The sequence below is a fragment of the Schistocerca gregaria genome, chromosome 1 (genome assembly GCF_023897955.1).
Source record: "Schistocerca gregaria isolate iqSchGreg1 chromosome 1, iqSchGreg1.2, whole genome shotgun sequence".
Taxonomy (NCBI): domain Eukaryota; kingdom Metazoa; phylum Arthropoda; class Insecta; order Orthoptera; family Acrididae; genus Schistocerca; species Schistocerca gregaria.
In genome coordinates, this window is record NC_064920.1 from 196,673,628 (window position 1) to 196,961,985 (window position 288,358).

Below are 288,358 nucleotides of genomic sequence, written 5' to 3' on the forward strand. Positions count from 1 at the left end.
GTGTAGATTTCAACAAACCGCTTTTATGATAGGCTCTTGTCTTCTTCAACCCTTTATTTATTCCCCCCCCCCCCCCCCTCCCACCTCATCCCTCTTTTCCAGTGCTGTGCAGCCTCACCAGCACTTCTAACTGCTTTCTCCTTGGCAGTGTTCCATTAACTCCAGAATTTCAATTTTCTTACATTGTTTTGCTGTTTCAAACCCAACATACTAATCCCCCATTCTGAATTTGTATGGAAATATTACTTAGCATCCAAATAAGAAAAATAAACTCCAATAACAAATGTGACAACAAGTCAAATCATTGATGAATGAAATTTTCACTCTGCAGTGGAGTGTGAGCTGATATGAAACTTCCTGGCAGATTAAAACTGTGTGCCAGACCGAGACTAACTCGGGACCTTTGCCTTTCGCGGGTAAGTGCTCTACCGACTGAGCTACTGAAGCATGACACATGACTAGTTCACACAGCTTCAATTCTGCCAGTACCTCAGCTATCTTCCAAACTTCACAGTACACAGTAGCTCTTCTGTGGACCTTGCCGAACTAACACTCCTGGAAAAAAGGATATGCCACGAAGTTTCATACCAGCGAACATTCCGCTGCAGAGTGAAAATGTCATTCTGGAAACATCCCCCAGGCTGTGGCTAGGCCATGTCTCTGTATATCCTTTCTTCCAGGAGTGCTAGTTCTGCAAGGTTCACAGAAGAGCTTCTGTGAAGTTTGGAAGGTAGGAGTGCTAGTTCTGCAAGGTTCACAGAAGAGCTTCTGTGAAGTTTGGAAGGTAGGAGTGCTAGTTCTGCAAGGTTCACAGAAGAGCTTCTGTGAAGTTTGGAAGGTAGGAGTGCTAGTTCTGCAAGGTTCACAGAAGAGCTTCTGTGAAGTTTGGAAGGTAGGAGACGAGGTACTGCCAGAGTGAAGCTCTGAGGATGAGTCGTGATTGGGTAGTTCAGATGGTAGAGCACTGGCCCGTGAAAGGCAAGGGTCCCAAGTTCAAGTCTCAGTCTGGCAAACAGCTGAAATCTGCCAGGAGGTTTCAAATCAGTGATGCTTATCAACAGAAAATTGCTTCCTCATATTCCTGGAATCCAATAGCGTCCACAATGAACATAAATATGTATGCATGAAAGTTCTGTAATAAGGTGGAGACACTGACCACATTTATTAATCATCTATGAAGAATGGTAAGTTTGTCAGTAGTATTGACAAAAAACTGGAAATCACATTATTTCTGAACAGCAGAATTTTAATGAGACAAATAACAGTGTTCCATAAATATATTTTTCTCTGTCTGCTAACAAACGTCAGGGCACAATCTTACAAAAACACAACCCACCTTTGCTTCATCAGGAAAGAGGGAAAGACGGAAGGATGTGGGTTTTAAGGGAGAGGGTATGGAGTCATTCCAATCCCGGGAGCGGAAAGACTTTCCTTAGGGGGAAAAGGGACAGGTATACACTCGCGGGGACACACACACACACACACACACACACACACACACACACACACACACACACACACACACACACATACGGACACAGGCAGACGTATGTAAAGGGAAAGAGTTTGGGCAGAGATGTCAGTCTAGAGGTGGAAGTACAGAGACAAAGATGATGTTGAGTGACAAGTTATTTAAGAGGGGAGGTAACTTCAAATTAGCGGAGGTTGAGGCCTGGTGGGTGACGGGAAGAGAGGATATATTGAAGGGCAAGTTCCCATCTCGGGAGTTCTGATAGGTTGGTGTCAGTGCGAAGCATCCAGATAACCCGGACAGTGTAACACTGTGCCAAGATGTGCTGGCCATGCACCAAGGCATGTTTAACCACAGGGTGATCCTCATTACCAACTAACACTGTCTGCCTGTGTCCGTTCATGCGAATGGACAGTTTGTTGCTGGTCATTCCCACATAGAAGGCTTCACAGTGTAGCCAGGTCAGTTGGTAAATCACGTGGGTGCTTTCACACGTGGCACTGCCTTTGATTGTGAGCATGTTCCGGGTTACAGGACTGGAGTAGGTGGTGGTGGGAGGGTGCATGCGACAGGCTTTACACCAGGGGCAGTTACAAGGGTAGGAGCCAGAGGGTAGGGAAGGTGGATTGGGAATTTCATAGGGATGAACCAAGAGGTTACTAAGGTTAGGTGGACGGCAGAAAGACACTCTTTGTGGAGTGGGGAGGATTTCATGAAGAATGGATCTCATTTCAGGGCAGGATTTGAGGAAGTCGTATCCCTGCTGGAGAGCCACATTCAAGGTCTGATCCAGTCCCGGGAAGTATTCTGTCACAAATGGGGCACTTTTGGCGTTCTTCTGTGAGAGGTTCTGGGTTTGAGGGGATGAGGAAGTGGCTCTGGTTATTTGCTTCTGTACCAGGTCGGGAGGGTAGTTGCGGGATGCGAAAGCTGTTTTCAGGTTGTTGGTGTAATGGTTCAGGGATTCAGGACTGGAGCAGATTTGTTTGCCACGAAGACCTAAGCTGGAAGGGACCGTTTGATATGGAATGGGTGGAAACTGTCATAATGGAGGTATTGTTGCTTGTTGGTGGGTTTGATCTGGACGGATGTGTGAAGCTGGTCATTGGACAGATGGAGATCAACGTCGAGGAAAGTGGCATGGGATTTGGAGTAGGACCAGGTGAATCTGATGGAACCAAAGGAGTTGAAATTGGAGAGGATATTCTTCACTGTGAGTCCAGATGATGATGATGTCATCAATAAATCTGTACCAAACTTTGGGTTGGCAGGCCTGGGTAACCAAGAAGGCTTCCTCTAAGTGACCCATAAATAGGTTGGCGTACGAGGGGGCCATCCTGGTACCCATGGCTGTTCCCTTTAATTGTTGGTATGTCTGGTCTTCAAAAGTGAAGAAGTTGTCAGTTAGGATGAAGGTAATGAGGAAAGAGGTTTTATGTAGGGTGGCAGGTGATCGGTGTGAAAGGAAGTGCTCCATCGCAGCAAGGCCCTGGACGTGCGGGATATTTGTGTACAGGGAAGTGGCATCAATGGCTACAAGGATGGTTTCCGGGGGTAACAGATTGAGTAAGGATTCCAGGCGTTCGAGAAAGTGGTTGGTGTCTTTGATGAAGGACGGGAGACAGCATGTAATGGGTTGAAGGTGTTGATCTACGTAGGCAGAGATATGTTCTGTGGGGGCTTGGTAACCAGCTGCAATGGGGCAGCCGGGATGTTTGGGTTTGTGAATTTTAGGAAGTAGGTAGAAGGTAGGGGTGCGGGGTGTCGGTGGGGTCAGGAGTTTGATGGAGTCAGGTGAAAGGTTTTGTAGGGGGCCTAAGGCTCTGAGGATTCCTTGAAGCTCCGCCTGGACATCTGGAATAGGACTACCTTAGAAAACTTCATATTTAGTGTTGTCTGAAAGCTGACGCAGTCCCTCAGCCACATACTTCTGACAATCAAGTACCACGGTCGTGGAACCCTAGTCAGCCGGAAGAATGACGATGGATCGGTCAGCTTTCAGATCACGGATAGCCTGGGCTTCAGCTGTGGTGATGCTGGGAGTAGGATCAAGGTTTTTCAAAAAAGATTGAGAGGCAAGGCTGGAAGTGAGAAATTCCTGGAAGGTTTGGCGAGGGTGATCTTGAGGAAGAGGAGGTGGGTCTCAGTGTGTTGGAGGACAGAACTGTTACAGGCAGGGTTCAATTTGGATGGTGTCTTGAGGAGTTGGACCATTAGGAGTAGGATTAGGATTATTTTTCTTCGTAGCAAAGTGATATTTCCAGCAGAGACTACGAGCGAAGGACAGTAAATCTTTGACGAGGGCTGTTTGGTTGAATCTGGGAGTGGGGCTGAAGGTGAGGGATTTGGATAGGACAGAGGTTTCGGATTGGGAGAGAGGTTTGGAGGAAAGGTTAACTACTGAATTGGGGTGCTGTGGTTCCAGATTGTGTTGACTAGAATTTTGAGGTTTTGGGGGGAGTGGAGCTGGAAGTGGGAGATTGAGTAGATGGGAGAGACTGGGTCTGTGTGCAGTGAGAGGAAGTTGAGGTTTGTTGGAAAGGTTGTGGAGGGTGAGTGAGTTGCCTTTCCGAAGGTTGGAAACCAGTAGATTGGATAGTTTTTTGAGGTGGAGGGTGGCATGCTGTTATAATTTGCAGTTGGCCTGTAGGAGGATGCTCTGAACATCCGATGTTGATGTGGGAGAGGAAAGATTGAGGACTCTGAGTAGGGATAGGAGTTGACGGGTGTGTTCATTGGCTGAGTTGATGTGTAGGTGAAGGATTAGGCGGGTGAGGGCTATGGATTGTTCAGTTTGCAACTGGTATAGGGACTGTTGGAAAGAAGGGTTACAGCCAGATATGGGAACTCCCAAACCACCTTCCCTACGCTCTGGCTCCTACCCTTATAACCGGCCCCGGTGTAAAACCTATCCCATGCACCTTCCCACCACCACCACCTACTCCAGTCCTGTAACCCGAAACGTGTACACGATCAAAGGCAGAGCCACGTGTGAAAGCACCCACATGATTTACCAACTGACCTGCCTACACTGTGAAGCCTTCTATGTGGGAATGACCAGCAACAAACTGTCCATTCGCATGAACGGACACAGGCAGACAGTGTTTGTTGCTAATGAGGATCACCCTGTAGCTAAACATGCTTTGGTGCACAGCCAGCACACCTTGGCACAGTGTTACACCGTCAGGGTTATCTGGATACTTCCCACTGACACCAACCTATCAGAATTCCGGAGATGGGAACTTGCCCTTCAATATATCCTCTCTTCTCGTCACCCACCAGACCTCAACCTCCGCTAATTTCAAGTTGCCCCCCCCTCGTACATCACTTGTCACTCAACATCTTTGCCTCTCTACTTCCACCTTGACTGACATCTCTGCCCAAACTCTTTGCCTTTACATATGTCTGCCTGTGTCTGTATATGTACGGATGTGTGTGTGTGTGTGTGTGTGTGTGTGTGTGTGTGTGTGTGTGTGTGTGTGTGTGTGTGTGTGTGTGTGTGTGTTTTTATTGTGTCTATCTACCAGCGCTTTCTCATTTGGAAAGTCACAGCATCTTTGTTTTTTAATATATTTTTCGCATATGGAATGTTTGTATCTATTATTCTCTGCGTGTGTGTGGGAGGGGTTGGAGGGGGGGGGGGGGAGGGGGAGGTCACACATGTAATATCTGTCCCCTGAAAGTTCAAAAGATGTAATGATTCCATTAAATTTGTGCACATACAGAGTGTAATCTACATTTTGAATGTGTATGTGTCATGTGGCAACTTATCACTTTGGCACATAATTTAAAAAATACACTATTATTAAAAACAGCAATCATCAAAGGGATGAGAAACAACTAATCCCATTTAACTATTGTATTAATTATGTTATAGTCGTAACATGTTAGTGATCAAATTGTTGGTTTTAAGGGCACATTACACCAACAATTGTGCAATCACGTTAAACAGCAGGTTTTGTTTTCATTGCTTAATGTTCCTAGATCCTAGTAACAAAATATTGTTATAAAGATTAGGAATTACTTCGAGTACCCTAGGGTCAAAGATGACATCAACTCTCTCTTTGTTGCATGTGCAGCCATAAAGTGGTACCTCAACTTTTACTGCTTAATACATTATGCAATACTGCTACGTAGTAATCACACTAAAGCAACATGCAGGATTTGAATCAAGTCACAAAAGCAGAACAGCTTTTACTGAATTCAGATGGAAAGATAAATCATTTGAATGAAGCAAAACAATGTAAGTTTGACAGAAATAATAAGTGATTTGTCACACGTGAATCATTTTCTAAAAGTCTTATGTTACAGCTAAATTTTATTTATAATATTAACATATTCATAGCCAACAAACATTGAAAAGGGAAAGAGAAGAAAAATAGAAGAAAGGGACAAAAGAAAGAAAGAACACACAGTTGTAGAACCCACAGAGTTGAAGCTGTTGTGGTAGTTCTCGAAACATAAGTATAGTTCGACTTCTCTTTAACTGTGATAATATAACAACCTCTTCAATTTTTAAGATCACACTAAGGCCAAAGTACAATTATACTTGGAGTCCCATAAAAAAATATTTCCTTATGGGTATGTTGTATGTCTATTCCTAAGAACATTTTTTTGTCTCATTTAATTTTGGTTTGTATTCTCTCTCTCTCTCTCTCTCTCTCTCTCTCTCTCTCTCTCTCTCTCATGACATCCGCTGTTTTCTATAGATGTTATGGACATTCAGTTTTGGTTTACAAACATTGCTTTTACTGAATAAATTTCTTGGTTACATCTGCAGTATGTATTGCTCAGTTGAGTGCAGTTACAAACTCTGCATTTACAAGAGTAAGAGAACAAAACATCCACAATGTGCAGAACAAAGCAATAAGTTAAATTAAAGAGTAGATTCCTTGTGCACAAACCATCAAAATAATGGTTTCTGTCGAAAGAGTGCAGATAAATAACTGTACATTTAATTTCATTGGAATATAATGTTTCCCATAAATTTTACTGTACTGTGCATGTTTTTCAATTCTCATGCTGATGCTAACTAGTAAGCTAGGCAGTGGAAAAATAGCACTCCTACACATAACACATGTTTCTACAATACACAAATGAAACAATAATAAGGTGAATTTAGCATACAGTTAACAAATATCTTCAAGTGAGGTATTGCTAACAAAGTCTACCTAGAGCTACAATTATCCCTGAAGATCAAATAAATCAGATGCAATGACTTAAAAAAGTAACAGCACAGCAGTAAAATATAAGAGAAAAATTTAAAATCTTTCAACAGTGGATTGTGATTCCACAGTACTGATAAAATATTCAGCAACACGGATATAAATTAAAACCAAATCATTCCAGCAGATTAACAAATGAATAACGCTGATCGTAATTCTGCTGTAACTTACCAGTTCTAAAATTTAACCACGGCTCTCAATATTTTCTGTAACTGAATACTCGTAAATACCTACATGCAGATGTCTCCATTTTTGTTTTGGTTACGTTTAATTGTAACCAACAAAGAATGCTGAAATGTTCGAAAGTGTCACACATGATGCTGCATTTAAAGAACTTACACAAACTGGAATCAGTTACACGAAAGAACACACGAAACTCTTCTGAAGCTGTGTAATACTGGTAAGGCCAAGCATATCTCTCCAGATATGCAAAACTATGTATTAAGTAACACTGGGCACTGTTACAAGAATCTATCAACAAAAGCAAAGCAGGAGAAATCAAATTAAAACTCTACAAGTCTACTAAACTCCTTCAGAACAGAAGGAAGGAAAAATTTGGTTCAATGTTCGCTAACAATTTTCACAAAGGAGTTGATGCATTTATCTTACAATGTTGGTGTCCCTCTGCATCACCCCACACAACATGAAGTCAGTGGGTAGCAGCATCATAACTCAGCACTTGAGTACTTGAGCCCCCCCCCCCCCCCCCTCGTTTACCAGTACACAATATATGAAAGAACATAGTAACAACCATATAGCAACACTATTACTTAGTTTCCACAATCAACTCTTTTGCAAAATTAAGCAAACTCAACAGAACAACATACTTCTTGAAGAACACAATGTTTTGAAAGAATGCATTGACTTTTTTTTTTAATTTTTGAAGATTTTGGAAGTAACAGTGAACTTTCAGCTGACCCTGTCCTCTCAAATGGCAGCACAAAATACAATATGTGTTATGGAGATGGTAAGTTTCTAATGAAGTATTTCTTTTTATTTCATAATCAGGCAAACTGTATAAATATGATCGGATGAATATTTTAAAACAATAGTTCTTGCACTGAAATGTCATTCATAATAACAACACTTCACACTGCATTACAAGTTAAAGATTTTGTGAGATAGGCAAGTATAAGTAAGCAAAATTTTGATGCAGGGTGAAGATTCTGCACAACAAAAAACACATCACAAATATCTACTGGCCAGACCACATAATTTCATTACACACTGATACTGCATTAATGTACATAACTTCAAAGAAATATGAGGTTCTGTGTAACACTTTGATCTCACACACTTAATTTTAAGACTGTGCTAATTTGTCGTCTGGTCTGTAAGTAAATGCTACTAGAACACACAACGCACACACGCCTGTCTACACACAAACTGACGTGCGCGCGCGCGCTCACACACACACACACACACACACACACACACACACACACAAAAACTAACTTGTCACAGGAGAAGTTATTTACTACAATCCCATCAAATGTAGACTCCTTATTCTAAGAAAAAAAAAGAAAATTCAGAATTTTTTTATCATATGTTACAACAAACTTTGTTTAGAGACATTTCATAATTATTACAGAAATAGCTCTAAACAAGCCTGCATTCACGTATTTCTTTTCTGAATATCGTCACACCTTGCATAAAAGTCACTACCAATTAACACTAAGTAAAACTTGCCAATTAAGTGAACAAAGTGTCTCTGTAAAACCAGAGATACCAATTCCAATATTGTATAATGCACACATGTGTACAAAATGTTTATATAGTAATATTACATATAGTAGATCAAAAGCATTCTAAAAAATCTTATCAATTCTGTAATGAGTACCAATACAGTTAACACATTGCTTTCTTCTCTTTATTTTCTAGCACAATGACTACTGCAATCTTGCAGAAACAACACACTAAAAAATAAAACAAAACTGAGTACAGTTTTGGCTTACCCTAAGTTTGAAATGAAGAGGGGAAAATAATTCATGGCTCAGCCAAACAAGACACAATGCTCCATTTTCAACCAAAGCCAGCAGACCTTTCTCAGATTAGTGACTTCCGTATCTGATGGAGCACCTTGTCTCATTCTTCTCAATAACAATCTTCCCTTGTTAGAGTGCAGTACAATCACCACATGGCCTACAGTACTTCTAACTACACAAATATCTTAAGTGTACGTTTTTTGCAAATATTTAGAAGGTTTTGAAAAGTCTGCATCAAAGCAGTTCTGATAACACAAACTCACACAAAAATGTGTACAGCCATTAGCACACAGTGAATCTACCATCCTACCATTCACTTGCTGCAACTGCACTCAGTCAAGAATGGGAGTTGTGCAGCCCTCGTGCACATTTACTTTTAGACTCAACATTCTTTCAATTACAAATATTCTACAATAATCATAACAAAAGCAAACGAAAAGAGTAATTAGTAGGCACAGTTAGAAAAAAAAAAAAAACATTTCAATCAGTTTCAAACTCAGATTCCCCACCAGATGTTTCTGTACAGACAATGCCATTCTCTGTAACAGTCTGCAACTGTTCAACAGCATCAATGCCATTAACTTGTCCATGATCCTCAACTAAATGTTTCTGCAATAGTTCAGGCTGAAAAAAATTTTGAGGACATGATGGACATTTGTATGGACCTTTGTGTGACTTCTTGTGTTTCCACAGGACTGACTGACGAGAGAAGCAGCGGCCACATTCAGAACACGAAAATGGCTTTTCACCTGTGTGGATTCGCACATGCTGTATGAGGTATTTTTCCTTCTTGAACTGTCGCTGGCAGATCTGGCAAGTGATGCCAGGACCATCCCCTGATGTAGTAACATTGGGGCCTTCTTCATCACCATCATCATCATCGTCGTCATCATCATCATCAACTGTAGTGACATCTACATCATCATCTTTCATGGTAATCGTTCCAGGATCACTTCCTTTCATTTGGAAGTTTTGAGCATTTGTTGTTGAAGTGCTTACCATGCCATTTGCTGCTGTACTGCCCCCAGGAGTATTTGGAGTGGTATGGATTTTCATATGCTGTAGGAGATATTTTTCCTTTGAACATTTTCGGTCACAAATTGGGCAACTGACACCAGCACCTTGAGGAGTACTTTGAGTGCTTGGTGTGCTTCTATGAATCATTAGATCATCTTGAGCAAGACATTTGTGTCTCCTGAATGCTGATGTATTACTAAATGTTCTCCAGCATGCATTGCACCTGAAAGCCAAAGTTACAAATGATTAAAGAGACTGCAAATACCAAATCACAAAAATTTAGACAACATTCTGTGAAATACTTACAGAAATAAATGTTACAAAATGAAATAATATTTCAGCAACCTACTGATTGGTGGTTTGATTGGTTAGATTGACAACTATATACATTTGTTCATATCAAGAAATGAAAAAACTATACCAGTTAAATTGAGCAGAGAGATACATACAGTACGTCATTCAGAATAATAAAGAAATTTTAATTGCTGTCATTAATAGCTCAAAGAAGGTGAATCCAGATTTCACTCTAATTAAAACTGCTCCAGAGAGACTTTCCATTTGAAAAAGAAATATATCAAATGAGTGAAAAAATAAATTCTGAACTTCCACTTTCCTCCCATCATTTTGGGGTCTTTGTCATTTAGAAATTCATTCAAAGTTCATTTTCGATGCATAAACATTAAAAACGAAAAGTAAAAGCATGAAAAATTACACACAAAAAAAATTACACGTAGTTCCTTTATATTACACAAAAGCAGAAAGCAGATGAAAAGGTCAAGTAAAATAAAATTTGTGACAGAAACAAAGAAAAGCTGCTCAAAATATCTGATCAGGGACGAGAAAGCTTTAGCTAATAGTTTTACGAACTGGTAAGAGATTACAGAGGTAGAAAGACAACTGAAAGCCATAGCAAAGCTAAAATGAACAGTGAGAGAAAAGAGTGAAAATAAATAAAATGTAAAAGATTGACCTTTCTGAAACAAAACGGAGCTTGCATAAAGAGACTGAAATAAATATGGAACAGGAGGCATACACTGAGCAAAGAGGCAGAGTAGTTAAAGCACAGGACTTCTTTTTGCAACAAGTTAGTTCTGTAATCTCTAGATTTCCTACAGTTTTGCTAGCACATTTCAGGCAAATGTTGAGGTGTTCCTGAGGCTGTAGCAAACCTGAAGCCTTTCTCCACAATACATTTTTTGTCTTAAGAGTTCACTTCCAATGACACATTAGGCTCTAACATTCTTACTTTTGGAGACATGTGGAGGCGTTGTGGTAGAGCACCATGACAGGGAGAAGATTTTAGCAAAATTTTGAACCAATCAGATGATAAGAATTCCTCCCCTACAATTAAGTATGTTATGTCAGTGACATGATGAAGCTCAAAGCAAACGATTGGAGCAGTGAACAAAATTTAAATGACATACAGCATAAATTAGTAAAGCACATACAGTGTTGCATGACAAGTATTGTGTGAGTTACATGGACAGCAATAAGAGTTCTCTGAAATGTGGTAGAATATTCTCAGGAGTGTCAGACACATTTCGTACCATGGCTTAAGTCACAGCCTTGGAGAAGAAGCTAAACCTATTTAACAAGAGGGGGACTCATAATACACCAAGTGCAGTATCACAGTGCTCGTAACAACACACTCTTAATCAAGTCCAGTCACCAAGATTTGTATTATGTTTTTACTTAAACCAAATGATGAAATAGTTCTTTTGATTCAGCTGTGACCAATTCATCTTACGGCTTTAACCAAATGAGATATGACTTCATCTGAATTAACCTTATAATAATGAAAAATCCAGGATGGAATGTGACAGTATTAAGAAAAGGTTAGTTGCTACTCACAACAGAAAGACTATTAGAAAGTAAGCTTTTGGCCAACAAGGCTTCATCGGAAATAAACTACACACACACACACACACACACACACACACACACACACACACACAGTCTGTGGCTGCTGAGGCCAGCCTGCAAGCAGCAGTGCATGATGGGAGAAGCAACTGGAAGGTGGGGGTAAGGAGGAGGGTGGGAGTGTGAGGGACAGCAGAGTAGGGGACGATAAAGTGCTGCTTTTGAGAGCATATAAGGACGAGATAGAGAGAGGATGGGTGGGGAGTAGCAGAAAATGAGTCAAGTAAAAAGACTGTGGGTGCATTGGTGGTACAGATGGCTGTGTAGTGCTGGAATGAAAACAGGGAAGTGGTTAGATGGGTAAGAACAATGACTAGTGAAGCTTGAAGCCAAGAAGATTAAGGCAACATAGGATATATTGCAGGGAGAGTTCCCACCTGCACAACTAAGAAAAACTGGTGTTGTTGGGAAGGATGCAGATGGCACAGGCTGTGAAGCAGTCACTGAAATTAATGTCATGTTAGGCGGCATGATTAGCAACTGAGCGAGCCAGCTGTTTCTTGGCCACAGTTTGTTAGTAGCCATTCATGTGGACAAACAGCTTGTTGGTTGTCGTACTCAAGTAGAATGCAGCACACTGGTTGCAGCTTAGTTTGCTGATCATGTGACTTGATTCCACAGGTGGCGGCTCTACCTTTGATGGGAGAGGTGATGCTTCTGGTACCGGATTGGAGTCCGTGCTGGTGAGAGGATGTTTGGGACAGGTCTTGTGTCTGGGTGTATAGAAGGGACTTCTTGGTATGGTACAGGTGGCAGCTGTTGAAGTGGAGGTATTGCTGGTGGTTGGTAGGTTTGATATGGACGGAGGTACTGATGTAGCCATATTTGAGATGGAGGTCAACAATGAGGAAGGTGGCTTGTTGGGTTGAGGAGGACCAGGTGAAGTGACTTGGGGAGAAGGTGTTGAGGTTCTGGAGGAATGTAGATAGAGTGTCCTCACCCTCAAACCAGATCACACAGATATCATGAATGAATCTGAATCAGGTGAGGGGTTTGGGATTCTGGGGTTTAAAAAGGATTCCTCTAGATGACCCACAAATAGGTTGGCATAGGATGGTGCCATGTGGGTGCCCATAGCTGTACCCCAAATTTGTTTGTAGGTAATGCCTTCAAAGGAGAAGTAATTTTGGGTCAGGATATAGTTGGTCATGGTGACTAGGAAGGAGATTGTAGGTCTGGAATCAGTTGGGTGTTGGGAAAGGTAGTGTTCAACAGTGATAAGGTCATGTGTATTAGGTATGTTAGTGTAAAGGGAAGGGCATCAACAGTGACATGCAGGGCACCATGAGGTCAGGAACCAGAACTGTGGAGAGTTTGTGGAGGAGATGGTTGGTACCTTTTATGTGGGAGGGTAGATCATGGGTAATAGACTGAAGGTGATGGTTTATGAGAGCAGACATTCTCTAATTGGAGGCACAGTAACCAGTCATAATGGGACATCTTGGGTGGTTGGGTTTATGGACTTTAAGAAGCATGTAGCAGGTAGGAGTGTGGAGAATGGTAGGGGTGAAGAGAGAACTGGACTCCAGGTAGAGGTTCTGGGATGGATCCAAGGATTTGAGGAGAAACTGGAGATCCTGCCGGATTTCTGAAATGAGGTCACTGTGGCACAGTTTGTAGATGGATGACTGACAATTGGCGAGAGTTCTTATGCTGGGTAATCCTTGCATTGCAAAACAATTGGTGAAGCCTTTGTCAGCAGGTAGGATTATAAGGCCAGGATCAGTTTTTAGACTGTGGATTGCAGTTTGACCATTAATAGCTCCACTTAGACAGCTGCCACCCATTCTGTACAAGAAGTCCCTTCCATACAGCAGACCCACCTGCGACCATCACATCTGTAGTGATGAGCGGTTCCCTATTGAAATATACCAACGGTCTCACTGAGGCCTTCACAGACCGTAATTACCATTCCAACCTTGCACCCTGTAATGAGGAATATTCCATCCACTACCCTTCCCAACCATCCCACAGTGGTATTCTGCAGCCCACTGAACTTACATAATATCCTTGTCCATCCCTACAAAACCCCTGCTCTCAACCGCTTGCCTCATGGCTCATATACCTGTGATAGACCCAGATGGTTACATACATCCTCCCACCAGCACCTACTACAGTCTGTTGTCACTGACATCACCTTTCCCATCAAAGGCAGGGCCACTACCCGTGAAATCAGTCATGTGATCCAAAAGCTAAGCTGCAACCAGTGTCCTGCATTCTATGTGGGCATGACAAGCAACAAGCTGTCTGTCCGCATGAACGTCCATTAACAAATGTGGCCAAGAAACAACTGGATCACCCAGTTGCTGATCATGTCCCCAACACAATGTTCTTCATTTCAATGGTTGCTTCACAGCTTGTGCAAGTGGGAACTCTCCCTGTAATATATCCTATGTTCCCGTAACCTTCCTGGCCTGAAACTTTGTTAGTCATTTTCCTTACCCATTTGGCCCCTTCGCAGTTCCCATTCTAGCAGTACACAGCTCCCTATTCCACCAACACACCCACTGTCGTTTAACTCTCCCCCCTCCCCACCCCCCACTCATCTAGCTGCTCTGATCTCTCTTTACCTCACCCCGGTACGCTCCCACCAGCAGCATTTTACTGCCCCTCCACCTCTACCCTGCTATCCCTACCCCTCACCGCCCAAGCCTCTTCCTTATCCCTACCACCCAGTTGCTTCACCCATCAAGTGCAGCTGCTTGCAGTCTGGTCACAGTGTAACCACAGACTCTCCACTCTATGGTGAGTAGCAACTATCCTTTTCATAATATTGTCATTAACCTTACAATAGGATGTTAAATACTAATAACAATTCCTTCCCATAATATCAATTTACAGGTCTCCATCACAATTAAATTTTTGCCTCCCTCGACTTCCTTTTATCTCACCACACATTATGTCAATCTCGTCTTTTTTTGTGTATAAACTTTTATCACTATAATGTGTGTTGGCTTCATGTGCAACTTGACTACTGTAATGCATTCATTATGTGGTTCACAGTAGCTTTCTAATGTTCCTATTTTCTTATTCATTCTTAGACCTACTGCTGCAGTAACCTTATCCAATTTTGTATTTACGACCCTATACTCACATTATCACAGGTCCTGTACTTCCCGGCATTGCTATTCCTACTATATCTAACTTCAGTTTATCTATTTCCCTTTTTAAATTTCCAAAATTATCTATCTCATTAAGAGATCTTAAGTTCCATACCCCAACTTGTAGGATCATAGTTTTGCTTCTCCTGATTACTACATTCTCCTCAGTAGTTCTCACCCAGATATATGAACAGAGAACCGTTTTACCTCTTTTTTTACAAAAGAGGATGCCATTATTAATTCATACAACCGAGCTGCATGTTACTGGAAAACATAATGGCTGTTTTAGATTCCCTTTCCTTTCAGCCATTTGCATTACCAACATAGTAAGGCTATGTTGCATGATGTTACACAGTCAAATTAATCAATCAACCAGACTGTACCCCCTGCAATTACTGAAAAGGCTGCTGCCCTTCTTCAGGGACCATTTCAATTGCACATGTGGTACAGTTATCCGTATTGTTGAGGCATGCAATCCACTTCCCTTGGAATATCCATGGTTCATGAGGTGTGATGCATCGTAGTTCCCATAACTGTACATCTTATGTTAGTTCTTCCAAGATGAAATAAGGCTTCTTTAGCTTTCTCTGCCAACTAAATTTTTCCATTTTCTTTAAATTTACATAATATATTGGGCATTCATAATTCTGCTTTCTGTATGTTTTTATTGGTTATTGGATGTAAATAACAAATTTTTTCCACTCATTCTGTTGAATAAAATTTACAAAACTAAGAGTCATTAAGTATTTCTAATAAGAGATTGATGCACAACACAAATGAAAGATAAGTAAGAGACACTGCAAATTCCTAAATAACAGTTCCACAGTTACATTTCACTTTTTATGGTTCTGTACATCAATCGGTAAAAATGGAACCTTTATAGGATCACTTTGCTGCCTGTCAGTATGTCTGTCCTACTGTTAAGATGTGTTTTTCTCAGGAACTGATAGAGGTAGCACAATGAACTTTATGTTGCACACTTAGGTCTACTGTTCTCAGCGGTGTAAAAAATTTTGAGCTACCAAGTCAATGCAATCAAAAGATATGGCCACATATGTCACATATTTTGATACTCACAAACTCATTCATCAAAACCTATAGGTAAACTGTCTATATCCAGGTTGGGCCTGGTGGTCTAGCAGCGTAGAGTGTACCTAGAAACCGAGAGGCTGCAGGAGGGAATCTCATTTAGACCATAGACTTTTCAGTCTTCGTTTCAGCCTAGCCTTTTTTTTTTTTTGATCAAGATAATTATCTGACAAGTTGGAGCCTGTAAACCTGTTCAACGATTTCAAAATGAAACACAGCAAAATTATGTTTATCTGCACACTTTCTGGTTCACAATTTCCACTGCACATGAAAAGGCACTACAATTTCACTGGCTCTCCAGAATACTGTTTTTTACTTTGGTATCCATTTTACATGTATCATGACTAACATTGTCCATATAATTATTCATTTCTGTACAATTGTTGGCTTCCATTACAAACATGTCAGTAACATGTGGGTGTGTGTGAGTGTATATGTGTGTGTGTGTGTGTGTGTGTGTGTGTGTATAGAAGTAACAAACAGCCAAAGATCACATTGAAACACTTAACAACAGAGAGCAAGAGAAGAGATCATAACTAATGGGGACTGTACACAATGTCACTGAAGTGAATGTATGTTCTCTTGATTCCCGCTGCATTAGTTTACCTGCAGTCTTGACTGTTGACTATGCAGTTTCTAACATCAATATATACAAAATGAGAATTTCATTGATTTTATCAGCTACGCTCCTCTGCCTATTTTGCTCTTCCGCTTTTTTCTTTATCTGGCCCATCCTTTTTTCAAGTTTTGAATGATTTATTGCCTGCCCTGTCTCTCATTGAGAAGAATTACGCTGTGTCCCTTCGTGAATTACTCCCCTCTAGCTCCAAAAGTATAAAATTCCATTTAGGCCTCAAATACTTCTTTCTTATCAGTTCTACTGGCACATATGAAGCACTAAAGTTTTGTTTCAAGATTTGATGTGAATCTAATGAAGTTTTTATTACACCATATCAAAACTTGAAATGAATCCCTTGTTAAAAATAGTAAACTGCCAATCATTTTCAACAACAGGGAGCTGTATGTACCTTGTAAATTTTACAGATCATGTGGTTTTAAGAATTTGTAACACACGACTAGTTTCATGAAAACATTTCATTTTGTGTGTGTGTGTGTGTGTGTGTGTGTGTGTGTGTGTGTAAGTGAGTGAGTGAGTGAGTGAGACAGAGATCGTAACTGCAATACTGCTCTCAAAATCAAAGCCAGATTAGTTAAACAGAACTATAAAGCAGTGTTAGGTGCAGCTTTTGAGCTTTGTGGGATGTAAAAATAAATCTGAAAAAAAGTGTACAGGAAATTGGCACATAATACAGCAAAGAGAATATTCAGACTGCTAGGTCAATACAGAAACGCTAAACGTAGGCAACAGCTTTGACCTTGTGTCATGTGTTCAACAGATAATACATTGTCCACATGATCAATTCCATGCCTGAAACAAATACCATCCTAATAACCACAGCTCTCCTGAATAAATTGTCTGTTCTGAGTGACTTAACCAGATTACAATTCCACTCTCCTTTCTGTCACTTTAGTGCTTTTTCCCACTACCAAAAAGAATTAAAAACTAGACTTCCCACATAAAATCATTTCTTATGCAACACTGTGGTGTAAAATGCAATATGAACTCTATCCAGCAAATCATAAAGACAGGCTACACCACAGGAATCCCATACAAAACTGCTACTTTGTTAATACAACCGACCTCCAAACAAACTGTGTATAAGGCTGTCCACATAATGAGATTTAAACCTGTTGTGGTAGAATAATCTTTATGCATTCTGAAGATATCATCAGAAAATTACAACTTAAGGATGAACACCATTACACAACTGCAGTTGTTGCTGGTTGCTGTGCAGAGATTAATGAACTATGTGTATTAGAGCCTTTTACAAAATTAACAACTCTAACTACCACAATAAATTCAGAAAACTAAATACATATTCATACAATAGAAATACTTCTTAGGTCCAACTATTCCCGATTAACTGCTTGCCCATAGCATGACAGGCTCTCCTGAGCACAGTTGGGGAGGGCTGGAGAAACTGCTCACACATGGGCAGCCAACACTTTGCACACAGGAAGGCCAGGGTGTTTAACCATGACTAAGCAAATAACTGTAACAAGATATGTTTAACAAATGCGCAACCTAACTAAAACAAAATACTACCATTTTATTATATTTCTGGCAGATTATATTTCTTTTTGTTCACAAATGACACAATATTTTGTGTTGGAGCCAAAACTGCTACAAAAAGAACAGGAAGAATGCTCATCAGTGTTGGATTGTGACGCTGGGACCATTCTGCAATGTTAATCCTTTTCATGAGATGATAAAATAAAATCATTAACAAAAATAAAAATAGCAACAAGAAGAATAAGAAGAAGCTGTTCCAAAAAAAAAAAAAAAAAAAAAAAAAAAAAAAAAAAAAAAAAAAAAGTTGAACCATAAACTTCAGGGCTCCTGCATTCCCGTGCAACTTGAAAAACACTTCTACTTATAAATCACTATACCACTGTAGTACATGTGTGCTACTTTAACACCTATTACTTGGGCAGAGTGCAATATAGTAAATCAATAACTTCTCACTGTAGTATATGGTGCAACTGAATATGAACTGAGAGCAGTAAATACTTTCACTTTCTTTTTGGAATTGAACAGGACTTGAACCTTTGACTCAAAATTTTGCTGGTAGCGATGAAAGACATTTCATTAAAAGGCTAAGCTATTTGTATCACACTGCCTTTTGAGTGAGCACATGTCGTCCACAATTATATTAATTCTACAGGAAACGTTAATAATCAACAGATTTTTCACTTGAGATGTCATATTTACATTATTTAAAATACTCATGTCGTTTGGAGTGTTTGTATGCACGTGATGGAACATGGTGCGAATGCAATGCAATGGGTCCCCTTTGTGGGTGGCCGACCATCTGTGCCTGCCTGGTGGGTGAGCTACGGGGATTGTCAGGTGTCCATTCTCCATGAAGCAGAGTTTGAACAACCTGGCCTAAACGGAAAAACAATGACAGCCTCTGGTCACACAGACGGTTCCATAACCAGTCTTGAGTTCTTAGAATGTCATCAGACGATTTTGATACAAGAATATCTTTTTCACTATGCACGAGACACCACTGAATTAACTGTCCCTTATTACTGCCAGTTTCTGTGTCACACCACCAGTGGAAGAATGCTCCTATCAGGGCACAAAAAATGTGAAATGTTCCCGTTTACTTAAAAGACACTGACTGAAAAATGGAATACCAGTTGCCTCATTCTACCTTCCTCGGCACCTTTAAAAATTTTAGCATGCAAATATTTTCAATCTCTCTCTCTCTCTCTCTCTCTCTGTTTTTTTGACATGCAACTCATCTCAACCTCCCACAAATTCCCCTAACTATATATCAGGTACACCCAATAGTCCATCACTGTAAGTCATTCATATCCATCCACTCCCAGTTGCCCTTTTCAATCACTATCTGCCCAACTCATTGTCATTCTCGCTTAGTGTCTTTCTGTCATTGCCTCCTGTGCCACAGCCACAGTCCCCTTTGCTCTGTCCTACTACTATAGTCCCATTGTCTCACTCTTGATCCCCCCCCCCCCCCAAGCACTGTCTTTTTCACTCTTTTCCTGGCAGTGTTTTGTCACAATCAACTATGTTCCATTGCCATGTACCCCCCCCCCTCTCCCCGTCATCTCTCTCTCTCTCTCTCTCTCTCTCTCTCTCTCTCTCTCTCTCACACACACACACACACACACACACACACACACACACACACACACACACACACACACACTTGACTTTTCTGTTTTGCTCTTTCTATGATACAGCCACTGTCTAGAATCTTTCAATATTTATTATTTTTATGTCTCTTTGCCACTGCCACTGTGTTCTTATTTCTCAGCATAAAGGAAGTGAGAATATGTTCACATGGCAAAATTCTTGAGAAAATTTTTCCTGCTGCAGCATGGCATTTAACGTGTATGAAAAATGAACTGTTCAGTCAAATTTAGATAGTTTACTTATGTGAAACTGAAGTAATGCAAAACTAATTTTACATCTCAGACCAGATTTTATTTGAGGAGGAAGAAATTGCATGTGCTTAAGTACTACAGCATGAGGTTCCCAGGTGATAATGAAGACACTACTGCATATTTCTCCATGCTACATCACTTTACAACTACAATTTCACCTCACACCATACTTTACGTGTAACTTTGAACTTCTGTATCTCAGATATGGATAAATATATGACAAAAATTTGCAAGGTTGTTCGAGACCAGGATCTTAGGAAACATTATAAAAATTACAGCCATTTGCTGCACATAGCCGTATCAGAAATCTCGGCTGGATTTTGGTCTGCTGGTAATGGTGAGAATATAGTAAAAAAAAACCTTCTTGTAGGGTTTCCCATGGAATCACCCATGAACTACTAATGCCTCCGCAAGTCCCATCAAGCCCATCATAAACCATATCAAAGAACCAACTGATTTGCTTCGTTTGTCTAAGCAGGAGGAAGTGTGTAACATTCATAGTTGGGCCATGTACTCTAGTATATTGACACTAAGATGATCCTTCTGTTGGGTATACAAACAGTTCCCAGCCCCAGGGCTATCCAAAACACTTGACAGAACCAAAGGTACGATCACCAGAAAATACTGCTTTTATGCACAGCATTTCAGAACATATTAAGTACCCACATTGTTGCATGCATACCGATAATCTCATTATGTTTCTGTTAAAACTGAGATTATAGCATTATACTGAAACTGGTAGCCATAACAGACAACAAATACAATCTTATCTCATGCATTAAAAATATTACTTCAGAAAAAATCCTTATTTTGTTTTAGCACATGTAAGTTTTCAGCTGTAGTGAACAACCAGAACCATCACAGGTCAATGTGAATAACATGATACAGTCAACAAGAAGAACCATGCAAACTGTTACTTCAGAATAGTTTCTCTGTACTGGCTATCCCCACTGTTTACTTCCACATCAAGGTTTCTGTGCACATGCCTTGAATTATTAGGAAAGCACTCAGAAGTGAACAAGAAATGTCTGACACATTTGGAGATTTTGACCTCAATTCTACCTTGGTTCCAGTGCTCACTACAGTAATGGGGTGTGAAATTCTAATACAAAATGTCTGACAGCAGGAAATATCTCAGCTCACTAAGAGAACGACAGTAAGGACAGATGAGTTGCTTCATAAGACTGATTGGGCCCTCGGTTCAGTAAATGGCACAGGAAACCAACAAGATAGTGTCTGTTACACCAATGTCAGGCTGAAGCGACAAACCAACTCCCTTGCCACAAGACTGAAATGGAAGAAATACAAAACCACAAAATGGGGCAAGAACTATATTGTGACTGCAACTTCCTCAAGACAGAAATCACAGTGACAAGTCCAGCCAGAGTAAGAATAACTCATGCAATTTGTATTTTGATCGAATACACAAAAACTACATTTATAAACCTTAAACATTCTGTCAGAACATTAAATCTAATGAAGTCTAACATATATAAGTCCTCAAAGTTTTAAATATTGCCTCAAAAAATAGTTACATAAGTTGTTTGCAGGTACATGTCTGCAGACCTGGTACACACTGAAATCCCCATGCTGTAGTACCATAGCATGCTGCTAGAAGAATCAAATCAAAATGGTGCAGCCAATTAATAAAGGGGAGTATTAGATAGCAGTCAATTCTCTGTATTTGAAAGGGAATAATGTTGGAACAATATATCCTGAGCTGGAGGAACCATACGACCACAATGAACCACAATATGACACAATAGTAAATGGCACAAATACTTCCAACGCAAAAACTGAAGTGGCAGACCATCTCTAGGAAGACCCGAGAATCTCTAGAAAAGCGGAGACACTGGCGTTCAAAGACCAATGTGTCACCACTCATACAATAGTGGAAAATATGAAAATCAGCTATGGATCAGTTTTGAAAATCTTGCCTTATATTTTGAACATGGAAAAGGTAACACCTGCTCAATTATCAATTTACCATGCCTGATCAAAAAGCCCACTGGGCCAAGGCAGCTGCAGAAATCTTGCATCTGTTGTCTTTAGTTGCCTAGTCACCATGGACAAATTCTGGGTGTTCCACTGCAGCCCCAAAAAAAAGGAGCCAAGCAAGCAGTGCAAACATGTGCTTTCAACACTGTCAAAAGAAAGCAAAGCAAAGACTCCACTGTCATTGGGCAAGTTACTGGTGAGTGCTTTTTGGCAGCTGTCATGGTGTGGTGCTAACAAATTATGCTCATAACGGGCAAATTATTGCACCACTGTACCAAACAGCCAAAATGCAGATTTCAACAACAAGCATCTACACTATGTGATCCATTGTTGGGAAAAAGTGTCACACTGAAGGGTGAATATGTAGAGCAAGACTAGTGCCACCACTAAGTTTAATGATCACAGCTTTATTTTTTCAAGGTGATAACTAAAATTAACTAAAATTAAATGATTATCCCTTGAAACGATAACTTGTGTCCCATCTGCAAATGATGGCAGAATTAGCAGTGATGAAAGACCTATAATGAAAATGCCAGGGATGCAACGGTAGGTCACCTGCAGGGTGCTGTTTGACAATCAAACATGCACCTAGAGTCCAATTGTAGCATTGAATGGCAATGAGAGAGAGGCTATGAAAATGGTCATTAAAAGCCATCTCCATGCTGTTAAGATGTATAGGTTATGTTAGATAACACTTGGCAATAGTATTTTTAACACTTGCCAACAAAATTTTTCTTCTTCGGTGAGTCATGGATGAACCAGTTTCTGGCTGTCAATCTCAGTTTTCTTGTGACACACTACCATTTATCTTTCAAAGGCATTGAAAAATGTTGCTTACTGGTTATTCTTCTGTGGCTTAAGTTAAATATTCCACTGATTTAATTGTTGGAAAAAATAATCAAAAACATGTACAAGAAATTTCCAAATATGGTCCTTAGTTCAGAAATCTACCTCCAGGAAAATGAAGGTGGTTCCGACAATTCATGCTTGAACATGTAGAATGTTTGTTCGAAGTCCCTTGCAACTGAGCACAGAGTTCTGACAACTGTTGCAAGTGGAAGGGTGGTTGTTCAAAGAACATGAAAGTTTGCAGTTTGTGTTAATTCAGAAGAAATGATTCTTATCTGCTACTCACACTTACCCAGTATAAGAAATGTAAATGATGTGTATGTGAAGATCAAGGTAATTGCAATTCTTCTTGGCACATAGCTCAGGTACATAAAGCACTGCTACTTTCCAAGTGAGTGTGACAGCAGCGAAAGAAAAACTCCACTATAATATAAAAAGGGCCATCTCTGTATGATAGCCATATATATAACTTCACATGGATTCATGCACTTATGAAAGAAGTTTCCAAGGATCAGTGAAGCAAATATTTGTAGGACTGCAAATATGGGAATTCAAATCTAATAAATGTTTCCTTGATTTGGTGAGTTATGTTGAAAGAATGGCATTGCTATCTTTCAGAAGTGTTTGCATTTTTTTTTTTTTTTTTTTTTTTGGGTAACCACAGGTCATGGAACTATCGCCATACTGTACACTAAGTACGAAGACCATCCGCTTATGGTATGTAACACGTCACTGACACTATAGTCTTGAATGATCAGGTGGAATTCTTCCAGGGTAACCTCGACACTTGTGGTATCATTTGGTATCAATGCCATACCAAGCCAGTCCACATTTAGAAGCTGGCAGCAACCATGCGAATGCGCCACCACTGTGCGCACAACTCCAAGACACACCCTCCACAGCCAGAGCAAACAGCGCTGCCACAGAGCCGAGTTAAAGGATGCCACATGTTGTACCCGTCAATTGTGTCTGTCTAGTCTAGTCTTTGTACCATGAAACACTGCCTCTGGTACTACTGTGGATATAAGGACTCTGCCTCGCTCCAGTACTTGCACTGTTTAGTGATCTGTATTTTGCTGCAGGAATTCAAGCTAAGTAAAAGTAGTTTGTCATACAATACATTTGCATCTTATTGTTTTGCTGTCTTATCTTAAAACCCACAAACTCCTTGGCATCCACCAGCAGAACAACCCAACAGCTGGCAACGAGGAGAAACTACATTTTCTTTTGCTGCTTGGTCCTATTTCTTGTCAATGCAGAACATTGGCGACAGTGTTTCTTTTTTTCTTTTTGTTTCACTTCCCACCAATTGTATTTACTGTGTGTATTTCTTGCAGAATCATGGACATTATCTATGCTTGCCTGCCCACATTGCTTCAGTGGCGTGTGTGTTTCAGAATATTTGCCCAGCAGCTGACTGTGTTTCTTGTGCTTTGGATAGCCTTTAATTCATACTCTCTTCCGGCATAACATATTTGCAGTCTGTTTTTCGTATAAGTTCCACTTTTTGGGTGTTTGATTATGACCAGTCCCTCTGAAGAACTATCATTAACTAAGATTATTCAGTTTCATGCTCTGCAGGTGCTACAGCTAACACAAATTATGAACAGGCTGCCGCAGTGCAAACAAACACAGGAGTGCTGCCCCAGCACTGTCACAGCATGCAGCACCTGTTTCTGCTTCACCATTCCAAACAATTGATTCTTAACAAGAGGAACAGTTCAAATAATGCGCGCAGCTTGACTCTCACTTCAGGTGCACCACACTGAAGGTAGGAACAAACAACTACGAGAGTGGTCTGAAAAGTTCTTGAAACAGAACAGGAAAAAAGTACTCACATCGCTGAAAAATTTTATTTTTATTTTTCAATGTAGTCTCCTTGTAGATTAATGCACTTGGTTTAATGATGTTCCAGTGCCTTGATCCCATCTCGAAAATGCGTTTCCCCAGGCCTGCAAAATAGTTGTCAACTCTGGCTATCAATTCTTCACTTGAAGTGAGTCTTCGCCCACCAAGAAAAATTTTCGGTTTTGGGAAGGGATGGAAAGCTGACAGAGCCATATCAGGTGAATAAGGAAGGTGTGGCAACAATTCAGACTTTAGTTCGTGTAATTTTACCATGGCGACACCACGTGCAGGTGCGCATTGTCTTGTCATGGCACCCATCTTGCAAATAATTTTTTTTATTTCTAATTCTTCAGTTAAAATGTTCAGATGACATCTGGAAAGTGTGAGCAATTTCACGCACTTTCAATTGGCGATCCTCCATGACCATTTTGGAACGATTTCTGGAGTGGTGACACATCTTGGCCAACAACTATGCAGATCATCATCTAAGCTCTCCTGGTCAAATTTAAATTTGTTTGCCCACTTGGCAAAAGTTGAATATGAAGGAGCAGATTCCCCCATTATATTCTGGAAATCGGCATGAATGTCCTTTGCTTTCATACCTTTCTTTACAAAGACCTGCTCGAATCTGGATTTTTTCCATCTTCTTATCACCATGAAGGAACAACAACAGAGACAAGTCACCACCACAGCTCTCTTCCAAGAACACTGCCATGGCACGTGTTGACAGGCAACAGTCTACTGAATATCACGTGAACAACTTGTTGCACTAGTGCTGACCTCTCGTGGTGATTTCGAGGACTTTTCAAATCAACCTCGTATATTTTCTTACAACTGTTGTGAGAATCAGTGTACTGGTTAGTCTGCAAACTTTTTCCCACTGCCTGCCATGAAAGTGTTGCTTATGATGAACTATACTGAGGTGACAAAAGTCATGAGATAGCAATATGCACATATAGACATGGCAGCAGTATCACGTGCACAAGGTATAAAAGAGCAGTGTGTTTGTGAAGCTGTCATTTCTACTCATGTGATTCATAAGAGAAGGTTTGCAATGTGACTATGGCCACAAGACGGCAATTAACAGACTTTAAATGTGGAATGGTACTCGGAGCTCGGTGCAAGGTTCATTCCATTTTGGAAATCATTATGGAATTCAATGTCTCAAGATCCACTGTGTCAAATGTATGCTGAGAATACCAGATTTTAGATATTACCTCTCTTTGTGAACGACACAGTGGCTGACACCCTCCACTTAACAACCGAGAGCAGTGGGTTTGCATAGTGTTGTCAGTGGTAACAGACAAGCAACACTGCATGAAATAACTGCACAAATCAATATGGGATATACGATGGAGTTGCATTAATGGGCTATGACAGCAGATGAGCAAAGTGAGTGCCTTTGCTAGCAGCACAATATCACCTGCTGTGCCTCTCTTGGGCCCGTGATCGTATCAGTTGGAATCTAAATGATTGGAAAACTGTGGCCCGATGACATGAGCCCCGATTTCAGTTGTTAAGAACTGATGGCAGGGTTCAAGTGTGGTGAAGACCCCATGAAGCCAAGGACCCAAGTTGCCAACGAGACAGTGCAAAACTGATAGTGACTGTGTAATGGTATGGGCTGTGTTTCAATGAAATGGTCTGTTCCTCTTGTTATGTTCAGATACTCTGAGTACATTTGCATTCATTCATGGACTTCATGTCCCCAAACAACAAGAATTTTTATGGATGATAATAAACCACAATTGTTCGTACTTGGTTTGAAAAACATTCTGGACAATTTGAGCGAATGATTTGACCACTCAGATCACCCAACATGAATCCCATGATCATTTATGGGCCGTAATCAAATGGTCAGTTCACCCATGAAGTCCTGCACTGTCAAAACTTTCACAATTATGGAAGCTGTAGAGGCAACCTAACTCAAAATATCTGTAGGGGACTTCCTACGACTTGATGGGTCCGTGCCATGTCGAGTTGCTGCATTACACCAGGAAAATGGAGGTCCAAAATGATATTACAAGGTATCCCATGACTTTTGTCACCTCAGTGTACCTGGTGTGCTAAACAACTACTATGATGAACAAATTAATGTGGCAACTGTGAGTTACATATTCTTTTGTTTGTGTAGGCAACCCAACCAGTAGGTGGCTGATTCACAAGGACTTGCCCAACATCCCACAACCCTACTCACAGCTGTTGAGTTCCTCTGCTGGGACTCCAATCATGCCACCAGTTCATCTTCTAAAATGTCATCCAGACTGCTTCAGGCCTTATGTGCCCAGTTTGGTGGGGAGGTATCATGTTTCCCGGACTGATAAGCTTGAAAGCCTGTCAGCATGCATGATCTGGACAACAGTCCTAAAGCAGAGCTCTTAAAATCTGTGAGTGCCAACTCAGTGCTATGTGCAGGCCAAGCTGCTCCATACTGGCCTATTGGAACTTGTGGCCGCTCGATAAAGCTAGCAGCACATGGGCTTGAACCTCTGTCATCTTCTGACTGTGCCCTCATAGTTTTCATTATACTCGTCATTTGATTCTTGATTTTGCTATGTCTAGGCACTCCATTTGGTTCAATCTCCAAAATTGGTATTCTGCTGTGTTGTCCATCAATTGATGCTGTTTCTTTACATTGTTTTCAGCGACTCACCATCGACACACTTGGCCGGTTGGCCAGTGTCTAGTGTTCATGTCCGATTCCTATTACTACAGTACCGTATTCAACAATTTAGAGGTCAGTACACCAATCCAACATCATGTCTCTCCACACTGTAACACTAGGTCCACCTAAACATCATCTTCGACAATGCTCCTTGGTATATTACGTATTCTAACCTCTCACTGTTTGAGGGTACATCCAGAATCACTATTCAGACTGAATCTGATCTCGCCCAAGAAGAGTGCAAGACCGCATTACTCGTTGGTTTAGTCCTGAACATACCAGTCACGTGCTGCAGCAGTTGCCCATGGTCGACCACCTCCACTCCTACGTGCAGCAGTGCCTGTGGTCTGGCATGCTCTCCACGGTCATGAAACAATGCTTTGAGCAATAACAAACTTTGGGACTACACTGACTGCACTTCATCCTTCTTCCACTTTTGTGAAGTTTCTTCCCTTCCTTTCTTACTCATCTCTTTATTCTGGTTAAGAACTATGTCCACATTTTTGTTGTTGTTAGCTGGCTCATTAATGGCAAATTGTGAGAAGTCAAAATTTTGGGTACATCACAGGCAATCCTCAAGCTGTAAGTACTGTTGTCATAAATACAGGTATCCATAATTTTTTCACACATGGTGCTGAGAAAATGAAAAATTGCTCATGCACCATGGACACAACATTCCACCCCTTCTTGAGGAAAAAGCTCACCACACACAGAATGGAACAGAACCTGAGCAGCAGTAAAATGGAACAGCATTCAAAATGTGCTGCCTCACACCAGATAGCAGTCAAGCAATATCTCTCACTAGTATTACTGCTATTGCTAATATCTTGTTTCATTGTCAGTTAAATGTATACAGTAGTCAGGCCAAAGGTTGATCACAGAGCATTGCTAGGGAAGGATCCTGTAACAAGTAGGTGGCACCCCTTTTCTGCACAAAGCATAAACTACTGAGTTATTACATGCTACATCCACACAAAAAATTATAAACCAGGTATATTATTTCAATGATCAATGAAAATTAAAGTTTTTCTATACACAATACAAAAGTTTTGCATCACAAGAAACTTAAAAAATTATCAATGTTCCTGATATGTTTCTTCTAATAGTAATAATTAACAGTACACAAACACTGATACTTCAAGATTTCAGATCAATCACAGACAGTGCACCGGGATTTGTATATTTGCTTCATGTGTATGTCCTTTTATTTTCAAAGAATGAACAAAACCGACAGGCAGGCAAAAACACAATACAGCACAAACAGAAAATGCCAGATAACCAACTGACAGGCTCACAAATTTCAGAAATGTGCATATAAAGAATTATTGGTAAGAAAGTATAGTAAATATCAAGGAAGAAAAACAACAGATCAGAAAGTGAAAGCTGGTAAGCTAATCATAATTCATACAAAAGAGAAATGAAACAAACATTAAGAGTGACAGGACAGCTAGCAAAAAATCTCTCTGCTCTGATTTCTTGCAGTTTCAGGGAAAACAAAACAATCAGAGAAATTATGCATGTTGTCAATGGTTTTATAAACATATTGCCTGGTCAAGAGGTAATGAAAAAATTGGAGCCAACAGAACACTACCATCACACAACTCACAAAACAGCCACCTACAGCATACTGTCTCAAACACAACAGAAATATAATTACATTCATACCACTGAGAAGTTTTCACAAGAAACACTTGAGAAATTAAAAAATATACGTAAGAAAAACATGCACTACACTACGCACCAAAGTATTTGCAACCACAATTAAAATACACAGAGTGGAGGTAGACACTACATGCAGAGCAGTCCCAGAGCATTACAAACAGGAATTATAAAACCTACAGCTACGTATAGCTACAGGTTTTATGATTTCTGTTTGTAAAATTCAATAACATATCAGTTTCAACACAAATATTTGTAATGGCACAAGCGAAACTCCAATTCATTTAGGCTACCATCTACTGTATTACAGCTTACTGCACATACCAACAATCTTCACAACTAAGGCATACCAGAATCCCAAAGGTTTATATAGAATATCTAAAACCTACTGCACACACTGTGACAAATAGAGATTGACACATGAACTGTTTCAACAGAAAATAATACTAGAATACTTGAGTACAGAATAACACATCAGAATTTTGCCAGATCAGAATTTACTATTTTTATGTGAGAACCACTGTCCTGTCTACTGGATTGCTCAAGTATCTACTGACACTCATAACAAAACAGTTCCTACATCATAGTTGTGCCTGGTCATGACAGCATAAGAAAACTGCGTGAACTGACTTCATTCATAGCTCATAGTTACATTGTACCTCAAAATATTATAAGTTTCTCTGAAAAAGTGTGAACCTGCCACAATGTAATCAATTTCCAACTGAATCTTAAAATTTGCTATGCAAACTTTGATTTTTTTCTTTTTTGATAATAATGAAAATTGTACCCTCTAAAGAAGAGAAAGCTGATCTTATCATAAAGAGGTGGCAAAAAATGAACAGTTATGTGCATACCTCAGCAGCTGTATGGACTGCATGCACAGTTTCCATTAAAGACCACAAGACATTCATTCCATGGACAGTGGCATCATGAAATGTGTCAAGTTTAAGAGTTGCAAATTCGCCGTGTCATTGACACTGTCTGTAGCCACATCTTCTGCCATGAAATCTGTTAAATTTATTTCTGATTCTTGGACAGTCATTTTCCTAGTAGAAACAACAAAAAAGTATCACCAGAAACATTTCAGAAATTCTTCTGTAACACCATTCTCTTTCTGAAATATACTTGAAAAAGAAGAGAAAGTTAAAGAAAATGAGAAATAACGAAATGCAAATGATGATCTAATACACTAAATACAAGAGTGCTACAGTATATAAGGCCATTCTGGATGCCAAAACAATCAAAATATCATGGAACTAGTAACTGTTTTCAACTCCCAAGCACCATTGCTACAAATAACAGCAGAGATGAATATGAACCTGACATCCTACAGAAGTAATAATTATACTGTTTCATACTGTTTCTAATTTCCGACGTACTGCGGTTATCATATAAAAAATTTTAAGTTATTGCAATGACTGAAGAAGTATCCTCTCAACAACAAACATTTTGACCATGTCTGTATCAGAAGAAAGCAAATCACTTACGGTTTCCTTTACAACAGCAAGTATGTGATGAGAAAATCATATTCTGCAGCAAAGTAGAGATATCAGGACCCTTCCGATGACATAAATGCCATCAGTGGCTGAATTATACACTATACACAAACCACAATGATTTAAAATGGAAGTTCACTTGTCAATTCAAGTCCAAATTGTCTTTTCAAAAATTAATAATGCCACTAAAGTCAAATCCTCATACCAGACTGGCAAGTGATGTTCAGTTAATACAAAATGAGTAATAGACCAACTGGAAAGCTGTAATAGCACTGGGTGAAACTTCCTTGTAGTCAGCAACAGTGATGGGTAACTTGAATTTTGAAGAACTGTCATATATACACCTTATTTTTATATTATGTATAAACACACACACACACACACACACACACACACACACACACACACACACAAGATATTAGAAATTGTCTCAGGGGATGTAAACTTGATATAGTATACCTGAGGTCAAAAAATTTAGAAATGCCCTATCGATGGGGGTGGAGAAATTGCTCTCATTAATTGTTTAGCAGTTTGAATTGGGACACATTTATTTCAGTAATATTGTGTGTCAGCACTGCTGAACAGCTTTTAGCAATGCCAAGAATTGCGTTATATCGAACACAAATAGCTATTTTTAGCTATCAATTTCAGACCATCCATAGGTCATGACACCTATTCAAATGTGTAGTCTACACATGCAATGTTTACACATTCTGTAAACTTCTACTAAACCATAACGTGTTGACCCAACATGACCTCTGTCTTAGGATGGAAGTTTGCATGCACTGCACTGCAACTGTTGGACATGCATTTGATTATGTTTTTATGACCACTGATAATCTTAAATCAACCAAAATTGATAACCAATAGAAAAAAACTGTAACAGTAGTGTGTTGTATAATATAATATTGATGTATCCCATGGTTGAATTCACATATTGCATCACTGAAATACTGTCCATACATTAATATTTGACAACAGAGTTCGAATTTCTAGAACAGACAAAGCTATGTTGGATTCTATAGTTTCATATAACATCAAAACAAATGAAGCCCAATGTACTCAATTCTTAAAACCATAGTGTGAAACAAAATAATTCTTCCTTCACATTGGACTTCCAAAAACAATTAACAAGAGCAATTTCCCAATGTTCCTAAGTGGTAAGAAGTGTCATAATCAATGGAACCTGTGTGAAGCCCTATATCAAATTACATGCATTAGTACCAAACGGAGAGATTTAAAACAACCGTGACACCTCACACATACATTTCCCTCCACATAAGTTTCAAAATAATGAAGACTCAAATGGATTTTTCTTGACAAATAATCAGCCTAATAAGATAATAAAGGTTTTGCATAGGCTAAGAGATCTAAGAAAGAAGTAAGAAAAGCAAAACAGCAAAAGGATACAGAAACCCTAGTTAAAACTATATAGATATGTAGTAACGAGGATGGGATACTGCATGATGTGGGTGACAAACACTTTCTAAGTAGTCTAGCAGAACATGTAAATACACAGCAAAGTTAAGCATAAAGGAAAACAACATTACCTAGCAGTAAGAGGAGGAATATGATATCAAGAAGAAGAAGAAGAAGAAGAAGAAGACAGTGACATGCATGCATGATACCTCAAAGGTACACGAAAATACATTTAAAGAATTAAAAAATAAATGACTGAATACATCGGAAAGTGTTTGAGTAGTGGATGCTTTAATGGTACAAAGAAAGCAAATGCGATGCTCTTTCTCCATTGTTGGCCAACAGATAGACCTGTCAATATTTGTGAGTTTAGGATCACCTCACAGCTGCTCACAATATGAACACACAACATTCACTGTGATGGCTTGTTTCTTACTTGTTTTTGAGCTTTTATCATACCTGTAGAAACTATATTCTTTAATATATACTAACTCTTCTGTTATCTTTTCAGGCATAGGTAGCCATATGAAAGCAGCTATTCAGACTTACCATAGTTTTGTAAATGTACTTTGTATACTAAAAATTTAACTGTTGTGGTCAGTGATGACATGATTGATCGCCCGCATTTAATACATACATTTACTGTTTGCACAGGTTGATGACATTCATAGTTAGGTATGTATAATCTGCCAATATAAGTGAACTTGATACACCATAGTGTAAATTTTATATACTATATATGCAGAATTCACAAATATTACTGGATATGTTCTTGAAATATTTCAAACTAATGAGAACTTGGAATTAAATTTCTTCAGAGGTTGCAAGTGATGATGTGTAATTTTCACGAGATTATACTATAAACATATAACTGAATGCATGCTGTGGTGCTACTAATGAATGCATAAGCATAAATGAAGCAAAATGTGTGCACCTTTCTCCCTCTACTCCAGGCCCCAGTTGATTATGAATTCAGGATGGAGGCAGTTCTGTGCAGTCTGAAGGAGCATCTCAGAGGTTTGCTCCCACATTGAGGGGGGGTTTAAACACATAAGATCCACGTAATGTAAGACTTTGTGTATTAATTAAACGATATGTAAGGTTTTGATCTGTGCTAGTAAACACACACAACAACTCATGTTCTGTAGATACATTCTTTGTAATAGAGCACTTGTTTAATATTGGCCACATTACAGAATTTGATATTAAAATTCCAGTTTTCTAAGTGCAGTCTACTTATCCAAGGAACTGCAGAAATTCAGAAGGTGACGAATATAGTTAACAAAAGCAGTTACTCAGTTACATTGGGCTTGAAACCTGCTTCGTTAAGGATACAGCACTACTATCTGCCATATGTGTATTCTCTGATATCCATTCAAGAGCACGAATACGAGTGAGATTTGCAGCTAACTGTTGCTGTTGGTGTGAATGAGACACAGAACAACATGGCATCATGACATGCTTCAAATTTTCACTACATGCACACCTTCTTTGGTCTTCATTGTCATTTTAAAAGAAAGACGGGGTATTTAAAAAAAAAGAAAAAAGAAAAAAGAAAAAAAAGAAAGAGCCGTTTGTGAACAAGGGGTGAGAACAACGCACGATCGCAGCAGTGTATAATAATGTAAGCTGTGTGAAACTTGGGATCAGAAGGATACAGGCAGTAGTAAAAGTAAGGGAGGGGTAAAGCACTCTCACGTTGGATTGCGTGATGGTTCCCCACCTGTCTCTGTCACCTTACTGCCATGCAGGGGGCTGTGCATATTTTCTATGACATGCTCCAGTTCTATTTCCCTTGTAAGATTCCCTACATGCTAACTGAGCTGGACCATCAGGAGACCTATATGGCATCTGGTGTCACAGTCTATAGGGCGGTAACATCCTTACAACACCAGTTAACCCTCAAGACCAAACGGAACTTCTTTGCACTCGTCAACCTATCTGCAATCTTTCTCAAGTGGTTTTCATTAAACTACTCAGTAAAAAAAGACAAGAAAAAAAAGAATTATTTTCACAAATTTTATAGCTTCAATTGTCAGCTTCATGATTAACTGCCTGTTGCATAGTTAATGGTCACAGTCTCTGTGTTATTTTGAGAGTAAGTAAATAACTGCAAAAAATTCTCCTTTCCTCTGGATGCATTCCTCTACTTCTTTCAGCCATCTGTCTCTCAGTCTACCTCTCGGTCTCTTTCCTACCAGTTTCATCTCATGTATCCTCCTGGGCATCCTCTTCTCCTCCATTCTCTTAATGTGTCCATACCATCTCAGCCTTGATTTCTCTATCTCCTCCTGTAATGGTTCAACCTTCATTAACTCTCTGATCCCCTCATTTCTTAACCTATCTTTGTCACTCCAATACTGTTTCTCAAGAATTTCATCTCACTAGCTTGTGCTTTGCTTTTCTCTTTTCCTTTAATAACCCAGGTTTCTGATGCACATGTCAGGATCGGGACATAGTATGACCGGTATATAGCATTTTTACTGATTTGGGGTACATCCTTGCTCCATATCAGGTTTCTGACTCTCTTCCGAAATGCTTCTGCTTTTCTCCCCCAGCTGTTTATTTTTCTGGCATTTTTTCCATCTTCCTGTATCAGGCTTCCTAGGTACTTTAAACTCTCCACTCTCCTCAAACATTCCTCACCAATTGTTATTCCAGTTCTTCCTCTCTCCTTTCTGGTTGTGATAATCATCTCACTCTTACTTACACCACATTTCATCCCATATTCTTGTACTGTTCGTTCCCATATGCCCAACTGCTCTTGTACTTCCTCCTACTTATTCCCCCAAATAATCAGATCATTTGCAAACACCATAGCTTACATCTTCCTTTTACCAACTACTTGTGCTACTGTACTCATTATATCATCCATCACTACAATGAAGAGTAGTGATGAAAGTGTGCTTCCCTGCCTCAAGCCATTCTTCTGTTCAATCCAAACGGATCTCTCTCCTCCCACTTTCACTTCTATGGTACATTTACCATACCCCCCACAACTCCTCTATTCTCCAGTGCTTTCCACACTTTGCTTCTACGTACACTATTGTACGCTTTTTCAATGTCCAGGACGCTCATTGGTAGATCTACTCCATATTCATAGTGCTGTTCCTGCAGTTGTCTTACAGCAAAAATAAGTACCACCATGGGTCTTCCTGTTCTGAAGCCAAGTTGCTCTTCTCTCATTCTTCCTTCTAATTTTGTCTGAAATCTTGCTTCCAAAATTTTCTCAAAAATATTTGGGCAATGAGTCATCAATGCTATCTCTCCCCCCCCCCCCCCCCCCCCCCAATAGTTCTTGCACTCTTTTCCATTTCCCTTCTTAAAGATCAGGACAATTATTCACTTCTTCCAGTTTTCTGGGATCATCATCTGTTTCCACACAATTTTTCATTACTTGATATAGCCATTGTATCTCCCGCTCTCCTGCTGCTCTCACCATCTCTACACTTAGCTCATTTAGACCTGTTGACTTCCCTCTTCATCTTGCCCAATGCCTCTTCCACGTCCCCCTACGTAAGGTCTTTACCTATTTGCTGTTCCTCCTCTTTCTTCTCCTTGGTTTGTTCCTTCTCATCCACGTCTCCATTTGGGTTCAGGAGTTCTTCAAAATACTCCTTCCACATATTCTTGAGTTCCTCCTTATTCTCTACATCTTGTCCACTTTTGTTCGCCATTCGAGCATAATCTGTCATACTGTTCTTCCTCTTACTTTTAATCATCCCATATCACACATTTTTTGAACCTTCATTATCCTCCTCCATCATTCTTGTCCACTGTTCCATCCACTTTCTTCTTTCCTCCGACACCACTCTTTTTGCATCTTTCTTTCTTGCCTGATACTCTTCTCTTGTCTCTACTGTTATCTTCTGGAACCACACCCTAAAGACTCTATTCTTCTTGTGTACTACATCCTTTGTTTTATCATTCCACCAGAGTGTTTCTTTCCATCTCTTTTTGTTGCTTGTCTTGTGATTCTGCGATAAGTCACACAAATCTGAAGGGTGTAAATTCAACTAAATACCTAGGGATTACAATTACAAATAACCTAAATTGGAACAATCACATAGATAATGTTGTGGGTAGAGCAAACCAAAGACATTCATTGGCAGAAAACTTAGAAGGTGCAACAGATCTACCAAAGAGACTGCTTGCACTACACTTGTCAGCCTTATTCTGGAGTACTGCTGTGCGGTGTGGGATCTGTATCAGGTGAGACTGATGGATGATACCGAAAAAGTTCAAAGAAGGGTGGCTCGTTTTGTATTATCACGAAATAGAGGATATAGTGTCACAGACACAGTATGTGAATTGGAGTGGCAATCCATAAAACAATGGCGTTTTTCATTGCAACGGGATATTCTCATGAAATTTCAGTCACCAGTTTTCTCCTCTGATTGCAAAAACATTCTGTTACCACCCACATACGTAGGGAGAAATGATTATCACAATAAAACAAGAGAAACCAGGGCTCGCACAGAACAATTTAAGTGCACGTTTTTCCTGCGCGCAGTTCGAGGATGGAATGGTAGAGAGACAGCTTGAAGGTGGTTCACTGAACCCTCTGCCAGGCACTTAATTGTGAATAGCACAGTAATCGCGTAGATGTATATGTCCTCCTGAATATTGCTTCTGCCGCATTTACTAATGTTACCTTGAATCTAATTTTTCATTAGATAACACATAATAATGCACTGAAATTTATAAATATAAATTAAATGTTGGAAATACTGAATTCTCTTTTGTAATGTTAAATAACAGTGATGATTGTGATTATAAGCTTGGTATCTCTGCACTGAGCAGTGATAGATATTGTAAATGATTGTCTGTCTACCAAACCTGAGGAGTGAACACTGAAAATCAATGCAATGAAACATGCAAAAAGTTCTTTAAATGAGATAATGTTAACACTAATAATAATATATCACCATCAGATTTAGTGATATCACAAGATTCAGTAAGTGAGAATGTACAGGAAAAACATTTTAAAAATTCTGATGTTAAGGAACTGATTTAGGAGGTGGAGTACTCATCTTTTAATAATGATAAAGTTTTAAGCCATGATCAAGGTGACCTTACATAATCATAGAGTGACAGTGCGATAGGAAATAACTTTTCAAGGCCCTGGCGGAAAAATCGATCATGTTTAATGCTTATTACTACCCAGTGCTTGATTTTAAAAAACTATGTTTTAGTACTGTGACCTTCCGGGGGTTCTTTTGAAATTTAGACTTCTTAAAATGTTATTTTAAAACTTTCCTAGACATTTTAAAAGAGTGAATAGAACATTTGTTTGACATCGCTTCAACTGCGGTATGAAAATGTTGCTTCTGTAATCTTCAGTCCAAAGACTAGTTTGATGCAGCTCTCCAAGCTACTCTATCCTGTGCAAGCCTCTTCATCTCCAAATAACTAATGCAACCTACATCCTTCTGAATTGCTTACTGTATTCATCTCTTGGTGTCCCTCTACAACTTTTACACCCAACACTTTCCAACAATACTAAACTGGAAATCCCTTGAAGTCTCATAATATGTCCTATCAACTGATCCTTTCTTTTAGTCAAGCTGTACCACAAATTTCTTACCTTCCCTCCTCATTAGTTACGTGGGCTACCAATCTAATCTTCAGTATTATTCTGCAGCTCTACATTTCAAAAGCTTCTATTCTCTTACTGCCTAAACTGTTTTAACATCTATGTATCACTTCCATAAATTGCTACATTACACACAAATAATTTCCGAAAAGACTTCCTAACAATTAAATCTATATAAAATGTTAAAAAAATTTTCTTCTTCAGAAATTCTTTTCCTGCCATTGCCAGTCTACATTCTATATCCTATCTACTTCACCCATGATCAATAATTTTGGTGCCCAAATAGCAAAAACTATCTACTAGTCCAAAGCATCTAATTTTCTAATCTAATTCCCTCCGCACCATCTGAGTTAATTCCACAGAATTCCATTATTCATGTCTTGCTTTCGTTGATGTTCATCTTATATCTCCCTTTGAAGACACTGTCTGTTCTGTTCAACTGCTCTTCCAAATCTTTTGCTGTATGGCAGAATTACAATGCCATTGGCAAACCTCAGAATTTTCATTTCTTCTCCTTGAATTTTAATTCCTACTCCAAATTTTTCTTTGGTTTTGTTTACTGCTTGCTCAATGTACTGACTGAATAACATTGAAGATAGACTATAACCCTATCTCACTCCCTTCTCAACCACTGCTTCCCTTTTATAACCCCTGACACACTATAAATGTCATCTGGTTTCTACAGAAGTTATAAATACCCTTTTCCTTCCTGTATTTTACCCTTGCTGCCTTCAGAATTTCAAAGAGGATATTCCAGTTAACACTGTCAAAATTTTTCTCCGAGTCTACAAATGCAGTTTTGCCTACCTTCTAAAATAAGCTGTTAGATCGGTACTGACTTGCGAGTTCCTACATTTCTCCAGAATCCAAACTAATATTGCCCACGGTCAGCTTTTACCAATTTTTTGCATTCTTCAGTAAGGAATTTGTGTTAATATTTTACAACCATGACTTAACTTATAGTTTGATAATTTTCACACCTGCCAGGAACGGCTTTCATTGGAATTATTATATTCTTCTTAAAGTATGTTGGTATTTCACCAGTCACATACATCGTTAACACCAGATCGAAGAGTTTTGTCACGGCTGTCTCTCCCAAGACTGTCAGTAGTTCTGACGGAATTTCATCCACTGCTAGGGCCTCATTCGGACTTGCTCTTTCTCAGTGCTCTGTCAAATTCTTCTCACAGTATCGTATCTCCCATCACATCTTCATCTATGTCTTCTTCCATTTCTAAAATACTGCCTTCAAGTTCATCTCCCTTGCACAGAACTGCTATATACTCCTTTGGCATTTCAATTTCCCTACTTTACTTAGTGTGGTTTTCCATATGAACTCTTGATATTTGTACAGCTGTTTCTCTCTCTCTCTCTCTCTCTCTCTCTCTCTCTCTCTCTCTCTCTCTTTTTCAAAGTCTCTTTAATTTTCCTGTAGACAGTATTTATTTTTCCTCTAGAGAAATATGCTTCTAAATCCTTACACTTGTCCTCTAGCCATTCCTGCTTAGCCATTTGGCACTTATTGTCAATCTCATTTCTTAGACATTTGTATTGCTTCTGCCTGCTTCACTTCTTGTATTTCTATATTTTTGGCTTCCACCAATTAAATTAAATATGTAATGTGTTATCCAAGGATATCTAAAAGGCCTTGTCTTTTTATTTATTTGATCCTCTGCTGCCTACCCATTCTTCATCTTCTGTATTCCTTTCCCCTGTTCTAGGCAACCATTGCCTAATGCTCCCTATCAAACTCTCAACAACTTCTGGTTCTTCCAACTTATCCAGGTCTCATTTCCTTAATTTTCTACCTTTTTGCAATTTCTTGAATTGTAATCTACAGTTTTTAACCAATAACTTGTGGTCATAGTCTACATCTTCCCTAGTTATGTATTTAAAATCTGGTTCCAAAATCTGTCTTACCATTATATAACCAATTTGAAACCTACCGGCGTCTTGAGGTCTCTCCCACGTATACACCCTATGTCACGATTCTTAAACCAAGTGTTAACGATGATTAAATTGGGCTCTGAGCAAAATCCTACCAGGCAGCTTTCTCTTCCATATACATCTACTATTTTCCTTCTATATGAAAGCGTGGAGTCTGTTCTCTCGGACATATCTGGAAGAACAGACACTATCCAGAATTCACAGCTGTGACATAATTTCCTATAAATTGAGGGTGGGGGGAGAGAAGGTAAGGCAAGGGGAGGCGAAGAGCTATTGATGTCAGCTCCATTGCGACTTTATGCGGACTCAGGAGCGGAAATGTATGCTGGATCAAGATTCGAGCCCGGGACCTCTACTAGGCAGCCCAGGATCTCCTGCTTACTAGGCAGTTGAGTTAAAAACTGTGCCAACCAGGCACAATGTTTATCACAATTGTGTTAGATGGAAATGTGGCTAGGCCTAGAGCAGTGCTGTTTGCAGTACCAGAACAGCAAGACCGGTTTAGTTTGTGTTACACGGAAAGATCAGCCAATCATATCGACTGCTGTCCCTGCAACTACCGAAAACGCTGCAGCCACTCTTCAGAAACTGCACATTTATATGGCCTCTCAACAGACACCCCACTGTTGTGGTTGCATCTATAGTACAGCTACCTGTATCACTGAGGTACACATGCTACCTCACCTACGGCAAGGTCCATGGTTCATTTTTGCAAAAGCCACAGCAATTCTCACATCACCAGCCATCGATAGCCATTAAAAAATTACATTGACTTATTAAAATAAAAAGAGTTGTATTTACTTGAATGTTGAAATACATATGGAAGTTTTACATATGTGGGATATTACGAATATTTCATTCCCGTTTTTATCCATTTCCTTGAGACTGGAGATGGATAGCAACATCCTTCCAAGTTTAAAGAATAACTCAAAATGTTAGTCCCTTTTCGTATGCAGCAGGAAATGACTTAACTGGCACCAAACTTGAATTCATAGCTACCCCTGTTTTTCAATGCGAACTTTTAGAATTTCTTGCAGTACTCTACTCAATCTCTGAGTATCACAATTACTGTGATAGTTACATGATCTTTGCGATACAGTCTGCAGCTGTGATGAATTTTTTGAATGATTCCACAATGCCGTCAGCTGCCATTTTCTTTATTTCATGTACGAATGTATAATTTTGGCTTTAGGCCATTTTCAAGTATTTCATGGACAATTGTTTAACGGTATATTATGCCATGTGCATCCCTCCTCCTATCACTGAAAGTAACTGTCACAAAATAAATTAGAAATAGTTTTTCCTAAATAGGAAAAAATTATTTCTAATTTATTTTGTGACCATTACAATGCCATAATATACCATTAAAAAAATCACCCATAAAATTCTTGAAAATGGCCTAATTGTACATCAAATAAACAGAATGGCAGCTGAAGACATCACAAAATCATTAAAAAAACTGTGACAATTAGTTAAATGTGACACAGTTCATCCTGAAGCTGACAAATGAAGCTATAAAATTTGCAAGAATTATAGTTTTTTACAAAATTGTTTCCTTGAAGTCGCTGAGAAAAATTACAGATTGGCCGCCTCACGTGCCTTACTTTTCACACAGCGCAGTCAACAGAGCCTGGGCTTTAGGGCCAACTAACACCATGTCAGAGTTTGTGCGCCAACTCCACCCTGCAAGCCAGCTGTCAAGCATGTTATCTAACAAACTTGCAGTGAAGCTCACTCCATAACTAAAGATGGGCTAAAGCAAAGGTTATGGTTACAGAGAAACATCAATTTCAAAAAAATATTTGTTGTGCATTACAAATTATTTAATGAAGCTAGGTTCTTTACTTAAATCTCCTTAAGTGAATTAGCATAGAACAGGTAGTGAGAGGCCAGAGCAGGCACAGTCACCCTTTTTTTTTTTTTTTTTTTTTTTTTTTTTTTTTTTTTTTTTTTTTTTTTTTTAACCAGTGCACTCAACCCCAGTTGTCTTTCGCCTCCGAGGGAAGGTAGTAGCCATAACGAAGACAATGCCTTTGTTTCCAATTCATTTATGAAATTAAAATTTACTGGCTCAGTTATTAGCGGATATTTAAATTTACTGTACATCAAAGAGCTAAAAGAGCCGTTTTGGAAACAATGATTTATTGAGAAACAATACAAATTCCAATACAGAACATGAGAAATTGAATTACCTTGTGTTCAGCCTAGAATAAGTTAAGGCACAATCCAAACTGGTCATGGAACACGTTATTCAACTCAACGTGTTCCAAATTCTCAACTTTGTTCGAGATACCTTAAGAGAATGGCAGCACAAAGAGGATCGCTGGGAATTTTTAGAATTAAATGGCGACATTTCATGATGAAGTAACAACTCTTATAATATCTCACTGTCCTCCAGGGCCATCCATCATGTACAGTGGATGGCGATAGCTATTAAATGGTTGAAAATGTATATGTTCTGTGTCGAATTTGAAATTTCATCAAAAGGAGGAACTGCAAAAAGACTAGCAGAGGGGTCACAGACCTACTTTCTGACTATTTCTCAACCATTAAACTTAGTGATCACGTCCATGACATTCTCTCTCCCTATTTCATGACAATGCAAAGCTATCTGCACTTTTTCCATAAATCCTACCTGGTAATAATCCCACATCGCATAGCAATACTCCAGAAAATGAAAGACAACTGCATTGTAGGCAGTCTTTTTAGTAAATTTGTTGCATCTTCTAAGTGTTCTGCCAATAACAGACAATCTTTGGTTTTCTTACCACTCAACATTTACTATGTGATGGTTCCAACTTAAGTTGCCCATAATTGTTACATCTACAACCTTTGAATTTTTGTGATTTATTATGTAACTAAAATACTACAGATTTTTTTTAAAGTGCTCATGTGGAGGGTTAACTATCACTCTTCACAAAATGCAGGTACCTTGCCGAAATTATTTTGCAATTTGTTTTGATCTTCTGATGATTTTAGCAGATGATAAATTACAGCCTCATCTACAGCCAATCTATAAGGGCTGCTAGGGTTTTAATTACAGCTGGGGGACCTATAACACCTCACTGGGGAACCGCAGATATCACTTCTGTTTCAGTAGATGACTTTCCACCAACTGCTATGAACTGTGATCTTTCTGACAGGAAACCGTGAATCTACTGGCACAACTGAAATGACACCCCAAAGGCACACAATTTGATAAGAAGCCGCTTGTGAAGAGCCGAGTCAAAAGCCATCTAATAATCTAGAAATATCGTATCAGCTGTCAGTGGCACTCTTAACTTCACGTGAGTAGAAGCCTGTGGTTTCACACAAACGATATTTTTTTTATCCATGTTATTTATGTGTTGATACATCCTTTTTCTTCAAGGTGTTTCATGATATTCAAATTCAATGTATGTTTCACAATACTACAGTGAATTGGTGTCAATGACATGTCTAAAATTTAAAACATTGCACGATCAACAGTGTGATATTTGTAGTCTCACATGAGGCCCTATAAAAATTGAAATGGAATTTATGGTGGCTGTCTTCTCAGTTTGTCATTTCGGAATTCTTTGACCTCACCCCCTTCTGTCAAAAAGCAAAATATCTAAGTAATCAAAACACTGAATTGTTGGGTCAGACGGAAATATTAAAAGGATTCGAGTATGAAGCAACCAATCACAGGTATCAATAATAGGATTGCACAAGTTCTTCCTAACAAGACAATGATTTAATGTTGATATCATTAACCGCTGCTTCCACAATTTGTTCAATATGAGGACCGAAGACATCGATGAGGTGCTGCATCTGTGAAACAACTATCAATAGTTGCTTGCAGCTTCCCAGTGGGATCTGAGCAACGTGTTCACATATAGTGGCCTTCAGTTCAGGCCAAGATCATATGTGTCACTGGTAAATGTGTTCTTTTATATACCCCCAGAGCCAAAAGCCACATGGATTCAGATCAGACGATCTTGCATGCCATGCATCTGGAAAACGTCTAGAGATAACAAGCTTGTGGAAGGTGGCATTAAGCAAATCTTTCAAATTGAGGTGTCGCCCAATCCTGCATGAAAATAGTGGTTACTACTCAGTTGCACTCTTCCAAAGCAGTTTGACGGTTCTGCGTATCTCCTGCATGCTGCATTGTAAAATGGGCCTCGTCACTCCACAGAATATTGCCCGGTCACACGTCATTGACTTAAATCTATGCCAGAAACTGAAGAGCAAACTCAGAATATTGCTACAGATTATGATAGTTGCTGCACCATCTGGATCTTGAATGGACACCAATGTAAAGCAGATTGCAAAACTTCTAGTATTGCTGGGCATGGGGTGGACAATTCTCGTGTCACTGCACAAACAGCAGAAGTACCTGGGGTACAGGCCACATGGTCAGTTACAGCAACAGCAACCTTATCAATAACTTCCTCTTCCTAATACCACACCACATGTTTTCAAATTTCATTATCACCTTCTTTAAGCCATTTAATGACATTGTACCTCTCCTCAGACCTTTCAGTTGATGGTAACCTCTTCATGCAGCATTGTTATTGCTGCCTTTCACTAATAGTGCATGATCTCTCTTCTTGATAGCCCTACATTTCACACACTTCATGGCTTGTCAAATGGTAGCATGGATAACACAGTCGTACAAACAGTGTACTGAAACACCCCCCCCCCCCCCCCCCCAATGTAAATTTGTTCTGCATTAATGTATTAGCATGTCTACCAAGATCTGCTGCCACGTGATAATTACAGCCCACAATGCACCTCTGTGTGCAGCTGCACTTTAATTACAATAAATTGATATTTTAAAAGAAAACAATTTTCCTCACAAACTTAATATTGTACAGGGTAGTCTTACAGATTGTAATATAAAAGTTATATTGCAATATTAATAATTAGGCAGAATGTGATACAGCTATTAGTTAATTAGCTAATTCTGCACAGTAATTCTTAGATAAAAAATGATTTTTATTAGATTTTCGCTAAGAAACATCCGTTTCATATTTCCTATTCAGACCAAATTGTATACTACTCAATTTTTTTCTTGCAACAGAACAAAACTGGGTAGCCTAGCACAAATAAAAAAGGAAATATGAAAAATAAGAGCCACCATGATGTGTAATAATGCGCAGCAGGTTAAGGTAGCATACCACTATCCCAGCAATTTAACCAGAGGAGCTACGAGGGCTATCCACAAAGTACATTACGTTTTGGAGTTAAAAATAAATAAAGTATTGGAAATTTTTTTTATTATATACAGATGAAAGCCACACTTAAATACTACTTTTCTACATAGTTGCCATTTAAATTAAGGCACTTACCGTAGCGATGGACGTCGTAAAATTCAGCCGCCTGCGCCTTCAACCATGTGGTTACCTCTTCTTCGAGCTGTGCGTCGTCATCAAAATGCTGCATAGCCAACCACTTCTTCAATGCTGGGAATAAGTGGAAGTCACTCGGTGCCAGGTCGGGACTGTACGGCGGTTGAGGAAACAACTCCCACTTAAAAGATTCGAGAACTTCACGAGTGTCATTTGCTGTGTGGGCCCGGCAAGAGCTTTGAGCCCAACTTTCCTCTGTGCTTGTTTTGTATTGCTCTTCTGAGGTTGTGTAGAGTTTGGCAATACCTTTGAGAGTTTACTGTAGTGCCTCTTTCCAGGAAATCCACAAAAATCACACCTTTTCTGTCCCAAAAGAGGTAACCACGTGGTTGAAGGCGCAGGCGGCCAAATTTTACGACGAAGGAATTTCCAAGCTCGTCCATTGCTACGGTAAGTGCCTTAATTTAAATGGCAACTATGTAGAAAAGTAGTATTTAAGTGTGGCTTTCACCTGTATATAATAAAAAAATCCAATACTTTATTTATTTTTAATTCCAAAACGTAATGTACTTTGTGGATAGCCCTCTTATTTCTCCTTCAAATAGCTCCTCACTTGTTCTCAGCAGGCTCTAACAATTAGAGCATCTACTACTTGATGGGATTTAAACTTGGTACATTTGAACTGAACAGAACAGGATGAGGATGATGATGATGATGATGATGATGATGACGACGACGACGACGTTTAGTGGTTGGTAAAGACTTCCATATGTGCTCATGTTATTTCTATAATTCTATTTTTCTGGCTCTTAATTCAATTTACAGTAAAAGGAAAAAGAGGGGTAAAGGGAGGAAGGGCTAAAAGCTCAAATATATGCAATGTTCACTCATGCATGTTAAAGGAGTTTTAAAATTTTCAGTCAAAAATACACAAAATTATGGAATACTCATCACCATTTAACACAAAGTTGCCATTATCTGATTCCGTCATTTGTGAACATGCCACTATAGTTAGATATACATATATGATGCATGGTAATGCTAAAAACGCAGGCAGACTAGTGAATTAACAGCAATGGAATTTACAAGTGCTCTAAACATGCAAGAACAGCGAACAATCTCGCTCTCGCACAAAATTAAAGCTATACATGAAGATGATAACTATTTCAAAAATTATGTAATTTTATACAGAGAGGATGAATTTCCATATAACTGACAGGCCACAACTTTAATCTCATGCAGTTTGCTAATCAAAATTTCATTGCTAATATACAATATCTATGTACTAGGATCTTTTTCCTTCTCTACAGTTTTTAGCTCTAGCAGAGATCAGATTACAAGTCTTGCTTTTTTCCCCACATAAATCTATTTAGTTGGTGGTTAACCAATTTACTTGCAAATAAACTTAAGAAAATATTACTTTTAGAAGGAGGAAGCAAGTACTTCCACCATTTAAGCCAAGCCAAATTCAGTTAGATCAAAATGTGATTTCACTTGAAAGAAATGGAAACATTACAAAGAAACAGAATGGCTTACCAATTCTTACCTTCATGTGGTGAAATTTCAGTATCACCAACAGAAATATTCGTATTTATGAAAAAAAGAAGAAAAAGTAGCAAAATGTTTTTAAAGGTTACTTTAGCAATACCAGAATGGACCACGGACCTCGCCAACTGGGAAAGGGGAGTGGGGAGTGGGACGGGACAGCTTGAGTACCTAAACAATACAGATAGCCATACACCACAACTGGCTGAGACCAGACTATCTTGTGGTTCCTGAAGGGGAGCAGTAGCCGTTTCAGTAGCTGCAGGGGCAACAGTTCAAATGCTAAATTGGTCAGAGCATGGAAAGTTAGATCCTATTATTGGGTAGTTAGTTTAGAAAATTTAGAAATGGGAAAGGATAGATTGAAGCTACATATAGTGGAAATTAATGAAGTGTGGTGACAGGAAGAATGGGGCTTCTGGTCAGGTGACCACAAGGTTACACACAAACATTATGACCCCTGGCCACCGTTACATTAGATGCTGTCTGGTGATGTTGCGAGTACGTGACATGGTAACAGAACTATGTAAGTGGAACAGACAAATAAAGGGTAGATTATCATAAAGCAGAGCCTGTGAATGAGCATCTCTAACACGACGAAGCTGGTCGAATGTTCATGTGCTACTATCACGAGCTTCTGCAGAAAGAGGTAGAAGGACAATGGAACTACCACTAGGCACTAAATTGTTTCATGTCCACGACTCTTCATGGTATATAAGTTTCAGGGGCTTGTCTGCTCTGTAAAGTATGATAGATGGTGATCTGTGGCATCTCTGTAGAAACACACAATGCTGGTGCACACATTGGTGTTTCAGAGCACGCCATTCATTGTGTGTTGTTGAACTTGGTGCTTCGCAACAGACCTCCCCAATATATTCAGATGTTGACCCAATGACATTGTCAATTACGATTACACAGGAAACAAGACCATTGGGACTTGACCATCAATTTAAATGTGTCAGCTCATCAGGCAAATTACATTTTTGCTACACTATGTCGATGGTCATCTCCACAATCATCATCATTGAGGTGAATGGCTCGAAACGTGCATCGTACCAAGGGCACAGGCTGGTGGGAGCAGTATTAAGCTATGGGAGACATTCTCCTGCACTTGCATGGGACCTGTGGCACTAATGGAAGTCACTCTGACAGCTGCAAACCACCTGCATTCCTTTACGCTTGATGTCTTCCCCAATGGCGATGTCATGTTCCTATCTGATGTAAATCGTATGGAACCCATCTGGATCACTATTGGGCGCTATCACCATGCACGCAAATCAGAGGCCCATTATTTACGTAAATTACATGACCTATGCATAGACATCTAATCTAATGCCACATACCTCCACAAACTTGCCAACAAACTGTCAGATAAGTGGAATCAGTGATGTATTTCTTTCCAAAGACAGACCAACAAGCAAGTAAGTGGTCATAATGTTTTTGCTCATGAGCGTAAATACAAAATCAAGTAAGAGTAAGGCAGAGATAGGTCTAATAATGAATAAGAAAACATGAATTTAGGTAAGCTACCATGAACAGCATAGTGAATGCATTATTGCACCCCAGATTGACACGAAACCAACATACATGACAATAGTAATAGATTATATCCCCCAACAGCTTTGCAGATGACTAAGAGATAAAGAATGTATAATGAGATAAAAGGAATTAATCACATGGTTAATGGAGATGAAAATTTTACTGCGATGGCAGACTGGAATTAGACAGGAAAAGAAAGAGAAGAAAAAATAGCACAACATGGGCTGTGGGGAAAGGAATGAAAGAGGAAGTTATCTGGTAGAATTATGCACAGAACACAATTTAATCATTACTAACAATAGGTTTAAGAATCAGTAAAGACATCGTTTACATGGAAGAAACTTTGAGGCAGGAAAGTTTCAGGTAGAATATATAGCAGTGAGACAGAGCATACAGAACCAGATTTTAAACTGTAAGACACTTCTATCAACAGATGTGGACTTTGACCATAATTTATTGGTTATGAACTGCAGATTATAACTGAAGAAAATATACAGAAATATTAAATTAAGAAGATGGGGACCTCCATAAATTGAAAGAACCAGAGATTGTTGAGAGTTTCAAGGAGAGCATTAGGCAGTGACTGAGTGAAACAAAGGAAAGGAATATAACAGAAAACAAATGGAGAGCTCTGAGAGATGAAATACTGAAGCCAACAGATGATAAATAGGTAAAATGATACGGCCTAGAAGAAGTCCTTGTAAAACATAACAGATACTGGATTTAACTGACATAAAGAGAAAACAAATAGATACAGCAAAGAAAGCAGTTGAAAGGAAATAGATAGGTAGGTAGTAGATTTCTAAGGGACTCAAAGCTCCCGTGCTGATCTCATATGATTCCTCCAGATGCTCCTGTCTTGTGCTGCCTCTTGACAGTTATTTATTCCCAATCTTTTGCATATGCAATCAATTTCATTGCTCCAGGTACTTCTTAACGCAATTTAGTCTTCTTTCATTCTCATCAGATGTCCAGCCCATTGCAGTCTTCTAGCATTTATTATGTTTACTATCATCGGTTGTTGTGATAGTTCGTGGATTTATATGTTGCGTCTTCTCTTCCAGTATTGTGATTCAATGTCATAATATGGACCAAAGATTTTTCTATAAACTTTATTCTCAAACACTTGTAAACGGTGGTGGTCTGTTTTCATTAGGCTCCATGTTTCTGTCCCATAGATTAGAACTGGTCTGATGATTGTATTATAGAACTTTATTTTAGTTTTCCTAGTCAGCAGTTTGGACCATAACAGATTTTGTATTGCATAACAGGCTCAGGTAGCATTTTACAGTCTTGCTTTTATTTCTACCTGAATCTGATTTTGTTCATCGCTGATCCCAGAAATTTGAACTGTTCAGTATGTTCAAATGTGTGTTCACCAACTATTAGATGTGATTGGTTATCCCATTGATCTCTACAGCTTTGAACTATCATGCATTTCGAAACTTCCTGGCAGATTAAAAATGTGTGCCGGACAGACTCGAACTCGGGACCTTTGCCTTTCGCAGGCAAGTGCTCTACCATCTGAGCTACCCAAGCACGACTCGCGCACCGTCCTCACAGCTTTACTCCGCCAGTACCTTGTCTTCTACCTTCCAAACTTTACAGAAGCTCTCCTGCGAATCTTGCAGGACTAGCACTCCTGAAAGAAGTGTAAGGCAAAGGTCCCGAGTTCAAGTCTCAGTCCGGCACACAGTTTTAATCTGCCAGGAAGTTTCATATCAGTGCACACTCCACTGCAGAGTGAAAATCTCATCATGTTTTTTGTTTACTTGTCATTTACTTTCAGGCCAAGTATTGATGCTTCTGTTGCAAATTCCACAAATAACTGCCTAATCTCTATTTCACTGTATCCAATGAGCACTATGTCATCTGTGTATGCTAACTCGTTAATTTTGCTTTCTTGAAGGATCCCAGCAGGTACCACTTTGAGTTTCCTCACAGCTCTTTCTAAAGCTATATTCAAAAGAAGGGGGGGGGGGGGCAAAGCATCTTCTTGTCTTAACCCAGCTTTATTTTTAAAATGGTCACCCAATTAGTAAAACCCTGCTTGTATTTTCATCCAAGCATACTTTGCAGAGATTTATCAGTTTAACTGGGAAACCAAATTCAGTCATTACATTCCACAAGCTTTGTCTATGGATGGAGTCATAAGCTTTCATGAAATGGATGAACAGGTGATGTATTTTATTTTTTTATATTCCCAAACTTTTTCATTTATTGATTTGATTGCAAGTATGTTGTCAGTGGTGTATCTGTTTTTGCGGAAGCCATTTTGATAATGCCCAATTATATTTTCTGCATATGGTTTTAAGTGGTATAGCAATAAACAAGATAAGATCTTATAACTTTTATTTACTAATGATATTCCTCTATAGTTTCTGAGATCTTCCCTGTCTCCTTTTCTATGGTTAGGGACTATTAATGATTCTCTCCACTCTGTTGGAATGTTCTGTGTTTTCCAGATTATCTGTATAAGATGAAATAAAAAAGTCTGTGCTAGGAAATATAGGTGCCTAAAAAATGAGATTAACAAAAAGTGGAAAACTGCTAAGTAGAAGTAGCTAGAAGACAAAAGCAAGGCTGTAGAAGCACACATGGCTAGGATACAGATAGATGAGGCCTACAAGAAAAGGGAAGCAGTTGTATGACCAAGAGCTCAGATGGCAAGCCAGTACAAAGCAAAGAAGGGAAAGCTGAAAATACAAACAAACAAACAGAAAGACAATACAAGGGAAATGAATTTGAAGCAATATTGTAGGAAGGGAAGAGGACGACAAGGGAGACATGATACTATGAGACTAATTTGACAGACCTCTGTGAGATAGCTGTGCTCTAACATGGCCTCGGAAGTACTCAGCATTCCCTCAAAACTGAGATTCTTGAGGGAGCCACAGCCATAACAAAACTATTCCACCTGGTGTGCAAAATTTATAAGACTGGTGAAACATCCCCACACTTCAAGAAGTACATGCTGTATTTACTTGAGAATAAGACTACACTGATGAGACGTCCCCCTTTTCTTCCAACAGGCATCTTGAGGAAAGTTCATTTTTAACATATTTTTAACTAATCAAAATTACAGAATGTTACACTGACAAATCATCTGCCAAAAAAGTTAACACTGTACCTACTATACAATAAATTTTGATAACACAAGGAAAAATTAAATAAATGAAAAGAAATGGTTTACATTAATTTGCAAACTGTTTTCTTTTCTACATTTTTTGCTTATTATCCCTGTCGTCTATGGTATCACTACTTTTAATCATCACCCTAATAGTACAGCTGTGAATTTTATATTTTTGTTGTCACAAATATTTGACTGTTTCTTCTGTTCTGAATATGTTGTAATTTCTGAGGCTGTGGTTACTGTACAACATTGGAACACAGCTGTTTTTATCTGAATACATGTCGGATTTCTCTTCTATTAATGTGAGAATGTTACAATGTCTTTTGCTTCAAAAGATATTGTCTGTCTGCTGCTCTCTCATTGACCTCTTTCATTCCTGTCATGCATCACCATGAACATTGACAACACTGCAGCATGAACCACCCAAGTTCACCACTGGCCTCTTTCTAAATTTTTCCTGTCCCTTGCAGAAATGAATACTGTTGTCGAGTAGATTGCCATGGTTAGCAACATGATGTAATTTGATGCCCACACAATACTTTCTTCCCCACATTCATTTAGTTCTCAACCGACCTGGTATCACTGTTCCCTCTCCAACCTTTCCTTACACTGTGCCTGAGCAACTGTGAAAGACAGACTGCAATATCTTCTAGGGTACAAGTCATATTTAAAAACAGCATCTAATACAATGTTGAACCTAAACGTTATTACCACCCACTTAGTAGCTTGTTTGTCCGTGTTTGGAACCAAATACATCACTGATTCTGCATATCAGGGATCCAAGAGTATGTAGGTAGTTTTGTGGAGGTAATTGGCATTGGATACCTATGCCCAAGTCATGTAATTCGCATAAATAACAGACCACTATTTTGTGTATGTGGTGATGGTGCCTGATAGCTACCCAGATAGGATCCATAGGATTTACATCAGGCAAATCTGATCACCTACACAGCAACCTGAGTTCACTACATTGCTGTTCAGACCACTGTAGCTCAGTTCTGGCTTTGAAACATGGACAATTATATTGCCGATAGACGACATCACCACTGGGAGAAGACATCAGGCATAAAGAGATGCAGGTGGTTCAAAGCTGCCAGTGTGCCTACGATTACTATCACAAGTCCCATGCAAGCACAGGAGAACGTCTCCTTAGCATAACACTGCTCCCACCAGCCTGTGGTGTGGCACCCTGCATGCTTCGAGCTGCCATTCCCTCAATGACAACATTTGTGGAGAAGACCATTGCCCTAGAGTAGCAAAAATGTAATTCACCCAAAGAGGTGACACATTTCCACTGACTGACGGTTGAATCCCAACGGTCCCCTGCCCACTGCAATCACAGCTGACAACATAGTTGGGTTAACATGTGAACATGTAGAGGTGTCCTGCTGCGAAGCTCCATGTTCAGCAATGTACAATGAACTGTGCACTCAAACACTTATGCGTGCACCAGCACTGTGCTCTTTTGATAGAGATGCCACAGATTACCATCTATCCTACTTTACAGAGCAGACAAGCCTCCGAACCCCACATTCTGTGAAGAGATGTTGATGTCCAACCATTTAGCACCTAGTGGTAGTTTCACCGTCCTACCTCTTTCCGTAGATGCTCACGAAAGCAGGTCATGAACATTCAACCAACTTCACCGTATTCGAGTTATTTACTCTGCACAATAACAAACATCATCAAAATTGCTTATCTCTACACACTTCTGTTACCATGTCACGTGCCCGCAACATCACCAGGCAGCACCCAACGTTGCAGTGTGCAGTCGTCATAATGTTTGGGCTTATCATTGTACATAAATAAAAGATTGCAAATGGTGATTCAGTCCAACTCTCGAACTTTCACTCATACCACAATTTACTGATGTTTCCTGGCACTACCTCTACGACAGATATTGCTGCTGTAATTTATTCTCACAACAACAATTACAGTCAGTTTAATAGAATTTACTTTGTTTGTTAGAATTGATTAATTTTCTTTCTAGATTCATCTGAATGTCACCATCATGTTCTAAAGCTGATTGTTCTAACACATGAACAGTGACCAACCAAATTTCTCATTTGCAACCTACTTTCGTAAATCATTACAGTCTTCCATAATCACATAAAATACTGTTCACAGTCCAGAATCAAGTAATGCTTTTTGAAGGGCAATATTTCCGCTTTTGAATGTTGTTTTACTTAAAAAGCTGCATTAATGTTTGTACACAGTATTCACATGTGTGTGAGAACTATTACTGCAAACCTTTTCAAATACAACAACAGTTTTCAAGATGATAGACTTAGTGTATTTCCTCCTGTGTTTCATGAAACTGAAATTTTAAGAAGCGCAATGGACTGTTGTAGTGGCTTGTTTACAGTTTCTCGTATACCCCAGTTCAAGTGCCGCCTACGTCAAATTTCATGATTGTTCAAGCAATGTTGATACTGTATCGAGCACTTCAGCATTTCGGGAAATCTCGAGCCTCTTTGAATGCAAATATCGTCTGCTCATCCTGCCCTTCAGAATTCACCTCAGTTGCCAAAGTGTTACGTGCAAATGTAAGATGACCCCTACATAATCTATCAAACAAAATAAAAATATTACAGTCAGCAGCAGCAGCAGCAGCTGCAGTTTAATATGAAAATACAAGATGACCCTGTATTTTTCGAATGATGAATATGGAAAAAACTCTAGTCTTATAATCGGGTGAATATGGCAATAATTCAGATTCCAAAGAAGGCATGTGCTGAACTATCAGTTTTATGAGTAATGGCTGCAAAATACTGACAAGAATTATTTACTGAAGAATGGAAAAAATTGTTGAAGTGGAACATGATAAAGATCAATTTGGATTACAGAGAAATGTAGGAACATGTGAGGCAGTGCTGAACCTGCGACTTACCTTAGAAGATAGGTTCAAGAAAGGCAAACCTATCTTTGCAGATTTATACAATGCCTTTGATAATGATGGCTGGAATACACTGTTTCAAATTCTGAAGATAGCAGGTATTTAATCCAGGGGGAAACTATTATATCAGTTCATTGGGTAAGCAGTAAAATAAACCCAAAAAGAAATTTGCGAAGGGGATTAAAGTTCGGCAAGAAGAAATAAAAACTTTGAGGATGTCGATGCTACTAATTCTGCCAGAGACAGCAGACTTGCAACAGCAGTTGAATGTACTTGTGAACTGGGTGTACAGTGATCATGAAAATGTAAAACAAAGGTAATGGAATCCAATCAAATTAAATTAGGCAAGTGTGTGTATATGGGGTGGGGGAGGGGGGGGGGGGAGTGAATCCAAGTAGTAAGCAGTTTCAAATGGATGTCATCTCTAGTAATTACACAGAGATGAAGATGCTTGCACAGGATAGGCAATAATGGAGAGCTGCATCAAATTAGTCTTTGAACTGACGGCGGCGGTGGCGGCGGTGGCGGCGGCAGCAGCAGCAGCAGCAACAACAGAATTTCATCCCTTACGTGTCCTGCCATTCTGTAGTCTTATGAAATTACATACAATAACACACTTAACAGTTACCACTGTGAATAAAGATTTGTGTTGGTCATTGTGTTTACTGGCAACTACATATTTATTCCGGATGCAAATTTATCTGATGTCTTATCTGTTCTGTGGCTGTCTCAAAAACAATTATTTCTACATGATTTGCCGAAATATTTCTACAAAGTTGCATTTCATCACCTGTAGAGTCTGTTTTCATCCATTGTTTCACTGGCATCCATTAATGTGTAGGAGCGTCCATCTCCGTCATCCTTTGGGCGAGATGAGCTGTCAGCAAAAGGCAGCTGAGGTGGAGACGGCCTAGGCGACCGAGCGTGCCAGCCACGATGCACTACAAGTGCTTTGGGTGTACGGAATACTTTTGGGCACAAAGCACATGGATGTCTCTCAAAACTAGTAGTTGCAGTTGGAATGGTAACTGGGCCATTGCTGGTTGCAACAGGAGTCCCATCATCCCCATCTTCTTGAAGCACTACAAGGGGTTGTAACACAGGCTTTATGTCCTCATCTTCATCTTCTTGGTCCAATGTTTCTGGTTCCATGTCTGTCTGTTCAACATTACTGACATGTAGACGGGGACAGTTTGTTCGTCTATGCTTGGACAATGAGCCTGCATTGCTGTAGGATTTGTTGCAGTAGTCACACGGATAGAGGCGGCTGAAAAACATCAATAAGTGTTAAAAAAAAATACAAAACATTCAATTACAAGTTACAATTTTCCAAGAAGCTACAACAGTAGAACAAATGACTGAAACACTTCATTGTTTCTTAAACTTATGGGAGTCAGGGGATTGGGAGAGGGGTGGGCGGTTGTCGCATCTTCTTGTTACAAAATTTCACATACTCAGCATTAACATAGGTAGTTAATACAGTTTTAATACCCAAGTACTACTGGTAAATTAAAGAGACCGCAATTGCATTAATGACAAAAAAGACATTGAAAATTAACTGTACTAAAAATTCCTTCCACTTCAGACCATGACCAGCTGAAACACAGTGAAAAATTTCACTCTGTAATAATCATGGTTCCCTGCAACCCACATCAGATTCTATGTGGGATGCAGAACCAATTGGAAAAATTACATTTAATCTACAGAAGTGAAATCCTTGTTATAATATTGATTTCTACAACCATAGCACAGAAGCAAAAATATGACAGCCAGAATTTGAGATTTGCTACAAGTTAAGCCACAAAAGTAACTAAGACAGTTTGGAAACAAACCAAATAACACAATGTCCTCTTTTCATTGCAATAAATAAAATAATATCATACTCAGGGAATGGCTGAGGACTAGACCCACTGCACACACCAACATATTCAATGCACTCTCAGGATTTAACTGAGTCTTCTGATAGAAAGGGCTCTTGTGCGAATATGGACTCAGAGATAAAGATATTTTCAACGTTATGCCTATCCAACAAAAGTGGGAAAGTGAATAAAGCCAAGATTGTCAGAGCATTAATCATATAAGCTTTGCAAGTGGGCACATTTTCACAATAGTACCCAGTGAATGTAGGGCAGTAACAGGTGACTGGTATGCTACAGAAAACATATTTTTGAAGTTTTCCAGAAGAATCCAGGAAACACAGCTGAAACTAAATGTGGGCTCAGTCGAAACCCAGTGCTGCAAGATTACAATATACACAAACTGAACTGCAGGAAAGTTATTTCGGAAAACACAAACTTGAGTTCTCTTGGCAGTAAGGATGTATATATTAAAAAAAGTCTTTTACAGTAAATCCTGAAAAATGACGAAAAAGGGTGCAACCTCAAGTATCAACCAGGACCCCAAGGATTTGCGCCAATTTGAGAAGAGTCATGTACAGGTTCAAGGGGACGACGACGACGACAACAACAACAACGACAACAACAACAACAACTTAGTGTAGCTCAATGGCCTGTTTCAAGTCTTTCAATTCTTTGACATGTGTGCTCCTAACTTACACCAAGCATCCAACCAGGAAAAGGGGACTCACAGTTTAGCTTTGACTCCAAGGCTTGTGTCGTTTCTGGCAACTCTCCCACATTGTAGAGACTTGAAGGCTAAGTTAAAATGCAGACTGAAAAATCCTTGGTCCAACTGGCATTCGATCCCGTGATCTCTTGGTTTCCAGACACTTAAATGGCTATCTGACAATCTTTTTTAATATAGTAACTGCATTTTGAGCAGAAAATGTGCACATGGTAGGTGAGAAGGGGTTGGGGATGGGGGTAGGTGGTGAATACACAGGATGTTCAGAAATTGCCCTAAAAAAATTCTAGGGCATGGACTATCCACTGTTGTGGCTAGTGCAAACAACAAGAATGTGGTGCCTAATCAGGTGTGCATTATTATATAATGTAGAACTGAACAGTATAGACCATTCTAAAAACATTTTCAAGGATGCAGCTACATCAGTACTGTAAGTGTGACTAATCTAATAAGATTCAAGCAATGTAAATGTACCAAATCATCATGTCTTTTTAGTTTATTGATACCTCAGGAATAATATTGGCCAAGTCCTTTACTGTGTGGCCTTGGTATTACTAGCTGCAGTACAAATAGATTATTAATCATACTGGCACCTTGTAAGCAACTGCTGAAATGAACAAATAAAAGAAAATCAGATAAAATGAATGAACAACAACAAAACAAAACAGAGCAAGACTGACAATTCAGTCCACCTATAATGAAATAATTTGTCACATCGCTCAACAACAATTTAATATGATTGATACTAGAAGAATGTCATTTTGCTACTGAAAAGTCAATGTTCCATATACAAGACCTGAATTTATCTACATGTAGAGCCTCAGGTAGTCTGGCCCAGGATAACAACAGTTCCACATGAACTGGTAACATATATGTATTGTGCAAAGGATGGATGTTATGCTAAGCAGATGTTATAGTTCATCATGAATACCAATGATTTTATGGTTGAACATGTAATGTACAAGGGCATAAGATCCACTAGGTACGATTTAAATGAAGCTAGTCTACTTGGTATCAACTTAACAAAAATGTGACGACCTTGTTTTCAGAGTATTTTTCCAACTAAATTTCAAAGGTGTAAACTCAAGATAATTTATGGACTAAGATGAGGCAATTTATGAAACAACTTCTCACACAATTCCCCTGTAACATTAGCTGACCCCTTAGATCATGTACTCTGCACATGGGAGATGTCAGCACTGAATAATTTGGACGTTCCGTAAAGCCGAAGTACATAAACTAAATCTGACAAGTCACATTAAAATACTTTTTTTTTCTGGTACATATTATGACACTCTGAGACTTGAATTATATTTTTGTTTGCTGTTGTCATTCCATATTATTTCCCAGTGTTCCTGTATGACTCTCCTTATTTAGAATAACTTTGAGATACACATTCATATATATTAGATAGAATGGAACCCCAATGTGAATACTACTTACAGGCTCAGAATGAGTTGCTTTAACTAGTCCACATTTGAGAACTACTTGAAGTTGGAACAAAGCTGTTACAATTAAGCATGTTGGGTAAACTGTTCTGGCAAAGGTACCTGAAATACAGTAATATCCTGACTTATACTACCCGGTTTTATGCAAATCTGAAGTTCCACGTTCTGTCTGTCTGAGTGCTGTGCAAATCTATTTGCCTACTCCGCCCATACAGTGTTCAGCTTATAACAGATTCAGACGTTTTTCATGTGGAATTATTTCATCCATGGAGCTTGTTTGATAGGTTCTGCATCTAGATACATACTATACAAGTGACCATATGCAGAAACATAAGCTTTTCAGTCTCTAGGAAATTTATTATCTTTAAACTCAGAATAGGTCCTTAAAATTCTACAGCAAAAAGATTTTCAGGATATTGATGCGTACTTTTGCAGGTCCTTTCTTTTACCCTACTTATATACAGGAGTCACTTGCACTTTTTTTCAGTCGCTTGGGGCTTTGCGCTGCAAGAGTGATTTGCAATAAATGCTAGTTAGGTAAGGAGCCAAAGCCAGAGTACTATTTGTAAAACCAGGTTGGGATTCCATCTGGACATGGCGGCTTATTTGTTTCCAACTCTTTCAGTTGTTTCTCTTTACCAGAGATCCTTATTACTAGTGTCCACACAGGACTCTGTGCAATGGTTGAACGATGAGCCTTCAGATAAATGTTCCACAACTTGTTAAATACGTTGGAGCTTCCTATGTTGGCTTTCAGCCAGTTCTCGTTCCTGAAATTAATTTGAGTGTGACAAATTTCTTGGAGAGCAGTAAATTCAGGAACTTTGTCATGAATACTTCGACTGTTTATTCATAAAATTTTGACAGTCAACATGTATTTACTCTGAACACAGTCTCGTTTATCTATATGCAAATAAACTGTCGAATGTTCATCAGAGTGTACCTCAATCGACCATCTAGCCTACAAATATACCATGTGCCAATAAACAGATCTAGAAACCTGCAGCCAAGACCTTCACAAAGTTGACAAAGCCTTTGATTGAAACCCTCCATTCAAATCCAAACCAGACGACCCCCATCAATTCTGGGAACAATGCTGCAAATTGCTAGCTCTGTTTGCACCCCACAGGCGAGGAAAGTAGCTTTCACCATCTTTGCCAGCTGCCTGTACAAACTGAGGATGGTCTCAGAGTCCATGTGACATGCATCATGTGTCCCAATGTGAGCTACAACCTGCCAATGACTGCACCTTGCATGTTCTAGAGCCACAGGCAAGGCTGCCTCCAGATGATCTCAGATGTATGGCCCTATTAATCTATCGCCAAATGCACCTGCCCATAAATACAATGATCGAGAATCGGTGTCGAGTCCTCTTTCCTGAAGTACTTGGGGCTGCCCATACCTGCTGGTCATGGAAATTCACAGAACCATCTCTTGTGAAACCTGACTCAACTGAAAATAAAATGTAAACAGTGGATCTGCGGCACATGTCTGCAACAGCCATTGACAAAACCACCATCTGCCATGATGATCCTGTGGCCTGAGGGTCTGAATGAGCTGTAGATGATATGAGTACAGCAATTGTACTCCCTTCTGACAAGAGAGTGAGGCACACCTCCTGCTGCTGGTGCTGCTAACTTTTGCACACTGGTCCCTGTCCCTGGGGTTTCTTCCACCAAACATAGCACATGTTCCAGCATGCCAGGAGTGTGGACTGTGTGGGGCCTTCCACTGTCAATCTTCTGAGGGGCAAGGACACTTGTGTTGGAACAGTCTGCCGAACAGCTTATCAGAGGGCACTTAGCGCTGTGGAAATTTTTCAGTATAGAGGGCACAGGCTACATCCATTTGCAAAACCAAAGCACAATATTATATCCATCATTTCACTTGTCAAGTAGTGGGCTTCCACTGCTAACAAGTGTTGGAAGAGAGGAAACGTAAATGTACTACACGATTTGTACACACAGGCAGCGCAATAACACATAAGTTACTCAGCATTTGGAAGGAGGTAAAAAACCGCAATACATACCCGGGTTTGACAGTACTGTACAATAAGGCACAGCAATATGACAAAAACTAACACAGCTTACAATACAACTCTAATCACACAGCTGACTACAGCCACCTAATGGTAGGTAGAGTACTGTGAGTATGATGACGTAATACCCTGCCAACACATTTGACGGAGTGCCAATGGAATGCCCGTTATAATATCCACAACTAGGTGTCGTGCAACCGTTCCTATAAACACATGTTTGTTTCAGAAAGTACGCACTATGTTTATTGGACTTTTTTTCTTGTTTCGATGAGTACTACCACCTCTCAAAGTATTTGACACTTTTTTAACATCCTATATACTACTAAGGTAACACAGGAAAAGCTAAATATATAATCTGCTGACCTGGAGATGTTCCAAACGACTACATCATACAAACAAATCAGAACCGAGTCATTTGCTTCAAGCAAGAAAAGAAAACCATTATCTTTGGAACATTAACTTAATATTATCAAAGGCTATGATGCAAAAATTAAGTTTGATGTACTAGAATCAACAGTCAAAACAATTACAAAAGGTAAAGAGAAAAGCCCTCAAAGCTGAGAAAAATGCTCAATTTTTGAATTCAAGTACCACTTGTAAATATCACGGCATTATTGCTCAGACGGAAATAATTTTACAATTATGATGTGATAATCAAGTAAGAGTGAACAACTGTCCTGTACATCAGGATACAGTGTGCTTTCAAGCTAAGCTGATTTTTGGAGAATGAAAGTAGTAGTGTGGGAGGTGGCCAAGATGAAATGTTTAAAGCTAGTAACAGTTGGTTTAAGCTCTTCAAAAATCGTTATAATTGACACAGTAAGGGTAGAAAGTGGAGAAGTGGCATCTGTTGATATAGACACTGTATTGTTCTATCCAGAGAAACTCAAGGCACTTATAAAAGAGGGTAGCTATAACAGCTAAATGATATTCAACGTAGATGAGATTGGTCTTTTCTGGAAGAAAATGTCTAAAATAACTTATCATGCACAAGAGAAAACCTACCCATGATTTAAAGATACCAATAATCAATCGACAGTGATCACTGCCATGAATGCAGATGGTAACAGGAAATTAAAACCTCTCAGTTTAGCACTCAAACTCCGAAGAGCTTTAAAAAATAGATCTAAAGCTGGATTGCCATGATTTGGAAGTCAAATGCTGAAGTCTGAGTAACAGCTTCCCTTTTGAGAACTGGTCTGATCATCACTACATACTTTAAGTCAAATGTTATTGCCAACTAAAGCAAATCCCATTTAAAGGGATGCTATTTATTGACAACACACCAGGCCGTCCACCCATTACTCCAATTTTCAATCCATGTGTGAAAGTTAAATTTTTGCCACCGAATACAACCAGCTTGCTTCAACCAATCACCTAAGGAGTCATTCAAACACTACACGAGACAATCATCTGTGCATCCATGTTAAGCTATGGGGAAAAAACTGAGCTCTCTCTTACAGATTTCTGGAATCAATTCAATATTTTAGATACTATGAGAATCAGTGGACAATCTAGGGAAAAAAAAGTAGTAAATGTTCCCTGGAAAAACTGTCCATTTTTTCATCAATAGAAACCAGGGGGAATCAGCACCAAATCCTGATAAAACCATTCATGTAACTGAAGAAGTGGTCAATCTTGCCAGACAAATAAATTTAGAGATAGACGGTGATTACATTCAAGTAGTACTGGATTCACACAATCAGGAATTGATAGTTGATGAGTTTACAGAAGTGTATGACCAAGAGCAAAACATTGGACAACCTGATTCTTTAGACCAATCTCATTCAGAAAATCAAATGACAGTTGCAAACTTCACAGAATTCCTCTTTTCCAGTGCAAAAGGGTTACAAACTTCAGGAGAAAACAGACTCCAACAAATTCTGCTATAAAGGGGAATAAAAAATTTACTGGCATGCTATGAGGAAATTTCAGGTGAGAAAAAAAAAAAAGACCAGTCAGATGACGTTAGATTTAAAGCCTCCTATGTCACAATAGGATATAAAACAGACTGGCAATGGCAAGGAAAGAGTTTCTGAAGAAGATAAATTTGTTAACATCAAGTATAGATTATGTCAGGAAGTCGTTTCTGATAGTATTTCTATGGGGTGTAGTCATGTATGGCACTGAAACATGGACGACAAATAGTTTGCACAAGAAGAGAATAGAAGCTTTCAAAATGTGGTGCTACAGAAGAATGCCGAAGATTAGATGGGTAGATCACAGAACTAATGAAGAATGGAATTAGGGAAGGAGATTGTGGCATAACTTGACTAGAAGAAGGGATCGGTTGGTAGGACATGTTCTGAGGCATCAAGGGATCACCAATTTAGTATTGGAGAGAAGCATGGAGGGTAAAAATCGTAGAGGGAGACCAAGAGATGAATACACTAAACAGATTCAAAAGGATGTAGGTTGCAGTAGGTACTGGGAGATGATGAAGCTTGCACAGGAGAGAGTAGCATAGAGAGCTACATCAAACCATTCTCAGGACTGATAACATCAAACAACGACGACAACGACAACAAACGAAGACGACGACAGCAGCAAAAACGAAGACGACGACGACGACGACAACAGCAGCAGCAGCAAACGAAGACGACGACGACGACGACAGCAGCAGCAGCAGCAAACGAAGACGACGACAGCAGCAAACGAAGACGACGACAGCAGCAGCAAACAAAGACGACGACAGCAGCAGCAAACAAAGACGACGACAGCAGCAGCAAACAAAGACGACGACAGCAGCAGCAAACAAAGACGACGACAGCAGCAGCAAACAAAGACGACGACGACGACGGCAGCAAACGAAGATGACGACGACAGCACCAAACGTCGACGACGACGACGAGGAGGACGACGACAACGACAACAAACAACGACGACGACGACGACAACGACGATGACGACGACAAACAACGACGACGACGACGACAAACAACGACGACGACAAACAACGACGATGACGACAACAACAACAACAAACAACGAGAACAACAAAGAAACTACACAATAACTTTGGTTTACATTGTCGCAATGCATAATACTGTACTGTAATACAATTTGTTGTATTGTTGAACATTAATTAATTTTCTTCTAATTATACTGTCTTCTTTTCTTTCTGCCCCAATTACACATAATTTGTATGTATTTATATGCAAAATTGGACCCCTACTTATGCAAATTTGACTTGCATGGCTGTCACTCCGTCACATCTACTGCGTAAGTCCAGGGTATTATTCTATATTAAACAACTGCATGCACTGACTCCTCTCACATTAGTTGTTTCCTCTAGCGGAAAGACTGAACTGCAACATGTTCATCCAGTTGACTGTTTATGGCATGTCAGTGGCAGGCCTAGATAATCCATACAGAGGAAGCTGTTATGAGAACAGCCTGATATACAGCACTCTTCCCTCTTACCATCACATATATTAAGTTGTGTTTGAAAGTGACAGTGAAAATAAGCAAGTGCAGATACACTTTTTGGATTGGACATCCCATGTCAGAGCAAAGCAGATGCAGGAGGATTGGATCTATTGAGCATTGGTAATTTAAAGATACAATAAACAATGGTATTCCTTTGAAAAATGGTGGCAAGAGATAGGAAAGAGAACCATATACACTCAGTGTGTATGTCGGCAGGGGAAGGGGGGGGGGGGGGGGGGCTAACAATAATACTTTGGAGACTGCCCACTTAGAATAATATCAGGCCTAGTAAACTGCCCATTTATGTCATTATTTAAAGTGTTACTTCACAGCAGCAGCTGTTATGTTTGCTACAGTTTCTTCCAAAGTAATTCTAGAAATTGAGAACAGGAGGCAGTATGCCAAGAGAAAGGTAGTGATTCTCATGTGCAGCAAGTCCAGTTCTGGAGCAACAGATTACTCACATGTTGAGAAAAATCGCAGTCCAATCTATAATTGGGCATGGTCTTTTAAATGTGAAGCTATGGCTAGAGTTATACTTGAGATTTAACTATAAAGTATAACCGAGGTCGTCCTCGCATCAATTGAAGGTATAAGGTGCAACCAGCTGCAGATAACCCACAGCAGAGCAAATAATGCCTGTTGCCTGGGTTCAGAGGTGCTACTGTCTTCTCTGCAACTATTAATACAGCAAGTGAAAAAAAACTGGTACTGACTACAGTGTCTCAATGAAATTCGCAATCTGTGATATTTACTGTTTCAGAAAAGGTCGTGGAATTCTGTGATAAGCTATGCTGTCACTTGTTAGACTTGTGCCACAGGGTTGGAGAGTTACAGTGTTGCATAAATAGACTAGGAATGCACTAACATACCACAGGTGTCTACCAGTGTAGTTTACTGTGCGTGGAATACATACAAGATTTTATTTTTAGGATAGATGACTCTCCATCCAGTCAGTATAAATGTTATTACAGAGGCTCCAAAATACTCACATCGACCTCAATAAAACTCCCACACAGATGAAAATATCAGAATGTTAATGATATATTGTAGAAGTAATTGGAAGGAAGTGACCGAAGTTGAAGGACAATTTAAAAGCAATGAGGTGCACACACTACTCTGCCTCAAGAGTCAGTTAAAATCAGAAATTGATAGTAGTTAGAACGTAGAGCAAATGTTTTTACCAAAAACATAAGATTTCTCAGGATCGGTGACGGTGTATTTTGGCAGTAGACAAGGGTCTTAAGTCAACTGGGGTAGAAACTGAGTCTGCAGATGAAATGGTTTAGGCACAAATAACAATCACATATGAGATAAAATTTGTAGTTACACCTTTCCTTTAGTAGCTAGATTCACCAATAATTTCACAGAAAACGTGTTCCCTTCACAAGTGTTTCTATGAATATTGCATAGAGCACTGGTTCAGCATCCTTCGCAAAATGGAATACAAGACAACTGAAAACTAACAGACCTAACCTCTGCAAGAATGCTCAAATAGAGTCTGTAACCAATTATCACTGCGTAGTTGCATCAACACCAGACAACCAACATACAAATGACAAAATTATCAGAAAGTCTACATGTTCAGTAAAATGAATAAGAATGAGGTTATATAATTTCTTAGGCAGGATCTAGAACATTTGATTCAAGCGGTGGCCATTAACAGAACTGTGGCTCGTGTTTAAATTAACAGTCCATCAGGCACTCAAAAATTATATCCCTTACAACATAATTCAAAATGATGAAGATCGTCCTTAGTATACACATAACAGGAAAGATTTTTAAGAAACAGTGCCTACCACAGAAACTATAAACTTGAATCACATTCAGCTCCCAGAAGGGCAATATGTGAAGCCTGTAAGGATACTGTGATCAATATCCCTACCAGAGAGTGGATACAAGCAAGCACTAGCTGGTGAGTCTTGGCATCCAGAACATTCTGTGTTTATTGTCTTTTCCGCCACAAGCACAAAATGTACTTCTACTTAACAATGCCTACAACAGAAACACCACATGCAACCCACTGCACCAGTAATGCTACCATCATTGATGTGTTGTTATATGATGTCTCGTACCTAGCGGTGTCACCGGTCTAATCGGATTAGGGAAGGACGGGGAAGGAAGTCACCCATGCCCTTCCAAAGCAACCATCCCAGCATTTGCTTTGAGCGATTTAGGGAAATCATGGGAAACCTAAATGAGGATGGCCAGATGCAGGATTGAATAATCATCCTCTCGAATGAGAGTCCAGTGTGCTAACCACTGCGCCAACTCTCTCGATTTAATTTAAAGGGATCTGACAGTGATCATAGTAGTTGGCCACTGGACTGTGTGGTGGGAGACTTACTTCAGTTATACCCCCATAAAAAAAACAACTACTGCTTAGCTGATAAGTTGGGACATAAATTCTTAGAGTTTTTCCTGCAAGTTTAATAAACACAACAGAAACATTATTTATCAATAATAGATTATCTTTCACTATTTGCAACAATCTGCCAACACTGCGCTAACTTTTAGATTCCGCAATTATAGAAATCACGTACTTTTGAGGCGAAGGACTTGTCAGGCATTCAAAGTACACAACACCTTTGCTATTCCTCCAGATGCATAACATTATCTTTTGAGGGTGCACACAGGTATGCTGCTTTGTTTGGGCTCAACCCCCACTCCTTTCTTTTCTTTATGTTAGCATAAAGACACCAGTAACAATACAATAGTCCCTATTGTTCACAAGTCAATTAATGACAAGCAAGCAGGGATGCACATATGTCCTCCCACTGATTTTGACTTATAGCATGTGGTACCCGTACACCTGATTTTTGAGCCCTCCTCATTGCATGCAAATGTTGCTTGATGGGAGAATCATCACAGTCCATCACATTTATCAGTTCTGGTACCCTGATGTGCATCATTGTGGATAAGGCATTTAAACGATCTTCTTCAAACTCCGAAGTCCTTCTTGAACATGGAGAGTCACTAATGTCAAAATGATCCTCCTCAAAATGAGGAAACTAATTTCTTGTTGTGCTCTGCCCATTTGCATTACCCCATACATAGTGCAAATGTTGCTGGCTTCTGTGGCTGCTGTAAACCCTCCACAGAACTCAAACAGAAGAACATATTGAAAATGTTCCAATTTCTCTAGTGTCCACAGCCCCAGTCACTAATGCAAATGACAATATGTAAACTAGAATAGCAACACTGAACTACAGACAAAAGATGAGAATCAATAAATAGACCCATTGCCACTGCAATAGCAACATGCAAAACAAAAATGCTATGAACTTGTGCATGAGCCCAATATACTTGGTGGAACCACTGTAAGAATTTACTTCACGACTGTGGATATGAATAAACTAATGTACTATGTCAGAAAGTGAGAATCAATGTAAAAAGGCAAAAGTAGCAAAAGTCATGAAGAAAAATAATAAAAGAATAATAAGTGGCCATGAGGAAAGTAGCTGTACATTCAGGAATTGCAGAAATGACAAGTAGTGCAAGAGTGTCTTATTTGGTGGATGAGACAGAGGGAGTGAAAGACAGTAGTATATTAATTTCACAACAGAGGCAGGAAGACTTACAAATTAAAGGAAATAAGACAGATAAGGTAACTACAAAGACAAGTACGGGAAGACAAGGGTATTTAGATATGCAAAACATTTTAGCAACAATAATGGGAAAGATGGAGGAGAACACTTGCAGAGAATAGAAGAAAAGATACATGAAAACACAGCTGGAATGAAGAAAAAGATGGATGAAAAATTTGGACACCTCCATAAGAAGATAGAGTAAATGCAGCTGAAATGAGACAAGTAAAAGCTCAGCAAGCAGAATTCATAACTTACTGGAATGAGAAGATCACAAGATATGAGGAATGGTGTCGCAAGCACAGTCTAAGAACCCTGCAGGTGCAAGTAGTTTTAACAGGTTGCACTGAGAAATACAGCCAGCTCACCACACAGCTAATCTCTGTACAAGACAACGCAAAGAACAGAGCATAACAGATAATCGAAATTAGTGAAAGAAGTGAGGTGGAAATTGCCAAGGCCAAGGTGGAATTAACAATTATTGCTAGCACTATGATGACTAACAATAAGAACTTAGGTAACTTCTCAACAGATTTTGCAAAAAGAAATGGGGAACGGCAATACTGGATTAAGCAACAGAATATTAACTCATTTGTAAGAAGTACAAGCTTTTGATAGGGACTGCAACAGATTTCGACCTGGAGAAAGATTACACTCAGTGACATTCTTACATCGGCTTGAAAGAACAATACTTGAGAAATGGGTAGACACTTAAAAAGGCAGATTTCACAGTGAGGTGGATGGAAGGAGGAGAGACTAACTGGGTAGATTCTCTAAATTTAAGCAGGATGGTGTATAATGAGCCTGAAAAAGCCTTCACAGATAAATATTGGTCACAAGAAATGCAAGATTAGGTCGGGGATGAAAGGAGACTACGAGCAGCAATAACTAGACGGATGGGTCACTAGTTGGCATGTTAGGAAAGTCACTAGAATTACACAAATATTTGGATATGCCATTGAAAGAGAAAACCTTGATAAAATGGATAATGAGCAGAGTACCAGCATTGTATGAATGTTCAACATACTGCCTTACAACTGAGAAAGAAGAGCAACCAAACTTGATTTTGGAACACACAGAAGAAAGGGAGAGACAGGAGGGTCATAACTGTAATAGGAATAATAGAAACCCAAACAACAGAAATAATGAATACAGAGGTGAATGGCCATTGCCATAGTGGCATGACAATGATCAGCAGCCTGAAGTGTGGAATGACGAATAGGGAAGAAAAAGAGATGACTACACGAAGGGAAATTTCCATGGTCACGGTGGATACAATCACAACTTCATAGGCTTTCAGTCATACAAACAAGAGAAGAGGCAACTGGTGGAGGAAGGAACGGGAACATGAAAACAAAGATCGGTATAAGCTTGGCTCAACATGAACCTAATACTAAGAGGTAATCTGTGCCATTACCAGTTATAAATACCGGAAGACATACTGCAGAAATGAAATATAATCAGAGGAATTAAATTCAGCAATTAGCCAGTAATATGCATGGTATAATGGCACAAATCAGCCAGCATACAGATACAGTAATGAAAGAAAAGACAATACACTAAGATAGATGACAACCTTATGGGTGGTAGTATAGTCCAGCCAGTTGAAGATGTGATAGTTAATGAAGAGATTATGACTGAGTCAGAAGAAGAAGAAGAAGAAGAAGAAGAAGAAAATACCACAGATGATGATACAGGAGTATCAGAAGAGAGGGCTTTAGAAGAATCAAGTATTTCTAATACTGAGCCATTGAGTGGCTGTGCAACATCATTTGAAGTAATGGTAAATGTGTGTGTGGACGACAGATAGGTGCCAGGAGAAAGAAGCAAGATGTCAATCCAACAGCAGAATTTACAGAATCAAAAGCACAAATAGTCGCCATCAAAACAGAGATGAACAAGAGGAATTAATAGAGGAAAGAGAAATAACAGAATGAGACCACATGTCACCTATTATATACATAAAAATGGCAGGCATAAATGTACACATATTATGGGATTCTACAAGTAAAGAAATTTTACGACAACTTACTGAAAAAAAGGGGTCAACATAACCAGTTTGCCAGTATGTGGTTTTGAGAGCAGTGGAGCTGTTAGTAGAGAGATATAAGGTGTTACTAGTTGTCTTAATCAACGAAAAGAGATATAAAGTAGCAGCAGTGGTAGTACGACATTTGATGATGGCATTTACTATCAATACAGACAAAATGGAAGTGCACCAAGGAGAAATTATTTCCGCAAAAGGAGAAATAAGAACCATGACAGGAGAAGAACAGCGGTTAATAAAATTCAAAGGCAGGTCAATGTGAGACTATTAAATGAGAGCTCAAGTGTTTGTTGGCTGCCAACAGAAGAAAATCAGTTGACACAAGAAGAATAAGGAGATCTTTATCTTTACAAGAAAGGAAAATGAACAAATCATCCAAGAGGAAACTCATGGTACAACAAGAGAGACAAATCTGGAGGCGTGAAAATGTTCTTTCCAAGAAAACAAGAGTGGTCAAAGGGGCACATTACAAAATAAAGATCTGACCACAGAAAGCATTCTTTGTTTAACTGCACCCTCTACCGTAAGCAAAACACTGATGTATATCTCGTGTTAGGTGCACTAAAAGCCAATCAGATATTCAAGTCTGAACGTGAAACTAACTGCATATGACGAACTGTCACAGAAACTCAAGATATTTAGCAGCTTCAACCTGACAAGTCTTATTGGATAGAGAATCCAGACAATATGTCGCAATTTATATGGCAGCGGATGTTATCAGTACCAAGCATTGTCTTTTCAACTAAATGTGTCTATCACTGCCTTTATATGGACACTAGACCAAGTATTGAGCAAAGATTTGCTACGTGAATATGCTCTACATCAACAGCCTCACAGTGGTGAGTGGGATGTGGGAGGGACAAATTTAAATTACTGTTATCAAGAGATCAGTTTATTGACAACCTCACTGCACAATGTCTGACTTCTGTAATGGAGCCAAAATCTCACCTCTGCTTGCACTGCTTCTCCACTATCAAAGTGAAGTAGTTGAAGGTGTTCTTTAATTTTTGGGAACAGATGAAGATGAAAGTCGGATGGAGCTAAGTCAGGATTGTATGGAGGACGATCAATGACACTGAACCCAAGGCGTCGTCAGATTGTTGCAAGTGCCACAGTGCTTGAGTGTGGTCTGGCATTGTCATGCTGAAAGAGAGCGTGCTTCAAACATTGACAAACTCTTCAAATTTGTGCTTTCTATTTTCAGACGGTCTCTCAGTAACTTGCCAAGTTTATGGTGGTGACTTTAGGCACAAAATCCAAATGCACTACAACACTGTGATCATAACTGTCTGCTGATGGCATGTTCTTGAATTTTTTTGGCGTTGGTGATCCTTTTTAGTGGGCCTCCATTGATGCTCTTATTTTCAGGGCAAAAATCGTGACTCAGCTTTCATCACCTGTCAACATGTCATTTAAGGAACCCATCACCCTCACGCTCAAAACACAAAACAAATTACTGATGGCTATTCAGCCTCTTCTGCTTAATGTAAGGAAACCTGAAAGCTGTGTATTTTATCTGACAATTTTCTCTGATGAGTTCATGAACTTGATTCCAGTGAGTCTCGTTGACTGCCGCACGTGGTCCTGCACTCTGAGCTCCATTACCGCACCACTGCTTCCTTCATTAGAAGCACAAACAACGTAACATAACATTTTACTGATATTGATACGATCATCACAGCTTTCATTCTTCTATAAATTTCAATTGGAGCCATGTTTTCTGTGGTTAGAAATTCTTACGCATCAACATAGCAATGTTACACAAAGCAATGTTACGCGCTGAAATTTGGAGCCCTCTAGCAGCACAGGTTTGCAAATTGCATCACCAAAGTGGGAAAGTTGACCAAGAAATACACATGAGTGTAGTATCTCAATGAACATTGAGAACAGAAGTTAACAAAAATTGAAGGCATTATTTTTTTAGCACACTCTCATAGTAGAAAAACTAAGATGATTTGACAAAGCTGGAGTCACCATAAATTCGAGCAAATCTGAGTTTGTACAACAAGAAATCAAATCTTAAGGCATTATGCTAGACCTGGACAAGCTAAAAGCAATCAGTGGATTACTTCACAATAGTTCACGAAGTATACAGGGCACCCCAGGAGGAAGGGTAAATATTAAGGGATATGATACAAATGATCGTTTGAAGTGAGAAAGTCTAGTAAACACAGGCTCTAAAACACTTTCCTTAAGAGCTTAGAGCACTTGTTCAGCAGAACAGATGTGTTTCACAGCATCATCAAAGATGAAGTGCTCACAGTTCTTTAAGGTATGCATTTTAGAGCCCACATTTACTAGGCTTTCTGCTTAAAATGATTGTTCCTGCCATAGCCCTGAATATTGAGTGTTCCACCAAGGACAGCCTGTACATGTAGAATAGGGGTTATTTTGCCAACCTGGTGGCATCAGCATGAAATTAACTGCCAGATATTGCTTGTCCTTTTGATATCCGAGTCAAAAAGTAACCTACACTTGAAGCCTGAACTTCTTAAGCTTATTATACAAACTGGAGAATAAACTGTAGCATTCTGATAGTTTTTAGTATGATTTCAGCATCACCTGATGCGCTAGGAAGGCATTAGCTCATGCAATTGGATAGACTGTTTAACTGAGAGAGACATCCCAGCTCACACACTAACGTCTCTCTCTCTCTCTCTCTCTCTCTCTCTCTCTCTCTCTCTCTCTCTCCTCCCCCCCCCCCCCCCCTTCCATACAGTTTGCTCGTGGTGACATCTTTCTTTTCCTGTTGTTATCAAGTTCGTAGATGGCAGGCACATCAAAACAAAGTGTTGCAGTATACTCTGTTACATCATAAGTTATATATTTACTTATTTATTTGTGAAATATTGTTGTTTTTTTTTAATACATGAAGTTGAAAATTCATACTGGGCATTTCCAAGAAATTTATGATCCAGTTTTGTGTTAACTGTACAAATCCATGCATCTAGCAATGATCACAAACAATTTTGATTGTGTTTCTTAGCGTAACAAAATATAATGCACAGATATGTACCTGTTTGGTGAGCTTGCTTCTGCAAGTACTGCTGCTGATGTCGTTTCATCTGAAACATCATGGTTCACGACGACAGGAATCTGATTCGGTCGACGAGTATGCCAGCCCTTATGTCGAATGAGACTAAGATGATCACGGAATGTGCGATTGCATAGTGTACAGTGACTGCTCTCTGCTGGAGAATTTGCTGTTGAGGGAGTTGAACCACCAATTAAAGGTGTGGGAGTGCTCCTCCGTCTGTGCACAGCCTGGTGGCGTGTGTAACTTTCTGCATCAGTGAACACTTTCCCACATTCAGAGCACACAAATGGCTTATTATCTGGCATATCTCCTACATTTTCAGATGATTCATAATGTCCATGTTTGCGTTTATGTTTGCTGAGTGCTGAGGAGCTGTTATATGAGTTCTTGCAAACTTGACAAGTGTACAACTTGAGGCTAATATGGCTCTCTCTGTGTTGGGCAAGCTCTGATCGTGTTGCAAAACGTTCACCACAAGTGTCACAATGAAACAGGTATGATATTCCTATTGAGCCTGCATTTGCAAGAGGGTGAGCCTGTGCTTTATGGGCCTCCAACCGTTGTACACCATTGAAACTTTGGCTACACAATGGGCACTGAAGCAGTTTGAATCGTTTATGTACTCCTTTGTGATTGTTTAGTGTTCTTAGATCAGAAAACTGCTTCATGCAAACAAGGCACGTGAAGCCACCATGAGTCTTTATGTGACGAAGCAGCAGGTAGCGATGAGCAAAAGCATGTCCACAGAGCTGTGAAAGAAAATACAAAGTTTTAAGAAACATCTGAAGTTCATCCTTATTTTAGACAATAGAGTTCTGCAGCAAAGTGTTTTAAAATACAATATATAATTGAAATGATAATTAAATGGACACCCTAGCTGCAAACAGGCGTTCATGTACTTCACTGGGGACATGTTGAAAATGTGTGCCCCGACCGGGACTCGAACCTGGGATCTCCTGCTTACATGTCAGATGCTCTATCAGTCTGAGCAGCTAGGGTGTCCATTTAATTATCATTTCATTTCTAGCAAAGCTGCATGGTCATCTACGGTAACTGTTCTTTTGGGAACAGATACTACTGTCATATATAATCAATATATAATGGTGTTGGAGATTAAAGGCATATCTTAAACAGTTAAGAGCTACTGCATAAAAACATTTCACACTCACTTTTTCAACTCTAGCAAAAGCCAGAAACCAGTGACAGATAAAGAGCAATATTAATAATAGTTACACAATTTTCTCCTTTTCTTATATGCATTCAAAATAATGCAAGGCCATTTCTCACTGCTACTACTGCCAACATCTGCCAAATAAAAACAGCAAACCTTTTCTTTTTATGTACCTCACATTTCCTGTAGTCAGAACAAGCAATCACCTCTCATACCTGACTGGTACATAAATATCACTCTGATTGCATGGAGTAAAGGGGTTTTTACAACTTAGTTCAGAAGACACAGTACCTATCCTAGGTGTGGGATCAGGTACCAGCCCAGTGCACAATCTTCAACCATCATGAAGTTTTGCAACTGCATGCTCTACTGCAAAGGAGAGATGTTCACTTTGGAAACACATCTTTTTCTGTATCACACTTTCTGCTTACAGTGCAAATTGGTGCTGATTATCAGAGGTTGGTGAAAAAAAGGTGGGGAGGGGGGAGTCTTACTGAATAATTCTGTGACAATGTTCTACAATTTATACCTTGCATAATTTGACAGTTGTCCACAGTCTTTAACAGCAACTGGCTTTAGGTCTACCCATTTCCTTGAGGTTTGATGCTATTCACACTTCTAACGTTGTCTCCTACTGTGAGTGACGTAACAGTTTCTGTCTACAAGAAAGTTATCAATTCACTAAGATATCTTTTCAAATAGTCTCGAAGTGCGTAGTATGTAGTATGTCTGCAGAAAGACAATGAGGAATTAAAATGCAGTTAATGTGAATGATGATACTGCACATCACCCCTGCCTTGATGTGTTTCATGCACATGTACATGTAATTACCTATAAAGGACCTAGAGCACAAAATTAAATTGGATAGAAACTGAAATGGAAAGAATAAAGGAAACTGTGAATTTATTTATTCTAAAATAAATTAAACTCACTTTTAACTGCCCCTTCTACATATCAGATTTATGTAATCTGATACTACAATCTTCTACTTTACTTGTAGTGCAGAGCAGAAAATATTAACTTCAAGGGTGGTTTCAAAACTGTATTTTAGGTATGGTCATATGGGAGATTGTGCACCCTAACCTTGCTCTTGTAAGCTATTCATCTCACACAGAGAACTGCATCCAAATATATGTAGACACACCTACACAGATATTTGAAGCACAGAAGTGGCTCTCTGGGGCAGCCCCCTGAGGTAGTTGGGAATTCCTTACTTTTCAAGTCTAAGATTTATGTGACATCTTAGGTATGCAATAGGTGGTACCTTAGATATGCAAGGGGACCATGTTTCGAGCCCAATTTTTCACAAAATACTTTTTAATCAGTAACAACCTTATCTAAGGGTACATACCTTCCTTAACTTTAAAGAATTTGTCTTCATGAACCAGATTTGTAATGAATGATGTAAAGGCAATACACTGCCACGTACCCCAATTGTATTTATCTCCTACTGCAGCCATATGTACAATTCAACAAACATATGAACCCATTGACAATGTTGTTGTAAATACACAAAAACATTATACCAGTATATTTTGCAGGATAGCTGTCAGAGTGAGATCATATTGCATATTTTTACTTTACTGTACAGTTACCTGTACGCATGTGGGCACTATGTCTCCTGAAGACTAGGGGCTTCCCATTCCTAAAAACAACTTACCCAAATAATTACAAGAATGGAAAATTTTGGCATTGAGCTGTGAAAGACTGAATTGAGACACTTATTTTTTTTAACATATTTCTCTTTTAGGTAATTTCTCTTTGTCCAACATTTTTCCAGCAAGTAGCTTCCAACTGTTAGGTGTTAACAGCTGTGGTAAGTTCTTCAATGGGGCTACTATGTTTCCCAGTAACAAGTTTCTTTAAATGTGTGAACAGTTGGAAATCAGAAGTGTGTGACATCTGGAGAAAAGGGTGGTATTTCAACATTCATACTTGAAATACCTTTTCTTACCACCACAGTATCTTTGGGGCAAGTGCATTGTCTTGATGAAACACAATTTTCTAAATTTACAACTGAGAACTAATCTCAATTTTTCCCATTCAGTTCATTCAGAAGACGTAGGGTATTTGTTTAACCCTTTGCAAGGCAGTCAGTAGGAAAAACTCCTTTCTCCTGCCAGAAAACACTGACCATAATCTTTCCACTATGTGAAAGGAACCACTGCCTTTAATTGCTGTTTCTTTTCTTACTCCAAGTGGTCACTCGTGTCTTGTGCACAGTAATAAACTGCGGCACAATACCATATTATTTATAAAATGGCACAAATATTGCTGACAAGGAGAACACAGCAAATGCAATAACCCAAGTTCTCAGAAACTTTACTCACTGGGTGAGGAGTCTAAATAAGTGGACACGAGTTTCGGCTTATCCCTTCATATTTGACCGTTTCTAAGCAAATGAGGGTCAAAGTTTGAGATACTTCATGAACTTTAAGCGAATAAGTAGTTCAGTTGCAGTGGGAGTACTGCTAACATCGTAGCTTTACAATACTGCTTGCCATATTTCAAAGCCAATTATTATATTTATTTTAGTTTTTCAGTTATCTACCCATGTATGTGCAGGATTACTAAACAATTTTTTTTTCAATGTATATTGAAGTAATGTTGTCCTTATTCGTCTACTAATTGTATATCTGGTAAAAAAAGAATAAACTGGAAAATTATTTGAAACTGCTTTTGGTCAATTCCTGCAATGTAACTTGTTCATAATCAACAGCAAATGCCAATTTTCAGTAAAGTGATCCATTATGTGTGGCCTCCCATGAAATTATTGCTAACACATAAAGTCTTCAGCAATGTTAATGACATTTCTTTCCAAAGTGAGATTCACACAGGGCAATGCAACTGTGGCAAACCTGCCTTCGCGCACTGCTCAATGTGTTTGCAGTTTCTACAATCGATATAATCCAAGGCAATGCACCAAGTCTTCCTGAAGAATAAACATAAAGTATAACAATTAACATAAGAATTGATATAAATATGAAATATAATAAGAATACGAGAATTTAAAAATACTGTAACTTGTGAAAATACCATACACACACATACTGAATATAATACATTTAGGACACTTACTGTGAAGCCAGTTTTAATTCTACAACCAACACAATACCCTTGTATAAGATAAACAAAAACAATGACAGAGTTTCGAAAATGGTGTGCAGAAGTAAGAGGCCACAACCACTGCAACACCATTTTAACTGACATTATCACGTGCTAATATTAATCTAAATTACATCAAAAACATCATCATTTTCTCAGAAATTATTGGGAATCTATGAATAAGCCAAGACACTTGTTCGCTTATTTTGGCTCCTCTTCCATTTTGTGAAGTTTCTGTAAAATTAGGTTTATGGCATGTGGCATATTGTCCTCATGAGAAATACAATCGTGCTTTGCTTTTGGACAACATTCAACAAATGTGCCATCCATATTAAACAAAGCTTCCTCAAGTAAAATGTACTCTTCCTTTCCTATTCATCCACATATTAAGATTGCAGACTCGTGCACTGACTGGAAACAGGGTTTAAATGTTCAGAAATCTAAAACTGTGAACTACACAAAAACAAACTTCCCTTTGATTACAATAGCGAGGAGTCACAAATAGAATTAACCAACTCATAATAAGACTAAAATAATGTATGTAAAATACACAATACAAATTCACACAAGTAAAAATTCACACAAGTAAAAATTCACACAAGTAAAAATTCACACAAGTAAAAATTCACACAAGTAAAAATTCACACAAGTAAAAATTCACACAAGTAAAAATTTAATGGAATGATCATATAAGCTCAATTGTAGGTAAAACACATGAAAGACTTTGGTTCATTGGTAGGACACTGGGAAAACGCAACAGGTTTACAAAGGGGACTTCCGGCACAACACTCATGCAACATGCTAAATATGACTAATAGAGGATACTGAACAAAATACAGAATGGAATGCAAAGAAAAGCAGTGTCTGACTGTCATAAAAGCATTGCAGAACTGTTGATAAACTTGAAACGGCACACACTAAGATGGATATCAACTATCCCTAAAAACCATATTCCAAAGTTTCAAGAACCGATATCAAGTAAGGAATAAGCTACAGCAACCTATGCCTCACTCCCTGCGGAAGTGCACAGAGAGTCATGTAAGTGGTCAATCTTTCCATATTTCATATGTAAATGAAACAGGAAGGAACCCATGCTTAGTATCCTCTGAAACACACTTCAAAGGGTTTTGCAGAGTATGGACGCATATAGCTACACCCATCTCATACAACTGTAATTGGGGGTTATGCACAACCAAAGATACCCTTTCTTGATGTTTTCCTTTGTGTTTGCATGTTTGAGGTTTCATTCATGTGGATCATCTTTAAAAGAAGTACTCCTCTGTTCACTCTTTTATGCTGTCCATACAGTCGTTTTCTTTAACCGACTAATTCAGAAACCCCCGAACTGATTCTATGATTTCATTGTTAAATTGTATTACTTTCTTTACAATGTCTTCACCATACATTATTTTAGTCTCATTGTAATACATTTACACTTCTACTTGCAGACTTGCTCCACCAAGTTCCTCCATTTGTTGATAAGGTTTATGTACCCTGAAGACAACAGCACATTGTCATCAGCGAAATAAAACTGAGTTACGTATGTTTAATTGACAGAGGTATGTTCTTAAAAAATTTCCTCTGTGGGAGCTGAAAATTTGGGTGGGGTCCTTCCTAAAGACCTCAAACTGAAGTTGTATAATTAACGACTATGTATTCCTAAGTGTAGTACCACAGGTTGAATCAATGTGTTGTTTCTCAATGGCTGTCACAAATGATTTTATTGAAATATCAAAATATCTGAACACCCAGAAATTGTGGTAATACATACTCCTCCATTCTGTATTGCATTCACAACTTCCAAATGGTTTGTTCTGTCAGATTTGCTGCTAGAGCTGTCCCTTTGTGTGATTTAAGTACAATGTTTTTTCTTTATTGTTGGTGATAATCTTGGTGATCACAATGTATATTGCAGAGAGGTGCCTGGTAAGTCTGTACCTTCTCAGCAAAGTATAATTATGAACATTTTGACTACCACATACACAGTGATGGATGTTTCACTGGCGGACTGGGAGTGTCACATGGCTTTGGGCTCTTATGTGGCTGCCAGCAGATGCACAGTGACAGGCAAGAGGTTGTGGTGCAGTCATCAGCTGTGACTTGGCAGTCAATGTGTTACGACATTGTTCTAGTTTTGAAACACCCTTGTCTTCGGCAGACATTCTGTAAATTGCAATTTCTGCAAGTTTCTTTTGTATTACTTTGACTACTACTTTACCTATTTCGGCTGAAATATTATCTCTAGGAATCTTCTTTCTTCACAACTCAAATGCCTCTGTGTGCTTCACTTGGCATTACTTACAGAATTTCATTATTTCTATTATTAACTATCTGTATTATTATTTCTTGAACTACATCAACATTAAACAAAATCGTCAGATGTTGATGCCATTTTCTTCCTGTTGTTGTTGTTGTTGTTGTTGTGCTATTTTATGTGATGAAATTTGGTATCTTCCCAGCACATGCTTCTGCTGTGCTTTCTTCATACTTTTACTGCTGTCAATTCTCTCTTGCCATGTTTCCATTATATAGTATTCTCTCAAACACGTTTGTGATTTAGCTTTACTTGGTTAAGCACATTCTATCTTATTCCAATTATTGTTTGCTTGAAATATTCACTTACTCTTTAGCAGCTGTCTTGTTGCACTATTGACTTATCTATATTTATACATTCTTCGTTTCCAGAGATGCTGAACGTACTGCTTAATCTGATGTGATAGTCTCATAATTCTTAATGATTTCCATGGAATATTGTTTGCTTATTTTTTTAAACTAGTCTCAGTGCTCTGTCTGAGACTTTTTCAACATTCAATTATAGATACAACAGGTTAAAGAAAGCAAAGTTTCTTTCTTAAATGAGAACATGTGCTTTACCTTCTATGACTAACCTGAGAACACACTCAACAAACTGTCTGTCGATTTTATACAAGTGCATGAAATTACCACTGTAGTGCTCAGATTTTATCAGCAAATGTTGCATTGTTAACTGAGAGCACTGAATGTTTTCACCAAATTGTAGGCTACATTAAAAGTTCTTTTAGCCACTACCATTAACTATTTTTGCTTTTTAGAACTAGGCAATAATAAGTAACTGCATACTAAACAACGTCAAAATAGCTATTTTTTAAAACACACACACACACACACACACACACACACACACACACACACACACACACACACACACACACACAGAGAGAGAGAGAGAGAGAGAGAGAGAGAGAGAGAGAGAGAGAGAGAGATATTTTTACTGACCTGGCACTGGTGAGTACCGTTTGTTCCTGTATGAGTTGCTCGGATGTGCGCTGCTAAAAATGATTTATGAGTAAACGTCCGAGAACAAAACGTGCATGGAAATGTCGTTGGTTGTGGGACAGGCTGTTCTGGTCGGCTCTGCACAGCTGGCCCACAAAAAGGCGGATTGATCCTTGGGGCAGGAGGTCCTGCTGGTGGGACAGTACCAAGAAGCTGCTGGCGAATTGTATGATAGTCAACAGTAACACCATGCATCTTACGCATGTGTTTGTATACTGATGAGGCGTATCCCAACAGAAGTCCACACACTGAACATGAATACGGTTTATTTGTCGAATGTGTTACTAAGTGCTGCTCAAGCATTGAGAAACTGTTGAACCACTTATTGCAAAGGCGGCACAATACAGCATTGCCACGAGATGAATCTGTCTCTGACATAGGTGTCGATGACTGCTGTGAAACTGACAACTGCGCTGGCACTGGTGTGGGTGCCGATGTTGCATGAGCTGGAGGTGCCGGTGGTACTGGTGGTGGTTGTGCACTGGAGGTATGCACTGAAGCTGCACCTGCTCGGTAGTGTGTCTTACGGTGACTCATCATTGCCGCTAATGAGGCAAATGATCTGCAAATTAATAACAAAATTTATGAATATCATTTCTCTACACTTAAAAATCAATGTGAAGCTTTGATATTTACGAGGGTTTTTCAACAAAGAAACTAATTTTCAATCATGTTGAAAAGGCCGTTGCACTGCCACCTACTGGCTGCCTTGTGTACTATCAAGTATCCTCGTCTGTCACCAGGTGCCAATGTCAACCATTCTCTGGCAGTAGCGTCTTGAATGTGGTTGTAGCTCGATCTGCCTCTAAATTTTAGAACGGTAGAGAGTCGAGACCAATGTTATGCATTACAGTTTTGCATTCTGCTGAAGAAGACTAGTTGAGAAATGCTTGAAGATCTTGATAGAGCTTAGGGTGAGTATACAATGTCTCACGCAGCATGTTTTCGATGGCACAAAGCTTTCAAAGACTAAAGAGGGAGTTGTCAGTAGAGAGGGGAGGAGGAAGCGAACACGTCTATCCTTACTGACATTACAATGAACACTGCCACAGGAGTCATGCGCAAGGACTTTCGTGTCATTGTTAGACAACTCACAAAAATGGTGGAGAGTGATTACATCATTTGCAAGGATCATTTGAACAGGTCACAAGTGTATGCTTGCTGGATTCACAGACTAGTGATTCCTGCTCAAATACATAACAGAGTTGACATTTGCACATGTGTGCAAGATGAAGGAGATGATAAGTAGAAAATAAGCACTGCTGGTGAACCTTGGGTCTAGTGTCAAGGCCATGAAATGAAGAGACAGAGTACACAGTGGATTAAAAAAGCACACGTTCAGAAATCAGACAATAAGGCTGTTGAGTTCCATAACTCACTTTGCCACTCCAAGTGCCATCTACTGTTGTCATGCAAACTGGACATGTCAGGCTGTCCAGTATAATCTGCTCCATTGGGAAATGTTGTAGTTTTGGGTGTGCATAACAGGACCTTTGTGGCCTTTGTACTTGCAGGTACTGGTGAGTGATGGCTCACGTCGGGTGTGCAGGCAAGTGGACACATTACAGCAATCAGACGTATGTTGCGACCAAGCAAGGGCCACAGTTCACAGGCACCTTAGAAAGCATTACTGCAGCACCTTGTAAAGTATTACTGAACAACAACCTTGTTTACTTCGTAAAGTGCAAAGACTATCTGGAGAGTAACACACGTTTTGGCCTATCGTAGTCATAGCTACAGTTGCCAGCCTGGTGCCGTAATGTTCTTATTCTCATACACAGCCAGCAATGGTACCATGTTGTCTGAATCTCTGCTACTTTTCTTTCTGTGATGTGTTAAAATGTTCACTGCTACAGAAAATTGGGCCATGTGTGATGGGTGTTCTGTGATTAGATTTATGTTGGCAACAAACGGCAAACCAATTGAAATTTATCGTGACCTCTGTAACATGTACAGAAAAGGAATAATGAGTGGTAGCTGAATAAGGCAATGATGCACTGATGCACTGATTAGAAAAAAAATGCCACACCAATGTTCACTGCAGTGGTAAGCCTAGCCTTGCGATTGATGAACTGATGATGAAAATCGATGACAAAATTCAGGAAAATCAGCGTTTCACGATTACAGAACTCCCGCACCATTTCCCCAGAATTCCGTGGAATTTGCTGAATGAAACTGTGGAGAAGAAGCTTGGTTATCACAAATTTTCTGCTAGGTGTGTTCCACAAATCCTAACTGAGCACAAAAAAAACAGACTGGGTGCAGCACTGACCTTCCTCAAAGATTGCAAGAAAAATGGAAAAAAGCTATCAATCCTGTTGTGACTGGATAAGAGACTTGGGTGAAGCACATGAACTATGAAACAAAAAGGCACTCCGTGGAATGGGGACAACAGAGGACACAACAAATTCTCCAAAGAAACCAAGGAAGTGTTTGCAAATGGTTTCGGCAAGACTGATCCTGGCTACTGCGCTTTGAGACTCTCACGGGAGAGATTTTCAATGATGTCCTTTTATCTTAAAATGCTAGTACCTTATGATGACTCTTATGCAGTGGGGCAGAAATATTTTTTTATGTGTATCCTAAATGTTAGTTATCTCATTTTTGTATGCTCCAGTATTGTGCCTAGTGATACTGTTTTCCTTGTTTGGAATTTACATGCTCATTTTGCTGCTTGTTAAATTTATGTATATTTTGTAAAATGAGAAGACTCATTTTGGAGTGGGAGTATGCTGAGTGCCATAACTCACTTTGCCACTCCAAGTGCCATCTAGTGGTGTCTTGCAAACTCGACAAGTCAGTTTTCGAATATAATCTGCTCCCTGTTGTTGAACAATCTAACTGAGTGTGCATAACGGGACCTTGCGGGACCTTTGTTCATGCGGGTACTGAGAGCAGATGTGCAGGTAGCATGATGACACTGCAGTGAGTAGACATATGTTTCGAAAAGCCAAGGGCCTCAGATCACAGGCACCTTTTAAAGTGTTACAGAATATCATGTTGTGTACCTTGTTAAGTATTGACAAACAGCACACTGTAATGTAATACACAATAAAGTGTTTTTATACAACAAGTTGTGGTCTGTCTAACCACTGCCAGTGAAGATAAGGAGAGGGCAATGAATTCCCTCGCACTAAATACTCAAAACTTAAATGTACCAGTGCAGGGCCAGAGGCCTACAAATGAACTGTGAACAAAAGCTCTAGCGATCTCACTTTTTGATTATCGTGGCATAGTGTACACACATCAAGTTCCCACTTGTCAGTCAGTAGTCAGTCAGTAAGTCTAGACTATTACAAGAATGTCCTTCAACAACTCGTGAAAGATCATATCCAAATGACATTGTGGGAACTTCACACAAAGTTGGAACTTCACTGCAAAAACACACTGCCTCTTGTTGCAGCAGCTTATGACAATTTAGCCAAGAAGGGCACTTGTACAGTTCTCCTTGCATAGCTCTGATCTTGCCCCATGAGATGTTTTTCTTTGCACTCTACTGCAAAATATGATCACAAAGGATGTCAACTTGACTCAAGAAAGGGGGACAATGAAGGCTTTGATTATCGAGAAATGTATTTAAGAATGTCCTGCAAAAGTGGATCAGAAGATGGGACACAAGCATCGCTCTTAATGGTGACTGTATTGAAGGGTAAAAATACCAATTTTGGTTATTTGGTAACAAATTTTTTTCAGTATAGGTCTCAGTCTTTGTTGAATGACTTACATACAAATAGCAACTGTCAGACAAGAGATGATGTTATATGCCAGATTACACTGGGAAGTATTACATTTCTTAAGAGACAAGGTAACACTGAGCAATTTTGTCATAGTCTCTGCTGAAAAACCCTCGTATAAATGGCAACTGTCACACAAGATACGATGATATGTGCCAGTTTATAGTGTAAAGGATTGTATTTCTTCAAAGGCATAGTAACAATAAAAAATTATTCTTATTCAGGAGAATATATCAACATAAAGGATTGTGTTAACAAATAAATAAATAAATAAATAAATAAAGTAAGGAAAAGGATACATGCAACATTTACAAAGTTAATCCACAGATCCTTGCAGTAGGCTTAACAATATTATGAAACCTAGTCTACTGCTTAAACTTTCTTCAAATGATTTTGCCACAATGCATATTATGCAAACAGTCACCCTACAAAAATCCTTTTTATGAGATGAAGTAATTTACAGTTTAACAATTAATAATTATTGTTAATTCTAATGTTTTATTATTTTTTAATTCTAATGTGTTATTCTTTTCATGATGAAGTTACAGAAAAAAAATTGTGTGTTGGTACACTAACTCAGTACAAATGAAAACATTAAGTAACTGGACACTTAAGAGAAAAATAAAAGAATAAAAATAGCTTGCAATTCACTTGGGGAATTTAATGCTGTGCTAAGAAGAAAATTTACAATGAAACTTAAATGGAAAGTTTGTAATTAGAATATACTGCCCTATGTAAGTGAAACATAGACATTAAATTAGCAAGCAATCCATAAAATTGAGGTTTGTGATTGTCATCATCACACTCCCTCTCTCATAGTCAGCAGTTGGTGACCCACCACACAATCCTCTTAAGAGTCTGTCCCCATTTTTCCCTGTCTTCTGCATCTCAGAGTAGCTGGCCCCACGTTTGATATGTCTTCTCCTTTACCTGCTCTATCCATCATCTCTATGCGTCTCCCCCCAATCTTCTCCCTTTGACTCAGCCTTGATCATCTATTCTAAATTGTCCTCTTGTTGTTGAATTATGTGACCAAAGAACTGCAGGATTCACTGGAAACAGAGTTCTTTCTTGAAGTACTGACTTGTTGGTCCATTTGTCCACCCATATTCTCAGCAACCTCCTACATGTCCACATCTCAAAAGCATTAATTCTTTTGTGGTTCCCTTCAGTTGTCCATGGAAGCACCACAAAAGGAAAACTTGAAACATTATAGATTTCAGCACTCCCAATTTAGTATGCCTGGTTAGGGCTCAGTCTTTCGAAATCACTGCCACCTTCGATGCATCCGCCCTACCCAGAAAAATTCCCTGTGTAGAGCCACTCTCTTTCTGAATCAATGAGCCCCGGTATGCAAAGTGATAAACTTCTTCACATTCTGATCGTACATCAGTAGCTGGAGCAAATATCAATCACCCAAAGCAGTCTGTCAATTATCATTATCTTGGTTTTCTTCTTACTAACTAACAATCAAAGTTTCTCACTTTCTCTGTTAACTCTATCCAGTAGTGCCTTGATTTCTGCTTGTGATTCTGTGCACAGTGTGGTGTTATCAGCAAATTTCAAATTACTGATTCTTCGTCTTCCAATTCAGATCCCACCAGTCCAGCCACGAAGACTTTTTCTGATAACATATTCTCCCTGTTAACAAATAACAAGCAATAGAATGCACCCCTTTCTAATTCCTTTACGTGGTTCAGAATGACTTGAAACAGTTTCACCTAGTCTGATTATTGCCTTACTATCAGAGTAGAGATTTCTGATAAGGGTAGCAAGATGATCGGGAATGCACACTTCTGCTAGTAGGTTCCACAGTTCTTCCATCGAACACAGTCAAAAGCCTTGCCATAGTCCAAGATATGAAGAACTAATCGGGTATTTAATTCCCTACATTTTTCAATGAGCTGTCCAACACTGAAAGTCTGATCTCGTGTTCCTTTATTATGCACAAAACCAGCTTGCTCTGGTGGTATTTCTTTACCTAAGTAGGTTGTCAGGCATTCTTGGACGACATTTAAAAGAATCTTGCTGGCATGTGAAATTAATGAAATGGTTCTGTAGTTTTCCTTCCTTATGAAATGGGATCATTACTGACATGACCCAGTCTTCTATCCATATTCCATCATTCCATATGATGTTACGTATTTCATGTATGATTTCCAAACCAAAATCTCCCAGTGCCTCGAACAATTTGGCAGTAGTAAAGTCTGGTACAAGTGCTTTATTATTTTTCCAATTTAGCTATAGCTATTTGGACTACTACTTTTAAAATATTAGGTTCCTTCTCTGCTGGATATTTGCATTACAAGTTTTGTTTTTATCCATGGGCAACGTGTTGCAGTATGTTCTTTACCAATCAGCAGCTAGTTGTGTGCTGGTTAGAGGCATGTCATCTCTGTCTTCTGTAACCCATGTTCTTGGTTTGAAGGAACTTGTTTGTTTCTTTATTTCACTGAACATGCACCTGGTCTTATTGCAATCCCAGACTTTCTCAATTCTCTCACATTTCATTCACGTAATTATTTTTGTCCCTTCTGCAGCTTCTCTGTATTAATGCTGTTAAATTGCGGTACTGCTGAGTTCCCTGTAATCCTCTCATCAGTTCTTTCCTGTCCTCAACGATTTGTATGATTTCCTTAGTAAGCTAGTTATATTTATTTTTCAGCTCTTTGCTATCCTCGACTACTTCCTCAGCTGTTTTAACTAATGTCTCCTTCAACAAATTCCATTCCTCTGCAGATAAAGTGTTATCTGACTAATCACTAGAAAAAGCTTCATGGACTCGATTCCTAAAAAAGTCAATTTCAGCCTTCTTCTCTAATCTCCTTGCTTTTGGAGGTGTCCCTTTACATTTTGACAGTTTCATTCTCAGTTCGAGCCATAGCAGTTGATGGTCAGAACCACTGTTGGCACCCGGAAGAATCTTAATGTTTTTAACTGACGATTTCCATCTTAATGCTAATCAATGACTAGTCTATCTGATTACGGTATATTCCCCTGTTGAGGTCCAGGTGTGAAGTCTTCATGGATGGTGTTGGAAGCAGTTACTGGTTATCACAAACTTACTTTCCTGACAGACCTGAAACAGTCGATTTCCACAATCCACGTGACCGCTACGGTCGCAGGTTCGAATCCTGCCTCATTCATGGATGTGTGTGATGTCCTTAGGTTGGTTAGGTTTAAGTAGTTCTAAGTTCTAGGGGACTGATGACCTCAGAAGTTAAGTCCCATAGTGCCCAGAGACATTTTTCTTTTATTTCCATGATCATTTCTTTACCTAAACCATGACCACCAAGTGCTTCATTTGACGAATCCCATTTCCCTACCTTACCATTAAAATCTTGCACTATGGTGACTTCATTTTTCAGTGCTGACTGTAGACAGTGGGAAATATACTTATCAAATTCTCCTGACTTTATCAACATCATTTCTATTTTGTGCTTATATCTGTACTACATTTACCTTGCAAAGTCTAGCATTGAATTTCACTAGTATTATTGGGTCACTAACAGGCTTTTACTCAATCACTGCCACTGCAGCATTCCATCCCTGTGTGTACTAACATGGTAACACCACAGACAGAGTTATCTGACCCAACAGAAAAATATACTGTATTGCCATTGGCTCTTTTAAAGTGCCCAGGGTCTTTCAGGTCCGGAGATCCGACTGGGAGACTGTCTATGTCTCTGGACTGTAACAGTGGACAATCCATGATGGGTTTTCTTGGAAACAAAACACTGGTTTGGTTTCCCCTTGTCTTCCCTTGTCAGCTGGAGATATAGAGGAATATATAAATGACTAGGAAGAAGTTTTTAATATAAATGGTAAGGTCATGGTTCATCTTTGATAAGGAGGTAGGACAAACCAAGGGCTCACATATGCAGGGTTGCTAAACCCGTGAAATTTGCGACTCTGCGTACATGAGCTCTTGGTTTGTACCAGAAACTGTGCAAAAGAGGCATGTTGGATACTACACGAAAGAAACAGATAAATGGATAAGAGAAAAGACATGAGTTGATTATGTGATAGTGACAGTTATGGTAAGCTGTCAAAGCTGAAGGTTGGTTTGAACATCCCCTTGCTTTACTAGAAATGGTTTTTTTCGAAGTGGTACGCCCTCACATTCTCCCGACCTTTTTGTTGTCCACATTTCGCTAATATTGGGGGGGGGGGGGGGGGGGGGAGGGGGAGAGAGAGAGAGAGAGAGAGAGAGAAAGAAATGGTTCCTATTAATTTTTGGACCATTTTCTTTTCTACCTTTTTTGCTTAAGTAGTTGGTACTACTACTAACACTAATAATAATAATAATAATAATAAGAAGAAGAAGAAGAAGAAGAAGAATACTGCTGTGAAATTTATTTGTTTGTTGTCACAAATATTTGGCCATTTCTTCAGAATGTGTTGCTATTTCTGACGTTGACACTACAACAGGTTCTGAGAACACAGCTGTTTTTTTCCGAATAGTTATTGGATTTCACTTCTGTATTGACAAGTAAATGTTACAATGGCCCTTACTTCTAGACATACAGCCTGCTCACCACTCTCTAATTGGCTGTATAGAACCAGCTGGCCCACCCCTTTCAGAACGTCAACAACATTTTAAAAAACACATGCAAATACACCACTGGCCTCTACCTAGACTTTTACTGTCTCCTACAGAAATAAATACTACTATCGAGTATTTGTTTAATTTTAAAATCAGTTCAATTCCAGCTACAAATGGATTCAAGAAAACTGCACTTTAAACACTGTAGATGCTCATAAAAAGCCAAGTACATGGTAGAGATTCCCATGGATGCCAACACGATGAAATCTGCTCTTCAGTCACCGCTGCCCTCCCTGCAATCATCCTAGTTCTCAGCGAAGCTTGTATCACTGTTCCCACTTCAACCCTTCCACAGTGCTGAGCTTGAGCAACTATGAAAAACAGACTGCAATAGCTTCTAGTGTGCAGGACACATGTAACACACTGACTAATACATTCTTTTTTGTAATTTTTTTTAAAAAATAAAAGAGCTAATTCAATGGCTGTAGCAGATGCTAGAGGTTGCCTCTCCTTGGAGGTATCCTTAACCTCCTCATATGGGATTCTCCTTGTTACTTTCAGCTCCAGAATTTTTTTCTTTCTCTGGCATAAACACAGGTGACTCTGCTTCACACAGGATGATCACGTGGAGGAGATATACAACATTGATTCTTTTCATGTGCCTCTGATCTGCATCTACCACATAGGGACGGCTTCACCATTATGGCCAAGGGTTGAAAGTCCCAACTTCTGGCATTTAAAACATCTCATAGGAGTTGGAATATACACCAACCCTGATAAGGGAAGTCCTGACAGAAAGTAAATAATTGAGAAGTAAAGGAGACTGCTCACTGAACAGTAGGGTTGTCAAGTACTACTACTACTCCTCCTCCTCCTCACCTATTCAGCTACATTGTGCCATCTGAGCACACCAAGTCAGGACTGCAGTTCAGCAGCTAGACTGTGGAAAGCTGTTATGTTGGGTCAGGTGGGTATGAAGAGAAAAAAGAGGTGGGAAGTGGGAGTTTTTGTTGGGGTAGAGTAAGCTGGCAGCTTCCAAAGGAGGCAGCAGGTGTGTGCAATAGAAATGCCAGAGAGCGAAGTGGCAGGTTTGCAGGCTAAAAGTACAAGAGGGAAAGGCGTAAAATGCACAGCGCAGCAAGGAGACATACGGTCATTGAAGCTGGTTAGTTGGTGGGGGCACAGTAACGTGGGGGCATGGATTGGGAAATGATGACAGGACAGAGGAAGGGGGCACTCTTGGGTTAGAAGGTGTGGGAGCAATGGGTTAGCAGAGATTCGGAGACTGGGACTAGGGAGATTATGGGAGTGAAGGGTGTGCTGCAATGATAGCTCTCACATGCATACTTCAGAAAATCTGGTGCTTGAAAGAAGGATCCATAGGACATGAGCTATGAAGCAGCCACTGAACTTTAGGACTTTGTGCTCAGCAGCATGTTCCACTACTGGATAGTCTTGGCCACAATTTGGTGGTGCTTATTCATTCTGTTGGACAGCTGGTTGGTGTCATGCCCACATAAAACTGTTTAAAGTTCAGCAGAGCTGGTATATGACATTCTAACTTTGAGGGGGATACAGCCAGCTTGAAACATCCTAGTAGCTTCGAGTGTTCGATGTTAAAATAATTGCTGCAGCTTTTTCTAGCAACTCATTTAGTCATTTCATAATGTTCTTCAGCTCAGCAACACCAACATTTAACCATCCTTCTCTAGTTCTCGGGGATCAATTTCCATTATGTCACGCCATGTTACTAACCCTTAGCTGAAATTAAGGGTTTTATGTGTATCAGTTAATACAGAATAGTTGCCTCTCTCTCCCTTTTCTTGTGCTAAAAGCTCTACTCTTGTTGCACTGTCGGTATTCCAACCAGTAGATGTGACTCACTGCAAAGACCCAGCAACTGTGTTGTAAAGCTTTGTAAGTGTAGAATAGAGAAAATGTTTTTGAAGGATCCCACCTGTCTCTTGATTACTACAACTGAACTTCTCACTTGTGCCCTATTACTTTCATTGCTATAGCCCTTCCAAGTGTGTGTGTGTGTGTGTGTGTGTGTGTGTGTGTGTGTGTGTGTGTGTGTGTGTGTGTGTGAGAGAGAGAGAGAGAGAGAGAGATTGATTTCAATTTTTTGAAGGAGCAAAATCCACCACAGCTCTTTTAGTTCAACGGGTATAAGTACTCCCCATAGTTCACCCTTTATGTTGAGAATTCAGTTTGAACTGCAAAAACTATTTTATGTGACTTCTGAAATTTTCCCGGCGTATTTGTTCTTCTAATAATTTCCGGGTATGCAGCCGGATCCCGTCGACATTCTGCCACGATATTTCGGCCCAGAGACGTCCGGCCATCATCAGGTGAGTACACAACTACTGAAGAGCCCAGGTGCAGTCGCACTATTTATACCGATTCTCGCACACGTGTTGACATGCGCGGCAACACGTGCGCGAGAATCGGTATAAATACCGCGACTGCACCTGGGCTCTTCAGTAGTTGTGTACTCACCTGATGATGGCCGGACGTCTCTGGGCCGAAATATCGTGGCAGAATGTCGACGGGATTCGGCTGCATACCCGAAAATTATTAGAAGAAAAACTATTTTGTCCCCACACAGTGCTAAGGCTATAAACGTCTGTCTAGGCAGATACCTATTTACTTGTATAAGTCTCACACATCGAGGATGTGGCAAATTGCCCTAGAAGTAGCCCTCTTGGAATCGTTTAGTCTTAACAATTGAACCAAACCACCATGATGGTACATAGCACACCATGTAGTTGAGTTTTTTTTCAAAGCTTTCTACCATCCTCACAAATCAGGCTGCTAATCAGAGGTTCACGCTCTCCAAGAAAAACAACTTTCCACCTTTATGTCTAACAGTGGTCACTGAAGTATGACCAGAGTTTACAGTAACAGAGGGCTGTCAACAGTGACCATCCTACAGCTCCAGAATCTTGGGATCACCAGGCCCATATCCAGCCATTACTGACTGTGTTGCTGAAGGGAGGAATAGCACTGTCAGAGGTTAGATATGTAGTTCTGAATAGGTGCAGGGTAACCTTTTCAGTTACCACATACTCACGAAAGCATTGGGAGCCACTGCGAGGACCTGCACTGCAGAGGAAATTCAAACAATGTTCCAGAGTGGTCACAAGATCTGAGATCTGTTGAAGCCCACAAAAGATCCTGTATATGCTCTCCACACTTCAGGCATATATGTATTTCAATGTGGATGTGACAAAGTGTATTTGGTGAAATCAAGAGATCAATTAGCACTGTTGTGTTGAAGCATGAATGCTACGTGGGACTGGGACATTTGAAAAACCACCACGTCTGTGGTCCAATTTTCAAGAACCTCATGTGCTTGCTGGGCAGCTATGGATAGAGCAGCTGGCCTTGATGCTGGCGATCCCAGTCCAAAGGGTCAAGTACATTCACCAGACAGCAGTTCCATGTTACCCAGTTTCAATAGAATAAACAATCGGCCACAAGAGAACTGCTGTGCCGTATCAGTGTCTCACTGCTGGTTAACACTATCCCTTGGTACTACCTGCTAGTTCACTCTTGCCCACCAATCACCTACCAGAGTAGCACAGGCAGCCTAGCACACAGCCAACACTTCACAGGAATCTTTACTTAAAACTGTTCAAGGATATCCCACCCTGAAGATAATTGTTGCAAAGATGGTCAAAATATCTGTGAGAAAGTTGTTTTAATGCCTTAAAACAATATGGTCTACCACCCACAAGGATTTTATTCAATAGCGGTCAACTACTGCTCCAATTCAATTCAGGACTTTTTAGGCAACAACAACAACAACAACAGAAATGCCAAATTTCACAATATTGTAATAATAACTGCTCTACCCTCATTACATTGTTAAAACCTAAAATTTTCACACAGTTTACTGCTCCATCAATTAAAATTGAACTTTCTAACAGCCATATCCATTCAAATTCCATTCACTCTGTACAGCATCATTGCTGAAGCAAATACCTACAAACTTGTAATAGCTGCAACTATATAGTAATACATAATTTACTAGTCCACTATATGAAGGAAAACTGCCTCAAATGTCTTCTTTTTTCCATGAAATATTTTCTATATCTCTCTTTATTACTAATTGCTTTCATTATGTCCTGTTACAAGAGGTGTCTTGTTGCTAACAGAGGGGTGGTTCCAATGGTAGAAGGGGCAAAGTAACAATATCAAACTTCAAGTTTTTTACTGAAATTGCTGGATAGGGTTGATGACACAAAAGTTGCAGGTTTACACATCATGCATTAAAACAATAATACAATAAGCATTCATCTTTTCACAGCACCACTGCGATATTTCACATTTACAATGACTTTAATCTCATCCAGCATGTCTTGTGAGTGTAGACTACATTCCTTACCTCATGCAAAATCGGCATGTGTGCTTCACAAAGCCCCTTATGTTATGAATGCGTAGATGGTTGGAGAGGGCAGTGCCACCCTTGAAGCATTTGCCACATTTTGGGCATTTGTAGTTTGAATGCTGGCCCATATGCATCTTTAGACGATACTGTGAAAGGAAGGTTTTGCCACACAAGTAACAATAATAATCAGCTTCTGGTTCTGCTGAGCCACTTTCTACTGCTTGTCCAGTGTTTGGTTCTGAACTTTGCCACGATGGTCCATTTTGCCTTGCATTTCCAAGCTCAAGGGCAGTTTGCAACTGATGGCCTCTGTGTAAACGCAGGTGGCGGTCCAAATTTGAACGATTTGAGAAAGTCTTGTTGCACATCTGAACAGAAATAAAAATATCATTAGACAAATGAACTGAAAAAGAAAATTATAGCAGTACATCTCTTCATTTACAATTACCATACAGCAGAGATGCCGAGTCGCAGACAGGCACAACAAAGACACTCACAATTAAATATTTTGGGCATTAAGGCTTTCATATATATATATACACACACACACACACACACACACACACACACACACACACACACACACACACACACACACACACACACACAACTGCAGTCTCCGGCAACTGAAACCACATTCCATCCTGGTTTTTCCTTGTTTCATGTTTGCTTCTCCCCATTAATATTGCAAAAACACAGACAAGTTATTAATAACAAAACAATACGAAGTCCAGAATGGAACCACAACAATATGGCAAGGATATATTACTACTCACCACACTGAGGGTAGGAGGCAGCTAAAGTTAAGTTACACACCTAGAAAAATTATTTTCTGAAATCTCTAGAAACATTGTGCAATATACATCACCAATGGGCCAAAAATGGGTGCCTTAGTGGCCATTGCATCATAAATTGAGGCAGGGAGCGACGAGCAGCGACAGCAACAAGCAAGAAGCTTGTCATTAATGAAGGAGTAGCAAGGGAGTTTCAAACAGCATGTATCCGGAGCAACTAACTTAACTTAAATTTTAAGAATAACAATGAGAGGGATTGTAGAGATTAATCCAAGATTGTAAATGTGAAATGTAAATTATTTTCTAAAGCAAGCCAGGACTAAACTAAAACACAACAGGAGGCCAAAAACTGACCAATGGGAGTGTCTTTTGATGGGGATGGCTTGGAGGAAGTGACACTATGGTTTTTGCCAAATCCAGAACCACTAGAGAGACTCACATGGACTGTTAACAGTGATGGTTGAATTTCACAACATGAGCTACCTGGGATGGCAGTAGATATTTCACCAGTCTGCCACCATCCACCTTGGCATCTGACAATGTGTCCCAGCACATCATATACAGCCATCATCAGCAGCAAGCTTCACTTGTAACACTGGGGGACTTTGGCCAGAAACAGAGGAGTAAATGGCTCTCAATAGCTATGCCGTATAGATGAGAGACCCATCCACAAAGATGTCAGCAATTTATTGCAATATACTTCACAGGCTTGTGAGATAAAATCAAATAGTGGCCATTAACAATGGACCTCCATGATTCAGAAATGTTTTTGTCTATTCATGGGGAGTATAGTGTTCAGAGTTGGTTTCTTGAACCACAGACTTATTTCAAAGAAGCATTAAATATTACTGACCACAAAATTTGCTAATTTCTTGTTTAACCCTGCTTCGGGCACAAGACAGGAGCAGTTAGGGCATGGATTGACATCTCTGCATTGACAGCTGCATCACCATCTCAAATAAAAGTAAGTGAACATTATCATCGCCTACAGCTGCAGTCACGTTATTTCACTTGGACAGTTGCTGATCACATGTAACTTGTTGCTGGAGTTGCCATTATTTTTATTTTTCACAACCAATAGCAGTGGAAAATTCAGTAGAAGCTATTGGATATTTTGATCCTTATATAATAACTTTGGGTCTGACTTTTTCCGAGGAGTTAAAATTGGTATTTGGCATTGTTGGTCAAACTGCTGCACACAGAGTTCTGTTGAAAGCAAGTAGTGTGTGTTACATACCTAAGATGTTATGTGTAAAATATTAGCATAGGCTGGAGTGTGGTGTTTGGACATGGTCAGAAAATGAGTGTTGTCTAACCGATTGACTCTAGGTGCACCGCGGGGTAGCTTTTTGTTCCTTGTGCATTTTACAAACCTTAGTGGATTGGTGAGAGGAATGGCCAGCTGGCATTTTTGAGGACAGCTGCTAGGAATCACAATATAGATGATGAATGCACCACTGTAGGAAATGAATGAAGACTTTAAGTTATCAAAATACACTGGTGTCCAAAATTAAAGCAACAAATGGACATTTCTCCATCCTGTGTCTCATTCACATTGTTCAACAACACCTATCATGCGTGGTAGTGTTTGCAGGGTAGTCCCACATCCACAATCACAGTATACACAGCCACAGACGGCATAATAAGGCACAAAGAAGGCACCTTTGTCTTTCTGCTGTGGAGGGCTATAGGAAGAATGGAAGCTGATGTGGCCTGATGACTTAATGTGAATAGTTAAGTTGTTTCTTGGATGAGGTTACAGTTTAGAGTGCCCAAAACTGTATCCCAGAGACCAGGACAGGGCTGACCATGTGGACATCACAAAGAGTGAACCATTATTTGGTGGTAAAGGTACAACAGTACTGATTAGTACTGCACTGCAACTGGCATCTGACCTCACAGCATCCTCTGAATGTGCTGTATCGAGGCAAACTGTGGCATGTCTTTACAGAAAGGAATGTCTAGAGTGGAGCCATCAATATGCCACCTGGACAGTGGAACAGAAGGCCGATGTTCTTTTCACAAATGAGTCTCGATTTGGTCTGGAGAGTGATTCTCAACAGATTCGCATCTGGAGGGCATTCTGGAACAATTCCGGGACCCGAACATTGTGGAAAGAGATTGATATCGAGAAAGATTCCTACTGACGTGGTCAGCGATTATGTTGACCACTCTAACACCTCTTCATGAAATTGTACAGGTGAATCAATAAGATTTAACTGCTGTCAGGTACTGTGAAGAGATCTTGGGATCTCATGAGCAGTTGTTGCAAGGTACTGTGGGCCCATACTTCATAGTGATGGGCGATAATGCTTGACCTCAGAGCTTTTGTCAGAAACTGAAGATATTGCACGCATGGTGTGGCCCGCTCGCTCTCCCAATGCATAAGGGTGACGGGCTGAATCACGTCATCATCCACCAACCACTCTCCAAGACTTGCAAGCAGTACTGCAGGAAGAATGGTCATTATTGCCTCAACATGAGACTGATGACACAATTCACAGAAGGCCCCATTGTTGTCAGGCCTGTATCGGTGCCAGAGGTGGTCACACTCCATACCAAGCACATTAACCAGTTGTCAAAGTGTGTGCAAAATTCGTCATGTTGGGAAAAAAATGAAGAACATTTTTGTCTACTGCTATGCACATGTTGCAGTTGATTACATTCTGTATTCTTTACATGGTTTCTACTTTACTATCACCTGTTTATACTGTTTTGTGGCAAAATAAATGCAACCCTGCAAAATTCCTGTTTGTTGCTTTAATTTTGGACACCAATGTATTTGGAGTAAAGAACAGGATCAGTCATGGAAACTGGAAGGTTTCTTGCTGTGTGTCACCAGAGTCAGTAGTAAAGTGTATAAAGTGTTAGTGTAGGGTGTCCATTCGTCCCGATTTTCCCAGGACAGTCCCATTTTTTACCAAAATGTCCCGCTGTCCCGATAGTTTTTTTGGGGACACTCAAATGTCCTGTTTTTTTATGATTCCACTTGGCTAGAGTATTTTACACTACTGTTTGTTTGACTTACTATTAACTGCGCAATTATTTACGGTAGGAAGCATGTGATAACTTTCAGCATACCCCAAACATGCACTGAACTGTCAGAAATCGCAAATAATTTTAAATGCACTATAGGTTACAAATAACAACGAAGATTCTCCTCTTCTAAATCGATTCACTGAATCCGTCCTTTCGGTCCAGAGATACTCTACTTGCTCTCTGGCTTTCGTCACCACACTGATAATATTTTTCACTGTGCAATCACTGTCACATTATGCCAAAACGAAAGTGTAATTTTAACAGCAATATAAAAAGCGAGTTTCCTCTTATAACTGGTAGAGGAGAAACTGTAGAATGTACGTTGTGCAGATCAAAATTTGCTATTGGTCCTGGTGGAAGGTCTGACATTGTGAACCATATTAAGACAAAGAAACATCGCACAAGTGATCACACGAAAAGAGCAAATAAATGCGTGAGTGACTGCTATGTAAATTTAAAATCAGTAACAGAAATGGATAGGCAGTTGACAGCACAAGAAGCTGCGTTTGCATACCACAGTGCAATGCATAACTATAGCTTTAAGTCAATCGACTGTACTACAGCAGTTGTTAAAAAAATTTTCAATCCTAACTTCACATGGGGACAAACAAAATGTAATGCAATAGTTTCAAATGTTATTGCACCGTATGAAGCTCAGCAGGTTTTAAATGAACTGAAAAGTGCTCGATTTATTTCTGTAATGATTGATACATTGAATCATCTGGATTTGAAGTTGGTTCTTCTCCTTATCAGGTATTTTCACCCTGAAAATGGCATCACGGTGAAAGTGCTCGAATTGGTTAATTTAGCTGGAGAAACTCCAGATTTACTTCAGAATTACATGCTGGAGGTTTCAAAGAAATATGATCCTGAGGGAAAGGTGATTGCAGTTTCTGCAGATAACACTAACACCAGTTTTGGTGGTAAGCAGAGGAAAGGAAAAAATAATTTGTTCTATAAACTGCAACAGAACACAGTGAATAATATAGTAGGTGTTGGCTGTCCAGCGCATGTGGAGCACAATTCCTTACAAACTGGCTGTAAAATATTTGCTTATTTTAAAAGTAAAAACATTAACATGAAAAACATTATTCATTTGGTGGAGTTTTGTCTGACAATTCCTGTGTCAAATGCTGCTGCGGAACGTGTGTTTTTATTAGTAAACTCTTTGTGGTCATATGAAGGGGGGGGAAAAAAAAAACCCACAATGAAAGTTGAAACAGTGAGGGCCATCCTTGCTCACCGTCAAAACACACTTTAATGGTGTATCGTGCACTGACTTTTATGACAATTTCAAACGAAAATGTACCTCTTGATAAAGTACATAAAAGTGAAAAGTACGGTGATAGTATGGCAGAATAATTGTAAAAAGTGATTTGGGATCATCTGAGTGTATGTTGTAAGGGTAAACTTGTATGTGTTTTAAATTTACTCAGTAGAACATTTATGTCCTTTTTTTTCTTTGTTTTCCCAGGTTTTTCTCTAATTCATTTTAAATGTCCCCCTTTTCAATGAAAATGAAATGGACACCCTGTGTTAGTGCCCAAAGTGATGGAAACCTAGCTTAAATAACAGAATAACAAAGTCTATTAAAAACAAAGATTCCAAGACTTACCAAGCGGGAAAGCGCCGGCAGACAGGCACATGAACAAAACACACAAACACACACACAGAATTACTAGCTTTCGCAACCGATGGTTGCTTCTTCAGGAAGGAGAGGGAAAGACGAAAGGATGTGGGTTTTAAGGGAGAGGGTAAGGAGTCATTCCAATCCCGGGAGCGGAAAGACTTCCCTTAGGGGAAAAAAAGGACAGGTGTACACTCGCGTGCGCGCGCACACACACACACACATATATATCCATCCGCACATACACAGACACAAGCAGACATATCAAAGTCCAATCACAACGCAGGTAGTCAGGGGAGCCTTCGGAAGGTATTGAGTCGCAGCAGGCATAATGAGAGAGAACACTCAAAATATTTCAAATAAGTCCTCCTCCAGAAGGGAAAAAAAACACACACACAATTTTAACTCTCACACATATGGACATTGTCGTCTCCAGGCACTAAGGCCCAACTGCAACTGTACTTGATGGTCACAGCAATCCAGCTGGGATGGACAGTGGGAGTAAGGATGTGGCATGGGACAGAGGTGGAAGGATAGCATGGCAGGGGTTGTGAATTATGCTAGTGCTGCCTGTGGGATTGTGTATGGACATGGTGGTGCTGCTTTATGCAGTATGGGGAGCCTGTGCCGAGGGAGGGTTAATTGTCATGCCCATGCAGAATGTGACACAGAGGTAGACCACATGGCTGCTTTCACGGGTAGTCCAGCCTTTGAGGGGGTAGGAGGGGACTGAGATAGGACAGGAGGAGGAGGTAATGGGAGAATTTTGGTCTATTGCAGGGCTATGAGTGGAGTAGGGACAGACAAGGAATTGTGTGGATTGGGTAGGTGACAGAATACCACTGTTGGAGGGTAGGGAGGATAGTGGGAAGAATATTTCTCATTTGGGAACATGATGAGAGATAGTTGAAATGCTGGCAGAGAATGTGACTCAGTTGCTCCAACATTTGGTGTTCCAGAGTCAAGATAGGAGCATTAATTTGTGGCCAGATAGTGTTCAAATGGGGAATGGTAGGTGACTGGTGAAACAAGGCATGGGAAGTATGACTTCTGGACAAGGTTGAGAGGCTAATCCGTTTGAAGGTCTCAGTGAGGCGCTTGGCATATTGCAAGAGGGTCTGCTCGACATTAGAAATGCAACAACAAAGGGTGGTTAAGCTGTATGGAAGGCAGTTCATGGTCTGAAATGGGTGGCAGCTGTTGAAGAGGAGGTACTGCTGGTGGTTGGTAGGTTTGATATGGACATAGGTACTGATTTAGCCATCTTTGTAGTGAAAGTCAACATTGAGGAACGTGACTTGTTGGGTCAAGGAGGACCAGGTGAAGCAATTGTGGGAGGAGCTGTTCAGGTTCTGGGAGAGCGGATAGGGTGTTCTCACCCTCAGTCCAGATAACCAAGATATCATCAATGAACCTGAACACGGTAGGGGTTTGGGATTCTGGGTGGTCAGAAAGGCTTCCTCTCAATGGCCGGTGAAATGGGTTACACATATTGGTGGCACGCAGGTGCCCATTACTGTACCATGGTTTTGTTGTAAGTGATGCATTCAAAGAAGAAGTAACTGACTGTGAGAATATAATTGGTAATGGTGTCCAGTAAGGAGGTTGTAGGTTTGGAGTCAGTTGGGCATTGGGAAGGATAGTGTTCACTAGTGACAAATCCATGGGAATCTGGATGTCAGGGTAGAGGGATATGGGTTTGACGGCGACGAGCAAGGAGCAGGGATGGTAAAGGAACAGAAACTATGGAATGTCATTGGAGGATAGGTTTTGGGTACCAGGCTGAAGGTGTTGGGCCACAAGAGCAGAGATTCACTCCATGGGGCCACAGAAATTGGTCCGAGTGGGGTGCCCTGAGAGGCTTCCTAAAGTACATAAGCCCATACAAGGTTTGTTTGACACATTTGAGGGAGGAGACCAAATGGCGAGGTCATCAACCCCATTGGATTAGAGAAGGATGGGGAAGGAAGTCTGGCATGCCCTTTCAAAGGAACCATCCTGGCATTTGCCTGAAGCGATTTAGGGAAATCACAGGAAACCTAAATGAGAACGGCTGGACATGGGTTTGAACCGTTATCCTCCCAAATGCGAGTGCAATGTGCTAATCACTGCACCACCTCGCTTGGTCAAAGCACGTAAAAAATATGAGTGCCGGAGTGGTGCGCATCAGGGGAAGTTCTGATATTGACCTAAGGATTTGAATTGGGACCAGAGGCCCTGCAGGACTGCAGATACTGTGGCAAGGCTTTTATGTGAGCATATCTGATATCTGGCAAAATCCCTCTGTCAGGCAATCACTGTGGTTCAGAATCCACAATGGTGGAACATTTGTCTACAGATAGCACTGCATGATCAGAATCACTTTTTAGATAGTGAATTGCAATCATTTTTGTAGACATGAGATTAGTTTTCATGTTGAGGGCTTTGGGAAATAATGATGGGGAAATGTTAAAGGTCAAAAAATTCTGGGTAGTTAACGGAGGGAGTTCTGAGGGGTAATGGGGATGGATCGCAGTTGGCTCGAAGAGTTAATTGTGTCAGGCAACATTCAATACTGCTTTTGGATTGAGTCTGATTGGTAAGGCTAGTTGTGAGAAAGTGTTTCCCTGTAGGGACTGGGAGGAGACAAGATATTTCCAAGTACATAATGTTTGAATGTTTTGGGGGAGGAGAGTGTGGGGGGGGGGGGGGGCAAAAGGTAGAGCCTTCGGAAAGGAGTGATACTTTTGTAGTACTGAGATTTAAAAACATGACTGTGTTGCAAGTCTGTTTAGGCTCTGGTTTCTGATACTCTCACCTCCCCCTCCCTCACCCCTCTCCTCTTCCTAGATGTCTTCCTTATCCCCATCACCGACCCCTGCTAGTTTGCTGTTCACATCACATGCAGTCACAGTCAGGCATTATCACCTGGAGGTATGTGTGTATGTACGAGTTATGCTCATATGAAAATTTAGGAATTTTCACGAGTTTTCTACTTTGGAAGACCCACAAGCTGGAAGTTTTCTAGCATTCTTTTTCATTGTGCAAGTCTGCAATTCAATGCATCCTCTACATGATGAGCAGCTACCTACCCTTTCCATATTTCATAAGTTACCAAGAAGGGTCTTGAATTTTAAAGAATCTTTTTACAAGACAAATATCCATATTTAGTTATCATTACATAATTGCGTGAATTATTACACTTTACCTTAAAGTATGGAAGTCCAAAATTCACATACACACATAAATCTTAATTAAATAATTCATGAACACTAATTACGAAAAACAAAAATGTGAACATTTTTCATTAATCTTACTGTTCTGCACCAACTCTGTGTAGCAACCTCAGTAGACAAAGAAAGGATACACGAAAATATAGAAACTTTGGTTTTACACACAACATGCTACAGCATTAAGAGCTGAATCTATTTCCTTCCACTCAGTTTCAGCACAGTTCTTGACCGACCTGTTCAATATGATCCATTATTAAGCACAATGCAGTTTTAACTTATCGTTTGGTTTTTTGTTTGTAATATTTTGTTTTTTCTTCATTTTACATGTAAACCATTAAATTCAAATTGTGAACAGCCGGGCCAGTGGCCCCGTGTTGTTCTCTCCGTCAACAGATGCCAGCACTTTTGGAACTCTGGCTTACCAATTTGCCTCCTCGTTCGCATCCGCTACTCCCTGTTCTGCACTCATAGGCAGCACAATGCACTTGGGGACCACAGCACAGTGTAAATGTCGTGATATCATGGTACATATTCAGTACCCAGGCAGTTGTCCATAGTACTGTCTGGTGCCATTTGCGCACTCACATAGGTTTCATAGCACCTAGCCCGACCAGCAGTTTCAAAATGTTTCTTTTTTAATTTTTTTTAATCTTTTTGGAAAATTAATTTTTATTTTTTGTGTGTGTGGCGGCTTGTGAAAATTGTCTCCTGTCTTTTGCTATTTCCAGGCGACACCTGAGGATGGGTTTATAACAGTCCGAAACCGGTCGTGCGAAAATTACTTTACAACTGAGGCAGTATGTTCAACCTCTGCTAATTTACTTAAATATTGAGGCGCACAGCATATAGCACTGAACAGAATATTATCTTCACTCGATAGCATTTTCAAATACAAATGTGGTATGCTGGTTAATGTTACAACTTATATTAAATTGTATCATTTTTTTACAGGTAACAATATTATGGAAAGGATAGTTGCTACTCAGCACAGCGGAGTGCTGAGTCACAGATACGCACGATAGAAGGACTGTTGGAAAGTGAGCTTTTGGCCTACAATCTCTTTGTCGCGCGCGCGCGCGCGCGCGCGCGCACAAATGCAACTCAAGTGACACTCAACATTTTTGCCACTATTACCAACTCAAAAGCATATTCATGGTGGAATATTTTTTATCAAGCTACTTGAAAGTGATGTGTTTATCAAAACTACTACACTCACATGCACTGCCACTCTTAATATTTTGAGATGATACCAATAACAATTTTCCTTCCTGTGGTAATGAAATTTTCCAACTGTGGTTCAAAAATGACAACATTATGGAAAGGATAGACTGATACTCACTATATGGAGGAGGTGTTGAGTTGGAGACAGGCACAACAAAAAGACTGACAGCTTTCAACCAAAATGCCTTCTTCTAAAGTAGGACACATATATTCATATTCATTCAAGCACAACTCACACGATACAGTCTCTGGCCACTGAGGCTGTAAATGCTGGAAATATTTCAGCTTCTGGATTTTCAGAAGTAGAAAACTAACACACATTTACACAAGGACAACTCTCAAAACTTGTCCTTGAAAATGCTATCCAGCTGATAAGATAATGTTTCATACAATGCTATAACCTGTACTTGTTGATAATACAGTAAATTAATTAAAAAGGGGGAAGGAAACACTGAATTCAACATACTGATTGGAACCAGATTAGGAACTTGTAATAACCAACTGTCAATGAGGCCAGCCTCAGTGGTCATGTGTGGGAGCTGGGCTTCAGTGAATGTGTGTGTGTTTTCTAGTTTAGAAGCAGGCCTTTTGGTCAAAACTCAGTGTATAGCAGCCTTTTTGTTGTTACTGGATGCGATTCAACACCACCTTTGTATATGGCGAGAGCAGTCAATCCTTTTCACAATGTTGTCGTTATTCCATCCAGGCTTTTCTGTTGTTTGAGGTTCAAGAAGAGCGTTAATGAATGACAAATCACTAATTAGTGATGCCAGACAAAAACATAACTCTACAAACTCCAATAAGATGGAATCTTTCTGGATAGAGATAATGTCTTGAGTGTAGTTCATTGGAAATCTACAATGGAGGCAACAAGCAAAATTTCTCTCTGAAATACTGCTGAATATGCTGCAAAGACTAAGAACTTATTCTAAAGTAAATAGGTGCAGAAATGAGAAGACTCACATATCATCTATAATATTTGTAGTCAGTTTGTTTAAATGACTTTTCAAGAAATATCCAACAAATATTATGTAAGAGATTACTGTCATACTGAAAAACCACAAAGGAGAACTTCTATTCAAAACAAACACATTACTACCACATACAGGCACATCTGACATGTCGTTCAAGAACCCTACAGTAAATTAAATAAATTGCAAGCATAATCATTTTGCTGAGCACCACCAATTAATGGAAGAGGAAGGCGAGTCATGCTGGGACAGTTTCCTATGCATTTTATACTGACTTAACTCTTTCAGACACTTGTGTACAGTAACTTATTCTGTAGATCAAATGCAACCGAAGTATTTTTCCCAATGGAAATCTCAGCTACACATTTCTGAATGTTCTACCTGTTCACCATGTGCAAGTGCTGCCAACTGTTGGACAACACCATGAAAATATAAGCAAGTTAATGTAGCAGTTCACAGCAGCTCGTGGCCACTAGAATACACAGATGTGTTTTGTTCACTATATTCCACTGTATAGTTAAATATTATTATTATTATTGTTATTTTGCATGGTAAATACTGAATTATCATTTTACTTTAATTACAATAGACTATTTCATAATTAGTTATATTAGTCCATAAAATTGAGTGTAGAAAGTATGTTTTGGAAACATGTACATATTTTTGTATAAATCTTGTATCTAAATTCTTTAAAAAAATCACTGAAGAGCATTACCAAATAAATAAAAAAAATAAAAATATTCCTTGCTACTGAAAAAAATTCATGCCTGAAAGGGTTATGCAAAGAGATTTTTCCCACTGTAATAAAATTGATTATGATGAGATAAATGTGCTAACCGATCTTGGATCATATGAAATGAACAATACTGCACCGAAGACATAAAAACCAAAAATCCACAAATATACAGCTATGCAAATATGTTTCAACGTCAATACTTATATACACTTAATGTAATTGCAACCATAATTATGGACTTTTCAAAAAATATGGCCAATAAATTTTATTTTATTTATGGAATGTACATTCCAGAGATTGTCTTGCATAAATAGATCGATATATGCTAGTAGTTACTTTGTTACATGTTGTTAGTGGTAAAGCTTTGTCATTTTGTGTAGTTGGTTGCACAAGTTTTAAGTGCAGGGATGGAGAATGAGTTGTGTGTGTTTTAATGATTTGTATTGTGAAGTGAAATGACTGAAAATAAATGTGTAATTCTGCAGGAAGTCCACCAGAATTCATATTAGCATTGAAACATCAACCCGATCATCCTGCACATGATTATAGAAAGATAAACCACAGAGAATAGAAATGCACAATGAGCCATCGATACACAACAAAGAAGAGCAACAAAAAAGATTAGTATTTTCGTCATTAACAGAACTGGTTATTTAAATCTGACTGTCCCTGTCAGTCACTGCAGTGTGTTACTATCTCAGCGTGGCAAGTGCTGTGAAAATGTGATGGGCCGCCCAAATTACTCACTTACTCCAAACTTTGGGCAACAGGAGCATGGGGTCAGTCAGGCCCCACAGATCAGTTGCTGTAAGGTTACAATCTGTAACAACAACATGGCTCAATTTGTGGAAGTCTGTATCATTCGAGTTACTTCAAGAGGTGCAGATGCAGAAGCCTGTCTTTAAAATTATCAATAACATGCACAGAAATGACACTATCTAGAACATGTCTACAATAGAGCAAAGTGAAGATAGTCTAAATTAGAAATATGAAATTCCGCTATTCAAGGGTCGGTACCAATTCTGATAGACATTATAAGGGACATTTGAAATATTGTTCATGGCGAATTGGAAAAAATATTTTATCTATTAAGAGAACTGTAACTTACATTTATAATTTACATAGCCCAGCAATAAACTATATGCAACTTTGACATGGACATTAAAATAAGGAGAAAAATCTCAGATGACATGTCTATTGTCTGCCAACACATTATTACAAAGTAAAATACAACCTTCTAACCTATAAGTTGATCTCCACAGTTCAAATCTTTAATGCCAAATTCTCTGAAAGATCTTTGTAACAATGTCAATAACTGAATAATACAGTTGTGTATGTATTTTGTCTTTAGTTTCTTGTTATCATCGCATTTAGGTGTGTGCAAGAAAGAAATCATACTACTACGTGTTTCAGCAACCGTGCCTCTGTATACATGCATTGCAGAAGAAGTGCCACATGTGACTTGAATGCACCCAACGGCTAGCACTAACAACACTGGTGGGAGAATATATGGGACAGGTTGTGCATGTAGATCTGTTACAGGAATATGAGCCACAAGGCAAGGGGGTTAGGAGGAAGGGTAGAGTTGGGATGGACAAGGAAATTGTGTAGATTCTGTGGGCAGGTAAATACCATTATGGGAGTGGTGGGACAGATAGTGGGTAGAATATTCTGCATTTCAGGGCATGAGAAAATGTAGTCTAAGCCCTGGCAGAGAATGTGATTCAGTTGTTCCAGTCCTGTGTGAGTCGTGACGGAAATGCTCCTTTGTGGCCAGCGGGTGTGAGTGTGGGAGCGAGTAGGTGACTGGAAAAACAAGGCATGGGAGATGTGTTTCTGTACAAGGTTGGGAGTTTAATTTCAGTCTGTAAGGTCCCCAATGAGGGCCAGGGTATATTTGGAGAGGGACTGCTCATCTCTAAAGATGTGACAACCACAGGAGGCTAGGCTTTATGGGATGGACTTCTTGGTATGGAATGGGTGGCTGCTGTCAAGTGGATGTATAACTGGTGGTTGGTAGGTTTGATATGGGCAGAGGTACTGAAGCTGCCATCTTTGAGGGGGAGATGAGCATTAAGGAAGGTTACCTGTTGGTTTTAGGACGACCAGGTGAAGCGATTGGGGGAGACGGTGTTGTGGTTCTGGAGGAAAGTGGATAAGGTGTCCTCACCGTCGGTCGAGATCACCAAAGTATTATCAATGAATCCGAACCAGTTGAGGAGTATGGTATTCTGGGTGATTAGGAAGAATTCCTCTAGATGGCCCATCAGTAGGCTAGCATAGGATGGTGCCATGCAATTGCCCATTACTGCATCACAGATTTGTGTGTAGGTGATGTCTTCAAAGTTGAAGTAATTGGGGTGAGGATATGGACGCTCTTAGTGACCATTAGAAGGTTGTAGGTCTGGAATCGGTCAGATGTTGGGAAAAGTAATGTTCAATAAGGGCAAGTCCATGGGCATTAAGGAAGTTAGTCTACAAGGGGGTGACGTCAATATGGACGAACAGGGTTTTGAGTGATAAAGGAACAGGAACTTGGGAGAGTTTGTGGAGGAAATGGTTTGTGCCTTTGATATAGGCCTGTAGGTTATCCATAAGAGACTGCAGATGCTGGCCCATGAAAGCAGAAATTCTCTCAGTGGGGGCATTATAACTGATCACAATGGGACGTCCTGGGTGGTTATGGACTTTAGGAAGCATGTAGAAGGTAGCACTCTGGTGAGGGGTAGGGGTGAGGAGTGATTTAAGAGTCAGGGGGGACGTTCTGGTATGGGCCTTAGGATTTGAGAAGAGACTGAGGTCCTTTTATATTTCTGGAATTGGGTCACTGTGGCATGGTTCAGAGATGGATGAATCTGATAAAGGCCTTCCATCAAGTAACTCTTGCAATTCAAAACCACAGTCGTTGAGCCTTTGTCAGTTACCAGATTGTTTTGTATTTTCATGTGTGTTTATACACTGATTAAAACTTTGTGATTGAGAGATTGCAGTGGTGGGAGTCGGTATTACTAGCTTGTAGTTAACCATACTTGACAATGGTCTGCATATACAGTGTAACCTAGATTTTACTTTCTCCAATTTTACGTTTTTCACAATTCTTCACCAAAAAATGCATCACGCACCGTATGGTGGATTGCGGAGTATGTATGTAGAAGTAGACGTAGATGTAGCCGCTGTGAAAAAACCGTAAAATTAATGCTAAAAATAGCCTGTTTTTACTTTTTTTCAGCAAACTTTACTCAATTCCACATTCTTACTCCACATCTGGCTTGATCTCATCACTTTTTTCTTTTCTTTTGACATTTGATGTGACTGAATGAGCTATAATGGCACAAAAGATAGACAATTCACACCATGGGTGATGGCAGTGTTAAGAGAATATTTCAGGCCATTTCGGAGAGGGGAGACATGGGAGAGGAAAGTTTGACGTAATCCACGATCTGCGTTGCCAACACAACTTGCAATGTTTAGCTTCACTGAACTACGATAATGGGTCGAGTACATTTCACAGTACTTTTTGCAGAAATTGACATAATCGTGACATCGTGGCGCTGTGAAGTTGACCAGGAATGAGGCTTTTGATTTGTTGATCACTATAGTGTCAATTCGATGTTAATGGAAACATGTTTGTGGTTGTGCAATGTGCAAAATATTTGTGACAAGGAAGAATATGAATGTTACTGCTCACTGTTTCACTTGCAGCTCTGTAGCTGTCCTCTTAGATTCCTGCCTAGCCACACACTCAGAAATCACCACATATTCAGAAATAAACAGGCAAATATTTATTTCCTCCTTTGTTTTCTAACTAGACAAAATTTTTTAATAATATCAAATATTGTGGAACGTATGTATTGTGGTTAAAACAAATGCAATACCAAAAAATATTGGGATGCAGCGAGTTGTGAACCTATAACCTCAAATTCCGCTAACCATGAGGTTATCCATTACACTACAGCTTATTCATCTAAATTTGGTATTGTGCATTAGTTGTCAAAAATCTGTTGAAGCCTTACGTTGTTGATGTTTTATTAATTGACATTTAATGATAAGTGTGACATATTTGTGATATAGTATTATAGTATAGTAGACATATGAGTATGCACTCATTTGTCACACACTACGCTGGAAATAAATAACCAAAGTGCCAAAAGTGGCATCCACACTGCCACAGGAAATATGTTTCTGTTGGAAATAATATTTCCTCCAGTGTTTCGAATCTTTTTCCAACTATTTCTTGTCTCTGTTTCTGTCACACTGGCAGCAAACATTTCTCAGTGTATTCACATTGTATGCAACAATATTTGTTGTGTCGTTTTCATATTGCCTGCCACGTCATGCCTAGAGATGAAGAAATTGTAATACATGTTGCTGTATTATTAATACTCTAAGGTTCATAAAAACAAAATGAAAGACATCATCGTTCATTCTTTTTTTTATTTATTTCTTGTGACTTGTGATCAGAAAGCCATAAGCTTATCTCATTGTTTCATAGTTTTAAAGAATAAGGTTGCATTTACGAAAGAATTTCGTAACTGGTTTTAAAACTGTGATATTATTTTGATGGAGGGTTGTACACTAGTTGGCAATGGGTGACAAAATTGGATTAGTTGTTGTACAAAATCAATTTGTTGCTTTACACGCAGTCATCATCTCCGGTGAGTGAAAATATTCTATAGAACAAATGGTGCGAAAAACTTGCTGCATATTGAGTATGGATACAGTTGTAGTTTCTTTAATTTCACTTGGATATCATGTAACGATTTTAAATTCCTGGGAAATATGGTGTCACTGTTTCTCTAAAAGAAAGACGGAAATTTCAAGAAAGCAATTACAACCAGACAAGCAGCTAACCTTTTTCTTTTTTTCCAATGAGTATTTATTTCACATTTCAAAGCAAGCTATGACAAATGACCTAATTTTCTTTTCTATGCAGTCTCTCTGCATATTCTACCAAATGTAGCAATAGTTTTCTGCAGGGTGTCTTGTTTTCTTGCTGTCCTTGTACTGCTAGCATCGTATATTCCACATGCAGCCATCAGCCTGGTACCACGATAACAGCTCGACAGTTCACTGCCTCATCCACTGCATTTTTTTTATGGAAAAAATATAGCTCTAGAAAGCAAAACACTTAACAACTCTGTACAACAGATGACACAATGTGACATACAAACATACACTTGTGCCATGCAGCAGTGACAAGTGGTAGCTGGCCTGAAACATTATTTCCTATGATCTGTACAGACACTGCTATGGACAGATGTTTCTGTGTTTTGAAAGATGTTTCGAAATGGTGTCCACATCAAATAGCCAGGAACATGTTTTGAAAACATGTTTCAAGCTTACTGTGTACTTGGCTTGAAGTGTAGTCAACCCAACTAAACTACCATTGACTACAGAAGGAAAATGCACACACGCCCTCATATTAGATTTAGACGCCTTTCACTGTCCTTCAGTTTTCGGTTTTGCTTTTTTTCTAGTTGAACAAAAGGAAAAATGTCTCAAAAAAAAGTGTGTTTTAATGTATAATTGGTGGTTGTAGCATGTAGGAAAATAGCTCGATTACCTCGTAGACACATATCAATTTCAATTTTTTGATTAGTTTTTACTTTCTGTTACACATCCATGGTTTTTTTAAGAGCTGATGAAATTCACTACCACAAATTATTGTATAAACATGATACTGTAAATCTTATTTCCTTCACTTATGGTGATTTTATGCAATGTATTTTTGAGGATTATGATTTATAATCATGTATGTCAATTACACAAGTTTTTGCTATATTTTGGGAGTTTCAACATTTTCATCGATTCTGCATTTTCCTCAATTTTGTGGTTTTCAAGTCTGAACCCCCATGAATACATAAAATAGGGGTTTTACTGTACCTAAAAAACCTACAAAACAGGCAATATAGTGAGTATGTGATTCTTGAGAAACAACTATGATTGGCACACAGCTGGCTCCTACCATTAGACTTGCTGAAATGTCAAAGTAATTTTAATCAGGGTATATCAATAGTTCTTAGAAGTTCACCTCTCAAAGTTGAGTACTGACCAGCCACTCTGTCTTTTTGTAACAATATTCTATGCGAAATGAAATATAAGAAACAAGGTGACATAACAGAAACTGTGATTAAAAATTCTTGGTTTGGAGAGTTATGCTTATAATTAACATAAAAATTTATGTGATTCCCCCCACAGTTAAAACATTGACAAGCTAAGAATCGAAAAATATGGGTTACCTGAAAATAAATTGTTCACACTCAGATGCACACATTCATCTTCGTTTTAGTCTTGCTAATGATGACACATATTGTCCAACTTCATACATTTTATTATACAAGCAGGCTTTCTTTGGCACAACCAGCTACCACACCTGAGAATTATTTTTAATTGAACTGCAACCAGTTGTGCGAGTAGAATTACATATTCACTGGCAAATCTACCACTTTCTTCTTAGTAACACAAAAATTCATCTTAATTGGTTTCTCTCTCAAAATTCAATGTTCAAAGTTTGAGTTCAAATCATATTTTATTATTGCACATTTAAATGTTGCAATTTGTATTCTTAGTCATTATGACAATTCATGAACTCTGAAATCAGAGCAACTATTGAACACTTGAGAAAAAGGTATAACATCTTAATATTGTTAAGTCACTCACCAAACAGGAATTTCCAGAAGTTGCCTGAGAAAGTTGAATCATATGGCTGTGTGACATTTCATGGCGAATTGCGTGTGATTTTCTCCCAAAACCTTTATTGCAGACATGACAAGGGAATATTTTTGATCCACCCGAACTTAGCCCAAAACGTTTTTTACGAGCGAGGAAGAGTCTCCGTGGACGACGTGTTAGCCGCTGCGCCTGACCGTGATGGTTGCCAGCTTCAGTTCCTGAACCTTCTCGTTCAGTCTTTACTACATTTTTGCTCAATCCCGAGTCAACCTGAGTGGAACTTCCAGCAACTTGAGAATTATGTGAATATTCATTATCACTTCCATCAGAGACTTCTATCTCTTCCTGTTTTATTTCCACAGGCACATGCTGGAAGACAAAAAAGCTAAATTATATTAACATTTTTTTTTTACATGGCTCCCAAGAAATGCACAGTATGGTCTCATCCCATGTAAAATATAATTTTGCAGTATGCAGTTCCTTCATGAACACATTGGAAGCGTAAATTCCAACTGTAATGATTTACAGAAAATAATGTATTACTAGTGGTAAAAATGTTGAGACAAAATCAGTTTCTAAGGCAAAAAAAAAAAATTAATTGTGGCCACAAGCTAGTAAATAATGTGAACAGCAAGTTGTGACCCCAGTTATGAAGTCAAGGTGAAGCTCGGATCAAAGACTATGAGCTAACTGTTCATTTACGATACAAAATGAGAATATTAAAGAGATACACAACAGCTATTAGCAGTTTGATGACTTGTGAATATATATAAGATGTAAGATAAGGTCGTTGGCTTGTGCCCATGTACCATGTACTTATCACCTTCATCAGACTACAAACAGAAGAGGGAGCAGGTGACTCCCCACTCTCTCTCTATGCCACTATGTCACAAGAAGTCACTACAAGGTGTTGCACTAAGTTATATAGACCATCCACAGCAAATCTTGTGAATCACTGCCAAGACAGTGCATAGACATACTAGGACGGGGCTGTGTTTCACAAAGTGTGTTAACAGTAGGTGGAATACAGATATGATTTGCTAATAATGCTAAAGCAAGAGACACATATCAACAATAGATTCTCTGTAAATTTCTTCACACTGTTTCAGAGTAAACTGGTTCTTAGTCACTCTGTATGCAACTGAAGTGTTCCATCTGGGGAAGGCATCTTTCCCCACCATGAGTGCTGCTTGCTCTCCAATTCACAAACATACTATACCTCACAGCATTTCTTGTGCAGTTCTCTTACGTGAGTAGACAAAATAATTTCACTGAGCTTGTGTTTGTATACTGGAGTTACTTTCAGTTTATTAAGTGAGTACCACATTTGCAGTTGTTCAAGTGAGCTAGTTTTTTTAAAAAATCTGACACTGTAAAGTGTCTACTACACTGATGAGCCTGACCCCAAGTGCAACACACTGTCAATAGGTATGCAACAATATCACTGTCATTGTCTCCACTATCAATGGCTGGAAGACTTTCACAGCATGGGAGTATCAAATGCATCACCCCAGCTTCAACTTTCCTAACATTTGAAGAGACCAAGAGGTTTTAAGTGGCCACCCCTGTAACAATAGCAGAACACCTAGGTGTTATGGAACTTCCGATATTTCAACGCAAGTCAAACAATGCATTAACAGCAGAATACTATTCCAGACTTTAACTTAATCAACTCCATTCCATCAAACATATTAACACCCTCCTTGCAAGATACAATGAGAATGTGTGGTAAGTGGCTCCACTCAGTGCAGCCCACTCTACAAATTGCAGCAATTCCTAGACCAGTGTGCAGAGATTTATGTAGAATCTGCTTATATGCATTCCTTGCATTAGTATTATGAGTAACTCATGTCTTTACTCCATGAAATGTCAATTCACTTTGAAAAATAACCCCAGTCCCCTCTCACCTGGGTATGTTTGTACATTGTGTCGCCAGCGATTCATAAGCAATACTGCAGTAGGCAAATTACTGAACTGTGAAGAAGCAATTATAGTGAAACCATCTTTTATACTTTTCAAGGGAGTATAAAATAATGGTGAAACTTGTGAGAATGTGTAAACTGTAGGAAATCAATTTTTAAGAACATACCGTACAAAACCTCAATTAATCATTTTATTGCAGCCTACTGATCTTTAACTGAGAACTTTGGCCTCACATAAGTTTTACTGATTAATTAGAGTTGGTTTCAAAAAATTTTGGTGAACCGTTTTCTATCTGGTTTTATAATTCATAAATACATTCAAAAGTTTTGATGTCTACATATACAAATTTGCAGAAATCTGGAGAAGACCAGAAAGCTGCATGTGTGTCACATACACAAACTTATTATGCCACTTCAAATCTTAAAGTTTGCTACACTGTATGCTAAAAATGATTGTTTTAGCAAAACTAGGCAAGAGATGCGATAGCAGTGATGTTGACTGATTACATAAGTTGATGGCCTCCAGTGACAGAACACGTAGGCAGATGGGTGTCAGCATAATAAAATATACTTCTGTGGGACTTAAGTATACAGCAGAGATGTTGAGTCACAGATAGGCACAACTAAAACACTGTCAACCTATCCTTTTTATTATTCCATCCTGGATTTTCTATTGTTTGATTCTGTTGTTGTTGTTGTCTTCAGTCCTGAGACTGGTTTGATGCAGCTCTCCATGCTACTCTATCCTGCGCAAGCTGCTTCATCTCCCAGTACCTACTGCAACCTACATCCTTCTGAATCTGCTTAGTGTACTCATCTCTCGGTCTCCCTCTACGATTTTTACCCTCCACGCTGCCCTCCAATGCTAAATTTGTGATCCCTTGATGCCTCAAAACATGTCCTACCAACCGATCCCTTCTTCTAGTCAAGTTGTGCCACAAACTTCTCTTCTCCCCAATCCTATTCAATACCTCCTCATTAGATACGTGATATATCCACCTTATCTTCAGTATTCTTCTGTAGCACCACATTTCGAAAGCTTCTATTCTCTTCATGTCCAAACTAGTTATCGTCCATGTTTCACTTCCATACATGGCTACACTCCAAACAAATACTTTCAGAAACGACTTCCTGATACATAAATCTATATTCGATGTTAACAAATTTCTCTTCTTCAGAAACGCTTTCCTTGCCATTGCCAGTCTACATTTTATATCCTCTCTACTTCGACCATCATCAGTTATTTTACTTCCTAAATAGCAAAACTCCTTTACTACTTTAAGTGTCTCATTTCCTAATCTAATTTCCTCAGCATCACCCGATTTAATTTGACTACATTCCATTATCCTCGTTTTGCTTTTGTTAATGTTCATCTTATATCCTCCTTTCAAGACACTGTCCATTCCGTTCAACTGCTCTTCCAAGTCCTTTGCCGTCTCTGACAGAATTACAATGTCATCGGCGAACCTCAAAGTTTTTACTTCGTCTCCATGAATTTTAATACCTACTCCAAATTTTTCTTTTGTTTCCTTTACTGCTTGCTCAATATACAGATTGAATAACATCGGGGAGAGGCTACAACCCTGTCTCACTCCTTTCCCAACCACTGCTTCCCTTTCATGCCCCTCGACTCTTATTACTGCCATCTGGTTTCTGTACAAATTATAAATAGCCTTTCGCTCCCTGTATTTTACCCCTGCCACCTTTAGAATTTGAAAAAGAGTATTCCAGTCAACATTGTCAAAAGCTTTCTCTAAGTCTACAAATGCTAGAAACGTAGGTTTGCCTTTTCTTAATCTTTCTTCTAAGATAAGTCGTAAGGTCAGTATTGCCTCACGTGTTCCAACATTTCGACGGAATCCAAACTGATCCTCCCCGAGGTCTGCATCTACCAGTTTTTCCATTCATCTGTAAAGAATTCGCGTTAGTATTTTGCAGCCGTGGCTTATTAAACTGATAGTTCGGTAATTTTCACATCTGTCAGCACCTGCTTTCTTTGGGATTGGAATTATTATATTCTTCTTGAAGTCTGAGGGTATTTCGCCTGTCTGATACATCTTGCTCACCAGCTGGTAGAGTTTTGTCATGACTGGCTCTCCCAAGGCCGTCAGTAGTTCTAATGGAATGTTGTCTACTCCGGGGGCCTTGTTTCGACTCAGGTCTTTCAGTGCTCTGTCAAACTCTTCACGCAGTATCGTATCTCCCATTTCGTCTTCATCTACATCCTCTTCCATTTCTATAATATTGTCCTCAAGTACATCACCCTTGTATAAACCTTCTATATACTCCTTCCACCTTTCTGCCTTCCCTTCTTTGCTTAGAACTGGGCTGCCATCTGAGCTCTTGATATTCATACACGTGGTTCTCTTCTCTCCAAAGGTCTCTTTAATTTTCCTGTAGGCAGTATCTATCTTACCCCTAGTGAGATAAGCTTCTACATCCTTACATTTGTCCTCTAGCCATCCCTGTTTAGCCATTTTGCACTTCCTGTCGATCTCATTTTTCAGACGTTTGTATTCCTTTTTGCCTGCTTCATTTACTGCATTTTTATATTTTCTCCTTTCATCAATTAAATTCAATATTTCTTCTGTTACCCAAGGATTTTTAGCAGCCCTCGTCTTTGTATACCTACTTTATCCTCTGCTGCCTTCACTACTACATCCCTCAGAGCTACCCATTCTTCTTCTACTGTACTTCTTTCCCCTATTCCTGTCAATTGTTCCCTTATGCTCTCTCTGAAACTCTGTACAACCTCTGGTTCTTTCAGTTTATCCAGGTCCCATCTCCTTAATTTCCCACATTTTTGCAGTTTCTTCAGTTTTAATCTACAGGTCATAACCAATAGATTGTGGTCAGAGTCCACATCTGCCCCTGGAAATGTCTTACAACTTAAAACCTGGTTCCTAAATCTCTGTCTTACCATTATATAATCTATCTGATACCTTTTAGTATCTCCAGGGTTCTTCCACGTATACAACCTTCTTTCATGATTCTTAAACCAAGTGTTAGCTATGATTAAGTTGTGCTCCGTGCAAAATTCTACTAGGCGGCTTCCTCTTTCATTTCTTAGCCCCAATCCATATTCACCTACTACGTTTCCTTCTCTCCCTTTTCCTACACTCGAATTCCAGTCACCCATGACTATTAAATTTTCATCTCCCTTCACTATCTGAATAATTTCTTTTATTTCATCGTACATTTCTTCAATTTCTTCATCATCTGCAGAGCTAGTTGGCATATAAACTTGTACTACTGTAGTAGGTGTGGGCTTCGTATCTATCTTGGCCACAATAATGCGTTCACTATGCTGTTTGTAGTAGCTTACCCGCATTCCTATTTTCCTATTCATTATTAAACCTACTCCTGCATTACCCCTATTTGATTTTGTGTTTATAACCCTGTAGTCACCTGACCAGAAGTCTTCTTCCTCCTGCCACCGAACTTCACTAATTCCCACTATATCTAACTTTAACCTATCCATTTCCCTTTTTAAATTTTCTAACCTACCTGCCCGATTAAGGGATCTGACATTCCACGCTCCGATCCGTAGAACGCCAGTTTTCTTTCTCCTGATAACGACATCCTCCTGAGTAGTCCCCGCCCGGAGATCCGAATGGGGGACTATTTTACCTCCGGAATATTTTACCCAAGAGGATGCCATCATCATTTAATCATACAGTAAAGCTGCATGTCCTCGGGAAAAATTACGGCTGTAGTTTCCCCTTGCTTTCAGCCGTTCGCAGTACCATTACAGCAAGGCCGTTTTGGTTAATATTGCAAGGCCAGATCAGTCAATCATCCAGACTGTTGCCCCTGCAACTACTGAAAAGGCTGCTGCCCCTCTTCAGGAACCACACGTTTGTCTGGCCTCTCAACAGATACCCCTCCGTTGTGGTTGCACCTACGGTACGGCCATCTGTATCGCTGAGGCACGCAAGCCTCCCCACCAACGGCAAGGTCCATGGTTTATGGGGGGTGTTTGATTCTATAGGACTTAATATAGAGCAAAATGTGCAGTTAAATTTTAGCCCTGCTGTCAGGTTCCAATCAAATCAAAAATTCGGAAACCAGGACACATTCTGATTGAAGTGTCATGTATGTGACAATCATGGATTGCATTTAAATACTGTTGCTTCTTGTTTCACTCATAGCTACTTAGACTGCACTATTACACCCTAACATAATCACCACCTCAAAAATTGCTACATATTATACACCATACAGCACTCGATAAAATATCCTGAAAATATAAAATATATTTTTTTAAATACAAGATAATATACCAGCAATTCCCATTAAATTCAGACACTTTTCACTAGAGGCACCACACCTGTTATGATCTGAAACTAGATGTGTATTATATGGAAAAGGAGCTACCAATACTCTTCTTTGTTGCTGCCAACTTTCCATTCACTCAGATGAATACTGAAATTTAGTCCAACAACACTTAGTTCAACAACATAACTATGAACAATGCTACACACAATACAGTTATTATTGTTATGTTTACAGTGTTATGGAGACCAAGCACTAGCAGCATAAATTATTTGAACTCTAAGGACTTTCATCACTCCAGGGCAAGGCATTCTAGATCCCTAGGAAGTTAACTGTGCCATGTTTGTAAACACTTCTTGAAAGCTAATGCCTTCCCAGCACGACTTTATGTCAATTGCACTGTTTTATTGTTTGTTATATACCACTGACATTGTTTCACTATGTGTAAATGGCAGGAAATTAATAATATGATAACATAATTAACACTGTGAACATAGAAAATTTGAAGGAATCTATAGTCAAGCACCAGCAAACATTAATACCGGAAATTTAAAAGTGTGCTTACATTGTATAAGCAAAGAAATCTTGCTTTAAACCTCTCCATCACTATGCATGTGACTGACCTACATGAACTCAACCTAGCACTGAGCAATCCGAGAACTAATAATGTAGCTGGATACCATGGAGCGTATTCAAAGTTCAATAAAACTGTAGGCCTCCGTATGAAACAATGACTTCTAGAATTCTTCAATTAAATATTACAAAATGGTAAACTACCTAACATGATGAAGCACACTATAGTAATCACAGAAGAAGAAGAAGAAGAAGAAGAAGGAGGAGGAGGAACTGAGGTGACTAACTATCTGCCTATGTCTCTATTCAATAACAGTATGAATTGGACAGACTGCTATTCACCATACAGAGGTGGAGTTGAGATGGGAGGCAGGCACATGTGAAAGCTTATCTCTCTATTCAACAACAGTATGAATTGGATAGACTGCTAATCACCCCCCGTCCCCCTTTACCAACCCCCCCCCCCCCCCCGCACACACACACACACACACACACACACACACACATACACCTGCCATCCTCTCCTAGTATTATGGGTTGTGATAGTCTTCATTTAAGAGTGCCTGTCTGGCACTCAATACCTCCTTATGCCTCCCCATGTAGTGAACAGAAAACTGTACATTTTATATTGTTATTGTTATTACAGTCCAAATTTGTTTTGTCTCTCTGCTCAGCACGATATAAATTACTAGGGAGACTAATTCTCAATCACCACTGACAAAATAACACCAATTGAAGGAGAAGGCTTAAGAAAAACAGAGTGGCTGTGATCAGGTGCTGCACAACATTGGTAGAATCTAGATTTCAGAGAGTCCTAAAACCAGCTCCAAGTTTCAGGGTACTAATGGCAGCTTATGACATAGTATGCAGAGGGGGACTGATGCTGAAGTTTTCTTATTTAATTCTATGTCAGAAGCTAGTAAGTTTACTGGAGAACATGCTATCTGACATACATTTTTCAGTTTTCTGAATGACAGATGGAGAAATCAGAACATAGTCTAGCTCAAGGATCAAAGGATCAGTCTCATTTCCCATTCTGTTTCATTTTTGTGTCTGCGGCACAGCAGCTACTAACTCCAAGCAAATCTATTATGCAGATGATGACATTAATATGACGAAAAAGATATCAAGCAGTGTTACAGTGCATTCTCAAATGACCGAACCATGCCAAATCAGCAGATTCGTAAATTGAGACTTCAATGAACCCCCCAATGAAAACAACATTCCAGTCCCATGATAAACAGACACACAGAAAGTTACACACGCTGTTTGACAGGATCTAAGCTTCCAATAATGACTTTCCTAAATATTCAGGTGTTACTCATCAGATACTGTAATTTAACATCACTGCATGAACCTGTCCAAGTAGCTTTTCTCGAGTGTATATCTACTTTAAAAAATAGCCAGAAACAATTGGGGAGGAAATGCAAATATAAATGAGGTAGGCTGCAGTATCTCACCTGCGTATTCAGTTGCTTAATATTGTGCCCCTGCATGGGATTACATGCACATGCAAATATATGTCTGAATGAGGCCATGAGAACAATTACTGGAATTGCCAAATCATCTCCCATTTGGTGCTTGCCTATTCTATTCCATACTGCCCCTTCCATATTACAAAAGAAATGCACCATAGATAGATACAAATTCTTAATGAGACAGTCCCCCAAAAGATCTCAGTTCTAAATAGCCCTTTCCCGAATCCACCAGCTAGATGACTGAAGTCACACAAGCCACCTTGAGCCAATTTTCAAGTCAAAAATGTTTTCCATAATACCGTAAAGTGGAAAACTGCTGGAATAAATATCCACCCCCACACCATCCCTCTAATTCAAAATGTAGTGAAGAAGGCTGCAGTGTTTGATCTTCCCACTTACTAATTCAACTCCATCTGAATACGATAAAAGCAGATGTGGGCACAGCCGACACCAATTGCTGTTAACTTGTTATCGAGTTAAACAAAAAACCACATTTGGGATGTAATGTGCGTGTTGTGTATAGCTGTATGATGGCGGTGATAATACTAACAACTACTACTACTACTACTACTACTACTACTACTACTAAATTTTCAGCATCCTTCAACAACATAACATCTCAAACTCGCCAATTCTCTTCTTTTCAAGTTGTGCTACAGTCAACGATTCATTTCCATACACATTCAAAAATTTCTTTCTCAATTTAATATCCATTTGATACTATTAACTCTTCTGTAAACAAACGGCTGTCAATTGGTCATTCTGATCCAGATATAGATGGGCTGACAGCAGTCATAAAATGTTTAACACGAAAGATAACACAGTTTATTTCACAAATTACATATTCTAAGGGGGCGGACTTCAGAACTAATATCAAGAGTAGAAAAAGCCAATAAGCTATCAAATTAACTATAACTCAAATTAATTTGCATTTACATTATCCAGATCCATTATTAGCTCACTGATGATAATATTGGTGGGAGATGTGGTGTACCCAGTGTGGTGTAGTGGTTAGCGTCATAGCTGGAGTGTTGCTGGTTACCAGTTCCAACCAGCCCACAAACAATTATTTGTTATTTAGTATGATCAGTTCCGGAAGCTTCTAGAAATACCTTACATTTGTATATTTTGGAATATTCTATGTACATATAAATACAAGCAATCTGGAATATTCCAAAATCGTATAAACAACTGCACTCTTTGTTTATGAGTTCTGTTCTGTTCTGGCTGTAAACTGGTGTTCATAATTAATGTGCTTTCAGAGATAAAGTGTTTTATTTTACTGACAGGCCTTCAGATTTGGTCTTGGATGTGATTCCAACATGACACTGTTTGGTGTACACACTGAATACTCAGGGTGTATACACAAACAATGAAAAAAAATTCTGAATTTTTCCCACAGTTCGTGGTTCATGGTGTGGGTTCCTGTAGTCATGTCCTAGTTCATGAACCACAGGCAACGTATGAGTGGCCAAGTAAGTGGTCCCGACAGTCGGGATACCAGTTACTTTGGAATAAGGCTGGGCATCTCGGACATATTCTGAGTCGTGGTCACCTTTGTTCTCATACGGCAAAGACTACCAAATCCACCGGTTAGTCCCTCAACCGTTAGGGGTAATAGTCAATGGGACTCTGGGCAAGTAAGGCTACCAACCTGCTTCCCCGATACTTTAAATATGACGCTGGCTACAATCAGAGCAAAATGCCTCAGACCTTTGGAGGTGACGGAGTCCCACCTCTAACTGACAAACCAGGGACTCCTAAAATACGACTAGGCAAACAAATGGTAATGAGATGGGGAGCTATTAATATCATTGGGGATTACCCTGGGAAGAAGGTAGAGCTGGCAGAGGCTGCAAGTAAGATGGGGCTGGACGTTTTAACTGTTAGTGACATTCGGATAAGGGGTGAGAAAGAAGAGGAAGTGAGAGAATACAAGGTCTACCTGTCAGGAGTCAAAGCAGGAATAGCACAATGGGGTGTACGGCTTTACATCAAGAAAGAAATGGAACCCAGCGTAGTTGCAATAAGGTATGTAAACGAACGACTGATGTGGATAGATTTGACAGTGTCTAGCAAGAAAATTAGGATTGTGTCAGTATATTCGCATTGTGAAGGGACTGATCAAGATAAGACGGATAGTTTTTATGAGGCATTCACTCAGTGATGTAGTTGTGCTCACGGGTGATTTCAACGCCAGGATTGGAAATCGAACAGAAGGGTATGAAAAGGTTATGGGTAAATTTGGAGAGGATATGGAGGCCAACAGGAACGGGAAACAACTCTTGGATTTCTGTGCCAGTATGGGCTTAGTAATCACAAACTCCTTTTTTTTAAACACAAGAACATTCACCGGTATACTTGGGAAGGCAGGGGAACCAGATCTGTCATTGACTATATAATAACAGATAAGAAATTCAGGGAGGCTGTGAGGGACACACGTGTATTCATGCGATTCTTTGTTGACGCTGATCATTATTTAATCTGCAGTGAAATTGGGATTGTGAGGCCGAAAGTGCAGGAGGTCAGGTCCATATGTAGGAGGATAAGAGTGGAGAAACTTCAGGATAAGGAAATCAGGCACAAGTACATAACAGCGATCTCAGAAAGGTACCAGTTAGTTGAATGTAGTCAATTACAGTCATTGGAAAAGGAATGGACAAGAATGTCTTGGAACAGTAGTGTGTAAAAGTAGGATGAAGCAAACAGTTTGGTGGAATGACATGGTCAAGGCAGCCTGTAAAAGGAAAAAGAAGGCTTATCAAAAATGGCTACATACTAGAACTCAGGTAGACAGAGAAAGTTATGGTGAAGAAAGAAACAAAGCCAAACAGATAATTGCAGTATCCAAGTAGAAATCTTGGGAAGACTTTGGAAACAGGTTGGGGACTATGGGTCAAGCTACTGGACAACCATTCTGGAGTGTAATTAGCAGTCTTCGAAAGGGAGGTAAGAAGGAAATGACAAGTATTTTGGACAGGTCAGGAAAACTGCTGGTGAATCCTGTGGATGCCTTGGGCAGATGGAGGGAATATTTTGAAGAGTTGCTCAATGTAGGTGAAAATATGATCAGCAATGAGTCAGATTTTGTGGTAGCATATGATAGGAATGATGATGGAAATAGGTTCACATTTGAGGAAGTGGAGAAAATGGCCAATAGATTGCAGTGCAATAAAGCAGCTGGGGTGGATGAAATTAAGTCGGAACTCATCAAATACAGTGGAACGTCAGGTCTTAAATGGCTACACAGGATAATTGAAATGGCCTGGGAGTCGGGACAGGTTCCATCAGACTGGACAAAAGCAGTAATCACACCAATCTTTAAACATGGAAACAGAAAAGATTGTAACAACTACAGAGGTATCTCTTTAATCAGCATTGTGGTTAAAATCTTCTCAGGTATTGTTGAAAGGAAAGTGCGAGTATTAGTTGAGAACCAATTGGATGAAAATCAGTGTGGATTTAGGCCTCTTAGAGGTTGTCAGGACCAGATCTTTAGCTTACGGCAAATAATAGAGAAGTGTTATGAGTGGAACAGGGAACTGTATCTATGCTTTTTAGATCTAGAAAAGACATATGACCGGGTTCCTAGGAGGAAGTTATTGTCTGTTCTACGAGATTATGGAATAGGAGGCAAACTTTTGCAAGCAATTGAAGGTCTTTACATGGATAGTCAGGCAGCAGTTAGAGTTGACGGTAAATTGAGTTCATGGTTCAGAGTAGTTTCAAGGGTAAGACAAGGCAGCAACCTGTCTCCACTGTTGTTCATATTATTTATGGATCATATGTTGAAAACAGAAGACTGGCTGGGTGAGATCAAGATATGTGAACACAAAATCTTGCATATGCGGATGAGTTAGTTGTGATGGGAGATTCGACTGAAAATTTGCAAAGTAATATTTCAGAGATAGATCAGAAATGTAAGGACTATGGAATGAAGATTAGCATCTCCAAAACGAAAGTAATGTAAGTGGGAAAGAAATATAAACGGATTGAGTGCCAAATAGGAGGGACAAAGTTAGAAACAGGTGGACAGTTTCAAGTACTTAGGATGCATATTCTCACAGGATGGCAACATAGTGAAAGAACTGGAAGCGAGGTGTAGCAAAGCTAATGCAGTGAGCGCTCAGCTACGATCTACTCTCTTCTGCAAGAAGGAAGTCAGTACCAAGACTAAGTTATCTGTGCACCGTTCAATCTTTCGACAAACTTTGTTGTATGGGAGCGAAAGCTGGGTGGATTCAGGTTACCTTATCAACAAGGTTGAGGTTACGGATATGAAAGTAGCTAGGAAGATTGCAGGTACTAGTAGATGGGAACAATGGCAGGAGGGTGTCCACAACGAGGAAATCAAAGAAAAACTGGGAATGAACTCTATAGACATAGCAGTCAGGATGAACAGGCTTAGATGGTGGGGTCATGTTACACGCATGGGAGAAGCAAGGTTACCCAAGAGACTCATGGTTTCAGCAGTAGAGGGTAGGAGGAGTCGGGGCAGACCAAGGAGAAGGTACCTGGATTCAGTTAAGAATGATTTTGAAGTAATAGGTTTAACATCAGAAGAGGCACCAATGTTAGCGCTGAATAGGGGATCATGGAGGAATTTTATAAGGGGGCTATGCTCCAGACTGAACGCTGAAAGGCATAATCAGTTTTAAATGATGATGATGATGATTCCCACAGTTCCCAGTTAAAAATGCACTTTTTCTCAGGTGAAAATATGCTTTTTCCTGGGTCAAAATAGACTACACTCCTGGTGAAAGCACATTTTTTTCCCACATCAAATGACAATGTACTTTCCCTTGGAGTAGTGAAACATATCAATCCTTTGAATGGTAAACATTTTATCCAATGGTATAGAACTTTCCTACATTATGGAAACAAAACCCAGCAAAGAATAATGTGTTTTAGAATGCAAATTTTTATATTACGAAAGTATAAACATGAATTCCACCAAATACAGCACTGTAGTTCTGAGGCACTCAAATAGAGATAGCAACGCATTTTTGTCAACCAACCATAGCTCACACTACAAGTACCACGAGCACACAAATATGAAAAGTTAATGGTTTAAATTAATATATATACAGTATACCTACAAGAAAAGCTAAGCTCTCACATGTAATACTGATCACCAAAAATTGTTTGCTGTGTTTTATGAGGGTGTGGTTAGGCAGGATCCTCAGCATAAAACTTGAAACTGCAGCAAGTGAAAATTGCTGACAAGCACAATTATAAATTTCACTGCTGTGTAACAAACATTTTGTGGGTTACCTGGATGAATACTTGTTCCGTCGAGCACTTTGACTTTTCGATAGAAAAACCAATTAATTACGTGTGCAATCTCTCAAGAACTCATTAAACATTTTTTAAGGATAATTATGCTCTATGCCATCATTATTGCATAATCTGTAATCTATGAAAGAACTAAAATAAATATGAAAAACTAACCTTGAATCCTGGTCTTTTTTTAACATGTATTATGCTGCAAAATATATCAAACACAAATGTGCCAGTAAAATTTTTAGTAATTGCATAAATGGCTGTTCTGAGCTCGAAATTTGTCTAAGTGGCTGGCCCTCAGTGTTAAGTTTTGGATGAGGGTCTAACACTATGCGATTTAAGAAAGTTGCTGCACATTCTCATGTGTAACATAATTCATCTCACGTAAAAGTAAATTTACTTTGAAATTAACACCTCACAAATCACAATATTTTTGAGTGACGTTTTAGAAATGTAAACAGTTATGACATCACTTTCATCAAAATGAGGCCCACGAGAAACACATATCAAAAGCAGTTTGTTGTTACACAGCATTGTATATCTCTGACACATTTTTCTGTCAGCTGACGCTTCTGTATGCAGTGCGTTTTTTTGTTGTAAATGGCACATTTTCTTTGCACAGTTTTATTTTAGTGTTATTCTCACATTTGTTATGTTGTTGAAGTATTATTTTGCCATAGAGAGCTAAAGTAAAATTCTTTGTTACAGTATGAATTCTTATCAGTCAAAATTAATTCAACCACTGCTTCCCTTTCATGCTCCTCGACTCTCGTAACAGGTACAATGACATGATGTGTTTGGAAAACGTGTACTTTCACTTTGATGGTACAGTTCAGCAATGCCTGGAGAAAAACAAAAATAAGCCCTATCACTCAGACGAATTCAGTCGAACTGAAAAAAACATTTGATAAAAATCAACAGCAAGTCCACTAAGGGAATAACAATTGAAGAACAGACCTTATGTCATGGCAAAATGACACAGCCTCACATACAGAATATTTTGGCCCAATGCCACTAATTGAATCCAAGTGACTGTAGCTGACAATCTCACATTCGATGAAAGGAATTGCGGAAGACAGGTACAAAGTCTTTTGGGTTAAGTCTGTCACAACAGGAGAATTCAAGTGGTGCCAGCGTATCAAGGAAATGCAACACAAAGATTTGGACAAAAGAACTATGACCAATTCCCAAACATGGTCCCTATACCAGTTGTGGAAGATCAATGTGACCTAGCCTCTTTCATAAACCAGGTCATAAGAAAAGACATACAACAGTTTTTTTGGCAGCCAGGACTATCAGATCTAGTGCACAAGAAATACTGGCCATGAACATAGACACTATATCTCAAAAGGTAATACAGAATGTTCAAAAAGAGTTCTATCAGAATCTGGCACCAAACTCCACCACCAGTCCAACACACAGTGTGGAATGCATTTTCAACTCTGACCTACACCACAACTGTCTAACGATGATCCAGCATCCGACCAATGCAGGTACAAGCAACTCCTTTGCCAAGTATAGCACCCCGCAGAAGAATGGATATTTGGAAAATGAGGACAACAAGAAAGAAGATGACTGATAACTAATACTCTGCAAGAAATCAACCATAACAATAGTCCTATTTTCATCAGTCAACTGCAGACAACTATAATTGATCTACGCGTCAAGGCTTGCCATTCTTGGACAAGGTCACTGTCCAACATTCTGTAGCCACTCCCATCATCAAAGAGGTGCCAGCCACTTTTCTAGCTCCCTAATTTAGGAAAACTACGTGAGGTGACCATTTACAGAGGTGGTGGTGGTGGTGACACCACACGTGAAAATTCTCCAAGGACAACAGCAAGGTGGCTGAAAGTATCGACACCATCATCAATGGTCAACCTGTCTGAGCACTTGTTGACTTAAAGGCCCTCTTTTCTTGTAATGTCGAATGCTTATCATCACCAGTTAAAGAGGACTCTGTTCCTTGATAAGACAATGATTGTGCTGATGGTTGCACAAGGAAAATGTGTCCAGCCGATAGGGACATGTATTGGTAGAATACCAATCAATGACAGAACACAGCCCTTTGAATTTGTTATTTTAACAGAATGTAGTCAGTGATGATATTCTCGGATGAGACTTCTTGCAGACATTATAAGCAGTCAATCTGTGGAAGTTCAGAGTTCAAGATTAATGAAGCTATCCCAACAATCACACTTAAACCCGTTCTGGGTGGCTGTTTGCTGTTGAAGACATTGTCACCCCCTGTCATCACGACAACTTCCAGATGTTCAGTTAAACAGTGAAGTTTTTGTTGACTGCAAAAAGCTACTCAGGCTCCAAAAGATATCTGCATGCCAGCAATGACTGTAAGCAGTGTAGGTGATCAAGAACTTTGGATTGTTAACGGCAGCCACAACTCGTTCATAAAAGTGTATGCTTAAGGACAGCTCAACCAGTCCAGGAAAGGTAGCTTAGTGTAACTGATGAAGAATCATGCTCTGCTACCACTTCAGACAATACAGGGGAAGGGTTAGAGTGAAGCTACTATAGAACTGCCAATGGAATCTGGTCTGATTAAGGAACAAATTCAATGAGTGGTAGCTATTCTGTGTCAGCTTTTGGATGATTTTAAATCTAGTGGAGAAAAGAAAGACCAATTGGCCTATGGTAAAACATCATATCAGCACTGAAGATCATCCACCAATAAGCCAGCATTCATATCATTGAGCCTTCAGAGTGTCCTTGGTCTTCTCTTGTGATCCTTGTGAAGGATGGCACATGGCGTTTCTGCATCAATTACAAACGATTAAACAAAATCATGAAGAAAGACCACCATCAAGCATTGATGACACCCTTGGCTGCTTGAAAGAGCAAAGTATTTCTCAATTACGGACATGCGCGTGGACTACTGGCAAATCTAGGTTCACAAAGCTGAGCGAGAAAAGACTGCCTTCCTAGCTTCAGATGGCCTCGATGAGGTTTAAAAAGTTATGTCATTTCAACTGTGTAATGCTCCAGCTACCTTCGATCATATGATGGAAAAACCTCACTTAGACCAATAATCAGACAATATGTAATCGTCATCTGAATGACATTGTCATTTGCCCCTCCAGAAGACGTTTAGAGAGCATCTACACCACCTGAAAACCCTAATAAAGTGTGTTCAGACTGCATGCCTCGGCCTGAACTGGGAAAGTGCCTCTTCAATGTCCAAGAAACAAAAATCTTAGAGCATCTAGTAAATGGCAATGAAGTGTGTCCTGACCCAAAATAATAGAAAGAGCAGTCACAGATTTTCCGACTCCTTGGCAAATTCGTGATGTGGAAAGTCTTCTTGGAAGGTACTTGTACAGGGTGTCCAAGTCAAACGTCCCTTATTTCAAGCACCTAGGAGAGGAAAACCACAGTAGATACGACAATGAAAAATGCACCACATTGTAGAGCATCTCAAAGGATTTACATCTCCGCACCAGAAGTGCCAACCATTGACGCCAGAGTGCAGCATGGTTGCATAACGTGAAAATGGCGACTTCACAGCAGCACATGCAAGCAGTAGTATGGTTTACGGAAACAAAATCACCGATTACTGTGCAAATAAATTATCGTCCTGTGTATGAATGTGATCCACCTGATGTGAAAACAATTAAGGAACGGTATAGGAAGTTTGTCAACAGGAAGTGTTCTGAAACATTCTGGCAGTTTACATTATGGAGTTACAGACGAGACAGTGGAGGACATCAGACAAAAGTTTCTCAGAAGCCCACATAAGTCAATTCGTCATGCATCTAGGCAACTTCATGTACCATGAACAACATTGCATCATGTACTTCAGCAGCGTCTTCGTATGTGTGCTTACAACGTGTAAAAAATTCTGCAACATCTGATGCCAAACAACAAACCATGCCGACAACAATTTGCTGCGGATATGCTGCAGCGTATTGATATGGATGCCAGCTTCCTGGAAAGATGTTTATTCTCAGATGAGGCAACCTTTCATCTATCAGGAAGGGTTTATAGGCATAATGTTCAGATTTGGGGTTCGCAAAATCTGCGCATTGTCATTGAACGTGTTTGTGATAGCTCTAAACTAAACGTCTGGTGCGAGCTAATGCACTACAGGACTGTTGGACTGTTTTCTTTGCGGAAGAAACAGTGAATGGGTCAGTGTATCGTGACATATTGGAGCAGTTTGTGTACCCTCAGATACAAGACTTGCAACCCAACATAATTTTTCAACAAGATGGAGCTCCGCCACATTGCTCAATGGCTGTTTGCAATTTCCTGGATAGGAAATTTCCCAAGTGTTGGATCAGACGCGGAGGAGCCACTACCTGGCCACCATGTTCATGTGACATTATGCTGCTCGATTTCTTCATGTGGGGATTCATGAATTGATTTATGCAACCAAAGTGGACGATATTCTTACATTGCAACTACGTATCACTAATGTGATTACAACAATAACAGAGGAAATGATACAAAGAACTTGACAAGAAATTTAATATAGACTATTTTCTTCATGCTACATAGGTTCACAGGTAGAGGTGTATTGATGATAAATAAATAAATTCGTTGAGATACTCTACAATGTGGTGCATTTTTCATTGTCGTATCCATGAAGGGCATTTGAAAAGTCCATGAAAAAATAAAAACTACTTACGTGTTTGGGGTAGACCTTATTTATTTTTCAACAGTCTCCTTTTGGACTTATATACTTTGTCCAATGCTGTCTTAATTTGTTGATCCCTTCTGAATAATAGGAATTGTCCAAGCCTGCCAAATAGCTATTAGTTGCTGCAATCACCTCCTCGTTTGAATAACATCTTTGTCCCGTCAGCCATTTCTTCAATTTGGGGAACAAATAATAGTCCGGGGGAGCCAAGTCTGGAGAATAGGGGGTGTGTGAAATTAGTTGGAATCCTACTTCCATTAATTTTGTGACAACTGCTGAGGTGTGTGCTTGTGCATTGTCATGATGGAAAAGGACTTCTTTGCTGTCCAATTGCCAGCATTTTTCTTGCAGCTGGGTTTTCAAACGGTCCAATAACTATGAATAATATACTCCTGTAATAGTTTTACAATTTCCCAGATGGTCGATGAGGATTACCCCTTGTGAATACCAAAAGACAGTCGCCATAACCTTTCCGGCTGAAGGAATGGATTTTGCCTTGGTAACCCATTGTTTAGATTATTGTTTGGTCTCAGGAGTATAGTAATGTATCTGTGTTTCATCCACAATGACGAAATGATGCTTAAAGTCCTGCAGATTCTTCCTGAACAGCTGCAAACCATCCTTGCAACACTTCACACAATTCCATTTTTGGTCAAGCGTGAGCAATCGCAGAACCCATCTTGTGGATAGATTTCTCATGTCCAAATGTTTATGCAAAATATTATGTACCTGTTCATTCGAGATGCCCACATCATTAGAAATCTCACGCACCTTAACTCTTCTGTCACCCATCACTATATCGTGGATTTTATCAATGATTTATGGAGTCGTAATCTCCACAGGGCGTCCAGAAGGTTCAGCATCACTTGTGCCCATGTGGCCAATTCGAAAATTTTGAAACCACTTACAAACTGTTCTAATTTGGTGCAGAGTCACCGTAATGTTTATCAAGCTTCTCTTTAGTCTCCTGAGGAGTTTTGCCTTTCATAAAGTAATGTTTAATCACCATACAAAATTCTTTTTCATCCATTTTTTTGACAATGACTAGACTTCCTTGAATCACACAAATGCCAAACACAAGGAAATAGACCAATATGGCTGAAAATTGGTGTGCGTTCTTTCCAAAGATGCTAACTAACTGAACTTGACCTTGATGTGTGCCAGTGGTGCCATCTCTCGGACTTTGCACGGACATTCCAAATGCCCATCGTACTGTGGGTTTAAACTCAGAAGAAAGTTCCTGCAGCCACTCTGTAGCAATTCTGGATGCATAAGGTGTCACACTGTCTTCTTGCAATTGCCCAAGTCTATCAGAATGCACAATGAACATGAATGGAGGCATGTGATCAAACAGGATGCTTACATATGTGTCACCTGTCAGAGTCTTATCTACATGTATCAGGGGTCCCATATCACTCCAACTGCACACGCCCCACACCATTACAGAGCCTCCACCAGCTTGAACAGACCAGTGCTGACATGCTGGTTTCATGGCTTCATGAGGCTGTCTCCATACCCATACACATTCATCCACTCAATACAATTTGAAAGGAGACTCGTCCAACCAGGCAACATGTTTCCTGTCATCAACAGTCCATTGTCAGTGTTGATGGTCCAGGCAAGGTGTAAAGCTGTGTCATGCAGTCATCAAGGGTACACGAGTGGGCCTTCAACTTGGAAAGCTCATATCGATGACATTCCATAGAATCGTTCGCATGCTGATACTTGCTGATAGCCCAGAATTGAAATCTGCAGCTATTTGGAGAAGGGTTGCATTTCTGTAACACTGAAAGATTCTCTTCAGTCGTCATCAGTCTCGTTCTTGCAGAATCTTTTTCTGGCTTCAGTGATGTTGGAGTTCTGATATTTTATCGGATTCCTGTTATTCAAAGTACACTCATGAAATGATCATACAGGAAAATCCCCACTTCATCATTACCTCGGAGATACTGTCCTGTCACTCATGCGCCAACAAAAACACCAAGTCCAGACCCACTCAAGTCTGGAGAACCTGCCATTGTAGCAGCAGTAACCAAGCTAACAACTGCTCCAGACACTTGCTGTCTTATATAGGCACTGCTGACTGCAGTGCCATATTAAGTCTTTCCACATATATCTGTATCTGAGTACTCATGCCTATACCAGTTTCTTCGGTACTTCACTTTATAATCCAATGGGATGTAAACAGATCCTTGTCATCGCAGCTCACACGTATCACTGGCCATGTCTCTACTGATCCGTTAACAAGTATGTGGGCCATTTTAAGGAAAGCCAATGATGTAACCACATGCTACAATTACGTTATGGGTATCTGGTACCATTTCTTTCTGCAGTAGCACCACCCCAAATAAATGGAATTGACTTCTTGTGGAAATTTCTAAAGACAGCAAATGTGAATCAATAGATAACAGTCTGCACTGACTTCCTCGCCAGCTATGCTATCACCAAAGCTGTGTTGACTGCTGAAGCTCCAGGAATTGCGAAGACCCTTACAGAAGAAACAATTTTGAAGCATCTAGCATCTCATGTGATGTTCATTGAGCATGGTAAAGTTTTCCAAGTCAAGACTGGTATCAAAGGTTAGTACATGTTGCATCATCACTCACAGGATGGTCAACAAATGAATGGCCTCACAGAACATTTTACTACGACGTTAGTAGACATCACTACAGTGATGTCAAACAGAGAGACTGGGGTACAATACTGTGTCGTGAAATTTGCATACAATACAGCGAAGCAAGACGCTTTCTAAGACGTGGTCGCCAGGGCAAAATAACAATGAACTCACTGTTCCCATTTTAATCGTAAGGGTGACTACGTGAAACATCTTTCCACCAGGACTGAAGACGCAAGGCAGCTGGCTCACATACAGACGCTGCCTGCCAAGCGCTATGATGCTAAGCACTGGCCAATGATATACAACTTGGGACACTGGGTATGACTTTTTACATCTATGCGAAAAGTGGAACTACTGGGAAAGAAAGAGAAGTGCTACTCTGGGTTGTACTGCATCCCTGTCATTTGTCATATGTCACATAGTTGAGGATTATGATCCTTCATCAAGAAGACAAAAGCAAATAGATGTCAACCGCGTCCTCTGTATGAAGCCCTACTATTGTCCATAGGTGCAGATTGAACATGGGATGTTCGAGGAACCAGACGAGCCACTTGTTGATCATTAAACTTTGATGGGAGGGGCTTCCCTCACAGTGAAGGTGATGAAGCAACACAAAGAGCATGTGAGGATCTGCCAGTACTGTCATACTCTACATTGTGTAGTGTCATGATTAGTGTCACAGGCTGGCATGCTCCAGGCCACCACTTAAAACCCAACCATCAACAGTTATTTATTATTTAGTATTTATCAGTTCTGGAAGGTTCCTCAAATATCTCATGTTTGTAATGTTTGAATATTCAATGTATTAACTAGAAGTAGTAATTAGGCTCGTTGCTAAGAGCTATTTAAAAAACTGGTCATTCTTTCTTCATCAGTGGAGTGCATATTATGGTAAACATTGTTATCTATTTCACTAATAGTTCTATACACACACATGTACCAAGAGCCAGTTTGGATTTACATTCACCAGTAAAACAAATGAAAAATTTGAAACAGCAGTTTCTATTAGGTAAGAAAATTGTATAATAAATTTCCTAAGGAAATTAAAGATATTACTACAATACATCTGTTCAAAAGGGCAGCCAAGGCATTCTCGGCAAATAATGCATAATACACAAAGGTTAACTACAGCACCCTGTTGCATCTCAATACACAATCACAATTTACTGCTTTTATATGAAAATCATTTGTTAAGATCTAAAGTGTATGATAGTAATGTCTTGTCATTCTTCTGAGTTCAGTGTCTAACTCCTCATTTGGAGGGAGGAGGCTTCAGTTTTTCAGATCAGAGGGAAGAACAGAAAAACATACAAAGAGTACAGTTCATTATTTGCAAGCCTGAGTCACTTTTCTGAACAGACTGGAATTAGCACAAGGGGCATAGTAGCATCTTTAAGGCCCAGAAGTCATCAACAGGTGTCCTTGCTGAGCACTGCAATAGACAGTAAAATGATGTTTTATAAGTTATCTCAAGCAAATTGTGTGTAGACTGAAGGACTTTGTATAATAAGGACCAACCAAATGAGGTGATTAAGCTATTAAGACACTGACTTCATGTTCAGGACAATATAGTTTATTATACAATTTTCTTACCTAATAGAAACTGCTGTTTCAAATTTTTCATTTGTTTTACTGGTGAATGTAAATCCAAACTGGCTCTTGGTACATGTGTGTGTATAGAACTATTAGTGAAATAGATAACAATGTTTACCATAATATGCACTCCACTGATGAAGAAAGAATGGCCAGTTTTTTAAATAGCTCTTAGCAACGAGCCTAATTACTACTTCTAGTTAATACATTGAATATTCAAACATTACAAACATGAGATATTTGAGGAACCTTCCAGAACTGAAAAATACTAAATAATAAATAACTGTTGATGGTTGGGTTTTAAGTGGTGGCCTGGAGCATTCCAGCCTGTGACACTAATCATGACACTACACAATGTAGAGTATGACAGTACTGGCACATCCTCGCATGCTCTTTGTGTTGCTTCATCACCTTCACTGTGAAGGAAGCCCCTCCCATCAAAGTTTAATGATCAACAAGTGGCTCGTCTGGTTCCTCGAACATCCCATGTTCAATCTGCACCCATGGACAATAGTAGGGCTTCATACGGAGGATGCAGTTGACATCTATTTGCTTTCGTATAAAAATAAGTAAAGAAATCTATAAAACCAGCCTTTTGGAATACTCTAAGTTTGTCTAAACAGCTGCATTCCACATCCACTAATTCCATTCTGTCCTGGCTGTACATTTGTGTTCATGATAAAAGTTCTTTCAGTGGTAAGTGCTGTATTTCACTGACAACCCTGCTCCTGGATTTGAACTTGATCGTGGTCCTCATGTGACAATACAGCAGCTTGCAGTGATACTTTGAAGACATCTGACTGTTAGGGGTTGCTTTGAAAGATCTGCAGTATGTCATTTGGCTTCCACTGATTATTTTAAATAAATTTTATAGCAAAAAATTCAACAAAATCAACTTTGCAATTTTGCCTACCTCCTCAACAACAGCTCTCTAAATGTGATTGTGATTATTTACTTAATTTATGTGTAAAGAAAAATAGATTATTTCGTAAGTGTTCTGTAACTTCATCTGTAATATTATAGCACACAACACTTATGAGCAACAGGCACAATGGAAAAATAATAGTAGTATGTACAATACTTCTCGAAGCAAAACTGTTACAAAGGCTCTTACTGAATACATTCTTCTATCATCTTCACAGGAAGAAACACTCTCAGCATCATCAACGAGTTCAGTCATGCTATCATCATCCTCTTCCTCCTCTTCTTCCTCCTCTTCCAAAATATCATCATCGTCATTCCCATAATCATCCGGGGGCTCCTGCTTTATTGTAGTTTCCTGTATTAATCAAGAAACAAGAGGAAAGAAAGAGGATTAATATCATAAATATATTGCTACACTATACACAATTCTGCAAGCTCTTTTTTTCCATATCATTTTAATAGTTTATTTCTTTTTGCTTAAGAATAATTAACTCCAATATAAAATATTTATCAGTGGATATGCAATTATGTGAACTGCAGCTATGCTGATGAATTTAAATTCAATTTTCTTTGCCCTATACATTTAGTTAATTTACACAATGTCTGTGTTTATACAGTGTTTGTACATTACCTAACAGCGCACAATGCATGCATGTCTGAAGGAACACAGCACCCCCTCCTCCCTAATCATTGGTATATATGCCTACATGGGCTAGTAACAAAAATAAAAAAAATTCTGTCTTCATGTAGGGGAGTGAAAGGTGCAAGCATAGGGTATATGGACAACATGACATGCATATAGACATTTGGATGGATCAAGGAGATGTGTACGGGTGGCTGAAATGGTAAAGATCACCGTTCGCGAAAAGCAGGACTTCCATGTTGAGAGTTCCACTCTGGCACAAATTTGTGTGTGTCACTAATAAAATTTACAGCTAATGTCAATAAGTATTCTCAGTTTTCAAATCTATTTCTTAAGATTAACTACTTGGGCATTACATAGTAGATTTTTGGTTTACTGGGAAGAATAAAGAAAATGGCAGTTTATTTTTAAATGAACTGATATATGATAAGTCTGGACGTGCTATATACTCTCAAACACTAGTCATTAATGTAATACTCCTGTTAACATAACAAGCAATTACCTAAAGTGACAGAAAGAATGTGTGGAACAACCTATTTCCACTGTCTTGAAAGAATTAACAGATGTGCTACTTTTTTTTTGTAAATGTGAGTGTAGCCCCTCTAAAAGTAAGTTGAGCATAACATTTAGCATCTAATTTGTTTTCTCGTCTTAATATCACTAAAAATATTTTTGATGCATTTCCAGCAAAAGTCACAGCAATTTTGTACTAAGCAGTGTGGCTATTAGCATGATTTCCATTTCCAACACCTTCAACTTATTACCCGGAACCTATCCACCTATATAAAAGATACCAACCATTTCCTCAACCGACTCTCCACAGTTCCTGTCCCTTTACCACATGGTGCCCTGCTCGTCACTATTGATGTCGCCTCCCTGTACACTAACATTCCTAATGCCCATGGCTTCGAACACTACCTTTCCAAACACCCTATGGATTCCAAACCAACAACCTCCTTCCTCGTCTCCATGACAAACTATATCCTCACCCACAATTACTTCTCCTTTGAAGACATCACCTACAAACAAATCCACGGTACAACTATGGCACCCACATGGCACTATCGTATGGCTAACCTATTCATGGGCTATCTAGAGGAATCCTTCCTAAAAACCCAGAATCCTAAACCCCTCACCTGGTTCAGATTCATTGATGACATCTTTGCTATCTGGATTGAAGGTGAAGATACCTTATTCACATTCCTCCAGAACCCCAACAACCTCTCCCCCATTTGCTTCACCTGGTCCTACTCAACCCAACAAGCCACCTTCCTAGATGTTGACCTTCACCTCAAAGATGGCTACATAAGTACTTCCGTCTACATCAAATCTACTAACCACCAGCAATACCTCCACTTCGACAGCTGCCATCCATTCCATACCATACCATGAAGTCCCTTCAGTACAGCCTAGCCACCCATGGTCGTCGCATCTGCAGTGATGAGTAGTCCCTCTCTAAAGATGCCAAGGGTCTCACTGAAGCCTTCTACATCTACATCTACACCCATACCCATACCCTGCAAGCCACCTGACGGTGTGTGGCGGAGGGTACCCTGAGTACCTCTATCGGTTCTCCCTTCTATTCCAGTCTCGTATTGTACGTAGAAAGAAGGATTGTCGGTATGCTTCTGCGTGGGCTCTAATCTCTCTGATTTTATCCTCATGGTCTCTTCGCGAGATATACGTAGGAGGGAGCAATATACTGCTTGACTCTTCGGTGAAGGTATGTTCTCAAAACTTTAACAAAAGCCCGTACCAGGCTACTGAGCATCTCTCCTGCAGTCTTCCACTGGAGTTTATCTATCATCTCCGTAACGCTTTCGCGATTACTAAATGATCCTGTAACGAAGCGTGCTGCTCTCCGTTGGATCTTCTCTATCTCTTCTATCAACCCTATCTGGTGCAGATCCCACACTGCTGTGGGCGAACAAGCGTACTGTAACCTACTTCCTTTGTTGTCGGATTGCATTTCCTTATGATTCTTCATTGACCATAACTATCCTCCCATCCTCAAATCTCCCGTGCAGTATCTTCCCAGCCTCCCACCACCTCCCAAAGTCCCATGGTCCAGCCACAGAGGAGCATTCCCCTCGTAACTCAGTACTATCCGCGACTGGAGCAACTGAATTACATTATCGGCCAGGATTTCGATTACCTCTTGTCGTGCCCTGAAATGAGATAAGGCCTGACCACTATCCTTCCCACCCCTCCTACCATAGTATTCTGCTGTCCACCAAATCTACACAATATGCTCGTCCATCTTTACACAATCCCTGCTCCCAATCTCTTACCTCATCGCTCATACCCCCGTAATAGGTCAAAATGTAAGACCTGTCCCATACATCCTCCTACCACCACCTACTCCAGTCCGGTCACTAACATCACCTATCCCATCAAAGACAGGGCTACCTGTGAAACCAGTCATGTGATTTACAAGCTAAGCTGCAACCACTGTGCTGCATTCTATGTAGGTATGAAAACCAACGAGCTGTCTGTCCGCATGAACGGCCACCAACAAACTGCTGAACACGCTGCCAAACATGACATCCCTCATCTCAATAACTGCTTTACAGCCTGTGCCATATAGATCCTTTCCGCCAACACCAGCTTTTCTGAATTGCGCAGTGGGAACTTTCCCTGCAATACATCCTACGCTCCCATAACCTTCCTGGCCTCAATCTTCGTTAATCACTGTCCTCACCCATCCAGTCCCCTCCCTGTTCCCATTCCAGCGCTACACAGCTGTCATTTCGCTGCCACACCCAGTCTTTTAATTTCTTTTATTTCTCTTTTCGACTACTTACCCCCTCCCCCCTCCGCACCTTCTCTCCTGCCCTCCGTCTAAACTGCAACACTTCACTGTCCACCACTCCCACCATACTATCCCTCCCCCTCCCCACCCCAGCCTCCTCTGTACCCCCACCCAGTCGCCACTCCCATCATGCACTGGTGCTGCAGTTCACAGTGTGGTTTCAGCTCTCTGAGACTGCAGACGTGTGTGCAGGTTGTGTTTACGTGTGTGTGTGTGTGTACTGCTGACAAAGGCCTTAATGGCTGAAAGCTTTAATTGTGAATCTTTTTGTTGCGCCTATGGTGACTCAACATCTCCTCTATGTGGTGAGTAGCAACTTTCCTTCTCTGCTATTGTTACAAACAAAGAAACTATATATCAATAAACTAAAAACCTTGTCTAAATCTGATGTACCATCAGTCACTCTCATTCACACACACAGTATTTAAACCTATTAATTCAAGCCTTGTACAAATATTTATCTTTATGAAGCTTTGTCTGCAGTGCTACTGGTTTGACTAAGTAGCCCGGCAGTGCTATTGCCAGTCTCAAGCCAGTGTAAAGGAATGGGTGAGAGGAACATCTAGAGAAGCCACACAAGAGTAAACAGAACATATCTTGAGCCACTTCTGGGACTAACTACTTCAATTGAAATCCTGTCAACACACTTGTTTGGCCTCCAACAGATATTATCTGATTCAGCATGGTGGAAAGTTGGTTAATTGTGCCCTAGAATAGTAAACAGTCCAAAGCTGTCATAGAACTGTCAGTGAGCTAACATGTTCTGGGGCATTCCCACAGACAAATGTCATACTCTGCTACTGTCAACATTACATTACTCGCCAAAAAAGGAAAACTGAAATACCTTATAGACACCCTGAGCAAACAGCATATAATTACAATAGCATTGTAAGAGACCAGGCATACGGATGAAATAGCTTTTAATTCCGGAAAGTATTGGATCTTGGCAGAAAAGCCAAGCAAAGAATATGAAAATACAAGTAAGAAAATGCTTTTATAATCCATAAACAAATCCGGAGCTATTACTGACTGTAGTTCCAAGAACTGTAGACTCTTCACAGTCTCCTTTAGAGGAGCAAACAATGCATATGCCCCCACCAAGTGACTAACACAACAGCCCAAGGGAAGTTAGAAATGTTACCACACCAAAAGAGCTGCTATAAAGTGTTCCAAACAAAACTATTATCATACACGTGATTCTTGAGTTTCTCCCCAGTTCCCCCTGAGCAGACATAGCGTACGGATCTCCGTGCCGGCACGTTCAAAGGAGCTCAGTCCCTCAGTTCACCTGATGATGGCGACATGTTTGATCGCCGAAATATTGTGCCCGTTGGACACTATAGACCGGCAGTACACCCGTGGATATTTTTATTATCATACATCTTCGAATTTCCAATGCTCAACTTGGTAACGTCAGAAAATTTTAGAATATCATCAGAAACTTTTACAGAACATTCAAAATTAACTTCAGCAGATTTGGTCCCCCAAACCTTAGCTCTACGAACAAGGAAAGAAAGGTAGCATATGTTGATGTGGAAAACATTCAGATACTGACCAAGAACATTCGCTCAAGTGCTCCTACACTGTAAAAACACTACCTGAGATGTTCAACAACAATCAGAAATAACCAAATCCAGACTCAGAAGAACCTACTGTGGAGTAGGTTGGGAGCAGCATAAATAACTAAGATTAATAAAGTTCATGGGGATGATGGGCACAATGCACTACTCTTTAAATATGCAAATGAGAAAGCAATCACTGAACAGGGACGTAATATAAATAAAATGTGAGAAGATGAGCAAGTTGCAAAGGATGGATGTCAACACTAAGATACCTTCTTCACAAAAAAGGGGATAAGTCATAACATCTACAAGTACATCAATACTCAACAAACCACTGTGAACTGAACTGCATCACATTCTCACTGCACCCTAGATTAGGGTCTCTTCTTGTTGAAGTCATATGGAGCATGGGCAGAAAATTGCTTAAATGTCTCTCTCTGCACATGCTGTAACTGATCTAACCTTATCTTCACAGTACCCATAGAAATGTTACATATGATGCTGTAATATATTCACAGATTCTCACTAATACAAGTTCCTGAAACTTTATAAATAGGTTTCAGTGGGATAATTAATGTCTATCTTTAAATGTCTGCCAATTGAGGTTTCTTCACCATTTCCATTATGCTTTCCCATGGGTTGAACAGACCTGTGACCATTCGTACTGCCAGTCTCTCTATATGATCAATGTCTCCAGTTTGTCCCGCTTGCACACGTTCCACAAAGGAAGGGCTGCCAGGTTTCCTTTTTGCAAGCAATTTATTTGTAAACTAATCTTATTTTCTCAGTATCCTACCAATGAACCAGAGTCTACCACCTATTTTCTTACATCTGAGATCATGTGATCATTTCATTTCGTAACCTACAAACTGTTACTCCAAGATATTTGTATGAGTTGGCCAATTCCAATCCAATGGTCTCCTTGATATTGTAGTCACAGGGCACTATGTTTTTTCCCCATTACCCTAGTGCACATTTTACCTAACTGAAAATTTACTGCAAGCTGCAACCTTCGCACTTCGCTGAAATATTATCGAGATCTTCCTGTACATTTACACAGCATTTTTCAGATCGTACTTCATAACAGGTAACTGCATCATTTCAAAAACTCTGAGGATACTGTTCATATTGTTGGCCAGTTTGTTAATAAACAAAATGAGCAGCAAGGATCCTAACGCACTTCACTATGGCACCCCTGGAGCTATTTTTACATCTGTCAATGACTCCACGTAAGACATGATGTTCCATCCTCCCTACCAAGATATCCCTCAAACCCACTCATAAATTTCATTTGATACCCCATATGGTCATGCTCTAATTAAAAAACATTCATTAATGTGGTACAAAATCAAAAGCTTCTCTGAAGTCAAGACGTACAAGATCTACCAGATTGTCTTGATCCACAGCTTCCAGAAAATCATCTGAGAAAAGTTTGCATTACATTACAGAATACATGCTGTTTTGCATGGAGGACGTCATACCCCTTTCCACCCTGAACACTTTTTTTTTTTTTAAATGGTGAATAAATTTGAATTCTCTGTATACTTGGGCATTGTAGACACTGTGAAAAATAATAAAAAAAACTCTTCCATAAAAATTTTTGGAGGAAAACAACTAGCACAATCACGAGGGTCAGGTTTTATTTCACCAAAATTCTTCTCTGACTTCCTGCTGTTTGTCTGATATTATAAGTTACCTGGAGAACAGTTATGAATCAAAAATTACTCTTTCATTACTTTTATTTATTAGTTATTACAAAAAAAATGTTACATAGATTGCAAATCATATTCTGTGGCAAAAAAATTAATAATATTTTTTTTATTTATTTTGTAACACAAAGTCATGGCTCAGACTGCTTCACTTTTCGTGAAATAATTTGAAACAATCCTTTCCTTTTGCAAGACATAAGTACTGATTGTATTTTATGCACTTTGTCTTTGTTTTGGAACTGCAGCGCTCATACTAACATGTCTGTGGTGACAAAACCTGGCTTCGGATGGGGTTTGTAAACTTCTGCCTTTGTGGAAGTACTTAACGTATCATCTAACGGTGTTTCAGACTCTTCAGCTCTCTTCTTTCTGTCTGGACATGACAGAAGAGCCTCAGCTACAGACATTCTAAATTGCAATAGATCCATAATGTTCTTTTTGGTAGTCTGGTTTTCACGACAGTGCTCTCTGTAGAGAAACCAGCAGTTGACCACTGAAAGGTCTATGAAATGCAGCAAGTACTTGAGTGTCCATTTTCTGTTACCGTTCGGTAACACTCAACCTGCTGGTCATGAATGTCTACGCCACCCATATTGGCATTGTATTGCTGAATTACAAAAGGGCAATCTACATCAAGATAGTGACCCTCCTTCTTACACCACCTTTGAACTTTACATTTTGGCTCAATGCCAGCACAAGTGGATGCTATCACGACCCTCTGACTGTCCTGCCACTCAGTAATTACTACAGCTTCATCTGCTCTAACATATGAATGACACTCTCCTCTTTTCATTCTTCCCTCTTTCAAATTAACATTCTTAATTCTGTTTATCATTATTGTGCCAGTAGCCTCAATTCCTTTCTCCTTCAGCTTTGCTAAGAGAGGAATTGTGGTAAAGTACCTGTCAAAATAAACAAAACTTCCTTGTGGGAGAGTCTGCGTTAGTCATAAAATAACAGAAGAGCCCAATCCTAATGACTTATCACCCAGAGGTGTAATAGCCCGCTGATAAATTTCAAAATCCAACACTATACCTGATGCTGAGATCATGATAAAGTTTTTAAGACCTACAGGCCATGGTTTTCCTTTAACATATTGTTTCAGTTTGCAACACCCAGTAAAAGGGATCATTTGCTCATCAATACTGTAGTAGTTAAAGCTACGAGGCAAACTGTGACATCATCATCTTACTGTGTCAACCACTGTCTGAACTTTCCACAGTCTATTGGTTTTAGCCTCTTCAGATGGTTTTATAGTATCAACAAAGTCCACATTATTCCTGAGTGCAAGGAACAGGTCTCTAGACATAGTGTCACTAATATCTGATAAAGAAATAGATTTCTTTCAGTACATGAGTAGCCTAGGATACCTTATGCACCCTATCACTAAATTTATCCCAAAAAACACCTTCACTTCATGAGCTGTAGTCCCTAGGGATTTCCTTGTTTTTGCAACACTATACATATTTGTATAGTTCACTGCCTCTTCAAAAAACTTTTCACTGAAATATTCAGCAGAAGTTCCAATTGGTGAAGGACTCTAGAATTAAAAAGAAAATATTTTAGTAAGAAAATGGGAATGATACACGAAATAGGCAACTCAGATCGCACCTCTTTGTCACTGACCTCTACAACACGTTAATTAATGTTTGGTGGATGAGTTTGGAACAAAATTTGGTCTCCGAAAAAGCAATGGTCTGACACCTTCTGTGACACTGTGTGAACTCTTGCACTCTTCAGGAACTTCTTTGGCACTCAAATCATCATCAGACGACTCATCTGCCTGCTGAATATTTGAAGGAGAACTAACAAACTCGTTGTCTTCATTTGACGAAATGCCACTCAAATCCGAATCCTCTAATAGGGAACGGATTTGATTGTCTGATAAACCTGCATACCATAATGGGAATAGTTCAAATGGCTCTGAGCACTATGGGACTTAACATCTATGGTCATCAGTCCCCTAGAACTACTTAAACCTAACCAACCTAAGGACATCACACACATCCATGTCTGAGGCAGGATTCGATCCTGCAACCGTAGCAGTCACGTGGTTCCAGACTGAAGCGCCTAGAACCACACGGCCACACCGGCCGGCCATAACGAGAATGTCCATAAAAACTTCCCCATTCAAAACTGCATGAAAAGCAGTAATATAGGGAGGCTAATGACACAATCAACAACACCCACCCGAGGATGAATTTACAGTGTCAACAACACGCACAATCGTGCTAGTACAAATTTAACACACAATTACTGTGCAAAGATATTAAGTTACTAATAATTGTCAATATCAAAACGTTGTACACATTATTACAAATAACCAGATCCAGCAAATCGCCGAAACAATTCAATTTAACTTAATTATGAGCTACTAACCAGGCGCCGGCATAATGCTCATTTCTCTATCAACTTAAACAACATGTGCTGCAATCTGTTGGCACTGAATGGCAAAATAAACATAAGAAACGCTTAGAGCACAACCTGCACGATCGTTGCAGGTCGGTTGGAAGCAAGGCAAGAGATTCAGTTTGTCGTAAAAAAATTAAAACCGAACCCGCAAAATCATGTGGGTTCGGGTGGAAACAGATACTTTTCAAGGTAGTCATTACATTTAATTCAACATGTTCTTATACTCAACAGAAGGATGTCAATTATATTGGGTGGTCATTTTGGAGATCACCCTCTTGTAGAGGGGTGTGATCTATACCTTCTTCCGACTGATGGGCACGGCATGTATAGTTAAGAGACTACGCTACAAAGGTCATTGAAGGTTTCACATGTTTCCCTCTTGACAGTCAAATGCATTTCATTCAGCACCTTCATGTCTACAGTCTTACACTTTGTTTTACACATACAGGGTGGGTTCCATAAGTAATGCAATGAAATTCATTAAAAAAATAATTTATTGAACAGTCATACAATAAGTCAAAAATTTCTGAGAGAGCGCCATGCTGCATCAATACACTTTTGGAGGTGGTGTTTCAAGGCCTGGAAAGACTTTTGGAAGACCTTCTCTGGTATGTCATTTAGAGCCAATGAAAACGAGCCTGGATGTATTCAATCATGTCCCAATGTTATTTTTTCAGGCCTCCATTTATGCAAGGAATCTCCTAGGGGAGTCAGATCAGGACTGTAGGGAAGGTGAGAAAGCAGTAAGGTGTGGATCCTGGCCAAAATCATTGACAACGAAGACACAGTGGCTGGGACATTGTCATGATTCAGTTTACTATCTTACCTGACATTGCTTCGGCAATAACAATCCTTTTCAGACTTCTGAGCACTCCAAGTAGCAAGTTGCTTTCACAGTAATCCCAGTAGCTATGAATTTATGGTGGACACCACCCATGATGTCAAAAAGGACACTGAGCATGGTTTTGATCCTGGACTTGCATATGCCTGCCTTCTTTGAGTGGGGTGGTGATGGGGTGTGTCAATCTGAACTTTTGTCTTTTTATTTCCGGGTCGCAATCAAGAATTCACGACTCACTGCCGATGATAACTGAATTTAAAAAATTAGGACCATTTTCACACATTTGTCAAGAGTTATTGGCACTGGAGCACTCTCATGTCCTTTTGTATGTGGGTCAGCACTTTTGGAACCACCTTGGCGCACACTCTTTTCGTGTTCAAACCTTTGGTTTCACACCGATAAGCAGATGGTTTCATTGTGGTTAGAGCTTCTGCCATCACTGAAGGCTTGACCATCGGTCTGAAATCAAACAATCATGCACTCAGCTCATACTTTCATTGATTCAGGAGGCTGATGGACGACCACTGCAGGCTTCAGCAGTGACCTCCCCATAGCCCTCCTTGCCAAAGGAGAACTTTTAATTTGGACAAGCAATCATTCCCAAAGGCCTCCTGAATTATTGGAAATGTTTCAGTGACAGACTTCTCAAGTTTAGCACAAAATCTGATAGCGCACAGCTGCTTGAATCTATTGCACTGTTTTACATAATCTCAAAATGGGGTTCACAGGAACAGGCCTTGAAACACCACCTCCAGCAGCTTAAGAGGCAACTGAGACCAGATGCACTGTGACACTAACACCTCTCTCCACCTAGTCCATTAGGTTAGAACACACGGTGGTGTATCATACTGTTATGAAAAAATTGGTTGCATTACTTATGGAATCCACCTTGTATTAAGCAAAACTCATCTCTTTACAGATAGTGTAAACCGTGCAGTGCTTTCCCATTGTGTGCTGTTCTATTGGGTACGTATCTAAACCTGAGCCTGTTTCTCACACACACACACACACACACACACACACACACACACACACACAAAGCTAAATGTTTCGAGTTCTCCCTTGAGATAGCACCCTACTGCCTATTTATCCTAGTTATCTACTTTAAGGGGACAATTTTCCAGATTAAGGACATATAACAATTTCAACCCTGTGGCAGATGGAACTGATATCATTTCTGGGTACAAGGTTACAAATTGTGAGTTATGTTCAAATTCCACAAGCAAGGCAGGTATAGTCTCAACTTTCTCTGCCAGTCAGAATGATCCCAATATGACTTCCAAATCCAGATGACAGGCATGATTCCTTAAAATGTACATTATAAACTGCAGCTGGTTGGACCTTGCTTGCATGGCTGCTGGAAGAATGAGGCTCCCTAGCATATACAATGAGTGCACAAGGTGATCCTTCTTATCACCTAAAAAGATTTCCCTAAAGGGTGCCATTTTTTGCCATATGTTTGAACTGCTAGCAATTAACTGAGCCCAGAGAGGGGCAGGATGACACCGATAGTTCAGAGATTTAGTGAATCGAGTTGCTGATATAAACCATGTTGTTCTCGACACTATTTAGTACTCAAAGGATCCATCTTGGTTCTGTCTATTTGGGTGGCTGTTCCAACAAGTGAACAGAAATAACACATGGCAAGTCGTTATTACACTGCAAATCTACTTATAGTTCTCACTGCTTTGAGCCCTCAAGAGCTGGAGAACAAAATGATAGGCTGATTGCACTGCAAATTGAAGTGTGCAGCAAGCCATAAATACTAAGAGCGTAATTTCCAAATGGAACCATAAAATGCTGTGTGTTCACTAAGTTTGTCAAGGGAACTACTGCCAGAATTTAAGTAATTTAAGGGGAGTACATATGGTGAAACTGGTCAAAGAGTGACATTTTCTGATTATTATCAATTAATAAGTTTGATCTTTCCCAAATAAGTGCCTGTGTAGAAAAATCAGGCCATTCTGCACTGACTTCCTTAAGTATCTCTACCTCCGGAACTATTCAATCTATAAGGCTGTGGTTCTCAGCTATTTAATCCTTGAATTCATGTTAATGTTTGTGCTACGATGTAGGACGCAGTGTGTAAACACAAATGGTGCAATTGCACATGCATTTTGTGGAGTTACTTTAAGGATGTAGTGTTTTATAGGTTTTGAACTGTCACTACGGTGGTTTGGTGCATTATTACACATTCTTATACCTCTTTTCAACATAATGAAAAGTAATGGTCATTTTAAGAAGCGATGTTTCCATGAAAATTAACATACATCTGAATCACAGACACATGATAAGAACACGCCCACTAGTACTTCGAAGAGGAAACTTGAAAACTGTGCGGATTTCTTTATTCACAAAGAAGGTCTTGTAAATAATTTATGTTGCTTTATTCGATTTGTGTGTGTAAGGATAAGTTTTACAAGATGCTGTCTCATCTAAGGTTTGTGGTGGGCAAATTAACATCTGTGAGGACACATCTGCAAGGACTAGACTTGCTAACAAACTTGTTATTCAGTGCAAAGTTTGCAGGCGCTTTACTTCATTTTGGACTTCTCAAAAGTGCATGAATGATTTGTTTGAGAGCAATGTTAGATTCTGGTATGGAATGAGGTGCTTAGGTAAAGGATCAACTACAGTTAAAATATTATGTGCAAATCTAAACTTGACAAATCCACCAAAGTATATCATACCATCTGCAGTGATGGAAGCTATTAAACCAATATACAAAGTGGTGGCTCATCCTGACATCATTTCCAAATGTGTCTATGGTCGAACGCAAAACCCAAATGAATCTTTCAATAAAGCCATTTGGACCCACATACCAAACAATGTCTTTGTACGAATGAAAACTATGTTTGGGTTTTGTGATGCTGTGATAATATTTAATGATGGTAATAAGAGAAGAATTAAGGTACTAGGTATCACTCCTGGAGCCAACACACCGCAAGCCTTCCAGCAAATGGATTGACTTAGGATAATGAAAGCCCAGAGTGCAGCAGAGGAAATGACTAAAGCAGCAAGAGGCAGGAAAAGAAAGTAGCTTTCAGGTTTGCAGGATGATCAAGAACAGAATCCAGATGATGATGATTATGGGCATGGCTGATTCTAGGAGCTGGCATGCCTCCATAGGCGAGTTAATATCAAATGAAAAGTTTAACCTTGATTTCCTGAAAATTACCTTTTTTTTAAAAAAGTTTGGCCCATTACCTCATGAATTATTAAAGACAAGTATATCTAATTATACACTATGTTACCTCTTAGTATACTGCTGCTGAAGCACCAAAACTTTCTACCTATAATGGTTTTTTACTTGCAGAAGCGAAAGCAGATTTAAGAAAAAAATTGAACATAAATTTTAAAAAACTACTTATTTGTCTATGTATTATGATTCTGGTTCAGTAATCAAAAAAATTTCAGACCTCTGTCAACAGTTCTGAGATAATGGGTTACAAATATTGCAAATTTAGCACTGTAGGTACAGGACGTATGTACTCCCCTTACGAATTACATACCAGTTTTTCTCCTTCCTGGCTCTTTTCATATTTTTGGTATTTTGTCTACAGCTAATCAACAATTCATACCATGTTCCCTGTATATTCTATCTAATGTATCAATGACAAGGAAAACAATCATTTTTGACAAAATAATGTAACTGGATAGATAAAAAAATCTACACACCAAGCAGTGGCAGAACACACGTCCCACTACACACCACACACCTTGCTTGTCACCAATTATGCCACCTTCCTCTATACCAACATCCCCCACATACATGACTTGTCTGCCGCTGAACATTTCCTCAGTCAGCAACCACCTGATTCCAAACCTATGACATCTTTCCTACTCACCTTAATCAACTTCACACTTACCAACAACTACTTCACCTTTCAGGGGCAGAGATACAAGCAGTGAGAACCAGGATGTCCTACACCATTCTCTTCATGGATCACTTGGAGGGGTTTTCCTGAAATCCATATGTCTTCAGCTCCTAGTTTGGTTTAGTTACATTGATGACATATTCACCATATGGACTCATAGTGAAACTGACCAGTTAAAATTCCTAGATTCTCTGAACACCTTCTCCCAATTAAATTTCACATGGTCCTATACCAAATCCCGTGCCACTTTCCTTGATATTGATCTCATCCTCTTCAAAGACCAGCTACACACTACTGTCCACATTAAACCTACTAAAAAACAACAATACTTACATTCTGACAGCTGCCATCCATTCCATGTCAAACATTCCTTCCCATAGTCTTGGGATTCAAAGCAAACTTATTTATTTGGATGCACACTTTTTACGGCAATGCATCACCACTCTCATGTCAGCATTCACTGGGCGCAATTGTCATACCAGCGTAGTTCAAAAGCAGATTTCCCAGGCCATCACATCCAATCCTGCTACTGTTGATCCCTCCAGAAAACAAGTTCAGAACACACCCCTGTCATTCAGTATTATCCGGGCTCTAATGTATTAATCAGCTACTTTGAAAAGGCCATGACTTCCTAAAATCATGCCCTGAAATTAGATCCATTTTGTCCGAGATTCTGCCCACCACACCTATAATAGATTTTCGTTGTCCATCCAATCTGCAATATTCTTGTCAGACCCTATGCTGCTCCTGCATCTATCTCCCTACATAATGGCTCCTGCCCCTGTAACCATTCCTGCTGCAAGACTTGCCCTATGCACACTCCTACCACCACCTGTATCAGCCTTGTAACTCGCAAAACAGAGACTATCAACGGGAGAGCCACCTGTGAAATGACATGACATTTACCAGCTGTGTAAACACTGTTTGGCCTTCTACATCAGCGTAACTACCACCAAATTATTGGTTAGTATGAATGGGTACAGGCAGAAGGTCGATCTGGCAACATGTAATATCCTGTTGCAGTACGAGGGCTGTTCAAAAAGTAAGGTGACTTTTCAAATTGCGCACGCAAAATATATTCTATTATCAATCTTTTTTTTGTGATGTTGGTACACATGTCCTGAACACATGTTCACAGTTTCAAGTTTACAGCATACTTCATTTATTTTTTAAAGAAAGGTTAGATGTGTTTAAATGTGCTCAGCGATTTTCAATTATTATAAAAAAATGGAGCAAAGAATTTGAATCAAATTTTGCGTGAAAAATGGAATCATGTGCTCCAAAACACTTGAAATGTTGACAGTAGCATACAGTGAGTCTGCTATAAGTAATAATATGTTTACAAGTGGTACAAGCTCTTCCAAGATGGCCGGGAAGATGCCAATGATGAACCTCGCTCTGCACGCCCTAGCACATCAACAGCAGATGATAACTTCGAAGCAGTGAAGAAAATTGTTTTGCAAAATAGTCAGATTACCACAAGAGAAGTTGCTAAGGATGTTGGCATATTGGTAGGCTCTTGACATGCAATTCGTTTGGATGTTTTGGGCACGAAACGTGTGTCAGCGAAGTTTGTTCCAAAACTTCTCAATTTTGATCAGAGGAACTGTCACATGAGCATTAATCAGGAGCTCTTGAATGATGTCAATGATGATCCCGATTTGCTCAAAAGGGTCATAGCTGGTGATGAAACATAGGTTTACAGTTATGATGTCGAAACCAAAGCCCAATCATCCCAATGGAAGCATCCCGGAGAGTCAAGACCGAAAATAGCACGCCAAGTTCAATAAAATGTCAAAATTAAGCTCACTGTTTTTTTCAATTACCATGGTGTAGTGCATTATGAATGTTTCTCTCATGGTCGTACAGTCAATAAGGAGTAATACTTTGATGTTATGCGCCATTTACGAGAAGCAATATGCAAGAAACGTCCGTAATTGTGGAAAAACAATTCATGGCTTTTGTATTACGACAATGCACCTGGTCATTCATTGTCACTTGTGAGACATTGTTTGGCCAAAACAATACGACTATCTTGTCCCATCCACCATATTCACAGGATTTGACCCCTCAGACTATTTCCTGTTCCCAAAACTGAAGAGACCTATGAAGGTGCGAAGATTTTCAACGACTGAGGAAATAAAAATGCATCACTGGAAGTACTAAAGGCTGCACCAAAAACTGCTTATAAGAAGTGCTTCAAGAATTGGAAGAAGTGTTGACACAATGGAATTATATCTGAGGGGGATTACTTTGAAGGGGACAACATGAGTATTGTTGAATAAACAAATATTTTTTTTATAAAAATATAAAGTAACCTTACTTTTTGAACACACCTCGTACATGCTCTACAACATGTCAATCATGACCTTGATGCCAGTTTCACTACATGCACCATCTGGATTCTTCCCCCAGGCACCAGTTTCTCAGAACTCAACAGCTAGGAACTTGGTTCTCACCACCCACCGGGCCTTAATTTACATTAATTTCTTCAATCTCAGCATTTCTTCACAGTAACTACTGCTTTCTTCACTCCGTTTAAGCTTTCTACATTTTCATTTTCTTACCTGTCTATTTTTGCCTACCCCTCCCATCTCTGTTATGTGCAATGCACTTAGCTTTTCATTCTTATTAACTCATGCACAATGTTTACATCTCTGTCTTGCATATTACCCCACATTCCCTCTTTAAACTCTCATGTTTTCAAAGCTCGTCCGGTGCAGTCTCCAACAATCAGTCTTCGTTCTCATCCCATCTGGTAAGTCCCCCCTGACTTGCAGTTCTGAGTGACTTTTGCAAAATCTACCCCTTTCCCTTGACCTCTCAGTCCTTTTCCTTCACCCCTCTTCCTTCCCCATCAACCTTCTATCTGAAGGAAAAGCCACTGGCTGTGAAAGCTTGCCTAGTTAAATTTTTAAATTTGTGTTCTGCCACTGCTTGGTCAGTATATATTTTTTTTTATCTGACCAGTTACATTACAGTGTATCAATGAGATGATTGAAGATTTGTCCGGAAATCAAAATGATCATCCATTCGTTTATCTAAAGCAATAAACTATTTGAAGGGGAAAGGGGGGAGGGGGTGATGCAGAGGGACAAAATCTGAATGAACAGACTCGGAACTGAGCCATGATGATCTCCAAATGGAAGTGTACTTTCATGACTACTGCATTTGGTCTATTACAAGGATTTTGGGCAGCTATTAGAGAGCCTCAATTCATTAAATTTTCCAATATGCTGTATGTTTTTAGGCAGTTCACTTCTGTGACTGATGACTGTATCCGAGTTCACTACATACTGGAAGCTACTATCGCTTTTGCACACCTATTCATAGAGGATGAAACTGTGTAATGTTTCTTCCCTGAGAATCTCCTTGTCTCTCAGTATGTGAAAAAGAAATTCTCAATAAGGCCAGGGAACGAGAAAACATTCCATCCGTCAGTAACACCAACAGATTCTATTAAATTAACCACTCTGTGGCTTTTAGCCATTTCAAGTTATCTCCGTTGCTTGTCTCTTAGACAACAGTATTTATTGGGGGCTCTTTATTGACTGAATGTTATTTTCATTTATTTTTTTATTACTTAACCAAACAACATTTCATGTAATTGGTTTCAGTGTCTAGCAGTTGTTTCTACACTGCCAAGGGGAAAAAATGCAACACCCTCTGTTTACTGACAAGTGTAATGACGAATCACTGTAGGAGTATATAACAACAAATTCAAGAAATGAAACAGAAGTCACAGGAAAGGATGTCCCAACAGTCGCACCCAATACGATATGTGCCCCCTCTGGCGGCAAAGCATATAAAGCATCAAAAGGTGCCAATGGCATCCTGTGATAGATTTTCCCAAGCATCTTGTGTATGTTATTATTATTATTATTATTATTTTAAATTTAGCAACGGTCCTTGCAGGGCTTAGAGAAAGAGTATGTTAAGTTTCAACATCACCAAGTCCCATATATGTTAATTGGAGAGAGATCTGATAACCTCACTGGCCACAGTGGTGGTTGTACACCATGAAAAGCACTTTACATCACAAAAAAAAGATGTTCGTGGATGTGTATTGTCCTGCTGGAAAGGCACATCACTTTCCTGTCAAAGCACAGCGATAACATTTCTCCATTTTTTCCAAAACAGAAACGAAAAGATACAGCTGCACAATATTTTGAAACATTTTGAAATCTACCATTTTCAGGTTGTTCAGTATTATGAGCAAAATGTAACTCGTGTGTGTGTGTGTGTGTGTGTGTGTGTGTGTGTGTGTGTGTGTGTGTGTGTAAGGGGGGTGGGGGGCAGCCACGTCGTCCCCTCTATCCCTCTTGCGCGCGCTCACACACACACACACACACACACACACACACACACACACACACACACACACACCTTTTTAATCCACAACCCACAAAAACATTTCATATGTAGCAAGATTTAAGTTTCAGCACCTTGAATCTGTTTGAAATATTCCAATTATCAAGCAAAAATATGCATATTCTTAACACATGTATCTTCAGTGAAGCAACTTGATACTTATTAATTTCTTCAGAAACACAGAGAGTGGAAGGGCATAAGTCACTTTGCTGTTTGCCTGGACATGGCTTTCAGTCAAATGCAATTATTTACATCAAATTTCAACTGTAGCTGCAACATGCTCACAGTGAAGTACTCATTTACACTTTGTAATGATAGTAATTTCTGCTGCAACACTATAACAATATCACTCAGATGGCCACTAAAACAGACACTGTGAATCATATGTCAAATTATAACTACTTGGAGATGAGGTTTACACATCTAAACACATAGTACAGTATGAATTAAATTACTAATACTCATGCTTGAGACACTCCCAAGTACCTAACTTTAAAAAAAAAAAAAATCTACTTTTAATACACTACAATGCCATATAGGTAAATATGAACTGATCTGCGAAGGTCTCTTGCTGACCAGTCTGGTGTGGCAGTTGAAAATAGCAAAACGATAGCCAAAGTTTTCAATTTGACATTCAAGAAATCATTCACACGGGAGAATCATACAAATATATCATCATCTGAACATCAGACAGTTTCCCATATGGACCTTATAGTAATAATTATCCCTGGCATAGAGAAACAACTGAAAGATTTGAAAGCACATAAATTACCAGGTCCAGATGGAATCCCAATTTGGTTTTACAAGAAGAACTCTGTTTTACAAGGAGTACTCTATGGCATTATCCCTTACCTAGCCTGCTTTTATCATGAATCTCTCATCCAGCACGAAGTCCCAAGCGACTGTAAAAAAAGTACAGGTGACACCAGTATATAAGTAGTGTAGAAGAGCAGACCTGCAAAATTACAGACCATTATCTCTAACTTTGGTTTGCTGCAGAGTCCTTGATCATATTCTCAGTTTGAATATGATAAACTTTCTTGAGACTGAGAAGCATAAGTCCATGAATCAGCATGATTTTAGAAAGCATTGTCGTGCTAAACTCAGCTTGCCCTTTTCTCACACAATGTACTGTGAACTATGTAAGAAGGACAGCAGGCAGATGCCATATTTCTAGATTTCCTTAAGATGTCAACACTGTGTCCCGCTGCACACTGTTAATGAAGGTACGAGCATATGGAATAAGTTCACAGATATTTGAGTGGCTCAAATATTTCTCAAGTAATAGAACCCAGTACATTGTCCTCGACTGCGAGTGTTTATCAGAGACAATGGTATTGTCAGGAGTGCCCAGGGAAGTGCAATATGACCGCTGTTGTTCTCTGTATACATAAATGATTTGGCAAGCACGGTTAGCAGCAATCTGCAGTTGGCCCTTCCGATCTCTTATGTCATTACAGGGTGTATACACAGACAAGGAAAAAAAAGTTCCCGGATTTACTGGTTAACAATACACTTTGTCCCGGGTGAAAACACACTTTTTCCGTGTTAAGTGGCAATATATTTTCCCTCAAAACTGCAAAACTTATCAATCCTTTGAATGGTTATTGTTTTATACACGGTGTAGAATTTCCCGGCACTTTGGAAAACGAAACTCAGGGAAAAAGTCACGTTTTGGAAATATCTTTGATGTGCAGCAACATGTACACTGCGTATTTTCGTATTACGAAAGTATACATTGGAATTCCACCAAACACCGCATGTTACTTTCCTAATCACCGAAATCGAGATTGTGATGTGCTTTTGTAAGCCACTCATAACTCATGTCAAGTGATCTCGCCAGTCGATGACAGTGGATATTCAGAGTGTAGAACATGTGATGTAGTCAGCCAACAGAAACATCACTGTTAAGTAGCATGAACACACAACTGGGAAGGTTAATAGTTTACATTAATAGACATAGTGTTTCTACAAGAAAGGCAAAGCTTTCACATATAGTATTGGTCTCTAAGGTCAATAAGCTGTAAGAGCTAAGCTTTCGCATACAATGTTGATCTTTTCTGCACGTGTTACAGTTTAAGATATATCACATAAATGTGCCAGTAAAAGTAAAATAAATGTCTGATCTTCAGGGTTCGAAATTATTTTAAATGGCTCATCATCAAAATGATGATTTTTAAATTAGAGTAAAACGCTCTGTAATTTAAGAAATTCATGGTACATTTCTTGCACATAGTTCAACCTACGTTAAAGGATATTTACTCTGAAAGTAACTCTGTTCAAACTACCATTTGCTATATTTCTCCTGACTTGTTAGAAACAGGTTCGTTTCAGCAGGTGCCAGGTAACAGGTGACACCGCGATTGCGCAGCTACCATGACATAGGAAGCCTGTATGTATGTACGTGTAAAACATTGAAAGATCATACATTATGTCTTAAAAGAAACAAGACGTCAGAGGATACTCCAAGAGCATCGGAATTTCGTGGACCATACTAAAATGTGCACATTTAAAGTGCATACTTAAAGTGCATATTCGTGTGTCCAGATTCCCAATGAAGTAGACCTCGACCTGATATGAAGCTACTCAGTGTGGTTTTCGGGATGTAAATTTTCTTGGAGCATCAGTACTGTATTATATCATGTTTGGTTCTTTATTATGACATAATGCCATACGTGCTAGAAAATGAAAATGTGTACCTGAAATGCAGTAAACAGTTGAAACTAGCCAATACTGTGAAATCAAACATTTCAATTACATTGACTGTCTCTGCAGAAAAGGCTAATAAAAGTCAAATTTTCATAGCAAACAGACAAAAATAACTTAATTGTTCTGCAAGGCATTTAATGCTTGGAAAAAAAATTAAATCTGAAACTAATAACATATTTTAGCCTTCCGTAATTATGTGAATGTATTTTAATTCACTTGATAGCTCCCAGCCACAGGTATCTCCTTTTTATTCATTTGACGTGAGAGTCAGCAAAGGGGAAACAGCAAAATCACTAAATGTAAACACGGATCACATGGATACTACCCACTACTACTCAGACTGCTCTGCGCCATCAGCCCCCGATCAACAATATCTGCTAACCGGGTTAAAAAAAAAAAAAAAAAAAAAACGAATTTTCAAATATATGTTCACCTTGTAGCGCACATCTTTCTGAAAAGTCTGAAACATAAAACGTGTGTTCGAGGAAACGTAAGACGTGTTATTTGGTCTTCAGTGTGCCAAAGTGCAGTGCCACACCTCTTCATACAGCATTCTTCTGTCACGCATCACTATATTTCACTCTGTGGAATGGAAATGTGTGTATTTCGTAATCAATACTATCAAACTGTATTCAGGACAGTGGAAATTGAAATGTCCTGTGGTGCCATTCCTGCTCCCAGTCGGCGGGTTTGGCAGCATGCCCTCTTAAAAAAAAAAAAAAATCTCGCAATTAATAGCAGATGGGATGATTTGTAACCGGGAGAACAAGAACTGTTCAGGAAATTTGCACTCTTTATTGTCGATTAGCTAATAACTTGCTGTTTTGTGTGACATAAAATTAAATATAGGATACAAACAAGCAATAAAGACAATAGACAAGCACTTTCTTCAATCCTTAGCTCCTAGCATTTTTTTCTCTCTAATCTTGCTACAGCTTTACATGGCGTACTTTCCTTTCTGCGAAAGAATCTATGAGCTCAAAGTTCGCCATATGTTTTGCTACATGAAAAATATAAATGTCGTTACCTAATACTTAAAAAAACTTTTAAAACAAATAATGCCCAAGACTGGTGTGGTTTCTCAATATGATAACGTCTATTTTGTCACTGTCTTTTAGATAAAACAAAATACACCTTTCTAATATTGCAGCAATTTTGCAAGACACACCAAATAAACAAGACTGTTTTGGCATAAACGGACATTTTCATAACACAACATAATATATTTCACGAAGTACCAATATCAAATGCCTATAGGGCCAACTACAAGCAAAAAGCTTTATGTTAGGAAATAGTTTCACATTTCATTCATATGCACCAGTTTCTGAAGCATGAGATCTAAAAGTAGTATTACAAAATTTTTATATAAATTTGGAATCGTCTTACTCTTCCATAATTTGTGTGATGTCCACGTTTCTTCTTCTTCTTCTTCTTCTTCTTCTTCTTCCTTGTTCTAACAAACAATCCTATCACCAATTCTGTAGCTATACCTGCCATTGTCAAAATTTGTTCGCTGATTATCTTCACTAACCCTGCTAGTATCACAGGTTTAGTTATCCTGCCATTATTCTCCGGTTAGGCATTGTTACATGTCCGTACAACACGTTTTCCGTGTTACTTCCAGGATAGAACTTAAGCGGCTGCTAGTCCAGGACTGTACAACTGGTCATTACTAGTGCAGCGATCTGGCCTAAAATTTTCTGTCCAAATTTCATTTTCTTTGATACACCGAGAAGATAATATGTAATCTTTCTCAACTGTTATTCCTGTTCATCATTTATTTTCATTCTGGTAATATGAATCTATGGATTTCGCTAGTAATTGTAACAATGCTGATCATTTGGAAACCCAATCAACCACATAATCAAGACAGCGATTGGCATTCATTCGTTTGGCTTTACTCCACTCAGCACGTATAGCCCTGTCCCATTTTGTCTGCGGAAAGTTTATTTCCAGATGCGACGAGGATTCTCCTGACAGAGACATCACGTACACCATGCACGCATTCAAAAATCAACTTATGATTCATTCAGAAATCAAGTTAAAATGTGTTCAAAAACCAATAGGGATGAGTTTCGAAATCATATGAACAATCGATAGACCAACTTGCGCTGGATGATAGGTGCTTTGTGAAACAAGTTCCCCCCCCCCTCAAGAATATGAATTTTGGGGCCCCTTTTCCCAGTAACATGTAGCTGCTTGCTGCAACTGCTCGCACAGCCAACAGCCACATTCCTGTGGCCAGTAGCGGGAGAATCTACTTACTCAAAAGCGAGTCAACTGCGCATGCGCTTGTAGCTGCTAAAACTAATCTAATGTAAACAGTTGTGACTTCACACTCATCGGAGCGTGTGTCATCGTATACGGCGCATTTCCTTTGCAATTTAAGTTATTTTCTCTTTTTTCTCTCATTTATGTTTCATTGTTGAAGTATTATTCTGCAGTAGTGGGATACAGTAATATCCTCTTTTTAGAGTATCGGTTCTTACCAGTCAAAACTACAGGAATTTAATAGAAAACTAAAACAATGAAAAAATTCCCAGAATTCTAAAAATTCCATGATTTTTCCCAGTTTTCTCCTGGATGAAAAAATTCTCGGGTGTTTTCCGGATCTCCCGGGTCGTATCCCTGCATTAATATAGTCGCAGAGCACACAGTTCCATATGGAAGCAAGCCTGAAGATATATTTTATTTGGGAAGAGAGAGGTACAAATCTTCATCCAGCCATCACGATTTATATCTGGTGTCAACTGGTGAATCACAATGTGTCATTCAACAAGGACACAGTCAATTTCCTGTCTTTGGTATGTCCACACATGCTGGTTACCACTACTCTCATTACTTCATTATTACAAGACAGCAGTACAAAGCTTTGTTCTCAGATCATCCAAAGATGAAAAGGGAACTGATAATACCCCTGAAAACAAGTTTGGTGCATCCGAAACATATAAAGAGTCATGATGTTGTTGTTGTTGTTGTTGTTGTTGTGGTCTTCAGTCCAGAGACTGGTTTGATGCAGCTCTCCATGCTACTCTATCCTGTGCAAGCTTCATCTCCCAGTACCTACTGTAACCTACATCCTTCTGAATCTGTTTAGTGTGCTCATCTCTTGGTCTCCCTCTACGATTTTTACCCTCCACGCTGCCCTCCAATACTAAATTGGTGATCCCTTGATGCCTCAGAACATGTCCTACCAACCGATCCCTTCTTCTGGTCAAGTTGTGCCACAAACTTTCAGAAAAGACTTCCTGACACTTAAATCTATACTCGATGTTAACAAATTTCTCTTCTTCAGAAACGCTTTCCTTGCCATTGCCAGTCTACATTTTATGTCCTCTCTACTTCAACCATCATCAGTTATTTTGCTCCCCAAATAGCAAAAATCCTTTACTACTTTAAGTGTCATTTCCTAATCTAATTCCCTCAGCATCACCAGAGTTAATTCGACTACATTCCATTATCCTCGTTTTGCTTTTGTTGATGTTCATCTTATATCCTCCTTTCAAGACACTGTCCATTCCATTCAACTGCTCTTCCAAGTCCTTTGCTGTCTCCGACAGAATTACAATGTCATCGGCGAACCTTAAAGATTTTATTTCTTCTCCATGGATTTTAATACCTACTCCGAATTTTTCTTTTGTTTCCTTTACTGCTTGCTCAATATACAGATTGAATAACATCGGGGACAGGCTATAACACTGTCTCACTCCCTTACCAACTGCTGCTTCCCTTTCATTCCCCTCCACTCTTATAACTGCCATCTGGTTTCTGTACAAATTGTAAATAGCCTTTCGCTCCCTGTATTTTACCCTTGCCACATTTAGAATTTGAAACAGAGTATTCCAATCAACATTGTCAAAAGCTTTCTCTAAGTCTACAAATGCTAGAAACGTAGGTTTGCCTTTTCTTAACCTTTCTTCTAAGATAAGTCGTAAGGTCAGTATTGCCTCACGTGTTTCAGTATTTCTACGGAATCCAAACTGATCTTCCCCGAGGTCGGCTTCTACCAGTTTTTCCATTCGTCTGTAAAGAATTCGTGTTAGTATTTTGCAGCTATGGTTTATTAAACTGATTGTTCAGTAATTTTCACATCTGTCAACACCTGCTTTCTTTCAGATTGGAATTATTATATTCTTCTTGAAGTCTGAGGGTATTTCGCCTGTCTCGTACATCTTGCTCACCAGATGGTTTTGTCAGGACTGGATCTCCCAAGGTCGTCAGTAGTTCTAATGGAATGTTGTCTACTCCTGGGGCCTTGTTTCAGTGCTCTGTCAAACTCTTCACACAGTATTGTAGCTCCCATTTCATCTTCATCTACATCCTCTTCCATTTCCATAACATTGTCCTCAAGTACATCGCCCTTGTATAGACCCTTTGTATACTCCTTCCACCTTTCTGCTTTCCCTTCTTTGCTTAGAACTGGGTTTCCATCTGAGCTCTTGATGTTCATATAAGTGGTTCTCATATCTCCAAAGGTCTCTTTAATTTTCCTGTAGGCAGTATCTATCTTACCCCTATCGAGATAAGCCTCTACATCCTTACATTTGTCCTCTAGCCATCCCTGCTTAGCCATTTTGCACTTCCTGTCGATCTCATTTTTGAGACGTTTGTATTCCTTTTTGCGTGCTTCATTTACTGCATTTTTATATTTTCTCCTTTCATCAATTAAATTCAATATTTCTTCTGTTACCCAAGGATTTCTAGCAGCCCTCGTCTTTTTACCTACTTGATCCTCTGCTGCCTTCACTACTTCATCCCTCAGAGCTACCCATTCTTCTTCTACTGTATTTCTTTCCCCCATTCCTGTCAGTTGTTACCTTACGCTCTCCCTGAAACTCTGTACAACCTCTGGTTCTTTCAGTTTATCCAGGTCCCATTCCCTTAAATTCCCACCTTTTTGTAGTTTCTTCAGTTTTAATCTACAGTTCATAACCAATAGATTGTGGTCAGAGTCCACATCTGCCACTGGAAATGTCTTACAATTTAAAACCTGGTTCCTAAATCTCTCTCTTACCATTATATAATCTATCTGATACCTTTTAGTATCCCCAGGGTTCTTCCATGTATAAAACATTCTTTCATGATTCTTAAACCAAGTGTTAGTTATGATTAAGTTGTGCTCTGTGCAAAATTCTACCACGTGGCTTCCTCTTTCATTTCTTATCCCCAATCCATATCCACCTACTACGTTTCCTTCTCTCCCTTTTCCTACACTCGAATTCCAGTCACCCATGACTATTAAATTTTCATCTCCCTTCACTATCTGAATGATTTCTTTTATTTGATCATACATTTCTTCAATTTCTTCGTCATCTGCAGAGCTAGTTGGCATATAAACTTGTACTACTTTAGTAGGTGTGGGCTTCGTATCTATCTTGGCCACAATAATGCATTCACTATGCTGTTTGTAGTAGCTTACCCGCATTCCTATTTTCCTATTTATTATTAAACGTACTCCTGCATTACCCCTATTTGATTTTGTGTTTATAACCCTGTAGTCATCTCACCAGAAGTCTTGTTCCTCCTGCCACCCAACTTCATTAATTCCCACTATATCTAACTTTAACCTATACATTTCCCTTTATATTTTCTAACCTACCTGCCCGATTAAGGGATCTGACATTCCACACTCCGATCCGTAGAACGCCAGTTTTCTTTCTCCTGATAACGACATCCTCTTGAGTAGTCCCCCCCTTAGATCCGAATGGGGGACTATTTTACCTCCGGAATATTTTACCCAAGAGGACTCCATCATCATTTAATCATACAGTAAAGCTGCATGCCCTCGGGAAAAATTACGGGCGTAGTTTCCCCTTGCTTTCAGCCTTTCGCAGTACCAGCACAGCAAGGCCAATTTGGTTATTGTTACAAGGCCAGATCAGTCAATCATCCAGACTGTTGCCCTTGCAACTACTGAAAAGGCTGATGCCCCTCTTCAGGAACCACACGTTTGTCTGGCCTCTCAACAGATACCCCTCTGTTGTGGTTATACCTACGGTACGGCTATCTGTATCGCTGAGCCTCCCCACCAACGCCAAGGTCCATGGTTCATGGGGAGGATAAAGAGTCACAATGAGCCAAAAGCAGTTGCTACTTGTCAGCATTTCCGTGATAAATTAGTCTGTGGCAGACACTTATAATCAGAGTATTTTCAAGCTTACAGTCCTTTTCACTTGTGCTTAGTTATCTTTGACTTTTTTTTTTAAGATTATCAGCTGACACTGGGATATTTTTTTGCAAAAGTAAGAAATAGTAAGAAGAATGAAAAATTTTTCTGATGCATCAGCTGAATGTTATACAAGACAAGGACAGTTAGCTCATAGATAACAGGAGAATAGCTGGAATCTCAAGAACGCGGAAAGTTGGCATAGTGATGACTGTGTGGATGCAGAACTTTTAAATATATTTTGTGGTACTGCTGAATATGAAGATATGGGCAAATAATTGTGATTAAATGCACTAGCAGCAGTAAATAAATTGGGTGATACTTCACGTAAGCAACAACATGACATGCATTAACATCTATTTACAAAACAAGAATGTTTGCATTTTCATCCTACTAGTGTTACAAAGAAGGATTTCTACAGATTACTACTCACAGATGTCACTTCAGTTTGCCGCTGATAATTGAGAGGAGAGGCAGATTTATTTCAACGACAGACTGTTGCCACACAGAAAGAGACCTATCTTAGAATCATAAAATATTTGGAATGGGAATTTGTCATTTAGACAATATATGAAACAAAAGGCATAAATATAGAATCAAGGTATACATACTGAGCAATCAAGGTTGTTTTTATAAATAAGTGCGCTGTGTACACAGGACTGTTGGATAATACGAGTCAGGGGGATAGCAGTGAATCACGCTCAAAAGGCGGTTTCACATTTGATGGAAGAGAAGCTGAATGTTAGCCTTCATATTTACTTGGATAGTCTGATTAAATTAGCTTTAGTGTTAGCTAAAAAACATCTGAATTTAAAAATGCATTCCACTAAGGTTAGATAGGCGGACTACCCACAAAGTAGTTTTATTTCTACATTAAAATGGGAAAAACAACCATTACTCTGTATTCGTACGACATGATGACTGGAAAATGGGAGAATGGATGAGAGGGGCTAGTTACCGACAACACCCAAGGACAGAGACTGTCCAAATCAGTTTGCATTTTGATTAAAATGCAGTACAGTCACACATACTTAGTAAACATTTTTGAGTCATAAAGAAAATTCATAACAGGTCCTCAGATTCTGTTCCAGAATATCTAAAATCTTTGAATTTTTTCACTAAGTACTGAAAGATTATTAGAACATATTTATTCTTCATCGAAGATGCATACCTGATTCTTGTTTGAGCTGCATTTTGTTTGTACAGTGGAACCTTGCATAGTCAGCATAATTTGTTCCAGAATCTTACTCTTACCAAGGTATTCCATGCAAAAGAAGTACTCAAAGTTTTATCTTATCCGTGCCATTTATTCAAAGAAAATTATATATACAGTGTTATGCACTTTATTATTCACTATACATAACTAATTCTTTTTTACTAGGAAGCTATGCATAGTCATTTGTTTCTACTGACACTTCAACACTTGTGAAAGTGTGACACAGCATTATCATCAAATACATTTGTAGGGCATGTAGCCATTGCTTTATTGGAGGGGGGGGGGGGGGGGGGGGGGTGATGATTTCCAATGTACTATGTATCCAACTCCCATGCTCACAGCATTTCTCTTGTTGCTCAAAAAGGTTGCTGCTTTACTGTTACCGCATCCGCCTTCCCCCCCCCCCCCCCCCCCCCTCCTCCTCCTCCTCTGAAGAACTCCTTGCCACAACTTCTTGCTGTGAAACACACTACAATCCCATAAGCTCTTCGGTGATCATTTCTTAGCTATGATTTCCACAAGTTCATTGATATCATTGTTATCCACTTCTAATCCCATGCTCTTGACCAAAGACACAATCTCGTTGAGTACAGGCTCTGCAGGTACTTAGTCAAACACCTCAGAGTCACATTAGACATGCCAAGAGATGAAAACGTTCACTTGAAATTCAGTGAAAAGTTGAAACTCGCCAATAGTGGGGAATGAAACATTTCACTTCTAATAAACTGACTGACTCTTGGGGAAAAGATTAATAAAAGCCACATTTATTTAGCAAGCCGACAAAAATAACTTCATTGTTCTAAAAGGCGACTGACTGCCAAAAACGTGGGAATAAAATAAAATCAGAAAACAAACGAACAACATATGTTAGCCTTCCATAATTATGTGAATGTATTTTAACTCACTTGATAGCTCTCAACCATAGAAATACATTTTGTTTTCATTTTATCTGAGAAGCGTAAACAAAGGAGAAACAGCAAAATCACTAACTGTAAACATGACTTACATGGACATTAACCTCCTCCCCAGTACAATCCACACTGCAATGTGCATTTGTGAATTTGGCAACTTGGGCACACCAGAAAAAAATTTTCAGGATCAACTGGCTGCTTGTTACTACTGCTGACACAGCTAACAACCATACTTCAAGTAGCCAAAAGCGGGAGAAGGGACTGCCCACTCACAACTCAACTGCGCAAGCATGAGAGCCTACAGGCAACCGGCCAAACAAACTTAATGTAAACAATTTTGACGTCACGCTCGTCGGCAGCAGCTTACTGTTATGAAGTATTGTATAGTCTTCGTCCTAAAGCCTTTGATACATTTTGCTGTTTATCAGTTCTTACCAAACAAAATTACAAAAATTTAACTGAAGACTAAAACAATGCAAAATACCCAGAATCCTAAAAAATTCTTAAAGTTTTCCCCAGTTTTCTCCTGGATGAAAAAATTCCTGTGTATTCCCGGTCATCCCAGAGCATATACACCCCGTTATTTATCAAGGTTTGACTTGGGTTTTCCTAGCCTGTCCCTCGTCCTTGAAAATTTAATTACAGGTAACATATAAAATTCACTACAACTGCATGAAAATGTCTTGGCTGTCTCACTGTATTACCTCTAAAATGCCAAATTAAAGAACAATACCACTGACAAAAAACATACAGATTAAAAAGTAAGTATTGGTGGGACTAACTACTGCTTTGCCCATGACCCACTTGCTATGTGCAAACGCTAACTGAATGACCAGGTATTCAGCTTTGTACATATACATGATGTACATAATGGACTTATAAAACTTCTCTTGTGATTTTCTCATTTGTGATCCCGACATCGTGGCCTCCCCTTGCAATTACAGAATATGAACTTTTAAGATTCTGAACAATTATTATGTAAGCTCTTAGCTCTCACATTGACAAGCATTGATCTTGTGGTTAGTTTTGCGCGCTAATGACCACACCAAATGGACAGTGGTACCCAGAAGAATGGGTATTGTGATAATCAGTGACAAAAGTCGAAAAGTACTCACAGCTGAAGAACATTATAAAGTGCAGACTGTCTCCTCTAGTAATTTAGCTCTATGAAATCTAGAGAAACTGAGCTGAACTGTGTGATCAGAAACAGATTACTGGTAATAGGTACAAACCTATCACAAGTAGGTGTAGGACTGAAAAAAAAATTCCTTAAGAATAACACAGAAAAAGTATCAGTATACAAAAAATAGGCCTCCACTCTCATAGCAAAAATATAATTATTTCTCTCTGACAATAATGAGTGCAATTATTGAAGGTATTAAGCAGTAGTTGAAAATAAATGACATCTACCTAGAATAATGTGGGAAGAGAGAACTTTCACAATAGTTGTGGTTTCTCTACTAACTTAATTCAAGTTAACAGTTATAATTATTTACAGAGGTAGGTTGACAGCTACTTCTGTTAATTTATACCTTGACTTGATCCACAGCAATGAAGTGTCTCCTTCGTGATGAGATCTATGGAACATCATGTATGAATGAGTTAATATACAAGGCTCCAGCAACTAAGAGGATAACAGCAAAATACATTATGTAGATAACAAACTAAGTGACGTGAAATAATAAAGTGGCAACATCAGAATCTGACACATGACAAATGAACGATGCAATATTTTGCTTCAGAGAAATAATACAGACCTATAATTCTAGGTACAAGAGCTGGTGTCACCTGTATTACAAGGCATCACTAAAACTGGCAGCATCACAAGCTGTAATCATACAGTACGACCATTGGAACACTAGTAATGAATATAACATTGATTTTTTTCTTACATGAGCTGGTCCTGTGTGATTACATACTCCATCGCTGGTAGCATTCTGATAAGTATGTGGAGAAAGAGAAAGAGAAAGAGAGAGAGAGAGAGAGTGTGTGTGTGTGTGTGTGTGTGTGTGTGTGTGTGTGTGTGTGTGTAGGGTGCCATGATATACGAGCTGCATTATATGCAACTCCAACTGAATCATGTTCTGCTCCATTGCACTGGTAAATTCACAACTTAACAGCCAGTCTTATATTGCATGGAAAAAAAAAAATATAGTAGCTGTCACAATTGAGATTCTAACTCTAAAAAGAGGGCAAATTATGGAAAAAAGGGCAGGTGTACCTGAGTACAACATATTTTTTGTTACAGCATTTAGTTTTTTTCCCAGTAATGTAAGCCAAAGGAAAGTGGTGATGAGAGCTGCTTGAACATGTAAACATGAGATATGAAACACCACACTTTCCTTTAAAAAATTGAGACCATTTCTATACTCCAATTAAAATTACTTTGTGATTGACAGATTACAGTGGCAGGATGGTGGGCAGAAGGTCAGTGTCCCCAGTGTGCGACAACCACACTTTCCAAGATGCTGAACATTCCTACAAAACAGGTGACAGAGCTACGATTGGATGATGGCTGTCCCTTACCACTTGACTAACTAGAAAAGTCAATCACAAAGTAATTTCAATCGGGGTGTAGCAATTCATGTTTTGAGCTGCATTGTGCTCAATATGCATATCAATGGTAAATTATAAAGGTGATTGTGAGTTTCATATTGGATTTATCTTTTCATTAATTTTTCTTAATTACTTCAAACAGACAAAGGACTGTTTCAGCAAAGCATACACCTCCAGCTGACAGCCTTCCTTAAAAAGAATATTAACATCAACAGTATAAGATTCTGTTTGTTTATGTCTAGATGTGAGATTTACTAACACAATAAACACACCTAAATAGTTAATGTGATTACTAAGTACCTTGTTGGCAGCAGGGGATGGTTGGCTGCCAAGATCTGTGACATCAGAAACAGTAGTTACAACACGGTCTGGGGTACCATTGGTAGAGGAATCCAGTGCAGCTGCAGCTTCCGCGGCACGCTGCCATTCCTTCAGAGTTGCCTGAGAAGCATCACACTGTTGCTTGAACTCTGTCCATGAATCTACTTGCTTCAAACATTGCTGGCATATCAGAGAAGGCAGTCCATCACTGTGTGTGACCTGTAACATGATCTTTGGTTAGCTTTAATATCACAATTAAAAACACAAATACGTAAATGGGGCGTGTTTGCAATCGGACACAGCACCCATCACATATGCGCACATTTATACCATTAAACCTTTATCATCACCCAGGAAATATAAACTATACTGCAAGTTGAGAGAAAATTGCATTCAATTGTCCAAAAAAAGAAAATTAAAAACTTAGAGAAAAGAAGGTGTCTTACACTTACCTATATGGGCTAACAGAGATATCGTGCTATAGTGGTTGACAAAACAAACTTAAATATAAATATCTTAAGACATTTACAGAATATGAAACAAAAATCATCAGTTTGCAGTATCATTAAACAGATCAGTAAAAAACTGTTGGTGGTGATGTGACACCTAGGGTACCATAGCAAGGAAGTATTTCTTAGCACTGCTGAATGTTGCGTATGAATGAAAATGCCAGCAGTTTTGCCTTCCTTTAGGAGTTTTACACTTCCCCACCATTCACTTTCAATGAATATCTTTTTATGTGCATTATTCCAGGTGAGGTCACTTTAATTTGTGCAGCAAAACTCACATGTAGATTTGCCTTGTTGACGACTTCATCAGCAGCAGTCTGGAAGTGAATGAAGTCTTTTTGCTCTGGTCTGTATATGGTGAATAGTAAAGAAGGGTGTGCTGAAGTAATTACTTCTTGTAAACCATAACCTCCTTATACTTCTCTATTATTAAGGCACAATTTTTATCACAAGATAGGAAACTGTGGCCAAAGGCCACATACTTATATACAATCAAACAGGCAACAAAAAAGTACAAACTTGTATGAATACACAAGTACACAGTTGTTTTGTCCACAGCAGTTATCACTCCAAATCACAAGTTTCTTTTTGTTTTCAGTTACAGTGAGGGTATTTTTAGTGCAATTCAAAACATGGAGCACATATGATACTATGTTGTTTGCTTCACAAGATCCTTCATGCTTTTCTCCCCATTACATTGTTGCCTCACTGTTGTTATGAGTATGGATGTGAGTACTACCCTGGTTCTTCATTTCAGTGCATGCCTAAATATTGCACTTAAAAAAAAAAACTCTCAAATAATATGGTTTACAGAACTCATAGCCCAAATATCAGCACTTCAATGTTCCCAAGTAGCCTAATCCTTATAACCAATGATTCTATCTGGCATTATTATGTCGCCATTTTTTTCACCAGCTATCACTTACTAGCATATGTAATTATGTCAATGGGCAAAAGTCAGTAATTGTAATAATCCTGGCAGTCTTTCAAAATGTAGTTATATAAAAATAAAAGATAGTAAAAGTATTATGTTACATTCTATTGATCAAGGCTGTCAAGAGATCAGGTACAATAATATTTTACAGATTACATTATTCTCAAGGCAATCTGTCAGGCACTATAAATAATTTATATAATCAGATTTCACGTATGAAGTATAAGAATGATAGGCCTACATAATAAGTAGGCATACTTCCCAATGAATATTTTCGTTAAACTGAAAAATGAACATACACGATTTTTCCTGATGATATACCATTGTGAACTATATCAGAAATTACGAACTGATATTCTATGCATGGACTTACTCTTCTTTGTCAAAATGCAGTGTCATATTGGTAATAATGTTTCACTCCGAAACACCAATATGGGACGTTTACGATGCAGCTTTTCTAGTTCAACCAATGATATCATTATCTGCACTATTCTTTTGTAATGAAAGCTGTGGTGACAGGTTCCTTTCTAATACAGCCTGGAGACTTGGTTAAACCGGAAGACAGGAGTCCGGTTCCGATTCAGCGAAGGCATTGAATGTGTTGTGATAATCTATTTTACTTTATTTCTTAGATTGTACATTTAGTAGTTATATTTATATCCACACTGAAAACCCAATTTTCTCACTGTGATCTGATGTTTTTTCAAGTTTTTAATGTGTCAGAAGCTTACTCAGGCCAAAGCCCATAGCCACATTGGGTACAGATACTTTGATAGTTAAATACAAGGTATTGTATAGTGTATAGTCACCTTAGTGGTTACAGAGGTCTGCCAAATAGTTGCCTTGTTGACAGAATGTTCATATTGTCTTCATCACTGTCCATTAACAATACAGACAGACATCATCATGGACCAGAAACAGAATTTCTTGTTGTTCTTTAACACAACAAAAACTGAAATATGGTATGCAACTTTCTAATAGAACTCCAAAAATAGCAGCCACAACAGAAAACATTGGTAGTGGTTGGAGTAAGTCACACAGCCTGTAGTGTCACCTCGAAAGGCACAGTACACACTTCATCAAGCTACATAATACTGGTCTCAGTCATAACAAAGCATCATAACAGGTCAAATCATTATTTCTATCTTGGTACAATGGTAAACTTTGTCAAAATTGTCATCTGAATTAGTATCAAAGAAAACACTGCACTGCAGTACACTATCACATTAATTCAAAAGTGTGTGTTTTCTACTACATACATTTTATACTCAAAAACTAACAGCAAATAAGGATAGATATGATCAAATTTTATAGAATCACTCAAAGCAACACTAGCACAAGTGTGTTTGTCTGTATAGCAATCCGCTATGGAAATTGCAGTCTCCCAGAGAAATATTAAGGAAACAACTTACACCAGAAACAAATTTGCATAATGCACAATGCATGTACTACTGTTCAATACAATTTCACTTAGTACATAGTCATGCAAATGACATGTATTATCAGTATTGCAAATGTAGAAGACCATGATGGGCATTGTTAGTAAATTACAGTAAATGTGTTACAAGTAATTACATAAATCTGCAACAAACATGGGGCAGCACTGGTTGCATGCAATCACTGCAATCCACTCCAGAATGGCACATAAGAAACTTCATGATTTTAAAAAGATTACAGTGAAATAAAATCACCTAAAAAACTCTACACTGTGAAGATCAGGATAATGAGGAATGTTTGATACGAGTCATCGGTTTTGATCAGTGACATACGAAACTTGTGACAAATGTCATAAACAATATGGAGACTATAATGTGATATTGTTTGTGTGTGTGTTTTTCTCTCCTTGCAAGCTAAGCTACACGTCAGTCTGTCACCTCAACCAGTTTACTTTTTGTACCAGATTCGCTTGTTTCATCAACTCAATCCAACCCAACTATCACCTTCCAAACTAACCTAGAGCCTGGGCTATGCTAGAGATTTTCCCCCCTTCTTTTCTCCCCACCCCTCCTCTCTCTCTCTCTCTCTCTCTCTCTCTCTCTCTCTCTCTCTCTGCTTTCACATCCATTAGCTTTGTCATTTAACAACAAAACTGTGACACTATGCACTGAAAGGTGATGTGACAGCAGTAATTAACATTATGTCCCTGCAAAAGCCCATGACTCACCATGAACATTCCTTTTGATCCAAAGATCATTAACCAAAAAAGAGAACACTCACACTAAAACCTTTCATTCTCCTACTAAATGTACAGTATGCTGTATACATTGAAAAGAGTTTTACATTCACAACTTGAAGATGCACGAGAGAAAGCATGTGTATTTTTTCGTAACAAATGCTGCACAGCATTCAAAAACAAGGCAAATGCTGTTGCAAATACTTATAACTTTCTATATATTTTACTGGGAGGAGAGAACTCTTTAAATTCCAACATTAACCAGGTACAAAATAATCCTGATTATGTTGAGCACCACAGCTGTCACTAATGTTAGTGAAAACCACCTCAGCCATGACGATCATAGTTTTTGGATTTGGTCTTTAACATTACATGTGACTAGACAATTTGTGTTACGACTTTAGCACAATTTGGCAGCCTGAAGTAGTTCTACAAACTGGTCTTAACACAATAAATATGTAATAACACAACTGAGGCAGTTTTCATTAATAATTAACATTACCCAGGCACTAACAATTTACAATTCATGAGGAAAGATATATATAAAGTGTTGCTGTTATAGGCTACACTGACACTGCGAAACTGGCTGTTAAACAGAAGTATAATTATAAAACAATGAATATCAAAATTTTAAGAAAATTTCTTAGGCACTATAAAAGTAATATCAATCATGGATGACTGCACCACCAAGAGGAAAAAACAAGTCGGTAAACAAAATAAGCTTAGCTATAGCAACGGCAGAAAACTATTTGTTTATGGCCAAGGGTTCCAAAACATGTGACACACACTTACTTCCAATCATGCTAGTTATTTACAGTAACAAATATAAATCATGTAACTGGGAAAAACCAGAAATGTTTAACAACATACAAATCAAAGATGATGGCAGAATGACAGAAAATCCACAGGAAATGGTAAATTCTGTAAATGACTAGACCATAATAAGCCTACTCTGATACTGCAGAAAAGTAGCAACAAAATCTTCCTAAAGCCACATGCAACACACAATGAGCACAATGATGTTTTCCGCAATAGAGTCTGAATTCAGGAAGACAATAAAGAAATTGAAGAACAGGAAGTTTGCAGGTATAAATGAGGTTCCAATCTGTTCTGAGGACATGTATAGACAACAAACAAGACCCATAAACAAGTACAATATATGAATCCTTTACTTTGTGCACGTTTCCAGTGTTCCTGAATCACACACAAGTTGTGCCATGCTAATGCAGAGAGTACTGAAAACTCGAGTCCAGTTTCGCTACTGTCTGTATTCTCAAAAACACTGAATCAATCATCATAAAAAGATGAATGGATTACGTAAATAAGAACAGCCCTTTTACAGAATTCATAAAAGTGGTAGACAACTTATAACTCTTGACAAGAATGACCCTGTTATGGGTATTTTCTCAGGCTTGTCCTAGGCTTTCAGCACTGTTGATCATAAAGTACTACTAAACACACAACAGCAGGCTCAACGACAGAAGATGGCAGACAGTTGCAAAAAATTTGACACAGCTGCTCTGCACATATAACTTAACCAGTCCCATAATGTGCTTTTGTATATATCTTAAATACAATGTCTCAGTGTTCTTTTTGCACCAGCTGTCATTTGAGCTCCAAATTTGAGAGATGGCAACAGCAACACCAGTTGTCACAGATTTCTTTCGCAAACCATTATAGGAGCAGTACACGCAAGAGAAACAGCGAATGATTGGTTCCAGTCATACCTGGAGAAAAGGGTGCAAAAGGTCGAAGTGGATCAAGTATCGGCTGAGGAATTCTTAATAAAACTGTTGTCAGACAGAAAACATACGTATGGTTCAGGACAGTGTACTGGATCCTAGTCTCTTCTTAATGTATATCCGACTTTTCGGACAGACTAATACAAGCCTAGGGAGTAAAATTGCTCCTTGCTGATGACAGCAACATCATAGTCACTGACAAAATCAGAAGACAAGACAAATGAAACCCTCAAGGATGATTGGAATTACACAGTATGTAATAAATTAACATTAAACATAAAGAAAACAAAAGTATACACTACAGCATAAAGAAGAAAAACGGCTCCATCACATTAAGCGTAGATGATATGTCTATGTATCGTGCAAAAAGCACAAAGTTTTAAGGAAGGTGAAGAGTTATCATCAATTACATGGAATGATCAGATCAGGTTGCAACAGCCGCCGTTGTGTGGTGACATAATTCCTACATACATGCAATTCTTAGCTCTACAATTTTCTTTTCTGGGGATCAAAGGCACAAAACAAATATATTTTTTAAACTGCAGAAAAGGCCCATAAGAATAATAACTAGAAGTAGCAAAAAGTACTCTGTGAACAACTGTTGAAAATGGGTATCCTTACTGCACCAAGTGAGTGCAAATACCAACCTTTTGTGCAAACAAGGGTAAACAGTACTAAGTAACCAGGGTAAACAGTACTAAGTACAGTGATTCACTAACAGTTTTATACAGAGGTGTAATCATAATCAACGAACAAGAGCCAGTTTGCATTTGCACAATTACCACACAAAAACTAACAAAAAATTCTAAACATTTTAAAGCAAGCACTCAAATTTTCTAGGTAATAAATTGCCCAAAAGAGATGATAGCTGAAGCACATCCAGTTACAACATTCATCAGTAATGCAGAAGCCCCAACTACACAATTAAAAATAGCTTGGACTAAAGAGTAGGCACTAATGCTAAATAATGAAAGGGACAACTACAATTCATTTTACAATACATGAAACACTGTAGGCCTAATGCTTTTACAAGAAAAGCATATACCATGCTGTATATTGCATGATAATAGTGTTTTATCTGTCTCCTAAGTTCAGCATCTCATTCATCATGGGAGTATGCTGGCTCACTTTTTCCGGGCTTACTAAGGGTGGACATAAAGATGTCCATGGGGAATAGTTGTGCGTTTACAGGACTGGAGTCAGTTTTTCAAACAGGCTGCAGTGACTGCAAGGCAAATAACAGCATGTTTGTGACCCAGGAGTCACCAGCAGGAGTCCTTAGTGAGTAAAGTGAAGCAATACAAGACTGTATTACAATTAAATGGTGCAAATTGTGTGTAAAACAAAAACCACACAGACCTGACATCAGGTTAGAGTTTGCTCTATCCGGCCATCCTGATAGAGGTTTTCTGTTGTTTTCCTAAAACGATTTCAGACAAATGCCAGCATGATTCCTTCAGCAAGGCTATGACCACCTTGTCCTACCCTCATATTTAGTAGTAAGCAGCCTAAAATTCCAGCTATTATTTTCACTGTGTTCTGATGATAAAGCCTGCATCACTGTGAGAGATGATCCCACGATAGATGAACGAGTGACTAAAATAATCAAATTTAAATCATATTTTTTAAACGGGACAAGCAAATTATCAAAAATACCCGAGTCCCACAAATTTGTTATTATCCCTCCATTAACATAGCAGATAAGCGTAAGTAAAATGTCAAACCTCTGCTTATTAACACTACGTAAAACGAACTACGATTGCGCTCGTTACTCTTCCAATGGTCGTTTCTGTCCGCAGTCGGATACCAACAATCTTCGTTGATCCAATCCGTTGATTAATAACAAGACACAAATCGAGCACTTTACTTACCTCGACAGAAACGCACGCCAAAATCCTGAAGGACAGGGGGATATGCGGCTCTTCCGCCTCCTCTTCACCAAATATTGGCAGAATGCTACCCTCACTTGACAAACACAACCTACATATCTCACTCATGTTACTTGGTATACTTCTGGAGGGCTGCATTTTGAAACTTCACTATTTTCACAGTACAAATACAACACACATTATACACTATTCACGATACAACGAAGACAACATGAATAATAATGTGGATGAAAAGTTGATTTCCGTGTATTAACTATTGCGCCCACAGCCTTCTCAATAACTATGAAACGAATGAGATTACTAAGACCGGTTGGTGTTACTCTTAAAAAAACACCAGCGTCAAAACAACTTATACTTATCACCTATTATACACCTTGCTTATGAACCACTACATTCTTCGCCAACGAGAACGGAACAACACAGCCATACTTTATACATGTATTGATGGACGAAAGCCGATTCATTAATGGTAACAGTTTAGCGAAATATAGGGATAACTTTTCAAGTTTTAACAAAGTACAATGGATAGAAAACACTTATTTGACACATAATTTTGGTGAACATCACCACAGAAGCGCAAACACGATGTTTTTCTTATCGCAGTCGAAGAATGGCTATCATCGAGACGCCTTGACATATCATGTTCGAAGACGTGATGCAAAAATGTCTGACCACTAAACATTTCGCCACTCTCCATCTTGTGAACCAAAAAGTGGATTCAGTCTTCGATAAAGTTACCAATGCAACATATAGAACTTAAAAAGAAGTGATCTGAAAGTCGGTTGCCATTACGAAGTTCTCAACAGTACGAACAAAAGGAACCATATTTCTTTCATCGATAATTCTGCGTTTCACATTATACTCTTCACACATGACTAACCAGTCAGTCTCAAAATCGAACAGTAACGCGTAACGGGCTGAATCAGTTTTGTGACTGTAGTTCCTAAAATTGTTTTTTCTTCTTTTTAAAAAATACTTTTATGCTAAGTTACTCCTTATTACCAGGAAGAACAGATTCGTTGAAACAAAACCTCAATTCCACCTGACACTTTTACAGCCAATTTATCTATAAAAATTGCTCCCAAGCATTTCGATATGCATATTAGGAGTTTATCATCTACTGAACATATTGACGACTTGCTTTTCGTCACGTATTTACATATATACAATTTGGTTTGACATCTTCAGTAGTATAGTTTGTGAACAAGAATATCGCTATGTCACGAAAAAAAAAGGTATTGTAAGTTATGTTGACAAACACGGGTAAAGGAGAGGCTTCCTCGAAAAACTGTACTGTAATTACTGAAAAAAACTTGACATTTATGTTACGTAAACGATGCAGAACCTACGCAAATATAATGCTTAACTCGAAATGCCGGCTATCTCTACAGATGACCAAGAAATTGAAGATATGTATGATGATATAAAAGAAATTATGCAGATAGTGAAGGGAGACGAGAATTTAATAGTCATGGGTGATTGCAATTCGACAGTAGGAAAAGGAAGAGAAGGAAACGTGATAGCTGAATATGGATTGGGGGTAAGAAATGAAACAGAAAGCCGCCTCCTAGAATTTTGCACAGAGCATAACTTAATCATAGCTACCATGAAAGAAGGATGTATACATGGACAAAGCCTGGAGATACTAGAAGGTGTCAGATACATTATATAATCGTAAGACAGAGATTTAGGAACCAGGTTTTAAATTGTAAGACATTTCCAGGGGCAGACGTGGACTCTGACCACAATCTATTGATTATGAACTGTAGATTAGTAGATTAAAACTGAAGAAATTGCAAAAAGGTAGGAATTTAAGGAGATGGGACCTGTATAAACTGGAAGAAACAGAAGTTGTACAGAGTTTAAGGGAGAGCACAAGGGGACAAATGACAAGAATGGGGGAAAGAAATACAGTAGAAGAAGAATGGGTAGCTTTGAGGGATGAAGTAGTGAAGGTTGCAGAGGATCAAGTAGGTAAAAAGACGAGGGCTAGTAGAAATCCTTTGGTAACAGAAGAAATATTGAATTAAACTGACGAAAGGAGAAAATATAAAGATGCGGTAAATAAAGCACGCAAAAAGGAATAAAAACATCTCAAAATGGGATCGACAGGAAGTGCAAAATGTAAGGATGTACAGAGGCTTATCTCACTAGGGGTAAGATAGATACTGCCTACAGGAAAATTATAGAGACCATTGGAGAAAAGAGAACCACTTGTATGAATATCAAGAGCTCAGATGGAGACCCAGTTCTAATCAAAGAAGGGAAAGCAGAAAGGTGCAAAGAGTATATAGAGGGTCTATACAAGGGCCATGTACTTGAGGACAATATTATGGAAATGGAGGAGGATGTAGATGAAGATGAAGCTGAAATGGGAGATATGATACTGCATGAAGAGTTTGATAGAGCACTGAAAGACCTGAGTCGAAACAACGCCCCGGGAGTAGACAACGTTCCATTAGAACTACTGACAGCCAGTCCTGGCAAAACTCTACCATCTGGTGAGCAAAATGTATGAGACAGGCGAAATACCCTCAGACTTCAAGAACAATATAATAATTCCAATCCCAAAGAAAGCAGGTGGTGACAATGTGAAAATTACCGAACTATGAGTTTAGTAAGTCACAGCTGCAAAATACTAACGCTAATTCTTTACAGACGAATGGAAAAACTGGTAGAAGCCGACCTCGGTGAAGATCAGTTTGGATTCCGTAGAAATATCAGAACACGTGAGGCAATACTGACCCTACGACTAATCTTAGAAGCTAGGTTAAGAAAAGGCAAACCAACGTTTCTAGCATTTGTAGACTTAGACAAAGCTTTTGACAATGTTGACTGGAATACTCTCTTTCAAATTCTGAAGGTGGCAGGGGTAAAATACAGGGAGCGAAAGGCTATTTACAATTTGTACAGAAACCAAATGACAGTTACAAGAGTTGAGGGACATGAAAGGGAAGCAGTGGTTGGGAAGGGAGTGAGACATGGTTGTAGCCTATCCCCAATGTTATTCAATCTGTATATTGAGCAAGCAGTAAAGGATACAAAAGAAAATTCGGAGTAGGTATTAAAATCCATGGAGAAGTAATAAAAACTTTAAGGTTCGCCGATGACATTGTAATTCTGTCAGAGACAGCAAAGGACTTGGAAGAGCAGTTGAATGGAATGGACAGTGTCTTGAAAGGAGGATATAAGATGAACATCAACAAGAGCAAAACGAAGATAATGGAATGTATCAGAATTAATTTGGGTGATGCTGAGAGGATTAGATTGGGAAATGACACTTAAAGTAGTAAAGGATTTTTGCTATTTGGGGAGAAAAATAACTGATGATGGTCGAAGTAGAGAGGATATAAAATGTAGACTGGTAATGGGAAGGAAATCGTTTCTGAAGAAGAGGAATTTGTTAACATCGAGTATAGATTTTAGTGTCAGGAAGTCGTTTCTGATAGTATTTGTATGGAGTGAAGCCATGTATGGGAGTAAAACATGGACGATAAATAGTTTAGACAAGAAGAGAATAGAATCTTTCGAAATGTGGTGCTACAGAAGAATGCTGAAGATTAGATGGGTAGATCACATAACTAATGAGGAGGTATTGAATAGAACTGGGGAGAAGAGAAATTAGTGGCACAATTTGACTATAAGAGGGGATCGGTTGGTAGATCATGTTCTGAGGCATCAAGGGATCACCAATTTAGTATTGGACGGCAGTGTGGAGGTTAAAAACTGTAGAGGGAGATCAAGCGAGTAATACACTAAGCAGTTTCAGGAGGATGTAGGCTGTAGTACGTACTGGGAGGTAAAGCTGCTTGCAAAGAATGAAGTAGCATGGAATTTCATTAAACCAGTCTCAGGAATGAAGACCACAACAACCCGAAACAACTAAAAAGAATATTACTGCATTTATAATTTATTCAAATGCTACCAAATTGCTTAGCAAGGAATTACAAACTGCAAGTGAGACAGGAATATTAAAATGCTGCACTGACAGACTTCCGGATCATTAACTTACAACCGGTACTAAACTAGGTGTCTTACATAATTATCCGATTTTCTGCTGCCCTTACATTCAACGAAATGTTGCATTTATTTAGTCATTTGCCATGCACCCTGCTCAAGTTGAGTAATAAATTTCAGATTCCTAGCTCATAAACCTTATTTTTATTTTATTTATTTATTTTTTCATATAAATCTCTTTTTCAGTACATATATTGAGCACAGGATATTGGACAGAAAACCTTTTTAGCTATTGGTTTTTCAAATGGCAAACATAGGTTATTAAATTTTTTTTAAACAAATTGGATCTGTTCATTTTATAATTACAAATATTTGAAATACTGCATATTTATAAATTATTTCTACAGTTAAAGATAGATATTGCTTTTTTTCTTGCATAAGATACTGTGAGATTGAATAGTAGCAGTTTTTCATAAGGTAGGCTGTCACAGACTTTTTAAAGCTTTGTAGTTCAGGAAGAGATTTTATATGTCTTGGTAATCTGTTGTAAAGTTTTGTTCGTGCATGATATACACATTTTTGGCATAACGTGGTGTTCAAATGATAAACATGTATGTCACTGTTTGACCTGGTATTGTAATCATGGACACTTTTGTTTTGAGGAAAAAGGTTTTTCTCTTCTCAGTTTGCTTTTTTTTGACATGCATTACTACTTCCAGTATATAAATGCAGGGAAAGGGTAGGATCTTTAGATCTTTAAAGAAAGGTTTGCATGGTTTTGTGCTGCTCACTTGTTTCATTATTCTTATAATTGCCTTTTGTTTCCTGAAAACTGTTATGGCCTGGTGTAAATGTCCACAGAAAATGATACCGTACCTCGGTATTGAATGTACATGAGCAAAGTATACAGCCCTAGCTGTTTCTGCACTAGTATTGTTGCAAGAAATTCTTACAACATAGCTCATTTTTGCTAGCTTTGAATTTAGTGATGTGATATGAGCGCTCCTTTTAAGATTTTCCTGGATATGAATCCCAAGAAATTTAGTTTCATTGACAGCACTAATGTTTTGGTTATCTATACATATTACAGGTTGTGCCAGACTTTTATTTTGATCAGTGTGGAAATTCATGAGTACCGTTTTTTGGGGGGGTTAACTATTAACCCGTTTCTGGCAAACCATTCAGACACTCATTTTGTAATATCTTTTGCACATGCAGTAAGATTTTCCTCTTTATTCCCTTGAATCAATAGACTGGTGTCATCTGCAAACAGTACTGGTTCAGAATGCCTAACATGTGATGAGAAATTATTAACGTAGACCAAAAAAAGAAAGAGACCTAAAATGGAGCCCTGTGGAACATCATGTTTTAGTTCACATGGTTATGGAAGGTGTGCCTCGAGTTCATTTCCTTCCATGTACTTAATTTCAGTTACCAGAGAGCGATATTCCAAATATGATATAATCGACTGATTTAGCACACCTCTTACACCATACCATTCAAGCTTCCTCAGGAGTACAGCATGATCAATCACATCAAAACCTTTTGTTAGGTCCAAGCATAGACCTGAGATATTTCTGTGGTTGTCCACTGCATTTAAGACATGGTTTATCAGACTGAAAGTGGCTGTTTCAATTGATCGCTGTGGTGTGAAGCCATGTTGACATCCAGAAATAATACTATTCTTGCCAAAGAATGTAGTTAGTTTTAAAAGGAACACTTTTTCAGTAATTTTCGAAAACCCTGACAACAGAGACACAGGCCTATAGTTACCCATACATTGATGATCACCTTTTTTATATAGGGGTATTACTTATGCCATTTTCAGTTGCTGAGGGAAGACACCACATGATAAGGATGAATTGCATATGTCCAATAAAGGTGGAAGTATTTGTCTGGCTGCTATTTTTATAATATAATCTGGAATATTGTCCATACCAGTTGAACAATTACTCTTCAGAGAATTAATGGTATTTAGGAGCTCTGTTGGGCTTATTGGACTGAGGAACATGGATATATTATTTATTTCAATAGATGAAAGTTTATCCCATGTTGTATTAGTTGGATTTCCAAATTTTTCCTAATTTTCCAGCAACATTTGCATAATAAGAATTGAAACTGTTGCAACTGCCCTAGGGTCAGTGACATTCTTGCCATAATGTGATATCACAATATTTTTGTGAGTTGTCTTCTTCCCCATAAGATCCTGCACAACTTTCCTCATGGACTTAGTTTGGATGACTTCATAATATATTTGTCATTTTCCTTAATTTTTGCCTCTTTTATGATACATTTCAAAACTAGCTTGTATTTTTTGAAATAATTAATAAATTAAATAATGAAATAATTAATAAATATAACATATGTTATGGAATAAAATAAGTCTGGTTAACATAAATAGGCTTACAAAATACAGTCTCAGTAGGCAACATTACCCAATGTAATTTGTATATTAATATAAAAGCTCATTGGACCAGCAAATCATATCTGAGAACAGACAGTGGTACATGAGAGTTTCTGACATTATTTCATTGTATCTGTACTTATGAACCCTTTCATTTTCGTAACACAGTATTATAATCCACCAAATAAACTATAAGGTACTTATCTTGCTTGCCAGTGGAACTGTCAGTGTTTGACTTGTCACATGGTTTCATACATCAATAATTTAAAAATTAAAATATTTTTAAATTAATATATAACTCGCAAAATTGTAATTTTATGTCATAAAATATACTTTCCATGAACATAAAGTAGGCCTATATTCTCATTCATTATGAAATCTTACTCTCATTAAGTTGCTTATGGCTTAGAAACACAGTTCGCTACCATAGGGGGTGTGGAGAAAAACAACTAAGGCTTATTACAACATGTGCTGATGCAATTAAGCTATCACTCTTCTGACACTGCATATGTGACTGTAATGGAAAGAAACCCTTACATGTGGTACTCTGTGATATGCAATTCACAGTCGTTTGCAGAGTACAGTATGTGTGGATGTAGGCATGCATTTGTTTTCTCTAATTGAATTACAGTACTGGTATTCATTCATATACTATATAAGTATCAGAGACCTATCAAATAGTTTCTGATGAGTTTATTATCTTTAGTATGTTAGAAATTAACTGACACTCTTTCTGCTGGCCTGAAAATTATCAATTATTACCAGTGTGACGTTTCGTAATTGTATATAGTATTTTTCACATGTTAATTTTGAATGGAGGTTTTATTCCTTAACGAGAAGCTTTATATCACTTTCTGTCACAAACATAGCAATCCAGTATACAGGGTGTTCCAGCTATCTAGTCCACCCAAAATATCTCTGGAACAATAACAGCTATTGGAAAACGACTTTCACCAGTAGCAGTGTAGGGCTGGGGCCCATGAATGTACATATATGAAAACATTCTAAAACAAAAGCATATGTGTTTTTAACACAGACTTATGTTTTCTTAAATAGACCTCCTATATTTTTTCTTCAGCAATCCATAGCATGACAAAGCACATACACAATGGCGTTGATTGCATCGCAATATTCCCATTATATCCCGAGATATTGAGACGCGAAGTTGACGCTTGAAACACCCGACATGCACTGCTAGCGCACGTCCTGAGGCTCAGGCGTGAACCCCATGCTGCCCGTAATCGCGATGTGATTGACATGTGTAATCACACTTCCATACTTACCAAGAGGTCCGAAACGAATAATACGGTCTGCTGACATCCTGCAGAATGGGGTTCACGCCTGAGCCTCAGGACGTGCGCTAGCAGCGCATGTCGGGTGTTTCAAGTGTCAACTTCGCGTCTCAATATCTCGGGGTGTGATTGGAATATTGCAATGCAATCAACGCCATTGTGTATGTGCTTTGTCATGCTATGGATTGCTCAAGAAAAAATATAGGAGGTTCATTTAAAAAACATAAGTTTGTGTTAAAAAACACATATGCTTTCGTTTCAGAATGTTTCCAAATATGTACATTCATGGCCCCCAATCCTACATTGATACCGGTGAAAGTCGTTTTGCAACAGCTGTTATTGTTCCAGAGATATTTTGGGTGGACAAGATAGCTGGGACACCCTGTATATACATAGGTTACATTATCAATGGACTAAATTTGAAAAGGTTTTCAGTAATGCCAAAATTGTATATCCATTCTGTGCACTTTCTCACAGATAATAGTTGGACCAATGTGGGCAAATTTGTTTATAGTTTACAGTGTTGCCATCAGAACTTTTAGTACAAAAAATTTGCTGTTACGTTAAACGTTGATTTGATAAAGTTGCCATTAAGAACAGAGCACTGCCTTATGCATCAAGAAAACCTGATTAGATTTTTTGCACACATTTTCTCTATAGGTTTCCTCTTCCTTTCTCTGCCACTTATTTTAAGCCCTCCTTGATGTCGAAGAAATTATATATACAGTAAACACAACTGAAGTGTTTACTTATTATCAAGTCCTAAGTAACAAACAGAAAACAATGCTTGGAGACAAGGCATATATATATGGAAAAATTTGGTTAACCACAGATCAGTGCTGTTATCAGTAAAGTATGAAATGCCATGTTGCAAGCTTTGGTACTGGAGTTAATCTGTTTACTGCTCAGAAATGACTTACTACAAAACTTCAGGAAGTTACCATAAATGTTGACCGTGCATTCACCTGTAAAATTCAGCCAAAGAAGGCGATTTTAAAGAAAACAATATTAAATTTGAAAACTGAAATAATATTAATTAATACAATACAATATTTTTAGAAGAAATTGGTCTAAAAGAGTGCATTCAGCAACAGTAATCCCAAAGTATCCGTTAGTAGTTGCATCTGAACTCAAAGTATTGAGAATTTTTATGTCAGGTCAAAACGCAGTGAAACAGTTAATCTTCGTTAATTACAACTAAAAGACATATAACAAAGGTAAAACTATAAGCAATAGTAATGTTGCTTTGAAGACTATAGTGCTTTTATGGGCATGGTCCTATGGTCTGATTGAAGGTAGTATGCTCTTCCTTTCCTTTGATTCTTAGACAGGTCTATCCAGCCAGTTCGTTATAGGGGACCTGTAGTTTAATATGGACTGAAAACTATGGAGCAGCTCAGGATCATCTCTTTCTTATGTCTGGTGATGTACATTATTCGCTACAAAAAATTAAAATTATGAATACAGTATTAAAAATATTTAGAAGATTTTAAGTTATTTGTCAACAGAACAGTAGTGAAACACCCTTACTTATCTGAGTAGAAATAGGTGTGAGTCTTATTGCAGTAGCTGCAGCAAATCTGGGCAACTCAAAATCATAAGAGTTGTATGGTCTGTCAAATTTTACTATTAGAAAAACAGGAAGACATTATATTATAATAACTTCATTTACTTGTGAACTGGGTTTTCATGGCTTGTTCGTTCTCAACATGGTTAAAGATGCAGTAATTGTTCTGTTACATAAGAAAAGTAACAAGTCATATGTTAATAATTACCAACACTTTCTCTTGTTCCAAATAGTAGAACATTGCATGTTTCAAAAAATCTATAGACATCGTTTTAATGGAACTCTGACCAAATATCAGCACCATTTTGTGATAAACTCAATAATGCTGAAAGCAGTTGAAAACATTGTTTCAACAGTATCAGTCCCTTTGAAGCAAAATCATTTGTTGATGTATTGTTAATCGATATGAGCTAGGCATTTGATTCTGTAAACCATGAAATTTTAGTAGGTAAAATGTGAAATTTTAGTAGGTAGAATGTGGTACTATGACATTCATACCATACAAATATGATCCCTCTGTGCCAACAACAACAATTTTGCTGCTGTGGGAAATTACATAGAAACCTTAATGGAAAAGTGTTTGTAATTTCTGACATTGACTGTACTTTCATTAAACTGATGGGTATAAACGTGTATTCTATATTGAGAAGGGGATTGGTGCATAGACTCTATATGTATTAATTAGTCTGTCTGTATTAAACTGTCAAGAGTCATGTGCTTGTAGCGGCATCGATCACCATATTGACATCAACCACCAAGTCAATGATAGAAACAATGAGCAAGTCGTTACCTTTATAGACATTTTTCTTTTTGTTTTCTGGCATTATATGGCGTCATATGCTTTGATGTAAAGAGCTCTGTGATTTTTCTATGTGTAATCATATGAACAATGTATGTAATTCAAGGCAACAGTGTCAGAATATCGTTCTATACACTCGTCGTCCTCTAATTCCCACATTGGTGACCCAAAAGTCCTGTAGTGTTCCACGTGCATAGCGAACACACTGCGCTGCCAATGAGACAATGATATCACAGATCAGAGGTTATTAGGACGTTTCACCAATTTTGACTGTGTTGATTGTTTTGACTGTTGCATGATGCAGCAAACTATATGGAACAAATTAAGTCTGGAAATCATAGTGAAAGTGATTGCCTACCTACACCGATGTGTGTACACAGACTTCCTGCTCCCATGGAACACATCATCACATCACTCTGCAGATATTATTGACTTACCTCCAACAGAAGGACACAGAACCTGATCCCTGCACGTGCTAATTTTCGATTCCAACACCGCTTCCTCACTCCTCCTAACTTAATGTGTGCTTCTGAGCTGGTTTTTGATGGGAAACATTTCTTCTTATTCCATCATGGAAGCTCAAATGGCATAGCCATGCCAGAAATTTCTGGGTTTTCTAACAGACTGCAGTCAATCAAAAGAGGTTTCACCTCCCAATACCCCCAGATCTACTCAGCTGATCTCTTTTGGACACTGTTTCAAGAATGATTCTACTGTATAAGATGTGCCACCAAAATGCCTCAGTTCTTATCAGAATAACCCCAAGCTTAGTTCTCTATCAGCAAATTGGAGTTCACTATTCACAACTCAGCAGCAAAGGATTGGGCATTTCTGTGCCATGTAGGTGAAATGCTGCTAGGCTCAGTGATATTATCCTATCTCCACATCCTTTCAACAAATATGAGGAAACCAAATGAGCACTATTTCAAAGATTGTGTAAACGACCTGAGCATCAAATTCATCTGGCTATTTACTTGGAGCAAGCAAATAGATTGACACCCACACAGCCATGCTGCCACCTACAAACTTTAATGGATCGGACGTTAATGCCTTATATTTCACTATGGGCTGTATGGACAAGGCTCAAGAAAGTTAAACATTGGTAACATGTAACGAAGGACTCCCACGAGAGGTTCAGTTACAGTTAGCAGATCATGTCTGCGCATTGCAAGATGGATGCCCTCACTCCCCAGCAGCTTTCAGCAGCACATGCAGTTGACAGCCATGTTGTGTGTGGATTTTGCAAGTGACTATCGAGTAGTACTGACCACGTCTTAGACAACATCCTGATGCACCACGCACAGGGCGGTGACAGCCATCATGTCCTTATTTTCAGCAGGCAGTAACCAAAAAGTACCAGGCATTCCCAAAGACGCCTGACACTGCTGCTATAGGCAGTTATGCCCAAGCGATAAACCAACTGACAATGACAGACCACTGCGTTCCGGGATTGCATGTTGATGCTGGTTCCACGCTAGCAGTGACAATGTCAGACACAAGTGCTCTCCTCGTGATCACCCAAACTGCACCTGTGATTTTCACTATGCTTCCGTTGTTGCAACGTTAGAGTCAAAAAAAATACTCAACGAGATGAATCAAACCAGTTCATTTCATTGATCTGCAAGCACAACGGCTGGTCCTTTATGTGTGTGTCATAGTAACCAGCAATTTTTTTTTGGTGGAAAATGGGTCTGATATCAGCACAGTTCAGAATATCGTTTTCCTTCATTAACCCATTAAGTACCAAATTTCTTTTCTTCGATCTACATTTTTTTCTGTGTTGCCCAATTGACACAGAGACGAGGAAAAGGAGTATAAAATAAAAAATGCAATAACCTAGAAATAAATGATTTATTTTAATCGATCCCCAATTGGGGGTATTGGCACGTCACTCTCTTTTTACATTTTCTTTTATTTTTGTGCCAGACAACAAAACAATCAATATGGAGTCCCACATTGCACACAGAACACTGTTTTCTCACATTTTTCTTGCAAATTGCACATTTTATTTGTTTCACAGTGTTGTGCATTCAATCATATGTCCGTTTCCATAAGTCCCGAGTTCAATTGGAACATGTGAAAGGTAGATTTTGGGTATGATGGACGTCCTGCCTTTTTTGGATCAGAAGCAGCAGATGATTGAACAAAATATTCCCTTGCCACCATCCTCCTGATTTGAAGCAGTGGAATATTTTCATTCAAGAGGCAGTAGATGATGTGCTCGCTGATCAACGCTACATCTAATGCATTGGTGAACAATGGGAGGTACCATTTCTTCCCTCGAATTCCCACACGAGATTTCTGCAGATTCCAGTGCAGTTTGTCCACACCTCCAATATGATTGTTACACTCTGAAATCATTCTTTGCTGTGGAACTTGCACTTCTTTGTTCTCACCTTTGTTCCATCTCTTTACGTGGCTTACTGGATGCACTGTCTCAAGGTTTGACAAGAGCATTACACAATTGTTATCCTTCCACATAACTGCATTATCTCCATATTCTTGTCAAATCTGTAGTTATAGGTTCCTCTTAGTTTCTTCTTCATGCTGTTCTCAGATTCTATTGGGCAGTTATTCATTTGGTTCATTGGGGCAGTTTCAGTTACCCTTACTCTCATTTCTGAGAGCTCTTTCAGCAAACGGAAGCTCGTGAAAAAGTTACCAAAATAGATTTTGGGAAGTTCAGGAGTCTGCAGAAAAGAAATGCTATTCAACACAACTGATCCGCCAAGCCCCAGCACTGAAACATCACTTGCATCCTTGATTTTCCTTCATAGACTGACATGTGGTAACAGAAACTGCATTGAGAACAGCACTGTTTGAATCCAAATGTCGCTGGTTTCCTGCGAATGAACTGTTTTAGGTGATAGTATCCATGATATCGAACTATTTGGTCATCAGTGCTCAGGCTGCCGGGAAAACCTTGAAATATCATGAAGTTATTGTTCAGTAAACCCCTTTTGTCAGGTAGGATTCTGTTCAGATGTGTGTTATCACTGAAACGAAGGGGCGCTTTATTTCCATATATCTGTTGCGACTAATACACTGTCGTACACACATTATATCAAAGTCCTCAATAGATTTTCCTGTGGAACAGCATGGTGTCCGGTGAAGAGTAGTATACCCATGAACTTTTTAAGCATCTGTTGCATAAGTTATAGCTGTAATTGTTGTTCTGTTTTGCATATTGGACACTTTCACCTGATAATCAAGTTCAATACCTGTTCATCAAAAAATTCTTCAAAGGACTCACAGCAGATTTTCCTTTTAGTTCTACTACCAAATTCGATTTTCGCTGTTCAGTTTCTGCTGTATCATGATAGGTTTTAGAGTAAGTTGCATATTCTGTTGTCCAATTGAAAGTGATATTAACTTTCACTTTCTCCTTTCATTAGCTTACATGTTCCTCATTATCTTTTTCTCCACTGGCATGAATTTGCAAGGAACCTGGCACATCAGATGGAACAGCATTTATATATTTTCATCGATATTTTCACAGTCAGACATCTCATTTACACGGTCTGGAGGGAGCTCGACAATGTCAGTGGTCTCATTCACATCATCATCATCATCAAAAGAAGCTATGAGCTTCGGGTCATTTACAATTTCTTCAGTTTCCTTCATAGTAAGTGCCTGATAGTGACTCATTGTGCCTGAGGTGCAAATAAAAGCAAAATCAAGTTTTACATGGAGACTACCATGAGACCCAAATGGGAATCGAAGGTCAGACAGGTATCATGCAGAAATGAAATAGGTATTTGAAATAAATGCTTGATAAATATCTTTTCAAACTATTACAGAACATGCCTGTACCCAGATCTTGGAAGTTATTTACATAATAATATAACTTCCACAATTTTGAAAATGTGAAACTAATGTAATGCTGAAAAACGTAGCTTCTTCACAGAAATGAAAGTGTACAATTCAATCGTTTAACAACAACTGACGAAACTTCAATGCAAGAGCTCTACAAAGGTCTGGGCAACAATGGGAAACAGTAGCATTCGCTGCCAACGTTATTAGAATTGCAAAATTTCCGTTACAAAGACAAATCCCCAAACGGGGATCATGGCACTTACTGGGTTAATTATGCTACAGATATTACACCTCACCTCAAGCCAGCGAATTATGATTATTAGATCACACAGCTTTATTTTTCACAACATTGACCTCTGGAATGGCCAGACTTCCACATGAAATTTCGTACAAGCTGATATGAATGAACCCTTGGTAGCACCAAGTGTCCTACACCACTTCCATTTGTGTCCAGATTTATAAGAGGGTCTGCTCTGCTGTAGGAAATTTGGTGTTAGCATTCATGGTACGATTGTGAGACCTTTGACACAAGCTGCTCCACAAAATACAGGCACCTCCAAAACCATGTCTATAAACTTCAGCAGTTATGTTCCACATTGGAAGACAACTAGTGGCAACCAATAAGTGACACCGGGAAAGAACGTCTCATGTTGTAAGAGGAAAATTCCTCATTACAGAAGTTACTGTGTGAGCAATGCAACTAGCTGGCACAGCTTTAGTCATTAAAACCTGCTCCTATCGCCTTCATTGAGCGCCTTCTGTAACAATACTTCACCTTCTCGGATATCTGGAGTAAAGTGGAGGACCTACAAATCAGAGTATGGAATTTCATTAACAGTGCTGGGGATGACAACAAGTACAGATACTTCGACGAGTTACTGATGCAGACATTGCTGGCTTTGAACTCAGTGAACAATAAAGACCACATGCACATGTGCCACTGCGAAAGAAAAGCTGTGGACACCATTCAGCAATGCATTAGTCAGTTGGAATCTTCGTGGACGTCGGCGCCTACCCACCACAGTTGCCTTCCTTCTGCACCTACAAAGCATGTACAGGTTGGTGACAGTGCAGCTAGTGACAGTGTTTTCTAGCCCCTGACCCATTGTGGCATTCGGGTTATACAGGGTTGAAACTACAGAGGGACACCCTTCTACTACAAGATACGACACATTTCCATTGGTAACGTACATAGTTTCAAATGTATGGAGACTATGAGGCTCTCAATGCTCAGATCATTCTTGATCAATATCCTGTACCAAATACCCAAGACTTTTCATATTCTTTGTCCAGTGCTTTGGTCTTCAGCATTACTCAATGCTGGAAGGCTTACTAGCAACTACCAATGGCAACTGAGGACATTTCTAAAATTGCTATTATTACACTCTTCGGGTTACCTGAATTTTCTTACACGCCATTCAGATGAAAAATGCAGCACAAATGTGACAGAGATTCATAGGTTCTGCTCATCATTAAATCTCATTTTATTTTCCGTACCTGGACAATGCTCATTTTTTCTTCTTCAGCACAAGGGTCTGAAGAATACCTCTAACTAGTTTTTTTATACCATTAAACAGTTAGACATAGTAGTGAATGCCAAAAAACTTCGGTTAAGATAAAATAATATAACAATTTTGGGCCATTCTGTATTGTTAGAGAGGACTAGCCCAAAGGAGGCTAAAACAGAATTCAGCTAATACTTAAGCCCACAGTTATGGAGCACATAGGAGATTTCTAGGCATGATTAACTTCTGAAGCCGTGTTCCACAGGCCATGGAGATCCAAGCTCATCTAACCAATGTCCTGTCTGGGAAAAATACAAAAGAGAATCGAGGTATATTGTGGTAAGAGGAAATGTTACAAGCTTTTGATTTGATCATACCATCATTACAGAGCACTCTGACATTGGCTCACCCTTCGCCTAGGGCCTGTCTGTCTATCACAACAGATACTAGCGATACTGCAAATGGCACAGTTTTATAACAAACAGCGGATGGTATCCAGAAACCACTACATTTTTCCCGAAAATTAAAAGGGCCCAACCATTATGGTCAACATATAACCACGAATTAGTAGCTCTATATGAGGCAGTAAAATACCTTAAGGAAGATATCAAAGGCCAGCCCCTTACACTTTTCATTGATCACTGCCACTTGTCCATGCTATCTGTAATCATAGATAGAATGAGTCCCTCTGTTGCTTTAGATATGTAGTTTTTATGTAGGCTTTAGTGCGAAGTTTTCAACTGACATCCAGCAAATGAAAATGAGATTGGTGGGGGGGGGGGGGGTAGGGGGTGTGATGGCGGATTACATGTTCTGCATCAACGCTCTTAGGACACTAATTGATTTCAGTAACTCGGGTGCAGGTCAAGGACAAGTCAAATAGTTAGAGCACCTCTTTTGTGACCCCAATATGAGCTTGCAATGTTGCAATACATTAGGATACCTGACTTTTGTGTCTTCCCATGGTACCATACATCACAGGTCAGGCTATGCCCCTTGGTCCCAATGCCATTCAGTCAAACAATCTTTGACTGTTTGTACACTCTGTTACACTGAGCGCTTCGCCCACTACAAGGCTTGTTCTGGAGCTGTTTGTATTGCCAGGGGTGAAGGTGGATTGAGGAGATGGTCAGGTGTTTGTCTCCCTTGCCAACACAGCAAAGCCGACTGCCACGCTTTCCCATCACAAGGTATCTTCACAATACCTAAAGGCTGTTTCTAACATGTGCACCTGGAATTATTCAGACTTTTGCCAGACTCCCATGGCTTCAGACACATTGTATTAGCATATCAACTGTACAACATGTTGGGTTCAGCCCATTCCCCTACAAGATATAAAAGCAGAATCTATGGCATGGTCGTTCATTAACATATGGATATCTCGTTTTGGGTGTTCGTTGTCTATTACAACTGACCAAGGGTGGTAATTCGGATCACTTCCCTTTGCCAAGTTGTGCAAATTGTGTTGAGTTCAATTCATCCATACAATCGCTTATCACGATCAAAGCAGTGGGTTTACTGAAAGGTCGTACAGAAACCTGAAAGCCACATTGATATAGCAGGATACACCACAAAAGTATGTGCATGGTTTAAGGAGCACCAGGATGCGTTTACCGTACTCCCATGGCCACCAAACGCACAAGATTTAAACCCACACGATAATCTGTGGGACCACCTTGGTTGGGGTATTTGCTTCATGGATCCTCAGCAGAGAAACCTGCTATAGCTGGCCACACCAATGAAGTCAACTTGGCTCACAGCCCTGTCTGTATCTTCCCACTGACTCTCTTCCTGCTCATCTGCCACGCGCACTGTAAAGGGTGCTTATTTAGCGTCTTGAAAGTTGGTCACATTAATGTGACTGGAAAATGTAAAATTTACCATATGGGCTTCAGTATTCTGTTACTACAGTACTGTAAAATACAAAAACACTGTAACATACTATACTATGAGTAATGTACTATAAACTACTATAATACACTCCTGGAAATGGAAAAAAGAACACATTGACACCGGTGTGTCAGACCCACCATACTTACTCCGGACACTGCGAGAGGGCTGTACAAGCAATGATCACACGCACGGCACAGCGGACACACCAGGAACCGCGGTGCTGGCCGTCGAATGGCGCTAGCTGCGCAGCATTTGTGCACCGCCGCCGTCACTGTCAGCCAGTTTGCCGTGGCATACGGAGCTCCATCGCAGTCTTTAACACTGGTAGCATGCCACGACAGCGTGGACGTGAACCGTATGTGCAGTTGACGGACTTTGAGCGAGGGTGTATAGTGGGCATGCGGGAGGCCGGGTGGACGTACCGCCGAATTGCTCAACACGTGGGGCGTGAGGTCTCCACAGTACATCGATGTTGTCGACAGTGGTCGGCGGAAGGTGCACGTGCCCGTCGACCTGGGACCGCACCGCAGCGACGCACGGATGCACGCCAATACCGTAGGATCCTATGCAGTGCCGTAAGGGACAGCACCGCCACTTCCCAGCAAATTAGGGACACTGTTGCTCCTGGGGTATCGGCGAGGACCATTCGCAACCGTCTCCATGAAGCTGGGCTACGGTCCCGCACACCGTTAGGCCGTCTTCCGCTCACGCCCCAACATCGTGCAGCCCGCCTCCAGTGGTGTCGCGACAGGCGTGAATGGAGGGACGAATGGAGACGTGTCGTCTTCAGCGATGAGAGTCGCTTCTGCCTTGGTGCCAATGATGGTCGTATGCGTGTTTGGAGCCGTGCAGGTGAGCGCCACAATCAGGACTGCATACGACCGAGGCACACAGGGCCAACACCCAGCATCATGGTGTGGGGAGCGATCTCTTACACTGGCTGTACACCTCTGGTGATCGTCGAGGGGACACTGAATAGTGCACGGTACATCCAAACCGTCATCGAACCCATCGTTCTACCATTCCTAGACCGGCAAGGGAACTTGCTGTTCCAACAGGACAATGCACGTCCGCATGTATCCCGTGCCACCCAATGTGCTCTAGAAGGTGTAAGTCAACTACCCTGGCCAGCAAGATCTCCGGATCTGTCCCCCATTGAGCATGTTTGGGACTGGATGAAGCGTCGTCTCACGCGGTCAGCACGTCCAGTGTGATCATGTGATGTATCTGACCCCAGGAATGTGTCAATAAAGTTTCCCCTTCCTGGGACAATGAATTCACGGTGTTCTTATTTCAATTTCCAGGAGTGTATGTGAAAACAGTCAATATAAATAAGGTAATTGTTTGACTTTTCACTCTTTTATTTGTTCAAAACTCCTGCTGGGATCATTTCAGAAAACACGCCTACTTTTGAATTTTGTGATTTCACACTTTTAATTTTGTGGTTTTCATTTGTTTGATCTATTTTCTTTTGTATGATCACTTTATCGTCTGTAGCACCAAAGTAAAGTTTGAAGTAGTTAACAATGTCTTTAGACTCTGCACCAATTTTTGCATAATTTTAGGAATAGATGGAATCAGTGTTATGGTTTACCCTCTTTCTCATTAACTACTTTATTACGACTAATTATTATTCTCCTAATGCAGCGAGTCTTTGTTTCTTTGATGAGTTTAAAATGTTTTTATTTTTGTTTTGTAAAAGATATTCTATATGTGTACCTTTTAGTTAGAGGTAAGTGTCTCACCACAATTCTTTTCTACTCAGCCTTCCAGATTTGATGTTTTCTATCTCTTAACATAATCTTTTGTGCATGAAACAAGTAGTTGTATAACAAAAATTAACTAAGTCATCAAAATTGTCCTGTTTAGCATAGGAATCACAGTTTCCTACACTGAATAACAGTTTTTTTTATTTAAGAATATTATTTATTAAGAATTGTGGTTTGTATTCTCCTCTCTTTTCCCTTTCAGTAATTAGTTAGTTAGTCAATACTGCCTGAAAGGTCATGTGTAGTCAGTTAATTAATTAGAAAAATAGAGGAGTACAAAGTAAATGTTTTGTTAGAAGGAAGAACGATTAGGGTTTGACACCTTGTCGACATTGAGCTCATCAGAGGCAGGGCACAAGCTCAGAATGTTTCAAGGACTGGAAGGAAACTGGCTGTGCCCTTTCAAAGAAACCATTCCCAAATTTGGGAAATCACAAAAAACCTAAATCTGGATGGCCAGATGCAGATTTGAGCTCATGTCATCCCAAATCCAAGTCCAGTGCACTAACCTTTGCAACGCCACACTTGTTAGTATTGGTGGAGAAATAAAGTAAGAACAAATTCTATCACAACCTCACTCTGAATTTTAATGTGTAACAGATGTTAGTAATGGCTAAATGAGAGGGAGTCACAAGGGCTCACCCATGGTAACAAATATGCAAACACCTGTGCACAGAACTCAGCTTGTGGATGAGATTAGGACCTAACTGGCAGATGATGACGAGTGCAGATCAGCATGCAGGGAACACCCTGTAGTTGCAGTAGACACCAAATATAAGTGGTCAATCTGAAATTTAGACAGCTTTCAAGTAGTGTAACCTTTGGTAACTTGGTCCACTTCGACTGACCTGTAACTCTCATAATGTCACATTGGCAGCCATTGACATCAATCTCAAAACAGTACATGAAGGTTGCCTACATGTGAGGGCAATGATGTCACAATTCAAGATGGTGGAACAGATATGTTGATAGCAGGAAATTAAAAAAGAAAAAAAAACAAGAGGCAGTGGTGGGAAATTCCAAAATGAAAAGTAGCAGGACTAGCTTAATTGTCCTAAGTTTAATATGGTATTTCACAATATGGTCACTCACAAACCAATATTTTACTTACAATTAAAACGAAACAGCCAGTCAGTATAGATCTGACATCTTGGACATTTTCCAAAGTTCTGGAGTGTGAAAATTAGTACCATGTTCAAAAGTCAGTGAACAGCCTGTATTGTTAATCAAAACTATGTAACCAGTGTGACATACAGTATTTCCACATTTGCATTATTTACCACAAATATGTGTAAACTTGTACACACTTAAAAACACACACACATTTTAATTCATTCATTCACAAATTATTTTTCTATACTTCACTAAAAATCTTTATGCCAGATATTGTATCTAAAATTATACATGGTCATCGAGTTTCATCTCTGTCTCTCTCTCACACATGCACACCAAAACAGCAGTGATGACTTTAAGTTACATTATTGTTCTAGAGAGTGCCAAAATATGACTGTTATTTGTGTCTTAAACACATGTTACCCTCCTTGCATTTCAGAATTCATACAGTGATGTTCACTAATTCTGTTTGGTGAGGATCATTGAGACCCTTGATGATAATTGATAGTTCTGGAAAAGCCATGTGAGCAAGACAATGCATATCAGTAGTGATGGAAGCGTGAATTTCTCACACTTCTTAATTTGTTGATTTCTATTGAAGCCAAAATGGTCTGGATATTTTATAAAGCAATCTCATGTAGATGTAATCCTATCCTAAGCTGCCTAGTTGATTGGAAATTTCTGTTCTTTAGATGCATCATAAGAACAAATATTCTCAGAAATGTGTCTTCTAAAAATTAATACATGGAAGTGAAACACCTAAAAGTTTTGAGAAACATATTATGTAGGAATCTTCAATACTTGCAGACTGACTGCAACTGGCGAACTGAAAGAGACTGGATCAAACAGCTTGAACAAGAGAACGTGTTGTGAGCTCAATGTCAGTTAGCACACAACTGTGTTAATTCAGCATAGTGTACTAGCTGCAAGAGCTGGAGTGTGTTAGAGGTTGAAGAAAGGAACTTTCAGAAGAAATAAAATAAGGAAAGTGAATGTATTATGTGTTTTTATCTTCACACAATAAACCAGTTGCATATACGTTTGGTTTTACTGATCAATTATTTTGAGACAATAAATCACTTACAGATCATTAAGTTTTCTTTAAATATAATCTGTCTTTTGAAATTAGGTTTTCACATTAGTTTATCAGTGCAGCTCCTCCTTATCTACATTCCCAGAATGTCAGTATTTTATGTCTCATCTTTCATTCACATTGAATAGTTTTACCAAACAAGCTTTTATTCATAAGTTTCAAAAAATTCTTCTCAAAATCACTGCTTGCACTTATCAGATTTTTTGCATTAATGTAAATGTACAGTTTTGTCCAGAGAGCTTCACTAAATGATAAAAATCTACGAATATGTTTAATACCGATTTATGAGTGAAACATTGTTTTAGATTTCTGTGAATAACATTTTTGTCTCATACAAAGTAGACATTAGATCCTTAGGCTTTTTTTACTATTGGATGGTGGAGCCATTTGTAGAGGACATAAGGGAAAAGCCGAATGAAAATTGTGAATACCTTAGTAGTAGGACAGGGTGAGTTCTGGTCCAGATCGTTGACGTCAGCACATTCCTACGTCAGTGTTCTAGGAACTGGTGATGCCTGCACATTCTGATGTCAGCATTCAAAGAACTGCTCTTCTGGAGCTGCCACAATAGTGCTTGTTATAATCAAGGAACTGATCTTTCTACTACTTCCTTTCCTCCCATTTCTATCTGGACCATTGTCATCATGCTTTCAGCCAATAGCCGAGGGGCTGCACCACTCTCAGACAATTTGCTCTCCATTTTAAATCTGTGCTCTGTTGTAAGAGGACCATAATTAATTTGACGAATTGATAGAATAATTTGTAAATTTGCAGATTGACTGGAAAATTGGCAGGAAATTAGTAGGACAGGTAGAGTGTTAGGAAAGGGGAATATGTAGATGTACCTGCCAAAAAACTGAATACTTTATGCTGATTTGTCTTTGCCTACTGGAAATTCATGTGTATGTGCATCAATTCTTGTAGAAAAGGACGTTTGTAATGTAGGTACAACCAGATGTTGTAAATACACCCTGAGACAAAAAAAGACACACTGTGAAGGAATTATCTGAATGGGACAAAAGTCAGTAGATATGAGATACATGTATAGACAAAAGAATGATTAAATTTAAAAAGAATTGGATAATTTTTTTTCAAGGAAAGTAGCTTTGCATATGTAGCAACGCAATAACAGCTTTGTCATCCTCTGACCCATATACAAGTAGTTATTCGGGTTGGCATTGATTGATTGTGTTGTTGGATGTGCTCCTCGGGGATAAAGTGCAATATCCTGTCCAATTGGTATGTTAGATAGTAAAAATTCTGAGCTGGTAGAAGGGATGTGCCCACACTGCTCCAAACGTCCTCAATCAGGGAGAAACCTGCCTCCTTGCTGGCTAAGGTAGGGTTTGGTAAGCATGAAGACAAGTAGTAGAAATTCTTGCCATGTGCAGGTGGGCATTATTTGGATGCAATGTAAGCCCAGGATGGCTTGCTATGAACAGCAACAAAATCAGGCATAGAATATCGCCGGCTTAGCACTGTGCTGTAAGGGTGTTGCAAATGACAACCCAAGAGGTCCTGCATTATGGGCAGGGCTCCTACCATCTTGGGATTTTGATATTCTAACGTTCCAATTGGACAAAATTTGGCACAATATCCTTTAGTAGCACATCCAACAACTATTTCAATCAAATCCCATGCTGAATAATTGCTTACATAAGAGCCAGTGGAGGACCAACACTTTCTTTCTCCTGGTTATTGGGCCATATGGCAGACGACCGCCAGATATGTGTCCCACCTCTGTCTTGGGTGCTCAGTTAGTAGCAGGACTGATTGCTGAAGGCAATTCTACTCCAGTCAATGAGACTCCAGACAAAATACATGGTTGGAGAAACCCCAGATGTCGGTGGAATACCAACCTGCCTGTCGCCCACCACATAGCTGGACAACCAGGTCGGATGATCTAGACATGCCATCCTGGGATTACATTTCAGCAAGATAATGCCCACTCACAAACGCCGACAGTTTCTACTGCTTGTATTCATTCTTGCCAAACCCTACCTTGCCAGCAAGATCGCCAGATCTCTCCCCAATGGAGAATGTTTGGAGCATTGTGGGCAGGGCTCTCCAACCATCTCAGGATTTTTATGATCTAATGAACTAACTGGACAAAATTTGGCACACTATCGCTCAGGAGCACATCCAACAACTCCGTCAATCAATGCCATCCTGAATAATTGCTTTCATTAGGGAAGAGGAGGCCAATGTGTTATTGATTTGCTCAATTTGTGAAAATCTTTCTCTGGAAAAAGTTACCCAGTTTTTTGAAACGTGATCATTTCTTTGTTTCTATGTGTACATCATATTCACCAATATTCATCCCAATCGGATAATTCCTTTATGGGCTTCTTTTTGTCTTACAATGTACTTATTTGACTGCACAACTAATTAACTGAACACTGGGCTTCCACAGTATTTATATGTCAGATCTAGGTGCTGTAATGCAGCAATGGGAAACAGGTGGCCTAGCACCAGCAGATGGGGAGATAGAGAAAACAACATACACACACACACACACAAACATACACACACACACACACACACACACACACACACACAAACAAACAAACACACACATACACATACAATATATACATACACACATAGTGTGCAGTTGTGTACATATTACACGCCAGCCGGAGTGGTCGAACGGTTCTAGCCACTACAGTCTGGAGATGCACGACCGGTACAGTCGCAGGTTCGAATCCTGCCTCGGGCATGGATGTGTGTGTTGTCCTTAGGTTAGTTAGGTTTAAGTAGTTCTAAGTTCTAGGGGACTGATGATCTCAGCAGTTAAGTCCCATAGTGCTCAGAGCCATTTGAGCCATTTTGAACATATTACACACAATACATGTCCACATGTAGTATACAATCACTCACACATATGCTACTTCACATACATTCACAAACACATGCACTACTACACAGAAATATGCGGTGTCAGTGCACTCAATCACTCAGATGAATAGTGATAAAGGGAGAATAATGATCACATCCACACAGACAAATTACTTGTTGTCATGATGCAACAGCTTAACTATCAGCTGCAGTGCAGTGTGTACCTCAAGACAAGACAACTGAAAGATACATGGCGAACTGTATGTGGAGCACCACAAACAAACTAGAGCAGATATTTCTAATAATCTTTGATCGTGAGAGTCTGTAAGGTCTCATGATACACACATACAATGCGCCTTAGAGTGGTACCTGCTTCCATATAGTATGCATATGTTTCAGATCTGAGCCCCAAAACCTCTACAATCTGCCGCATCTCATCTTCACTCAGGTTGTTAACATTCTTATTCTGAGATGTTATCACTAAAGGATTATAGGCCACATATCCAGATGTGTTGAAAGTGATGGGTTTGAACCTAATTACTTTGTATGGATCATATCCACTCACACAGTAGATGAAACTGACCATATCTATAGTAAGCAACTTTGGATTAGTGAAGTGTGGATTTGCAAACTCGTAATGGAACTGTTATGTGTGGAGCTTAGAAAGGTTCAGGATACACATGCTGATATACAGGGTGTTTCCATAAAGGTGTGCAAAAATTTAACAGGACACAGAGGATGCTCATTTGAGGTAAGGAACCCGAGGTCAGAGGAGCCAGCTTAAGGAGATAATAGGAATAAAATCACGTTACTGTGTACTTTTTTATTTATGTTAGTTACAGTTAACTGCAAATACCATCATTGACATGATAAACGTTCCATTTATGCTGTATCTTAGAAAATATACTGAAACTGATGTGAATCAACCTCAATGCAAGCATGACATTGGCGAACAAGATTCTCACAAACCCTGATAAATATCCCTGGTGTGTTTGGAATCACATCATATGTAACTACAATTCTGGCAACTAATTCCAGCTTCATATCCATTGGGGTCTCATACTCTAGTGACTTTTGATATACCCATAGGAAATAATCAGGGCGATTTAGGCCAGGTGACCTCGCAGACCTGGGAATAGGACCATCCCTTCCAATCCAGCGACCAGGAAATACAGAACTGAGATGTTTGCATGCATCCACACTGAAGTGGGGTGGTGCACAGTCATGCTGTATCCACATGCTCTCACGAGCAGCTAAGGGTACATTCTGGAGTAACTCAGGTAGAATTCTTTCCACAACCTCAGGTACAGGTGGTCATTCAGACGGCCAGATAGAAGATATGGCTCGTTCTCCTTGTTTCCTTGCAGGAAATAAAGAATGTACATGTAAATAAACAGCACATTATATGTAAACTTGTACACATGTTAGTTGTAAATAAGCTGAAAACAGTAATATTGGACAAAGTTGTAGCCAAGTTTACTTTCATATCTCCTTAAGGTGGCTTCACTGAATCCAGGTTACCTACCTCAAATTGTTCAGTGGATCATCCCCAAGTCCTCTTAAATTTTTGCACTCTCTTACGGAAACACCCTGTAGACAGCCCTTGTCAACTGCACTGAAACCTTAGCCATCTCCACAACGATTAGTCTTTCATTGAAGATGACGATCCTCTTAAAATTTGTTTTGGGGATGTAATCTCTTGCTCCATGACGCCACTCCCAATGGTGAACTAAATTTCAAAGTGTTTTTTAACATTTTCCATTTATTTGCCTAAAAGAGAATTATTCATGAATTTATAAAAATCCTTTTCAGAATCACACATTGCAAAAGCCCTCTTCCTGGTATTAACATCAAACTTCATGCAGGAATGCTACTTGAAACATATGCAACAAGTGATTCTAATAAGTTGCATCCCTCAGCTGAGACATGGCTGGAGATTTCCGTTGTGCAGGATGTATCTCTTCTTACTCTCCAGCATTGTCACAAGCTTCAGGATATAACAACTGCATGGGACTGGGTGCCCCAGACACTGTGGCAAGTCACAGCATGTGTCATGCAAATTAGTAGGATATGCCATGTCTGCCTACAAGACACGTCCATCACCAGAATTCACAGTCACATGTTGTTTTTTTTTTTTTCTCCAAGCTAACGATTTTCTCTTTGGACAGCCAATGGAACGCTCCAAATGCAAAGATTACTGCATGGCTTCCCCGTAGCGGTTGTTTGCATCCAAGTAAAGGATGCAACTGAAATCGTCAAATGGCCTGTACTCCTTCTCGCATGTTCGTATGTTAGTCGCCTTGATCTACCTGTGCACACCCCGGCTAAGTCCCCTGTGAATCCTGCATTCGAAAAGAGCAAGTTGTCATTATCAGTCAACTGTTCAATGGGGTAGACACGTGCCTTTTTCAATACCGCGTCCCATGAAAGCATATTTCCCTAAATCAGAGCTGCTTAAATCCTGACAAAGAATCGCCACATGTCCATGCTCCACATCCATTATGGCAGCACCTTTGAGTTTTCTGGTGAACGTGGTTATTTCGGGCAACATGTTTTTGTTAAATCTCTACTTTGAATCCAGATATTTGCAAAGAAAGACGCTCTTATTAGAAGCTGAAACTTTGCATCATCAGGATATACAGGTACAGTGACATGCATATTCTCCTGACGCATTGTCTAAGCAAATTTCTGAGGATGCGCTTGCATGAAACAGAACGAATCGAGAAACTGGAGCCATATTTTTGGTGTGATTCGCTTGTAAAATGAAATACAGTTTTCTGAAATGTCAAGTATGAGACTGATCTTACCATCTTTCAAGCCGAAATCATTCAAGTGGTCAACAAGTACGGGAGCATCATACCCACTTAGATTATGTCAGGGGCTATGTATGTGTCACGGTAGTTACTCAGTTGGGAGGAAAGTAGGCAGGTCATGTTTCTGATCCAGACGTAGTGATTCTTCTCCCCCTCAGAAAATAGTAACAAAACTGCGTTTATGGAATGCTGAATAGCTACTTTGGAAAAACAGAGGGGTCTATCTACTTCGTGCTTTACTTGTTTCTGGACTGCATTCCATTCATCATCTTCTTGTTCTCGCTTGCTTTTATCTACCTCAGGCTGTAAATGTGTATTGAACAACCAGAATTCTGGCACCTCAAACATTGATATATCCTGTAGTTTCATTGGGTATGAGGTGCCATTAAATTCAAAACGCCCACACACACACTACTAGCCATTAACATTGATACACCAAGAAGAAATGCAGATGATAAACGGGTGTTCATCGGACAAATACATTATACTACAATGCACATGTGATTACATTTTAACGCAATTTGGGTGTATAGATCGTGAGAAATCACACCCATAACAACCACCTCCGGCCGTAGTAACGGCCTTGATACTCCTGGACATTGAGTCAAACAGAGCTTGGATGGCGTGTACAGTTACAGCTGCCCATGCAGCTTCAACACGATACCACAGTTCATCAAGAGTAGAGACTGGCGTATTGTGACGAGCCAGTTGCTCGTCCACCATTGAGCAGACGTTTCCAATTGGTGAGACATGTGGGGAATGTGTTGACCAGGGCAGCAGTCGAAAATTTTCTGTATCCAGAAAGGCCTGTGCAGGAAGTGCATTATCCTGCTGAGATGTAGGGTTTCACAGGGAGCGAATGAAGTGTAGAGCCGCGGGTCGTAACACATCTGAAATGTAACGTCCACTGTTCATAGTGCCGTCAATGTGAACAAGAGATGACCGAGAGGTGTAACCAATGGCACCCCATACCATCACGCCGGGTGATACGCCAGTAAGGCGATGACGAATACACGCTTCCAATGTGCGTTCACCGCAATATCACCAAACACGGATGCGACCGTCATGATGCTGTAAACAGAACATGGATTCATCCGAAAAAATGACGTTTTGCTATTCGTGCACCCAGATTCGTCGTTGAGTACACCATCGCAGGCGCTCCTGTATGTGATGATGCAGCGTCAAGGGTAACCGCAACCACGGTCTGCTGCTGGAAACGTCGTCGAACTGTTCGTGCAGATGGTTGTTGTCTTGTAAACGGCCCTATCTGTTGACTCAGGGATCGAGAGGTGGCTGCACGATCCGTTACAGCCATGCTGATAAGATGCCTGTCATTTCGACTGCTAGTGATACGAGGCTGTTGGGATCCAGCACGGCGTTCCGTATTACCCCCCTGAACCCACCGATTCCATATTCTGCTAACAGTCATTGGATCTCGACCAACACGAGCAGCAATGTCGCGATACGATAAACCGCAATCGCGATAGGCTATAATCGGACCTTTATCAAAGTCTGAAATGTGATGGTACGCATTTCGCCTCTTTACACAAGGCATCACAACAACGTTTCACCAGGCACAGCCGGTCAACTACTGTTTGTTATGAGAAATCGGTTGGAAACTTGCCTCATGTCAGCAAGTTGTAGGTGTCGCCACTGGCGCCAACCTTGTGTGAATGCTCTGAAAAGCTAATCATTTGATATAACAGCATCTTCTTCCTGTCGGTTAAATTTCGCGTCCGTAGCACGTCGTCTTCATGGTGTTGGAATTTTAATGGCCAGTAGTGTATATTAGATTCAAGTTGTATGTATTGATACTACCACACATTGTATGCTCCATTCAGTGATGGTGGTGTAAGAGGCTACAGGTTAACCTTTGCAACACTCTACAGGAGCTACTAAGCTGTCAAAGTCAGTGTATACATTGATGGAGCAGCACTCCTCATGTTGGGTATTCTTAAATTTTAAGTTGGTGGAAATTTCCACACGTGCCGGTTCCTGGCTCGAGAAATCGATCAGATGCCTTTCAAGATACTCGCTCTTAGTAAAAGAGTTGAGGCATCTGTGGCAAAAATACCTTGTAGTTTTTTTTACTCACAATGGAAGCTCCCCATCACACTCCCTCACATCTATCGGTAAAATGGCCCATTGGATAGCCCGTCTAAAACTGAACATAGATGAAGCATGGAAACAGGAACAGCGTGTACTGAACTACGAAAAAATAAGCAAAATAGAAACAGTTAACGGTCCAAGCTTAAGATTTGCAACATGGAGCGAATAGCAGGAACCACAGCATAGTGGTTCTATGGTGACAGTGTTTGACTGCAAAGTGGGAGATCAAATCTCGCTCATACCCCTTTTTTATTAATTATCCGTCAGCTCACTGATGCATCTGTTCCTCTTTTGTAGTCTTGACAATTGTCATACTATGCATTTGGCTGTTGAACACAAGTCACGTGGTAAGAATATTTCACCATCGCAAGTACCTGGAGCGATTTTTAGGAAAATCACGGAAAGCCTAAATCAGGTTGGCCCGACGCAGATGAGATGCTGCACAGACTTCTCAGAGAAATGAAAACAACAAATAAATGGGTGTGAACTGTATTACAACGACGGAATTCAAGAGTCAAAACTTCCATAAGGGAACGCAAGAGTAGTAACATGCGGTACTTCTGTAGAAAAAATAGGAGGTACGTACGTCTGGAGGTGCCTTTCTTACACCTCGCTGTCGCAAACGGATGTGACACCACGACAAAGACACAAATCTGAATACAGCGAACAAACACGTCAATGACGGACAGCCCATAATTGTGTGAAAAAAGAAAATGGATCACGAGAGAGATTTGAATACGGATCTCCCGTTTCACAGTCCAACATCGTAATCACAGATCCACGACACCATATTTATTGATATTGGCACGATGTTGTACATCTTTAGCTTGGACGGTTCACTGTTTTTCTTTTGCTTCTTTTTTCACAGTTCATTACACCTTCTTCATGTTTTCATCGTTGATCTGTATTGAGTTTCTGATAGGCCATCCACTGGGCTATTATGTAACTAACTGTGAGGGGGAGGGGGGATGCGATGGGGGGTTTCCCTTGACAGTTGGGAGGAAAGTAGGCTGGACATGTTTTTGATCCAGACATAGTGATGTTTCTCCTCCTCAGAGAATAACAACAAATCTACGTTTGTGGGACGCTTAGTAGCTACTTCTTCCTACACTGTGTGCCCTTCATCATCATCTTGTTCTCCCTTGCTTTTGTCTGCCTCAGGCTGAAAATGTGTATTGAATAATCGGGGTTCTGACTCTCAAACTTTGGTACGTCCTGTAGTTTTACCGGGAATGAGATGCCATTAAAGTTAAAATGCCCTTAGACATTAGATTTTTTATATATGTCTCTGCAAGAAAAAAGTGAACAGATCGAAAAGAAATTACTGTCGGTAGGACTGACTCAGCATACAGGAAAGTCAAAACAACCTTCGGTGTCTTTAAAAACAAGGGTCATAGTGATAACATTAAGAGTGCAAGGGGAATTCCACTGTTAAATGCAGAGGAGAGAGCGGATAGGTGGGAAGAATACATTGAATGCCTCTATTAGGGAGAAGATTTGTCTGATGTGATAGAAGAAGAAACGGGAGCCTATTTAGAAAAGATAGGAGACCCAGAATTAGAATCAGAATTTAAATGAGCTTTGGAGGAATTAAGTTAAAATGAGGCAGAAGGTTGGTTGGTTGATTTCGGGCAAGGGAGCAAACAGCGAGGCCATCGGCTCCATCGGATTAGGGAAGGATGGGGAAGTCGGCCGTGCCCTTTCAGAGGAACCATCCTGGCATTTGCCTGAAGTAATTTAGGGAAATCACGGAAAACCTAGATCAGGATGGCAGGACGCGGGACTGAACCGTCGTCCTCCCGAATGCGAGTCCAGTGTGCTAACCACTGCGCCACCTCGCTCGGCTTTAGGAAAGGCAAAGGTACGAAAGAGGCAATTCTGTCCATTCGGTTATTAATGGAAGCAAGACTAAAGGAAAATCAAAAAAATGTTCATAGGATCGGTCGACCTGGAAAAAAGTTCGACTATGTAAAATGGTGCAAGATGTTCAGAATTCTGAGAAAAATGCGGATAAGCCATACGGACATACGGGTGATATACAATGTACAAGAACCAAAAGGGAATAACAAAAGTGGACGGCCAAGAAAGAAGTACTCGAAAAAATGGTTCAAATGGCTCTGAGCACTGTGGGACTTAACTTCTGAGATCATCAGTCCCCTAGAACTTATAACTACTTAAATCTAACTAACCTAAGGACATCACACACATCCATGCCAGAGGTAGGATTCGAACCTGCGACCGTAGCGGTCGCGCGGTTCCAGACTGTAGCGCCTAGAACCGCTCGGCCTCTAAGGCCGGTAAAGAAGTACTCGCATTACCAAGTGTGTAAGAGAGCGATATAGCCTTTCGCCCCTACTTTATCTGTACATCGATGTAGCAATGATGGAAATAAAAGAAAATTTCAGGGGTGAGATTACAATTCAAGGTGAAAGGATATCAGTGATATGATTCGATGATGACATTGCTTTCCTGAGTAAAAGTGAAGATGAATTACATGATCTGGCGAACGGAATGAACAGTCTAATGAGTAGGTAGCAGGGATTGAGAATAAACCAAAGAAAGACGAAGGTAATGAGAAGCAGTAGAAATAAGAACAGCGAGAAACTTAATATGAGTATCGATGGTCACGAAGTAGATGAAGTTAAGGAGTGACAGACTGAGCAAGGAGGCCATAAAAAGCAGACTAGCAATGGCAAAAAGGGCATTCCTGGCCAAGAGAGGTCTACTAATATCAAATATCGGCCTTGAAGTGAGGAAGAAATTTCTGAGAATCCAGCACTTTCAGAGTAATTGTTGCCTGCTGACAATGTTTTTTCTGAAATAGTAATTGTTGCTTGGCATAAGCACTTGGTATGACAGTCTGGCAGTTGAGTTCAGGACAGACTGTAAGTGAGTGAATATGTGTGCCAGCATTGGTCAGTGTTGCTAATTTAGCGACTTTGTCGCTAGAAATGGCGATTTTTGCCTTCGTCTTAGCGACAAAAATACTTTTTAGCGCAAAAAATTATTTAGCGACTTATCTGGCAACTTTTGCAGTACTGAAGATTTTTTAATTACAAATCAAAACTATTTTGGGCCAGTATTTTTATTAACAAATCTAAGATTTTAACTATAGAATGGGTACTACACTGACTTTGTTCTAGATTTACTAGGTTAAGTTAAGTTCTTAGCAGATCATGTAGCATTGTTCAGCATTTAGTAAACCTGAATGTGGGAATTGCCTACAGAGTAAGAAAACCTTGACTATAGAACAATTATACACTAGCCTGTTATCGTCGACAGCGTATCGATCTATAATTCTTCAACTTTTTAACTCCCTTTGTTTGTCGAATTGACAAAAACATACGTAATATTAAGTATAATAAAATACATTTCTGTACAACAACCTCTAATTTTTCGAAATGTTAACTCGCAGTCAAATTATTACCACATTCACAGTGGTAACGCAAGAACAATTCGGTGGGCTATCTCAGACATTATTACGTTTTAAACAATGAACAATAGGACTGACACCGAGTTACCGAGTGAGTAGATTGTTTCATGACCTCCAGTTCGCTTGAGTTTTAATGTATTTTCAGTGATTATCAATTGGTGAAACTTATGGTGTGGTGGCTTACATAATGGATTTACCGCAGAAGAAGAAGCAGTACACTCAAAAATATCGGGATGATTGGGAAACAGGACATGAATTCAATGGGTGGCTGAAACCAGTCGTTGGAGGCTTATCCAAGGCAAGATGTAAAGTATGTGCAACAGAGTTTTATACTAAATTGTGTGATATTAGAAAGTATTCGAAAACTATTAAGCATAAACAAAAAAATGATTTTACCTGTGAAAATTGTTCCGAAAACTGCTGTTGTATTAGCAAGCAGAGCAGAAGGCGCCCTTTCTTTATTTATTGTTGAACATTGATCTATTTTCGCTGTAGATCATATAGGAAAACTGTGCGAGAAGGTATTTTCCGGTGATGAAGACGCTAAAAACGTGCAATTACATCGTACAAAGTGTACTAACATTATAACTGAAGTTTTGGTTCCATATTTTACAGAATCATTGGTTGAAGATATAGGTAACCAAAAATACAGTGTACTAATAGATGAATCCACAGATGTATCAATATCTAAAATGCTAGGTATCGTTATACGGTACTATAGTGTAAAAAACTAGACCTTAGATCAGTATTTCTCAAACTCGCTGTAGTAGAAACTGCAGATGCAAGAAATCTGGCTGCTGTTCTTGTGAATTCTTTGAAAGACCTCAAACTTCCAATCGCTAATATGGTAGGAATTGGTACAGATAATGCTTCTGCAATGGTTGGAATAAACAATGGGCTTTCCGAGCAACTCAAGAGAGAATATGGTTTGAAGCATTTGGTATTGATCCGTTCCATTTGTCACTATCTTCAGCTTGCAGTTTCGCACACCTCAGTGAATAGCATACCTAGAAACATAGAGTTTCTTTTACGGGAATCATACAATTGGTTCTCCGTTTCACCCAAAAGAGAAGAGGAATATAAAAAGGTTTATGAGACAATAAATTGTGGAAAACAGCCACTAAAAATTCTGAAGGTCTGTGCAACACGTTGGCTTTCAAATGAACCAGCAATACAAAGAATTCTGGAGCAGTGGGAAGAACTAAAGCTACGTTTTTCACTTGCCAGGGTTCAAGACAATTGTTACACTGCCGATCTTTTGTACAAGATCTATTGTGACGACTCAAATCATCTTTAGATGTTTAACTTAAACATTATTTAAAAGACGTACAAATAGCAATCAAAGCTTTTGAAGGATAAGACAATGACCCCACTAAATTACTAGATACGCTTGTATTTCTCATGCAGTCACTCAGACAAAGCATAGTTTTTCCAACTGTTGATTTGTTGACAATACCAGTTCCAAGCGAATATAAGTACGCAAATCCGAACCTTGGCTTTATGTTTCAACAGAAATTGTCTGAGTCAAGTTTGTCTGAAGAAAATAAAGTTTATTTGAAGAAGAGATGCACTCAGGTTAGTCTGAAACTCATATAAGACTGCCAAGTAACGTCTGAAAAAATGTCAATGCTGAATGTTGAAGAAACAATAAAAGTGAATAAAAATAATGCTGTAGCGGATGTAGCCAAAGAATTGGATTTTAGTGACAATTTCATAGATGGTATGCTGCAAGAAAGGCATTATATAAACTTCATTAGGTGGAATAACACTACTAACACTGTTCGATTTTGGAGTATAAAAATGCCGCAGGAGAGAATCCTTTTTCTTTGATTTCACAGTTAGCAATGACTGTTCTATGCCTACCGCATTCAAATGCAGAAGTGGAAAGAATATTTAGTTCTATGAACATTATAAAAACTAAACAATGTAACAGATTATCGTTAAAGACAATTAATGCTTTGATCATGTGCATATTTTAACATACCGTCAGACGTATTGGAGCAATTGGAACGAACAAAAGTTACTCTTTTGCGACAAAACCAGTCGAACTGCAGCATCATCTTTTGAGCATTATGAATGAGACAATTTTTATTAATATTTTATTTCTTCCCCCCCCCCCCTCCCCCTGGCTTATTGCACCATTCGCAGCACGAAATTTTCAGTACACCCGTACTAAAATCAGTTTTAGCGACTTTCTAGCGACTTTTGATATTGAATCTAGCGACTCTGGTTTTTTTAGAGTTGGCAATACTGGCATTGGTCTGTTGCCCACCCTATTGCCTTTTGGTATAATTATCTGCGTAGTATTCTGATGGTGTTAAGGTTTCAGTGTGGTTATTAATGTCGTATGGTGACATGCAGGATGTTTCTAAAACAGAAGGTATAATTGATGTGTTTGAAACGAGTAATGATTTCGATAATGAATTACTCTGTCTGTGATTGATTAATAACTGTTCTCAATTGAAAATATCATAGTCTGCTTCCTCACATTATGTGTCAATGGGAATATATCATTACACCATGCACTGGAGGGAAGCAGCAGCGTCGATTACTGTAGCAGACTGTGAGGTCGTGTTATATGTGAAGTCCGATTACGGGGACAATGTATCCTTCAACGATCTTCCGATCTGATTCCTGGTTGGCAGTGTCAACGTATGGCAGGGGGGATATGGAATTTTCAACAGCGTCCCAATTTTTCAATCAAAAGTATTGACAGCAAACTGTTGCTTTGATTATAATTTTTTGTGAGTGGTATATATGTTTGAACTACAATGGTGAGTCAAACCGAGAATGGTGATGCAATTAATTAGAGGACACTGTTAATCAGGACAGTGTTGCTGTAGACCTCATTATGAATCAAAATTAATTAATAGAATTGAAATTGTGGCGGCAACTGAAAATGAAAGTTAAAATCTGAACATGAATATTGAACAGAGGAAACAGGAATACGAACTAATCTTTTTGAAACATTGCAAAGAATGATACGATATTGCAGTTGTTATGAGAACTGAAGGGAGATAACAACTGAGAGAACATTTAAAGGAAATGTTAGATAAAAAAGGGATCGATATTCGTAATCAAATGCAAGAGATATTCAAGGATTTCAAAGCTACTAGAGCCAAAGGGCGCCAAACATTCTAATTACATTCAGAATAGTAAACAACAGAGTGAAGAGAGAGACGAAGGAGTGGTTGAAGGTCATAAAATTTTCTTGTCAATACACTTGCCCGCGAAAGGCAAAGGTCCTTTCTTCCAGTAGTGCTAGTCCTGCAGTTTCACAGGAGAACTTCTGCGAAGTTTGGAAGGTTACGAGACGAGGTATTGGCGGAAGTAAAATTGTGAGGACAGGTCGTGAGTCGTGCTTGGGTAGCTCAGTTGACAGCCGGTACGGTAGCTCAGCGAGTTTGGGAAGAGGGGTAGCTGCTCTCTCTAATTAAAATAAATAAATAAAACGGATTTAATAGATCAACAACGAACTTAACAGCGTGTCTTATGCCGTCCGCGCCGAGCAGATGCAACAAAAAAAATATATATATATTGGTTGAAGACTTGCCCACGAAAGGCAAAGGACCCGAGTTCGAGTCTCGGTCCGGCACACAGTTTTAATCTGCCAGGTAGTTTCAAAATCAGCACACACCCCACTGCAGAGTGAAAGTTTCATTGCTCATACACCATTACCTATTTTGTTGTATCATCATTGTATCATTGTTATTTACTACAGGACGACGGTTCAATCCCACATCCAGCTATCCTGATTTAGATTTTCCGTGATTTCCCTAAATCGCTTCAGGCTAATTCCGCGATGGTTCCTTTGAAAGGGCACGGCCGACTTCCTTCCCTAATCCGATGAGACCGATGACCTCGCTGTCTGGTCTCCTTCCCAAAACAACCCAACCCAACCTTACTACAGAGTACAAACGATTAGACTGATGCACTTGTTCGAAGAGGGGCAGCTGGAATTTATTTGTTATAACAAATTGCAAAAGTCATAGTATGAAGACCGTCACTTAACATCAGGCAACTAACTATTTACAATGCGCAGTTACATCTACATTGCGTGCGTCCTTTTCCACAAGAATTGACATGTTTATGCATGAATTTACAGTACTCAGAAATATATCAGCAAAAGCATTCAATTTTGTGAGCATGTAATCTGTATTTTGGTCTACCCTTCCAATCTGCCTATTGTATCACTTTCTTGCCAATTGGACAATTTTAAGGCCAGTTTGCCAATTTACAGCCTATCCTGACGCCCTCTCACTATATAGCACAGATCTAGAATGGAGAGCAAATTGCCCAAGAGTAGTGGGACCTCCCAGCGACTGACTAAAAGTGTGATTACGACAGACTTGAGCAAAATGGGGGAAGGTGAGGGGAGAGGAGGTCAGTCACCTTAAATATAACAAGCACAGTTGCCGAAGAGCAGATCCCAGAATGCTGACATGAAACCTACTGAAATCACCAGTTCATGGACTGCTGTTGAAGGAATGCGCAGACACCAGTGATTTGGACCTGATCTCACCTGCCCATTTACATATTCTTATGAAATTACTATATTCTGTCACGCTGTTATATTTATCATTCTATGTGACATTGGTTGTAAGATTATCGATTAGCTTCATCGAAAACGATGTTATGTTACTGCAGCTACAACTGGTTTAGCAGAGTCCAGCACATCCAAAGTAATCGTAGCCTGCTGACAGTGCTTTTGTGAAGCAATAATTCTTGTCTGGCATGGCAGTCTGGCAGTTGAGTTCAGGGCAGGCTGTATGTATGTGTGTGTGTGTGAAGGCATTGTTCTGTTGGCCACGCTATTGCACTTTCGGTATAATTATCTATGCCGTATTCTGACAGTGTTAAGGTGTCAGTGTGAAATGATTAATGTCGTTTTATGGTATACAGGAAGTTGATAAAACAGAAGGTATAGTTAAAGTGTTTGAAACGCATAATGACTTCGGTGATGAACCTTAATATCTGTGATTAGCTAATAACTGTTCTCAGTCGAAACTGTCATTGTCCATTTCCTTAAATTACATGTCAAAGGAAAGATATAATTAACACTGTGGACTGGAGTGAAGCAGCAGCATTGATTAATGTAGCGTATCAGGAGGTCGTGTTATATATGTTGTACCCTGCAAAAAACTGGTGATTTCTCAAACTGGGGAACAATCAAGAATGGGGTGCCACATGGTTGGGTCTTGGGTCCTATGCTGTTCTTAATATACACTCCTGGAAATTGAAATAAGAACACCGTGAATTCATTGTCCCAGGAAGGGGAAACTTTATTGACACATTCCTGGGGTCAGATACATCACATGATCACACTGACAGAACCACAGGCACATAGACACAGGCAACAGAGCATGCACAATGTCGGCACTAGTACAGTGTATATCCACCTTTCGCAGCAATACAGGCAGCTATTCTCCCATGGAGACGATCGTAGAAATGCTGGATGTAGTCCTGTGGAACGGCTTGCCATGCCATTTCCACCTGGTGCCTCAGTTGGACCAGCGTTCGTGCTGGACGTGCAGACCGCGTGAGACGACGCTTCATCCAGTCCCAAACATGCTCAATGGGGGACAGATCCGGAGATCTTGCTGGCCAGGGTAGTTGACTTACACCTTCTAGAGCACGTTGGGTGACACGGGATACATGCGGACGTGCATTGTCCTGTTGGAACAGCAAGTTCCCTTGCCGGTCTAGGAATGGTAGAACGATGGGTTCGATGACGGTTTGGATGTACCGTGCACTATTCAGTGTTCCCTCGACGATCACCAGAGGTGTACGGCCAGAGTAGGAGATCGCTCCCCAAACCATGATGCCGGGTTTTGGCCCTGTGTGCCTCGGTCGTATGCAGTCCTGATTGTGGCGCTCACCTGCACGGCGCCAAACATGCATACGACCATCATTGGCACCAAGGCAGAAGCGACTCTCATCGCTGAAGACGACACGTCTCCATTCGTCCCTCCATTCACGCCTGTCGCGACACCACTGGAGGCAGGCTGCACGATGTTGGGGCGTGAGCAGAAGACGGCCTAACGGTGTGCGGGACCGTAGCCCAGCTTCATGGAGACGGTTGCGAATGGTCCTCGCCGATACCCCAGGAGCAACAGTGTCCCTAATTTGCTGGGAAGTGGCGGTGCGATCCCCCACGGCACTGCGTAGGATCCTACGGTCTTGGCGTGCATCCGTGCGTCGCTGCGGTCCGGTCCCAGGTCGACGGGCACGTGCACCTTCCGCCGACCACTGGCGACAACATCGATGTAGTGTGGAGACATCACGCCCCACGCGTTGAGCAATTCGGCGGCACGTCCACCCGGCCTCCCGCATGCCCACTATACGCCCTCGCTCAAAGTCCGTCAACTGCACATACGGTTCACGTCCACGCTGTCGCGGCATGCTACCAGTGTTAAAGACTACGATGGAGCTCCGTATGCCACGCAAACTGGCTGACACTGACGGCGGCGGTGCACAAATGCTGCGCAGCTAGCGCCATTCGACGGCTTACACCGCGGTTTCTGGTGTGTCCGCTGTGCCGTGCGTGTGATCATTGCTTGTACAGCCCTCTCGCAGTGTCCGGAGCAAGTATGGTGGGTCTGACACACCGGTGTCAATGTGTTCTTTTTTCCATTTCCAGGAGTGTATATTAATGACTTGCCATTCTATATTCACGAAGATGCAAAGCTGGTACTTTTTGCCGATGATACAAGTATAGCTATCACACCCAATGGACAAGAATTAACTGATGAAATTGTAAATGATGTTTTTCAGAAAACCATTAGTAGTTCTCTGCAAATGGGCTCTCATTAAACTTTGACAAACACAGTATATACAGTTCCACACAGTAAATGGCATGACACCATTAATAAATATAGACTTCGATCAGAAACTGGTAGCTAAGGTAGAATATTCAAAATTTCTAGGTGTATGCATTGATGAGAGGGTCGAAATGGAAAAAAACAAACTGAAGATCTGCTGAAACGTTTGAGTTCAGCTACTTATGCTATTAGGGTCATTGCAAATTTTTGAGATATACATCTCAGTAAATAGCATACCACACCTATTTTCATTCTCTGATTCTGTATGGCATCAATTTCTGGGGTAACTCATCATTGAGTAAAAGAGTGTTCATTGTACAAAAGTGTGTAATCAGAATAATTGCTGGAACTCATCCAAGATCATCCTGCAGACACTTATTTAAAGAGCTAGGGATCTTCACTGTAGGCTCACAATATATATATTCACTTATGAAATTTGTTATTAACCATCCAAACGAATTCAAAAATAATAGCAGTGTACATGGTTACAACACTAGGAGAAAGGATGATCTTCACTACTCAAGGTTAAATCTAACTTTGGCTCAGAAGGTGGTAAATTATGCTGCCAAAAAAGTATTTGGTCACTTACCTAATAGCATCAAAAGTCTGACAGATAGGCATATAGCATTTAAAAGGAAATAAAAAGAATTTCTTAATGGCAACTCCTTCTACTCATTAGATGAATTTTTGAATGTAGTAAGTGGGTAATTTCCCAACCTCCACAAAAAATTGAGTGTCATGTAATATTTTGTCTAATGTAATATCTTGTATAGACACCTTTTATTAACCTGACACGTTCCACATCAGTACGAAGTGTCATATTCATGATCTATGGAACAAGTACTAATCTAATCTAATCTAATCTAATCTTTGTGTCTGGATACTGATTTTCAATGTCAACGTACAGTGGATGCATTTGGAATTTTCAGTTGTGCCTCAATTTTTCAGTCAAAGCTGGACAGGGAAGAGGATATACATATTGAATTGTAACTTTGATTATTATAAGTTTTGTGAGCGGTATATATATTTGAGTAGCACTGGCGAGTCAAACCAAGAATGGTGATTTCATTAATCAGAGGACACTGTTAATCAGGACAGTGTTGCTGTGGAACTCGTTATGAATCAAGATTAATTAATAGAAATCAAATTGTATAGACAACTGAAAATGAACGTTCAAATTCGAATGTGCACACTGAATCGGAAGAAACAGGAATAGACAATAATCGTGTTGATGACGTTGGAAAGGATGGTTATGATATTGCAGTTATTACGAGAACTGAAAGCAGATAATCAGAAATTGAGAGTAGATTTGAAAGAAGTGTTAGAACAAAAAGTGATCGATATTCGTGGTGACTTGCAAGAGATATTCAAAGATCTGAAAAACTAATTACTAGAGCCAAAGAATAACGAACATTCTGGTTACATTCAGGACAGTAAACAACACAGTGAAGAGAAAGGAGACGAGGTGGTTGAAGTTCAGTCTCAGTTAACGTCATGGCAACAAGAAGTTCACCTGTATAATGACCTGCAGGGTCATGTGATGAAAGTGATTTGGACGCCAAGCTGATTTCCGATGGACGGCGGTATTTTTCTTACCTTAAAATTAAAATTAATGAGATGGATCAATTTGTCGATAGCAAGATTAATAGAAGTTTGAAGCAAGAAGATACTGAACTGTCAATGGAAGGGATCGTCTAGTGCAGAATATAAGAATAAAAGTGTAAGAATATAAAATTTCACTAGCAATGGATGGCTTAAAATTTAGTATTCACGACGGCAGGTAAGATCGATTTTTGGCATAGCAATTGTATGTCGATGACTGCATAGTGGGAAACGTCGTCGTGGGAAACGCAATGTCATCTTCAGAGTTCGAAACAGCTTTCCGATGTGAATATTTGTCCAAGGATCGGCTGAACAACGCACGTAATTTACTTAGCCATGATGAGAATTCAAAGAATCGTGATTGAAACTTCATAGCAGTGTGGAAAACAAGGTGGAACAGCACGTCAAAAAATAGTTTGGGAATAAGAAATGACGACGACTGTATGCTAATTTCGGGAAGAAGAAAAGAAAAAGCGACAGGAAGAAGAAGGGGAACTTTATATATACTGTTCAGTCATAACAACTTGTGATGACTTCCAAACTATGACTTATGAAGGAATTCATTAGTGTATGAGGACTATTCAGAAAGTAGGGAACGTTTCCCTCTGACGCCACTAGGCGCGCACCGATCATGTATGTCTTGGCATATGCGTGCTCAGCAGCTCAGTTGGCACCCATCCGTGACAGCGGGAACGTCTCTGTGTGTCTGGTTTTTTCGTTATTCGAATTTGAAATGTGCCCTGCAATCGAAAATCCCGCTAGTTGTGAGGTGCGGTCAGTGATACGATTTTTGTTGCCAGAAAACATAAAACCTAGAAATTTATCGTGAACTGTGCGAAGTGTAGGAAAACAACGTAATGAGTGAAATTGTGCATTGGGTTTAAAAATGGCCAAACCAACGTTCATGACGAAGGGAAGAGTGGACGCCCGAGCATTGTGACACAATCTTGCTAAGTTGATGAAACGATTCGTGAAAAGCGTCGGTTCACAATAACGGAACCTTCACTTTCTTTTCCACAAGTTGCACAGACGTTGTTGGAAATTGTCACTCAAAACTAGGCTACCACAAATTTTGTGCACGATGGGTGCCCAAAAAAGTTACAGAGCACCATGAAGAACAAAGAATGGGGCAACATTGACATTTCTGGAGGCCTACCACAAACATGATGATTCTTTACTGGATTGAATCGTAACCAGTTGCGAGATTTTGGTAAAACACGTCAATTGCGAGACACAATTACAGTACATGAGGTGGGGGCACACAAGATCCCCCCAAAAACCAAGAAAATGTTTGCAAACCTTGTCAGCAAGGAAGTTGATGGCGACAGTGTTTTGGCATAGGCAAAGAGTGCTTCTTATTGATTTTCTCGAACGTGGAGCAACCACAAATTCTCCCCAGTACTATCAAACTTTGCACAGCCTTAGAAGAACAGTTCAAAACAAACGCCGAGGAAAGCTGACGTCCAAAATTTTGTTTTTGCACGACAATGCCCGACCTCATACGGCAAACGGCACTAAAGAACTCCTTAATTCATTCAAATGGGAAATTTTCCCTCATCCGCCCTACAGCCCCGATCTTGCACCAAGCGACTTCCGCTTGTTTTCCAAAATTATGATTTGGCTTGCAACGCAGCACTTTGACGACGATGGGGAACTCCAAGAAGGCGTGACTCACTGGCTGAAGTCTCAGGCGGCAGAATTTTACGACTAAGGTCTTTCTAAGCTTGTCCACTGCTAGGATAAGTGCCTCAATGTGTTTGGTGACTATGTGGAAAAGTCGCTCTTTCAGATGTATATAATAAAATGTATTTCTTGTTCTTAGTTTTTTTAATGCCAAAACGTTCGCTACTTTCTGAATAGTTCTCGTATTATTTTAAGAGACAATGTGTAAGAAGCTGGCTAATAGGGAGTGGTACTATGTCAAACTATTTTGTGCCTGTCTATTATTTTCACGTTGGGCAGCGTGCATTTTGATTTTGACGCAATGCTATTGTGTGCTTTCCATGTTGGGAAGGTTCTGTCTTCTAGTTCAGACAACTGATTCATGGGAGCAATGCTATGTCGCTTCAAGTAATATGGCCCAACGAGATAAACGGACCCTGTGGCGTATGTCACAGCATGTGATACTACAAATCCTACGAGCTGCAACAATCGTCTCCAGGAGGGAGCGAGTTATTATTTGAGACCACTTAAACACTTCTTAGCTGTGCATTTAAATAAACGCCAGCTCTCAATAACATATGGCTAAGTTAATGACTTTATTGAGTACTTCTTCACTGACATTCTGATTTTCCGCCTGATCCGAGATGCACTCGAGCATTCGTGATGTATGTCTGGAACTATGTGATCAAAAGCATCCGGACACCCCCAAAAACATACGTTTATCATATTAGGTGCATTGTGCTGCCATCTACTACCAGGTGCTCCATATCAGCACCTCAGTAGTCATTAGACATCGTGAGAGAGCAGAATGGGGCGCTCAGCGGAACGCATGGACTTCGAACATGGTCAGGTCATTTGATGGCACCTGAGTCATACGTCTGTACGCGACATTTCCACACTGCTACACATCCCTAGGTCCACTGTTTCCGATGTTATAGTGAAGCGGAAACGTGAAGGAACACGTACAGCACAAAAACATACCGGCTGACCTCGTCTGTTGACTGACAGAGACTTCTGACAGTTGAAGAGTATCGTAATGTGTAATAGGCAGACCATCACACCAGAATTCGAAACTGCGTCAGGATCCACTGCAAGTACTATGACAGTTAGGCGTGAGGTGAGAAAACTTGGATTTCATGGTCGAGTAGCTGCTCATAAGCCACACATCATGCTGGTAAATGCCAAACGACGCTTCGCTTGGTGTAAGGAGGGTAAACACTGGACCATTGAACTGTGGAAAAACGTTGTGTGGAATGATGAATTACAGTACACATTGTGGCGATCTAATGGCATGGTGTGGGTATGACAAATGCCTGGTGAGCGTTATTTCCCAGCATGTGCAGTGCCAACAGTAAAATTTGGAGATGGTGTGTTAAAGTGTGGTCGTGTCTTTCATGGAGGGGGCTTGCACCCCTTGTTGACAAATGCCTGGTGAACGTTATCTCCCAGCATGTGCAGTGCCAACAGTAAAATTTGGAGATGGTGTGTTAAAGTGTGGTCGTGTCTTTCATGGAGGGGGCTTGCACCCCTTGTTGTTTTGCATGGCACTATCAGAGCACAGGGCTACATTGATGTTTTAAGCACCTTCTTGGTTCCCACAGTTGAAGAGCAATTCGGGGATAGCGATGCCAACTATCAACACGATCGAGTAACTGTTCAGAATGCAATACTGAAGTCACTGAAAGTTCTTCGATACCCGACTTCAAGCAATATACACTCCTGGAAATTGAAATAAGATCACCGTGAATTCATTGTCCTAGGAAGGGGAAACTTTATTGACACATTCCTGGGGTCAGATACATCACATGATCACACTGACAGAACCACAGCCACATAGACACAGGCAACAGAGCATGCACAATGTCGGCACTAGTACAGTGTATATCCACCTTTCGCAGCAATGCAGGCTGCTATTCTCCCATGGAGACGATCGTAGAGATGCTGGATGTAGTCCTGTGGAACGGCTTGCCATGCCATTTCCACCTGGCGCCTCAGTTGGACCAGCGTTCGTGCTGGACGTGCAGACCGCGTGAGACGACGCTTCATCCAGTCCCAAACATGCTCAATGGGGGACAGATCCGGAGATCTTGCTGGCCAGGGTAGTTGAATTACACCTTCTAGAGCACGTTGGGTGGCACGGGGTACATGCGGACGTGCGTTGTCCTGTTGGAACAGCAAGTTCCCTTGCCGGTCTAGGAATGGTAGAACGATGGCTTCGATGACGGTTTGGATGTACTGTGCACTATTCAGTGTTCCCTCGACGATCACCAGAGGTGTACGGCCAGTGTAGGAGATCGCTCCCCACACCATGATGCCGGGTGTTGGCCCTGTGTGCCTCGGTCGTATGCAGTCCTGATTGTGGCGCTCACCTGCACGGCGCCAAACACGCATACGACCATCATTGGCACCAAGGCAGAAGCGATTCTCATCGCTGAAGACGACACGTCTCCATTCGTCCCTCCATTCACGCCTGTCGCGACACCACTGGAGGCGGGCTGCACGATGTTGGGGCGTGAGCGGAAGACGGCCTAACGGTTTGCGGGACCGTAGCCCAGCTTCATGGAGACGGTTGCGAATGGTCCTCGCCGATACCCCAGGAGCAACAGTGTCCCTAATTTGCTGGGAAGTGGCGGTGCGGTCCCCTACGGCACTGCGTAGGATCCTACGGTCTTGGCGTGCATCCGTGCGTCGCTGCGGTGCGGTCCCAGATTGACGGGCACCTGCACCTTCCGCCGACCACTGTCGACAACATCGATGTACTGTGGAGACCTCACGTCCCACGTGTTGAGCAATTCGGCGGTACGTCCACCCAGCCTCCCGCATGCCCACTATACGCCCTCGCTCAAAGTCCGTCAACTGCACATACGGTTCACGTCCACGCTGTCGCGGCATGCTACCAGTGTTAAAGACTGCGATGGAGCTCCGTATGCCACGCAAACTGGCTGACACTGACGGCGGCGGTGCACAAATGCTGCGCAGCTAGCGCCATTCGACGGCCAACATCGCGGTTCCTGGTGTGTCCGCTGTGCCGTGCGTGTGATCATTGCTTGTAGAGCCCTCTCGCTGTGTCCGGAGCAAGTATGGTGGGTCTGACACACCGGTGTCAATGTGTTCTTTTTTCCATTTCCAGGAGTGTATTTATGAAGGTAGCTGTGTACACAGTGTGTCACAAATATAGCTCTATTTTCTCTCTTCATTTCTGAATCTACAAACTATTAGTATTTGTGTATTTAACTTGGGGATTTTGTTAACGAAATCGTTACTCTTACATGACTATGTAAGAATTTGATATTTTTCTACCATAATCACACGAATTAGAAAATTCGTTCCCCTCAATGATGATGATGAAATGATGAGCACAACATAAGCACTCAGTCCCTGGGCAGGGAAAATCCCCAACCTGGCCGGGAGCACAATAAGAGTGCAAGTAGAGTCTACAGAGACTGTGAATTTACACGATTTTTGAAACAAAAATCAAGTGGCTAAAGTATGATTAAGAAAAACATTCTTTTAAGCTTAATAAAGTTTGCTTATGAAAAGAGTAACATGATAGACCACGGTGTGCTGATTTAATTTACTCAGTAAAAAATCATTTAACTGCAATTAGTAAATAGTTGATTAGTTAATATACACATATAATTACACTGGTGGAAAAAGAATTTGCAACACTAAAAAATAATTAAAGTAGAGTAATGAAATATCAGGAATACATGTCTGCGTAGAGATAAGCCATTGCAAATGTGAAATGCTGATTTATTAATAACTAGCGTAACTGTCAGTATGTCAAATGCAAGTATGCAAACGTGTCTGCATTGCGTGGTACAGGGCGTGCATGTCAGTTTGTGGGATGGAGTTTGTAATCTCCCCTCCTCAGCCGGGGAGGCTGAGCGGTTCTAGGCCCTACAGACTGGAACCGCGCGACCACTACAGTCGCAGGTTCGAATCCTGCCTCAGGCATGTATGTGTGTGATGTCCTTAGGTTAGTTTGGTTTAAGTAGTTCTGAGTTCTAGGGGACTGATGACCTCAGACGTTAAGTCCCATAGTTCTCAGAGCCATTTGACCCTAATTCTAGCTGTTGTCCACAATAAGCAAAGTCTTTTATGAAAAAACTGAGAGGAGAGAAGATTACAATAAACTTTCTGCGTTATGTAGCTTTTCGTGTAGAGTTGGCTCCATTTCTTCCTGTCTAGGGTTCTGATTCCTGAAGCTGAAATTCTTACATTTTAGGTCCACATGGCTGAATTGATGTAAATAAATTTGAAGATTGTTGTTGCAGGGTTTTTATTGTTACAGTATTATATTTTGTCAAATTTTAGTACATCACACAGTATTGAATTTTCTCATTAACAAAGCCGAATTAACACTGTTTGCCCAAAATACAAAAAAAAGTCCACTCACATCAGAGGCATGCTTACTACTCGCTCACTCTGTGGTAATAACAATATTCCAAAGGGTTTACAATTTTTCTTGTCAAATGAATTACTATTAGTTTCTTTTATTATTTCATAAGTGAATCCAGAAATAAACATAATAAACAGTACTAGATTTCTTAATCAATAATTGAAATTTTAAGTATGTCAAATAATTCGTAGTTTCAAATGTTTCTAAAAAGGTAATTTTAACTGTACCTTCAGAACTAGTATTTATCGATTGTGACATTCAAAATAAAGTAGTTCCTTTTCATAAAATTTAACTTGAAATATAGCATATTGTGTGTAAAATAATATGATAGTTTTCAGAAAAACAGCTGAGATAACAGTGACTGTTCAAAATTCGAAAAATAGTACTGCTATTGACAACTAATGTTGAGGAAAAGTAGTTCTAGAGGAGGATGTCCCATTACAAGTTTCACGCCTGTTGTTCTGTGTCCCTCAATATAGGGATGGCTAATGCTGTTTGTGGATGCTGCTGGAGTTGTAATCCGATAATGTCCCATATGTACTCGATAAGAGATAGATCTGGTGATCCTAACTGGCCTCCTCTGAACCAATACACGGCCATCACTGGCACCGAGGTAGAACCAGCTTTCATCAGAAAACACAACAGACCTCCAGCCTGCCCCCAATAAGCTCTCGCTTGACACCACTGGAGGTCGCAGATGCCAGTGGTTTTGGGTTAGTGGAATGCACGCTACAAGGCGTCTGGCTCGGAGTTGTCCTCAAAGTAACCAATTTGTAACGGTTCGTTGTGTCATTATGGTGCCAACTGCTGCTCAAATTGCTATTGGAGATTCAGTATGATAAGCCGGAACCTTACACCAAATCGATGGATTCCCTCTCGGCAGTGCCACGTGGCCGTCCAGAGCCCAGTCTTCTTGAGACTGTGCATTCTCGTAGACACCGCTGCCAGCAGCCATGTATAGGGGATACATTCCTGCCAAGTCTCTCTGCAATATCGCAGAAGAAGTATCTACGTTTCCGTAGCTGTATTACACGACTTCGTTCGAACTCAGTGAGACTTTAATAATAGTGTCTTTGTAGCCTTAAAGGCATTCTTCACTAACATCAACACACCGTATCCAATCTCAAAGATAACTGAAGCACACAACTGTTACAAAGCGTATTTAAACAAACCTGATTGGCAATACTAACGCCACTCTTATGGGACTGCCGCGAAATTTGATTAGACATATAGACATCATCTTTCAGATGTAGAAATATGCGCACCAACTATTGCTTATGTCGCACAACTCTTTCTTGGTGTTGCGATTTTTTCCCTCAGCATATTTTACTAACTCCACGTCTTAAAAGCCAAATTATGTACTTGTTTTTATTAAGAAACATTTTGGGATTCCACTAAAATGTGTCTGTTTATTTAAAGTGACATTCACATTAATTACTAAAGTCCTGTAATATGGACATCTGCTTAAATGGTTGTGTTTTTTGTCATTTTCCACTGACATTCTTTGACATCTAAGAGGTTTTTCATTAATGTCTTATGTACTTATTATTTAAAGTTAAGGATTTATATGATGACATCTATCAGTGCTTTAATTCACAGTCATGTAATATTTAACTTCTTCTCTATCAACTGGGGCCTTCTTTGTTGATTAATTTTACACTGAAACTTTATATCACCATAAATTTCCAGCAGAAATTCATTTCTTGAGGTCCGGGGCTTGTGAGCATTCTGTGTTCTCGTCAATATATTTATTATACATCATGGCACTGGTTGTAAGTTTGTCGATTAGCAGCTGGTTTAGCATAGTTCTGTAAATTTCAGAGTAATTGGTGTCCACTGACAATGTTTCTCCGAATAGTGATTGTTGCTTGGTGGAGGAACTTTGCGTGGTAGTCTGACACTTGTCCTCAGTACAAACTGTGTGTAGGTGACGACGTTGGTTGGTTAGCAATGCAAATGAGTTTCTGGGTCCATCTGCCACTTCACATTCTGATGGTCTTAACGTTTTAATGTGAAACTATTAATATCGAATGGTGGCGAGTGGACTCTAGCTAAAATAGAGTGCGTAATTAAAATGTTTGAAACGAGTAATGATTTTGATAATAAACCGCAGTCTGTAAACCGACGACTATTGTTTTCAGTCGAACCTGTCGTTTCTGCTTCCTCAATTGTCAGTAAAAGAGAATATATCATTAGCATCTTGGACTGGAGAGAGGTACATCTACATCTACATGACTACTCTGCAATTCACATTTAAGTGCTTGGCAGAGGGTTCATCGAACCACAATCATACTATCTCTCTACTATTCCACTCCCGAACAGCGAGCGGGAAAAACGAATACCTAAACCTTTCTGTTCGAGCTCTGATTTCTCTTATTTTATTTTGATGATCATTCCTACCTATGTAGGTTGGGCTCAACAAAATATTTTCGCCTTCGGAAGAGAAAGTTGGTAACTGAAATTTCGTAAAAAGGTCTCGCCGCGACGAAAAAGTCTATGCTGTAATGACTTCCATCCCAACTCGTGTATCATATCTGCCACACTCTCTCCCCTATAACGTGATAATACAAAACGAGCTGCCCTTTTTTGCACCCTTTCGATGTCCTCTGTCAATCCCACCTGGTAAGGATCCCACACCGCGTAGCAATATTCTAACAGAGGACGAACGAGTGTAGTGTAAGCTGTCTCTTTAGTGGACTTGTTGCATCTTCTAAGTGTCCTGCCAATGAAACGCAACCTTTGGCTCGCCTTCCCGACAATTTTATCTATGTGGTCCTTCCAACTGAAATTGTTCGTAATTTTAACACCCAGGTACTTAGTTGAATTGACAGCCTTGAGAATTGTACTATTTATCGAGTAATCGAATTCCAACGGATTTCTTTTGGAACTCATGTGGATCATCTCACACTTTTCGTTATTTAGCGTCAACTGCCACCTGACACACCATACAGCAATCTTTTCTAAATCGCTTTGCAACTGATACTGGTCTTCGGATGACCTTACTAGACGGTAAATTACAGCATCATCTGCGAACAATCTAAGAGAACTGCTCAGATTGTCACCCAGGTCATTTATACAGATCAGGAACAGCAGAGGTCCCAGGACGCTTCCCTGAGGAACACCTGATATCACTTCAGTTTTACTCGATGATTTGCCGTCTATTACTACGAACTGCGATCTTCCTGACAGGAAATCACGAATCCAGTGGCACAACTGAGATGATACCCCATAGCTCCGCAGCTTGATTAGAAGTCGCTTGTGAGGAACGGTGTCAAAAGCTTACTGGAAATCTAGAAATACGGAATCAACTTGAGATCCCCTGTCGATAGCGGCCATTACTTCGTGCGAATAAAGAGCTAGCTGCGTTGCACAAGAGCAATGTTTTCTGAAGCCATGCTGATTACGTGTCAATAGATCGTTCCCTTCGAGGTGATTCATAATGTTTGAATACAGTATATGCTCCAAAACCCTTCTGCAGACCGACGTCAGTGATATAGGTCTGTAGTTAAATGGATTACTCCTACTACCCTTCTTGAACACTGGTGCGACCTGCACAATTTTCCAATCTGCAGCATCATTTAATGTAGCATGCCAACAGATCGTATTACGCGTACACTCTTTAGGGTATTCAAAACTTACTTTTAAAATGTATCCTGTGTCATAATCATCTCGTATTTTTTTCAAATACAAAGTTTCAACAGTCTCTAGAAGAAACGTACAAAACTGAACAGTGGAAAACATTGCTTCTTTGTCCTACTATAAACATTATTAACAAGAAGATTATATAATATGAAATACATCAGTTTTATAATCATCTTCTACTTGAATGGATACAATACACTATGAGCTCCTTGGAACAGTTTCACTTGTTAAACTTTCAAATTCCTTAATTGGAGATAAGTGCCCTTGTAAAAAGGACTTATTACTCACACACTCATAGAGATATATGCCTTTCTGACTGAGTGAATTAAACTCATAATCTCTAGGAAAATATTTTCTCATTATCTTTAGTTCCTCCAACTTCAAGCATCATGCACACTTTTCGAAGGAACATGTCAAAAAATTAAACGAATCTACAATTAAAAACTTTATACTGTGTCTCCCCTCTCGATGCATCACTGCAGTCCCCTTCGTAACTGATTTATGCTTCTCCATATTTGATGGTAACTGAGAAATGTTGCTCTGAGCTAGTTTGACTTCTTCATCATGGTCTATCATCGTTTGTTTGCATATGTTTATGATCAAGAAATGACTATAGCAATTCCTCATTTTGTGAGCTATGACTGACATTGTAAAATGAAGCCTATAGTTCATGTTGCAACTGGCGTGTGCTGCACTCAAATATACACCAGAAAATTAAAATGATTTCTATGTTTAACATCTCCTTCCTTAACTTTTTCTAAGCAAATATTACAGACCTCTGCCAAGTCAAATTCTGAATCTTCTTCAGGGCTTATATGCATCTTTTTTTTACCAATGAAAGTCCAGTCATAGTCCCACAAATTAAAAACAGTTTTCCATTACACCCTTTCATGCAGTCTCAACCTCTGCACAATTAAAACTCTGACTATTCATCGTCATATCTACATATCATATTTAGGCTATACTGAAAGGTGTACACAAATATACTTGACCAGAATTCGGACCAAAAAGAAGAAGGGAGATTAGGCTTTATCATCCCACTGAGCACAGTCAGTGGGACGATTATGAAAGGATAGGGAAGGTTAGCAACCATAACCTTTCCTTAGGAAACATCCTGGAATTTGTCTGGAATGATATAGGGGAATCATGGAAAACTTAAATCTGGATGGTCAGACAGGGATTCGTATCTCTGTCATCCTGAATGGGAGTCCAGCGTTCTGGCAACTGTGACACGTCATTCAGTATGTAAACAAGAGTTAACTGCTATGACTGCAAGCATTCAATATCAGCGAAATTATAGAAGGCAGCTTTATCTTTCGCCTAAGGCTGGTAAATTTTATATACTTATTCCAGCCATGAGGCTTGCTCATGTTGACTGGCTTCAACTGTACTGTCAACCAAGTGTGCATATAACTTTTCTTTCGAATGAAAATACCACAAAACTATTCACGTACTTTGTTCGAGCTATGATGAACGGTAATGCTATTACATGCTACCATTGAAAAGTTTCTTAAAGTAATATGAATGGTATATATCTGTATTAGCAACCTGTGACATTGATAAATTTACGATACATTTAAGATTCCGAATTTCTTGTGTGAAAACTCTTAAAGTTTTTAAAATGAAGCAAATGTTATTAACATTCGAAATCTTTATTCTTCATGTCTACATTTTTATATCTCGTTATAGTCACCCTGGCAATAAACACATTTCTTGTGCTGTTGTCTTGAGTAGCCAAGAGAGAGTGAGGGAGTGGACAAGGCTGAACAGAATAAGAACTGGCCATGCCAGGTGCTACGCAATGATGCACAAGTGGGGACTCTGAAATTCTCCAGCCTGTGATTGTGGGGCTCAAGAACAAACTGTTTAACATATTGTTAGAGACTGTCCTCAGAGGAAGTATCCTGGGACATATAGTGACTTTATTAATGCTACTCCCTCTGCTGTTAGTTGGCTTCAATCATTAGATATTGAACTATGATTAAATGTATCTGCCTTTTTTAACATGCATTTATATCAGTCAAAGTAGTCAGTAATATTAGGTTAGTAATTTTCACAATTTAAAACTGTGTATACAATTTGTGCCAAAAACATAACTAAAGTATATGTAAATACTTAACTAGATACACATGTAAAATAAAACTTTATGTACTGGTCAGTGTTTGCTGTTGCTGCCACACGATAAATAAAATAAATAAAACACATTTCTCTCAACAAGAGACCTGTTCGTCGATACCGTCACTCTAGAATGTCTGACTTTGTTGATGAAGCCACAGCCTCACCTCTGCTTGCACCGCTCCATCATTATCGAAGTAAAATCCTCAAAGGTGCTCTTCAAGTACTGGAAACAGCTGAAAATAGGATGGGGCCAAGTCGAGACTGTATGAAGGATGATTAACAAGAATGAACCCATGACATCTGATTGATGCAGATGTTACAGCACACGTGTGAGGTCTGGCATTGTCATGCTGAAGGAGGGGGTGCTTCAAGTGTGGACAAACTCTTCGAATTGCAGCACGCAGTTTCTCATGCACCGACCTAGATATGTTACACACCGCCACGTTACACGCTATAATTCGGAGTACTCTTGCAGCATGGGGCTGAAAATCTGTAGACATGAATAATAAGGACGTAATAACGATTGTTTCATTTAAAGATCTTTCAGAGTTTTCGCACGAAAAAATCGATAGTTTTTAAGTGTATTGACTTGAGCGATGTTCGCCAAGTCACACTTTAGCTTTAAGGATAGTTCCGCTGTCATTCCCTAAGTTCAATGGCAATAGTCTCCAGGCCCGAATTATGATGGCAGCGGTCCACACACAGTTTTCACAGTATGTTTGTGGATCACCTCTATTGGTGAGCAACCCATTGCCGCCACATTATCCCCCACTATAGTGTTTTCGCAACTCATAACCATAACTTCACCAAGAAGCTCAATCAGGCACTTGCATTAGTTTTTGGCTTGATTCTAGACTATTTCAGGTAAAATATACTAATCTTGAATAATGACCATCTAATTTATATGGCCCATATTGCCGGATGTTACAGAGTAGATATAGAGTTATTCATAAGTTCAATCATGACCTCTTGTGTGCTAAGTCAATAGGATATTCATGTGTTGTAACCATAGCTAAGCAAGTGTTTAACAATTATGCCTTCAAAAAAACTTTCTATACCTAGTCGTAATAATGACGATGTTGGCTTTATATTAACCTTCCCACTCCCAAGTTCTTTTTAGGTGATTAAACGTCATGCTTATGCACAAAAATTTTCCTAGACAGGCCATTCCTTGTAAGCACATGATGTCTCCCTCATATCATGACCAATGAATACTTCATAAATGTTAACACAGTCGATCTAAGTACGTTCTATACAGGTTAACATATATGCCCCTTTTCCTCAGCTATACCTTTTATTTCACTTTATTGGGAAATTCAAGGCCAGGAGTTAAGTTCACTTCTTGTCCCAACAAGTAACTATCATATAGTTTATGCACAGGCGCAAGGTATTGTGTCCGCCTAAGTGGGCCTTATGACGCTACAGTCAGTTCCAGTAGAGCACTGGTGGAAAAGTTCATCACCTTCAAGTGAGAGAACTGGCAGTAGCATGGGGAATGTAATGGGGGCTGGTTAATTTGCCCCACAGAGACAGCAAATGTGACTGCAAGTAACTGAGGCCTGACACAGCATGAAGTCTGTGGTGTTACCTGTGTATAATGGACGAATGCATCCTGGAATAGACCACTCACCAGATCTATTCACCACTTATATATATCCATCACTTACATATGGTCAGAAACTACCCTTATCACTGAACACGAAAGAGCGCCTCTATACTCTGTTGAAAATGCCATCAGTTCCATGTGAGCTTTTACATTTCAATGTATTTATTATGTTCATAATTTCAGTAGGGGAGGTGGATTGAATCTTAGTAATATCAGGCTCTGTAGGTATTGCCTCTTCCATATATTTTCTAATGAACAGCTGATCCTGTTTTCTCTACCACACTTAAAAAATTATTATTAAAATATTTTCTTCTTCTGACTTTTTTTAACAAACCTTTCATTGAGTCCAATAGAAATACAGTCTTCCTGTTCTCACAGTTGCTCTTTTAACAATGTTCCAAATTGTTTTTCTTTTATAATCAGAGGTGCTAATCTCAGACATAATGCACATACTTCTGGACTTTTTAATAACTTTTCTTAATATACTGCTGTAGTTTTTATAATGTTTGACTGTTTCTGGATCATTACTCCTTCTAGCTATAAGGTATATTTACTTTTTCTGTTTATTAGATATTTTTATCCCTTTAGCAAGCTGTTGCTTTCTAAATGGTGTCTTACAATCACGTTTCACTGTTTCCTTAAGGAAACTGGTTTCAAATATACACACAAAAGTGTCATGAAATAGATTAAATTTGAAATTAGTAACAGGTTCCCTGTAAGCCTCAATCTCAGCCCTACTGGTGCAAACTTTCGTTGAAATTTGCGGTTATTAAATTGTTAACTGAGTGCACTATTTTGAAGGATTGTTTTGCATCACTGTATGTAGGTATGCCAAATACTATAACTAGCTGTGCATCGTGATCAGAAAGAACATTCTCAACAGGAAAAGTTTTTATTTGATTAAATTTATCTTGATTTATAAAAACATTATCTATCAGTGTCTGTTTTCCAGTGCTAGACGAGTAGGAAAATTAGTAACCGATGCCAGGTTGAAAGAGCCAAGTAATACTTCAAGGTCTTTCTTTCTATCAGGTTCTCTCAGAAAATCTACATTGAAATCCTCACAAACAAGTTGCTTCCCATCATGTTTTTCAGAAATAGCTCAAAATTTCCCAATAGGGACCTATTCACAGCTACCATTATTTAGTTTAACCTCACAGGCACTTGCTTCTATATGTTGCTCTATACAAAATGTTTTAATTTCTAAATTTTTCACAATACCATAAATTTTAACATATATGACAAATCTTCCTCTCTCCATTTTGTCTTACTTACATGTGCTGAAAGCTGATATTCACCTACATATTTTTTTTTTATTTTTTCCATATCTGTGACTATATGATGTTCAGACAGGCATAGTACATCTATATCACCCTCAGTTTCTAAATCTTCTAAACGAAGATGAAGGTCATCTACTTTGTTTTTTTATCCAATTATATAAAAAATATTATTTTTCACTGTGCTTTTATGAGAATCTTCTGGTATACTAACCTTAGCTTTCACTGTCCTTTTATGGGAATTTTGTTGTATTTTAGCATCTCTAGTACCTGCCTGTCTGAGCTTCTCATTAAGCTTAATTTCATTCCATGCTAAATGATTGGACACTGATCATAGCCTAAAAAAGAGGTACTCTCATGAGTTTCAGTGCTCTCCCTTAAACATTTTTCTATTGTTCCTGCCAGTTTACCCTTCCCTTTCCTTTTGAGTTGCAGACCACGCCTTGTGAAGTGCCACTTACCAATAGTATCAATAGAAACCAATCCCATACCTGACAAAGTAGCTGCCCAAAGTAGCTGATCTAACTTCATGTTGACCATCCTGACAGAGCTGTTCAATTGTGCCTGATCATACCAAATGCCAACATTTGAATGGTTCGCTGCAGATGCTATTTTTACCAGTACACGTTCAATTTTGTAGCCCTGATCCCTATCAATACTGTTTCCTGCTCCATCCACTATCACAACATGGCCCTGCTTTACAAAACCCTTGCACAATGATACTGCATCGTCTGTCACTTGGCTAACATAGACTGTTCTCTTTCTGTGGCCGCTGTACATTGCCACCACTTTCAACTTGCCTTCATCCTTCTTCCTCCTTAACTTCATTAGTTCCTCCCTAGCATTATCCATTTCAACCTCAAGGGTTCTAATCTTGCCTCCTTTTTAAGCTGTTTTCCATTTCCCTGAACATACATTGCAACACCACGAAAGAGAGCCATTTCCTTCCCCAATTTTCAAGCCACTACATTCCCCCCAGTGTAGCCATCTCCCACCACAACTGCACAGAACTCCGTAAATAACGTTCCTATGGCAGTTCAGACACTTCTCGTTCATCATTGCGCAAAATCTTTTTGGTAAGTTTGTCTAGACAATAACAATAATATGCTATTAACTACAGATCACCGGAGTCACTAAAGTTATGGATAACACTAATATATGTGTACACTATTAATGTAGCAGCATAATGCTCTTAAAATAACGTTCAGACTCAAAACTTGTATACCCGAAAAGTTAGGCCTAACGTCGCGATGCGCGATATGGACTTTATGCGCTTTGAAAAGAAATGAAAGATAGAACTTAAAACCTTTAATTCTCCACGTAGATACGCCACTAGTAAGGATACATGTAATGAAACCAACCGTTATTCTTCACTTAATAGTGTCGCAAAGGTCTTAAATTTGTGTGAACACATACGTGAAAAGTACATGGAAATTGGCCCTTGGAATATTTTCCCTTTTTTTGTCTTTTCGAGAAGTGCGTTGAAAGAAGTTAAACCTTTAATAGTTCAGAAGAAATAATCTCTAACTGTCTTCCTTACGGTGTAATTTTAGCTTAATTGATATTTATACAGAATTAACTGGTTATCTTAACGAGCCCAACATTCAAGCATGTGCGGTCTGCACCAGGGCTGCCAGCATATGCTTCATTTTGCTGCAGGTAATAGTGGCTCCATTTCAGCAATCATTTCTTAAAAGGTAGAAAAACTGTCTATAAGGATCGAAATATTATACATACATGTATACTTAAATAAGAAACAGACAGATAATTGTATAGAAACTGTGTGACACACGAATCATCAGCATCTTCATTATCATCATCATAAGTGTCCTATGACGCTAATGTTTAGACAAGAGCCCTCACATGCTGGCCAAGTGAAGAACGACGTGCATGTCAGAAAATTAACATTAATGGATCCTGAAACAGCAAGAATGACAGGGTTAAGCGAAAATGTTAAAAATATAGACAATGACACAGACATATATATATGATTCTTCATTGAGATGTTGTAGCAAACATTTCTATGCGTCTGTTAATGTCTGGGTACCAGTCCTCCGGTACTAACGGTTATGAGAAAAGCATGGGTGCCATGACACTGACATTAACCTATTTGAAAACAAGAACGACACTGATTAGAAAAAATTCGAAAAGACACTAATACAAACTTGCATATAGTAGATACTCACCCTAAGATGGTGCACCTATTGGTGTTTGGATGCCAGCTCTCAGATGCAAGCGAAGCTGAGAAGGGAGTATCGCAACACTGACATTAATAGCTCCTGGTGCAACAACAATGACACCGAATAAATAAAACATGCAAAAAATACATACGAACCTAAATGTATAGAGAGGCACGTACCATTATCATCAGAATCCTCGAACAGTTTGGTTAGACCAGCCACGTCATCATGCTCCTGAGATGGTGTTCTTACATCTATAGAGGTTGCCCTCACATTTTCGTCATTTATCAATCCTAAAACAACAACAATCTATAAGAACTGAAAACAAGCACACACAGAAAATAACTGGTACACACAAGCAAAATCCTTAACGACTGCAACGCTACTTTAAAACCACAAAAGTATCTTCATAGAAGAGGACTGACGACATACCATCATCAACCTAGGAGAGGTCAAACCATGGATGTTTACTGCTAACACTGCCGTTGCTGCCGTTGCCCCACCATGTTATAGTTCTGGGTGGAGATTTTAATTTGCCGTATATAGACTGCGAGACTCAAACGTTCATAACGGGTGGCAGGGACAAAGAATCCAGTGAATTTTTTTAAAGTGCTTTATCTGAAAACTACCTTGAGCAGTTAAACAGAGAACCGACTCATGGCTATAACATATTAGACCTTCTGGTGACAAACAGACCCGAACTATTTGAAACAGTTAACGCAGAACAGGGAATCAGCGATCATAAAGCGGTTACGGCATCGATGATTTCAGCCGTAAATACACTCCTGGAAATTGAAATAAGAACACCGTGAATTCTTTGTCCCAGGAAGGGGAAACTTCATTGACACATTCCTGGGGTCAGATACATCACATGATCACACTGACAGAACCACAGCCACATAGACACAGGCAACAGAGCATGCACAATGTCGGCACTAGTACAGTGTATATCCACCTTTCGCAGCAATGCAGGCTGCTATTCTCCCATGGAGACGATCGTAGAGATGCTGGATGTAGTCCTGTGGAACGGCTTGCCATGCCATTTCCACCTGGAGCCTCAGTTGGACCAGCGTTCGTGCTGGACGTGCAGACCGCGTGAGACGACGCTTCATCCAGTCCCAAACATGCTCAATGGGGGACAGATCCGGAGATCTTGCTGGCCAGGGTAGTTGACTTACACCTTCTAGAGCACGTTGGGTGGCACGAGATACATGCGGAATTGCATTGTCCTGTTGGAACAGCAAGTTCCCTTGCCGGGCTGCACGATGTTGGGGCGTGAGCGGAAGACGGCCTAACGGTGTGCGGGACCGTAGCCCAGCTTCATGGAGACGGTTGCGAATGGTCCTCGCCGATACCCCAGGAGCAACAGTGTCCCTAATTTGCTGGGAAGTGGCGGTGCTGTCCCTTACGGCACTGCATAGGATCCTACGGTCTTGGCGTGCATCCGTGCGTCGCTGCGGTGCGGTCCCAGGTCGACGGGCACGTGCACCTTCCGCCGACCACTGTCGACAACATCGATGTACTGTGGAGACCTCACGCCCCACGTGTTGAGCAATTCGGCGGTACGTCCACCCGGCCTCCCGCATGCCCACTATACGCCCTCGCTCAAAGTCCGTCAACTGCACATACGGTTCACGTCCACGCTGTCGCGGCATGCTACCAGTGTTAAAGACTACGATGGAGCTCCGTATGCCACGGCAAACTGGCTGACACTGACGGTGGCGGTGCACAAATGCTGCGCAGCTAGCGCCATTCGACGGCCAACACCGCGGTTCCTGGTGTGTCCGCTGTGCCGTGCGTGTGATCATTGCTTGTACAGCCCTCTCGCAGTGTCCGGAGCAAGTATGGTGGGTCTGACACACCGGTGTCAATGTGTTCTTTTTTCCATTTCCAGGAGTGTAGAAATATTAAAAAAGGTAGGAAGATTTTTCTGTTTAGCAAAAGTGACAAAAAGCAGATTACAGAGTACCTGACGGCTCAACACAAAAAATTGGTCTCAAGTACAGATAGCGTTGAGGATCAGTGGAGAAAGTTCAAAACCATAGTACAATATGCGTTAGATCAATGTGTGTCAAGCAAGATCGTAAGAGATGGAAAAGAGCCACCGTGGTACAACAACCGAGTTAAAAAACTGCTGCGGAAGAAAAGGGAACTTCACAGCAAACATAAACATAGCCAAAGCCTTGCAGACAAACAAAAATTACGCTAAGTGAAATGTAGTGTGAGGAGGGCTGTGCGAGAGGCGTTCAATGAATTCGAAAGTAAAGTTCTATGTACTGACTTGGCAGAAAATCCTAAGAAATTCTGGTCTTATGTCAAAGCGGTAGGTGGGTCAAAACAAAATGCCCAGACACTCTGTGACCAAAATGATACTGAAACAGAGGATGACAGACTAAAGGCCGAAATACTAAATGTCTTTTTCCAAAGCTGTTTCACAGAGGAAGACTGCACTGTTGTTCCTTCTCTAGATTGTCGCACATATGACAAAATGATAGATATCGAAATAGACGACAGAGGGATAGAGAAACAATTAAAATCGCTCAAAAGAGGAAAGGCCGCTGGACCTGATGGGATACCAGTTCTATTTTACACAGAGTACGCGAAGGAACTTGCCCCCCTTCTTGTAGCGGTGTACCGTAGGTCTCTAGAAGAGCGTAGCGTTCCAAAGGATTGGAAAAGAGCACAGGTCATCCCCGTTTTCAAGAAGGGACGTCGAACATATGTGCAGAACTATAGACCTATATCTCTAACGTCGATCATTTGTAGAATTTTGGAACACGTATTATGTTCGAGTATAATGGCTTTCTTGGAGACTAGAAATCTACTCTGTAGGAATCAGAATGGGTTTCGAAAAAGACAGTCGTGTGAAACCCAGCTCGCGCTATTCGTCCACGAGACTCAGAGGGCCTTAGACACGGGTTCACAGGTAGATGCCGTGTTTCTTGACTTCCGCAAGGCGTTCGATACAGTTCCCCACATTCGTTTAATGAACAAAGTAAGAGCATATGAACTATCAGGCCAATTGTGTGATTGGATTGAGGAGTTCATAGATAACAGTACGCAGCATGTCATTCTCAATGGAGAGAAGTCTTCCGAAGTAAGAGTGATTTCAGGTGTGCCGCAGGGGAGTGTCATGGGACCGTTGCTGTTGTCAATGTACATAAATGCCCTGGTGGATGAAATCCGAAGTTCACTAAGGCTTTTTGCAGATGGTGCTGTGGTGTATCGAGAGGTTGTAACAATGGAAAATTGTACTGAAATGCAGGAGGATCTGCAGCGAATTGACCTATGGTGCAGGGAATGACAATTGAATCTCAATGTAGACAAGTGTAATGTGCTGCGAATACATAGAAAGATAGAACCCTTATCATTTAGCTACAAAATAGCAGGTCAGCAACTGGAAGCAGATAATTCCATAAATTATCTGGGACTACGCATTAGGACTGATTTAAAACGGAATGATCAACTTTAAAGCAGATGCCAGACTGAGATTCATTGAAAGAATCCTAAGGAAATGCAATCTGAAAAGAAAAGAAGTAGGTTACAGTACGCTTGTTCGCCCACTGCTTGAATACTGCTCAGCAGTGTGGAATCCGCACCAGATAGGGTTGATAGAAGAGGTAGAGAAGATCCAACGGAGAGCAGCGCGCTTCGTTACAGAGTCATTTAGTAATCGCGAAAGCGATACGGAGATGATAGATAACCTCTAGTGGAATACTCTGCAGGAGAGATGCTCAGTAGCTCGGTACGGGCTTTTGTTAAAGTTTCGAGATCATAGCTTCACCGAAGAGTCAAGCAGTGCTCCCTCCTACGTATATCTTGCGAAGAGATCATGAGGATAAAATCAGAGAGATTAGAGCCCACACAGAAGCATACAGACAATCCTTCTTTCCACAAACAATACGAGACTGGAATAGAAGGGAGAACCGATAGAGGTACTCAGGGTACCCTCTGCCACACACCGTCAGGTGGCTTGCGGAGTGTGGATGTAGATGTAGATGCTGCTGGACTTCTTCATGATGATGATACAGCTGACACAATCGTCATACACAAATGCTACAAACAGAATGAATTCTAACCTGTTGGACTGTCTTATGTAGGTGCAGCCAAGGAAGTGGCAGTATGGGGAGATTTAAGTCAGTAACAGCACAGCTTCCACTGTGGGTGGACGTGTGTTTCTGCAGCTCCTGAGTGTTGGATGTTAAGGAGTGCTGCAGCGTGCATTTTTGAAATAGCAAGACATGAGAGGCAATTTTAAAATTATTTTTTGTAACCCAATGAAATAGTAGCTTTGCATTAACTAACACATAAGCAAAACAATTATTAGACTTCATCAGCCAATGCCAATGGAGAGGCGGACTTTCATCTATTACTAGATCTCAAACAGTGGCATTCTTTAACTATCGTGTATCCATAAAGATTTCTCACTACCTCTCACATAAAGAACTGAGTCACTATTATGGAAATTGTGAAGTAATGTCATCGTATCTTCAAAGGTCATCCTGACTTCATTCCAGTTGTTATCATGATAATTTCAACTAAAACACAATGTGCTTTTACACATTTTTCTGCATTTGATGTCTCTGAAATGTTTACTTGTAGGGGCTGTTGTAGAAAATGATGTGGTAACTCGCCATAAGGTAAGGAAGATGATAAATATGATGTCTTTAAATATGACTGTCCATGTTCATCAAGGGAGCCATACACATGTTTGCAGTTTGAGTTGTCTTTGGAGAATGGTTCGGTTGTTATGCTACACCTATTTTGAAGCTTTTCAAATAAAATAAACGGCATTATCATCCTACATCTTTATTCTTCATATTTACGTAATTCTTTCTCAATATAATCACCCCAGTAATTAACAAATTTCTCCCAATGAGAGACCAGTTTGTTGATACCATCACTGTAAAATGTTTAACTTTGTTGAGGGGTGACAACCTCACCTTTGCTTGTACCGCTTCATCACTCCGTCAGTGAGTCGTCAAACATGCTCTTTAAGTTTTCTAAACGGATGAAACTCCACTGGGGCCAAGTGGGGCTGTACGGAGGATGCTTGATCACAGTGAACCCATGTAGTCAGATTGTTGCAGATGTCACAGCAATTGTGTGCAATCTGGCATTGTCATGCTAAAGGAAAGAGTGCTCCATGCACAGACAAACTCTTCGAATTCGAAACTCAATTACAGCATATTGTTTCTCATGCACCAACATAGGTACATTACACACTGCCATATTACATGCTAAAATTCAGACCACTACAGCAGCAGAGGGCTGCAAATACATAGACATAAAGAATAAATATGTAGAATATATTGTTTTATTTAAAAATTTTAAGAATTTTCACATAAATTGTTTGTTGGCATTACATTTCTGCACACGCCCACCTATTTTACACAAGTCTCTGCACAATTCTGGCATTCGGGCTGTGGTTGATGATGCAAGTGTGTATTACTAATGTGACTACTGCTGTACCTGTTAGGAAGTTTCAAGAGGTCTTGAACCCAATACGACCGCTCTTCACACTCTTGTTCAGCTTGGAGCAGTTTATAGTGTCAATGACTTGTTAAATTCCTTTGGACAGATCAGAGATTCCTTATTCTGCAATCTCTCATAGTACACCTCATCTAAAAGATTAATTTTCTTCTCACCATGCACTATTCGTTTCTCCAGCTTGGTTCCTGATTCACAGTAATTATATGTAGAGATGTGAAGCACTGTCGGTAACTTGTCAATAATACTACTACCTCTGAAATGTGCTTCCTATCATGTATGTTATACTACTGCATTGTTTGACGTTTGCGCACCTTATTATACAGCAAATCATTGGCATACACCCAACTGTTGTGTGATGAAGGACAGTCTTCTTCCTACGTTGCCTCATAACATGTTGTAAGAGGAATACGTCTGGTTCAGAGCTTCTCTCCAACTCTTCCACGTAAAAGCTACCGGTAATTTGACTACCACTGCTGTCCTTTGAGAAGTAAGTTCTAGGGCTCCTTGTTGCACTTTGGAAACTGGAAATAACCTCGCTGATTTGTTTGGTTGGTACAATTTCTCAATTACTGTCTTGTATTTTTTAAATATGTAGTAACTCACCTGCATTGATTTTCTTTTTGCACTGACCTAACATTTTAATGAGAATTTGAACGGTATTTGGGAGCTCATAATCAAAATGTCAACTGATTGCATTTCTTTGCATAGTGGACAGTCTCGTTTTACATGACAATTATTCAAGGGAGGCTACCAGTCCATTTATAAGAACCATAAAGGTTAAAATGTATCCACATCTGCACTTTTATCATTCAGTTCAGAGACTCCATGATACTTGATCTCACTTGACAGAAAATCCGGTGTATTCCATACTGTTCCATTAACATCTCATAATACCTATTATAGAACTCACCACCATGATCAGTTTAAAGACTGTCTGGAATGTGGTTGGTGTTGTCTGTAGCTGCTGTTCAAATACCTCTGCAGCTGCCTTCCCTGGCTTTGTTTTCAATGGTAAAGCCCAAGCGTATTTCAAGTAGGAATTAATATCCATTTAAATATATTCGAAATCCTTATTCTCCACTAAATATTGTCTCCTATCTACAAGATATGCCTACCCTGATTCGTCCCAAACTAGAATTATAACCTGCTTACATGGGAATGTCTTGTTTTCTGGTTTATAAAGCTACTGAACAACTTTTTCCACAATTATCTAATGATAGGTTTTTCTCGAAGCTCTGAAATCAGTGAAGTCATTTCATTCAAATAAACTCTATTCCCTGCTCCAGCCAATGCTGTGAACAGGCATAATCATTCAGGTATTTTGTTGGGGTTGTCGTAATATATGTACTGGGATGATCAGTTGTAAATTTTATTTTTCTGAATGTCAATAATGTCACTGTCAGATACACCCACTAATGCAGATTTAATAAAGTCTTTGTATTTCCAACACTTGGGACATTTAGCTGCTGCTTCATGGACTTTTTGATATACTTCTGTCGTATGTAATATCTGACCATACATTTAAAAATCTTTTGGAGAACTGCTGTCGAGTTTAACAGTTTTTAAGAATGTTACGTTCATTAAATCTCATGTTCTTTCAAAAACTCTATCATCGATCTCTGTTCTATTCTTGGTTAAATTTATAGGTTGAGTTCCTAGCACTTACGGTTTTCCCTGCTTACTCCTTACATTCTATCTAATTATCACTGTAATGTCTTCTTCTTCTACTACTACTACAAATAATAATACTTCTTCTTTAACCCTCGAGAGTCATTCAACATATTCTGTGACAGACCTAAACATGTCTCTGAGTGACTGGTCGTTTTGCAAATGTCCTAACTTCAAGAATCACAGTTTCTCTAGAAATTTATTATGCGCTTCAATGACTTTATTTTTTGTAGACGTCATTTTGTATACTAAACCGACTTTGGAACCATAGATAACTTATATATACCATTGCTTTCCCTCTTTTACCTTCTTTGTTTTCTTCCTTTCAGTTACATCCACCTTTGCAGTTTACTAGTTGATTAATACCAGTATGGTCTAAGAATAAGTCTGTAATTCCTTGATACTTTTGTTGAGTAGTTTAAGTTTAATGCTATGACATTTTGTACTATCGCCGAGCATCTGAATTGTAACATTAACATATAGATGAATGTTCTATTTATACTTTCAGGCTGGTTATGGAAAGACGTGCACTCGAACTTGTCCATAATATATACATGCCATCACCTTTTAAAAACCTCCTAAAAGTACCACCAGTATCGACCATCACTGAACTGCCTCATTTTATCGATAACTATGAATGTTTCTGGCTATCTCTGCATGAAGTTGTGAATTCATTGAATATCATGTTGGTTCCTACATATACTTTGAAAAGTGCTTTAAATTCATTTTATCCTGTTTGAAGGATGTAATAAGGACTACATTTTCTCATATCAGTTGAGGATCCTACAGTATGTCTGACTTAGGTATACGATATCAACATATCTTGTACAGCTAGAACAAAACTATTTTCGTACTTGAATTTGATTTTCCACTGTGACATCATCGAATAATAATATTGTATTAGGTTTTACTCCTTTGGGTGGTGGGACATCGTCACTGTGGCTGGAAGTTTTATACATAACCAGCAGACAAATCTGACATTGCTTAGGTATTCGTTTTGACCATTTTGTAGTAGGAACGAAAACAACAAATGAACTGTGTTTGTAGTGAAGTATCGAAAAAATTTCATTTCCATGTATTCGTGAAAATACCTTTGAAATTATGAAACAGTTATACACAGAAATCTGCATAATGTACAAATTGTGAAACACGATACCATATAATCTCTGTACATTGAGTGCAGCTGTTTCACTTGTCTACAAGGCGGTTTTCTAAACGTCTCTGTGGCAACGCCTTCTTATAGCTCTACGGACCGCTATTTTGTTTTACTTTTTTTCTTACATCTATTTGTGCTCCACAGCATTTGTGCTGCGCTGTAGAAAGCTGTCAAAAGCGCCATCAGATGTCAGGGATATTCTTAAGCTGACTCCACTGTATGGGTCTCCAATTAGTAAAGACTAAATGTGCGAAAACTTCGGGCATGATCAGGAATTTTTCACTTATATCAGTGTTTATGCCATCATATCTCTTGAACTACACGTTGAACAATGATATAGTTGAGTAGCTACATTCAGCAGTATATGTGGATACTGTCAGCGAAATATATTATGAATAGAGTTAGTAGCAAAGAAGCAGGACATTTAAAAATCATATATGATGTGGCAGTTTTCACGCATCACATTGTTTATAACCTAATATCTTCTTAACAGATCGTTCTTACACATATAGCAATTGTTGCCTGACAGAAGCGATGTGTGTACCAAGTTTGGTTGAAATCAATCCAATGGTTTAGGAGGAGATGTGGAACATACACACAAACATACGCTTTTATGAGATTTATGGATACCATCAACGCCTGAATGTATTTGGCTTTTGAGCCAGAAAAAACGATTTTGAAAACACATGCATTCCTGAAGCACACACCATCTGCGCACAATAGCAGAGACATAAGAACAGTCACCTTCTCACAAGCAGACAGACCAACAGTTCACCAGGTTGGACTCGATTAAAACTATAGTGCACAGTGAGTGGAATGTAATGCAAACAGGAAGAAGTCTGTGACCAATAATGGTTCAATCTGTACTTTACTTCAGACCTAGATTATGTACAACAGGTAATTTGTACAGAACACAAGCTCTTAAAGCACAGCACTAGCTATTGGTCACTCACACCCAGGAGGGGACAGGAGGTGCTTCACTATGCTGTTCTGACTGCTAGCTTCTAAAAGAAACCAAAAATACAATTGTGGAACAAAGGGTGTTGTCTCCTTGTGCCAACACTCTCCCTCTGTGCCAGTTCTGGGACATAGGGCATTCTCTCAGCTGCGATAAAAGATGTTTTTTTCCATGCATATCCAAGTCTCCATGCAACTCATATCTGGGACAAAGGATGTTTTTTCCCATCACCTGTCTAAAACTACTGGCTTTTTCCAAGAACCCACTTAGGAAACAGAAACATATTTTCCACCTACAGGCAGCAACCAGTCTGGATTAGTCTGCTACTTATAGTTGTCCTACATGCAGTGACATGAAAAACTACTTAATATGTTTTACCAGTTCAGACAGAAAGCCACAATTCACTCAGATCTGTAGGGACCTGCAGGGTCATCTATGCCTGTCATTATTGTCAGATTTCTCATCTCAATGATGCAGTTGTAAATGCAATGCAGAATCCAATGTTTAAAACAAGAATCACAGCTTTTTCCTATGATGTTGCAATGACTTACCCTAACTTAAGGTACAATTATACTATGCTTAAACAATAGCTAGTACAGGATAAGAGTGTTTCTGTATCTATTTTAACAAACACCTCAGTGGGAGGAGTCTGTGCATGCTACTGCTGCCCCACACTGTCCTCACTGTTGCTCCCATCTAGAAGCCTCTGTGGTCACAGATTAATGCACACCTCAAAGTGCGCACCACCCACTGCCTGTGTGTTGGATGGAGCCACTGCCATCAGCCAGCTGCGTGCGGCACAGAGCCGTGAGGGACCAAATTGGAATGCAAGTCACTGGCAACTCCTATACTGTGCACATACCACTGGTGCAAGCATTATTAAGCTATACACACATATGTGCTGCAGTAGCACTATTGAGATATCCTGTCATCTGCAGTCTGGCATGCCTGCCAATTCCAGCAGTGCCTTCACTTCTGCGAGCCATTGCAAAAATGCAACAAACGTCACACCAATGGAAACTGAGCTGCTTTCCCCCATCCATCCCCTCACTCACACTGTCCCCGTGCTACCACTTTCACTTACTCCACTCACTGAGACCAGGCCATATGCATGTGCACCATATAGCCATCGCTCACTGTCAAGCTGCCTGACACTGCAGAACCAGACCTGTTGCATTCTGTTCCTAACTGGGACGAAAGATGGTTTTTCCCCAGGCATGTCCAAACATGCATGGGTTGCTGTTCATAGCCAGGACAAAGGACGTTTGCTTCTCCTACATGTCCAAGCCTGTCTGTTACTCAAGTCCTTAGACAAACGTGTTTTGTACATGTCAGTCTGAGCCTGCAGTTTTCTCCCAGACAAGTTGATACCAGTAATACATTGCAGTTCGAAAATACTCTTAGAAGGGCCACTGTTTATAGCCTGTCTGGAACTGCTGGGCTATTTCCAGGATATGTGAACGTATTTTTCACCCTACCAGTAGTGTCTAGTCTGCTGTACATAGCTACAGTACTTTTAGGGATATGCCGTGTGGCTAGGGCCACCCCTTCACAAGTTTCCCCCTGAGGCAGAAAGCACTCAGTCCTCTATGGACTTGCAGGGCTATTTATAGCAGAGTCACTGTCAGGAATCTGAAGAGATACTTTCAAGTTACTCCAAACGCCGCAAAGCTTCCAACATGGTAACAAGAGAATAATTTAAAAGTGGTAGAACTCAGTCAGCGAATAAAGAAGCATGAAGATGCTTTCCTATTAAATCATCATACAGCTAGCAGGTGAATAAAGATGTGCAGTCTTTGTGGTGCAGCCAGGTTAGTCGTAGCTGTAGTAATTATCATAGGTTCCACGTAGAATTGTGGTTGCAGATTCTTTCCTTATAAATTTAAATAGCAGATCTGTCTTAGCAAAGATTTTGACATTAGGTTCACTGCAGATAACTGTAATGCACCGACTACACACTTTTTTAAATTTTCACTAAGTTATCAACAACGCATTGCAATATCTACATATACTAATTTCATTAGCTTAGCGTAATCGATGAGCTAACATCTCCAGCATGGAGCGCCAAGCTGCAGCTAAAGAGTCGACATTCTTCAAGTACCATTAGTGCTCCTGCATATAGGTGTGTGAATAATGTATTGTGTGTGCATGGTTTAACTTGTTTCATTTCTATTTCCAGGTGACATAGTGGACCATACTGTGCTGAAGAGATATCAACAGGAGTACATATCATTTCTGACATGTCTTCCAACATAAATTCCAGTCACGGTAAAACTGTCAGCATAGGAATGCTGTCTCATCGTGAATTAAGACAGATGCAATAATTTTCGAAAACTCTCTTTATTGTGGCACCTACAGAGTGGTGACAGCTGTCTGATAATGAGTCGTGATTGCCGGCATGTTTATTCGAAATACTCAGACACCTCCAGTGGTACTGGGCGATCACAAGATCTGTGCAGGCGACTTTTAATGCAGCAGAATCGATTCAGATGCAGGAACAGACCTACAACAATTTAATACATAGCACTTATGTCATACAGCATGCATCAGTAAATTACTAGAACTGTTACTACAAACTACTAATCCCACAAAAGAAGATGTGGCCCAATATTTTGCTGTATGTTGCAGCTCAGTATGTGGAATTATGTATGCATTTACAACACCTGATTTAGGCATAGAAGTGAATTCTTATTTGAGTATGTATGTATACCTGACTCTATGTAAAAAAAAAGGTCAAGTGTTATGACGTCCATGTTCTTTTTCCTATAAACTCCCATATATGATGCTGTAGTTCACTTAGTATTCAACGTGAGCAGATAGACGAAATAGTCTCATCACAAAGATTTCATTGGAGCTGTTGGTCTGAGAGTACTTCGGGAAAACAGAACAAGAAGAATGTGTCATTATGCTAATGTGGAAATTACTTCATGTATTTTGTGTGAAGATCTATTTTATCTCTATGTTGGTTTATTCATTTTAAACTTTGTGTGGTTGTTTTTAATTTCAATTCTTATGCACTTGGATAGAGCCAGTCAGAGCACTCGAGAAAGGCAAGAAAGGTTTTAGAAAAAGAGTAGTCTATGGTTCAAATGGCTCTGAGCACTACGCGACTTAACTTCTGAGGTCATCAGTTGCCTAGAACTTAGAACTAATTAAACCTAACTAACCTACGGACATCACACACATCCATGCCCGATGCAGGATTCGAACCTGCGACCGGACTGTAGCGCCGAGAACCGCACGGCCACCCCGGCCGGCAGGAGTCTATGGAAGCAGAACAGCCCCATTGGAATTTTTTGTGGGAGAGGCCTCCACAGCTGCGTTACCTGAGACCCAGGATACCTAGGCAACAATTGGATTTAACGAAAGTAGTGAAATTTGCGAGACTGAATCGTCAGTGCCACAGAGCGGTTTGAATTTTGGAAAAAAAATAGAAGCCAGAAAAAGTGCAGAAGAGAAAGATAAGTGGAAGCAGAGAGAGAAAAGGCTGCATCAGACAGAAAACTGTTAGAGAAGGAATGGCAGCGATTCGTGGAGAAGTTGATGATGGAACTAAATCCGTTGATTCAAAGGGGGTTGAAGTTTTCAAGGCAACAGAAAGCAACGTGACAAGGCTGGTCTAGGCTAAGGAACTTCAAAAAAGACTTAAAAGAGGTGAACACCCTAGACTTTGGAGGAAAGAACTGAGTTCGAAGTTACAGAACCAGGACAGGACTTTCGTGGTAATCATTTTTCTCGCTGAGTAAATTGAACACTTATTCCGCTGGCAGAAACTTGAACATCAAACACCTGGATAGCCCAATATAGAGACAGTTAGACGAACTCTTGACCAATCTAGTGAAAATTATTATTTATGCCTAGTCATTCGAGAGGAAAGGTTATACCGAAAGTGATATCTGTCAGAAGACAATGTACCACTTTCAATGGATTCGATACAGAAATTGTGAAAAAATGCTGATGGGCCTCACAACAAAATAGGACGTGATTACGTATTATAAAAGCACCATTACTGGCAGGAACAAACTACCAGTTCTATTGTCAGTATCTTGACTAGATCTTGCAGAGGAATCAGCATCTAGACAATCCATACAGTCATCGATAACTGCTCAAACTTTTCATCAGAAAAATGACAGCTAAGCACAAAAGGTCGTTTCTTTATGTTCAGAAGAGTGATGCGAAGGCGTTCAAGCTGATCTCAATTGATCTAGATGAATACGTCCAAGTTGATAAGAAAATGACCTCTGCTTCCGAAAGGTGTGTGGCTTTGTTTGTGGTGGCTCATGAGTAGCTACTTGCGTAGAGCGTCAGAGATAGACGCACCCACCAAAATTCTCTCTCCTTGTATTCAAGAGCGCAGACTCAAGTCTGCCCATCGCAAACCCACCTGGTGCAACAATATTATACTGCGTGAGCATAAGATCTGGTTTATAAATGTTCAAGAGTGAAACGCTGTCATCATCAGAGATAATTATCGGCGCATGCTGAAGAAATATGTGGCCTTTTTTTTTTTCATAAGTGTTTGTACACGGTAACAATGCACTCCACAGTTCCTTTAAGATTGTTCTTTTATGGGTCTGGCCAATCCAGTGAAAATTATAATTTATGCCTAGTCTCTCGAGAGGAAAGGTTATACTTTATACCGAAAGTGATACCTGTCACAAGACAATGTATCACTTACGAGGAATTCGAAACAGAAATTATGAAAAAATGCTGGTCGGCAGCAGAACATTGTCTTGATTCTTAGTCCAAGTCCTGTGTAATTCCAACATAGTGGTGAGACAGTAAATTTTCTTTGTAAGAAATGTTTAGTTTCTAGCCTTGTCTTTGGGTTTAGGTGGGTGAAGCGATACAACATGTGAAGTACAGAACTTTGAATGTGGCGTGAGTTTTTGTGTTTTGCGCATACAGTACGAACTGCTGAGGTTAATAAGAGTTAATCGGTCTACTGGCAGCTGTTAAAAATGCCTTGCGGTATGCCAAGATGTTTAGAATTTGTGGGACGCCAATTTTGACGAGAGAGTGCTGGGTGATACTGCCTGTACGTTGATTAGGCATTGTATCCTCCTTGCCACTTCTTGCGTGTGTTCAATTGCCTATAGAGCCTGATAATATAGATTACTTGAAGACTGCAGTCTACTCTGAACTTAAAATGTATAATAGAAATTTCACATTTAACCAGCAGATAGACACATGTGTAGTAGCACACAAACGTAATTTGTTGACTTAAAACTTTTGGGGGTAACTAGACTGTTTAATACGGGGATGATGACATTCTGTTAAAAATGAGTAAGGATCTGGAATTCACTTTTGCTGTACGATCAATGTTTTGTTTCAGAACATTAAAAAAGAATGCAACTTAAAGAAAATATCTCACAGTCGCACATTTCAAACTGAACTTCATGACAGAGTTATCTCGTGCTGTGTGAGACAGATTGTAAGGTCACAAAACTTACTGAAGCTTTCACCTGTCACCGAGAGACAGGTCAAGGGGACCTGGCTGAGAATCCAGCTGTGCAGGTACAGAGGCAAGACCCAAGGCCCCCCACAGACCATTGTGACAGGTGAAGGTGGGAAGGCGGAGTCAAAGGGAGACGGTTGGTTTTAGGAGTCGTAGGAGGCTCCCTGCAGACGTCCTGCAGAGACAACATTCAGTGAAACCGTTACTAGTGGCGCGCCCAACACTAGTGTCTGTGACAACTTTGTAACCCAGCCATCCCTTGGAAGGAAAGAAATTTTCGTTGTCAATAGGCACAATCGGATCAGGCAGTAATCCTTACCCTATCTCTACTAACAAGACAAAATACATGGTAAATCTTAACCTCGCCTATTTGCATACATAAACATGTAGCACTCGCCACCAAATAACAAAGCAAAGCTGTGTCTGATGACTTTGTAACAAAGCCATCCGTTGGAAGGAAGGAAACCTTTCGTTTTTAATAGGCACAGTGTGATCAAGCAGTAATACTTACTTTATCTCTGGTAACAAGAGGAAATGCAAAGTAAACCTTATTCTCGCCTATTTGCATACATAAACATTTAGCACTCGCCACCAAATACCAAAGAAAAGCTGCGTTTGACAACTTCGTAACCGAGCCATCCTTTGGAAGAAAAGGAAAATTTTCGTTGCTTTACGCACAGTGAGATCAAGCCATATCACTTACGTTATCTCTAGTAACAAAGGGAAATGCAAGGTAAATCTTATTCTCTCCTATGATGATGAGTCGCATACTTCTTTACAGAGCGTAGGGGATCGACGCGGGAGACCTGCGCCGCCTTACTAGGCAAGATCCTAGCGGAGGTGGTTTGCCATTGCCGTCCTCCGACCGTAATGGGGATGAATGATGATGATGAAGACGACACAGCAACAGCCAGTCATCTCGAGGCAGGAAAAATCCCTGACCCCGCCGGGAATCGAACCCGGGAAGCGGGAACGCTACCGCGAGACCACCTACATGCAAACATAAATATGAAGCACTCGCCACCAAATGACAATGCAATTCTGTGTTTGAGAACTTTGTAACCGTCCCAACTCTTGGAAGTAAGAATTTTTTCGCCGTCAGTAGACACTGTGCGATCAAGCACGAAACTTGCCCATCTCTAGTAACAAGACGAAATGCAAGGTACATCTTATTCTCGCCTCTTTGCATACAAAAACTTGTAGAACACGCAACCAAATAACAAAGCAAAGCTGTGTATGAAATATTGTATCCGACCAAACCCTTTATGGAAGGAAACTTCTCGTTGTCAATAGACACAGTGTGAGCAAGCAGTAATACTTACTTTATTTCTACTAACAAGAGGAAATGCAAAGTAAATCTTATTCTCGCTTATTTGTATACATCAACAAGTATCACTGTCCACCAAATAACATAACAAAGTTTTTTACGACAACTTTAACAAACCCAACCTTTGCAAGGAAGGTAACTTTTCGCTGTCAGTAGATACAGTATGGTCAAGTAGAAATACTTACTTTATTTCAAGTAATAAGAGGGGCTCAAAAGTAAATCTTATTCTCACCTATTTGCCCACAAAAACGTGCAGCACTCGCCACCAAATTAATAAGCAAAGATGTGTGTGACAACTTTGTAACCGAGCTATCCCTTGGCAGGAAGGAAACTTTTGGTTTGTCAACAAGCACAGTGTGATCAAGCTGTAATATTTACTTCTGCAATTAAGAGGAGATGCAAAGCAAATCTTATTCTCGCCTATTTGCACACATAAAAATGTAGCAGTCGGCACCAAATAAGAAGGCAAAGCTGTGTGTGACAACTTTGTAGCTGAGCCATTCCTTGGACGGAAGGGAACTTTTTGCTGTCAATAGGTATAGTGTCATCAACGAGTAACACTTATTTTATCCCTAGTAACAAAATGGAATGCAAAGTAAATCTTATTCCTGCTGCTTTGTCTATACACAAATCAAAAAAGTTTTGCATCACCTCGGTTCCGAGAGTTCCGGAACCTGTAGAGAAAATTGGAATAGAGATAAACACAAACATCATTTCTGCTCTTTCTGTTGCTCAAGAAAACGACACATTGCCTGTTGTACCACCATACTGCGAGACCTTCAGAGATGGTGGTCCAGACTGCGGTACAGACTGGCACCTCTAATGCCCAGTAGCACGTCCTCTTGCATTGATGCATGCCTGTATTCGTCGTGGTATACTATCCACAAGTTCATCAAGGTACTGTCGGTCCAGATTGTCCCACTCCTCAACGGCGATTCGGTGTTGATCCCTCAGAGTGGTTGGTGGGTCACGACGTCTGTAAACAGTCCTTTTCAATTTATCCCAGGCATATCCATTAGGGTTCATGTTTGGAGAACATGCTGGCCACTCTAGTCGAGCGATGTCGTTATCCTGAGGGAATTCATTAACAAGATGTGCACAATGGGGGTGCGAATTGTCGTCTACGAAGACGAAGGCCTCGAAAATATGCTACCGATATGGTTGCACTATCAGTCGGAAGATGGAATTCACGCATCGTACAGCCATTACGGTGCCTTCCAAGACCACCAGCGCCTTACGTCGGCCCCACATAATGCCACTCCAAAACAGCAGGGAATCTCCACCGCCGGCCGGTGTGGCCGAGCGGTTCTAGGCGCTTCAGTCTGAAACCGCGCGACTGCTATGGTCGCAGGTTCGAATCCTGCCTCGGGCAATTACGTGTGTGATGGCCTTAGGTTAGTTAGGTTTAAGTAGTTCTAAGATCTAGGGGACTGATGACCTCAGATGTTAAGTCCCATAATGCTCAGAGCCATTTTTGAACCTCCACCATGCTGCACTCGCTGGGTAATGTGTCTCAGGCGTTCAGCCTGAGTTGCCTCCAAACACGTCTCCAACAATGGTCTGGTTGAAGGAATATGCGACGCTCGTCGGTGAAAAGCATGTGATGACAATCCTGAATGGTCCATTCGGCATGTTGTTGAGCCCAGCTGTACCGCACTGATGGTGTCGTGGTTGCAAAGACTGACCTCGCCATGGAAGTCGGGAGTGAAGTTGCACATCATGCGGCCTATTGTGCACAGTTTGACTCATTATACAGCGTCCTGTGGCTGTATGAAAAGCATTATTCAACATGGTGGCGTTGGTGTCAGGGTTCCTCCGAGCCATAATCCGTAGGTAGCGGTCATCCACTGCAGTAGTAGCCCTTGGGCGGCCTGAGCGAGGCATGTCATCGACAGTTCCTGTCTCTTTGTATCTCCTCTATGTCCGAACAACATTGCTTGGATCACTCCAATACGCCTGGACACTTCCCTTGTTGAGAGCTCTTCCAAAGTAACAATGCAGACGCGATCGAACCACGGTATTGGCTGTCTATGCGTGGTTGAACTACAGACAACACGAGCCGTGTACCTCTTTCCTGGTGGAATGACTAGAATTGGCCAGCCTTCAGGGCCCCTCCCCTCCTCCCCCTCCCCCCAATCTAAAAGGCGCTGCTCATTCATGGTTGTTTACATCTTTAGGCGGGTTTAGTGATACCTCTGAACAGTCAAAGGGACTATGTCTCTGATACAATACCCACAGTCAACATCTATCTTCAGGAGTTCTTGGAACCGGGGCGATGCAAAACTTTTTTTTTATGTGTGTATAAACACGTAGCACTCGCCACCAAATAACAAAGCACAGCTGTGTGTTACAACTTTATAACCGAGCTATCCCTTGTAATGAAGAAAACCTTCTGTTGTCAATAGGGTCAGTGTGATAAAACAGTATTACACGCTTTATCCCTACTAATCATAGGAAATGCGAAGTAAATGTTATTCCCGCCTATTTGCGTTCATAAACATGTATCACTCGCTACCAAATAACAAAGCAAAGTCCGCCCCTGGTAGCTGAGTGGTCAGTGCGATGGAATGTCATACCTTAAGGCCCGGGTTCGATATCCGGCTGGGTCGGAGATTTTCTCCGCTTAGGACCTGGGTGTCGTGCTGTCCTAATCATCATTATTTCATCCCCATCGACACGCAAGTCGCCGAAATGACGTCAACTCGAAGACTTGCACCAGGTGAACGGTCTACCCAACTGGAGGCCCTAGCCACATGATATTTCCAACAAAGCAAAGTTGTGTTTGATAATTTTCTATCTGAACAATCCTTTTTGAAGGGAGACTTTTCGTTGTCAATAGTCACAGAATGATCAAGCAGTAATACATACCTCATCTCTACTAACAAGAGGAATTCCAAAGTAAATCTCATTCTCACCTATTTGCTAAAATAAAAATGTTCCTCTCGCCACCAAATTACAAAGGAAAGCTGATGTGTGACAAATTTGTAATCTCGCCACCCTTGCAAGTATAAAACTTTTCTTTGACAATACGGACAGGGTGATCAAGCAGTAATACTTAATTTATATCTGGTAACAAGAGGAACTGCAATGTAAATCTTATTGTTGCCTATTTGCATACATAAACATGTAGGACTCACTACCAAATATAGAGGAAAGCTGTGTGAGACAACTTTGAAACCGAGCCATCCCTTGGAAGAAAGGAAACCTTTCGTCGTTAATAGGCACAGTGTGAACAGGCAGTAATACTTACTTTACCTCTACTAACTAGAGGAAATGCAAAGTAAATCGTGTTCTAGCCTATTTCTCCACGAAAACGTGCAGCATTTGCTGCCAAATGTGTAGCAAAGCTGTGTTTAACGTCATTGTAACGGAGCCATCCCTTAGAAGGGAGGACCCTTTTAGTTGCCAATAGATACAGTATGATCAACAGTAACACTTATTTTATCTCCACTAACAGGAGGGAATGCAAAGTATAAACTATTCTCGCCTTTTTGCATGCATAAACAAGGAACATTCGCCACCAAATGACAAAGCAAAGCTGTTTGAGACAACATGCATACAATTATCCTTGTTCCATAGATCATGAATATGACATTTCGTAATGATGTGGAACATGTCACTTTAACATAAGTTTTCTTTACACAAAATAATTGTTTTTTTTTTTACAGTTTCTACATCCTATGTAAGAATTCATCTATTCAGAAGAATGAGTTATCATTCAGAAATTCTTTTAATTTGTTTTTAAATGTTGTTTGGCTATCCTGGAAAATGACCAAAGATTTTTGTGGCTGCATAATTCACCCCTTTCTGTGCCAAAGTGAGATTTTATTCAGAATAGTGAAGATCATCCTTCCTTCTAGTGTTGTAGCTACGTACTTTGCTGTTATTTTTGAATTTAGGTTATTAATGACATTTCATAAGTGAATATATGTATTGCGAAGGTACTGTAAATATCCCAAGTTACTTAAATATATGTCTGCAAGGTGATATTGGGTGGGTGTAAGCTATTATTCTAATTACACACTTCTGTGTAATCAATACTTTCTCTCTTAATGACAGATTGCCCCAAAATATGGTGCCTTATGAAAGCACCGAATGGAAATAAGCATAGTAGGCTAATTTACTGATATGTTTATCACAAAATTTGCAATAACCCTGATAGCATAAGTAGCTGAACCTAACCATATAAGCAGATCCTCGGTGTGTTTCTTTCAATTCAATTTCTCATCAATGCACACACCCAGAATTTTTGAGTTTTCTGCCTTAGCAATTATACTTTATAGTCTATATTTATCAATGGTGTTATGCTGCTTGCTGTATAGAATTGTCTAAACTATGTTTCCTCAAAATTTTGTGAGAGAGAGCCACTTAACAATTTTCTGAAAGATATTATTTGCTATTTCTTCAGCTGATTCCTGCTTGTTGGGTGTGATTACTATACTTGTATCATCAGCAAAAAGAGCTAGCTTTGTATCTTCATGATATAGGGTGGCAAGTCGTTAATATTTATTAAGAACAGTAAGGGACACAAGACTGAACCCTGTGGGACATCATTCTTGATACCTCCTCAGTTAGAGGACTCTTCTGGTTTTTGCAGATATCTGTAATGTTAATTTCAACCTTCTGCATTCTTCCAGTTAAACATGAATTAAACCATTGTGCACTGTCTCACTCATACCACACAATACCTAAACTTATCTACAGGATTTTCATGATTCACACAATCAAAAGCCTTTGAGAGATTACAAAATATCCCAATTGGTGATTTTCCCTTACTCAATGCATTTTATATTTGATCAGTGCAATCACATATAGCATTTTCCGCTGAAAAGCCTTTCTGAAAACCAAATTAATATTTTGTTAGTACTTCATTTTTACAATTATGTGATACTACTCTTGAATACATTACTTTTTCAAGTATTTTGGATATAGCTGTCAGAAGTGAGATTGGGAGGTAGTTGTTAGCATCAGATCTGTCCCCTGTTTTATACAATGGTTTAACAATTGCGTATTTCAGTCTATCTGGGAAAATGCCCTGTTTTAGTGAGCAACTACATATGTGGCTGATATTCCTACTTATTTGTTGTGAACTAGCTTTTAGTACTCTGTAGGAAATGCCATCAATTTCATGTGAGGCTTTACCTTTGAGTGAATTTATTATGTTCCTAATTTCAGTGGGAGAGGTGCACTGAATTTCAGTTTTATCAAATTGCATAGATACTGCCTGTTCCATTCACTGCCTTGCATTTTCTAATGAATAGCTGGATCCTATTTCCTCTACTGTACTATGTTTTCTAATTCTGACTTCTTGTTAAGAAACTTTTGATTGTGTCTGATAGAAATAGTCTTCCTGTGCTCTCAGTTGCCCTATTTCCCTTTTCACAATATTCCAAATTGTTTTACTTTTATAATCAGATGTGCTAATCTCAGACATAATGCACATACTTCTGAACTTTTTAATAACTTTTCTTAATACAGTGCAGTAGTTTTTACAATGTTTCACTGTTTTGGGATCATTACTCCTCCTAGGTATAAGATACATTTCCCTTTTCTGTTTATAAGATATTTTTAGCCCATTAGTAAACCATGGCTTTTTATATGGTTTCTTACAATTATATTTCACTGTGTTCTTAGGGAAGCGTTTTCAAATGTACTCACAAAGGTATCATGAAATAAGTTAAATTTTAAGTTAGCATAACCTTCCCTGTACATCTCAGCCCAGTTTAACTGTTGCAAATTTTCCTTAAAATTTGAATAGTTAAATTGTTAATTGAATGCCCTACTGTGGAGGACTGTTTTGCATTACTGTATGGGACTATTTCATATACTGTAACTAACTGTGTATCGTGATTAGACAGACCATTCTTAACACAAAAAGTTTTTATTTGATTAAATTTATCTTGGTCCCTGAAAACATTATCTATCAGTGTGCTTTCCTGTACCACCCAAGTAGGAAAATCAATAACTGACGTCAAATTGAAAGACCCAAGTACTACTTTAAGGTCAAGCTTTCCATTGGACTCTTTCAGAAAATCTACATTGAAATCCCCACAAACAATAATTTGCTTTCCTCTGTCTGACAGATAGCACAACAAAGAATCCAAGTTTTTCAAAAATAGTTGAAAACTTCCCGGTGGGGACCTGTAAACGGCTACAATTATAAAAATGCATTATTTATTTTAAACTCACATGCATATGCCACTATATGTTGCTCTATACAAAATATTTTAATTTCTAAATTTTTCACATTACCATAATTTTAAAATGTATGACAACTCTTCCTCTCCCCATTTTGTCTCTACTTGCATGTGCCTATATTTTTTTTTCCTTTTCCATATGTGTGACTATATGATATTCAGACAAACATAGTACATCTATTCCACCCTCAGTTTCTAAATCTTATAAAGAAACAAGAAGTTCATCTACTTTGTTTTTTAATCCCCTGATATTCAGATGCAATATATTAACATTATTTTTCACTGCGTTTTTATGTGAATTTTGTCACACACTAACATTATTTTTCACTGTACTGTTATGAGAATCTAGTGATATTTTCACATCGCTAGTACCAGGCTGTCTGAACTTCTCATTAAGCTTAACTTCAATCAATTTAGAATGATTGGACACTGATCTTAGCCTAAAAAAGTACTCCCACGAATTTCAGCACCCTCCCCTTAAAGATTTTGCTATCATCCCAGCCAGTTTACCCTTCCCCTTCCTATTGAGATGCAGGCCATCTTCTGAAGTCCCACCTACCAATACTATCAACAGGAACTACACCTATGCCTGACAATGTAGCTGCCTGAAGCAGCTGATCTGTCTTGTGGCACATTGAAAAGCTACATGAAGTCCTTAAATTTTTTTGTACCAATGTTCTCTTTACAAGATAGACGAAACACCTGAAACCAAGAAGGTACACACGACAGAGGAAGCGCCTACATTATGTAGGAAATAAGAATGTAAATACATAAAATGTTTCAATGAATACTATTTTAACTGTGAAAAGATCAGTATTCTCTGACGAGAAAAATATTTTTCAATGTTATTTGGCACACAGCAAGAAAGGAGACTGTAAAGGACAAAGCAGAGAGACGCTGTTTAGAGCATTCTGGGTACTGTTTCATGTGTTTGTACTTTACAATTATATATTTTCTCGGGCAAATAAATTTCTGCCAGTTTGCTCTGAAATCTATGGGTGACACTTTTCGTATGCTTGTGGTTCTCAGGAATATAAAAAATTTACAGTACCTACTTTGACAAGAACTTTCACTATGAATTCGAATGTGGACATTGAGAAACACTATTATCATTGATTGTTCCAATACTTTGCTACTGTATTTCAATTTTTTTTATGAAAAGAATAGTGTATCATAACCTCACTTTCACCTTTCAGATGCGCTGCGTAGACGCACTTGTCTCGAATAGTGCCTCGAGATAAGAAAGTCTGTCATGTAAAAGGCGCCCGATCTCAGCTCTCATCAGTGGAATAACTCCAGTCTACTGGCTGTCGAGTATCGTCGTAGCTGCAGTCGCAACTTTCCTTACGAATGTAGTATACTATAACTGTCCTCAAGACTTTACTTACGTTTAGTTGTGTGGATTGTAAGCCAGATGAGAATTATTAACTGTTAAAGTTACTTACCCCAGCATTGCCCAAGGGCTTACATAAGAAATTCGAAGAGGGTTACTTGTACTACGTTGAGTGTTTTACAATATTTCTCACAGTGACTGTGTTCTCTTATTCTTTTGATTTCTTCCACAGAAACCGACACACTGTGCCAGTGGGACACATCATAGTTTTAGCGATGAGGCTTTTCTTGATCACTTCACCTTTGTTTCATTGAAGAGTAAATGAGATTTTGCGAAAGGAAGATGACTTCTGATTAACGTTTGTTTGACTGGAAAGTAAATGAAATTCTGTTATAGGCAGATAACTCTTGATCAAACTTTGTTCCATTTACGAGTAAATGAAGTTCTGTTAAAGGCATATAACTCTGATTAACCTTCGCTCAACCATAGAATAAATGAAATTCTATTAAATGCAGACTTGTCTTCCATTATAAGCTACTCAACTTGTCCCACCACCTTTCCTGGTTAGGAAAGATAGAAATAAAGGCCAGTATATTTTGATGTGTCGGTATTATCCTTTCCATACAGTGGCCATTTTAGACGATATGACATTGATGTTTCACACACAACAGTAGCAACAAGCATGATCTCATAAACGACCATCATTTATTACAATTTAAAACGAACCTCCCATTAATTTTTTGGAAACTATTAATAATAAACCTTTAAATTAATTTGAACACATCACGTGACACATTATCCCAATCGTCATCTACGCCTCACTCAGTCTCTCCGTGGTATTATCTCTTTCGAATGATACGCCATTCCACCCCCCTTCCCCTTCCTCAAGTGGCACGTCGAATATTGTTACCAGGAACTAGACTCTGAGGCCCTTAATGGGGAAATGGATTTTTCTTCCTCAGCCCGTAGTAATTGGTAACTACGCGTCACATTTAAAAACTTCTTATCATTAATATGTACTATACTATTACTATTCTACAACATTTGTCTTTTCTTGTACATCTAGTAAACCCCATATTCCTTAAGGAACCGAATTTCCCTGCATAAAACAGCTTCAGACATGTACTTTGTTTTACAAATGAGTTAATATGCTAAATATTTGACATTAAGTATGAAAGCAAGAAAAAGTTTATGAAGAGTTTCCAGTTATGCTGAAAGTTTGCTGATAGTTGCTAAATGTTCTCACTATGAAACAGTGAATGAATATCGTCTGGGTATTTTTCACTCCGTTTTAAGCAAAAGCTAGTTTTTCACGGATCTCAATGTTTATGATCTCATACCTCCTTAACTATGTATCAAAAATGTATGTGAAATCTTATGGGGCTTAACTGCTAAGGTCATCAGTCCCTAAGCTTACACACTACTTAACCTAAATTATCCTAAGGACAAACACATACACCCATGCCCGAGGGAGGACTCAAACCTCCGCTGGGACCAGCCGTACAGTCCATGACTGCAGCGCCTTAGACCTGAACTATGTATCGTAGAGTCACAAAAAAGGTTTTCGGGTACGTTCGGTGATAGATATGGATAATGTCTGCAAAAGGTGTCGTGAATAGATCTAGTACTAAATAAGTAATAAATTAAAGCGTCATGCCTGATGTGGCAGTTACACTGCATGAATATCGAAAAGGTAGTAAGCAGTTTTTCTTTCATCATTTTGTGTTGGGTGTCAGCGAAAAAACGTTTCGTAAGAGTGTAAAATTACGTGTAAAGTTTGTCGCTTGTCACAAAGAACTCTTATTCTCAAATACTGAAGGAATACACTGTGGGTATTTGCTTGCTGTCAATTACATTGCCCCAAGACATAAATACAGTTTCTAACTGCAGTACTTGTCTTACTATGGCAAACCCTTAAGGAAACCCTTAACAAACCCTTAATAAATATATTATAATCGCATTTTAAATTTTTAAATCCGCTCCTAAATTATTTTAATTCTAGAAAGTAAATTTTTTGTTGCCTCTGGATGCTGTTAGATAGGCAACCTACCACTGGAACTGTGCACATTCTAGGTTATGCATTTAGTAATATGGATAAGTAATTATTTACAAACTGACACAGTGGCAAACAGAAGTATGCCATATTTCAAACGTTTATGTAATAATTTATTACTTCAAGATCGCTAAATAAATGCAGTTTTCACATTACCAGTTTCAGCAATTGATTGACAACTTTAGATATGGTTAACACACTAACTGATTCATTATGATATGTAATAATTCCAGTTCTGTCGTCTAACGCTATGAAGACGTATGAAATACATCATCCAACTACGCATTATGTTGTCACATTAAGAGAAACAGCAGTCTCTCTTAACATATAACGACATGATCTATAATTTGACGTATCTTTTGCAACTCCTTTTAGATGTAAAGTATAGAATAATAATATGTGACATATAACATTTCAATGAATTATATATCACGCCGTGATCTTCAGGGAGTATAACTGGTATCGTGACGAAGGGGTACAACGGTACTGTCGTTTGATCATCGCAAAGATCCCGTATGGATGACTTAGTAATAACTAATAAGCATCCCTGAAGCAGAGAAACAACTGAAAGAGTTGAAAATAAATAAGTCACCAGGTACGGATAGAATCCCAACACGGTTTCGTAGACAGAATTCTACTCATTGGCTCCTTACTTAGTTTGCATTTATCGCTATTATCTCCAGCAGCGCGAAGTGCCAAGTGACTGGAAAAAAGCGCTTAACCTCGATTCGCTGCAGAATTCTAGAACATATTGTGAGTTAGAATATAATGAATTTCTTAGTGAATGAAAAGCTCGTGTCCACGAATCAGCACAGCTTTAAAAAGTATCACTTGTGCGAAACCCAGCTTGCTCTTTTCTCACATGATATACTGCGGACTATGGATGAAGGCAACGTGCAGAATAGATATTTCTAGATTTACGAAAAGCAGACTGTTAACGAAAGTAAGAGCGTACGGAATAGGCTCCCAGATATGTGACTGGCTCGAAGACTTCTGACATCATAGAAACCAGTACCTTGTCTTCGACGGCGAGTGTTCATCGGAGACATCATCAGGAGTGACCCAGGGAACTCTGATAGGACCGTTGCTATTTTCTAGAGCCACAAATGAACTGACGGACAGGATGTGCAGCAATCTGCGGTTGTTTGCTGGTGATGCTGTGGTGTACAAGAAGGTGTCGTCGTTGAGTGACTGCAGGAGGATGCAAGACGGCTTAGACAAAATTTTTAGTTGGTGTGTTGAATGGCAGGTAGCTCCAAATGTAGAAAAATGTAAGTTAATGCGTATGAGTATGAAAAACAAACCCATAACATTCGGATACAGCATTAGTAGTGTCCTGCTTGACACAGTCGCGTCGTTTAAATATCTGGGCGTAAAGTTGCAAAGTGATACGAAATAGAACAAACATGTGAGAAATGTTGCTCACCGATTTGATTCGTTCTGACAGGGTGTGTAGGGCACGACTAGGACTTAGTCATATGCAAACAGAAAGAGACAACGCTCAAATGTTTTCGAGAAAAATCCAGTTCGAGACTTTCACCCGTATATCTGGTCGCTGTTAACCGATAGGTAGGCAGCCGAGCGATTAATCGCGTAGATTCATAAGTACGAGATCTCTGCTTCGAATCTCTTTGCTCGTACAGCTTTTCTATCATTCCCACTAAATTCTACCAATAACTTTATTGTGGCTGAGTAAATTATCAATTTTTAATGATTCTGTTATCATTTTCATAAATTTTATCTTTAAAACATGAGTTGTTTTTTCGTAAGTAAATTGGACATAAAAAATCGTGTACGCTAGAACTTCCAATCAAACCAGCATAGCTATTTTATTTACATTATCGTATCCACATTTGTGGAAAGTGTAAGATGTAACGTGCGGAGTACTGCACGAATCAGGATGATACTGGTCATAGAAACATGGAAAAGAATAATTATTTCGGCATACAAAACATGTAATTAAAGCCGAATTGTTGTATGTGCATTATTTTTCAAAATGTCTACTGCAAAACAAACTTGGTTTACATTCGTAAACGGTTCTCGGTCAGCACACAATTTCGTTGTGTACCACGCGTATCTGTTTTCAGAATTATTGGGAATAAAACAAAAGTAAATCGGAAGCGATATTCGATCCAGAAACCTTTCGATAGAGAAACTAAAAGCTTATCCACTAGGCTGCGCACACCTTCAGTACTCGCGACCATAATACGAAGTATATAAGCACGCCTAAAGTGCTCAAACGCAATTATCTAGGATGCAGCTGAGAGTTGCCTCGTACCCTGCACACCCCATCAAAATGAATCAATTCGATGAGGGGAAGTTCGTAGGGTCCCCTTGGGAGTATTGGCAGCCAAACAGCCATTGATGATTCTCATTGTTGTGTTGAGTGTCTAATTTACTAACGTCGTGTCTGTTGTGCTGTACTACTCAATCACGATATTATTGCGCTTGCTCTTTTGTCGCAAACACGCGGCGACGTTACAATAAACAAGTACAATGGTGATTAATGAAAATGTATCACACTGTCAATGCCGTCAGGTCAGTTTTGCATGTACCATAAATCCGATTACTTGCATACTTACTATAAACGGAACCAAATCGCTCTCAGTCCCAGGTGCAATAGCATTGTGTTAGAGTAATAAGCCAGACCCAAGGCTGAACGCCGGAGAGCTGCTGCTGAAGCAACCCATGTTCATCTGCAGAGCTTCTCTATTGCATTTTTAATTGAGGCAACCTCCCAAGCCGTATAGGTTAAGTGTTGTTTGTAGGTGACAGGCCTGTCCAGTTTAATATATAAATATTTGGGGAAGGATTGTATTTGATTTGAGACCAATTGAAGCTTATTTATGTGTGGTTTGGTGGCTCAGTGGTAAAGCACCAAACTAGAAATCCAAAGCACTAGACTGGATCACCTGTCAGTTATAAGGACCCTTATCAGTAGTAGTAGTAGTAGTAGTAGTAGTAGTAGCTTTATTCATCTGTAGGTCTCTTTTTACAAGGATATAGAACATGTCAAAGTATTTACAAGTTTAGACCAATTTAAAATAAGCTAATTCGTATATACAAATATTTACAGACTTCTAGTTAGAGACGATCATTAGATTTCCTCTGGAATACAATACTTTTTTTTTTTTACAAATAACTTATTAAATGATGTAACGCCAAACTGTTCACTCATTTCTCACTATCAGTCACTGCACACACTATGCACACATTGTTTCATAACCCTTCTTCACTACACACACACACACACACACACACACACACACACACACACACAATGGTGATCTCTGGGCCATTTTGTGCGCCGCAACTTTGCTATCCTAAAAAACTGAGTCAGCATCCCTCAATAATGAGTTCAGTTGAGCTCTGAAAGTGGAAGAGGTGTTAGTATTGTGCTACGCACAGCTTGGGGGTAAGTATTTCTAGAAAGGGAAAAAGAAGGAAACAACATAAAGCGTAGGTGTATTGTGCAATGTTTGATATTTTAATCATTATTGTTATTATTTATTTGTATAACATTTATTATCAAACCCCTACTCTTTTTATCTAAATAATCCCTCAATGTATAAAATACACTCCTGGAAATGGAAAAAAGAACACATTGACACCGGTGTGTCAGACCCACCATACTTGCTCCGGACACTGCGAGAGGGCTGTACAAGCAATGATCACACGCACGGCACAGCGGACACACCAGGAACCGCGGTGTTGGCCGTCGAATGGCGCTAGCTGCGCAACATTTGTGCACCGCCGCCGTCAGTGTCAGCCAGTTTGCCGTGTCATACGGAGCTCCATCGCAGTCTTTAACACTGGTAGCATGCCGCGACAGCGTGAACGTGAACCGTATGTGCAGTTGACGGACTTTGAGCGAGGGCGTATAGTGGGCATGCGGGAGGCCGGGTGGACGTACCGCCGAATTTCTCAACACGTGGGGCGTGAGGTCTCCACAGTACATCGATGTTGTCGCCAGTGGTCGGTGGAAGGTGCACGTGCCCATCGACCTGGGACCGGACCGCAGCGACGCACGGATGCACGCCAAGACCTTAGGATCCTACGCAGTGCCGTAGGGGACCGCACCGCCACTTCCCAGCAAATTAGGGACACTGTTGCTCCTGGGGTATCGGCGAGGACCATTCGCAACCGTCTCCATGAAGCTGGGCTACGGTCCCGCACACCGTTAGGCCATCTTCCGCTCAAACCCCAACATCGTGCAGCCCGCCTCCAGTGGTGTCGCGACAGGCGTGGATGGAGGGACGAATGGAGACCTGTCATCTTCAGCGATGAGAGTCGCTTGTGCCTTGGTGCCAATGATGGTCGTATGCGTGTTTGGCGCCGTGCAGGTGAGCGCCACAATCAGGACTGCATACGATCAAGGCACACAGGGCCAACACCCGGCATCATGGTGTGGGGAGCGATCTCCTACACTGGCCGAACACCTCTGGTGATCGTCGAGGGGACACTGAATAGTGCACGGTACATCCAAACCGTCATCGAACCCATCGTTCTACCATTCCTAGACCGGCAAGGGAACTTGCTGTTCCAACAGGACAATGCACGTCCGCATGTATCCCGTGCCACCCAACGTGCTCTAGAAGGTGTAAGTCAACTATCCTGGCCAGCAAGATCTCCAGATTTGTCCCCCATTGAGCATGTTTGGGACTGGATGAAGCGTCGTCTCACGCGGTCTGCACGTCCAACACGAACGCTGGTCCAACTGAGGCGCCAGGTGGGAATGGCATGGCAAGCCGTTCCACAGGACTACATCCAGCATCTCTACGATCGTCTCCATGGGAGAATAGCAGCCTGCATTGCTGCGAAAGGTGGATATACACTGTACTAGTGCCGACATTGTGCATGCTCTGTTGCCTGTGTCTATGTGCCTGTGGTTCTGTCAGTGTGATCATGTGATGTATCTGACCCCAGGAATGTGTCAATAAAGTTTCCCCTTCCTGGGACAATAAATTCACGGTGTTCTTATTTCAATTTCCAGGAGTGTATATTGTATAACAGGTACTTTTTAGCTGCCTTTTCAAATAAGCGCATTTTTGCCATTTCTTTGACCTCTTTTGGTAATTTATTGTACAGTTTTATTCCTTGGTAGAAAGAGCTTTTTTGAGTTTTATGTTTATTTTTTCTACGTACATGTAAGTTGAGTCTATCTCTTGTTGCATGATCTTGGAATGAGCTGTTTGTGCAGTAATTACCAATGTTATTTTTGGTGTGTACAACTGACTGGTAAATGTATTGACATGGAGCAGTTAAAATCCCCACTGTTTTGAACATATCTTTACAGTGAGCTCGACTAGTATTTTGGTTATTATTCTCGTGACTCTTTTCTGGAGTTTGAAAACTGTGTTCATATTTTGTTTGTTTGTTCCCCAAAAAAGAATGCCTTAACTAAGAATTGAGTGTACTTATGAATAATACGTAACTAAAAAACACCACGTTACACACTTACGATAGGATTCTAAGGGCATAACATGCTGATGACATTCTGCTTGCAAGTACCTTTGTGTGTTCACACCACTTCAACTGAGAATCAATATTCATTCCTAGTAATTTTGCATTTGTTACACAGTCCATAGAGGTACCATCTACATTTAAATTAACATTGTCATTTTTTCTCTTCAAACTGAAATTCATGGCAGTAGTTTTCTTTATGTTCAGTGTCACTTTATTGCTTATTGACCAATCATAGACTTCCTTTAGAGTTTCATTTGCTTTCTCGGCAAGGAGTTCTCTTGTTTTAATATTGCTGTCATCAGTGAAGAGAATTTTTTCACCATGAGTAACATTAATGGGAAAGTCATTGATGTATATCAGGAATAATATTGGTCCTAACATGCTACCTTGCAGAACCCCTATATTCATGTATTTTGGTTCTGATAAGTATTTTACTAAATGTTTAGATCTATTTGAAGTATGTGTTATCTCTACTCTTTGTACCCCATCTGCTAGGTATGACCGAAACCAGTCATTAGCTACCAATCTTATTCCTAATGCTTCTAATTTATTTAATAGAATCTTGTGGTCGACTGTATCAAATGCCTTAGAAAGATCCAAAAATATGCCTGTGACACACTCATCTTTATCAAGTGCATCAAGTACATCTTTTGTGAATTCTACTATGGTTGACTCTGTATTTTTGCCACTTCAGAAACCAAACTGTGATTCGCTTAAAAGATTGTATTTATTCAGGTAATTCATCAATCCGTCTTTCATAATTGCTTCTATTATTTTTGACAATGCTGGCAGCACAGAAATGGGCCAGTAATTTTCTGTTTTCTGCGTTACCTTTCTTAAGCAAAGGTACAACTCTTGCGTGTTTTAAGTGCCCTAGAAATGTCCCTCACGTGAAGGATTCATTTATCATGTTTGTTAAGGGGTCCTGTATAATCCCTATGAATTGTTTCAGAACACACATTGGTGCTTCATATAAGCCTGACTTTTTATTTTTTAGTTTTTGAACTCATCACTTCTTTCACCTCTGGGAATGTTTGTAAAAATGCACAGTTACACAGTGGTTCGGTATGCATATTAAACTGTAGTCCCCCTATAATTTGCTGGGTGAGCCATTTCAAAGGTCGGAGGGGGACAGCGGCATGCCACCTCCATCAAGACCGTGCCTACTAAAGCACTGTGTTGTCCAAAACCGTCTTCGAATTGACAAATGCTTCACTTTACTAAACAAAATTTTTAAATGTGGCACACAAATAACCAGTATCGTACACTTGAAAATGGCCTAACATCGAAACTGGCCAGTAATGAAATTCATGTGCATAGTGCATTAAAGCAATAAAACTGACTGCCGACGGTGGTTCGGTCATTTTGACGATATGTTGAGGCTGTAGAGTCGTACATGAAGAAATTGGAGTTTATTTGCAGTTTGTAATTAATCGTCGGCCGCGGTGGTCTTGCAGTTCTAGGCGCTGCAGTCCGGAACTGTGGGACTGCTACGGTCGCAGGTTCGAATCCTGCTTCGGGCATGGATGTGTGTGATGTCCTTAGGTTAGTTAGGTTTAAGTAGTTCTAAGTTCTAGGGGACTGATGACCACAGCAGCTGAGTCCCATAGTGCTCAGAGCCTTTTGAACCATTTTTGAACTGTCTAGGAAATTCGGAACTTCTTCAATAATTCCAAAAAATACATCTCTCTTTTCACTCCACCTCTTCCTCGACATGTGCTCAGCTGCTATCTACAAATTCGCTGACACCACCGTCAGACAATTGGCAACCTCAGCAAGAACCACCACACAGCAAGTCACTGTTAGACAAAACTAGTATAGATTGAAAATTACTGCAATAGAGTACGCGCCAATACTTACCAATAGCAGATTAGTATTCCCAGTAAGTTCAAATCCAAGAAATCAAAGCTATCTATGAATTATTTTAAAAAATAACAATAAAAAGATACTGATATTTCAAGACCAAATACGGAACAAAATTAACGAAAAAAGTAATTGCACAAATTCAAACAAGAAAACAAAAAATGCACCACCATTCCAAAACAGAAATTTAACTCTCTTTCCAAGGCACATACATAAAAAAAACCTCAAACAAGTAGTGATTTTGTGGAACATTCTTCCTCCAGACATACTCATCTAAATGAATCTGTAGTACTGAAATCCTCCTATTCTCTCACTCAATACTACTATTTATTGCCTCCCAATACCCTTCAGTTGCGGCTGTGCATGCCCCTATTTTTTGTGCCTAGATTCAATAGAATCATTCGCAGTCTAATGCATGTACCCAGTTACCTCTAATCCCTTATAACTATCCCACCCATCTGACCTTGTGATTAACCCCATCTGCTATATAACTTTTTACTAACTGAAACATAGTACAAGCTGTCCTATGGTTAATTAGCTTAAAAATCGTGTCTGTAGGAGAGTGTTTCCCTGAAACAACTGCCTTCCGCACCCATACTCCAACATTCAAACTGCGTTTCGTCAGGTTCTATAATTTTGCCCCTTCTCATAACAAAATCCGAACAAACTTAACGCCAAAACGAATACCACTCTACAGGATGTTACAAAAACGTACGGCCAAACTTTCAGGAAACATTCCTCACACACAAAGAAAGAAAATATGTTATGTGGACATGTGTCCGGAAACGCTTACTTTCCATGTTAGAGCTCATTTTATTACTTCTCTTCAAATCACATTAATCATGGAATGGAAACACACAGTAACAGAACGTACCAGCGTGACTTCAAACACTTTGTTACAGGAAATGTTCAAAATATCCTCCGTTAGCGAGGATATATGCATCCACCCTCCGTCGCATGAAATCCCTGATGCCCTAATGCAGCCCTGGAGAATGGCGTATTGTATCACAGCCGTCCACAATACGAGCACGAAGAGTCTCTACATTTGGTACCGAGGCTGCGTAGATAAGAGCTTTCAAATGCCCCCATAAATGAAAGTCAAGAGGGTTGAGGTCAGGAGAGCGTGGAGGCCATGGAATTGGTCCGCCTCTACCAATCCATCGGTCACCGAATCTGTGTTGAGAAGCGTACGACCACTTAGATTGAGATGTGCAGGAGCTCGATCGTGCATGAACCACATGTTGTGTCATACTTGTAAAGGCACATGTTCTAGCAGCACAGGTAGAGTATCCCGTATGAAATCAAGATAACGTGCTCCATAGAGCGTACATACTGACGAAACTAAAATGAGCACATGTCCACATAACATCTTTTCTTTATTTGTGTGTGAGGAATGTTTCCTGAAAGTTTGGCCGTACCTTTTTGTAACACCCTGTATAACAGGTGCACGGTCTGTTTCTGTCTCGTGAGTAGCAAGTCAAAAAGAAGATATTAAACAATAAAGATAAGAAAGTAATAAAATACGTTTCATAGGAGGAACTGATCTCTCAAACCACGTCCCTCCATGAAAAGACAGCCACACACGATCTTCTGCACAGAGCCACTTCAACAATTCGCTCGTGCGTTTCTTCGAAACCATGGACAATACTATGTTGTCACAAACACTTCGCTTACAATAGTAAGAAATAAAATTGTATTGTCTGATAAAACTGACGACATTCATTGGCTCCCTCAGTTCATCTGCCAATTCCACAACAGTGAAACGAACGTGAGGAATATGTTGTTCCCCTGTCCCACTATTTACAATGTCTTCAAAATAGGGAACAGAACTTGGCACCGCCCTTGCCTCCATATTTCGTGGCGCTACTAATACTTGAAAAGCAATTTCAAATCACGCGTAAAGATTAACAAATGACTTTCTGTATAAACCAACGAGATTACGATCGATAGAATGTAAGGCTACACTGAAATTAAAATCAAAATAATCACCAAAACATGACGTCGCATCAGCCATTAAGTCGCAGTCCAAGCCGACAGTTAATATCGAACGTTCCTCTAGACTCCCCCCCCCCCCCTCCCCTCCCACCTCCATTTAAACATTTAAACCCATTCCCCCTGTCCCTTAAGATAAAAACGCTAATTCCACTCACCTCGCGTTTAGTGTTTCCCCTACAAATGAATCGTTGACAACTGAATTCATTCTTCTCCTAATAATCGAGTGAGCATAAGTTGATCCCTGACAGATGTAGTATGTAGTACGCTGGACGTAACAGCTCCACAGGCCTGTCTCAACCAATAACGAACGTGATTTTGTAAACGTCTCTACGGCAACGCCTCACTGTTGTCAAAGCTCTGTCGACAGCTACCGTTTTCGCCTGCAGCCCTTAGCGCTTCGCATTTGAAAACTAGCAACAGCGTTGGGAGCTGTCGGGGAAGGACCTTCTTACGCGGCCTCGACTATAGGTGGGTTCCATTAACCATAAGCACCACATAGGTATTGTGGTAATTTCCAAGAATTATTGCCATACGAAGTCGCGGGGTCCAAACGATACATATCGAAAGTGCGCTGGTAAGTCGATCATGTGACTCTGGTGGCGGGCGTTGTGATCAGTTATTTGTGATCGTCATTTTTATATTTTCCGTCGTTCCCATGGTTGCTGTAAATTACATACCTCCATTAATTATTTGTGAGTTGCTAGGGAATCCCAGACGATTTGTGTCGTTAGTGAGTGGCATGACTGGTGTTCTCGACGTTTCTCACATGGAAAAATCTAATGTCCTGTTTATCCAGCGTAGAAAATTGTTCGACTTTTAGTCGCAAATATGGAGTACTGCCGGACGAGGAAAGAAGAGACTGTGTAGACTGTGGTAGTGCGAAGTGTGTAAAATACAGTTTACAATTTCATTTTGCGGACAGTGCGGAAAAGAACGAGTATCTGGAAGAATACATGGTTCGACTCTTCCAAACTATCCATCCAGACCACCGTAATGGACTTTCACATGATAATACCGACGACGAGTGAGGTAAGTCGTCTCCTTTGCAATTACAAGTATTTTGTAACGCTCTTCTTTTGTCCTTGGTGTAGCGATAACCGTAAACATACTCTCAACGCCCACCATCAGAGTCCCATGATCGGTTTACCATCGCACGTTCGATATGTATCGTTTGGACCCCGCGACTTGGATAGGCAATCATTCTTGGAAATCACCGGTATTGTTTCCCATGACTTCATATAGTACCTTCGAATCCAGAATACTATTGTAGAATGAAATGTTGCCAAAATGCCATTCTTTGAGTTCCACGTATTTCCGAAAATATACACAGGGCAAACTTTTGCCTGCAGGCATACTTGTGTGTCGCTAGTATTGTGTTCAAGTTCCAAACGCCTTGTCGCTTCGCCCATGAGTTCTCCGTGACTCATAAAACAAGCAGGTCCCGCTGCTTTCCCGGGCTGAAAAACTGTTCTGCGATACCTGAGCCTCAAGATACGCCTGGAGATTGACTGCTATCTATGGACAGCTGTCGCCGTAAGTGTGCTTAGCTCGAATTTCCTGTTCACCCTCGAGCAGTGTTGTCAGCTCGAAGTCTTGAAAACTTCACAACCTGAACACGTGTTAAAATATTACTCCTCTTTCAAGAACATCGTCACCGAAATTTTCAGCTTCTATTCAATTTTGCCCTCTCTCTTCATTTTTAACAGCATTTTATCACTTCTTTAAAGACACTGTCTCTTCCTGTCGGAAAGAAGAATGTCATCTGCCTAACCGCAAACGTTACAATTTACATTATAACCCTACAGTCTTCTATCATACAGCGTACCGTACTCAGAGTGTCGCCAACATCCAATAGAAATAGTCACGTGTTTCATGTATAACGCTGTTTTGTACAAGACTGAAACTTAAATATTGTACCTATTTGCTCTGTTTTTTCTCATTTGTCTATTAATAACAGCAATGGAAAACAGTTGTTGCTGGTATGAAAGTAAATCGAAATATGCAGAGGATGAAAAGTTGCTTTTCGAAGGTACGTGTCACAAAGATCTAATTCCAGTAATCATACCAGACAGTGCAGCCGTGAGTATTAAAAACATTGAGACATGCTGTAACTAATATTATCATCGCTTGTTGCGTTAAACCACATTACAGAACGGAAATGCAAAAACTGCCCACTATAAAAAATTTTAAAGTAACATATTACAAAAAGCACCATAAAAAAGGGAAACAGGTTGAGGGATCCATCAACTCGAAAGATGTGGCCAAACCACTGTAGCCTCTTTCGTACGAATATTCGCTCAATAAGCAACTTTCCAAACCGCTGGTACATGTTTTCTTTCATTCTACGATTCCTTTTACCTACCATTATGTTGCAGAGTGGCCATTCCTCTCGAAGGCAAAGATTGCTTCTTCAGTAGTAGTTACTGATGTCGCCTAGGTTTCTCAACCATATAAAAGTACCGCTCAAATTAGTGCTGTGTACAGCTGAATCTTGTTCTTCTGTGATATTAGACGTGACGTGAATAAATTGCTCTGACTGACAATATACCATCACTATTTATTGCTTGTCAGTGCACTTGTTTCGTCACTTACCTATTATTATACAGAATAGATCCCATGCACTGAATACTTAATGTCTACTCGCAAGTTGTTTAACCGCGCACATGGTCGCCAACGGCAATAAACCATTTTGCGTGTCAGGATGCACTGCTTATTAAATGGACTTGACGTTTCTTTACGCAACGTCACTGGTATTGCTTACTTTGTTCTTTTATTTCTATCGTGAAGTGGACAGCCACGCCTCGTCTCGAAACAGTAACAAACTGGCGCACAAAATCAGTTGGACTATTTTTGTGACTGCTAAACTTTGCCCGTAAATTCGTCTCAGTGTTTACTTTTGGTCCACGTTCAACAAATGAGACGTTCTAATAACAAATTCTAGAGTGAACATCTGGAATTCGCCACATCGCTTAGGCGTTTAAGGGCAGTACTAAGAACCAATATGAAAGTAGATTTGTTGGGAGGATTCTAGGAAAGTGCGGAGCATTTGTAAAGGAAACAGTGTTCAAGACGCTTAGTATAACCAATCTTAGAGTACTGCAACAGTGCGTGGAATCCTTATCTAGTAGGCATTACGTTATAAGTGGAACGAATGCGGAGATGCGTGTCTAGGGTTGTAACATGTCAGCATAGCCCATAATACAGATGATAAAGGAACTTGCATGAGAATGTTTAGAAGAAATATGATGTTGCTCTTGGGGAACATAGTTGCATAAGTTTAGAGAACCGGTATTTGAAGACGACTTTGGGACAGTCTACTATTCTATTTATTGATCGTATGACTACAAGGGAAAATATTAGACAACTATTTACAACAAATGTATAAATTTCTACACGGCTAGATGCAATTCCAAGTTTATAACGGAGTCATAACCCTAAGTGTAGATACGAAATCTAGTCAAAAACTCGTGCACACTAACCGTGAGGATCTCTCATTGTACATCTGAATGTTCTTAACGAACATTAAAATGTTATAGCATGTACAATTCCCTGCTCGTCGCCACAGTCACACACTTCTGACCCAATCAGTTCTTATCCGATTCAGTATGCATCATTGTCGTCGGGGTAAATCAGAAGCTCTCACTGAGTTGTAACTAGTTGATGACACATCATAGACGCTTGCTTCCGCCATTGCTTATTCCAGGTATCTTGCACGCTGAGACGACAGTTCTGGAGACTGACTGCTCTGCGCCACAATGGTTTTCTAGACCGCAATCGATAAGCATCTGATAATTAAAATTCTGAATGAATTGCTTATTCTGATTAGAATTCTGATTAGACTTTTTTTTTGTTTTAGTCTTGTCGACATGTTCAGCATTGATTGAGACCTACATATGGACGGTGATGGAATATAACTAAAGCTTAGTTTACACGACGACACTAGGTTGCAGGCAACTGCCCTACTGACCACTTCGCGTGCGCGCCGCGCGTTTGCGCAACTCGTTGGTGAAACTAAACGCTTTCGGCGTGTTCGAACTTTGGCGACACTAGTTGCTTGAGTTTTGAGGTTACGTGTGTTCGTAGAGTGTAGACAAACTGAAATATGAAATGGGGAACAGAGAATAATGTTCGCTTTTTGGATATCTATGCTTTGCATAAGTGTTTGTGGGATTTCAGTGATTCTGATTACAAAAATAAGCAACATATTGCTGCCGCTGAGACCGTCATGTGCGATCATAACATAGATGGTCTGACAATATCTGAGCTGCAGTGTAAAATTTTTTGAGTTAGAAGCACATATTCAACTGAATTAAGTAAAAAAACAAGCAAGGGTAATTCTAGCTGTGGCAATGCTCTCGTCTACAAGACTAAAATCCCATCGTTCGAGTGGGCCAACTCTTTGTTAATCAATATTATTGACCGGAGGCAAGGCTATACAAATTCAAGAAGCTGCATTCTTTATTCAGTATTCTTCTATTTAAAACGGCGCTGCAGTGCTCCCCATTCACATATGTTAGAATTTTGAAATATTGCCACGGTACAGATCTGTCTTCAAGAGAGTAGTTTGCAAACCATTCTCTTCTTAATGCGGTCTGCTTCGAATAATTAGTGTTGCTAATGTTAATAATTATTGGTGTTAATGAAATAGCGTCATCACGAATTAAAACCGTAACTTATAGCATGCCGAGTGTTCTCGATTGTAACACACGCAATATGATATATAATTTTAGTTATGGCGACAGTGCTTCATGCATTACAATACCTTTATTCCTTATCGCATAATTAACTCTATGTAGAAGAAATGTGAACAGTTCTGGTGACATTCTAAGATAATTAAAAGAACTTCTCGGATTTTGCGTTATAAATTATTTCAACAAGGATGCTGAGCAACCGAGCTGACGTCTTTTCTTCATCCAGTCACGAATCGAAAAACGTTTCTTATATTTTTCTCATGCACCGATTCAACGCAACAAACTTTAACTCCATCACGACTCGTGTGAAGTACAGCTGCCAAAACTTTCGTTTCAGACCCGACTCAGGGAACCACAAAACGACGAAACTAAAGTATACACTGGTTTCGCCGTGTCTACAGTCGAATATGAAACCACCTGCGTGCAACTAATTCCACGCAACGAGTGGCGCAACCCAATATCGTCGTCTAAACTACGCTTAAGTACAGGCAGCCAGTGCGTGTTTCTGGAACAAATACACTCTGTGATGAGCAGCGTTGCTTGACTGAGTTGTGTGACAATTATATTAGTGTGAGCGCTGTTTAGGTAGGTGGGACAGCAGTTTTCTACGAGCGACTAAGAAAGGGCTAAACCTGATTACCCGAGGACTGTTGCAATGCCACCCCAGGCGGTACCTATTAATTTCTAGAATACTTTGTCCGAGTTTGATTTTAGCTGTCAGATTTAGATGGATTTTGTATCTCAGTGACCTGTCTAGAGTCTCACCCGGGTATTTCGGAATATTGCAATATTGGGATGTCTGATAGCTAAATGTGATGTTATGTTTATAACTTACTTTTTATTCTACAGGAGAAAATTTAGCACAACAGTCTTTTGGCCTTTCCTAAAAGGTCCTTGTATCAAATTGCCACCTACCAAATAAACAGTTTTACTGCCCTCGTCATGTCTGTCGCGCAGGAACAGCGAGAAAAAATAAGAAGGGGATGTACAGACATGTAACAGTCATGTTTTACTTTAAATGTGAAGATTTTAGATTCCATCACACCTTTATGAGGTTAAGAGCACCATGATCAACGGGATTAGCCGGCCGGTGTGGCCGAACGGCTCTAGGCGCTTCAGTCTGGAGCCGCGCGACCGCTACGGTCGCAGGTTCGAATCCTGCCTCGGGCATGGATGTGTGTGATGTCCTTAGGTTAGTTAGGTTTAAGTTGTTCTAAGTTCTAGGCGACTGATGACCTCAGATGTTAAGTCCCCTTGTGCTCAGAGCCATTTGAGCCATTTGAACCATCAAGGGGATTTGTGTTAAATAATAATTACATGTTTACGTTGTGTAATGATTTTGAGGTAATCTGCGACACTTTCTGCGTCTTCTACTACTAGACAGTTCCTCCACAGGGGTACGGATGAGACATACGTATGTTGTTAATTGACATAAATATCCGACTGATGACCTGATGATGGAGATTTTAACCTCAGAAAAGCGTAGTGGAAATAAAAGAAATTTTGTGTGGTTACAGTAAACTTGCAGTTTTAGTTAATAGCCTTTTTCCCATCGCTCAGTACGGCTGTGGAATAGGAACGATTTTCGCTAATATTGTTACTATGTAACTTCGAACACACGCTGTTCTTTGGCTTATGGAGTATATACGTAGATTTAAATGCAGGTGTAGAATTAGAGTGGTTTTGGATATTGATATGGATGTAGATGTAAAATGTTTAGTATTCCTTCTTCCGTTCAGGATGCAACCTGTTTAAAATTTCACCCTTCGCTAGCAACCTGTTACCACATGGTGAACTTTTCGATGTTTTCAACTGAGTTTACAGTTCTGGAACGCCTTTCAGGTATGTCACATTCAAGAGAAGCACAACCACGTTTGAATTCATCCACCAGTTTCTTAAAAAATGACAATGGAGGGAGCAGACTTATTGTAAACGTCCTTCAAGTTTGACTGAATTTCCGTTCTCGATAAACGAGCTAAAACAGAGAGCTTCATGACGACAAGGTATTCCAATATATCCGTTTGAATCAAACACGCGCAACTTTCATACTTCGAAAATGTGTGTAAACGAAACTTTTCTGCACGTCAAGCTAACGCTTCTGCTATTACACAGTAGCAGTTAACATAGTAAAAACAAAATTTGCTTGGTGCCAACGTCAAACTCTCTGCCTGGTTGATGGATTTCCATCTTGCACCGAGTCCTCCCCATGGTGTTCATGGTGATCATAAAGCCTCTTCTTTTCCAGTCTCGAACTGTATTTTATTATGAAACATGAATTACATCAAGCAGCAAAGAAAACTAACTCTGGAATCAGGCCTAAATGACCACATGCTAGCGTCCAACTGCTGTGCCAAATTCTGTCTAAGGCGTCATTGGAGATTAAGGAGGGGCGTATGGATAGCACTCCATTCTCCTGGCTGTTTATGTCGGATTTCACAACTAGGAACCGCTATCTCTCCTGCAAATACACTCACGCTCATACATTAAGAATAACTGCAGAATGTGGTGTCACATTCACGTGGCACTACACAAAACTGGCGCTAATAGCATAGGTACATAGGGAATACACGAGACACAGATCTGTAAGTCCACAGTATTGGTGATAAATTGAGAAAACCGTCCCGAAACACGTGTGCTACAAAACGCCACTGTTTCCTGCGCATGTGCCCCGACATCAGTATGGGATATGATCACCATCACAAGTACACAGGCCGCCCAACGGGTTCGCATACTCCGAATCAGATGGTCGAGCAGCTGCTGGGATATAGCCTCCCATTCTTGCACCAGTGCCTGTCGGAGCTCCTGAAGTGTCGTAGGGGTTTGAAGACTTACAGCGATATGTCGATCGAGAGCATCCCAGACGTACTCGATGGGGTTTAGGTCTGGAGAACAGACAGGCCACTCCATTCGCCTGATATCTTCTGTTTAAAGATACTCCTCCACGATGGCAGCTCGGTGGGGCCGTGCTTTTCATCCATCAGGAGGAAGGTGGGACCCACTGTACCCCTAAAAAGTCGGACATACTGGTGCAAAATGACGTTCCGATACACCTGACCTGTTACAGATCCTCTGTCAAAGACATACAGGGGTGTACGTACGCCAATCATAATCCCACCCCACACTATCAAACCACGACCTCCATACAGGTCTCTTTCAAGGATATTAAGCGGTTGGTATCTGGTTCCTGGTTCACGCCAGATGGAATCCAGGCGAGAATCACTGTTCAGACTATACCTGGACTCGTCTGTGAATATAACCTGGGCCCACTGTTCCAATGACCATGTACTGTGTTCTTGACACCAGTCTTTACGGGCTTTCCTGTGACCAGGGGTCAGTGGAATGCACCTTGCAGGTCTCCGGGCGAATAAACCGTGTCCGTTCAGTCGTCTGTAGACTGTGTGTCTGGAGACAACTGTTTCAATGGCTGCTGTAAGATCCCGAACAAGGCTACCTTCAGTACTCCGTGGCCGTCTGCGGGCACTGATGGTGAGATATCGGTCTTCTTGTGGTGTTTTACACTGTGGACGTCTCGTACTGTAGCGCCTGGACACGTTTCCTGTCTGCTAGAATAGTTGCCATAATCTTGAGATCACATTTTGTGCCACACGGAGGGCCCGTGTTACGACCTGCTGTGTTTGACCAGCCTCCAGTCGCCCTAGTATTCTACCCCTCATAAAGTCATCAATATGTGTTCTTTGAGCCATTTTCCATTAACACGTCTGAAAACGTCAGGCCGGCCGGGGTGGCAGAGCGGTTCTAGGCGCTACAGTCTGGAACCGCGCGACCACTACGGTCGCATGTTCCAATCCTGCCTCGGGCATGAATGTGTGTGATGTCCTTAAGTTAGTTAGGTTTAAGTAGTTCTACGTTCTAGGGGACTGATGACCTCAGAAGTTAAGTCCCATAGTGCTCAAAGCCATTTCAACCATTTGAAAACGTCTGTACACTTACTCGCTGCACCGTACCCTAACATGCACCAACATACCTCTGCGTATGTGGACTGCTGCCAACGCCACCGTGCGGCGACCACAGCTCAAATGTACCGCATGGTCATACACCGAGGTGATTTAAATCCTCAAACCGCCCGCCGGAACGTTGTTTCACCATGTATCAGCATTATCCTTAATTTATGAGCATGAATATAGTTACGCTACTGGCTTTACTAGGCTGACTGCCCTGCATCCCAGTCTTCCCGTATCGAAAAGACAATCTACCTGGATCAGCTCAGGTAGGTTTGCCTAAGTATATGCCGAGCAATTCATTGTCTTTACATTTTGACACCCACAAACTTACACGGATTGCACATGTACACTCTATGACAAGAAACACGACGCACCACGAAGGAGTTATCCAAATGGGAAGGAAATCGCTACGGTCGCAGCTTCGAATCCTGCCTCGGGCATGGATGTGTGTCATGTCCTTAGGTTAGTTAGGTTTAAGTAGATCTAAGTTCTAGGGGACTGATGACCTCAGCAGTTAAGTCCCATAGCTTTCAGAGCCATTTGATTACGATTTCAGAAACTGGATGATTTATTCAAGAGAAATAGCTTCACAAATCGAGCAAAGGCAATAACGCATTCGACCACTTTTGGCCCTTATTCACGCAGTTATTCGGCTTGGCATAGATTGACAGAGTTCTTGGATTTCCTCCTAAGGTTTATGTTGCCAAATTCTGACCAACTGGAGCGTTTTGTAGTCAAAGTCCCGAGCTGGTTGGGGGGCCCTGCCCGTTACGCTCCAAACGTTTTTAAGTGAGGAGAGATCTGGCGACTGTCGGCCAAGGTAGGGTTTGACAAGCACGGAGACAAGCAGTAGAAACTCTCGCCGTTGCGGACGAGCATTATCTTGCTCAAATGTAAGCCTAGGATGAAACGGGGCCCAGAAGATCGACGTGTCGCTGCACTGTAGGGATGCCGCGGATGACATCCAAAGGGGTCCTGTTATGAGAGAAAATGCCACCCCAGACCACGACTTCTGGATTTTTGTCCGCATGGCGGGCTACAGTCAAGCTGGTGTCCCACCGCTGTCTGGGGCACCTGCAGGCACGTCTTCGCCAGTCATCGGGGCTCAGTTTGAAGCAGGACTCATCAATGAAGATAATTCGACTCCAGCCAGTGAGATTCCAGGCCAAATAACTGCATTTATAACGGTCAGAACTAGCTAGCTCAATTTGTTAAGTTGTTTCTCTTGTTTAAATTATGAAATTTCTCCTAAATTGTAATCATTTGCTTGTCTGCCCATATACGTCATATCTACCGATTTCCGTGCCACTCGGGTACTTCGCTGGATGCTGTGGCCGAGCGGTTCGAGGCGCTTCAGTCTGGAACCGCGCTACCACTGCGGTCGCAGTTTCGAATCCTGCCTCGGGCATGGATGTTTGATGTCCTTAGGTTAGTTAGGTTTAAGTAGTTCTAAGTTCTAGGGGACTGATGACCTCAGATGTTAAGTCCCATAGTGCTCAGAGCCATTTTTCGGGTACTTCCTTCGCAGTGCGTCATTGTTTTTTTTTTGTCTTAGAGTATATTTACAGTAACAGTATTGCCAATTTAAAATAGATTGGCTCGTCCACTCCCGAAAACATTTTCAGAATGTTTCCTATGTTGTTGTTGCGGTCTTCAGTCCAGAGACTGGTTTGATGCAGCTCTCCACGCTACTCTATCCTGTGCAAGCTTCTTCATCTCCCAGTACCTACTGTAACCTACATCCTTCTGAATCTGTTTAGTATGCTCATCCCTTGGTCTCCCTCTACGATTTTTACCCTCCACGCTGCCCTCCAATACTAAACTAGTGATCCCTTGATGCCTCAGAATGTGCCCTACCAACCGATCCCTTCTTCTAGTCAAGTTGTGCCACAAATTTCTCTTCTCTCCAATTCTATTCAACACCTCCTCATTAGTTATGTCATTTACACATCTAATCTTGAGCGTTCTTCTGTATCACCACATTTCGAAAGCTTCTATTCTCTTCTTGTCTAAACTATTTATCGTCCATGTTTCAATTCCATACAAGGCTGCACTCGATACAAATACTTTCAGACAAGAGTTCCTGACATGTAAATCTAAACTCGATGTTAACAAATTTCTCTTCTTCAGAAAAGCTTTCCTTGCCATTGCCAGTCTACATTTTATATCCTCTCTACTTTGACCATCATCAGTTATTTTGCTCCCCAAATAACAAAACTCCTTTACTACTTTAAGTGTCTCATTTCCTAATCTAATTCCCTCAGCATCACCCGAGTTAATTCGAATACATTCCATTATCCTCGTTTTGCTTTTGTCGATGTTCATCTTATATCCTCCTCTCAAAACACTGTCCATTCCATTCAACTGCTCTTCCAAGTCCCTTGCTGTCTCTGACAGAATGACAATGTCATCGGCGAACCTCAAAGTTTTTATTTCTTCTCCATGGATTTTAATACCTATTCCGAATTTTCTTTTGTATCCTTTGCTGCTTGCTCAATATACAGATTGAATAACATCAGGGATAGGCTACAACCCTGTCTCACTCCCTTCCCAACCACTGCTTCCCTTTCATGTCCCTCAACTCTTGCAACTGCCATCTAGTTTCTGTACAAATTGTAAGTAGCCTTTCGCTCACTGTATTTTACCCCTGCCACCTTTAGAATTTGAAAGAGAGTATTCCAGTCAACATTGTCAAAAGCTTTCTCTAAGTCTACAAATGCTAGAAACGTAGGTTTGCCTTTTCTTAATCTTTCTTCTAAGATAAGTCGTAAGGTCAGTATTGCCTCAAGTGTTCCAACATTTCGACGGAATCCAAAGTGATCCTCCCCGAGGTCGGCTTCTACTAGTTTTTCCATTCGTCTGTAAAGAATTCGTGTTAGTATTTTGCAGCTATGGCTTATTAAACTGATTGTTCGGTAATTTTCACATCTGTCAACACCTGCTTTCTTTCGTATTGGAATTATTATATTCTTCTTGAAGTCTGAGGGTATTTCGCCTGTCTCATGCATCTTGCTCACCAGATGGTAGAGTTTTGTCAGGACTGGCTCTCCCAAGGCTGTTAGAAGTTCCAATGGAATGTTGTCTACTCCCGGGGCCTTGTTTCGATTCAGGTCTTTCAGTGCTCTGTCAAACTCTTCACGCAGTATCGTATCTCCCGTTTCATCTTCATTTACATCCTCTGCCATTTCCATAATATTGTCCTCAAGTACATCGCCCTTGTATAGACCCTCTATATACTCATTCCACCTTTCTGCTTTCCCTTCTTTGCTTAGAACTGGGTTTCCATCTGAGCTCTTGATGTTCATACAAGTGGTTCTCTTACCCCAAATGTCTCTTTAATTTTCCTCTAGGCAGTATCTATCTTACCCCTAGCGAGATAAGCCTCTACATCCTTACATTTGTCCTCTAGCCATCCCTGCTTAGCCATTTTGCACTTCCTGTCGATCTCATTTTTGAGACGTTTGTATTCTTTTTGCCTGCTTCATTTGTTGCATTTTTATATTTTCTCCTTTCATCAATTAAATTCAATATTTCTTCTGTTACCAAAGTATTTCTAATAGCCCTCGTCTTTTTACCTACTTGATCCTCTGCTGCCTTCACTACTTCATCCCTCAGAGCTACCCATTCTTCTTCTACTGTATTTCTTTGCCCCATTCCTGTCAAATGTTCCCTTATGCTCTCCCTGAAACTCTGTACAATCTCTGGTTCTTTCAGTTTATCCAGGTCTCATGTTCTTAAATTCCCACCTTTTTGCAGTTTCTTCAGTTTCAATCTACAGGTCATAACCAATAGATTGTGGTCAGAGTCCACATCTGCCCCTGGAAATGTCTTACAATTTAAAACCTGGTTCCTAAATCTCTGTCTTGCCATTATATAATCTATCTGATACCTTTTAGTATCTCCAGGGTTCTTCCATGTATACAACCTTCTTTCATGATTCTTAAACCAAGTGTTAGCTATGACCAAGTTATGCTCTGTGCAAAATTCTACCAGGCGGCTTCCTCTTTCATTTCTTAGCCCCAATCCATATCCACCTACTACGTTTCCTTCTCTCCCTTTTCCTACACTCGAATTCCAGTCACCCATGACTATTAAATTTTCATCTCCCTTCACTATCTGCATAGTTTCTTTTATTTCATCATACATTCCTTCAATTTCTTCGTCATCTGCAGAGCTAGTTGGCATACAAACTTGTACTACTGTAGTAGGCGTGTGCTTCGTATCTATCTTGGCCACAATAATGCGTTCACTATGCTGTTTGTAGTAGCTTACCCGCATTCCTATTTTCCTATTCATTATTAAACCTACTCCTGCATTACCCCTGTTTGATTTTGTGTTATAACCCTGTAGTCACCTGACCAGAGGGCTTGTTCCTCCTGCCACCGAACTTCACTAATTCCCACTATATCTAACTTTAACCTGTCCATTTCCCTTTTTAAATTTTCTAACCTACCTGCCCGATTAAGGGATCTGACATTCCACGCTCCGATCCGTAGAACGCCAGTTTTCTTTCTCCTGATAACGACATCCTCTTGAGTAGTCACCGCCCGGAGATCCGAATGGGGGACTATTTTACCTCCGCAATATTTTACCCAAGAGGACGCCATCATCATTTAATCATACAGTAAAGCTACATGCCCTCGGGAAAAATTACGGCCGTAGTTTCCCCCTGCTTTCAGCCGTTCGCAGTACCAGCACAGCAAGGCCGTTTTGGTTAATGTTACAAGGCCAGATCAGTCAATCATCCAGACTGTTGCCCTTGCGACTACTGAAAAGGCTGCTGCCCTCTTCAGGAAACACACGTCTGTCTGGCCTCTCAACAGATACCCCTCCGTTGTGGTTGCACCTACGGTACGGCCATCTGTATCGCTGAGGCACACAAGCCTCCCCACCACGGCAAGCAAGGTCCATGGTTCATGGAAGGGGGGGGGGGGGGGGCACTAAGGTATGTTTATTACGGACACTGGCGGAAAGACAGGAAAGAACCAACTGCCTCCTAGATGCAGTGGTGATCCTATTCATACAAACACGAGCCATTTTTCGGGTACTTCCTTCGTAATGTGTCATTGTTTTTTGTCTTAGAGTATATTTAGAGGAATAGTATTGCCAAATTGAAATAGATCGGCTCGTCCAGCCCCGAAAACATTTTCAGGATGTTTCCTATAATTAGCAACAAATGTTGAAAATGATAATCGCCTCCGAAATATTCCTGATATTATGCTCCACCCATCACCACAATCAAGTCCATTTCCGAAAGCATGGTCTTCTATAACGTATGGCACCAAAGTATGTTTATTACGGACACTAGCGCAAAGACAGGAAAGAACTAACTGCCTCCTAGATGCAGAGATGGTCCTATTTATACAAACACGGAGTGTTTCAGAAGAAGCAAACATGAAAAACATAAGAAATAACGAGAACTTTCTTGAAATAGTAAATACTACGTAGTAAACACTGGGTGTTCAAAAAGTCTCTCCGCAGTGCCGTATGATTGTTAGTCGCGCGTGTCGTATGATTGTTCGCCTGCCTGGGTTACTCCCAATCAAGTGGACTCTCCCAGCATTCCGCTGTTTCGTTTATCTCAGCCAGCGTCAGTAGTGTCGTTGGTGTGTATCGTTACATGGTGACGTGAACTTTTAAGTTTAGTTCCTTTGCCGGCCACAGTGGCCTTGGGGTTCTAGGCACTTTAGTCTGGAACCGCGCGAACGCTAGGGTCGAATCCTGCCTCAGGCATGGATATGTGTTATGACCGTAGGTTAGTTAGGTTTAATTAGTTCCAAGATCTAGGGGACTGATGACCTCCGATGTTAAGTCCCATAGTGCTTAAAGCCATTTGAACCATTAGTTCCTTTGTTCGTTTGTTTCGTTTTTGTCACTGTTAAAATGCTAACCATTAAAGAACTTTTTTTTTGTCGAACAAGTGTTCAAAGCTGGCGGTAAATACACAGATTCAGTTCGTCAAACATTTAATTCAGTTTTGCTGGAGACAACACTCCCACATCGTGATACTGTGCGTGATTTGATTAACAAATTTCGAAGTACGGGTTCAGTGACAGATGCACCGAGAAGTGGTCGTCCTAGTGTTTTGTCTGAGGATAAACTACTCTATATTTCCGATAAAATGTCCATGAGTCCGAACAAGTCAGTAAGAAAACTCGCCCAGGAAATCGATGTTAGTGTCGGGACAGCCCACAAAGTTGCAAGGAAAAATTATAAATTTTTCCATACAAAGTGGCAGTCTGAAAAATACTGATCATCTCAAGAGACTGCATTATTGTGAATGATTCAAAAATTTCGTTCAACAAAATGGAAGGGATATTCTTAATGAATCGTTTTTCACTGATGAGGCGCGGTAGATGTAGAGTGTACTGCAAATCCATTGTGTATCCATGAAGGACCATTTCATTATGTGAAAACAGGAGTTTGGATTGAAATTTCTAGACGTCGGATTGTGGGTCACATATTTTTCAACGAAACAATAAACGCACAACTATACTGCAGTGATATTCTGTACCCATTCATAGGAGAACTTGTGGTAAGTGAAATACTGACGGTTATTTTCAACATGATGGTGCAACCGCGCATATAGTTCGCGTTTCAATGTCACTGCTTGCTGATGCTTTTGGTGATTACATAATTTCACACGGACTTTGGACTCCACAAGCGCCTGACCTAACACCACCCGACTTTTTCATCTGGGGTGTGGTGAAAGCAACTGTCTATAAAAACCGTCCAAAATCCATCGATGAATTGAAAACTGCAATATCCACTTTCACTGTTTCTGTTACAGAAGAAATGTTGTGTTTGGAAACATGATTAGACGAATTGAATTGTGTATTCAACAACATGGGGGACACTTTCAACATTTAATGTGAAAAATTTAAGTAAAAATGAGTATTCAATAAATTAATAACTTGTATTTCACTGAGTTTCATTTCGGTGTATTTGCTGCGGGATATGGCACGCGCAGCTAACAATCATACGGCACTGCGGAGAGACTTTTTGAACACCCCATAGTTCTGATGATAGGATTTGAAGTAGTGTCCGAAGCACACCAACCAGCGACGTAAAATGTATCTTATAAAAAATATTATTTGAAGAATTTACAAATTATTAAAAAGTAATATATTACGAATATAACATGTCGATGGTTAGTTAACAAGTGTTAAAGAAAATTGAAAGACTATGTGTATGAAAGGTAAAGCAGGTTTCTCTGGAGAAAACACATTCATTTTTCTTAAAGAAACAAATGATTTTTCTTTGAAGCGGAGACTTTCTCCTCTTGTAACTTACTTCTTTTTCCACCGTCCATGTAGTACGAGGTTATGTTGACGACTATCATGTTGTGTACTTATATGAAATAACAATGCTTGAATTCTTAAATATCAGGTGTCTGTGAGTCATTGTAGAAAAACTTTCGTGCCACAATATTGAATTTGTTAATGAACTCGTATCAGGAAATTGCGCTCGCATTGTTTGAGGTGAAAGTGAGCGACTGCTCATTGCGCCGTGCCGTCTGAGTGTTTTACTGCTCACAAATCTAACCTGCAAATATAATTTAATGAAGTCTGGTTCTCACTGGAACCCAGATTTAGATCTTGTCAGTGGTCATCTGTGCAGCAGCACTGGAGAATCTTCGCGTCCGGGTCGAGTTGTCACATCCTCTTCAGTTTCTTGAGCCTCTCCGATGAACCTTCGTTCCCTTGCACGAGAAACCCCCCTCAGGACCGTAGTAGGGCTTCGTACGGACAACATGAACGATGTCTCTGCACTTTTCTCTTCATGATAAAGGATCGTAATTCACGACCCATACGTAGCATCTGATAAGCGACAAAGGATACAATACGGCCCAAAGTAGTTTTTTAGTAACATTTACGATAGACCCACTTCCTTCGCAGGATTATAAATCCATACCGAGGTCTCCCGAGGTTCATCTCAGTGGCTGGTATTTGATATAGCACTCTCAGTCTTACACCTGGAGATCTAGAGACCGTATGCGAACCAGATATCTTATCTCTTCGTTATTGGTGATGAGATGTTTCACGTAGTCATCATCCAGCTGAAACGAGAACAGTTATTTCGGCCTCGCGACCGTGGTGCATAAAGAACGGTGTCAAGCTTGTTCTGTGATATATGTGACTGTCGCATGGGGCGATATTGTATCCCATCTCTCTGTTTGATGTCAACGTACATCGAGGGCATATTTGCTGTCGTCTCATTAAACCGTTCTGCGAGGCCGTTCGTCTGTAGATGGCAGGCATTTGTCATCTTGTGGGTCGAAAAATTCTCTGATACTAGTCTCGAATGGAAAACTTTTCTACGATCAGCGATCATCACACTAGGTGCCCAGTGTTTCAAAATGATGTCTTGTACAAGGAACCTTGCAATTTCCGGAGCTTTGGCCGTCGGTGTAGTTGGTGACAGCGTAGTGGATGAGGTAGTCAGTGCAGACTATTATCCATCGATTTCCCAAGAAGTCGATTTCAGTTCGGTGGAATGGCGCTGCTGCCTCGGGGGTAATTTCGGGACACGCTTCCGTCCCTGGCTTCGCTTAAATTGGCTCGCATAGTGTCTAACGGATCGATGAAGACCTGGCCTGTGATACCGGCGTCTTCACCAAACAATGAAAAATGATCGTATGGCATTTTTGGCCGGGAGGCCCCATGCGGAGAAGTTCGGCCGCCGTATTGCAAGTCCTTTTTATTTGACGCTACTTCGGCGACTTGCGAGTCAATGATGATGAAGAACACACAACACCCAGTCATCACGAGGCAGAGAAAATCCCTGACCCCGCCGGGAATCGCACCCGGGACCCCGTGCGCGGGAAGTGAGAACGCTACCGCAAGACCATGAGCTGCGGTCCTTAACCAAACAATGCCACGTCGTAACGATAGTCATAAAACCGAAAGCAGGGTCGTTAATGGAGTATTAACACATAGCCCTAAAATCACGTATATTACGAACACCAAAGCTGTAAACTGTTAGGGTGTTCAGTTGCAAACCAAAACAAACAAATGTAATTACAATGAAATCCACACCATTAGCTGCTTACAGGCGTTGATTAATATCAACGGGGACAGCTGAAAATGTGTGTCCAGACCGGAACGCGAACACGGGATCTCCTGCTTATATGGCAGGCGCTCTATCTGAGCCATCGAGAATAGTGCGATTGCAGGGACTTATTTCCGCGTGCGACCCACATTTCCAACTTACTGTCCACACATTACATTTGTAGTGCCCCTGCCCACTATACACATTACTTGCGGCAGTCAATCTACCGATTCACGTAAGGGTTTGAGCAATGTGACTGCATCCGCACTGAAGATCATTGGCCGGTAAGCCTTACCTATATAAAGATGGTATCTGTTCTCTCGGACATGTCCGAAAAAACAGATACCATCTTCACTTAAAACCAACAAAAGAACATTCATTGGCGAGGCATCTCCGGAAAAATGATGTCGCGACCATTGCTTTAGGGATTCGAAGAACAGACAATGTGACGTTGAATGCTATGCAACAATCATCGATAAAATAAAAAGAAACCAACCGAAAACGTCACATCATTCTTTAGCACAACACAGCGCGTGGAAGACTTGATTGTTTGACGAAGGAAAGGATCAAATTAATGTCTCATCAATTTATCACCCAAAACCTCGTTTTGTTGCTTTACGTCTAATACAAAATGCATGGTAAGTAGTTTTCTTCAGCTCAAGCAGGTGATGAATCCCTCGAAAATCATAATTTCGAGGTACCAACATCAAGCTAGAAAAAAGGTTTCCAGAATTGGTTCAAACGCGTCCTAAAGCATTTCACTTTGAAAGTGAGATAATTTGAGCAACAATAATGCGACCTGCGCTAAAAATTACACAGCCAGAACAAAGGCAACACCTTCAGGGACAAGGCCACTTTATTAGCAAATGATGTGACAGGTAGTTCATTGTTGTAGGAGTGTATGGCAATAAATTCATTCCAAATAAAACATTCAGGTCCCAGTAAAGGGTGCCCAATCAGTTGCATCAATATACACTGTACACTGACCCCCCCGCCCTCTGATGGCAACGTAGGTGTGCATTCTTGCGTGCAAACTATGTTAAAGGTGCTGAATGTCATCCTTCCACAGAGTGTCCCAAGCATCCTGCACCTTTTGTTGCAATTCGGCCGTGGTTCTGGCAGACTTTGGAGAACGTGTAAGTTCCCGCTTCACCGTGTACCATACGTCTGCAACTGGCGAGAGATCTGATGAGATTGCTGGGTAGGTCAGTTGTTGCACACCACGAAGAGCACGTTACTTCCAGCAGCCGTATGGGGACATACGTTGTCCTGCTGAAAAGGCATATGAGCCTCCTGTTGAAGGATTGGCAGTAGCACGAGGATAACAACCTGTGCAACGAACAAGGTACTGATTTCTTTATCGTGCAGAAGCACCAAACGTGACCGCTAGCTGTGGCTGATGGCTCTCCACACTATAAAGCCTGGGACATGTGCGAATGTACGTACCCTGGAATAAGCCACTTACCGGGTTTACGTCGTACACCTTTACCCTATCACTGATATACAGACAGATTCTATGTTCATCACTGAAGACAACACTCTCCAGTCAGCTCTTCCAAGACACAAGAATAGCCATGTCAGGCAGTGTCGTGGGGTCAGTGGTTGCTTGGCCAGAGGAATACGTGATCTTAGTCCTCCTGTAAGCAAATAGCTCTCAGTGCTCTTTGGTAACAAATCAGGTGCAAAATATGCCTAGATTTCTTATCTGGATATTGTCTTGTTGGTAGGGGACTGATGACCATAGATGTTAAGTCCCATAGTGCTCACAGTCGCTCTAACAATGCGGTGATCTTGATGTACGTCTGTACTACACGGACGTCGGTAACCTGCTCTTCGGGCATCGAAATGATTCATAGATCACTGCTGAAATCAGCGACACACACTGATACATTGTGTCCAACATGTGCAGCAACCTATCGATACACCCAGTCTAGCTTCCCACAGGCTCATAACGCAGTCCTGTTCAAATGGCTGAAGTTGTTCATCATGAGTACATGTTCGCTGCCGCGGTGTGGCTTTACCCTAGAATGAATATTGGAAACACTGTTCACCCCTTAACTCAGTAGAGGTACTGCTTGCAGAGTCAAAATGGAGGATGCACAGGCAGGCTTCCAGCACGCCATCTGATCGTCGATGACCAGGACAAATGAATCACTAACACTATCTATCTATCTATCGCTTGCGCCTTGTCCTGCAGTTACGTAGGGTCGGCGATGGTAACCAGATATGGCATGTTAATTATAAGGTGTGGCCGGATGCCCTTCTTGCCACCACCCTGTATCCCCCAGGACGGAATTAATGTACCCCAGCTGTCTGTATCTAGTGTAAATCGTGAAATAGTGGGAACGTGTTTCAAATGTCTGTGAGTCGTGTAACTGAGGTGGGACGTGGGGACCAGCCCGATATTCACCTAGCGGGATGTGGAAAACCGCCTAAAAACCACATCCAGGCTGGCCGACACACCGGCCGTCGTCGTTAATCCACGGGCGGATTCGATACGGGGCCGGCGCGCCTACCCGAGTCCAGGAAGCAGCGCGTTAGCGCTCTTGGCTATCCTGGCGGGTTAAATGAATCACTAACACTATCTCTCACTATACACATATTATACCCTGAGGCCATTGAACACTGGCCTTGGCGGTATTGCATTTTAGCGGCAGAGTACATCCCTTCATTGTTTTTGTAAATACTTAAAATTCGAAAAGTCTTTTATGGTATAGACTGACGGTATGTCTCCAGTTACAGAACCAGCAGATTTTTATCAGCAGAGCGTTACCTCATCAGCAGTTTGTCATCAGCAAAGGGTTACATTACCAAAGGTCGCAGAGTCGAATCGCTATCGAGCCACGCAATATTTCAGTCTGCCCTTAATCTACCTACACTTCTTCATGGTATGAAACTTCGCCAGGAACAAAACTTATTCGGATTCCTCCTTAAACTGTAACCACTCTTTTCCTGTTAGGATTACTGGGATAGGTTAATGACACGCAAGTCGCCAAAGTGGCGTCCAATTGAAACGCTCGTTGAGCGGAATTATTATTGTTGTTATAGAAAAAAAAGGTACAGGTTAATGGTTATTTCAAGTTCCTGGTTCTGCAGTTAAGTTGATGTTGTCATTTTTTTATTTTTGCGATACTTCGACAAGTTTATGGTCTTCTTCATGTATCGAATGCAGACCTGGTGCTGGCTCTTTGAACTCCATCCAAACTGTGAAGGGAAGACGTTGCACGCTGCGTTCCTGGATGAGTAATACACTGTCCAGTCACATTAATGCGTCTACCTGTCAAAAGCATGAATAACCAACAACCTTTTGCAGCGCAGACCACTGCGAGACGTGCAGGAAGACAGACAGTGAAATCTTGGAAGGTACCAACGGGGATGTGGAGCCATGCTGACTCCAGTCCATTGGCCAGCTGCGCCAGGTTTCTCGGTTGAGGATCCATAGCGCGAAGAGCCCCATGGAGGTGGTCCCACAAATTCTCGATAGCTTTTAAATACGGGAGGTTTGCTTGCCAGGGGAATACAGTACTCTCATCCTGGTGTTCCTCGAAACACAGGCGTATGCTGTAGTGCTGTGTGACACCTTGCATTTTTTTGCTGGTAGATGTCTGAGAGCGTGTGGGTGTTAATCTGTCGTTCTGCACAACGGAGTAATCTGAGATGTACCCTTTACCCTGTGGCTCGTGCAAGATGCAATTTCCACCCCTACACTACTACAGAAGTCAGACAGACGCTCCTAACGTTCTAAAGAGAAATGCCTGAAAAACTTTCAGCAATAAATATCTTCTGGAGTCGTCCACTGTAAGGAAATGACACAAAAATTCACAAAATTTCTTACGTAACTATTGGGATACTTGGGTACTGAGTAGTGCTAGTTAGTGTAAGAAAAACATGAAACTAAAGAAAATTATTATTTATTTTGCTAAAATTCTGGGAAATCACAATGCATCTTTAGTTATGAACTGAACAAGTTATTTCCCGTGTTCTTTTCGGAATGTGAAGTTACCTCTCAATGATAGGATTCGCTAATGAAATTTCTATACAAAGTTCAAGATTGTTATTGACTTGGCAGAATGGCTGAGAGCCGCGTCTACTCAACTTGAATAATTATCCGTTAGAATGTTGGTAGGTATGGTTGAGGCTGTCACATGTGAAGTGCAGTGAAGTGTACTGTTGTGGAAGAAGACCTGTAGTGTACAATACCGTAGGATGCAATGACTGCTGTCTGCCCCGCTCGCTGCTGACAAATAAGATAACTCTCGTTCTATCTGGATTGACCTTCGCCAATCAAACTCTCCCTACACTTTGAAGTCAAGGACTCCTATTCGCCCCTAGTCTAACTACTGGCATGGTACACCGGTCAGATAACCAGTCCACGGCGATGCCACTCAAAAAATTCGCTCACAGGCGTTTAACTATTACTCTGTCCGTTCACACCGCACGATAAGTGTGGCGGCTAACACAGTGAACAATGCTTAATCGCAAGGACTCAATATAGAGTCGTACTCCGATTCACTCTCGACAGAGGTGCTCTCCAGTGAAGTACTGAGGAGAGACTTGTTCCTCGCTCTTTGAGTACATGTCTGAGTGCGCACGCTCTCGTTAAGTGTTCTCGCTCCAAGAGCGACAACGGAACGGCCTCTCTCCATGCCGGACGTGAAGGGGTATATCTTTCGGTCTCTTCCATTACTCCTTCAGCTCAAGGCGTCAGGAATATCGTCTGCCAATCAGCATTGCTCTTCTAAAACGGGAGAATGACGTTTCGTTTAAGGCGACCAACCGGAAATCTCTAGCGTCGGCGTTTGGCGTTTGCTGTCTCCTTGTGAAAGTTTCTGAAACTGCGTGCT

General features: G+C 39.9%; 1 protein-coding gene and 1 long non-coding RNA gene across 5 annotated transcripts; both read right to left on the reverse strand.

The window, feature by feature from the left end:
- Window positions 1–6,115: 6,115 nt before the first annotated feature.
- LOC126336544 (zinc finger protein 184-like) lies at window positions 6,116–174,100 on the reverse strand. Of its 4 annotated transcripts, none has more exons than XM_050000367.1 (10): window positions 173,115–174,100; window positions 165,865–166,104; window positions 164,541–164,585; window positions 133,969–134,133; window positions 110,445–110,825; window positions 92,182–92,552; window positions 79,452–80,073; window positions 71,900–72,669; window positions 54,542–55,018; window positions 6,116–9,921 (listed from the first exon to the last, which is right to left on the reverse strand). In XM_050000367.1, the coding sequence occupies exons 1-10, from the start codon at window positions 173,268–173,270 to the stop codon at window positions 9,162–9,164; spliced, it is 3,987 nt and encodes a 1,328-aa protein (XP_049856324.1). In that variant the 5' UTR covers window positions 173,271–174,100; the 3' UTR covers window positions 6,116–9,161. The 4 variants fall into 4 exon arrangements, with proteins under 4 accessions (XP_049856324.1, XP_049856343.1, XP_049856334.1 ...); XM_050000386.1 differs by lacking the exon at window positions 173,115–174,100 and adding an exon at window positions 168,138–168,229; XM_050000396.1 differs by lacking the exon at window positions 6,116–9,921 and adding an exon at window positions 29,724–29,911.
- A 56,295-nt stretch (window positions 174,101–230,395) lies between these two features.
- Window positions 230,396–266,040, reverse strand: LOC126336556 (uncharacterized). Its single transcript, XR_007564977.1, has 4 exons — window positions 265,966–266,040; window positions 231,023–231,136; window positions 230,850–230,942; window positions 230,396–230,580 (listed from the first exon to the last, which is right to left on the reverse strand). It is a non-coding gene; the product is annotated as an uncharacterized LOC126336556 (long non-coding RNA).
- Window positions 266,041–288,358: the final 22,318 nt, after the last annotated feature.

Bases quoted from the DNA above. Each gene is read 5' to 3' on its own strand.
- LOC126336544 (XM_050000367.1), bottom strand. From the start codon at position 173,270: ATGCAGCCCTCCAGAAGTATACCAAGTAACATGAGTGAGATATGTAGG. The intron at 164,586-165,864 runs GTACTTAGTAAT...GATGTTCCATAG, and splicing joins CATCCCCTGCTGCCAACAAG to ATCTCATCACGAAGGAGACA. The intron at 55,019-71,899 runs GTACATATCTGT...GATGTTTTTCAG, and splicing joins GAAGCAAGCTCACCAAACAG to CCGCCTCTATCCGTGTGACT.